Genomic DNA, 288358 nt, shown 5'->3' with positions numbered 1-288358 from the left:
TCCGGGCGTCCATTTACGGCTGTCAGCAAACCGGAAGCCAAGGCAGCGAACATATTCAACATACTTTCCTCCTCTTATTTTCCTACTTCAGCATCTGAGCTGAAGAAAATAATTATTCTGCTTCCCCAACAGCCTGAACTTCTTATCTACAGGGTTAGAGTAGGGAAAAAAGCCACCCACATTGCCAGCATTTTGATAGTTACTGAACTCCACTTCCTCCTCTCTCCTCTCTCTCTCTCTCCTACTTCCAACCCAACTTCCTCCAGACACACAAATCTGAATAAGGAGTGCCAATGTTTTATATTTCTTTCTTTAATGTGAGGGGATGGCAAAGGAGGGGGAGGTATTATTATTTCCAACAGCAATGATAATGAACTGAAAATGATTTGGGATTTGTGAGGGATGTGACTGGTTGACATGGAGTGAAAGCCATAGGTATAAATCACTTTAGAATAATTGTAGAATAATTAAGAAGAGATTGGGCAGCCATTTGGTATGGTAGAGGGTCTCCTGCTTGAGCAGGGGGTTGGACTAGAAGACCTCCAAGGTCCCTTCCAACTCTGTTATTCTGTTACTCTTACAACTGCCCTGTGAGGTGAGTTGGGCTGGGAGAGAGGGACTGGCCCAAGGTCACCTAGTGGCTTTCGCACCTAAGGTGGGACTAGAACTCACTATCTCCTGGTGATTGGCCCAAAGTCACTCAGCCAGTTTTCATGCCTAAGGCGGGATTAGAATTCACAGTTTGTCATTTTCTAGCCTGGTATCTTAAGCACTAGACCAAACTGGTTCTCCTTTATTATACATACTGTCACAGCAACAGAATCTCTCTTATTTGACCGTTGCCTTGGCTACAACTCTCCTCCTGTTCTTCAAACGGTTTTTCCCTCACAGCCCTTACAGGAGACCTGCGGTCCAAGTATTGATCTTTACTTAAAAGAAACTTATATGAATGTTATAGGAATATATGACACCAACCCAGATATCTCACCATCGCTCAACCCTGAGCTACAAATATTCTCTTCTCAGTATTTCTTCATTGTTTGATTTCTTTTTTGATAAATGAAGAAGGTTGCATTCAAGTGTTTTCAGTAAGGCTGTTTTTGTTTTCAGTCCAATCCATTTTCCTTTTCAAGATCATTTGATTTTCCTAAGGCATTATCTGTCCCACTCGGTTTTGGGAAAGTGGAGACATGACTCACAACTCTGGATTTATACTGCTCTACCTGCTATGTGTATGCCTTGGAGCAGGCTTTGAAGTGGACCTTGAAAACTCACTTTGCAGTCACGCTTGACGCCAAACCATCACCTACCCTTTCTCCGGAGCTTAACATGCTTTATGAATCCAACCAATGTGCTTTCTAAATTATGTATTTGTTTCACCTCAGTCCTACAGGACTCCAAGGAGCCTAACAACAACATAGTCAAAACAGAAATAGCAGAAACCGCAGGAAAGTGTTGTAATTCAGGGTCAGCCTGTGGGTTCGGTAGTTGGGTCGGACGACTCAGAGGAGGAGAAGGAGGGGGGTGTTGAAGAGCTTGATGAGAGCCCCCAGCCAGGCCCCTCTCATCTGGTCACGACGCAGACCCAGCTGTGTGAGCCTGACAGCGTGGATGAAGATGACCCACAGCTGGCCCCGTTCAAGAACGTCCGATGCAGGAGGCAGTCAATCAGGAGTAAACAGAGGAAGGCAATGGGGCTTCTCGGAAGGAGGCAGAGAGAAGCCACACCCTGAACTGTATTTAAGGGGGAATGCGTGGGAGGGCTAGTTTGCTGAAGGCAACTGCTTGAAAAGCTCCTGTTTCTTGGTTTGTGTCTTGTTCTATTTGTTTTTGTAGCAATAAATTTGGCAGGCGTAATTCCAGCCTCTTGCCTTCTTGTAAAAGGGGTTGTCCCTGCCTTTTCTGCAGGGCCGGTAGCAGGCTGGTACAGAACAGAAAGAAAGGCAGAACATAGCCACAGAATCTTATGGCGATAGAGCAGGATGTGCAAACTGAGCCTTTGTGGTTTATTTGACAAACCACGGATTTAAAACCATAGGAGAGCCTTTTCTTAAAAGATTTGTGTCACTGCCAATCTGATAATATTGGGAGCTGGCTTTTTCAAATAAGTTTTAGGCTGCTGTGTTCAATAGCTGCGTATTTCACTGAAAGCTTCTCAATTTGCCCTAAAAAATATACCCAAAGCCAATTTTTTGATGGAGCTTTCGCAGTCGACCCAATTCAGTAGCGTTTCCCGCCCCTCCTGCTTTTGAGATCCTTGCTAAAGCAAATTCCCTTTTTGTGCAAACTGAATGAGAACTGAGAGGAGCAAAAGTAGGAAAGGATTTCATTTGCCTGGCTCAAGTTATACTAACAGGCCTGGTTCCCTCTTTGCAGTTCTATTCATTTGAAGAGATCAGTCTTGCAGAAGATCTTTACACACAGAGAGAATTTACTGTCATAGAGCTGCAGATCCTCTCCTAAATCCTAAACATGTTGTAAAGCTATTCGTCTTCCGGAGAGCCTTCACAAACCTCTCTTTTCACTCCTGAGTAACTTGATGACAGTTTTGCAATAGAGTCCTCAAGAAATAGGACAGCTTCCACTATTCATTTTATCTACATTAGGATTAATGTCTCCTTCATTAAATCCCAGGAGGTTAAGACTGAACCTTATTTAAAGGGTTGCATGTAACGCTATGCATCATTTTAATTAATCTATTGTCTTCAAAGAACTGTGGCCTAAGAGTCGGGGAGTGGGGAGTGCTCTTCCTGAAGAAGTTGCATGAATTTTGCATAATACTTACTTTTTAGTCCACATGGGAAGTTCTATATAACAGAAAAACAGAGGTGGAAGGTACTTCAGAGGTCCTAGTCCAACCCCCTCCTCAGGCAGGAAATTCTATACCAGGGTAGGCAACCTTGGCTCTTTTATGACTCGTGGACTTAAACTCCCAGAATTCCTGAGCCAGCCGTGCTGAGGGGAAAAGGAGAGTTTCCAACCTGAGCCATGCTGGCTCAGGAATTCTGGGAGCTGACATTTCTAACAAGTGGCTGTCCAGTTTCTTCTTAAAAACCTCCAGAGTTGGAGCATCCACGATTTCTAGAGGCAAGTTGTTCCACTGGTTAAATGTTCTTGTTGTCAGGAAATTTCTCCTTAGTTCTAGATTGGTTCTTTCCTTGATTGGTTTCCATCCATTGCTTCTTGTCCTGCCTTCAGGTGCTTTGGAGAACAGGCTGACCCCCCCTCTTCTTTGAGGCAGCCCCTCAAATATCAGAACACTGCTATCATGTCACCCCTAGTCCTTCTTTTCACTAGACCAGACTTACCCAATTCCTGCAACCGTTCTTTGTATATTTTAGTCTCCACCCCTCACAATCCTCTTTCTTGCTCTTCTCTGCACTCTGTGCAGAATCTGAACATCTTTTTTATATTGTGGTAACCAGACTGGATGCAGTATTCCAAGTGTGGCCTTACCAAGGCATTGTAAAATAATGCTAACATTTCACATGATCTTGATTCTATCCCTCTATTAATGCTGCCTAGGACTGTGCTGGCTTTTTTGGCCCTAATCCTGATGTAGGGGACATAGGGAATGGTCCTGTAGGATAGGAGGAAGAGCTGCTATCAAGGCAATGATCAGATAAGAGGGTTTGAAGTCAGAAATTAATTTGAGAAAATGTCTAAAGAAGCCGCTCTCTAGTTCACATGAAAACAAAGCAAGGGAGAGAGGGAAGCATTCAGACTTGCAAAATTCTGTTATCAAAGCTGTTACAAAAGTAGTCCTGGCCTATAGTATATGTATGGTATCGGTCTGGTCTACCTTTTTGGGCTGATACCTACACATCAATGATTCCACAGTCTTGATATCAGCCCCAGAACCAAGAATGACACATGATGATTCTTCCAAACTGAGTTCTTTATTGCTTCATGCTGTTGTTGTTAGCTGCAAGTCATGTCCGACCCATCACGACCCTATGGACAATGTTCCTCCAGGTCTTCCTGTCCTCTACCATCTTCTGGAGTCCATTTAAGCTCACGCCTCCTGCTTCAATGACTCCATCCAGCCACCTCATTCTCTGTCGTCCCCTTCTTATCTTGCCCTCAACCTTTCCCAGCATTAGGCTCTTCTCCAGTGAGTCCTTCCTTCTTATTAGGTGGCCAAGGTATTTGAGTTTCTACTTCAGGATCTGGCCTTCTAAAGAGCAGCCAGGGTTGATCTCCTCTAGGACTGACCGGTTTGATCGCCTTGCAGTCCAAGGGACTCGCAGGAGTCTTCTCCAGCACCACAGTTCAAAGGCCTCAATTCTTTGGCGCTCAGCCTTTCTTATGGTCCAACTTTCACAGCCATACATTGCAACTGGGAGGACCATGGCCTTGACTATACGCACTTGCTTCACACCTATAGACAAAACCTTGCCAGACTGAAGACTCTACTGTTCTGCATCTTTAATATAATCTGTGAGCTGCTAGGCAAGGACTCTCTTCATCCTCTTTCACTCCTACATCATATCCGGGCTGAGCTGCCTCTTATTTCTCTGAAATGCATCCCTTCCATCCTGGGAATCCATCTCTCGAAGTAGAAGAGAGTTCCAATGAAGATTCTGCCAGTAGGCATCTCAACACTTTTAAAAGACCCTGTTAATAATTTGGGGTCACTACCAAAATATCTGATTCAGAAGTGGGTACAGTTAAGGAAATTACTTCACCCAGAATTACAGACAGACTTGGGCTCTTGAGCTATACCAGGGGTAGGCAACCTTGGCTCTTTTATGGCTCGTGGACTTCAACTCCCAGAATTCCTGAGCCAGCCTGGCTCAGGAATTCTGGGAGTTGAAGTCCACGAGCCATAAAAGAGCCAAGGTTGCCTACCCCTGAGCTATACCTTCACTAACGTGAACGTTTGCAGCTACGTCAAGGCTCTTTCTAGCTTAGTACAATTGCATCTATTCCTCATGAGCATTGATGATGTTACCTAGTTGGGTGATGAAATGTCTGCAAGAAAACAACCAAGCTCAGAGAGCACCAAGGACCCCATAGTTCAAGCCTGAGATAGAAATATTCTCCTCCTTCTCCCTGCAAAGCCCTCTCTCCTGTAGCACTGATGATGTTACCTAGCTGGGTGGTGAAACATCTGCAAGAAAACAACCAAACTCAGAGAGCACCTAGGTCCCCACAGTTCAATCCTGAGCTAGAAACATAATCATCTATCAGCTATTGCAGATGCCCCAGATGTTTGTGAACTGTAATTTCAAGCAACCTTCACCAAGATTTAAGCAGGCTGAAGCAGAATAGATGTAGCCATGCTACTTCTAAGGAGTTTCAATTCCACACTTTGGGTCTCCATCAATAAACAACATTCTCCATGGGGGAAAAAACATCTTTCTGGCCCACTTATCTTTTAAATGGAAATACATATGCTATGAACTACAGGACAGAAAACATGTTTCCTATTACCAGGGCTTTTTTTCTCATAGAACGCTCAGAACGGAGTTCCGGCACCTTTTTTGGATGGAACCTTGTAAGGGTAGGCAAGGCGGGTTGTATGACATGTGTGAGTTCCGGCACCTTTTTCTTTTACAAAAAAGCACTGCCTATTACTGCTTTTTGACTACTTCCCCAAGGATTGTCCTGCGCAGATAGACCCCCCAAAAATAATGCAACCTGGATTCTTTATTAGAGAAGAAGTGTTTGAAGACATTGAAGAGGTTAATTGCGCAAAAATAATTTGTTCAGAGAACACCAGTCTCAGCAATTCATTTGATGTTGATGAATCTCTTCCTTGCTTCACCCAGAATTGATGCAGCTATTTACCTTGACAAAAAGGCAACATAAGAGAGTTCACAGTGCAAAGTGTGCAAAATAAGAATAGTTTCAACAGCTGACTTAGGCAGATTCCACATCTCTTTTCTGACATGGAACCCATTTTTAGAAATGTTACAAAACAACAAGGGAGCACCATCACACTGCATTTTTAAGCACATGTTTCTCTTGCTGTAGAAGAGATCTGAAACTTTAATAGTGCACTAATAATGATTTCTACATCTTTATGTTCCTCTCACAGAAGATTGTAGCCACAGGTGATGTGCCATTTGAAAAACAAAAAAAAAATTAAGCGCTGAAGGAAGGAAGGAGATAATCAAGAAATCGCATTTTCTTGAGTTATTGGAAATAAGATATAGCTTTGGGTACAACTGATATTGTTGTGCTTTTCAGTAATGGTCTGGTAGGTTAAGATTTGTTTTTAAAAATACAATTTAAGTGTGATATTCCTTTCAAATAACTTTAACTTATAGATGATGATTCATTTTTTTACTTACTGTTAGCTTGATCCAGCAGCTATACTGGACTTCGATAGGGCTTTTCAGCAGAAATAGCCCATTCAGGGATTCAATGCGTATATAGACCACATCACAGGGAAAATAACTTTTATATATCTTGAAAGTAGAAGGTTGACCTCCAATATATTGTTTATTAAAGAAGCAAAACTTGGAACCTTTCATTTCCAAGTTAAACATTCAGTAAACCAAGATGCTGAAAAGAAATAACTAGGCTGTTGTTGTTAATTGCGAAGTCGTGTCTGACCCATCGCGACCCCATGGACAATGTTCCTCCAGGCCTTCCTGTCCTCTACCATCTTCTGGAGTCCATTTAGGCTCTCACCTACTGCTTCAGGGACTCCATCCAGCCACTTCATTCTCTGTCATACCCTTCTTCTCTTGCCCTCAACGTTTCCCAGCATTAGGCTCTTCTCCAGTGAGTCCTTCCTTCTCATCAGGTGGCCAAAGGATTTGAGTTTCAACTTCAGGATCTGGCCTTCTAAAGAGCAGTCAGGGTTGATCTTCTGTAGGACTGACCGGTTTGAACGCCTTGCAGTCCAAGGGACTTGCAGGAGTCTTCTCCAGCACCATAGTTCAAAGGCCTCAATTCTTTGGCGCTCAGCCTTTCTTATGGTCCAACTTTTACAGCCATATATTGCAACTGGGAAGACCATAGCCTTGACTATACGCACTTTTGTTGACAGGGTGATGTCTCTGCCTTTTAGTGTGCTGTCTAGATTTGCCATGGCTTTCCTCCCCAGGAGCAAGCGTCTTTTAATTTCTTGGCTACAGTCCCCATCTGCGGTGATCTTGGAGCCCAGGAAAATAAAATCTGTCACTACCTCCATTTCTTCCCCATCTATTTCCCAGAATAACTAGGCTATTGTGTGTCTATAGATGACAGGTGTAAAATCTAACGTCCTAAGGTTACATGTAACCTCCCCCAAGGCTTGAATCTGCCTCCAACAGCTTCTAAAAGCTATTATCAAATTATAATTTTAACATGATTGAAGCAATACTCTTATCTTGCAAGCAGAAGAGAGTTGTTGATATGAACTCTACAGTCTCTGTCTCTTTTTACCACCCTGTAATCCCTTAAATTGGGATAGAGTCTGGATGACTGGATGGAGCTGAGCATTTACTAGCCAGATGCCCTTCCTGACACCTACTTGTAGGTCACAGCAGATTTTTTTTCTTTGCGCCCTGAGAGAGAAACATCTGCTGCTACCGAGGATTGAACTCTCAACCTTCCAAGTGGGGGTATCTTCATCACTAGGCCCCTCATATGATCTCTATGGTATTTCATTTTAATCAAATTTAAATGTTGATGAAATAAAATTTAGTTTTTCTTCTGGCTTACTCCTTTTTCAGGTCTGGCCCCCAACTCCTGTCCAAAGGTTTATGGAAAACCCTCAGGCCTAGAAAAAGCTGTTCACCCAGTGCCAGATCAAGCACTCACCTTTCATTAAGCTTTTTCCCCTAATCCTGTGCTAGATTCCAAGAGCATAGGCATCAATAACACGAACAAATCTTCCCTGAATCTGTGAAAAGAGCTCTCGTTCCAAATCTGGAAAAAGTGAATGCAGAAAGATAAGAAGGGTAGCTCTGAAGCTATCTAAGAGTTTTTAGCATTACAGCCCCAGAGTAAAGAGGCATACTGTAATTATGAGAGAATATTCCATTTAATATTCCGTAATTCTAAATTTGCTTAATTTACAAACTCTCTCTTGCTAGGGCAAGGGTGTCCAACCTTGACAGCTTTAAGACTTGTGGGCTTCGAATCCCAGAATTGGACAAGCATTTCTCTGAAATGGTATAGGGTTTCCTGCATGAGCAAGGGGTTGGACTAGAAGACCTCCAAGGTCCCTTTCAAATCTGTTATTCTATTCTATTCTATTCTATTCTATTCTATTCTATTCTATTCTATTCTATTCTATTCTAAATTTCTATTGTATTCTGTTCTGTTCTATTCCAAATTTCTATTCTATTCTATTCTAAATTTCTATTCTATTATATTCTGTTCTGTTTTGTTCTGTTCTATTCTATTCTATTCTATTCTATTCTATTCTATTTCCAAATTTCTATTCTATTCTATTCCATTTCCAAATTTCTATTCTATTCTATTCTAAATTTCTATTCTATTCTGTTCTGTTCTGTTCGTTCTGTTCCATATTTTCTATTCTATTCTTTCCCCAGCTGGCCTGTCAAATTCTGTGAGTTAAATCTTAAAGTTGCCAAGGTTAGACACCACTGGTATGGATTGTGTCCATGTGTGTCTGTGTGTGTGTGTCTGTGTGTGTGTGTGTCTGTGTGTGTGTGTGTGTGTGTGTGTGTTGGGGTGGGCTTAATTTACTTGCTGGGTTTTTTTTACTGTACATTCTTGCATTCCCCACTCATCTTCCTTTTGCTTTCCTCTATAAAGGGAAATAGCTGCAATTCTGATGTTTACTCTGTCTGTATCAAAGAACTTATCTGACCCTTTCAGATGGCTATCAGCATAACATAAAACAATAAACATCTGCAGTAAAATAAAGAACAAGGAGCCTGAGCATCTGCTATAAAGAGTCATTCGTTTTAATTGACAAGCCATACAGCAGCCTCCACAGGATGGAAAGTATTGCCTTGGGTCTCATTGTCAGGCTGGGGAAAAGCTTCCCTTGGTGACAATTTCAATGAAAACATTTTTTTCCCCCTATTCCGGAAATGTAAACCAAGCTGGCAGGCTGTGCAATCACAGAAGAGGTGCAGCTTCATGTAGACATAAATAATGATCTCTTTTGATCAGGCAGTTTAGATCAAAATAAATCTCTCTCCCTTCTCCATCCTAGTACACCCCCACAAGCAAACCCCTTGTGGGTGTAAGGAAGAAGGTAGAATAAGATATGGGCCAAGGCTGATAAAAGCTTGAAGTCTGAACTGCACTCCAAAATTAATTACAAGTAATCCTTAACCTACAACTGTAGTGGACCCTGCTCATCACAGTTGTAAGTTGTGTGTAGGAGAAGAGCAAGCAGAGCTGGGAGGCAGAGTTAAGTGTGTCATCAGCTTAGAGTCCTTGCGTTGCCACAAATGATCCAAATTCAAACCTTCTTGAATTCCATTGACGTTTACCTAGTGCCAATTTAGTATTGAACTTCACATATAGGCTTGAATAACTCTTCTGGGCTGCAGCTTAACAAACGGCCCTGATCCTTTGCACTTGACATTAATCCTTTTCTCCTACATTGTGATGGTCATAAAACATGTCAATCACATGACAGACCTGATTTCCAATTATTTATTTATTTATTTACTTACTTACTTATTTGCAGCATTTGTTAAGCCAACCCCATGGTCATAAAGTGACTGCCATGGTTGTTAAGGGAATCAGTGGTTCACTATGAGCAGTTTTGCTGAATCCCGGAAGTAACTGCCAGTCTTCAGCAAAAACATCATAAAATGTGAATACAGGACACTGCAAACAGCTGCAAATGCTGGGCACCAAAAGTTCAGTCATGTGATCTGGGGGGGGAGTGACTGTAAGAATTATGAATCCATAATTATAAGTAACCTCCAGATAATAATAATAATAATAATAATAATAATAATAATAATAATAATAATAATAATAATAATAATAATAATAATAATAATAATAATAATAAAGTTGGAGGTCATCTAGTCCAATCACCTGCTCAGGCAGGAAACCATATACCATTTCAGACAAATGGCTGTCCGGTCTCTTCTTAAAAACTTCCAGTGTTGGAGCATTCACAACTTCTGGAGGCAGGTTGTTCCACTGCTTAATTGTTCTCACTGTCAGGAAATTCCTCCTTAGTTCCAGGTTGCTTCTCTCTTTGATTAGTTTCCATTCACTCCTTCTTGTCCTGCCCTCTGGTGCTTTGGAGAATAGATTGACTCCCTCTTCTTTGGGGCAGCCCCTGAGATATTGGAACTGCTATCATGTCACCCCTCGTTCTTCCCTTCATTAGACTAGACATACCCAACTCCAGCAGCCATTCCTTATATGTTTTAGCCTCCAGTCCACTGATCATCTTTGTTGCTCTTCTCTGTACTCTTTCTAGAGTCTCAACATCTTTTTTACATCGTGGTGACCAAAACTGGATGCAGTATTCCAAGGGTGGCCTTATCCAGGTGTTGTAAAGTGGTATTAACATTTCACGTGATCTTCACATAGATCTATTGTAACTTCAAGCAATGGCTAAGAGACCAGTTATAACTTGAGGACTACCTGAAAGAGGTTCGTTTATCAAAATGTTAAGGGTTTTTTTTTCTTACCAAGTCCTTGTTTTTCATACATTTCTTTGAAAAAGCTTGGAATATATTGAAGCCAAAATTACAAGACTATATCTGATTTACATGGCCGTGTCATGGGTGCAAACTCATTGGAGAAGGCAATGATGCTAGAAAAGATTAGAGGAACAAGAAGAAGGGGCAAGCAAAGAACAAGCCAGCTTGATATTATCAAAACTGATACAAAGATGAACATTCAACAACTGAAAGAAGCTTTTCCTTGACAAAGTACCATAGAAAGCACTTGACTATAAAGTTACCAAGAGTCACTACTACTGAATGGCTAAAACTACAACTACTATGTAGATTTTGAATCTCCCCATCACACAGGGTAGGTTTGCACAGGGACTGATTCAAAATCCCTGTGAGCTTCATCACTCAGCAGAGATTTCAAAAGTGCAAAAGTGAAACCAGTCAATGGAAGATTCTACATAGAGAGGGTAGATTGTTCAGTTAGATCAGGGGTCTTCAAACTCAGCCCTTTTATGACTCACGGACTTCAACTCCCAGAATTCCTCAGCCAGCGTGCCTGGCTGAGGAATTCTGGGAGTTGAAGTCCGTGAGTCATAAAAGGGCCGAGTTTGAAGACCCCTAAGTTAGATTGTTCAGCCGTTGGAGAACAGCTTGCCTGACACGTTGTGATGGAACGTAGTATGGAAGTGGATTCACTGGAGAGAATTTATATTCCTTGTAATCATCTCGTCATTAGCACACTTTCCAAGAGTTGTTGAGGCCACTTGGAGATTTATCTCTGCCCTATAGATAGAACACAGACAAACCTCCAAGTGGCCTCAATGACTCTCAGACATGGAGGGCACAGATAAACCCCCAAGTGGCCACAATGACTCTCAACTTGGAGGGCACAGATAAACCCCCCAAGTGGCCTCAATGACTCTCAACTTGGAGAGCACAGATAAACCCCCAAGTGGCCTCAATGACTCTCAACTTGGAGAGCACAGATAAACCCCCAAGTGGCCTCAATGACTCTCAACTTGGAGAGCACAGATAAACCCCCAAGTGGCCTCAATGACTCTCAACTTGGAGAGCACAGATAAACCCCCAAGTGGCCTCAATGACTCTCAGACTGGAAGGTACAGATAAACCCCCAAGTGGCCTCAATGACTCTCAACTTGGAGAGCACAGATAAACCCCCCAAGTGGCCTCAATGACTCTCAACTTGGAGAGCACAGATAAACCCCCAAGTGGCCTCAATGACTCTCAGACTGGAGGGTACAGATAAACCTCCAAACATTAACAATTCTCAGAAAGAGTAATAACGACCAGATGTCTACAAGGAATATAAATCCTTCCATTCTCCACCATTCAATCAGAACTGAAGAAGCTTCTTGGATGAGAAGAGAAACGTCGCAAGGAAAAACAAAGAAAGTCCAGTTGCCTTTTGAAAAAGCACCTTTTGGGTTCATTTAAAATTGTTGCCTTAGTCACATCTGGATTCTCTCTACTTTGCCCTGAGGCATCATATCTAAAGAAGATGTGCAAATACTGTAACGAGAAGAATTCATATTTTGTCCTTGACTTGGGCCACACTTACACACTAGCTCATTTCTATCAACTGCTGTAATTTTGTCTATTTATACCCCACACACCAAGAGCCTAGTACAGTTTTTAAAAAAATAATAGTTGCTTGAAGTTGTCTCAATATTGCCTCCATTTAAAAGTGTAATAATGCATAAAAATGGGTGACTGCTATCCAGAGAGCTTTTAGCTATGAAATATACAAGGCAAAACTCCATGCAAAGAATGTAATGATCAGTGTCACATATCTGCAAATCTACTTTTTAACAGAAAATTCACATTTGTTTTCATTGAAACTTTTACTTCATTTAATGGAAGCAATTTTCAGGCTAATAACTGCCCTCGATACAAATGGACTTTGTTCTAATTATCACTAATATAACCCTTTTCAGCACACAGGTTTACAACAGAGCTCTTCCAAATACACACTTGTGGTTTTGTATGCAACTTTAGAACTATGAATGAAGGTGCACAGATGGTGCTTTACTGCCGTGTGTGCCCCACCAAATTCGTGTTGTCAGTTCAAAACATTCAGCGCTTAAGAAAATTGTGGTAACTTCCTTTGCATCCTTAAAATAATGCATTTATCAACCCTATAAATATGATAGTGGGTGGGAAGCTTATCTGTTTATCTCATGGAAGAACATTTCTCTTAAATGCTAGACCATGCTCTATATTACAAAGATGTACTTATTGTACCCTCTAAGCAGAGGCATAGAAAGTACGTATATCTTGTGAACCTCAGAAACATTCTTTAAGGTAGAATGAAAGAATGTGTTAGATGATCAAATTTTAGAATTTTTTATTTATTCCCACCCTACTGTTCATTAGGCAAATTTGCGCGTACTCCTTACATTCAACACCCTGTTTTTTCTTACACTTTATATGCTACATTATATACCAGATTCTGAGCAGTCTGCCATTTCTTCCTATTTCATTGAAAAACTTCCCATTCCACACATCGCAGCTGTAACTTTTCTGCCATACAGTAATCTGAGTCAGCAAATATTGCCAAAAATATACCTACCATGTTTTTTTTTAGCCTCCACCCTACTACATGGATGCTAGGCCAAAGTTAACCCAAATCACAAAGCCAGATTCTTGTTGGTGATCTGTTGCTCTTACTGATGTCCCAAAACAAATTCAGCTACTGCATGCCACCCCCATCCCCCAAATATTCATTTCCAACCAATCATTAAAATAGATCTTCTCGTGTCATACCCTCGCATCCTCCCATACTGTATTTTCCATTCTTCTCATTGTTTATTCCAAGTCTCAGTACCATTTCAATATGATTGCAGGTGTCAAACTAAGAAACGCTCTTATTCCCACACACGTGGGTGTGCAGATGTGTCCACATGTTTGTCCATAGCCAGAAATATCGGCACCCACAATTATACAGTACCATTCAATAAATCCTTAAAGAAGATGACAGGGGATATTCCTAGTAGGCAAAGCAAACAGATTCCATTAACAATACTGGAGATATCAAGGGGACATAACTCAACTTCAGCTAAGTGACAGCTAAGTGAGCAGGGGGTTGGACTAGATGACCTCCAAGGTCCCTTCCAATTATTATTATTATTATTATTATTATTATTATTATTATTATTATTATTATTATTATTATTATTATTATTAGGCTTATCAGTCGAGGGAAAGATAGAACATAGAATCATAGGGGACCTCAGAGATCTTCTAGTCTTCTAGTCACCCTGCTCAAGACAGGTGACTTTATACCATCCTAGTCAAATGGTTGTCCAGTCTATTTTTGAAAACCTCCAGTGATGGAGCACCCACAAACCCAGGAGGCAAGGTATTCTACTGATTAATTGTTCTCAACCACTGATGGAAAGGGAACCACTGCTCATTTTAGGTCCTCTTCCTTCTGCCCCACCCATGGATGGGTCTCTCAATCCTGGGGTGGACAGAACAGGATGAAGGCACCTTACTTGAAAAGAAAGACACCCACCCCCCATACAATTCTGCCAAGAAGTTGGCTGGTTTTGTTTTTTTTTTATCCCTGGCTTCCTCACCCACCAAGGCACCTGCACCTACCTGGAACATGGGGGAACGTCTCTTGCGTCGTTGCAGCGTGCAGCCCAGCAGCTCTGCAAAAAACTTTGCCATATAGTACAAAGAGGGTTAGACGCAGCCCTAGACGATCCCTTTGGAAGCTCAAACGAGAGGACGCCTCCTTATGGCCACGGCATCCAACGGGGAGGCACTTTTAACCAGGTTCTTCCTGCTCCAGCATTGTGGCAGGAGACAGATGCCCAAGCTGCAAAGGATCCCCTCCCAAACTGGACTGCTAAAAAGCAGCCTTAGCCACTCCTTCTCTCCCCCCCCCCCGCTATTAAAAACCCAGGCAGAAGGGAAGGGAATAAATCCACAGGGATGGGCTTTCGGTTGCTGGCTTCCAAGCTTTCTTGCTGAAATGTCAGGATTGCTCCAGCGAAGAGGAGAGGGCCCTGCAAGGGGGAGTCAAGAGGGACAGTCGTGAAAGAAACATGGGGAGGAAAAGGAGAAGACAAAAAGGCACACCGTGCAAACTCTCTCGTCAAGCATCGCTGGGCGATTTTGCCGATGCCGAAAGGGGAAATCCAAAGGGTAGCAAATGCCTGCTAGTATTGAATTGAATTTGAATTTATTAAATTTATAATGCCGCCCTTCTCCCTAAGGACTCAGGGTGGCTCGCAACAATAAAAAGTTAAAAAAACATAAAATACAAAATTAAAAAAAAAAAAAGAATTAAACCACAAATGTAATAAATACATCACAGTTAACCCAATAAAACCAAATTTGAAACTATAGTCAGTCCAGGCTCGATTGTTGGAACAGCCATGTCTTCAGGTCACGGCGGAAGGACCTAAGGTCAGGGGCCGTCCGCAACTCATTCCAGAGGGTCGGCGTGCCCACAGAGAAGGCTCTCCCCCTGGGGGTCGCCAGCCGGCATTGCTTAGCCGACGGCACCCTGAGGAGGCCGACTCTGTGGGAGCGAACCGGGCGATGGGAGGTTGACAATGGCAGCAGGTGGTCTCGTAAGTATCCCGGGCCTAAGCCATGTAGGGCTTTAAAGGTAATTACCAGCACCTTGAATCGCAACCGGAGGGCAACCGGAAACCAATGCAGCTCACGAAGGAGTGGTGTAACATGGGAGTATCGAGAAACTCCCATAAGCACCCGCGTGGTCGCATTCTGCACCAGCTGAAGCCTCCGGGTGCACTTCAAGGGCAGCCCCATGTAGAGAGCATTGCAGTAATCCAGGCGAGAAGTGACAAGGGCGTGGGTGACCGTGCATAGGGCATCTCAGTCCAATAAAGGTTACAACTGGTGCACCAGGCAAACCTGTCCAAAGACCCCCCCCTGGTCACAGCAGTTAGATGATCCTCCAAGTTAAGCCGTGAATCCAGGAGGACACCCAAGTTGCGGGCCCTTTCTGAGGGGGGGGGCAATACCTCCCCTCCATCAAAAGAGATGGAACACGTTGGACAATACGAGATGCCGGTATCCACAGCCACTCAGTCTTGGAGGGGTTCAGCCTGAGCCTGTTCCTTCCCATCCAGACCCGCACCACCTCCAGGCACCGGGACATCACGTCAAGGGCATCACTGGGTTGGCTCGGGGTGGAGATGAACAACTGGGTATCATCCGCATATTGGTGATACCTCACCCCAAAGCCACGGATGATCTCACCCAGTGGCTTCATATAGATGTTAAACAGGAGGGGGGAGAGAACCTACCCCTGAGGCACCCCACAAGTGAGGGGCCTCGGGGTAGATCTCTGTCCCCTGCCAATACAAACTGCGAGTGGCCCGAGAGGTAGGAGGAGAACCACTGTAGAACAGTGCCTCCCACTCCTAACCCCCCGAGCCGTCGCAGCAGGATACCATGGTCAATGGTATCAAAAGCCACTGAGAGGTCAAGTAGGACCAGGACAGATGAACAACCCCTGTCCCGGGCCCACCAGAGATCATCTACCAGTGCGACCAATGCCATTTCCGTGCTGTAACCGGGCCTGAAACCAGACTGGTGTGGGTCCAGATAGTCCGCTTCATCCAGGAATTGCGGGAGCTGACGCACCACAACACTCTCAACAACCTTTGCTACAAAGTGAAGGTTGGAGACAGGACGATAGTTATTCAAGAACAGGTCCAGGGCAGTCTTCTTGAGAAGGGGCCTCACCACCGCCTCTTTTAAGGCGGAGGGGAAGACACCCTCCATCAATGAAGCATTGACAACTGCCTGGAGCCAGCCCCCTGTCACCTCCCTGGCGGCCAAAACCAGCCAGGAGGGACATGGGTCCAATGGAAAAGTTGTAGCGCTCAGTCTACACATAATCCTGTCCACATCATCCAGAGTCACAGGGTCAAACTCACCCCAAATGGTATAACCAAGACCTGTCCTCTCTACTCCGCCAGATTCCACCCAGTCGGAGTCCAAACCAGTCCGGATCTGAGCAATTTTGTCCTGCAGATACTGTACAAATTCCTCAGCCCTACCCTGCAAGGGGTCATCCTTCGGTTACTGATTAAGCAGTGAGCGGGTTACTCTAAACAGGGCGGCTGGGCACTTATCTGCAGATGCAATGAGAGCGGAAAAATAAACACGCTTTGCCACTTCCATCGCCACTAGGTAAGACTTAAGATAAGTTCTTAGCTGTGTTCAGTCAGATTTGGATCTGCTGGCCCTCCAACAGCTCTCTAGGCATCTTTTCCGGTGCTTCATCTCTAGGAGACCCTCAGTGAACCAGGGGGCCACCTGGGATCTGCGCCGGGTCAGAGGCCACAAAGGCACAACTCGATCCAAGGCCCCAGCAGCTGCCCTCTCCCAGGCTTCTACTAGGGCCTCGGCAGAGTCGTGGGCAAGGGAAGCATGAAATGTCCCAAGCTCCATCTGGAACCTTTCAAGGTCCATCAGGTGGGGGGTGGCGTACAGAAAGAAAATGATCGGACCATGACAGGGGTTGGATGGTTAAATCCCCCCTACCCAGATCATTAATCAGGAAAGTATCAGGAAAGAAAGTTACGTGGGCAGCTGCTCCCTGCCAGAGCAAAATCTACAGATTCCCATTCGGAGGGGCATCATGGCAGGCAGTGGCCGAACCCCTAGGAAGGGAGAAAGGAACACCTGATGGAGTCTATTTCAGGAATCAGCAAGGATGTCCACGAGGCCAGGGGCAAGGCAAGGGTCTTCAAACTTGGCCCTTTTATGACTTGTGGACTTCAACTCCCAAAGTCATAAAAGGGCCGTGTTTGAAGGCCCCTGGGGGAAGGGGTCCAAAAAGTCAACAATATAGACATGATCATAGCCATCATGTGTACTGCGTGGGTCAGAAGGAAGGCTGAGAAAATATTTAACAACCCCCCACATTTTGGACCTAAACTCTTATATAAACTCTTCCCTTTGGGATGGCATTACAGGGCATTACGTGCCCAAAACAACTAGACATGGGGACACTTTTTTTTTACTTTGTGCCATCGCTCTGCTGAACATCTAATCCTCACAGCACTGTCCCAAGTATATTTATCCATGTAGTGTGGCTGTAGTATTATCATGATCCTTCCCATATTTACTACCCCCTCTTATTGGGATCATTACTATGATTATTGTTATTCTCTTGCTTTGTATGTACACTGAGAGTTTATACACTGGAGACAAATTCCTTCTCTGTCCAATCACACTTCGCCAGTAAAGAATTCTATTCTATTCTATTCTATTCTATTCTATTCTATTCTATTCTATTCTATTCTATTCTATTCTATTCTATTCTATTCTATTCTATTCTATTCTATTCTATTCTATTCCTATTCCTATTCCTATTCCTATTCCCAGGGCTTTTTTTCTCATAGAACGCTCAGAACGGAGTTCCGGCACCTTTTTTTGATGGAACCTTGTAGGGTAGGCAAGGCGGGTTGTATGACATGTGTGAGTTCTGGCACCTTTTTGTTTTACAAAAAAAGCACTGCCTATTCCTATTCTATATTCTATTCTACTCTACTCTACTCTACTCTACTCTACTCTACTCTACTCTACTCCATTCTATTCCTATTCTATATTCTATTCTATTCTACTCTACTCTACTCCATTCTATTCCTATTCTATATTCTATTCTACTCTACTCTACTCTACTCTACTCTACTCTACTCTACTCTACTCTACTCTATTCTATATTCTATTCTATTCTATTCTAGCCTATTCCCATGGGATCAAAGCCCTGTCTCCATGTTTATATATGCACTGTAGCACATATAAAAAGGGGTGGAGCTTCATTTGCATTACTGTGGCTACCACCTTCACTTTTTTGACCTTCCAAAGACACCTCTGCAAATCATAAAGGGCAGAAATTCACTGTTTTATTTGCTTTTCTATTGTTTGCTGCACAGTGGGTTATGGAAAGGACACCCATGGGCTTTTCCACCTCGTGTACAGAAATAACTATGCTGCTTATGCCTCTTGACGGACGGCTCTTTATTTTTTTTTGTTTCTTCTATTTATTTCATTTACTTTCCACTTCTATTGTATCTAAATGGCTTGTTTTATTCTCATTTAAAAACACCTGCGAGGTGTTTGAATTTGAGAACTCCAGTCTAGCTCAGACACTTAAGCACTAAACCGTAATGGCTCTCAGTAGGACACCTACTCAGTATGTAGTAGAGCGGTACTACTCTTCTTAAAGCGGTGAATGCAGTGGAAACTAATCAGAGTTTCTCATTAGGGTTAGTAGATGCAAGTCTATGTTCGAGCCTAAGAAGCAAAGTACCGTTCAGCTTAGACCTTAAACATTTGATAAGAAATCCCAAATGAAGAGTCAGGATTTTCTTCCCATATAAACAAAAAGAAAATCCAAACAAAACAAAAATGACATGAGCAAACATCGTACATCTTTATGTAATATGTAGGTATCTTCCACCCATGCATTGATTAAAATGCAAGATTTTTCTGAATACCCCAAAAACAAGATTTTTGTTGCTCACGTTTACCCAATAGATCGATAAAGGTGAAGAATCTCAGTAATTCAGGATTGCTAACCTTGGTTTGGTTTGCTTTTGTTCTAATACAGGTAATCCTCGACTTACAACCATTCATTCATTCATTCAAGGTTACAATGGCACTGAAAAAAGTGACTTATCACCAGTGCTTTTTTTCAAAAAAAAAAAAAAGGTGCCAGAACTCTCATCTTGGCGGGCACAGGAGGTGGGGGGGCGGCGCTGCTGCGGTCACAGGTGCAAGGGGTGTTGGCGGCGGGCTGCCCCCCGGGGCCGGAGCCTGCATGGCTGGTGCTGTGGGAACAGCAGAGGCCGCTCTATATGGCGGGGCTGCACAGGGCGAGCGGCGGAAGTGGGGCGGGCCAGACAATGCAGGGTGGCCACTTAGGCACGCAGGGCAAGGCGACGGTGGCGCAGGTCCAGCACCAGGTAAGCCACCAGCCTGGCTGACATGGGTGAGCACAAGGAAGTAGTGCACATGGACTCTGCAGAACCTGCCTCCCACTCCTTGTCCTCTCTTACTTACCTAGTTGAGATGGTGTAGTTGGGCAGCAGGGAAGGATGCAAAGTTCCTGCCTACTCGCCTTCGCTGCAGACAACTTGCCAGTGCAATGTTTGCCGGCCAGGTCTTTTGGCGCACTCAGCAGCAATTGTGACGTGACGTGTCGCAACATATTGCGACTTTTTGTTCCATTGCCGGCAATGGGGTGGGCGTGGTTTCGCCATGATGCATCCGACCCGTGGGCCAGCAGTTGGACACCCCTGCTCTAGAGGCTTTGTGTACTTGTGCTTAAAAAATGTTTGGAGCGCCACAGAACAGTTCCTTCCATTGTAACATTTTTGTGGGCTTCTGACTGAAAGGAGAATTCATGCAAGTAATTAGGTGGCTTTCAAGGAATACAAAAATAGAGGCTGGGGGCTGCCCACCTGTGTGGGTGGGCATTAAAATATGGAAACATTAAATGCTTTTACAGTAAAATAATTTGATTCTATTTTTTCAGGAGTCCCCAACCTATGGCCCATGGCCCACTACTGGGTCTTGAGCCTTTCAGAACTGGGCCGCGGATGGCGTGGGCTACCACATGTACATCCTCACTTGCGCAAGCAGTGGGCAACAGCAGACACATGCACTCCATCCAAGTGAGCGGCAGGTGGTTTTCCCGCTGCTCATGCAAATGGAGCTGAGCACGTGCAGAGCACTTGCCTGCTGTTTGTGCAAATGAAGCTGGGGACACATGCTTGCCCACTGCATGTGGGGCCATCCCCTCTCTCTCCCCCAGCCGGTCCGCAAAGCTGAAAAGGTTGGGGAACTTTGTATTGTATGATATTCTACAGGTAGTCCTCGACTTACAATAATTCAATGATTGACCGTTCGAAGTTACAACATCTTTGAAAAAAGTGACTTATGACCATTTTTCACACTTACAACCATTACAGTATTCCTCTGATCACATGATCAAAATTCGGACACTTAGAAAATGACTCATATTTATGACTGTTGCAGTGTCATAAATCTCAGCTGGTGGGGTTCCAGGAGAAGAGCCTTTTCTGCTGTGGCCCCCAATCCTTTGGAATATTCTTCCGCCAGAGGTGAGGTCAGCCCCCATACTCCTGGCCTTCTGGAAGAGCCTTAAAACCTGACTCTGCCAGCTGGCCTTGGGACACAACAGGGGCGCACTAAATTGGGGATGGCTGATGGAAGAAGATGTTCATCCCTGCATCGCCTCTCCTCTTGATTTTTAGTCTCTATTTACTCTCTCTTCATTTTAATCATTTTGTATTATTTTTTAATCTTTGTAAGAGTTGCTACAACAGTGGCATGTATGGCATATTAATTTAATAAACAAAATAAAGTAATAAATTGAAATAAATCTCATTAGGCAAATAGATTACCCAGCCTAGCAACAAGGAAGAATTATTGCTAATGGGGTCATCCTTCAGGGACATGATGTAGGACAAGAGAGGGAGGAGTTAAACAGGTCATCAGTTTGGAATCTTTGCATTCCCACAAGAGACTTAATTCTGGCTCTCCCCCCCTCCTGAATTCCACTTATCTTATCTAATGACAATTTAGCTTTGACTATTAATTGACCAGATTCTTGCAATAATAAATTCTTCTGTGCTTTGAACTCAGTGAATGTTCCTGGTTATTTGTGCCTGACACATAGGAACAGCTGGCCAGGCTTCAGAGAAATGGCCATTCCCACAGCATTTACCACCCACAGCAACTTTGGCATAAAGGGGTAGGAGGCAGCCTACCCTGCACATACACACTTTCTAGGCAAATGAGTAGTAAATCTAAATCAGTGGATTTAACTATGCCCAAGGAGGCCTTCTATTTTCCAACACAAATATCGGTAAGGATAATCATATCCCCAAGCTCAGAAGTAATGTTCTTTCTCTAATTTTCTCCAACACCAGAACGAAAAGAATAAGTTGTTCTGACACTTTGATAGTTTCTAAATTGACTACTCAGGGGAAGGGCCCTGAAAACCTGAGCTGATGCTACTAAAAGTGACAGTGGGGGCAGGGGGGGCAGAATCTGCAGAGATAAGTCTTATAATTCTTTGAGAAATTATAATATTCCTGAAAGGGACGCGGTGGCTCAGTGGGTTAGGACACTGAGCTTGTCGACCAGATGGTCGGCAGTTTGGCGGGTCTAATCCCAAGTGCCGCGTAACAGAGTGAGCGCCTGTTACTCATCCCAGCTTCTGCGAACCTAGCAGTTCGAAAGCACGTAAAAATGCAAGTAAAAAAATAGGGACCACCACGGTGGGAAGGTAACAGTGTTCCGTGCGCCTTTGGCGTCTAATCATGCCGGCCACATGACCACGGAGACGTCCTCAGACAAGCGCTGGCTCTTCGGCTTTGAAACGGAGATGAGCACCGGCCCCTAGAGTCGGAAATGACTAGCACGCATGTGCGGGGGAACCTTTACCTTTACCTTTAATATTCCTGAAATAAGCAAGGAATTTGGCCCACATACTTTTCCATTCAAAATCCTTGACAGAAAGAAGGATGAATTTTAAAAATGCAGGAGAGATTTCATAGAAACTATTGAAAACAGATCGATTAGGATATTGAAGACTTCATGGCTTGGTAGAGAAACAAAATTAATGAGCGCTATGGTGAAAAGTACTGATGTTCTACAGTATGACTTTTTAAATATATAATAACAAGGAAAACCCTAATCAAACGAATTGCTTTCCTCTACGGTTGAAGCTGCTGACAGATTTTAATTTCTTTTTTAAAAAGCTGATTAATTGCCCTCTCCCTGAGATATTAATTTGAATGCATTTTTCTCATCCTCAAAACCCCTGCAAAGATATTGAGATCCTTTCTCACAATCTACCTGCTCAATGTTATAGTGATGAAACAATTTAAATTAAAACAACCCAGATTGTTGGAGGCAATATGATGACTCTGTAAACCGCCTAGAGCCAGGGGTAGGCAACTTTGGCTCTTTTATGACTTGTGGACTTCAACTCCCAGAATTCCTGAGTCAGCATGGCTGGTTCAGGAATTCTGGGTATTGAAGTTCACAAGTCATAAAAGAACTACGTTTGCGTACCCCTGGCCTAGAGAATACAAGGGCAGTATATACGTCTAAGTACTATTTCTACTTCTATTGCTATCACTATTATTATTGCTACTGATTGAGCAAAGCAGCAAAGAGTTATTTTAAGAGAGTTTATTCCCCAACTTTCTGGGAAATCAAGGAAAAGTATTGAGAAGAGACTCCAACACAAAGGTGAGGAGGAGGAGGAGATGTTCTCTTGCCTGTGAACCTACCAGTCTAAATTCTCTCCAAGCAACTGGCTTCATCCTACCAAGATAAGCATTGGTGAAGCATTTAGCATTTAGGCAAACTTCAGATGATTAACATATTTACAGAAGGGTCATATCAAAGAACCTGTAATACAAAAACCAGATAAATAAGAGACTTTTCAGCAGTTGGCAACCTTTCCAAAATTAGCAGGTGATGATCCATCCAAAGCAGAACCACTTGATGTGAAGCTTCAGGTAGTCCTCAACCTATGACCACAATTGAGCCCAAAATTTCTGTTGTTAAGTGAGATATTTGTTAAGTGAATTTTGCCTCATTTTACGACCTTTCTTGCCTCCGTTGTTGAGTGAATCACCGCGGTTGCTAAATTAGTAACACAGTTGTTAAGTGAATCCCAAATTTTGTGGCAAGGCGAGACGGCCGTCAAGTGAATTTTGCCCCATTTTACGACTTTTCTTGCCACAGTTGTTAAATGAACCACTGCCATTGTGGTTAGTAACATGGTTGTTAAAAGCGAGTCTGGCTTCCCTATTAACTTTGCTTGTCAGAAGGTGGCAAAAAGGGATCACATGACCTTGAGACACAGCGACGGTCATAAATATGAACCCAGTTGCCAAGCATCTGGATTTTGATCACATGATCGTGGGGATGCTGGAAAAGTCATAACTGTGGAAAAACTGTGATAAGTCACTTTTTTCAGTGCCGTCGCAACTGAATGGTTACTAAATGAACTGTTGTAAGTGGAGGACTATACCTGTACACTAAATTATCACGGCACTGTACCTTGCCAGGTTATAGGAGAGTGAGCAGTCCAGGGCCAATTGCAAAGCCATAGGCTTATTCTTAAATCTTGCAAGATATCACTGTTTTATTGGCTGACCTTCAAGGTCCAATAAACTCTCATTAGGGAATATGGATGGAAGGAAAGGAAATATTATCAGCCGCATGCAGGTGTCATAAATTTCTCCCCCTGGTTGCAAACAGAAGGCTTTGGATTATTAAAATATGGCTTTAAAACATTTTACTTTTCCTATTTTAAGTCTGTTTCTTCTTTGTTTCCTTACTTTTCCAAGGAAGCCTCTTGAAATTCCATCAGGATATATGAATAATGCCAGGCTTAAATTCTCAGATCATTCACAGATCTCTCTGGCTGATAATGATCTCTCTTGCAATTTTGGAATATTCCAAAGTTAGTGAAGAATTGACTAAGATATAAATCGCGGACTTACCTCCTAAACCACTGCAAACCTCAAATCCAGCAAAAGGAAGGCCAAAGATATGGCACTGCCTGTTATTCCATGAAGTCAAAATCCTGTCTCTGAAATGTGAGCCACATGTAGAGAGCCCTTAAGACTTGTGGACTTCAACTCCCAGAATTCCTCAGCCATGGTGGCTGGGGAATTCTGGGAGTTGAAGTCCACAAGTCTTAAAGTTGCCAAGTTTGGAGAGCCCTGCAGTAGATTTTTACTCCTACAGTCCCAGCTGGGCTGGGTGGATGCAAACCAGGATGTTGGCAGCAGAACAATCCACATTCAAGTGGAATTTACTGGGGCAAAAGGTAATAGTTTCCAAATTTGCCTTGGGCTTCTCCTGAATTTGAAAACGACAGAAGATATTTGACTATATTCTGTCGGCCAGCCTATGACTCTTTGCAAAACGGTGAGAGATGAAGATTTTGGCAGTAAGCTCTCCATGCCAAGTACATTAAATCATTCAGTCTCTTACACCGTGCATATGATGAAAGATTTACGTGCTATGAATAAAATATGTCTTCAGAGGTCCTGAGAGATCCATTTAAAAGAAGGATAAAACCCCTTTTTTGTGCAATGCAAATTTTAAATGGAAATATAAATAAGAAATTTCCTATCACATACAGCATGCAGTCAAATTAGAACTTGGTAATTTATCTGCCTAAAAACATATCACAGGATACAGAAAGCAGAGGATCCAATGCTTCCTCTTAACCTCCTTCCTGCCTTCAAGAGATGAAATTTAAGTATTAGGAGTCATTAAAAGGGATACTTTGCTGCCAGATCGTTTTGACAGCTTGCTACATTAAGTACTAATCAAAGATAGTTAGACCCACTTTCTCCATTGCACCCATAAGGAGCCTTGCTATTTTTTTTCCTTTGATATTAAATGTACTTTAAATATTCGCTGTCTGAAATTGAAACAATTCTGATAATAGCTTGTTTCCATTCCTTGTTCTTTTCTTTCTTTCTTTCTTTCTTTCTTTCTTTCTTTCTTTCTTTCTTTCTTTCTTTCTTTCTTTCTTCCTTCCTTCCTTCCTTCCTTCCTTCCTTCCTTCCTTTCTTTCTTTTGCATTAGTTTCTTCCTCTTTCTCTCTCAAAAGCCAAAATCTCGATGTCTGCTCAGCAGCTGCTAGGAAAACAATGTTTGCTACTGGTCTGCCAATAAACGTTAATCCACTTTATTCTTAATTATTAAGTCTTGCTTAAATATGAAATGAAGGGAAAGAAGAAGAAAGGAGAGTGCAATGAAGGCTATCTGAGGAACTGCTTCATCCCAATGGGATCAGAATTACAGAATACCAGAGTTGGAAGGGACCTTGGAGGTCTTCTAGTCCAACCCTCTTGCTCCAGCAGGAGACTTAGTCTATACCAGGGGTCGGCAACCTCGACTCTTTTGTGACTCGTGGACTTCAACTCCCAGAATTCCTGAGCCAGCATAGCTGGCTCAGGAATTCTGGGAGTTGAAGTCCACGAGTCATAAAAGAGCCGAGGTTGCCTACCCCTGGTCTATACCATTTCAGGCAGGTGGCTGTCCAGTCTCTTCTTAAACACCTGCAGTGATGGAGCCCCCACAACTTCTGGAGGCAAGCTGTTCCACAGGTTAATTGTCCTCACTGTTGGGAAGTATCTCCTTAATTCCAGGTTGCTTCTCTCCTTGATTAGTTTCCATCCCCTGTTACTGTCACTTCAATGTGGCAGACAATGGAATGGTCTATCACCCCATTAGAAAGGCAGCGCCTCAAGGAAACTAATCTTGGGGACCCCTGCTGTAGGGAAGACAACCATGAACGTCCACTGTACATAAAACATGGGCAGAAATAATGAATACAGATTGCATTGTTCAGATTTCACTTAAACATAAGGAACAATGTTCTGGCCAATGTTTCTCAGCCTTAGCCACTTTAAGATGTCTGGACCTCAACACTCAGAATTCCCCAGACAGCAATCAGCGGTAAAAACAACAGCACAAGAGGCAGCTTTATCACTAACAATTGCTAAGTCAGCCAAGGCTGATATATAAGTTATTCTCTTCTGTGTCCCGAAAAATAACCAACAAAAACAAAAACTCTGGCATCTGCCGTGATTTCATTAAAAAGATCAGGCTTTGAAACGTATATCTTAAGAAACGCTGAATGCTGAAAGAGTTACTACTTTTGCAAATCACTTTTTTTCCAGGCTCATAATTTATTATCTGGAACCACAAGTGAAATTAAACCTCAGAATTAAAACAGGACTCCTAACCTTATCTTTTCCATCTTCATTCAGAGCTTGAAATGGGCTTTCAACATCCACAGCGGCAGGTGGTCTGTTAAATTCAGAACGGTGATTGGAGGTGACATAAAAGAGAGAGCAACCTTTAAAAAAAAATCAGAGAGGAACAGGGCAGCTGCAGAGTTAGCTGGTCTTCCAATCACTGCACGGTGTAGCTGTTTGTGCAATGGAGCTCATTCTCAAGTGCAGAAGGTATCTTTTCTAAATGGTTTACATATAGAGGTAGTCCTCGTCTTACGACGGTTCTTTTAATGAAAGTTACAAAAGGGACGCGGTGGCTCAGTGGGTTAGGACGCTGAGCTTGTCGATCAAAAGGTCGGCAGTTTGGTGGGTCAAATCCCGAGTGCCGCGTAGCAGAGTGAGCACCTGTTACTCGTCCCAGCTTCTGCCAACCTAGCAGTTCGAAAGCATGTAAAAATGCAAGTAGAAAAATAGGGACCACTCCGGTGGGAAGGTAACAGTGTTCTGTGCGCCTTTGGCGTCTAGTCATGCCGGCCACATGACCATGGAGACGTCCTCGGACAAGCACTGGCTCTTCGGCTTTAAAACGGAGATGAGCACCGGCCCCTAGAGTTGGAAACGACTAGCGTGCATGTGCGGGGGAACCTTTACCTTTACCTTTTTTACAAAGTTACAAGAGCACTGAAAAAGGGACTTATAACCGTTTTTCATACCGTTGCAGCATCCCCATGGCTGTATGGTCAAAATTAAGTCGCTTGACAACTGACTTGTATTTATGACGGTTACAGCATCCGGGGTCATGCGACCCCCCACTTTTTTAATGTAAGTTTTTTTTATTCATTTTTTCCATACATACAATAATAATTTTTCAATCAATGTGCTGTCTGAGTTTACATGCTAATACATATTTAATTCCTAATCCTCTCTTCTTTCCTCCAGCCAATGGTAAAATAAATCCCAAGTTGGATAACAGTCCATTTCTTCTTTTTCTTTCAGTCAATCGGTCCATCTCTGCGCATTCTAGTATTTTTTAAATTATTTCTTCATCTGATGGTATTCCTTCGTTTTTCCAGTGTTGCACAAATATAATTCTTGCCACTGTTGTGACATGCAAAGTCAAGTATAAGCGTTGTTTATTAGTCTTTTTTTTGGCATTATACCTAATAAAAAAAGTTCAGGTTTAAAATCAACATGTTCTCCTAACATCTTTTCTAGCCAATTATGTATCTTTTTCCAATGATTCTTTATCACATGTCCACCAAACATGATAATACGTGCCTGACTTACAGTATGTTTACATTTCCAACATCTATCTGACATATTTTTAAACATTTTTGTTAATCTTACTGGTGGCATCTATAAAACATGTTATATAAATTTTCTTTATAGGAGGTTGGCATTCTCAATTTACAGTTTCTTTCCCATAAATTTTGCCATTTTTCTAATTCTATATTATAACCAAAAATTTTCACCCATCGTATCATTGTTTCTTTGACTTGTTCACTTTCCATTTCTAAATAAAAAAATTATACATTTTCTTAATTTTTCATCTGAAGTCAACAAAGTCACCCGAAGTCAAACTCAGTTTGTTCCTTATAAAATCCATACATTTTAACAACCCTATCATATCACAGAACCTTGGTGGAGCAGTGGGCTAATGCCTCCTTAAGTAACACCAGCTGCCTGCAATTAGTGCAGGTTCGAGTCCCACCAGGCTCAAGGTTGACTCAGCCTTCCATCCTTCCGAGGTAGGTAAAATGAGGACCCAGATTGTTGGGGGCAATTAAGCTGACTTAGTAATAATGCCGCTTGGGGTGTGTGTGAAAGCCCTAATAAGCAATCATATACATAGAATGAAGGCTACTGCTAAGCTTGTAAGCTGCCCTGAGTCTTCGGAGAAGGGCAGGATATAAATGGAATTAAAATAAATAAATAAATAAATAAATCTAGTTTGCATTTGTAAATGTGTCCACCATGTTAGGTGGGTACCCTGGTTTTCTTTTTCTTGTTTAGATTTTAAATTTTCTTCAGAGTTTAGAATATCTCTATATGTCCAGATTTTATCAAAGTCCACTAAATTTGGGTGTACAAATGCTTCCATGCGATCCCCTTTTGTGATCAGTTATGGGGAAGCCAGATTCACTTAACAACTGAGTTATTGATTTAACCATTGCAAGGATTCACTTAACAACTGTGGCAAGAAAGGTTATAAAATGGGGCAAAAATCACTTAACAAATGTCTCGCTTAGCAACATACACTTTGGGCTCAATTGTAGTTGTAAGTTGAGGACTACCTGTATAATGCCATATTGAGTTCCTGGACAAAAAGATAGGCTATATTTCTAATGAATAATTATCTAAAATACTAGACAGTAGCAGGGAAAGTAAAATTCACATAAATAAGGTGCTTTCTGCCACAGGGACAATTTGCTAAATCCAGGGGTAACACGATTTAACTTACACGAAGCACTTCCTATCACTCTGGGACTTTGTTTGGTGTTCCCGGTAGCTGACTGTTAAGAGTCAAAGAAGCCTGCCTAGAAACATCTTCAAAATATTGGAATTATAGCCTTGGAGCGAAATAAATACACATGGTGGCTTCATTTCACTTTTTGAAAAGGAGACGTGTGTCACAGATTTGCAAAACCGCTTCAAGGGGCGATTCACATCAATGTTCAGCTTTGCAGAACCTTAATGTTTATATGTTTGCAAGTATCTAATGCTTGCAGAGCAATTTGCTCTTCCAGGCCGATACCTGAGCACAGAGAAATGTCAGCCAATCGGTGTTCATTTTAAGAGGCACTTGGAGATGGCTTTGAAGAAGGAATTTGACAGCCATTGTTTAAACGCCAGCTTAGCTTGGATAAACAGGAAGGGATAGGGCAGGGATGGGGAACCCTGGCTCTTTTATGACTTGTGGACTTCAACTCCCAGAATTCCTGAGCCAGCATGGCTCAGCTTGGAAACTCTCCCTTTCTCCTCAGCATGGCTGGCTCAGGAATTCTGGGAGTTGAAGTCCACAAGTCATAAAAGAGCCAAGGTTCCCCACCCCTGGACTAGGGAAAAACTCAAATTTAGTATTAGAAACGAGTTCTATCAGGCTTTCAAAATTCTGTTATTACAGATAGTCCTCGACTTACGACCACAACTGAGCCCCAAATTTTGTGGGTAAGCGAGACGGTGGTCAAGTGAATTTTGCCCCATTTTATGACTTTTCTTGCCACAGTTGTTAAATGAACCACTGCCATTGTGGTTAGCAACATGGTTGTTAAAGCGAGTCCGGCTTCCCCATTGACTTTGCTTGCCAGAAGGTCGCAAAAGGGGATCACGTGACCCCGGGACACTGTGACCATCATAAATACATGCCGGTTACCAAGCACCTGGGTTTTGATCATGTAGACATGGGGATGCTGCAACGGTCATAGGTCATAACATAGGTCACTTTTTTCAACCACTGTATAAATAGTCCTCAGCTAAAACAGGTTGCTTCGCAAACATTGTTTTGCACTACCTCAACGTAAACATGATTTTTCCAATCCCAGGAAATGTTATATCCAGTTCTGGGCATTGTAAGTTAAAACTAATCCAGATGGATTGAGTCAAAAGAAGGGCAATGGGTGTGATTAGGGACTGGAAACTGAACTCTGCAGTGTGAAATTGAGGAAACGGGTTAGAATAATTCTAAGATATCACGTAAATGTCTTCAATATTGCACAGTGTTTTTTCTACAATGTCCGGTTACATCAAACAGAAACATGGGCTTGTTTTTTCATCTGATCTTATCCCTCCTTTTATTATTCTTTTAATTCATTTTTTTTTTATTTATTTATTTATTTATTTATTTATTTATTTATTTATTTATTTATTTATTTGTATCATGCCTTTATTCTTTTTACAAATAACTCAAGGCAGGAACATATCCTGTACTCCATCCTTCTCCTATTTCTCCCACAAAAACAACCCTGTGAGATAGTTGGGATGAGAGAAACTGACTGGCCCAGCTGGCTTTGATGCCTAAAGTAGGACTAGAACTCACGGCCTCCTGGTGATTGGCTCAAAGTCCCCCAGCTGGCTTTCATGCCTGAATCAAGACTAGAACTCACCATCTCCTGGTGATTGGCTCAAAGTCCCCCAGCTGGCTTTCATGCCTAAGGCAGAAATAGAACTCTTAGGCTCCTGGTTTCTAGCCTGGTACATTTTATATTTTGACTTTCTTGCTCATGCTTTCTCCTTTTTTTTAGTACTGAGAAGGCTACTTGTTCTTTCAGATCTTCTCTGAAATTATCTTTACATCCCTCTGAAATCACACAAAGAAAGATCAAGAGCTATTTTCTGTTATCCCAGAATGAAGGATACAGAATGGTCTTAACATAAAGAAAGGCGTTTTCTAGTAGTAGGAACAATGTGAGGGTAGAGCCAATTAAAAAACGCAATGATGATTGCATGGATTGCCCCTGTGACTATGTGGGACAGATGGGGAGGAAGCTAACCATCAGATGGCAAGAACACAAGTGAGCGATCAGACAAGGAGATGCAAACTCATTGGTAGCTTCACATTGCAATGAATAAGGGCATACATTCAATTTTGCAGCTACTAAGATTGTTGGCTGTGCAGGTACAAAGATAGCCAGGGAAATGATTGAAGCCTGGAAAAACAGGCCCCTTGTCAGTCAACAGGAGTGCTGATTTACCATCAGCTTATCAGTTACTTAGGAGCCCAGGGCTTGGCAGCACAAAGAAACAACAGCCAACTGCCGGCCATCAACACACCAATCAACCAATAGGAAGGCATTGTTGAAGGAAAAGTCTTCATCGTGGTTCAATCCAAGCTGGGAATAAACAACATGGCGACTGCTTTAGAAAGAAGGTTGCAGTTTATTGAAGAGGAGAGCCAGACAGAAAGATGGCTTTGTAAGAAAAAAGAGTGAGCACTTGTAGGGAGTGGGTTTTTATACCCTCTGGAGACTTTTGTTTGGAGTTGTTTCCTGTTCCTGTTTGAGGCTTTGTAGTTCCTGTGTCATGTATTCTGACCTGAGTTTGGGTGTGCCCTTTGGCATCTGTGAGTTAATCCTATTATGTCCTGTCTTAGAGTTTGGGTGGGGTATGTAGATTTTAGGTGTCTTTGTCTTCTTAATCTTCCAGCTGGGGGCCTCCAACCTTCTTGGATTATTTACATTTCTACAGAGCTGGTTCCTGCTTGAGGGAAGGACACTTGAAGCTATTTAAAAAACTGGGCATGCTTTTCTGCCTCTCTAAGATCCTTTGAGGAGATATAATTTTTCTGCCCTTTTAATATTTCCTTCTCTGGGGTGTTGACTTCCCACAGCATCATATAAATACGACTCACAGAATAGCCCAAAACACATATTCCAGTAGAGAGAAGTTCTCTGAAGATGGGCTTCACACAAGTCCAAAAGGTTGGAAGAGTAAACCTCTGGTCCCGGTGACCGACCCAGACCGGATCTTGCAAAATGGGACATGTACATTTGCCTTCATTTCTGAGAAGATGACTCTCCACCCTTGGCTGTGTTTTGGCAGAGACTGGAAAGCCTTCTGACAGAGATGGTGTGATTTGGATTCATACATTAGGCAAGCAGTGGATCTCATGCTTAGTGGGCATTCTGCCATTTTTTTTTATTTTTTTAGCAAAAACTACTAATATCATTTTAATTTTCTCTCAGAAAAACCACCAGGTGTAGAATGTTTTTCACCTAACATTTCAATCTCCCTTCCTTCCCTGCATATATTAGATTCTGGCTTAGAGGCAGTATTACCATGACATTTCATAAAACAGTAATATTGTGGCTAAGCAGTTTTCTAAAATCCCCAATTCTTGCTTGCCCTGTGCATTTGAACTTTTCTTCCTTCGCTCCTGCCCCCCCACCCCCACCCCTTTGGGGACAGTAGAGGAAGGAGAAATGAATTGCCCAGATTCAATAAGATGGGAAACAAGCATCTGCCTCCTAGAATTATTCATTAAATAAGGACGTGGCAGATTTATTGTCTCGTCTGGAGGGAGTATAAAAATATCATTAAATAGATTTCAAACCTTGTAGACAAACTCTCCGTAACCAGATTCAATAGCAAATATTACATCGAAAAATGTCCCGTGAATGCCAAAGTAAGCTATCTCTGCCTTACTCCAGTCAGACTCAAGCAATGTAACTCTTTTAGCAGGGAAAGTCATGTCCTTCTGCTCTTGAATGTTGGCGTCCTGATAAACAAACAAGAATTGGAGAATCAAAGTAATTTCAAATTTGATCATTAGGAAAAAGAACTGGTCAGGGAACGTAACTCTATTTGATCCTTTCCCCCCCCCTCCCTCTCTCTCTCTCTCTCTCTCTCTCTCTCTCTCTTTCCCCCCCTCCCCCAGAAGGGAAAAGTTCAGAGGGATCTGTTCCCCACTTAGGGGGACATAGTTTAACATAGATGGCTGTGTATTCTTCGTCAAACTTCTAAGTGCCGGGTTAAACTTGTGAGAGAATCTGGCTTCCCCACTGATTTTGCTCATCAAAAGATCGCAAATGGTGATCACATGACCCCGGGACACTGCAACCGTCATAAATAGGAGCCCGTTGCCAAAGGTCTGGGTTTTGATTGTGTGACCATGGGGCTGCCACAATATCATAAGTGTGAAAAACGGTCATAAGTCATTATTTTCCCCAATTTTTTTTCATTGTACGGTCAGTGTCAAACGGTCACTAAACGAACAGTTGTGTTAAGTCAGAGACAACCTATACTCCTCCTTCTCAAATTGAATTTCAGGATGGGAAGCAGGTAGTTGATCACTGATTTACTAACCTGTCTCATGTAATAAAAGTCCGACCGCAGTGTAATGAAAAAGCTTAAAGTGTATGTATGTATGTATGTATGTATGTATTGTGTGTGTGTGTGTGTGTGTGTATGTGTGTATGTGTGTATGTATGTATGTATATATATATATATATATATATATATATATATATATATATATATATACATATACATATACATATACATACATACATACATACATACATACATACATACATACATACATATATATATATATATATATATATATATATATATATATATATATATATACATACACACATACACACACACACACACACACACACATATATATATATCAGGTGGGTACTAAATGCATGGAGCTGGGGGACCAGAGAGACTTTTTCCTTATTAATGCCATTGCATGCTTCTAACAAAGAGGGAAGGTGAGGCACAGCTTCAGTGGAGGGTACTTAATATGGAAAACACGTTCCTCTTTCGTCTTCTTCTTTGGGCTCCCTGGAGTACATATGCAGATTGGCCATTGTTGGTAGCTGGCTTCTTCTTTATTTAATTTTCTACTACTTCAATAGCTTTGACAGTTGTCTGAGGCCGATGGCTTGGTCGGTTTGTCTTTTTATCCATTCCATTAAAGAAGACAACTGTGTTTTTTTTAAAAAACATATTCAGAAGGTGGCTTTCTGCAATACTGCAATACACACAGAAGGAGAATTTCTTCAGATTGCGTTAGGGATTATCCAAGGCAATAATAAGGAAGACAATTTGCTAGGTACCCTGGGGAATTCTGGGTATTGAAGTCCACAAGCAATAAAGTTGCCAAGGTTGAACATCCCTCATCTAGGGCCATTATGCCAATCTTCAAAATTTCAGCATGGATCATTAGCTAATGGACCACCATCATTTATTTATTTATTTATTTATTTGGATTTGTAAGCTGCCCAGCTCCAATGGACTCTATATATGTTTGAACAAAGCTACGTTAACGGCCCAGGGATTTTTCTAGCCGGATGCCTTAACCACTACAGTCTCATTTTGAATAGAATTCTTCAATTTTTGTGCCTCAAACTAACCATCCCAAACATCTGTTTCCTATCAGGATTTACTATCAGGGCCTCAATATTGGCCCTCAGCAAATGAACCATGTCTGGACACCAGTTCAAAGCATGCAAAAAACATCTGCTAATCCAGGCATTCTAGAGAAAGCAAGCTGGACGTCCTCCATGTTCTGATACCATCTCACATCAAAACTCTTGAGGACCATCCCCAAAAAGGCTTCCAAGAGATGATAAATAGTACTTGGGACCAAATACTGTCCATTTAAGGCCTAGAGGCTACTTCCATAGTGCTGTCTCCAAGGAGTGGAACCAACTTCCAGTTCACTGGCATAACCAAGAAAATACCAGGGCCAATGCTATCAAAACTTGCTGAGAGATTAAGTACATCAATAGTCTCACTCTTTCTAGAAAGAGATCCTTCATCTAGATGTGGCTTGATTCTGCTTCTAATTAGGCCTCAGGCTTGGAAAGGCTCAACTTCATCTGCCCTCCAAGATTGAGTGTAGCACCACTCTAAGAACTAACCCAGACTCTCCTTCTTGGAGAAAATGACTTAACCAGGATAGGCAACGATTCAAAACAGCATGTGAGTACTGGACGGACATTCATCCAACCGATTCAGCTGTGAGACCCTGAAAAGAAACTCATGTAACTAGAATGAACTGCACTCTCCAGAGGGCTATTAAGTACAGTAGGGGTCCCCATCCCACTCCATTTATGCGAGTGCTAGACACACATGTCCGCCCTCAGGCGGAGCCATCTCCTCTTCCACCCCCCCGCCTCTCCCTGGCCAGTCAGGAAAGCCAGAAAGGTATAATACAGTGGTGGCGAACCTATGGCACGCATGCCAGAGGCATGCCAGAGGTGGCACTCAGAGCCCTCTCTGTGGGCAGGTGCACCATCGCCCCAGTCCCGTCTCCCCCATGGCCCCCTCCTCTCCAGCAGCCCCCCCCGGAGGAGAGTCGCCCCCAGGCACGACCCATGCAGAGCAGCGCAGCCAAGGACATGGCAGCCGGGCAGCGGTGACAAGACTCCACCCTTGTGCCCCGTCCCGCGCAGATGATGCTGCGGGGCGCGGGCGGAGGGCATGGCCCCCATGGCGCTGCTGGACTGCCTGGGCAATATGTTGTGGCGAGCCTTGGAGCCAGTGGGTGGCCCGGCGAGCGGGCAGGGTGTGGGCGGGTTTTGGCCACTTGGTCTCTAAAAGGTTCGCCATCACTGGTATAGTATAGTCTACTATAGTATGGTATTCAAATTGGCGAGAAGTGGGAAAGCCAGTTATTATAACACGAGGAGTTTGACAATTTTAAAAGGGTGGGTGTCTGAGGTCTTCAACTGCCAAGCTCAGTGACACTATCAAATTCAGAACGCAAGGAGACACGTTGATTTCTGGAAATGTCTTTATTGCTAGTAAAGTAATACGACTGAGCTTTGAACGGATGCCAAAGCAATTCTCTTGATCAATTTATACTTAGCAGAATTGAAGTGGAATTAATCAAGTGTCTTTCGCATATTTTCCCCCTTCCTCTGGACTAGGAAATCTTTTGTTTTTAATAACATTATATCTCCTTCCTCTGTGTTTGTAGGATCCGATAGAGATTCCATCAAACAACCATAGGATCCTTCATAGCAGATAATAACTGGAGGATGCAACAGAAGCTAGCCAATATCAATACAGATAGTCCTCAACCTATGACCGCGATTGAGCCCATCATTTGTGTTGCTAAGTGAGATTGTTGTCAGTGTTGCCCATTTTTGCCATAGTTGTTAAGTGAATCACTGCAGTTGTTAAATTAGTAACACGGTTGTTAAGTGAATCTGGCTTCCCCATTGACTTTGCTTGTCAGAAGGTTGCAAAAGGGAATCATGTAACCCCGGGACACTGCAACCATCGTAAATATGAACCAGTTGCCAAGTGTCTGAATTTTGATCATGTGACCACAGGGAGGCTACAATGGTCATATGTGTGAAAAATAGTCATGTCACTTTTTCCAGTGTTGTTGCAACTTCAAATATTCACTAAATGAATGGCTGTAAGTCAAGGACTAGCTGTATTACACTTTGCACACATATCACAATGTACCACTTTACTCTTTTTTTTGAAAGGACTAACAGTTGCCAGTAAAGTAGACCTATAAGGCAAGCTTCTTTTAACCTGCATAATATTGTAATCTCTTTTGCATCTAAGCATTTTCTATCATCCCCTGTAGGGGAGGAGGAATCTGACTTCACAATGATGTTTTTAAATCATTAAAATGAGACTGCACTGTTATGGATTTTTAAAAAAAATATGTTGACAGACTCAAGGCCACCAATGCAATCCTGGGTAATAAAACCTATGATTTGCAGCACATGGTCCCCTTCTCACTATAGCAGGCAATGGGCAGTTGCTAATTTATCACAAATAGCAGTTCATTGTTTTGCTTTAACAAGACATATGGCTAAACACCAAAGGACCCATGCGAGGAACACAGCATGCTTGCTATATTTTTTGTGTGTGGAAGATTCCTACACAAGCGGCATCTTTCTATTTTCTTAGAAGGTGGACAGACAGTGCCTAATGTCTTTCCCTTTTCCAAATTTCCCACATCAAGGTCATGTTGCCCATTTGCCAAGATAGTATATGAAGGGCAATCGCTAAAAGATTTTGGAACTGCAGTGCAGGGAGCCTGCAGTTTATGTTTTAAAAAAATGGCAGCCATATCAATGACATTGAAGCTCTGTCTGGTGTTTTTATGCATATCACAACTGAGATACATATTAAAGGATAGGTGGAGCTTTGCTCACTGCAAGATGGCGGTGATCTTCACTCTTATACTCTGCAGATGTCACTGCTGCTGTGAGTCTTCAGTGGTTAGATCACTTAGCTACGGGTAGGCAACCTTGGCTCTTTTATGACTCATAGACCTCAACTCCCAGAATTCCTGTGTCAGCTATGCTGACTCAGGAATTCTGGGAGTTGAAGTCCATGAGTCATAAAAGAACCGAGGTTGCCTACCCCTGGCCTAGACATTGGTATTTGAACACAGATCTTTTTAACGTTTATATTTATTGTGTTTTTACTAATCTAGGTGAAATTTAATATATATTGTTAGTATAATAGAATAACGGAGATGGAAGGGACCTGGGAGGCCTTCTAGTCCAACCACCTGCTCAAGCAGGAAACCCTTTACCATGTCAGACAAATGGCTGGGTTATGTATTGGGGTTTAAGAGATACAGTAAGCTGCGGCATAGCCGATACCACCAGGTGGCGCTGTACTGAAACTGTTGTGGCCGGTTAGTTTCGGCGGGAAACTAAGGTTTAAACTGATCGGCTGAGAGCGTACCTGGCCAGGTATATAAAGGTACAGGTAACCCCTATTTCCCCAGTACAGTTTCTGCCACCAATAAAGAGCCGCTATGCTATACTCATTGGCCTGGCATCTTTCCTGCGTTCCAGAACCCACTACTCAATAGGCTGTCCAATCTCTTCTTAAAAATCTCCAGTGTTGGAGCACCCACAACTTCTGGAGGCAAGTGGTTCCACTGATTAATTGTTCTAACTGTCAGGAAATTTCTCCTTAGTTCTAGGTTGCTTCTCTCTTTGATTAGTTTCCATCCGTTGATTCTTGTCCTGCCTTCAGGTGCTTTGGAGAATAGCTTGACTCCCTCTTCTTTGTGGCAGCCCCTGAGATATTGGAACACTGCTATCACGTCATCCTTATTCCTTCTTTTCACTAGACTAGCCATCCCCAATTCTTGCAACCGTTCTTCGTATTGTTTTAGCCTCCAGGACCCTAATCGTCTTTCTTGCTCTTCTCTATACTCTTTCCTTATATGTCCATGTATGATATGCCATACACTCAGGGCGTTTTTTCTCATAGAACGCTCAGAACGGAGTTCCGGCACCTTTTTTGGATGGAACCTTGTAGGGTAGGCAAGGCGGGTTGTATGACATGTGTGAGTTCCGGCACCTTTTTCTTTTACAAAAAAAGCACTGCATGCACTAAATAAATAAGTAGAGATTTATTTAACACAGATACGGTTTCCAACAATTTACAGTAGGGTCGATCCAAAATCCATGAGCAGAAGGGGGAAAAAAGCAATTGCCAGAATTTCTGCAGAGAAGATCAAGGCGAGGCAGAACAGTGAAAATTGCTTTAGGCTACTGTCACACAAAACTGCAGAGAGATAAGAGAGGAGGCACAATGGTTAGTAAACAAATACCCTCCTATCTAAACATAATTTTTTGCAAGATGCCCAAGTGAGCTCGTGCACATGCCTGTAACCACATAACACCCAGGGATGCACACACATTTGCATTAAGCTGCTAGACGTGACCTGGTTGCTTTGGCTGGTTTTTCAGTGGAAGAAAATCCACAAAGGTAAGGAAGGTGTGCATAGCCTGTGTTTATGAAATGGCATTTTCTGAATCAACCATGTATTTACATTCTCCTTCATCAGTGGAATAATAATCCCATGTCGTTTTGTTTCTTTATTACGTGAAAAGCCCATTTGAAATTGCATGCTTTTTAATTAACTAGGAAAAGGAAGTTAACAGCCTATTTCTGTAGGCTTTATTTTTCTACAAAATAGAAAAAAACAGTAGTACATATTTTCCTTCTTCTGTAGAGATGGTCCTCCCCTGTGCTATTTTTAATAAAATATCTTTGTCCAAACCCTTCCCCCACACATACACACACACGCCCAGCATTTTTCAGGGATATTGCCAGCCGACTTTAACCTGCAGGTTAAAAGTATTACCAAGATCTCTGCCTCCTAAACCATCCATTTCTTGCCCTCAAGGCAATCACATCTAAATACATGAGAGCATCTATTATTATCTGCAAGCTGTCCCTTTCGCCTCTGCAAATCTGCAGCCCCTCCACCCCTGAAGCTGTCCATCTAGGCTTCTGAGATTGCATTATTAATGATGGATTGAGATAGAGTCCCCTTGCTCAACCTACCATGGGTGTGATATTGCTCCAGTAATAATAATAATAATAAGTTGGAAGGGACCTTGGAGGTCATCTAGTCCAACCCCCTGCTCAGGCAGGAAACCCTATACCACTTCAGACAAGTGGCTGGCCAGTCTTTTCTTAAAAACTTCCAGTGTTGGAGCATTCACCGCTTCTGGAGGCAGGTTGTTCCACTGGTTAATTGTTCTAACTGTCAGTGAATTCATCCATCTGACATATTCATGACACTTAAATGCAGGATGGTGGTTATTGCATTTAGGTCTGCTGGCGGCTCACTAAATTGTAAAGCATCAATAGACACATTACCCATCGCGATCACGTAGACAGCTCCCTCCTAGAAAGCTTTCTATAGCATGTCTTGTGTTAATTCTAATTTCTGCATATAATAATAGTAGAGTCAATTGTGTATGTACATTTGGACCATGTTTCTCAACCTTGGCAACTTTAAAATAGGTGGACTTTAACACTCTAGTGGGCGTGCTCAAATGCATTTTACTTTTTGTTGTTTGAAAACAGCTAAGATCAGTTGCAAACAGAAGCAAGCAAATATAGACAAAGCGGTTAAAAATAGTGAGCACAGATGATACATACTTAATTTTAAAGCAGTTGCCATTCTTATATTTAATATGGCATCTTCTATTGCCAAAGCAATCTGGTCACTGTTTTTTTAAAAAAAAAAAACAACCCAATGAGCTGTGAGACATTCATGTGTAATATCATCATCACACAGTAGTGTTACAATTGTAGTTAGTAAAAGGACGTACTATCAGTAGGATCAGCAGCAGCCTAGAAAGCTCAAGGCATATCAACATTTGCATTTAATAATGATAATGTAGTAATGATAATAGTAGCCACGTAAGATTAAAAAAGGGATGCGGTGGTTCAGTGGGTTAGGACACTGAGCTTGTCGATCAGAAGGTCGGCAGTTTGGCGGGTCGAGTGCCACGTAACAGAGACAGCGCCTGTTACTTGTCCCAGCTTCTGCCAACCTAGCAGTTCAAAAGCACGTAAAAATGCAAGTAGAAAAATAGGGACCACTACGGTGGGAAGGTAACAGCGTTCTGTGCGCCTTTGGCGTCTAGTCATGCCGGCCACATGACCACGGAGACGTCCTCGGACAAGCGCTGGCTCTTTGGCTTTGAAACGGAGATGAGCACCGGCCCCTAGAGTCAGAAACGACTAGCGTGCATGTGCGGGGGAACCTTTACCTTTTTAAGATTAAAAAATTGCTTCTGAAGCAGACAGAATCAATTTTCACCTTGGTCTCACCAGCAGCTTTGCACGTGGAAATACATTGCACATTATTAATGTAATGAATATGAAATTAATTTGCCCAAAACTGATGGTATTCTGCTTTTGTCCAAATGTATGCTACACAAAACAACACAAGCTTAGCTGCTTCCACTGAGTCAGAGTTTCAATGTGATACTATCTTCCCAGCAGAAGAAACTTCATCCACATAAATCTATTTGCTTGCCAAATAAGAGATTCAGTTTGGTGCCAATCCTTAGTCCAAATTTTCTAGCAACACAGGAACCAAGATGGTAAAAATTTAAGTTGGGTATTAAAAGGACATTTGATTCTATATTCCAGGTGGTAAAATTCTGGAAGAAATTATAAAGCCGGTGCCTACGGAGATTCTCAATCATGGTTGTCCCAAAGGTGGGTTTTTGTTTTTGTTTTGCAAAAGGCAACTGGACACTCTTGGGGGTTTTTTCTATGAAAATGTTTTGCTTCTCATCCATTTAGAGAACAGAAGAAGCTTCTTGGATGAGAGGCAAAATATTTTCAAAGAAAAAAAAACCAAGGTAGTCCAGTTGCCTTTTGCAAAGAACACCTTTGGGATGTACCTGGTAGTCCAGTTGCCATCACAAAGATCTGTGAACTGGAAGCCAGGACAATATTGAGGAGAAATATAACAATATGAATGATACATTTATTATTATTCAAATCAGCCTGATAGTCCTTGTGTATTTACAGGAATAGTACTGACAATTTCTTGCTGTTCACAGTTTAGGCCACTTTGGCCATTGACTAATGGCTTGCTTTACACAAATGAGCAGATTTTAGCCTGCTTTCATTGATGGCAGAATTGGAATAATATGTGACAAAATCAAGATGCATGCTGCATATGTCTCAAGTGCATTTAACCGAGAGAGCTATAATCCTTGGAGCTGCAAGAGGGCTGTCATTTCTGGTTCTGCGCAAATATATGTCTCTGTTATCTTCATCAATTCCTCTTCCCTCCAAGCCAAGCTCATTCCTCTCTTCTCTCTCTTTGTACAAGGACCGCAGAATCAGAATCATAGGATCACAGGACTGGAAGTGACCTTGGAGGTTTTCTATTCCACCAAAGCATTATACCAGGGGTAGGCAACCTTGGCTCTTTTACGACTCGTGGACTTCAACTCCCAGAATTCCTGAGCCAGCCATGCTGACTCAGGAATTCTGGGAGTTGAAGTCCACAAGCCATAAAAGAGCCAAGGTTGCCTACCCCTGCTCTAGGCGGTTTACAGAGTCAGCTTATTGCCTCCAATAGGTACTATTGGAGTTAGGTGTTCCTTCAAGTAATCAGGCTCTAGGCCAGGGGTAGGCAACCTTGGCTCTTTTGACTCTTGGACTTCAACTCCCAGAATTCCTGAGCCAGCATTCAACAGCATTAAACTTTGTAAACTCTAAAGCTTCCTTCTTCTGTTATGTATTCAAGATGGACAGTAATTAATATTTACATGTTACTTATATGCAGTGCTTTTTTTGTAAAAGAAAAAGGTGCCGGAACTCACACATGTCATACAACCTGCCTTGCCTACCCTACAAGGTTCCATCCAAAAAAGGTGCCGGAACTCCGTTCTGAGCGTTCTATGAGAAAAAAAGCCCTGCTTATATGTAAGGGTGTAGGTCTACACATATGTTGTATATAGTACATTTTAAATGTGTGTTATGTATGTGCACCCTTTGGGAGGAAGCAACTAAATTTCATTTTTAATGTGTGCTATTGTGCCCACAGGAAAAGTGACACTAAAGGTTATCTAATCTAATGTAATGAGGCCATCCACTTTGTTGCCGGTCATTTTCCTTTTCATTTCAATAAATAATCCATCATATCACAGAGTGAACTGGACTCTACAAAGAAGTGAGATAATCTCTCCCCTATTTGATTAGCCAAGTCTCTGTGATGTATGGCCAGATCAGTATTTTCATTCAGAACAAAATTGTAGATTAGTGATGCGTTCCCGGTGATGAACCCAACCCAATGGGCTTTAGGCTAGATAGCAACCTACATCTAATCAAATTGGAAGCTCCCATCTCATGTGACTACAAGGTGCTGAAATCAGGTGTAAATGTGGCCCTGCTGTTGAGCACCCAAAATGTGGTCACATGACTAGTAGGGGTGGAGGGCAACGGTTGGAATTTTGGATCTAAGTCATAAGTTCTCTTTTTCCAGTAGGTCATAACTCAAATGGTCACTAACTGACCGGTCGTAAGTCAAGACTACCTGTAATCTCACTGCCCTTCCTTTCCCCTCTACGAGTTTCTTCTATTCCGACTTGCAAACTGCACATACAATTCAAATGTGAATAGGCAGCATCTGTTTGTAACACATACATCAAGTTTTAGATACAGTGGCCATTAGTATCCTCGCCTCCTTTTGGCCTGAGCTGAAGAAGAAAAAATTGCAGAAATCTACTGTACTAAACTAATGAGATGTTCATTACAAAACAAATAACCAGGTAATAATGCATGAAAGTCTAATGAGAATGATATTAAACCTGACGCTTCCACAAAGCTTGACAGATGATCAAATTAAAGAGTGATGTGCAAGTTTTGCTAAGGATTGTTTTAAGCCCGGGCAGAACAACACGGAGCAATATGTTGTGTTATTTCCAAACTCCTGAGTGCTGCATGGATCCCAACTGAGTCATGATGCACAAAACTTGCTTCTTTCTCAGGCACTGCACTGAGAGAAGAACGATGAAACATGGTCTTTTTCTGTTGTGCCCCAAAGGAAAGACAAGACAACAAATAACAAGTTTTTCTTCAAAATAAATAAAGTTGTCAGCTATCTAGCCCTCTAGGTTAACTTTGCCACTTGGAAAGAGGATATTTATTCTCGAATGATTAAATCTTTCATTAGAAAAAGACATTAAATGTCGTAACTGGTTCACTGTTTCTGAAGGTACATGCTTATTTGCTGGTTTTGTGTCTTTTCTCTTATATGTTCCTCACTACAAGAGCTGTGTGAGGTAAATTAAACTAAGAAGGAATGTCTGGTTTGATATTACCCACCAAGCTCCATCATCAACCAAAGGTTTGGAAAATACGCGGTTGAAGGAAGCAAGGGTCAAGTGAAGAAACGTGTAATATAACCCAATCTCTGTGACTGCCATACTTATGGTCAACACTGAGGTGCAAGAAAGAAAGGGCAGGATTTGTGTTGTGATATACATTGCATCATTTTTATACCATATTGGTCAGGAGCAAATACCTATGATTTAGTTCTTAAGTTTCCTGATCCAAATCCAGAACTTCCTTCAACCTGGTTCTTCACTTACAGACCCCCATTGTCTCATTTCTACAAGTCAAGGCCCAGTTGTGACCATGACACTTGGGACCATCTTCAAAATGGTTACATCACACCCAACCCATGTCAACACCCTCTCTTTTCTGGAGGTAAAAATACAGTACAGGTCACCCTCGACTTATAACAGTTCATTTAATGACCATTCAAAGTTACAACGGCACTGAAAAAGGTGACTTAGGCCGTTTTTCACACCATTGCAGCATCCCCATGGTCACGCGATCAAAATTCAGATGCTTGGCAATTGACTCACATTTATGATGGTTGCAGTGTCGAGGGGTCATGTGATCCCCTTTTGCAACATGTGGAAGCCAAATTCACTTAACAACCATGCTACTAATTTCACAACTGCAATGATCCACTAAACAACTGTGGCAGGAAAAGTCATAAAATGGGGCAAAACCCACTTAACCAATGCCTCACTTAGCAAACCTAAATTTTGGGCTCAATTGTGGTCGTAAGTCAAGGACTACCTGTAACAAAAGGGAAATTACAGTCTGCGATCCTTTCATGCCGAAATGGTAGAACCTCTGCCCCTCCCCCCCCAACTTTATCTTATTCATTCCTACAATTATTTTTCAGGGAAATATTACTTATCTCTCTGCTTTTAGATTCATTGTATGAATAAGAGTGTTGATTGGCTTATAATTCAACTCACTCAAGCATTCGTACATAATTTTGCATGTCATCATCTATACAGCTCATTAGGTTACAGGCTGGAAATTTCCAAACTGTATTATTTAGAAGAGCATATGGTAACTAATAGTTGTGATCCTGAATATTCAGAAACTTTGCCAACTTGGACTCAACACGGCAAAAGAATAGCAATGCATCGGAATAATAATGATGATGATGATGATGATGATGATGATGATGATGATGATGATGATGATAGAGTTGGAAGGGACCTTGGAGGTCTTCTAGTCCAACCCCCTGCTCAGGCAGGAAATCCTATACTATTTCAAACAAATGGTTGTTCAGTCTCTTCTGAAAAACTTCCAGTGTTGGAATATTCACAACTTTTGGAGGCAAGTTATTCCACTGATTAATTGTTCTAACCATCAGGAAATTTCTCCTTAGTTCTAGGTTGCTTCTCTCTTTGATTACTTTCCATACACTCCTTCTTGTCCTGCCTTCAGGTTCTTTGGAGAATAGCTTGACTCCCTCTTCTTTGTGGCAGCCCCTGAGATATTGGAACACTGCTATCATGTCACCCCTCACCCTTTATGGTTCCTTGGTGGTTATGGATCTCTTTGTCATTTTCTCTTGTCATTGATAGATGGCCTTTTGTGACCCTGTTTTATTATTTTAATTTTCTTATTGAAGGAAGGGAACATAAGCCGGTGGGAGTCCCTCTGGACTGGAGCAGCATGTTGTAAGCTCTATTAAATAACTTGTATAAATGTCTTCAGCCTTTTCAGCAAGCTATCTATTCATGTTTCCAACAGCATCTTCTATTCTCAGCAAATGTCACAAGGCATTCACAGGTTATCTGCAAGGAGGGGGGGGTTATGTTTTTATTGGGTCAAATGTGGTACATATGGAGGCACAATGGCTCAACGGTTAAGATGCTGAGCTTGTAGCTGGCAGCCCAGGTTCAAGACCTGAGCGCCGCCTGATGGGGTGAGCTCTCATTCCTTGCCCCAGCTCCTGCTCACCTAGCAGTTTCAAAGATGCAAATGCAAGTAGATTAATAGGTACCACTTTGGTGGGAAGGTAACAGCATTCTGTGTGCCTTGGTGTACAGAGATAGTCCTCGACTTACAACCATTCATTTAGTGACTGTTCAAAGTTACGACACTGGAAAAAAAGTGATTTATAGCCATTTTTCACACTGCAACAACTGTTGCAGCCTCCCCATGGTCATGTGATCCAAATCCATCCAGGTGCAACTGACTCATATTTATGACGGTCACAGTGTCCCAGGGTCACATGATCCCCTTTTGCAACCTTCTGACAAGCAAAGACAATGGGGAAGCCAGATTCACTTTGCAACGGTGTCACTGATTTAACGGCAGTGATCTGAGCAAGTCCCTAAATGAATTACTGTAAGATGAGGACTATCTGCACTTTTTAAAGCAGATGGAGGGACTTGTGTAGCCCTGAATAACTTTCAATATCTCTGTCCCAAAGGTGCTTTTTCAGGAGGCAACTGAACTGTCTTGTTTTTCTTTGAAGACATTTTGCTTCTCATCCAAGAAGCTTCTTCAGCTTCTTCATCTCCAACAGCCTGTGCCTGTTTTCAACAGGGAAGGGACCCAGGATGCAGAAAACATCCTGCAGCCAAGAAGCCCCCACACCCATTTGCACCACTCAGGTGACCCTGAGGATACAGGTGACCCTCCAAGTGGCCTCAACGACTCTCTAAAAGAAGGCAAATGACCAGCTGTCTGCAAGGAGTATACAGTAAATCCTTCCATTTCCCCTCACACACACCCATCCAGTCAGAGCTGTAGAAGCTTCTTGAATGAGAAGTGAAACATCTTCAAAGAAAAACAAGAAAGTCCAGTTGCAGTGATGGTTGCAGTGTCCCGGGGTCATGTGATCACCTTTTGTGATCTTCTAACAAGGAAAGTCAAAGGGGAAGGCAGATTCACTTAACAACCTTGTTACTAACTTAAGAACTAACTTACTACGTAACTTGCAGTGATTCACTTAGCAGTGGCAAGAAAAGTGAAACAATGGGGCAAAACAACTGTCTCACTTAGCAACAGATATTTGAGGCTCAGTTGTAGTCATGTCAGGGAATACCTGTACTGGAACACAAGTTCTCCATTTTAAAACATAATAATAAATTGATGGGACATACCAGTTCAAAGGCATACAGGAAAATATATGGATACAGGAATAACTATTATCTACAACATTATTCTCCATAATTTTTTTTAATTAAACTCCATTTGAGTACTGCTTCAGAGACATACACAAACACACAGACACACACTTAGTTTTGTTACAAGTTGAGGCAATGTACCATTGGAATGTGATTAATACAGCTAGATATAATTGCTTTGTTCTAAGCCAATCAACCCTAAAGTTACATTAATGAAGATGTTGTGTTTCTGAAATGAAAATGTCATTAAACAAAACTAGAAAACAAAATATTTGGGATTTAGATACTGCTGAAAAATAAGAAGGCCAAGTATAAAATATCAAACATATAATTTTTTTCTGTATTGATTATTTTGAATTTGATCCCATGGATGAGCAGACTTGAAAATAGAAATTACGTTTTAAAACTCAAGTTTTGAAAGGAAATTCAGAAATAATTGGAAGCAAAAGATTTTTTTTTCTGTGTTCATTTCCTAATAGGAAAATGTGCAGAATCAATCTTTTCTGCGAGTAAATACTGCCACCTGGTGAATACTAGTAAAATGTGCGAGGAAAGGGTCAGAATTGGAATAAGTTATTTATTATTTATTTATTTAATTTAATTTGTATACCGCCCTTCTCCCGAAGGACTCAGGGCAGTGAACAGGGCAATAAATACCAAAATACCAAAATTAAAAACAGATTAAACCATAGTGCCCAAATACAATAATTAAATTACTTAAAAACAATAATTAAAACCCAAACCCATCAGACCAGGCCGGCTTGTTCAAACAAATAGGTTTTTAGATCACGTCGGAAGGAGCGAAGGTCGGGAAACAAGTGTGTAACGCTTTGTGACTCACAGCATATTTACCTAGCCTAGGGGTCTCCAAATGCAGCAATTCCAAGACTGGTGGACTTCAGCTCCCAGATTTCCCCAGTAATTATATTATAGCAATCCTAGAACACAGGTATGAACTTTCAGGGAAATTATTTTATGTATGTATGAAGATTATTTTACATTTTGAACAGTTCTGGTTCAGACTGTCCTTTAATAGAAGAGAAAATTTTAAAATATAAACCAGCATTCCAGCAATGTCAGTCTGTATACCAATAACTACTGCCATGATAATGAAAGAACATCTTCAATATGAAGGACACCACATAAGCCATCAACCCATCTCTTGTCCACTGCTGAATCAAGATTAAATCAACCCCAGCAAATAATTCAAGATGTCCTCAAGGCAAGTCGAAGACTTGGTGTTCACCTGGATGCGCTTATATATACAGGTAATCGTTGACCGCCACTTAGCAACTATTAGATGTTACAACAGACCTTCCCGGGGGTACTTACAACCCAGATTCAAAGTTCTGATGATTGCCCACCCCCTACCCACCTCCTAGTAAGGCAACAGCACTTTGAGCATTCAGGAACCAAGCCATATTTATGGCCATTTGCAGCAAAACGTGACTATGTTTTACGACATTTTGCCCCAAACTGGCATTTACTTAGTTTTCAGCAAAACTGCATCCACAGTAAACCATTGGTTTGCCTAATGACCACTGCAAAAAGGTCATAAAATTGGGTTGATCAAATGCAGGGGTGAGCAACTGTGGTCCCTTTACGACCGCTGGACTTCAATTCCCAGAATTCCTGAGCCAGCATGGCTGGCTCAGGAATTCTGGGAATTGAAGTCCAGCAGCCATAGTTGCCCACCTCTGGTCAAGTGGGTGAGCCAAGTTATAATAGTCACAAATTACGACCATGGTGGACAGGCTCCATTATGGTCGTACCTCAAAGACTACCCATATCCACAATAAAGACTCCCCTGAGTCAAGGTCAAAACCAAATGACTATGTGGACATATCGATGTGGTTGCCCTGGCAACCATTTGGAACGGTTTTACTATTGAAGAAGCACCTACTAGCAAAACTGCACAGAATCCACCAAGGTAAAAGAAAGGATTCCCACAAAACCAATTATTATTAAACCTCCCAGGCAAATCACAAAGGCTTTCTGTTTATGGCACTGAATTATATAAACAGCTCAAGGTGCTCTTTAAGGAAGCCTTTTCTTCTTCAGAAGCCTATTCCATTCTGATCTTCCTGGTTGTGGGATCAGAATCTTTTTGCCATAAATTGAAGGCCTATTTGATTTCCCCGGGAGATGTAATAATTATTTGTCATTCGTGGCTTTGGCATTTTACTTGCTTATATATTTTATATGATGTAAATGTTCAGCAGAAGTCAGCCACACACACACACACACACTTTATGGCATACATAATGGTGTAAGCTAGTTAAATCTTACTTTAAAGGGCAAGTGGCATAAAACTGTTTTGCTAATGAGGATGTTCCATGGCAGTTAAAAGCAGTTAGGAATATTTAAGAAGGAAAAAAAGAGCCATAGAGTCAAAAATTTTCAGTTCTTCATTGTTTCATATGTTGTTGTTAATTGTTGTTGTTGTTGTTGTTAGCTGCGAAGTCGTGTCCGACCCATCACGACCCCATGGACAACGTTCCTACAGGCCTTCCTGTCCTCTACCATCTTCTGGAGTCCATTTAAGCTCAGGCCTACTGCTTCAGTGACTCCATTCAGACACCTCATTCTCTGTCGTCCCCTTCTATTACCCTCAATCTTTCCCAGCATTAGGCTCTTCTCCAGTGAGTCCTTCCGTCTCATCAGGTGGCCAAAGTATTTGAGTTTTAGCTTCAGGATCTGGCCTTCTAAAGAGCAGTCAGGGTTGATCTCCTCTAGGACTGACCGGTTTGATCGCCTTGCAGTCCAAGGGACTCGCAGGAGTCTTCTCCAGCACCATAATTCAAAGGCCTCAATTCTTTGGCGCTCAGCCATTTTTATGGTCCAACTTTCACGGCCATACATTGCAACTGGGAAGACCATAGCCTTGACTATACGCACTTTTGTTGACAGGGTGATGTCTCTGCTTTTTAGTGTGCTGTCTAGATTTGCCATGGCTTTCCTCCCCAGGAGCAAGCGTCTTTTAATTTCTTGGCTACAGTCCCCATCTGCAGTGATCTTGGAGCCCAGGAAAATAAAATCTGTCACTACCTCCATTTCTTCCCCATCTATTTGCCAGGAATTGAGAGGGCCGGATGCCATGATCTTGGTTTTCTTAATGTTAAGTTTCAACCCAAGTTTTGCACTCTCCTTCTTCACCCGCAACAAGAGACTCTTTAGTTCTTCTTTCTGCCATTAGATGTTGTTAATTACAAGCCAGTTATTGGAATAATTGGTTATTCGTGATAGCATCTCTTTATTGTTCACCTTCAGTTATTTACAATAATTGTCTTTGCTTCCTCTATTTATCTGAAGAAGTACCACTGAAATATTTTCTACTGCTTCTAAGTTCCACGGATTTGCATCCTACCATTTTTTTTGTGTGTGTTTGTTTCCTTTTCTTTCATCTCTCATATTTCTTAGTTGGGCTATGCTGTTTCATTATTTTTCTTGATCCTCATAAATATTTTTATATTTCTTGATCTTCTCAGAGGACAAAATGTTCCATAGCAGGGAGTCCCAACTCTCAGCGAAGCATAAAATCCTCCATAGGGTGGAGTCATAGTTTTATAATGTTCTTCTGTAATAATTATCAAATGATCAGCACCACACTATTCTAATATTGTGTTGTTGCTTTTATGGGGTTGATTTGATATATGTGCTATAAGACACTGAGCATCTGTTGAGGTTCGTGGCAGGCAGGCAGGCAGAAATGGATGGATGGATGAACATCTCCCAAATATTGATTCTCTTTGGAACCTGGAAGAAACTCAGGTGCAACTCAGTTAAGACTTTACGACTGCACTGGGATATACAAATACTTCTGAATATGTTGGGTTTTTTTAAAATTCATAAGCAAGCAATAACCATTTCTTCTACCCTTAGGAAGCAGCATCTCAAACAGTGAGATTGGCAGCAAAGAAATATTTAGTAAAGGTAAAGGTTCCCCCGCACATGCGTGCTAGTCGTTTCCAACTCTAGGGGCCGGTGCTCATCTCCGTTTCAAAGCCGAAGAGCCAGCGCTTGTCCGAGGACGTCTCCGTGGTCATGTGGCCGGCATGACTAGACGCCAGAGGCGCACGAAACGCTGTTACGTTCCCACTGGAGTGGTCCCTATTTTTCTACTTGCATTTTTACGTGCTTTCGAACTGCTAGGTTGGCAGAAGCTGGGACGAGTAACAGGCGCTCACTCTGTTACGCGGCACTCAGGATTCGACCCGCCAAACTGCCGACCTTCTGATCGACAAGCTCAGCGTCCTAACCCACTGAGCCACCGCGTCCCTCAAAGAAATATTTACAAATATACAAATAAACCTTCTGTGCTCAACGTGGAAAGGCTTAGGAAAAGCATTTATATAGGGAGGAAAGTCAAGCGATGCAATCTTTTCCCATTAAGAAGTTGGTGATCCATTTTAGGATACTGTATTCAGGCCCTGCCCTAATTGATCAGGCTGTAAAAAGAGACAGCAGGAGATTTCTGCTTTCAGGCTAGCAAGATAGATGACAGCCCTCTTGAGCAAATCAAGCAGAAACACAACCAGGTGAACCAATTCTACTTTACTGTAAGGCTACATCCACAGAATCTTGTAAATCTGAAAGTACAAATCTTCCACTGTCTCTTTTTGACAGCCTAATCAATTAGGGCAGATTCTTCCCAAGTGACCTTCTCTGACCATTAGGCAAATATGAGCTTCATCCCCTCTTGCCTGATCATTCCCTAGGTGGCATCTCTTCCCCGCATCCCTCAAGGTCATTCTCACATGCCATTATAAGAGTTCTGGAGAATGGCAACATAAAGAGGTGCCAGGAATGTAAAAATGAAGAGCAGATGTGGACTAACGCAGGGCTTTTCAACCAGTGGTACAGGTACCACCTGTGGTATATCGGCACCTGGCAGGTGGTACGCGACCATCCTAGAAAAGTGGTAGCGGGGGAGGGGAATGAGCTGAACCAGTGGCAGCACCACACAAGCCTGAGTGAGAGACTGCTGGAGCTGCAGGGCTGTCAGGGCTCAGCGGAAGCGCCAGGATCAGCGCCAGGCTCCACCTGGAGCTCGGCACTGATCCTGGCGCTTCTGTTGAGCCCAGAAGAAGTGCTGATCAGCTGGAATGTTGCAGCATCTCCAGGGTCTTGTGATTTACATTCAGATGCTTGGCAACTGATTCATATTTATGACGGTCACAGTGACCCAGGGTCATGTGAAGTGACCAAAACCTGCTGCAACCACCCAGCAGGGGGGGAATAAAAACCAAACACACCCCACCCCACCCCCACTGCCAATCCTCAACAGAAATGCTCACAACAATGAAAACCTTGGACAGGAGGAATCCAACCACTGATTCTAACCACTGTACTACCACGGCTCTTTGCTATAGCCACCATGGTAGCTCTTTTACTGTAAATCTAGATTTTCTGGAGTAGGCTATATACGAATTTTGGTGTAAATAAAAATAGAAACATGAACTATCTTAGCTACATTCTTACATTAGCATGTTCATAATATAAATTTTATCAGTTAGAAAGCAGTTGTTTTGAGAGATTTTTTTAAGCATTTTCTTGGTAATATTAACCCACTGCTACTTAAACTTTATTTCATTTATAATCTTAGTAATTTAAGTGTGTGAAAATATGGCTGTTTTTAAGCCAAATTCTTTCTCCCAATTAGTTAAATAAGATCACACTGTAGATGTATATTTTAACTCTTTCAGTTATGCTTATTGAAATTCATTTTTTCAGGGTTTTTTCCCCCTAGATTTGGAAGACAACTGAGATAGCAAGGGTTTTTTCAATTTTTTGTGTTTGGTGCTGATTGGCAAGACATACGGTATTAGAAAAATAGAGGGTAGGTTTGGTTAAACTTTAAAATATTTTGTTTCAAATAGATCTTAAGTAGGGTAACTAGATCTCATTTGGAAAAATATGAATGAGTATGAGTAGCAGCAAAGTTTGCTATATATGTATGTTGTCATTTAATGGTAAAAAGGATTTTTGCACCCCATAACTAGTAATCTAATTTAAGAAAAGTTAATTTGAGAACACAATATAGTCTAACTGAATAGAAAACAATTTAGTAGATGATCTGTCTACAGTAGTGTTTCCCAAACTTGGCAAATTTAAGATATGTGAACTTCAACAAAATTCCCCAGCTATTTAGTCCTTGGCTGGGGAAATCTGGGATTTGAAGTCCATGTGTCTTAAAGTTGTCAAGTTTGAGAAACACCAGTCTATAGGTTTTTGTAAAATATATCATAAATGTTCACTTCTGACTTTCCCCATAAAAAAACCATTTCACCTATTTCTTTAGTTAAATCAAGTTGAATTTAATCTTTGAACGTCACAGTATTAATGCTAGCTAAAGGTTAAATAATTTTCGGCTGCATTTCATGAGACCAGTATCTTCCAAATAACACAGTGAGAAAAATATACGTATTTTAAGTAATTTAATTCTACTCCTACATCTTTGAAGCAGCCTTAGGGGAAAAAAATAACACAATTATTTTTCCTTCAGCAGAACAGTTATGGCTGCTGCAAGAAAGATTTAAAATCAGCATGAACTAATTAACACAGAAATACTTTAGAAATATACGTGTAATCTTAGACTGCCCTATGTTAACTTGGGTGGCTCCAGACTAAAATGTAATTAAAAAAAAATCAAAATGGTATATTAGCTGAATGGCTTCTCAGTGTGGTTCATGGAATTCTCCAGGAATAAAACATGACTTGTAACCATTACAAAGATGACACCTAGCCATAAATCCAGAAGCTAATGCTTGAGTAGCCAAAATACTGTTTGCCTGCTTGTACATGCCAATTTCTTGACAACAGCCACTTTTGTAATTCCACAGAGCAGTTTTTCTCAGCCTTGGCAATTTGATAATGTGTGGACTTCGGTTTCTGAGCTGGCTGGAGTATTCTACGAGTTGAAGTCCACCTATCTTAAAGTTGCCAAGTTCATGAAACACTGGTCTAGATTAAGAAGTCAATCAGCAACCCAGAGAGATTTTCATTATTACAGCAAAAAAAAAAAAGGTTACTGGGACTTGAGTTAATCTGAGTCGTTGTTTTTGAGGGGGAGAGGGATAAAATTCTAGTGACATATTATTTCTATATATTATAATAAATGGACTGTCATTTTAGAGTATTGGTTTTTACTTGGTGATTCTATTTAGATATTTTTCACTACTGGTTTATATTGCCAGAGGGAGGCTTCTGAAATTTTGTCAATCGCACTGGATGTTTTCTAGGAAGGTGGTATAGAAGTGTTAAATTTAAAAAGGTAACAAATGTCTGTTTAACAGAATTCTGTTTAGAGTTTTAATAACCAGATTCTCCATTTTGTTTTTGGTTGTTGGGTTTGCAATTGTAGTTTTTAGCTAAGAGATGTGCGCTGTGGCTGAAAACTAGAATAAGACCACGAATGAAGGCAAATATACACGTCCCAGGATAATGTTGCAGGATCCAATCTGGGTCAGTCACCGGGACTAGAGGCTTTGTCTTCCGAGCTTTTGGAAGCTCATGCTGGAGCCCATCCTGAGGGATCCTCTCTACTGGAATATGTGCTTTGGGCTATTCTATGAGTCGTGTTTACATGGTGCCTTCCTATTGGCTGATTGGTGTGTCAATGGCCAGCGACTGGCTGCTGTTTCCTTATGCTGCCAATAATAAGACTGGTCTTGCGGAAAAGCAATTCACCATTATGAGCCAGCAGTGTGCTGCAGCTGCCAAAAAAGCCAACACAGTGCTAGGTTGCATTAACAGAGGGATAGAATCAAGATCAAGTGAAGTACTAATACCACTTTACAATGCTTTGGTAAGGCCACACCTGGAATACTGCATCCAGTTTTGGTCACCACGATGTAAAAAAGATGTCGAGACTCTAGAGAGGGTACAGAGAAGAGCAACAAAGATGATTAGGGGGACTGGAGGCTAAAACATATAGGGAATGGTTGCTGGAATTGGGTATGTGTAGTTTAACGAAGAGAAGAATGAGGGGTGACATGATAGCAGTGTTCCAATATCTCAGGGGCTGCCACAAAGAAGAGGGAGTCAAGCTATTCTCCAAAGCACCTGAAAGCAGGACAAGAAGCAACGGATGGAAACTAGTCAAGGAGAGAAGCAACCTAGAACTAAGGAGAAGCTTCCTGACAGTTAGAACAATTAACCAGTGGAACAACCTGCCTCCAGAGGTGGTGAATGCTCCAACACTGGAGGTTTTTAAGAAGAGACTGGACAGCCATTTGCCTGAAATGGTATAAGGTTTCCTGCCTGAGCAGGGGGTTGGACTAGATGACCTCCAAGGTCCCTTCCAACTTATTATTATTATTATTAAATATTAAATAGTATACAACTAAGTCCACAGCACACTTTTCACGAAATAGTAAGAGGCGTCTTAACTTAAGTGTATTAAGACAGGCTGGCATTACCTGTATCAAGTCTTAATAAAGTAAACTGTATCCTTTGGCAGATGGCTAAACCCAATGATATCGCCATTTCTACACTTCAAGTCCAAGTAGATGACGTGAAAACCGTTATGACCCAAAACATTGAAAAGGTCCTAGAAAGAGGAGAGCGACTGAGTGAACTTGCTGACCGAAGTGATGATCTTGAAACAGCGGTAATTGTTTACTTTAGATGTGTAGATGACCTTGAAAGCAGGCAGAATGATGGCAAAGGATAGATCTACTTTCTAACAGTACTAGCTAGCGCAGGGGTAGGCTCTTTTATGACTCATGGACTTCAACTCCCAGAATTCCTGAGCCAGCCATGCTGAGGGGAAAGGGAGAGGTTTCCAAGCTGAGTCATGCTGGCTCAGGAATTCTGGGAGTTGAAGTCCAGGAGTCATAAAAGAGCCAAGGTTGCCTAACCCTCAGCTAGCAGAGAGGGGAGAGGGAGAGAGGGAGGGAGGGAGGGAGGGAGGGAGGGAGGGAGGGGGAGAGAGAGAGAGAGAGAGAGAGAGAGAGAGAGAGAGAGAGAGAGAGAGAGAGAGAGAGAGAGAGAGACTTGCATCCAACAAGATGTAGCAGTCAAAACCTATTTCAGGTAGTCCTCAACTTACAGCTACTCATTTAATGATCAAGTTACAACGGGAAGTAACTTGTAACGATCCTCAGGACTGTTGAAGCGTCCCCAATCATGTGATCAAAATTTGGGGGCTTGGCAACCAGCATGTATGTACAACATTTCATCATCCCATCTGTTAACTTTTCTTTCCAACAAGAGAAGTCATTGGGAGCAGCCAGATCCGCTTAACCATGTGAAATGCTTAACAACCAGTGTGAATCACTTAACAACCATGGCAAAAATATCAAGCACTGACTCAATGATCTCATCTCTTAGCAATGGAAGTTCTCAAAGGACTACTTGTACTTGAGAAATACCCCTTGCTCAACAAGTTTCTCCCACGTTCTATGATAAATGGTACAAAAGAGGAAAAATCAAGTATTGATTTCAACTTTCACCCATTCAGGTGAAATTAATCTACGTTATACTGATTTTTTCTCTTCCTCACCTGCCACATTCATCATAACTATATAAAACCAAATAGTCTTTGGTTTTAAACATTTTAATCATTCTTTAAGTAAATAAAACAAGCTTATTAAACAAAATGTATGGTGCATTTTTAAAGCAGCTTCATCTTACTGAATGAATCCTATTTTTAATCATTTTTCCCATCTGATTTCAGGCTCATGGCTTCCAAAAAACTACTATCAAGATTTCAAAGAAGATGTGGTGGAAAAATACTAAAATGATCATAATTATAGCAATAATATTTATCATCATTGTTGTTTTCATAGTTCTTATAGCCACAGGAGTTATTCCAATGTAAGGAACGTTTAAACCTAGTGTACAAAGCTGTATGAAGTACAAATATTTATGTTGAAACCCTATTTTTATATATAAACTGCTCAGTTTCACCCATTAATAAAGCAGCTCATGCTCCATCTTCTATTTGGAAGAGTACTTTCTTGCAAAGTGACAGGCTATTAGGTCTAAATAGAATCCTTATACCAAAAAAACTGAACAGAATTTCTTATTCTATTCAATCTAAGAAGTGACTTTCTCAATTAGAATAGGAGAGAGACATCCAAATAGAATTAGTTTTTTTAGTTCTAGCCGCCCCCCCCCTTCGCGGATTAAATTAAGCTCTTGGTATTTTTCTCAAGAATACTCTATTATTTGTTAACTAGCATCCATTAAGTCACAATCAGCTTTTCTGGAATTTGGAAACACCAATGAGCTTTCAAGGATGTTGAGAAGAACTTATATATAGGATTATCTACCCCCACTTTCTAATAGGAAGTCTTTTACTTCAGCTGCATTCCCATGCTTTTCAATGTTTGAATCTCCAAAAACAGAATACGTGTAGCAGTGACGTGATGCAGCATATGGTGGCCTCTGTGTTCTAGATAGTGCAAACCAGAATGAAATCCTATATAATCTTTCTTACTTTCTACCAACGGAAATCAAATTTTAAAAATTGTTCAGATCGTAGATGTGCTCCTGGTGCCCGTACTGTGAAGTTTTAACCATTTATCACTAGTTGAATAAAAGGGGTGTGGTGGCTCTGTGGTTAAAACGGAGGCATGATGATCGGCAAGCCCGAGTTCGAGACCTGGGTATTGCTTGGCAGGGTGAGCTCCCGCCATTTGCTCCAGCTCCTGCCCACCTAGAAGTTCGAAAGCATATAAAAATGCAAGTAGATAAATTGGTGGGAGCTCAAGTGGGGATAAGAGAGACAGCCCCCATTGGGCATCCCCTGGCAACAGTGACATCATTAGCCAAGACCTGGAACCAGTTGCCTGTGGAGCTTAGGACTGCCCCCGACCTTCGTTCCTTTCGCCAGGACCTGAAGACCTGGCTCTTTGAGCTTTCCGGCCAGGACTGAGAATTTTAATTTGTAATTTTATTTAATTGGGTTTTAATTGGACTTTAATAGGGGTTTTATTTTATTCAAGGACTAAATTTAATTATTTTAATTATTCTTAACTTTTGTAATGTGTATTGTTATTTTAAATTCCTTGTGAACCGCCCTGAGTCCTACGGGAGAAGGGCGGTATATAAGTCCAATAAACATAAGCATAAACATAAACCTCTCGACCCCAAGGCGCTTTGGTGGCTGCTTCTGGATCCTGCTGGCTGCTGAACATCTATTGTCTCCAGTGCAGTGGACTCCCCGTTTTCTGTACATCATCATACGCTAAACAAATAAATAATAAGTAGTTGGATACCACCTTTCATGAACGACAAAAAAAACCTCAGTCAAATTTCCAATAATTTTCTCAGTTCCTAAGGGGGGAAAAAAATCCAATACACATTTATACAAAAAGATTTTATTTAAAAAACCAGTAAGACGCTACTACATCATGACACTGTCACACTGGACTTTAAAACACAAGACCTGCTCTACAATACTGGGAACAAAATGGGAGCGGGGCGTTAAATCAAATTGATTCTTAAAGTGTAGCAATTAAAAAACGTAAGACGGTGAAACAATTCTGTTGCCAAGAGAGTGCAATCAAACGTCAGAGGGACCCCAACATCTTACTTTCACAATTCAGTGACGTGATACAATTTTTTTTTAATTTTAGTTTGACCGCGGTTAGCGGGCAGCCTGAGCCGCCTCAAAATGAATCTTCCAGTGGAGAATACTGCTTGTCCACCTAGAGAGAAAGAAAGGCAAGTCAGTTTGGGAAGAGCAACGAGGTAGCCAAAATTTACAAAAACGTGTTTAGACAGCCCTATTTCCCACTACGTAAATATTGTGTCCACATTAATCAAATGTGCTTTTTATATTAAAGCTGAACAGGAGAGTCCATGAGCTGGAGAGCCACATGTGCACCACGGTTTGAAAAAGGATCTTTCCACATCTGAAATGGCTCAAGAAATATTTAATTCCACAAAATGCCATAAAGCATCTCCGCGTACCTTTAATCCTCAACCACCCCTAGGTAGCCGTTAAGGGAGATTTAAGTGACTATTCTGGCCCAAGACCTCTGTTAAAGGCTTATTCTGGGCAGCTACACAGCACTATTTGTCCATTAAGAGGAAGGCAATGAGGAAAAAGAGTTAATAGTCTACTATAAGTAGCAAATAGGGGTGTGTGAATCTATAGATATAGATCTATATCTATGTATATATTGAAAAGTTAGAGAAGTTGTCACAACAGGACTTCAGCTCAAGAACATCTTGCAATTACTGCTACAACAGTGTCTACAAAAATGGGAAAAGCAAGCATTAAAATAGATTAATGAAATATAAAATTAATACTGGAAAATCCAGAGACAAGCTGTATCCTTAGAAGAACAAACAGTTAAAATTATTCAGTAAGCTGACGTATTTTAACCATTACTGGGCCTGTAAAAAATGCATTAAAATTATATTACGAGGAGTTTTGTTTTACAAGCAAAGAAATAAGTGAAGGCAAAGCTTGAAGTATCCATTTTATTATAATGCTGATACAGGATGTTGGAAGAGACCATACCAAACGGCAGCATTCGAGAGCGTGAGCATCTCGTACCCTGTCCGCATTGAGCGGGCCTGTGAGAATCGGGAAGTCAGCGCGACACAGGGCCTGCAAGGAAGTTCCCGCTGGCGGGTACAAACAAGGTATAATATCAGAGTTAGTAGGCAATACTAGTTCGCGGCAATTCCTTAATTTGTACCCATTAGCAGTACTTTACCTGTTAAAATTTATTGACTTGTTAATTTTATAGGGCAAATGGTTAAAAGCTTAAGAGGACGTGTGTTACTTATCTTCAAAGTCATTATGTTACATTACGGTAAGCACTTCTGGGTGCTGTAAAATTTTAAAACATTATTACAATATTTTACACAAAGTTTTTGAGAAAACTACTATTAATTAACGAAGTTAGAATTAGAATGCAGCTTTGCAAATGCGGGACATACCTGTCTGCAATAGTCTGCAAACGGAATAATTTAGTACGGTTTGTAGCTGTTTTGATGGCCCCCTCGCCGAGATACCTTCCCATAACCACTCTGTGGATCTAAACAAAAGGTTCAGGTGTAAGGCTCAAAAGACTAAAGAAGCTATTGCAAAACATCCATTTCCTTTGTAAAAGGTCAGGAAAACCAAGAAAACCTCCACATATATTAAAATTGCAAATGTATATAAAACAGGTATAAATCTAATTTATTAAACAATTATCTGCCAAAATAAAAATCAGATGATCACATTTTTAAAAAAAAAATATATACTCTCTAGGAATCTTCCAGAAGCAGGTAGTAATAATAATGGGAGAAGGCTGAGTCTTAATTATTTCATCATATAGAAGAGCCTTGGTGGAGCAGTGGGCTAATGCCTCCTTAAGTAACACCAGCTGCCTGCAATTAGTGCAGGTTCAAGTCCCACCAGGCTCAAGGTTGACTCAGCCTTCAATCCTTCTGAGGTAGGTAAAATGAGGACCCAGATTGTTGGGGGCAATTAAGCTGACTTTGTAATAATGCCGCTGGGGGGGGGGGGGGACGAAAGCCCTAATAAGCAGGCATATACATAGAATGAAGGCTATTGCTAAGCACATTGATTTGTGCTTTAGATTGTAAGCCGCCCTGAGTCTTCGGAGAAGGGCAGGATATAAATGGGATTTAAAAAAACAAATCTGCTAAAACATTAATGATACACTTGATTAGCACCACATTCTGCTAAACAATCATCTGTTAGAAAGTCCACAATTTTCTACAGCAGGGGTGTCAAACTGTGTGTCACGAGAAAACCACGCCCATCCCATTGCCAGCAATGGGGAAAAAGTTCCGATACGTTGAGCGACGTCATGTGACATCACGAGTTTGACACGTCTGTTCTACAGGTATCTTTCGAAATGCCTGTTATGTACTCTGTAAAGGACACTGCCCATTACTCTAGCTTCAAGTTATATTGACTTATGAGCAGGTATACCAACTTCTTGTCCAAGCTGGCATGTTTCTCCAATCTTTTCAGGTGTTCCTTAGCAATTTTTGTGCAAGATACTGCAAAGATGCAAAGAGCAATACATAAAAAGGAAGAGAAAGAATTAAAAGCACTGTGGGGGGCCTCTAGTGTCGATATATCTTAATAATGGCTCTGCAACAAGAAGCAACTGAAGGCTCAAAAGTTCTTCAGAACGAACTATAGGATTCCACTAGAAATTGAGAGTTTTCATTTTCTGGGACAGATTTTTTTTCTAAAACGGGGTCCAATATTTTCTGCTCAGATTTTCAACTGCTCGTAGAAAAGAACGTTCCATCTTTTGAAAAGCCGATCACTACAAGCACAATAGCTTTGCCGTTATTTTAAATAGCAGCAAAATTGCATAATATTCTGTATAGGTAGCCCTCAACTTCAAGAGTTTCTTCAGTGCGTGTTCGAAGTTACTACGGCACTGAAAAGAGGAACATGGCTGTTCTTCATACGATCCTTGCAGCATCCCCATGGTCAGGTGATCAAAATACAGATGCTTGGCAGCTGACTCATATTTATGCTAGTTGCAGTGTCCCAGGATCATGTAATCACCTTTTGAGACCTTCTGACAGGCAAAGTCAATGGGGAAACCAGATTCACTTGTGTTACTAACTTAATAACTGCAGTGATTCACTTGACAACTGTGGCAAGAAAGGTCATAAAATGGGCAAAATCTGCTTAACAAATATATCTCACTTAGCAACAGAAATCTTGGGCTCAATTGTGGTTATAAGACTAGGGGGGCCCTCGCCCAGGTTCGCCTGGTGCGTCAGTTGCGGCCCTATCTAGACCGGGATGCCTTGCGCACAGTCACTCATGCACTTGTGACCTCCCGTTTGGACTACTGCAATGCTCTCTACATGGGGCTGCCCTTGAGGACTACTTGGAGGCTCCAGCTGGTGCAGAATGCAGCCGCGCAAGTGGTGGTGGGGGCTTCCCGATACTCCCATGTAACACCTCTACTCCGTGAGCTGCATTGGCTTCCGGTTGTCCTCCGGGTAAGATTCAAGGTGCTGGTTACGACCTATAAAGCCCTAAATGGCATGGGTCCGGGTTACTTACGGGAGCACCTGCTGCCGGCATCAACTTCCCTTCGTCCAGTGCGCTCCCACAGAGAGGGCCTCCTCAGGGTGCCGTCGGTCAAAGAGTGTCGACTGGCGGCCCCCAGGGGGAGGGCGTTCTCTGTGGGTGTGCCAGACCTTTGGAACCGTTTACCGGTGGAGCTCCGGACGGCTCCCGACCTTCGCTCCTTCCGACGTGACCTAAAAACATATTTATTTGAACAAGCCGGCCTGGTCTGATGGGTTTAGGGGTATTTTAACATTTTGTATTAATGTATTTAATTGGGCTATTGTATTTAATATTTCTTTTAATTTTTATGTATTGTATTTTATTGTATTGCCCTGTACACCACCCTGAGTCCTTTGGGAAAAGGGCGGTATAAAAATTATTATTATTATTATTATTATTATTATTATTATTATTATTATTATTATTATTATTATTATTATTATTATTATTATTATTATATGGAATAGCTCCTTTTAGATGACCTATGTCCAGAAAGTTTTGGGCAGACGGGAGAGGAGCACGTGGAAAAGCTGAGAAGTGAGAAGAACCTGATTTATAGTTGACCCAGAATGCTTTGGCAGAACTGTTTCCCCTTCTATTCACACCTCCGTGGTACATCAAGATAAATTTTGCTGTATACGTACTACTATAATCTCCATATCCATAATAGTTATTGTAGCCAGTGTAATCATAGCCTCCATAGCCTCCATAGCCTTGACTGTTGTATCCATAGTTGCCATAGCCCTGATTCCAATAATTACTGTATCCTGGGTTCCAGCTTTGACTGGAGCCTACAACAAAATTAGAGCAAGAAAAGGAAATCAAGCCTAAGCTTTGGATATTCGATAACTGCATTCAAGCAAACTGGCCCTTCCAAAACAGTAGCTTGTTTCCAAAATTATACGAGCATAAATTTGTATATTGCACAAACTTTATGCTAACGATGTTTATGCCATGCACCCTTCAGTTCAGGTACTAAATAACATGGCAAAAGATACCAAATCAAAGTTGCCATCCAAGCAGAAAATTCCAGCCACCTTTGTTGAAGCAAGCTGCCTCTCACTTTTTAAAAAAAAAAAAAAAAGAAAGAAAAGGTATTAAAAAGAGAAAATGGAAACACCTCAGCAATCTTCCTCTTGCTACCTTTTCCCCGTGTTATTATGGAGGGAGGGGTAAGCAGGGGGTAGAGAAGCCTCGTCTCCCAGCAGGCTAGAAGGGGGAGGGGGGACGAACTTTGAGCCCAACTCTTTCTTGTCTGGGTTCAGACAACACGCACGGGAGAAATGCAGATAAAGGGACACCATATTATTGCTTCTGATCCCGGCTAAGGCATTTCTCTCATTGACCTAATTTTACGCAGGCATGGTTTTTCACATCACGCTTAACTATTAAAACGCTGTACAAAAACAATCCATGCGTTTTAATTTCAGGCAAGCCAATGAGGGTGTTTTTTTTTATGGTGCTGCTGCAGGAGCAGCAGCTAGATCACGTTGTGCCACACGTGTGGATGTGTTACATAACTTTCCCAACTGTTCAAAATTATCTCCCTCCAACAGTTCTTTCTGAAATTTGAAAAAGAACGGCACACAAATTAATGTCTGCATTCTAAACACAAAGCCAGTGGCTGGATTTTAACTTTGGTGAAAAATTGAAAAGAACCGTGAAACTCAAAACTCTCAGGCATCTGGAAAAAGACTGGCAGTTTTTTTTAATTGCAGAAGCCTACCTCCACCACGGCCACGGGCTCTTCCAGAAAATCCGCCTCGAGTCCCCCACTGCTGTTGCTGCTGATACTGCTCTTTTGACATTGCTACTTTTATTTCGCACTGAAACATTTAAAAAAAAAAAGTCAACTGAATATTTCGATATTTTTGTGAAGCGTTATTTAGTCCACATTATCATTGTTACCTATGACATTAATGCTTCTACGATCACTGGGCAAGGCAAAGCAACATATTCATCATATGATTTGTCAATATAAAATGCAAATTTAACAATAATAAAAAACGGTTTAGCATCACATCACAGGTTCTCTCAAAATACCTTGGTAACAAGAATTAATGAGACAATATTTACCAGGTTTAATGTTTTTGTAATTGGCAAAACCTTATTAAACGTTTGCTTTTGAAATTAACTTAATTTCACCAAGTAATACATGATCCAATACTGTTACTGGGGGGAAAATTGTAAAAGCAAGAAAACACCATTAGTAAAAATAATGATAACCCATCATCATATACTTCAGAAGAATCTTTTTGAAATTACTATCACAATTAATAAACTATATCAAATCAAAAGCAGTTAGAAAACCGGTGACTCTTATTGAAACAAAAAATTAGACCACATAACACAAACACACATACACACCCAGAAACATACACAAAATAATGTAACCTATGGCATAAATGTTGCAGCACATAGCCTCCCATATTAATTTTTCCAGTTCTGCAAAATGTGCAATTTCTTTCAACTCTACCAACTCATTGTTATATAGATTAAACAAAGATGAAAGGACTGTGTGTGATTAATCACAAATAATGATTCCAAATATTTGTTCACCAGAGGATTTTTGAGAAGCATGCAAAAGATGCATCACACTTGTTACAAGTGTAGCTTCATCCAAGGAATCCACACCAGCCTGTCCATTTGTGTTCTCTCCTGTCTATACTTCAATCTTCAAAGCACTGACCTGAACAAAACCAGGATTCGCTTTCTAAAAAGAAGGCGTTTTGGAATCATAGCTTGAAACATACTTTACTAAGACCAACGTTATGATATTTTTTCTCCATGATTTTCTTCACTGGTTCTTCATCTTTGAAAGTAATGAAGCAAAATCCTCTGCGCTTATTGGTTTTGTTGTCCATAGGAAGTTCTATTGATTCCACCTGATCAATATACCAAATGAGATTGATAAAAATCAGTTATTCTGTAGTCTAAATTATTATAAAGCTTAACAGTTATTTATTATTTAATAATGTTAAGCAACTATTATACTAAATAATCTGAAGAAACTAGTTCATGTTAGTCCATTTATTGAGTTAGATGTTTATACTGCTGATCATATATGGATTTGTATTTATTTACAAAAGTATACATAAAACTGGTAATTACAAAAATCAATATAAAATACAGCTCAGCATCTTGATAAATCGGTATGTCTACACACTCACTAAGAAAAATTAGCTCTTAAGAGTTTATAGTTCTTTCACTTTTTACAGAAAAGATGCCTGAAATTTTACCCATCTCTGCAAAACTTACTACTTACATTTAATTTGAAATGCTCTGTCCATATAATAGAACTGCTTCTACAATAAAATGAATGCAATTCCCCTCTCCATTTAAACTCAGTGCTAAAACACCTGTTGATTTTAGTGAAGCTGGCATTACTTTACAACTCCAGAAATGATCACCAATACAAACACGGCATTCTAATCCAGGGGTGTCAAACTGCCGGCCCACAGGCCGGATGCGTCACGTGGAAGCCGCGCCCACCCCATTGCCAGCAATGGAGAAAAAGCTCCGATACGTCGTGCGACGTCACGTGTCTGTTCTAATCAGTTACAGATCAATGCTGAAATTGACTTCTGGGGAAAAAAGTAAGGAATTCCAAGAAGTACTTGGTTTATGATAACTTAAGATTCCAGGTATTATAAACTCTATGCACTTGTGCCCTCTAATTAAAGACAAGATTAAAACAGATATTTGCATGAGCAACTGTGAGTCAAATAAACTGGTCAAACCAACACCCAAACCAAATACAAGTAGTCCTCGACTTGCAACAGTTCATTCAGTGACCGTTTGAAGTTATAAAGGCACTGAAAAAAGTGACATGATCATTTTTCACACTTATGACCTCATCCATATTGTCACATGATCAAAATTCAGATGCTTGACAACTGACACATATTTCTGAAAGCTGCAGTGTCCTTGGGTCACATGAAATTAAATTATTATTATTATTATTATTATTATTATTATTATTATTATTATTATTATTATTATTATTATTATTATTATCATCATCATTATCATCATCACGGTTTGCAACCTTCTGACAAGCAAAGTCAATGGGGGAAGCCAGATTCACTGAGCAACTGGGTTACTAACTTAACAATGGCAGTGATTCACTTAACAACTGTTGCAAGAAAGGTCATAAAATGTGGCAAAATTCACTTCACAACTATCTCGCTTAGCAACAGAAACTTTGGGCTCAATTGCGGTCATAAGTTGAGGACTACTTTCTTTTCTTCTTCAGGAGCATGTTATACAATTATCTAAATAATTAAGAATTCTTTAACCAAGATACGAAAACAATTAACTCACCTCACCAAAACCTCCAAAATACTCCCTTATTTTCTCTTCCGGCGTATCTGGTGACAAGCCACCCACAAAAATCTTTTTCACTGGTTCTTTTGTTTTCATTGCTTTAGCTCTTTTAGGATCAATCACTTTGCCATTCAGTTTGTGTTCTTTCTGATCCATGACCTGAAAGCAATTTTTTTTTTTAAGAAAAGCTTTACAAAATAAAACATATTAAATTTTTATGACTATAACGCAACAAACCCTTACCTTACAATTTGTGCTCTCTCGAAATTAACAGAACCTCAAGAACTTGCACATTATTTCCACTATTTATTTTGTTTATTAAACTTATATGCCACCCATCTCGCCTGGAGACAGCTCTAGGCAGCCTGTCTAATTTGAAAAAAATAAAAACAAACTTACCTTTTCCACACTCTCAGATTCTTTGAACAGCACAAAGCCAAAGCCTCTCGACCGCCCTGTAATTGGGTCTAACTTCAGGGTGCAATCTACAACTTCACCAAATTTTGTGAAGTAATCCTTAAGATCCTTCTTTGTAGTATCCCAGCTAAGGCCACCGATGAACATTTTTCTGTAGACATAATTGAGTTTCAAGCTGTAAATTATCAACGCTATACTTTCACTTACCAGCGTATGTCACAAGTACACCCAACTTGCCTTTAAGGTTCCAAGATTACAAATATGTTCAAAAACAAACCAAATTCATGTTCACAATCACCTTCTGTCACCTAACGCACTAGAAAAATGAAGTGTCTCCAGAATTTATTCCTTATGTTAATATTTAAGAGAAATAGAATCTGGCAAAGGCCACATACACACACACACACAAACCCCACTGATTTTAATCAATGAATCATGGGAGGAGGTGATTCAAACCAAAGATCTTATTTTTCAAAAACTGCTCTAGCTAAAAGGCTGGTCTGCAGATGGAAACTGCATGACAAGAGAAAATCAGGAAAAGAAAAGCCCAATACAAGTAGCCTAAACCTAACTGCTGTCAATCAGTCCGAAAGACTCTCTCAGAAGAGGTTACACACATAGCAAAGTTAATCGAAACGCTGTCCTAACGGCAAACACCCCTTCCTTCCTCCATGCTGCCGACAGTTCAAGCTAACACCCACTCAGTAGCCTAAAATACTTCCCACAGCTATACGCTTACCTACACAAGATAAAGTAGGGCTGCCACCTTGGCATGGAAGTGACCACACAACTGGCTGGCTCTGCTTACATGTCACATCCAAGGCTGCTTTTACTCTATTGCAACAAAACAAAGCGATGGGGTGTCTTAGATCTTACTGCAAACACAAGTTTTTGTTTGAATGCATATCAATGACAAAATCTGCAGCAAATTTAAAAATACTGGTGATGGTATGTTGGCTTCAGTCTCTTGATTTTGAAAGTGAACATATCTTTGTTGCTGTGAGCACTGCATACACTGCATACTGTATACTGCACATGACACAGAATCTACTAATCAATCATTATGTATTGTCAAGTTTTCAGAACTCACTCTCATGAATTATCTTTATAGCTCCATATGCTACCGCAAGGAAAATTTTCATGTAATCTTTTATCTATTTATATTTCTTATTTCTAAACCACCCAATCTCCCTCAGAGATTTTTACACTGATATTACTCCTGTAAATCTTTGCCATATAAAATACCTAACAGCAATTTCCAAAATGATAAGTATAGACATGTTCAGCCACTCCCTGCATTGCAATTCCAGACAAAGAAATTTATAATCTGGAAATGGTACCACACGTACATTTCCCAGACAGGCCAAAATGTAGGGAAATGTGAAGATATAAATACTGAAGAAAAAAAATGATAATTATCTCTACGTCAAAAGAGCATATTGAAGCCTCACTTCTCTTCCAAGCCAACGCCATGGAATTTTATCTTGAGTTTGCACCTTATACTTTAGCACTTGCTTACAGCATGTGATGAAATGCAAATGTTGATAGAACACCTCATATTTGGGCTGAATTTCTGCATGGAATAATTAACTCATTTTCAGAAGTAGTCATGCAAAAGGAACCAGCTGACGCATATTTAAGTTAAAATAAATAAGCACATTTATTAGATAAATATGCATCATTACAATAGTTCAAAAATAGATTGGACAACCATTTGATTGGGATAGTATAAGACTCCTGCCTTGAGTATGGGTTAGACCAGAAGAACTTCCAGTGCTATGATTCTATGAATCAAAAGCAGATAATTAGATGTATGTTGTAAAATAGGGACACATAACTATATGTGGCCACTGAAGCATCCCACAAAATTAAAATTTGGGACTTCTGATGAAGGCTTGGGGATTTAAGTAGAGAAACCATGACAAAAAAAATCAGCTTAAAGAGAGGAGGAAACCAAGAGATAAAATTAGTATCTTAAGCCTGTGCAAGGCTTAAGATCTTGCAACTATTAAAACCCATTCCCAATTTTTTTAAAAAAATTATCCTAACCTATTCTAATATCATAACATCTCCAGCCATATCCTTGTGGCTCTAGAGGCCAAACAATGTTGTCTGCTCTCCAAAACCTTCACTAACTATACGTTTGCTAAAGACTTGGGGGAAAAATATCCAAGTGACAAATGTGCTAAGCAAGATATTGGTCTGCTTTATGTTAACAGTTCCACATTGAACAAAAATAGATTCTTCCTCTTTAAGGTAATCAATGTGTTTATTACTTAACTATTTAAATATTTTTTCAAACACCCAAAAAAACCCTGATGCAAAACTGATGCACCATGACAGACCTGTCTATTCCAAATAAAACATGCAAATCATATGTAATACCTGAACTGCTTTTTAAAATAATGTACTAGTTTTGGTTGCATTAAAAGGTTTTTCCACAACAACTTTAAAGTTATAACAGGCTAAAGTGGAAAAAAATAACTCAAACACAGCCAATTTTTATCACTAAAGATTAGGGTTCTGCTAACAATTTTTAAAACTGAAAAAGTTTGAAATCCTCTGTTTTAGGCAATCAAATCTATATACTCCACTGCATACAAAATACAAAGCTTTCTTCTCACAAATACCTGGATACCCTCCAGATATTTAATAGCCAACCATGTCAACCACAAAATCAAAAGGATCGGCAATAGGGTCTATGAGGCTGCTTATGTCAATTACTTTCCTGTACTCATTAATCATTATTTCACTTTAAAAGGACATTCAAATTCAATGCCCAAGCCCAAAACAAACTTTTCAGATTGTTATCCCGAAATGAAGAAAAAATCTATACAAATTCTCTGGTGCTACAACCTAGCACTATTTCCCACAATACATTTTTGTAGCTGTATACATGGCACTTTAACAACAAAACAGGATTGTTGTTAAGTTTTCATCCTGCAGGTTCTTTCCAACTATTTCACTCTTGAAATTCACGTTACTGGGCAGGGGAGAAGGCATATGAAATAATACAGGTAGCCATCGACTTACAACCACAACTGAGCCCAAAATTTAAGCTGCTAAACAAGACACTTGTTAAATGAGTTTGGGCTGATTTCACAATCTGTCTTGCCACAGTTGTTAATTGAATCATTGCAGCTGTTAAATCAGTCACATGGTTGTAAAGCGATCCTGGCTTCCCTGTTGACTTTGCTTGTCACAAGAGGTGATCACATGACCCTGGGACCCTGCAACCATCATAAATATGAGTCAGTTGTCAATGCCTGAATTTTAAGCACACCACCAGGGGGGGGGGCTGCCGTCATGTGTGAAAAATGGTCCTAAGTCACTTTTTTTTCAGAGATATTGTAAGTCTAAACAGTCACTAAATGATCTGCTGTAAGCAGAGGACTACCTGTAATAATGGTGTTGTCCTAAGCCAGACCACAAGCCAGTGATTTCGACTAGTTCTTCCCACCTCCACTAGGATGGCCGGGCGGGAGAAGTGGGTCACGAGAAGTGGGTCACGAACGTGGCTGTCTAAAACAGGGATCCAAAGCAATCCCTTCGGAATAGCTATGGAGATTTGCAGTCATCCAGGTCACGGTTGCCCCAAAGGTGCTTTTTCAGGATTCAACTGGACTTTTTTTTCTTTTTCTTTTCTCTTTGAAGACGTTTCGCTTCTTCAGCTCTGACTAGATCAGGGGTAGGCAACCTCGGCTCTTTTATGACTCATGGACTTCAACTGGCTCAGGAATTCTGGGAGTTGAAGTCCATGAGTCATAAAAGAGCCGAGGTTGCCTACCCCTGGACTAGATGGTGGGGAATGGAAGGATTTATACTCCTTGCAGACAGCTGGTCATTTGCATTCTTTTAGACTTTAGTTTAGAGACTGGTTGAGGCCACTTGGAGGCTTCTTCGTATCCTCAGGGTCACCTGAGTAGTGGATTTATACTGACCAGCTGTCTGCAAGGAATATAAACCCTTCCAATCCACCCACCCACCCCCCACCCCCCAAACATCCAGTCAGAGCTGAAGAAGTTTCTTGGATGAGAAGCGGAACAGTCTTCAGGGGAAAACAAGAAAGTCCAGTTGCCTCCTGAAAAGAAAAAAAAAAAGCACCTTTGGGACAAGCCCTTCGGAAGTTTCGACCCTTCCACAGCCGGCGATGCCCGACCGCCCCGCGCCTCAGCCGCCCGAGTTCAGCGCGCTTTTCTTCCAAGGTTCCCTCGGAGATGGGGAGGGGGAGAAGGGCCGGGTTACGGGGGGCGGAGGAGGGAAGGGAGAGGAAGGAAGGAAGGAAGGAAGGAAGAGAGGAAGGAAGGAAGGAAGGAAGGAAGGAAGGAAGGAAGGAAGGAAGGAAGGAAGGAAGGAAGGAAGGAAGGAAGGAAGGAAGGAAGGAAGAGGAAGGAAGGAAGGAAGGAAGGAAGCGGCGACGGCGCGTTTCCTGCAAGAGGCGATCGCCTCCCATCGCCGCCGTCTCCTCGGGCCGCCCGTTCAGCTCCTGCGCCTCGCGGAGACCGAAATTGGTGGATATTGGGGGGGGGGAGGAAGGAAAGGAGGCCGCCCGCTTACCCTTCATCCTCCTCGTTCTTGCTCGCGTCGATTTTGGCTCCCTCCGATTCGCTTGAGCCGCCGCCGCCGCCGCCTCCTCCTCCTCCTCCGCCGCCGCCTTCTCCTCCACCACCCTCGGCCCCTTCCGTGCCGTCTCCGCCGGGGGCCACGATCCCTTCGAGCTGCTCGGTCTCTTCCGAAGCCTCCGCCATGGCTTCATCTCCGGCGAACTGCTCGTCCGACATGAGTGTGTGTGCCTATTCCTGCGTGTGTTGGGGGGGGGGGCGCGCTGTAGAGACTCGGTCTCGAACGAGGAGAGAAATAGACGGCCGCTGAAAGGGAAAAATCGGGTTCCTCGGGGAGGGAAGCGGAGCTCCGGCTACGGGGAGAAACAGGCTCCCCCCCCCCCCCTTTATTTCCTTCTTTCTCGCACTTTTAATGGCGCCGCCTCGTTGACTCCGATCTAAAATGGCTGACGGGAAGAATGCGACGGCGCGGTCACGTGAGCGAGAGCCGCTCTGCCCCCCCCCCCTCGTTTCCTGGCGCGCATTTCCTCCCCGGGTGCAATCACCGAGGCAGGTTGCTAGAGCGGAGCTCCTTTCGCGCCACGCTCGAGCAATGCGGCCTTGGCGCTTCCAACTCTCGTTTCCTTACCCCCTCTCTCTACTGCGGCGTTCCTCGACCTTGAAAATTTGTACGGTGGATGTGAGGAAATCTGAGAATTGCAGTCCGCTCATCTTTTTTTTTAAAAAAAAAATTGCCACGGTTGGAAAAAAAACGAATCCTCGAGACGTTAAAAATGGGGGATTTGCAGCCGTAAAGCGTTGCCATTGTGTGACTGCACCGTTAGACGCCAGAAAATCGCTCCTGCGCTGCAAAACACAAGCCATCTTTCCAACTCACTACTTAGGCAGCCACATTACAACATTTTATATTTTGTTTCTGTCATCTGCTTTTACCCACTCCTAGAAAATTGATAAAAACCCAAGCTTCGGTATATCAATCTTCTAGCGGAGTGGGTAGAACAGCAATGACCCAAAAACGCTTCCAATAAAAAATAAAATAAAAATATTACTGTGAACTGCCAGGCAGATAAAATTTCCCGACTGGGAACTGAAGAAATTAAAATCCTGCAACTTGGGTTTTCTTAAAAATCATTGCCACATCCCTCACCATGAATAGCGTTAAGGCAGAATTAAATTGGTCCAAACTTTTTGGAAACCTTTAAATGCCCCTCAACCACTCTCCAAGACACAATGGTCCTTCGGCAACTAATTTAAACAAAGCGCATCAGGAAAATAAGTACTTGGAGGTGTCTCCCAGCAAAAAATTTTAATATAAAAATAATGATCTGCAATATTCATCAATATAGCATCTAAAACCATTCGAATCACAGTTGAGTCATCAGTAACTCTATTTGACCACCTTCCATTCCAAACCAGATTTTGAAATGAGCGCCAAATCTTCTCATATTGTGGACATTTTTATTCATACTTAAAATACTATATATATATATATATATAATTCTTAGTTTTGCTTTGCTCTATTCTTAAAATACAAGCAACACATTTTGCCTTTCCCAGCAATCAGCCATGTACAGAAGTGAAGTTAACTAATCAGCAAGAGTAAATAGAATCAAGTTCATAACTCTTCTCTAAAAAGCTACTTGCTTCCAATTGTTCAATTAACTCTAAAACAACTCACCTGAATCTCAAATGGGCAAAACTGAACTCAATAAAGCTGGTAATACATTTTGTAATTTTGCTTTTTATAGATCACAGCTCTTGAAAGTGAAGTCCCTTTGAGTCAATCTCAATCCCTTATTTCTTGAATGCATCTATAGAACTTTCTTGAAACATGAAGATATAACTTTTTCTTTACTTCCCAGTAAAGCCTTAGTCTTGACGTTTTCAAAATGTTTTATCAGATTCAACCAGTTAGCTTTAGAGATTAGACATCAGCCAGCTGCTGCCATTTTCTGGGCAAAACTAACATTAAAAAGTATAAAAATAAGTCTTAAGCTTATAGACAAAATTAGCCTGAATGAGGTAGTTAAGTTTTGAAGCTGTTTATATCCTTAATGCTAGGTTGACATGCAAACTTTCCCAAGTATGCTACATTTTTCTATCACACTTACTTTTAACATTTTATCAAGATTGACAAAATTATATTAAATTTTCTATTCAGGAAAGTGCTCAAATTCAGCTGATATTAGGGGTTTTTTTGTAAAAGCCTTGTTACTTAGGTCTTAACATGATTTCTCCGTAATTCAGGCTTTTTTCTTTGTTGAAATTTTTGCCCAGCCGATTTTCAGATAATCTGCTTTTAGAAAACATTTTTAATCAACAAAATTATAGGGGGGGGAAACAATCCTAATTGTAGCGCTTTCATATTTATCTAGAAACAGCCACTATTCTGCTTTCATAAACTGGTTTTGCAGACATATTTTATCAGCATTATCTTTAGGGTTAGAAATAACACAAGGTGGCAGTACATCCAGAATATATTCTCAAGTAGAAGTTGTAAACAAAATCTATTATTTAGCAATCAGTATCTTACCAAAGTTGATGGCTACATAAATTAGGTTTGTGTTTGCCTCTATTTTCATGTGATCACAAAGTGGTCATTTCAATGCATGAAAATTTATTTATTAACATTTCTATATTGAAGATTCCCAGCAGTTAACAAAATTATAACAAATCATAAGGCATTACAACACAGGATACTACTCTTTTGAATAATCATTCTGTTTGCAGCCTCCTCACTGCAATTTTCTAGTCCAGGTACATATCCGTAACACGACACTCCAGTGCTGCTGACCTTCAAGTCCCAGCATCTGTAGGAAGCATGGCAACGGCGTCTCAAAAACTGTTCACCTCTTGCTACTATACAGCAGTGCCAAGAGCACAACCTCAAAATGCAACAGTCACAGAAGTTTTTATTTGAGTCATTCAACAAGAAATTATACAAATAAAATTGTATAAACACAAGAACCACATTGGCATCGTAACACAGATGACAAAAGGACAAAAAAGTAAAAACCATGAAGAAAACTAGCCAGTCACTATGTACAGTTAGACACTGCTGTGTCATACACTAAAAGTCTTTTACAAAACAATTTCATGTCACGAAGACTACCCTCTCCAGTCAGTCCTTTAAGTTCTGCAAGATGGCTTTGCTGTAGTCTCTACCTATAAAACCAAGACAAAATCATGATGAGACCTGTGTGCAACGTTTGAAAGAATTTTTAAAAGGTCCATTTTCATGAACTGCTTTAAGTCCTCTATTATTCCTTGCTTCACCGTTAAAGATCATATGCATCTGTCAACATGAAATAACTTTTGATCACCCAATTACATTTTACATCCCGGTTGACCAGTTCAGCTCAAATGATGGAGCTATGTCAAAGAACTGTAGAAGCTCAGCAAAGCAGTTCTTGGTTTACTAGAAACCAAGCTGTGGAAAGAATCTTTCATAGCTTCAACCGCTAATAAAAATAGAAAGTGGCAATACAAGGAAAATTGTTAGCCAGGTGGTTAAAATAGAAACTGCTCTCTGCACATGATCTTTAATGTTCCCAGATTTAAAAGTTCGTTTTGGTTTGTAGATTTCACTAATAGCTATAAAAGAAAAAAAGCAAGCATTAAATCTTAAAGAACGAACACTTAAAATGAGGTCCACAATTGATATACAACACTAAACAGAAGGCCAAAAATGATTAAGCTGTAAAGGCATTTATGCACTTTTAACTCCTGTAAAAAACCATTTTAAGTTAAGTTAAGACACTTAAATCTTCAGTTTTTTTAAAAAAAGAAGCCAAAGTCTGAAGTTTTCCACTTTAATCTTTACGCTGGTACATGAAGTTGGAAGAGACCATACCACAGGACAGCGTTTTCTGGTGTATGCCTTGCGCTCTGCCTGCAACGTGCGACCCCCAGAGATAGACGTGGTCAGGGTGACACACGGCCTGCAAGGAAGTTCCCGCTGGCGGGTACAAACAAGGTATAATGTCAGAGTTAGAAGACAACAATCTTGTTTTGCTTAAGTTGTACCCATTTCAGTACTTTACCTGTTGGTTAACACTTCTATTAAGTTTAATTATTCGTCTACACCACCTGGCACACAAAAATGTAAACAGAAAAACTCTTATGTTTCTCTGACATACTAAGGACGACGAATCACCTTTTACAGAGTTAAAGATCTATAGACACTTAAAACAGAAAGTTTAACAGACATTCACACACGTTTTATTTTTTTTTAAAAAAAATAAGCTATCCAAGAGAAGTGATTTTTAAAAATTTATTTGTCTATTGATCTTTAAAATTAGATTAGATACACGAGAGGTAATACATTCACCCAATACACACCTGTTTCTTCCCAAATATTTTCTTTTAATATGGCTGGTAGTTGTTTTGGTGATTACCGCCACCTCGGGATGCCTTTCCGTATGTGCTTTGCTGTCCTATTGCAAGAGAAAATATTGGCAGTTTTAGGAACTGTAAGAAACCGCAGGTTGGTTTGACAAAAAAAAAAAAAAGCACTTGTCAAGCTAGACCTTACTATTTAAACACAAAAAAAATTCTGTAATACTCTTAAACTTTGACATCAACTATTGTTATAAAAAGCACCTCAGAAAGTTGACTTTTTCAATTTTTTTTTAATTTATTTGGTCTCATTGATTTACAATAAACAACTCAAAATCAAGACATTACAGTTCAATTAACATAGTTAAAAAGTAAAAGGTAAAGGTTTTTCCTGTCAGTCATGTCCAACTCTACGGCACAGTAGTCTTCTCCGTTTCTTGGCCAAGGGAGCCAGTACTGTCCGAAGGCACACAGAACACATGCTTTCAAATAGCTAGGTGGGCAAGAGCTGGGGCAAGGAATGGAAGCTCATCCCTTCCCGAGGAGCTCAGGTCTCAAACCTGGACTATCAGCTCTCCAGCTGACAAACTCAGCGCTTTTAACTGCTGAGCCATGGCACCCGAGTTAAAAGTAACAACAGTTAAAAGGGTGTTAAAAAATATTTTAAATGCTTCTTTGAAAAGCTAATACAACTATTAGAATCCTCAACTCTACAAAGAATGCTTTCGAAAAGCATGCACCCACGCTTCTGAATACATGCAACAGTACTAGCTCTTCCTGGAAAGAGAGACTGACCAGAAAATTAAGTTACAATTTACAATTAAATGGAAAGTCAAATAAAAATCTTACCACTGTAATCAGCATATCCCTGGCCGTAGCCATAACTTGGGTAATTGTACCCAGAATAATCATATCCCCCATAGCTGCTATAGCTTTGATCACTGTAAGGACTGTTGTAACTTCCGTATCCTTGATCATAGTAATTGTTATACCCTTGATTCCAATTTTGGCCTTGACCTAAAAATGAAGTGATTGCAGCATTAAGTCTACCTGTGTTTTAAGTTAATAAATAAAAACTAGAAGTTGCTATAGGACAAAATCTGTGAAGTACTTGCTTTGTTCCTTTCCAACGCAGTTTCTAGTCTGGTATTCCAAAACTCATTTAACGCTAGACCAGGGGTAGGCAACCTTGGTTCTTTTATGACTCGTGGACTTCAACTCCCAGAATTCCTGAGCCAGCCATGCTGAGGGGAAAGGGAGAGGTTTCCAAGGTGAGCCATGCTGGCTCAAGAATTCTGGGAGTTGAAGTCCACGAGTTGTAAAAGAGCTAAGGTTGCCTACCCCTGTGCTAGACCAAACAAACTAGAGTGTACTTTTCCCTTCGTGCTAAAACTGAGGGAATTTTTCTTAAATTATTTTATTTGGTGAGTTGTGTACTTCAGCCATTATGTTACAATTTACCATACTTACCCCTGCCACGTCCTCTGGATCCCCCACGCCCACCAGATGAAGCACCTCTGCCTCCCTTTTGTTGTTGCTGCTGCTGCCTATAAACATCTTTGGGTTGTGCTACTTTGATCTCACACTAAGGACAAACAAGAAAGTGAGTGTAACTTTTAATACGAAACGTATGAAGACTATATGAAGTTAATGATTGCAACTTCTACAAGTAACAACCACCAATACCTTGCCAGAACCAATCTGATGGTATCTGCTTTCCAACAATTTCTTTACTGGTTCTTCATCTGAGTAAGTGATGAAGCAGAAACCTCTCCTTTCATTTGTTTTTGTGTCCATGGGAAGTTCTATATTCTCAATCTGAAAGCCACATTAAAAACAATCAAAGTGTATTCACTTAACCCCAAGTTCCTTACCCACCCTGTAACAGGACCTCCAATTTTTAAAACCAATCTCTTTTTCTTCCTTTTTTTAATGCTTGGAAGGTATCGTAAACTTTATGTAGCTGCAGTTCACATGTTTTAAATCAACTCCATAAAGTTGAGCCCCTTTTAACTTTTGCCATGCAAAAAAAAAGTTTAGAAGATAATCACTAACACCTCACCATATTTGCACTCCTTTCCATGTTATTTCTCCTGATTTTCCAGTTCAGACTTTTTAGACCAAAAATTATGTCATCTCTACCCTGACAATCACCACCTTGCTACAAACAACACTGATGTGGTAAAAAAAAAAGAAAGCAAATTCCCTGGCATCCTTCTCAGTGCAAATTCATTCCCAATTTTTTGCAGGCAATTTGGGCTGCTGTTCTTGATTTAGACCAGGGGTAGGCAACCTCGGCTCTTTTATGACTCCTGAATTCTGGGAGTTGAAGTCCAGGAGTCATAAAAGAGCCAAGGTTGCCTACCCCTGATTTAGACGTCATACGGGTCAAGTCAGTCAAAAGAAAATGGCAAAAATTACTTAGGCGTATTGCAATAAGCTATGTTTTTAACTAGACATTATACTGGATAACACCCTCCCCTTCCGCCATTTAAATAAAGCTTTAAATGGATTATACCTCTCCAAAACCGCCAAAATACTCCTTGATTTGTTCTTCAGATGTATCTGGACTCAGTCCACCAACAAAGACCTTTTTTGGTGGCTCTTTCCCTTTCAGGGCTTTTGCCCTTTTGGGATCTATTAACTTGCCATCCAGTTTGTGTTCTTTCAATTCCAAGACCTAAAAAAAAAAGATATTTATTGAAAATTCAGTTCCAGGAGGAAAAATCAACACAGATGGTTGGAATTGTTTAGAAAAGATTCCATGGTCCCACAGAGATGACTACATACCTTCTCGACACTGGCAGCATCTTTGAAAAGCACAAACCCAAACCCTCTTGACCTCCCTGTGACAGGATCTGTTTTTATTGTGCAATCCACCACTTCACCAAAGCGAGACAAATACTCTGTCAAGTCTTTTTTGCTTGTATCCCAGCTCAGACCACCAATGAACATTTTACTGGAATGGAAAAAACAAGGTTTCAAAAACTGGCATTCATATGGTTACATTGATCAAACACAATTAAAAAAACTTACTAGCTAATTTGCCCCAATTCAGGTTGGGGCAAATTAGCTAGTAAGTTTTTCCCCCAAGTACATTGTACTTGGGGGGAAAAAACCAGAAATAATTTTTAATTGAAACAATGAGGGGGAGAAAAAAAATCCAGAATGTCATCCTTCATCTACTTTCCATCACAAAACATGCCAATTGTCATACAGAAGTTATTAATCTTCTCCAACATTTACAAAACATGAAAATGATCTTCAATATTACCTAAACCAGTGAAGGAAGGAGTGAAATGTCAAACAATCCAAAATATTTTATTAACATATGCTAGGTATGCAACACATTTGAACATAAACAACTGTCTTAAGCAAAAAAGCAAAGCAGAATAAAATAGAAAGTGACCTCAGCCATTCTGGAAACATTCCAAATTTAAAACAGTCCCAATCCAGCCATGAAACACCATTTTCAAAACATGGTGCAGTAGAACAGTACAGGAATACTTCTGATACATGTCAAAATATCACTTTTTGAACTCTAAAAACTTTATTTGAATAAAATACTGAAATTAGGTGTTTGCAATTTCTGCATATCTCTGCTAAATATGACTGTAAGGAACATAAACAATCTCAAAAACTACCCCCTTCTGACAATTAACACTTGGAAGTCTTTAAAAAGAGGGGAGATTTTTTATTTAAAAAAATTAAGAGCAGTTCTGTATATTCTGAAATTATGGCCAGCTATGTCAGCTCCATAGACAAAATTTGGAACATGTTTATTGAAAAGGTTAATGGATTACAGTAGGATTTTTTCATAAATAAAAGGTGGGCCAATTCCTGAATCAAAGCAGTTGAATAAAATAACAAAACTATAGTATTGATGCAATTAGAGATCGAAGAAAGTAACTGGATTACTTCAATATTGTTATTTATTTATTTATTTAGTTATATTTATATACCGCCCTATTCCCTGAGGACTCAGGGCGGTTTACAGGGAATTAAAAATCCAGAATACAAAAATTAAGAACCAAATTAAAAAATATTAAATTAACCCTGTAGTCAGTTAAAAAGAACCCCAAATTAAAAATTCCTCCTCAGTCTGGGCCCGAGAGCTCGAAGAGCCAGGTCTTCAGGCCCCGGCGGAATGATCGAAGGTCGGGGGCAGTTCTCAGCTCCACCGGCAGCTGGTTCCAGAGGGCAGGCGCTCCCACCGAGAAGGCCCTATCCCTGGGTGTCACCCGCCGGCAGTCTCTTACCGGCGGGACCCTGAGCAGACCCTTGTTGTAAAAAAAACCAATGAAATACAACAGATTCCAAGGAAGTAACTTTAAAAAACCAGTAAAAACTTGCATACATTTTATTCCAAGGTAGGTGCCAATCACATCTTCCCATAAAATCAGAATATAGCATTGTGCCTATGAACGGTTACAAACCCCAAAGTATCACAGCAATTCTGTGAGACACTGGATAAGCAAATCCAGATCTTCCTGATGCCAGTCCAATTTCTTAATTATTACATTGCACTCTGTAAATTCTCCTTAACCATAAACACAGGTAAGAAGTTTATGCATTTAAAGTGAAGGCTACAACTACTACAGCTCTACAAAAGTGGCAACCTTTCTTCACGAAGATCTCAAGCAACTGTTTTCTTTTAACTGTAATCAAAACAAATAACTGCAACTGGATAACTGAAAACATGTCTACAAAAAACTAAGACAGGGATAGGCAACCAGCATGGCTGGTTCAGGAAGTTTGGGAGCTGAAGTCCATGAGTCATAAAAGACCCAAGGTTGCCTACCCCTGAACTACGGGAACCACAAATTTTTCAGTAGGAGATAAAATAAGTAACAACCAGTATGATGTTGACTTTGCTAATAGGCTACAATGGTGGCATCAGATTTGCCATAGAAAAATGGAACCGGAGGTTCAGAGTTCACTATCTTCAAACGTTCTTTCCTACGTAAATTCCAGCATACAGTAGATAACCTTGATTGTATTTTTACTTTATTATCTTCTCAACGTCAAAGTTGCACATACACTACTGCTTCATTTTATCTTCACAACAACCAATCATGAATTGGCAGAGGGGGCACACATAACTAACCCAAGATCATGAAGACATCTCTTATCTAATCCTCAAGCATCAGAACTACACTACAGCTAAGGAGGGCATCCTGAAACCCAGGAGAGTTGGTACCTTATCCTCCAAGGAGTTAAGGATCCTTCATCTGCACCTAAAATAACAATCCAAGCAACTTACTGCATGTTTTAATAATACTGTACAGTACTTTACATCTTTTCGAGATCCATTATGGCTTCCAAGTGTTGTGCGCAGCCTGTAGACACCAAAACAGCTCTCTCCCTATACTCTGTCCTGCACATGGCTTACATTCTGCTATTTGCAGTCCTCCAAATACAGGCAGTCCCCTATTTATAACCATTCATTTAGTGACTATTCAAACTATTACAACAGCACTGAAAAAGATGACTGTTTTTCACACAAAAAAGCATCCCGATGGCAACTGCTATGTATTTATGATGGGTACTGCACCCCAGGGACATGTGATCAACTTTTGTGTCCTTCTGACAAGCAATAGAGAAGTCAGATTCACTTAACTGCAGTTATTAAACTGCCTTGATTGACTTAACGGTGGCAAGAAAGACTGTGAAATGGGGCAAAACCCATCTGTCTTGCTTAGCAACAGAAATTTGGGGCTCAGTTGTGATCGTAGGACAAAGACTACCTGTAACTACTTTAACAGACGTATACATAGAATGAAGGCTACTGCTAAGCTTGTAAGCCGCCCTGAGTCTTCGGAGAAGGGCGGGATATAAATGGAATTAAAATAAATAAATAAATAAATAAAAGGCATGCTTGCCTCCAATCATCTCCTAGACCAGGGGTCCTCAAACATGGCCCTTTTATGACTTGTGGACTTCAACTCCCAGAATTACTCAGCCAGGCAAGCTGGCTGAGGAATTCTGGGAGTTGAAGTCCACAAGTCATAAAAGGGCCAAGTTTGAAGACCCCTGTCCTAGACCAGTCTCAAACTTTGCAACATCAAGACACATATAGCCTTCAGCTCCTTTTAATTCCCTAGCCAGCACGCTACGAATTGAAATCCACAGATTTTAAGTTTCGGACACTGCTTTTAGACCACCTTTCTCATCCTGATGTAATCCAGATGCACTGGACTTAAAAACCTCAGCTGAGAAGGATACAAAATCATAAATCTAGTATATCTTAGAGAACAGACAGCTCTCCCCTGCAAGCGGCTGACAGCAAAGAGGGTGGCAGGTTAAAAAAAAAAAATAAAGAATCCTGATCTGAAATGTGGAACTTCGGAAAGATCGTCCCGGCGGGAGGGTTGGGATTGCATGCACCTGATGAGAATCAAAACCCCACGATCTTTCTTGAAAATGTAACGCAGGGGTCTTCAAACTCGGCCCTTTTATGACTCATGGACTTCAACTCCCAGAATTCCTCAGCCAGCTTGCCTGGCTGAGGAATTCTGGGAGTTGAAGTCCATGAGTCATAAAAGGGCCGAGTTTGAAGACCCCTGATGTAACGTTATCGGGGGGGTGGGGCGGCCCTTTCGGCCAGCCGCGCTCTTGGCCAGTTCACCCCGCAAAGGCTTACGCTGGCCTGAAGCGGAGGAGGAGCGCGCGCCTGCAGGGCCCAAGCGAAGCCCGATAAGCATCTTGAGGCGACGTCCTCGCCCCGCCCACAAAAGCACCTACTTGCCAACTCCGCCCTTCCTCCCTCCCTCCCTTCCCCCGCACTTCAAATGTTGCAAGTTTGGAGTTCGCCCCGCCCACCCGACGGGGCCAGCAACGCGCAATCTCGGCCGCTCCGGATCCACCTCCCCCCCCCGTCCGGCTCCGCCCACTGAGGTCCTATAGGCTGCCGGTTGCGTCACGAAAGACCGACCAAGCCGCCCTCCACCTCGCCGCTCCACCCATTCGGAGGTGAGGCCCCGCCCCCCTCCCGCGAGAGTGTGGGGGGGGGCGTGAAAAGACACAAAGGGAAATACGGCGGCGGGAGGTGCGACGCTCGCAAGGAAAGAGCGCGATCACGTGGCAGCTGCCGGGCGAAAGGCCTTACTGAGAGGCCCCCCCCGCCGGATTATTTTTTTTTTACGGGCCAAAATGGCGCCCGAGCTATCGACTCGCTCTCTTCTCACCCCCCCCCTCTTACTCGTTCGGTAAAGCTGTCCCTTCCTCCTGATTGCGATCCCCCTCGTACCCGTCATCCTGCTGGTTCTTGCTGGCGTTGATCTTGGAGCCTTCGGCGAACTCTTCTTGGCCGCCACCGCCGCCGGCACTTGTGTTGTTGTTGTTATTGCTACTGCCGTAGTCGGTGTTCTCCTCCATAGCGGGAACGGGCCGAGGGGAAAGGGAAAAAAAAAAGCGCGCGCACAGACGCAAGGAAAGAGATTGAATACGCGGTCCGACCCGAGTATTAAAATGGCGGCCGTAACAAGAGATCCGGGCAGAGCCTGCGCTGCGCTTATATAGGAACCCCCTCGGCCAATCAGCGCGCTCCAGCGGCGCAGGCGCAGTGCGGCTTCTGAAGGAGCGGCGGCGGGTGGAGGAATTTCGGGGTTGCCCATGGCGGAAGGGCAGCGGCGGAGGCGGGGAAGCGCTTGCATGTCTCGGGGAGCCCAACACGCCTTTGCAAGGTTTCCCTTCCCCTGCAACTGCAACTTTGTGGATCCCAATCCCTTTCCAAGCATGGTTTTCTGAATTTGGGCCAGGCTCCGTTGCACAAAGCAAACCCACCGAATGTGACAAAGCATGGGCGAAGCATGGCTTTCATCAGGCATTTCCCCAAAGCATGCAAGCTACATTTATGCAGGCCTAGGAGCGGGTCGGCGACCGCCCCACGTGCGTATGGCGTAACTTGTGAACACCAAGCCGGTCTAACGGGGCCTTTGCGATGGGCTGGATTGAGAGGAGCTGAACAGCCATCGGTTCAAAAATAGGATTTTTTTCCCCCCTAGAATCTTTTTTTAAAATTAGGCTCTGCATGAAGATGCATCTAGCCTTAAGCATTGCCTTCACTCCTAAGAAGCATCAAGTCCTAAAATGCAGACCTTCGTTTTTCTTTCTGCATTCTTTTTGCCTCCCACTTTTTTTTAAAAAAAAAATAAACCCTGTTGAAGGAGCCCTTGCGGTCTCAAAAGTTGTTTTTGCTTATTGGGGTTTTGTATAGAAACTGCCTAAACCTTATTAATTTTGTTATGTTATTGGTTCAAGGGGGAATTATTTGACAAGGTACTTTCTATAGTATTTACTCAAGAATGCATTTTCTATTTCTTGTCCGGGATGGTTTTTTTTTACTACAACCATTGATTGCATGCTTCATCTGCAGTTGTAAAGTAGACCATATAACAGGACACCTTATTTTGAAACTAACGAAGAACATCACAGACCAAGTGTTAGGATATATATTAGGATGTATCTCCTAATGTTTAAAAAAAGGTTTTGCGGGAAGTCAGCTCCCCAGAGAAGGAAATATTAAAAGGGCAGAAAAATATATTTAATAATAATAATAAGTTGGAAGGGACCTTGGAGGTCATCTAGCCCAACCCCCTGCTAAGGCAGGAAACCCTATACAGTTTCAGACAAATGGCTGTCCAGTCTCTTCTTAAAAACTTCCAGTGTTGGAGCATTCACCACTTCTGGAGGCAGGTTGTTCCACTGGTTAGTTGTTCTAACTATCAGGAAGTTTCTCCTTAGTTCTAGGTTGCTTCTCTCCTTGACTAGTTTCCATCCATTGCTTCTTGTCCTGCTTTCAGGTGCCTTGGAGAATTTCCTAAAAAGATATTGAAGAACCAGAAAAGCATGCCCAGTTTGCCTAAAATCTGCATACTCCACCTGAGACAGAACATGGTAGGATTAACTCACAAAGGGCACACCCAAACTCAGGTCAGAATACATGACACATGAAATAGCCTCAAAACAGGAACAGGAAATAACTCCAAACAAAAGGCTCCAGAGGGTGTAAAAACCCACTCCCTACATGTGTTCACTCTGTTTTCTGCCAGGCATCTTCCTGTCTGGTTCTCCTCTTCAACAAACTGCAACCTTCTTTCTTAAGCTGTCGCCATGTTGTTTATTCCCGGCTTGGGTGAATCAAGATGGAGACTTTTCCTTCAACAGTTTATTTTGCATCTATATTGACTGGCATTTGCAAATAATAAAATGAAAATCTTTGAACATCTGTGTACCTGCTTCGAACTCTTTAGATGTGCTGAAAGGTAATTCAAAAATTTTCAAATGATTTAATGTTTATGGATTAATTTAAACTAAAGTTAATCTGCTCTTATTACACACACGTAATAGCTTTTAAATTATTTCTGTTCTACTTGGCTAGGTCCCTAGGAGATAACTGGTCTGCATTATTTTCCATAATACGAGTTGGCTGTCTCACACATAATTGTTTTCCTTGGAAAAGTGACAATGTGACACATCGCCCCCTCCCCCTACAAAACTGATGGAAAACCCATACTTCTGGAGAGACTATTTAGAAGTAAATGTAAACTCTAAATTTTTGTTGTTGGGTATAAAATATCAGTGGACACAGTTTGTGGATGGAACTAATGCAACTTGTGCTTTTGATGGATTAATGGTAGCGTTATTTCCCCCCCCCCCAAAAAAATACTATTTTAAAAAAAAATTATGCTAGTAGTTGACTATCAACTACTTTGGGCAGCTCATAACAATCAAATCAGAGTAAAATATGAAAATGAATGTCACATTAATTTTAATGGGTCTCAAATTTCTTAAGTAAACTGAACAAGAGGAAGCAAAATGGTGCTAAAGGATGCATTCTCTAGTCTAGAACCACTTCTGTATCCCATCATCTCCATGGCCCAGCTTGGATGCCAACGTTCACCCACATTTTGAAGGTCCCTGATGGAAGATGACTGTCTAGAAAAGGTGTAGAAAATTCCATTGTATATGCGAAGCCATCCAAAAATAAAATCAGCAATACCCGGGTTTTTTAGCCAAACTGTTGATGGGTCTTTTGACAATTACAAAAACTGAATCACATCAGTGGCAGCTGCAAATGTATTTATTAAACTTGCAAAGGTTATACATGAAGCTAAGGCACGTCTGGTCCATATCCCTAAAAACGAAGAGAGGTAGGATGCTTTGCCCTTGTTTTGGGAACTTTCTAAAGAGGCAAAATGGTTAGATTATACCTAGGAAAACAAGGATCTTCAATCTACCACCAGTACAGGTAGTCCTCGACTTGCAATAATAATTGAAGCAAAATTTTCTGTTGCTAAGCAAGACAGGTTTTGCTTAATTTTACGACCTTTTTTGCCACAGCTGTTAAATGAACCACTGCAGTTGCTAAGTGAATAACATAACTGTAAAGTGAATCTGGCTTCCCCATTGGTTTTTGCTTGTAAGATTGCAAAAGGTGATCCTATGACACTGCAACCATCCTAAATATGAACCAGTTGCCAAGTATCCGAATTTGGATCATGTAACTATGGGGATGCTGCAACGGTTGTAAGTATGGAAAACAGTCATAAGTCACTTTTTTTAGTGCCACTGTAACTTCAAACGGTCACTAAAATGAATGGTTGTAAGTCGAGGACTACCTGTAACCACATTTGAAAATTTAAGGACATGCTGGTAGGACGGGGGTCTCACTGCCATTGTTGGAAGAAAGATCTTCTGTCGTGGTTTATCCACACTGGGAATAAACATGGCAACTGCTTTGAGAAGAAGGCTGTAGGTTATTGAAAAGGAGAACCAGACAGGAAGATGGCTGGCAGAAAAGAGAGTGAACGCATGCAGGCAGTGGGTTTTTATACCCTCTGGAGCCTTTTGTTTGGAGCTGCTTCCTGTTCCTGTTTGAGGCTATTTCCCGTGCCATATATTCTGAGCTGAGTCTGGGTTTGCCCTTTTGGCAGCTGTGGGTTAATCCTATTATGTCCTGTCTTAGAGTTTGGGTGGGCTATGTAGATTTTAGGTGTCTTTGTCTTCTTAATCTCCTATCTTCAACTTTCCTGAGGGTCTACACCTGCATTTGTGTAGAGTTGGCTTCTGCTTGGGGAAGTCAGACCTGGGGTTATTAAAAAAACTGGGCATGCTTTCCTGCCTCTTCAAGATCGTTTGAGGAAATGTGTTTTTCTGCCCTTTTAATATTTCCTTCTCTGGGGGCTGACTTCCCACACCATAATGCTGAGGCTGGTTTTTTACCAACACAGTGGCAGGCGCAGTGTCTTTAGATGCCCCCATTTGCCAAAGTCAACGTGGGTTTAGTTATTTAGCATACGGCAGTCAAACTGTGAATAGGTGTTTGCCTATTCGGTTCATTTCCCCCCCCCCCGTTTCCTTTTGAGCAGGTGGGTACCCTTTCAAACAGGTTCTTCTCTGGTAATTTTAATAGGTGCAGGAATTGGGGCAACCATCCTAAAGGCCCCGTCCATCAGAGTTTAGGTGTTTCTTTTCACACACACACACACACACACACACACACACGGCAAAAAAAATATCAGGCACCATTAGTTTTTAACACACAGTGAAGTATTAAGCGGCAGGCATTACCGTGCCGTTTTAAACGAAAAGGAAGGAAGCACAGAATTTAGAGCTTCAAATAGGCTCCCTGCGCCTCGACAAATGTTTGCTTTAGAGCAGGGGTCAGCAACCTGAAACAGTGAAAGAGCCACTTGGAACCGTTTCCCTCACAAAAGGAAAAACTGGGAGCAGCAAAAAAAATGTGTGCGCATGCGCGTAGATGCGCACATATGCAGAACAGGGTTTGACTGAAGAGTGGAGCCAAGGCGAGATGTGCACCTACCCTGCATATTTGAATTGATTGGTTGAACTTTTTTAGTCCCACTTTTTTTTTGGGGGGGGGGGGAACTACACATAGCAGAGGACTGGGAGCCGCAGGAGACGGCTGAAAGATCCGCATGCGGCTCTGGAGCCGTGGTTTGCAGACCTGTGCTTTAGAGTCATTTGAGATTCGGAGGATTCGCAAGACAAATCGGAAAGCCGGGTTTAAAAGATGCGCAAGGCAGCTATAATAATAATAATAATAATATAAAGTTGGAAGGGACCTTGGAGGTCATCTAGTCCAACCCCCTGCTCAGGCAGGAAACCCTATACCATTTCAGGCAAATGGCTGTCCAGTCTCTTCTTAAAAACCTCCAGTGTTGGAGCATTCACCACCTCTGGAGGCAGGTTGTTCCACTGGTTAATTGTTCTAACTGTCAGGAAGTTTCTCCTTAGTTCTAGGTTGCTTCTCTCCTTGACAAGTTTCCATCCGTTGCTTCTTGTCCTGCTTTCAGGTGCTTTGTTCTTATCCCCTAAAAGGCTGATGTCGGCTATTTGGTTTCTCAGCCCAACCGAGACCCTCCCCTCTAAGCGCGCTGGACCAATAATTCCACGGATCGCGTTAAGCCACCCGTGCAAAGCGGTCGCTGGGGAGGCGAGCAGCACCAAAGCCCAGCAAAGCGTTGCCGTTCCACGCGCAACTTTGAATAACCTAGCTTTTCCTGCGAGAAGCCGAGCGCCGGCTCCGCAGCTCGCAGACGCCTTCGCGGTGGGAAAATGGCCGCTCGTCTTACACAACATGGTCGTTTGGGGCGTGCACCTTCACGCGCGGGTTCTTAACCTCCACCGAGTTCGGGGAACGGCCCTTCCTCGAACCGTTTCGAGTCCCTTTTGTCCCGGAGGAGAGGAGGGGGGAAGGAAATGAGCACGAGTCTAGCTGAGAGACGACGAAGGGCCCCAGTCGTATTTGCGCGCCCATTTCCCCTTCCATTTTTCACAGCTGCAAGGGACCATCATTAACAATCCCGGCATCAGATCGCCTTCCTTTTTTTTTTTTTTACTCCGCTGTAAAACCCGGGAATTTCGCAGCCTTTCGTGGCATCAGTCCCTGGCGCGAAAGAATAAAACTCCTATCCTAAGTAACCGCCTCCTTAGGCCGGAAAAAAAGGCCCTTTGTATCTATTACATTTACTGTTTAATAATTCTTTTTGAAATTTTGTATTCCACGTTTCTTAAATTTTTTCGTTGTGAGCCGCCCTGAGTCCTTAAGGGAGAAGGGCGGCATATAAATTCAATAAATCTAATCTATTGAAATCTAATCTAAGCTACCCCGCCTGGTTTGCACTCGGAGCCCCGTGCAACGATAACGAGTTGCAAGCCTTTGCAACCGCGACTGATCCAAGGCGCAAAACCAAGGAAGAACTACTAGACAAGCGTGCAGCGCTACGCGGTTTGCAACCACCGGCCGCCCACTTGTAACCCTGTTGTTGTTTTTTCCCTCTCTCTCTCTCTCCGACCGCATAGGCCAGGGGTAGGCAACCTCGGCTCTTTTATGACTCATGGACTTCAACTCCCAGAATTCCTGAGCCAGCGTAGCTGACTCAGGAATTCTGGGAGTTGAAGTCCATGAGTCATAAAAGAGCCGAGGTTGCCTACCCCTGGCATAGGCGATTACAAACCCCCCCCCATACATACATTTTATCTTTCCCCCCCCCCCGCCACCCCATTTCTGGCCACCAATCAGAGCGGCGCGATCCGGGTGCTGCGGCGGCTCCGCTTCCAGCCACGTGGGTCTCCGCCCTCCGCTCGTGCTCGCGAAAGACCGTGGCGCCGCCGCCGCTGCTGTCTTGTCTGAATTCCCTCTCCCGAGCTTGCCGGGGGAGGTTTTTGCGGCGCAGCGGACCCGATCGCCGGGAATTCCTGGTTCGCGTATGTCCTCCGGGGAGATCGGGACTCGCGGAGATCGGGGCAGCTTCCAGCCGGGGACATCATGGTGGGGTTCACGGTCCCCGCGGAAGTCAGCGTCTTTTTGCTCGACGTAGAAGGCACGACCACTCCGATCACGTTTGTCAAGGTGAGCTGCCTGCGTTGCGATTCCCAGGCTCGTAGGAAAGGTGCCTCTTGGGGTGTTTTTTTGGGGGGGTGGTGGTGGTGGTGGTGGTCGTGTGTGGATTGGGCTATTGCAAAACCCGTGTCTTCCTCTCGCGGGAAGCTGCCTCTTGCCCTGCCTAAACTGAACGCCTGTCGGTATTTTCTCTTGGGTGAGCATTTCCTTCAGTCTGGCCGCCTTTTTTTTTTCCAGAGAAACGTGAGGATTTTGCCCCAAACGTGTTGAGGGCGCAGCCAGTTTAGTGTAGATGCTGGGCTGTAACCCGGCAGACTCTGAATTCCGTGGTATAGGCTGGACTAGAAGACCTCTAAGGTCCCTTCCAGCTCCATTCTGTTCTTTTCCTCTCTTAAGCACTGAACTGGCTGGGTTAGTTTGAATCAATCCCTCCCCCCCCCTTCTCTCTCTCTCTCTCTCTCTCTCAGCCCAGCCTACCTTGCAGGTCTGTTTTTTGTTTGAAAAAGAAAGAGCATTAGTACAGCTGCGTTGAGTGGTACAAAATAAAAGGCAGGATGTAAATTGTGTCTGTATCTATTTCCTGTGGTTTGGATGAGTAGGACAGTGTCATTGGTGGCTGGGGAATTCTGGGAGTTGAAGTCCGCCCATTTTAAAGTTGCCAAGGTTGAAAAACTACTGGTGTAGGATTATGTTTTTTAACTGGAGACAGTACACTATTCATTGTTTAACTCTGTTCTTTCTAAAAAGTGCTGGGTTGAGTGTGTGCAGGTTTCCTGTAAAGCCATTCTGACAGGGGAAGGAAATTAATCTAACTTCTAGGGTAAATGATTAACTGTTTGGTAGCTGTAATGTAAGAGAAGATGGAATTACGGTAGTCGTGTGTTGTTTAAAAAAAATCTTTTGTGTTATATACTGTAAAGATTCTCTTTTAAGCCTCATATTTGCTATGCAGTTGAATATTTTCTGATGATCTATACTAATCTATGCAAAATTTGGATGGGCAGATGGCTATGATTTGATGCAGTGTCTTGTGTGAAACCAGCCAACTCTGAGACATTTAGTAAAGCATTATTAAATGATACCTTAGTCGCGTATTTCAGTCTGAGATTCTAAGCCAATATTGTTGCGTTTCAATGGAACAAACGATTAAATTATGTTTTATATCTGCCTTCCCATTTTTTCCCCCACAACACCAATCCTGAGAGATAAATTGAACTGACAGAAAGTGCCTCCTATGCCTGTGGGTGGACTTGAACCTGGATCTCTCCAGTACCAGTCTTAACACATTAACTACGTTGACTTTTTAAGTACCAGAACAGCCCAGTGCAGGTTTATGGGGCAATAAATTGCAGTGCCGCTGTGGGCTTGCTCCCTGGAAAGACATGAAGACATAATAGCTAAGAACCCACTTTCTGCTTAGAGGAGGATTTTCTTCCAATAATATTCTAAGTGGGATCTGCTGTTATTTTCTTTCTAGGGTCTGCAAAGTATGCAGCCTTTTCACTTAGCACATGCTTTGCACTGCAATCCACCTTGAAGTAACCCCATCCATTTAGCGGGGAAAAAGTCACAGTAACAACTATGAAGAAATAATTATGGACTGCAGCACAATGGCACAATTGATACAGATTATGTGATGGGGGTGGGGGAGGTACTGCTATGGAGAAGACACTCCAGGTCCAATAGATACTATTGGAGTTAGGTGTTCCTTCAAGTAACCAGCCTAGACCATTATGACTCATGGACTTCAACTCCCAGAATTCCTGAGCCAGCCATGCTGAGGGGAAAGGGAGAGGTTTCCAAACTGAACCATGTTGGCTCAGGAATTCTGGGAGTTGAAGTCCACGAATCATAAAAGAGCCAAAGTTGCCTACCCCTGCTCTAGGCCAGGCAGGGCTTAATAGGCAGCACCTTCAACCGTACCTGGAAGCAAACTGGCAACCTGTGCAGCTACATGGGCGTACTGAGGCGTGGCCATTACTGCCTGCGCTGCTGCATTCTCGATCTGTTTAAACTTCCAGGTGGTCTTCATGGGCAGCCCATGTAGAGCTGATTGCAGTAGTCAAGCCACGAGGTAAGCAAAGTCAACAGGGAAGCCAGATTTCACTTAACAGCCATGTTACTAACTTAGCTGCAGTTATTCACTTAACAACTGTGCCAAGGAAGGTTAAAAAGGGGCAAAATTCACTTAGCAAATGTTTTGCTTAGCAAACATTTTGGTCTCCATTGTGCTCATAAGTTGTTGCTAAATTAAAGAGTTCTGTCTTTTATCATCTTTCCTTCCAGAAGGTCTATTCCGCATAAGCATCTAGCACAGGGGTCTTCAAACTGGGCCCTTTTATGACTTGTGGACTTCAACTCCCAGAATTCCTCAGCCAGAGTGCCTGGCTGAGGAATTCTGGGAGTTGAAGTCCACAAGTCATAAAAGGGCCCAGTTTGAAGACCCCTGTGCTTGATCACCGTTATCCAACCTTTAGGCTTACCTCGGCCACACTGAGTGAAGAGGAATTGTAGTGGGCCAATTTGTGTTTGTGTACTTCCTTTATTTTTATTTGTTTACATTTTATATCTTCTGTGGCTGCATTACAAGTGGTCCAGGGTCTCATGTGACCCATGGGCCACGAGTTGGTCATGCCTGATCTAGAGTTTCTGGATGAGAATGCATATTGGTATAGAATTTGTTTCAAGGTAACTTTCTAGAGAGAGTGAATCACATTCCTTTCCTCGAAAACTACTTAAAACACATCTCACATCTACCACCAAAGTAGTGTTTGCTGCAGTCCAATGCACGAATAGGTCTTTAGCACAATTAGTCAAGCAGAGATGGAGGTTATCATTTTTGGTTGCACAAAACGGGGCTTTGTTTCAATTGACCTTAATAACTTTAAGAAGGTCTCTTTTATATAGTTAATTTTCCCCATGATTTGCTTTTCGAGCCCGAGCAACCAACCTTAACATACGTTACTTATTTAACATGAAGGTCACATCATGGTCACTTAGCAAGCCCAGTAGACCAGGACATGGAGATCTAGCAGACATGATCAATCTTAGTTTAATTTAGTTCTATCTCATGTAGCTGTGCCTCAAATTATCCTCTTTTTGATGTTTAAGAATAGCACTTACTGTGGCTGATTCAGCATTTAATTATGCAGCTAATTGAAAGGCACATGGTCTGCTGGAGCAGAAAAAAGTATAACGGAGGAATCTGTCTCACATCACTGGCATACAGGAAGTCCTTGACTTACAGCCATTCATTTAGTGACCGTTCAAAGTTGCAAAGGCGCTGAAAAAAGTTACTTGTCTCCAGTCTGCCTATTTATAATCACATCATCCTGACAATCAGGTGATCAGAATTTGAGTGCTTGGTAACCAGCCTGTAATTTACAGCAGATCATGATTCATTTGAGACCTTCCCAACTGGATTTCAATAAGCAACGTCAATGGGGAAACCCAGATTCGCTTAATGACTGCGTGATTCACTTAACAACTGCAATGATTTGCTTAACAGCGGCAAAAAGGTCATAAAATTGGTTGTGATTCACTTAATAACTGCCTTGCTTAGCAACAGGTCCCAATTGTGGTTGTAAGTCAACCTGTAGGTCAAATTTTTCCCATTGGGCCTGTTTGAATTTATTAAGAATTGTGGGGCTTTTGCAGCCAAATCAATCAGGAACCTTAAAAACTATCACATTCGTTATCGCATATTGAGACCATGTGCACAATACGAACAGATTCTTCATTTGTTTTTTTAACAATGAAAGACTGACCCCTTTGCAAAAAAAAAAATACCTGCATTTAGGACGGCGAGGTCTAACTACTTTGCCGCCCTTATCGCGTCCGCAGATAATCGCCCAGCCGCCCTGTTTAGGGTGACTCGCTCCCTCCTTAATCAGGAGGTGAGAGAGGATCCCTTGCAGGGACGAGCCGAGGAGTTTAGTCATCATCTGGCGGACAAAATCGCTCGGATCCGGACCGGCTTGGACTCTGACTGGGCAGAGTCTAATGTGGAGGAATCAGGCGGTCTTGAGCACGTTATCTGGAATGAGTTCGACCCTGTTTCCCCTGATGATGTGGACAGGATCATGGGGAGACTGAGCACCACCACCTGTTTGTTGGATCCGTGCCCCTCCTGGCTAGCTTATGCGGCTCGGGAAGGAACACGAGGCTGGTTCCATGCAGTAATAACTGCTTCCTTGAAGGAGGGTGTCTTTCCTGCCGCCTTGAAGGAGGCGGTGGTGAGACTCCTTCTCAAGAAGCCTGCTTTGGACCCGGCTGTTTTAAACAACTACCGTCCAGTCTCCAACCTTCGCTTTCTGGCGAAGGTTGTTGAGAGCGTGGTGGCGCATCAGCTCCCTCTGTTCCTGGAGGAAACTGATTATCTGGACCCGTACCAATCAGGCTTCAGGCCCGGGCACAGCACGGAGACGGCATTGGTCACGCTGGTGAATGATCTCTGCCGGGCTCGGGACAGGGGTTGCTCCTCTGTCCTGGTCCTATTAGATCTCTCAGCGGCGTTCGATACCATCGACCATGGTATCCTACAGCGGCGTCTCAGGGGGCTGGGAGTGGGAGCCACCGTTCTACGGTGGTTCTCCTCCTACCTCCAGGGCCGCTCGCAGTCGGTGTTGACAGGAGGGCAGAGATCCGCCCCGAGGTCTCTCATTTGTGGAGTTCCTCAGGGGTCGGTTCTCTCGCCTCTCCTGTTCAACATCTATATGAAGCCGCTGGGCGAGATCATTCGTGGTTTTGGGGTGGGGTATCATCAGTACGCTGATGATACCCAACTTTTTCTTTCCACCCCGAACCAACCCAGCGATGCCCTCGCCGTGATGTCCCGGTGCCTGGAGGCGGTTCAGGTCTGGATGGGGAGAAACAGGATTCGTCTCAATCCCGCCAAGACTGAGTGGCTGTGCATATTGGCATCTCGGGTTAACCAAGTTATTCCATCGTTAATGATGGGGGGTGAGGTGTTACCCCCCCGGCAATAGGGCTCGCAACTTGGGCATCCTCCTGGATTCACGGCTCAATTTCGAAGACCATATAGGAGCCGTGACCAGGGGGGCTTTTGCTCAGGTTCGCCTGGTGCGCCAGTTGCGTCCCTATCTGGACCGAGACGCCCTACGCACAGTTACGCGCTTGTGACCTCCCGTTTGGACTACTGTAACGCTCTCTACATGGGGCTGCCCTTGAAGACCACTCGGAGGCTTCAACTGGTGCAGAATGCGGCCGCGCGAGTTGTAATGGGGGTTTCCCAATACTCCCATGTAACACCTCTACTCCGTGAGCTGCATTGGCTTCCGGTTGCCCTCCGGGTGAAATTCAAGGTGCTGGTTTTCACCTATAAAGCCCTACATGGCCTGGGTCCGGGATATCTGAGGGAACACCTGCTGCCGGCATCAAACGCCCTTCGCCCAGTGCGCTCCCACAGGGTGGGTCTGCTCAGGGTCCCGCCGGTAAGAGATTGCCGGCGGGTGACACCCAGGGATAGGGCCTTCTCGGTGGGAGCGCCTGCCCTCTGGAACCAGCTGCCAGTGGAGCTGAGAACTGCCCCCGACCTCTGATCATTCCGCCGGGGCCTGAAGACCTGGCTCTTCGAGCTCTCGGGCCCAGACTGAGGAGAAATTTTTAATTTGGGGTTCTTTTTAATTGAGTACAGGGTCAATTTAATATTTTTTAATTTGGTTCTTAATTTTTGTATTTTGGATTTTTAATTCCCTGTAAACCGCCCTGAGTCCTCAGGGAATAGGGCGGTATATAAATATAACTAAAATAAATAAATAAATAAATTTAGTAATATACATTTACTCTCAGAAATGATTCTGTCTCTTTTTCATCTTTGTTCTGACTAAGTATTCTCACTATTTTCCTACCTATGTATTTAAATTTCTCTTTGGAGAATTAGACTGCATAGATTTGGTGAAGTGACTAAATTAACAGTATTGGATAATCAATGCTTTTGAAGATGCCCTGAGGGTTTGATGTTGTTTCCAAACATATGTCCACAGTAGCTTAAACCACCCATATGTTTTTGTTGTGTCCCCAGGATATTTTGTTTCCTTACATCAGAGAAAACATTCGAGATTATCTAGACACCCACTGGGAAGAAGAAGAGTGCCAACAAGATGTTGGCCTACTGAGAAAGCAGGTAGAGCATTGGACATCTCTTCTTCATTATTTATTTATTGCCTATCTTAACACAACTCTGGCTCTTTCCAGGCCAGTCTGGTTATTGGCAGAATGACAAAACAACAGAATAACAAGAGTTGGAAGGGACTTTGGGAGTCTTCTAGTCCAACCTCCTGCTCAGGCAGGAGACCCTAGACCACTTCAGACAAATGGATGTTCAATCTCTGCTTGAAAACCTTCAGTGATGGAGCACCGACAACTTCTGGAAGCAAGCCATTCCACCGATTGTTTCAATTGTCAAGAATTTTTTTCTCCTTAGTTCTAGGTTGGATCTCTCTCTGGCTAGTTTCCATCCGTTGCTTCTTGTCCTGCCTACAGATACTTTGGAGAACAGGTTGACCCTTCCCTCTTCTTTGTGGCAGCCCCTGAGATATTGGAAGACTGCCATCATGTCACCCCTAGTCCTTCTTTCCATTAAACTAGACATACCCAATTCCAGCCACCGTTCCTTATATGTTTTATTATTATTATTATTAATTTTATTTGTATACCGCCCTTCTCCCGAAGGACTCAGGGCGGTGAACAGGGCAATACATGTTTAAAAAAACAGAATACAAAAATTAAAAAAGATTAAAAAGTGCCCAGAACTCTTAAATAGGTTAAAACACATTTAAAAGTAATAAAAACCCAACCCCATCCCATCAGGCCAGGCCAGCTTGTTCAAAGAGATACGTCTTTAGATCGCGCCGGAAGGAGCGAAGGTCGGGCGCCATCCGGAGCTCAACCGGAAGACGGTTCCATAAATCCGGCGCGCCCACAGAGAACGCCCTCCCCCTGGGGGCCACCAGTCGGCATTCTTTGACCGGTGGCACCCTGAGGAGGCCCTCTCTGTGGGAGCGTACTGGGCGGAGGGAAGTTGATGCTGGCCGCAGGTGCTCCCCAAGGTATTCCGGACCCATGCCATGTAGGGCTTTGTAGGTCAATACCAGCACCTTGAATCTCACCCGGAAGACAACTGGGAGCCAATGCAGCTCATGGAGCAGAGGTGTAACATGGGAGTATCAGGAGACTCCCAACACAACTCTCGCGGCTGCATTCTGTACGAGTTGGAGCCTCCGAGTGGTCTTCAAGGGCAGCCCCATGTAGTTTTAGCCTCCATTCCCCTAATCATTTCTGTTGCTCTTTCTGTTTCTAGAGTCTCAACCTCTTTTTAATATTATGGCAACCAAAACTGGTTAGGTTTTAGATTTAGATTTTATTAGATTTATATACCGCCCTTTCCCGAAGGACTCAGGGCGGTTTACAGGGCATTTTAAAATCATACCAATATAAAATACAAAGTTAAAAGACAAATAAAAGATTAAATTATCCCTGAAAATAAAACCCAGTTAAAATTGCCACCAAGTATAATACCTGAACCTATACTAGACTTGCAAATAACCCATATCGACTTCCTGATTAATTGACATGATAGTAATGTCCCAATATTTTAGGGGATGCCACAATAAAGAAGGGGTCATCCTATTTCCCAAGCCCCTGAAGGCAGGACAAGAAGCAACGGATGGAAACTTGCCAAAGAGAGATCCAACCTAGAACTAAGGAGAAATTCCTTGACAATTAAAACAAACGGTGGAATGGCTTGCTTCCAGAAGTTGTCGGTGCTCCATCACTGAAGGTTTTCAAGCAGAGATTGAACAGCCATTTGTCTGAAGTGGTATAGGGTCTCCTGCCTGAGCAGGGGGTTGGACTAGAAGACCTCCAAGGTCCCTTCCGACTCTGTTATTCTGAGTGATCAAGTCAATATGACTCTTGATAGATTTTCTCCGCGGGGATCAATTGTCCTTCAGGTTTTCAAATGATGCACCGGTTACTGCTTTAATTTGGTCCATCCGTCTTGCTATTGGCTGACCTCTTCTTCTCTTTCCTTCCAACTTCCTAACTAACCTCCAACTCTCATAAATTCTGACTTGCCAAATTGCTGAAAAAAATATATACATTAATGAGGTATGGAAGAAAGATTCCCCCCCTCCCTTCAAAACCTGATCACCCGGGGACAATTTTTATTTGCCCAGAGGAGTGGGAAGTTGTTACAAGGCTGGACCATGAGTTGTGTATAGGAAGTCACACAAGTCTAGTAGAAAGTGCATTTTTAAAAAAAATCTATGTAAAAATTGCATACAGACCTGCACAGAAATGGCATAGAACAAAAATGCAAAAACCTGTTTTTTTACGATTCTGTAATCACACAGTTAAAAATAAGGCTTATGCTGAATGACATTAATAGCATTTTTTAAAATTTAAAACTAATTGCATCGCAAGAAGGCATGAATTATAGCAAAACACCAGCCCTTGGGTCTTACTGTGATTTACTGGAATGCTTCTGGAACTGACATAGGCCAATGCTTCCCAAGCTTGGTCCTGTGCAGACATGTGAGCTTCAACTTCCAGAATTCAACCAGCAAGGTTCATATTAAATATTCCAGGAATTGAAGTCCACACATCTGGAGTATATCCAGATTGGTGAAAGTAGCTGTTGGCATTCTCAGGAAATAAAAATGGTGAGCATGTCAGCCTAAGAAGAAACAAGAAGTTATGTGGAAGCCAGGAACTATTTAGTGGGGGGCCCCTCTCCATTGCATCCCTGCTGGAAACATCACTTGGAATTCCCATCACCCTTGACATGTTATTTATTTATTTAGAAAATGAATATAGCCGCCTATTCACTTAGCAAGTCTAGGTGGCTTGCAAGCAATAAAAACGCAGTATATAAAATAATTTTTTAAAAAAAAACCAATAACCCACCCACCTACCTCCATGCAACTATACACAGTTAGAGGTCAGTAAGGTGAGGGCCCAGATTGTTGGGGGCGATATGCTGACTCTGTAAACCGCTTAGAGAGGGCTGTAAAAGCACTATGAAGCCGTATATAAGTCTAAGCGCTAATGCCATTTGATGGGGACCATCCTACTCTGGGTTCCCCAGACCCACTGGAAAAAAAACAAGTCTTCGGGGCCTTACGAAAAGGTCAGCGTGGAGGCCAATCTAATTTCTGAAAGGGAGATATTCCAAAAGGAGGGAGCCACCACAGAAAAGACCCTTCTTCTGGGTCCTGCCAGATGTACCTCCTTAAGCTATCACCTTTCTTGCTTTTTGTTTTGACTTCCTTAGGCTGAAGAAGACTCTCATATGGAGGGAGTGGTGCCTATCCCACTGGAAACCAGGGATGGAGAAGAAGAGGTTGAACGGGTCATCCAGGCAGTGATAGACAATGTCCTCTGGCAGATGTCTTTGGATAGGAAGACCACAGCTTTGAAACAGCTCCAGGGCCACATGTGGAGAGCAGCCTACGAAAATGGCTGCTTAAAGGGAGAGTAAGTAGTCCTTTGTTGTGGGCAGACTTCTTTTATGGCTGAGGCTGCTTTATACATAATTTCTTTCATCATCAAAAGAGGTAATGCAGTCATGTGATGTCATCAAAAAGGGCCGGGATGGAATGTTTGGCTCTTTTTATCAGTGGGTCATCTTAATGCAGGTGATCCCCAAGTTACAAGCGTTCACTTAACGCTCGTTCAAAGTTACGTGATGAGCGCCGCCGAGTGCTTACGAGCAAGTCTCAAAATTGCGAACGTTGCAGCGGCACAGCAGTCGTTCGCCCTTACGAGCGACTGCAGGGACACTGCAACATTCACCCTGGTTATTCCCTCCCTCCCCACCCCTTGCCCCGGGTCTCCCTAGGCACCAGGCCTTTAATACTCTGCGAAGATTGAGATCCTTCGCTTTCTTGGCTGCTCCAGGCCTTCAGTGCGTTCGCAGAGAATGGAGGCCTAGAGTAACGCAATATCAATGGGGCGAGATCTCACACTACTGATCTCGCGTGAGGTATCTTAGTGGGTCAGGGAAGCCTTGGGGGCCTGTTCCATTACTAGGCCTTCCATGGCATTCCCCTCCCTGAGATACCTCTTGTTCACTTAACGAGCCCCGTGCGTCTTAACGAGTGAGGGAGTGATCTCGTTCGAGGTACGAGATTCACTCCCACGAGTTTCGAGTTATGAGTGGAATGGACAGGCTCCATTACACTCGTAACTCAACTACCTGTACAGGTAGTCTTCAACTTACTATCATTCCTTTAGCAACCGCTTCAAGTTAACAATGGTACTGAAAAAAGTGACTTAACGACCGCTTTCCACACTTACGACCATTGCAACATCCCCACAGTCATGTGAACAAAGTTTGGTTGCTTGGCAACTGACGGGTTGCAGTGTCCTGGGGGATCACATTGATCCCCTTTTGTGACCGTCTGACCAGCAAAGTCAGTGAGGAAGCCAGATTCACTTAACCACCACGTTACTGGCGTAACAACTGCAGTGGTTTAACAGGTGTGGCAAGAAAGGTTGTGAAATGGGACAAACCTCAACTACCGTTTTGCTTGGCCACAGAAGTTTGGGGCTGAGTTGTAGTTGTAAATGGAGGACTACCTGTAGAAAAACTAGCACTTTCTACAATGACTCTAGGCCAGGGCTCTCCAAACTTGGCCCTTTTATGACTTGTGGACTTCAACTCCCAGAATTCCACAAGTCATAAAAGGACCAAGTTTGAAGGCCCTTGCTCTAGTCTCTGAAATGCTTTTACCACATTTATACAAGACAAAACCCCCTTGCTCTGTTTTCTTCATCTTTGGAAGCCCATCTTTCTGCTCAGCTTTTCCTTGAACATTTGATGATGATCTGATTTTACCATGGATGCTTTAATTGCTTTTCAATAGTCCTTTTATTGCTTGCTGCTTAGAGATCACGATTAGGATAAGCTCCCAGTGATGTCATAAAACAGGAAAGCAAGTTTCATTGCCTCTTCAACCATTCTGCCTCCATACTTTGCCCTCCCTACTCCAGGTTCTTTAAGGATGTTGTTCCCGCAGTGAAAAAGTGGAAAGAAGCAGGAAGAAAGGTGTATATTTATTCCTCTGGGAGTGTGGAAGCGCAGAAGCTTTTATTTGGAAACTCTACAGAAGGTGATCTTTTAGAGGTACATATACAGTCTAAATGTCTGTGGAGATTCTCAATCATCCAGGTCATGGTTGTCCCAAGGGTGCTTTTCCAAAGCTTTCCAAACGTTGCAGGAGTAAAACATAGGAAGAACTACATGTTCTTTTTGTAATATTGCATCCATTGTTGTGTGTTTTTTTCCTTGAAAACATTTCACTTCTCATCCAAGAAGCTTCTTCAGTTCTGATTTGAATGGTGAGGAGCGGAAGGATTTATATTCTTTCCAGTCACCTGGCCAGCACTCTGAAGATCTGTCATTGGTTCTCTTGAGAGCTGTTGAGGTCACTTGGGGTTTTGTCTGTATCCTCCAAATCACTGAATCAGAGTGTAAATGGGTACGGAACATTCTTGGGACTTCTGAAAGAACTTTGTTGTACACAGGAGATAAATGATGCCGTATCTCTCCCCCTCTTGTCAAGAGGGGACTGTCCAGTTTCAGAGTAGTAATGACCAGATGACTGCAAAGAATGTAAATCCTTCCATTCGCTACTATTCAGTCAGAACTGTTTCTTGGAAGAGAAGCAACAGGTTTTCAAGGGGGAAAAAACAAACAAGAAAATCCAGTTGGCTTTTGGAAAAGCATCAAATGATGAACTAACTGCCCACATAAACGGTCTTCCAGTGTTTCCCTGCCAAAGATAATAGCATTTTCTGCCTCTACAACAACAGTATTATTACAAAGACATCCGTTGTGGTGTGGTGCTTAAGGTGTTGGATTAGGATCATAGGAATTCCAAGTTTCTAGTCTGTCCTTAGCCATAAAAACTCCTCAACTGATTTTGGGCAAGTCCCATGTAGATTACCGCAAGAGAATTGTTGTGGGAATAAAACATAGGAAGAAGGGTTACAGGAATTGGATATGTCAAGTTTAATGAAAAGAAGGACTTGGGGTGACATGATGACAGTATTCCAGTATAAAAGGGGCTGCCACAAAGAAGAGGGGGTCAACCTGTTCTCCAAATCACCTGAAGGCAGGACAAGAAGCAATGCATGGAAACTAATCAAGGAGAGAGCCAACCTAGAAATAAGGAGAAATTTCATGAGAATTAATCAGTAGAACAGCTTGTCTTCAAAAATTGTGGGTGCTCTATCACTGGAGGTTTTTAAGAAGAGATTGGACAACCATTTGTCTGGAATGGTGTAGTAGGGTTTGCTATTTGAGCAGGACTAGAAGACCTCGGACGTCCCTTCCAACTATGTTATTCTGTAATGTTCTCCTTCCACCTTCCAGCTCTTTGATGGTCACTTTGACACCAAGATAGGACCTAAAGTTGACAGTGAGAGCTATCAGCGGATTGCTGCAAGCATTGGATGTGCCACAAACAACATACTGTTCTTGACGGATGTCACTCAAGGTAATAAAAGCTGGTGAGGGCTCCCTGGTGTGGTGAGAAGATACATGTCTAGTTGGTGCTAGAGGCAAGATGAGAGCACATCTGAAGGTCAACAGCCATGTGGACCAAAGTTTTACAAAAACAATTGTGTAATTCCCCCTTTAGGGGAGAGCTGTAGAGGAGATGCTTTGGACCTAAAGCTGATTTGGTTTAATGTTTGATACCAACAGCTGGAATTTGGGAAGATGTGTCCAGGTTTCAAGATTTTAATGCAACTGCGATCCACTCAAGTCTGCTGTGTGACTTCCACATTGCTGGGGTTTGAAATTGCAAAAAGGAAGGAGAATATCCCTGTTTTAACTAATTTTCACATTAAAAAAAAACTTAACTTGCAAACTTGAGAGTAACATGATTGTTTCTGTTTCTGATGGGGCTGTCAAATTAAGCTTTCCCCTCCCCAAATTATTGCCTGAAACGGTTTGAATGTAGGGATTTTTTTTTTACTATATGCTTTCCCCCTTCCCCCACTTGTATAGATAAGCCCCTTACAGGTAGACTTACGATTAGAATAGAGCCTGCCCATTACAATTATAAGTTGTGACGGTTGTAAAGTTGGATCGTCACATGACCGACCCGATTTTACAACTTTTTTCGGGAGGTGGTTGTTAAGTGAATCACCATGGATGCTAAATGAACTCGCAGTTATTAAGTGAATGAATCAGGTGTTAAGTAAACCCATTGTCCGCTATGGGGTGCTTTTGCCAAGACACTTCAGCAAACAAGCCATAAATCGCAGTCACATAACCACGGGACACTGCAAACAGCCATAAATGCAGGCTGGATGCTGAGCACCCACAATGCAGTCATGTGACCGTGGGGGAGGGGCATGAGAACCTTGGAACTGGATCATAAGTATCTTTTGGGAGGTGGTCCGTCATAACTTTGAACGGTCGCTAAGCGACCCATCATCAAGTCAAGGACTACCTATAGTGGCTCCTAAGGAAATGGGAAGTACAGATAGTCTTCGACTTAACAACGGTTCATTTAGTGCAGGGGTGTCAAACTCAATTTCATTGAGGGCCGCATCAGCATTGCGGTTGCCCTCAGGGGGCCGGGTGGGTATGGCCAGGGTGGGCGTGGCCTACTGGGTGGGCGTGGCCAGAGTGCGTATGGCCTACTGGGTGGGCGTGGCCAGCTCTACATCGTTCGCATGAAGGGCGCCTATGGGGGCCTGGGCAGGAGTGGGACAGATCTGAGGGTCTCTGGCAGAAGGAGGGTCTCTGGGCCAGGGCCAAGGCAGTGGGGGCCGTTCCCTCACTGTTTCCAGGATGGCTTCGCGGGCCACATGAAACCACTTCGCGGGCCGGATCTGGCCTCCGGGCCTTGTGTTTGACATGTCTGATTTAGTGGCTGTTTAAAGTTACAAAGGCACTGAAAAAAAAGATTTACGACCACATTTCACACTTAAACAAGTGTTGCAGCATCCCCGTGGTCACGTGATCAAAATTTGGATGCTTGGCCACTGACTCGTATTTATGACGTTTGCAGTGTCCCGGGGTCATGTGATCACCTTTTGTGACCTTCAGACCTGGGGAAGTCAGATTCACTTCACAACTGTGTTACTAATTGAACAACTGCAATAGTTCACTTAACAGCTGTGGCAAGAAATGGGGCGAAATTCACTTAACAAAATGTCTTGCTTAGCAACAGAAATTTGGGGCTCAATTGAGGTCGTAAGTCGAAGACTCTCTGTACATGGACAGAACAGGTGACACCCTGAAAGTAGATGGTTCAGTGTTGTCTAAATGAGCCTCGCTTTGTGTCCTTTAGAAGCGGATGCTGCCGAAGAAGCAGAAATGCACGTGGCTATAGTGATCCGGCCGGGCAACGCAGGACTGACAGACGATGAGAAATCGTATTACAGACTCATAACTTCTTTCAGTGAACTCTCCCTGCCTTCCTCTGCTTAAAATTTGCATCTAGGAACTAAGGAAGGGATGGGGAAAGATAGAGGAGCAGCTGAGAAAATTCTCCTTACCATTTACCGTCATTCCTGCCAGTGATACAAGAGTCTCCAAAAAAGAGAAATATTGAGCACTTGACTTCCCCGATGACACAGAATTCAACCCCACGGAAAAGTACCAGTTCTGTGATTGTAGCAAAGTGAAGCTCTCAACGTGGCGAGCTTAATTACTTTGGATTTTCAAAAGGAAGATTCAAGAGGTACAGTTCAACAGAAGCTTCTCCAGCCGGTGGGATGCAAATCCCACCTCCCGTTCAGTTCCAAGGGGCCAGCCCCGGAGACGTTCCTCACGGAACGTGTCTTGGGTGTCTGCTACGAACTCCCATCTTTTATTCGCATCACAGCTGATTGCAGGTTTTCAAAGTCTTCCGTTCTTCATTCTCGTTTGGAGTGCACATTGGGGAAATCGGACTATTGATTAGATCCGTGAGTTGAACAGGTCGCAGTCTTGAGCTCTCCGAATGATTGGTTTTGGAAAGAGGAAGGAAAAACCAGCACCAGGCACCATTAACTAAATCAAGCATGCAAGCTGTGCCAACTGGAATGTGTGTGCATGTGGAAGGCATGATTGATCCTGGTCTCAAAGAGTTGCATGGCTGCTCAAAGGTTGTCATACTTAAGCTGGGGAAAGGGGTGGTTGTTGTCCCCACCCCTGGGATCAAATTGCTGGAAAATTGCATTCTATATCTATATGCAGGTTAGTACTTTACCTATTGCACTTGAAGGTACCATGGAGAGCCGATTGTTCGTGTGGTTTCGCTGGCGCAGAGCGCCGCTTGTTTCCTTTTACGCGTGGCATTTCAAAAGTGATAAGCATGTCTCAGCGTTAACACCTCTTCCTTCCTGATTTTAAAAGGCTGCTGGGTGTTCCAGCGACCCAAACCTGTCTCTTCATGTGCATGTTGCACATTTATGTTTTGCTATACGTAATGTTCTGCCTCCCTTAAACCCTGCTCCTTTTCACTAAGGATGTAAGGGGAACAAATCCCAAATCGTACGGAACGGAACTAACACAGATTTTTTTTTTCCATCTGGCCAACATATTTGAGTGTTACATCCTTGCTTGGAAATGGGCCTGTTGTAATAACGGCACAGCTGAATGAAGCACTGAAATCGTAAGATGTCAAGAACATCCCGGTTTTAATTGGAGACCTCCCGAGAATCTAGTAAGATGCTTAGAGATCTTACAGTGGAACAAGCACATAATATCTAATCTTGAAATTTTGATGTCCTCTGTATGTTATGTTGTGGGCAGCCCTTCCGGAATTTGATGATGACGATGTTCCAATCGGTTTCCAGGTGGAAAGCTCTTGGTGTGAACACACAAATGAGTAGCTGACCCTCAGAATTCTACAATTCCAACAATCAGTGTTGGAAAAGTCAAGACATGGTACGAAAATTCTCACGTAGTGAGCTTATAAATTTCCCCCCGTTCTGGATGCTAATGGAGAATGGTTCCATATTGCCGATGTAGTCAGTGTCAATATAGGATTGTCGCCTTGTGGTGCATGTCTTGCCTTTAAATAAAAGCTATGACTGAAGTAGAAGACTTTGTGTCCGAAAGTGGCTTCAGCTTACCATTGCACTTGTGAGGGGAAAAGTCAACTTTTATTCTTTGCTGTTGATCTCAGCCTTCCATCCTTCTGAGGTAGGTAAAATGAGGACCCAGATTGTTGGGGGCAATAAGCTGACTTTGTAATAATGCCGCTTGGGGGGGGGCTGAAATCCCTAATAAGCAGGCATATACATAGAATGAAGGCTATTGCTAAGCACATTGATTTGTGCTTTAAATTGTAAGCCGCCCTAAGTCTTCGGAGAAGGGCGGGATATAAATCGGATTAAAATAAAAAAAAATCTTTTCGGTTTTAGAGGTATGCCAGTGAAGACAATTCTGTACAGATCAAGGAAATCTCTGCCTTGTATCTAAACCTTTAGGGATTTAATTCCAATTTTCCTCAAGACAGGTGTCCGTTACTGAGGCCCAGATCCAGATCATCAATACTGGCAGTCGTCGACTTACAATGGTTCATTTAGCGAGCGTTCAAAGTTACAACAGCATTGAAAAAAAGTGACTTATGACCATTTTTCACACTTATGACCGCTGCAGCATCCCTATGGTCACCTGATTTACATTCAGACGCTTGGCGACAAGTTCATATTTATGATGGTGGCAGTGTCCCGGGGTCATGTGATCCCCTTTTGCAACTTTCTGGCAAGCAAAGTCAATAGGGAAGCCAGATTCAATTAACAGCCTTGTTACTAATTTAACAACTGCACCGATTCACTTAACAACTGTTGCAAGAAAGGCGGTAAAATGGGAGAAAACCCACTGAATAAATTTCTCGCCTTTCTCCCTACTACAGAGCTTAGGAAGAAAAGAATGCAAACACAAAACAGATGGTCCTCAACTTAGTTACAATTACAGCTGTAACTCATGCTGCTAAGCTTGTAAGCCACCCTGAGTCTTCAGAGAAGGGCGGGATATAAATGGAATTAAAAATAAAAAAATAAAATTCCAGTCGTTAAGTGGTTCATCGTATGACCAACCTTTTTACTTTTTTTTTTGCAGCAGTCGTTAAGTGAATACCATAGATGTTGAGTGATCCATTGCCCATTGTGGGGGATTTTTGCCAGAAACTGGAAGTAGATGCCAGTTTCCCACACAGAATATTGTAAATATGAAATATAAATAAAATTGCAGTCACATGATCACAGATACTGCAAATGGACATAAATGCAGGCAGGTTACCAGAGGAATTCAGGTCATAGATACCTTTTTGGGGATCTGTCATAACTTTGGTCACTAAGTGACCGTAAGTCAAGGACTACCTGTATATTCCACATGGAGAAAAACATAAACATATAATTCCTTATAACTTTGGATGAACCACTTCTGGGTTATCGGTGTTTTCCCTGCATGAACACAGATGTTTCTGTGAGTGAGCAACAAGGCCATTCTCAGTGGACTCCTCTGAATACTTTTAATTACTTGGCATTTGGGCTCAGCTTTAGAAAGCACGCAATGACATAACTATGTTGCTGTGTAGGCACAAGCACCAAATAATCCTCAGGCTTTCCATAAAAGAAATTTATTTAGTGGTCATGTATCAGTATGCAGTTATGAAGTCTTTGCTCAACCATATTGAAAAATGTGCCGTAAGAAATACTTAAAAGATATTTACACTATTATCATGAAAAAAGTTTGGTTGCATATTAAATGGAGAGAGAAAATTTTCACAAAGCCATTTTTCCTCCCTTTCAGAAAAAATGCAAACTATAAATGATACAACATAAAAGATTTAAAAAACTGACAATTAATTATTTACAGTAAAACACATTTTAACAAACCCATTTAGTTGCTTGTTGGTGGATTTCTTAGGTTTTCAACCTTTTCATAACTAGGCAAGCACAGCTGGCTTGGATTCCTTCACAGCTGGGGTAAGCAACCTGTTACCCACCAGATGTTTGTAATACAGTCTCTTGCCATTGGCCATCCTGTCCAGAGCTGATGGGAAATGAGATCCAAACATCTGAACAGCATTTAGCTATCTACCCCTGACTTGCAGCCTCTCTCATAAACCCCTCTAATATAGAAACACTTGTGTATTTTACAATTTTGTGTGCGTTTGTTTCCTATATTGAAAACCATTATCACTTTGACAAATTGTCCTATTTCTAATTATTAAACTTCCGCTTTTCGCACAATTCGTTGTTGAAATATTTTCTGAGGGTGGCAACTAATTTCATCCCAAAAAAACTATACCTTCAACTGTAGATATTCCATATGGCAAATTAGCAACTTTTCAATTGCCCTTTATAAGCTCCTTGTTATTGCTACTTGGTTAGCCTTCCAACATCTGATGTTATTATTTTTTTTTGCACATCAAGCAATGTTACATTTTTCTCCTTAAGTAACAACTCTATCCCACAACTTCACATTGGCATATCTAGTCTTAACATTCATTCCAAAGTAGAAACATCTTCCAGTCTCTGAAAAAAAAAGATGTGTTAAATATACGGGCCATGTAGGAGAAAGAGAACTTTTATGCAACTTGAAAAACTTGTCTAGGAGGAGGATTTTGCAGGATAGTTCCTTGAGATTCCTGCCTCTATGAAAATATTAAAGAACCTGAAACAAATCTTCTGCACCTGGCTAAGTTTCTATAGCTGCCCACCATCCATTAACTGGGCCCCAGAGGGAAGCTGCAAAAAAATGTTCCTGGTTTTGTTTTGGTGTGTGTGTGTGTGTGTGTGTGTGTGTTCTTGTTCCCCAAGTCAGTGAGAAACGAACCTGTTTTCAGTATAAAGGGTGGTAAAAGCACCAGAATATGGGAAGGCAGATAGACTGACAATCCAAGCCCTGATTTTTGTGAGGTCAAGTACCATCTGCCTCACTCTAATGGATCATACTGGGGTAAAGTTGGCAGTTCCTTTCAGAGAGTCTGAATTTTTAAAAAAAAAAAAACAACAGGAAGATAACATTGCACCTCAGCAGACAACTGACCCCAGACACTTAGTAACACAGGAAACTGGTTTGCAACCTCAATAATAGTCTTGGGAACTGTAAATTCCATGGCCAAATGTACAGGTTATAGTATATACACAATGGTATCCAGCAGATACACTCCTGATCTGTAACATACTTGCTCAGGTGTCAGTCATAACCCTGTCACGATCGTAGCCTGTCTTCTGTGTGGTGTATGCACACAGACAGCAGATGCAGCCTGCATTGCAACTTATCGACACATCATCTGCACCCAATGGATGCCTTATGATACGTCCACAGACCATGGTTGCTGTGCAATCCTGGTCTAAAATTTGCAGATAACAAGACCTTTTCTCTCTTTCATTGTCACTCAAGGTGCAACCGCATATACTGTATGTATGAATAACAGTTCATAGTTCTCTGCTACCTGTTTTATGTAACATAACATAATGCAAAATTAAGTTCTGCCAGCCAGTCCCAAGCAGACCATGGGAAACAAATGTAAATTTGATGACTCAGCATCTCATACCGTGTTATAAAATGCCTTATGCAGAAAGAAAAAAAAAGTGCGAAGAGGTAGTGTGGGCCAAAGGTTTCCCCAATGAGCCATTTTAAGGACAAAGCACCCTGTCCTAAATGTGTGACAACTGTTCTAAGCAAGAAGTGGACTGTTTTGAACATTGGGGAAAATGTGCCTTGAGTCCAGAAAACGTGCAGGAAGTTTGATAGCATCCCGCTTTGCACTTAGAACAGCCATTTTGCATTGGAGGCGGGATGTCCCAAAGGCGTGTGTTTTTTTTTCAACAAGCAGCTGGATTTTGTTTCTTTCCTTGGAAAATGTTTCACTTCTCATCCAAGAAACTTCTTCAGTTCTTGGATGAGAAGCGAAATGTCTTCAAGGAAAAACAAAGTCCAGTTGCCTTTTGGAAAAAAGAAAAAAAAAGCACTTTTGGGGCAACCATGATCTGGATGACTGAGAATCTCCACAGAATTTGAGGCTGGATGTTCAGGCTCAAACCGAAAGCGATTCAGTTGGAAACATTTTTCACATCCATGCAAAGAGGCATCTTGTTCTTTCTTCAGAAGAGAAAGGGAAGGAAGGAAGGAAAAGGAAAGAAGGAGAAGGAAGGAAGGAAGGAAGGAAGGAAGGAAGGAAGGAAGGAAGGAAGGAAGGAAGGAAGGAAGGAAAAGAGAAAGGTGATTGCAGGGGAGAAATTAGCAAAAAAGGTAAAACAGTAAATGAAAGAGGCCGTGAGTTCAATCATTTGACATCAAACATCATCCGCCTGATCAATGGAAGTTGGGTTACACCTGATCGGTTTGATACTCAGAGGCTTCAGAGAGGCTTTCAGAAAAGCTGAGGAAATTCTCTTGGTACTCGGAGCAAATGATCTCAAACCGGTAGTGTCTGAATTCCACCGCGAAGGAGCCGAAGAAGCACAGGAAGCACATCACCATTCCCCACTGGACTCGTGACGCATGCATGTGAAACTTAAACTCACTCATCAAAATGAAATCTGAAGCAGGGTCAAGGAAAAGACACAGAAACATACACGGTAACAGGAGCAAACATTGAAATGCCTCTTGGAATCAGGGCTATACCTGAAACCTACATCCCATCGAACCCACGTCTGACCATGAAAAGCAGCAATACTGGCAGTCCTCGACTTACAACCATTTGTTTAGTGACCGTTCAAAGTTACATTGGCACTAAAAAAAAATTAACTTACGACCATTTTTCCCACAACTGTTGTAGCACCCCCACAGTGTTCAAAAGTCAGGAGCTTGGCAACTGGCATGCATTTATGACGGTTGCAGTGTCCTGGGGTCCCTTTTTGCGACCTGACAAAGTCAACGAAGCCAGATTCACTTAACAACCATGTTACTAACTTAACAACTGCAGTGATTCACTTAACAAATGTGACAAGAAAGGTCACAAAATGGGGCAAAACAACTGTCTTGCTTGGCAATGGAAATTTTGGGCTCAATTATGGGTGTAAGCTTTGAGGACTACTGTATTAAGTTGACAGAATTGTAACTCAACCTTTATTTCACAGTGCTTATTCAACCATAGTTTCCAACTTTGCTAGTAATGAGAAGAAGACCATATCAATTTAAGCAACTGGAAATGTTATTCCTTGGCTGCTAAGACTCGTGCAGATATTGCTGCTTGTGTTTTTCCCCCACAGTATATATTTGTGAAACACAAAGATTAGAAACGTCATATTGTATGTTACAATAAAGGTAAGTTTCTCAGGAAAACCTAAAGCGTGTGCCAATTCAGGCATACGTTATCAACAGTGATTGTGGCTAGGGCAGGGTTTCTTAAATAGTGTTTTGCACAACTCTAAACTTCTACAAGAATTTGATAAGATACAGTATCTCTGGCAGATTAAGAGCAAAAAGGAATGAATTAAAGTTCTCTCAAACACAGCCAATTTTTTTTTATATATTCAGCGTTTGTCTCTGGATTAGGCAATCTGGGAAAATTGTCTTTCTAAAATTCCACAGCCTAAATAGGTTTCAAAATCTCTGGCATAAAAACATTAGATCTGGAATTTTCAATAGCATAATCCTATATTCAGGACCTCCTTAAGAATGATCTCATCAAGAAAGAAACAACATTTCCTGTGGGCTATTTCCCCACACCGTAGGAACTTCGCAGCAGTCTTATGTGTTGACCTCCAGCTGTTTTTAGATTGAATAAAATTCCCCAATACTGTCTCCCAGCTAGAATCAATTTGAGTTCAGGGCTGCACATTTTCCATTCCTTTTGTAGGGACAAAACGTTTCAGAGAAATCCAAATAAAATCTGAAAACATTGCAGGATGTTTTCATATTTGTACTACACACATATTTGCACTACCCAGGTGACCCTGAGGACATAGATAAACCCCCAAGGGGTCTTAGTGACTCACTAAAACAGCGGCTCCCAATCTTTTCTACACTCTGCACCCCTGGAGCGCTTCTGATATATTCTTGCACAACTTAACAAACGTTCGAAATATAACGGCAACAAATTATGCATATACACCAGACGTGTCAAACTCGCGACGTCACATGATGTCGTGCAACGTATTGGGACAGTTCTGCCATTGCCAGCAATGGGGTGGGCGCGGCTTCCGGATGACGCGTCCAGCCCGCGGGTCAGAAGTTTGACACCCTTGATATAGATTATAATTTTGACACAAGCCAAGTTTTCGCACCCCTTGGAATATAGTGCGAGCACCCCCTGGTTGGGACCCCCTGCTCTAAAAGAAGGCAAATGACCAGCTGTCTGCAAGGAATATAAATCCTTCCATTCCCCACCATCCCGTCAGAACGGAAGAAGCTTCTTGGATGAGAAACAAAATGTCTTCAAAGAAAAACAAGGAAGTCCAGTTGCCTCCTGAAAAAGCACCTTTGGGACAACCATGACCTGGATGACTGAGAATCGGCATGGACTTGGATCAATCGATTGCAAAAGGCAATTTTGTATGAACAATTTTTGACCATACCTTTAACGTCATCACCGTGCAAACCAACCATAATAATTCAAATGCAGCTAACTTTTTAGCACTAAAGCTTTGTTTCCTTGAATACTGAAACGGGGTGGGGGGGAGTTTGAAAACCCGTAATTTGGGTCATTTGGCTGTCTCCAAACATCAAATGAAGCACATGAAAATAGGAACAGTATTGAATTTAGTAACAATCCAGAAACAGCTTATCAGGATTCAAGCTGGGTTTTTGTGTGTTTTTTTTGAAAGCAATATTTGCATTTTGAAAAGAAAAAAAAGAAGAAGCGAAAACTGAAAGGATACATAGGACTAGGCAGAGAGTTATTGCCGCTGACAAAACCACCCGTGGGATTCCAGCTTGTCTACCTTCGTTCTTCAAGTTTATTTTGAGGGTTAGCGCGGACTGAATCCAACAGGCCAGAGTGCCGAACCCAAAGGCCAAAAACGTGCCAACATTGTGTATTTCTTCATCATTGGAAAGCTGGGGGGGGAGGGGGAAAGAGCACAGAACAGGTGACCTTGGTTAATACAGCCAAGTAAAAAAAAACAGCCAAATTTTCCTAAAGTTTCCACTTTCTAGTGCTCAACTCAGAATGCCCTAATACAGACATGTCAAACACAAGGCCCGGGGGCCGGATCCGGCCCGCGAAGTGGTTTCACGTGGCCCGTGAAGCCATCCTGGAAACAGTGAGGGAACGGCCCCCACTACCTTGGCCCCGGCCCAAAGACCCTCCTTCTGCCAGAGACGCTCAGATCTGTCCCACTCCTGCCCAGGCCCCCATAGGCACCCTTGATCCGAACGATGTAGAGCTGGCCACGCCCACCCAGTAGGCCATACGCACTCTAGCCATGCCCACCCAGTAGGCCACACCCACCCTGCCCCTTGAGGGCAACCGCAATGCTGATGCGGCCCTCAATGAAATTGAGTTTGACACCCCTGCCCTAATATATCTGCAATGAGTACTGACACAGCTGGAGAGGTTTCCTTGCCAGGTCCTGCTTATCTCTCAACTTCCAACCTGATACAGGTAGTCCTCAGCCTACGACTACAATTGAGCCCAAAATTTCTGTTGTTAAGTGAGACATTGGTTAAGTGCATTTTATCCCCCTTTTATCACTTTTCTTGCCCTCGTGAAGTGGATCACTGCAGTTAGTGACGTGGTTGCTAAGTGAGTCTGGCTTCCCCGTCGACTTTGCTTGTCAGAAGATCACAAAAGCTGATCACTTGACCCTGGGACACTGCGACCATCGTAACTATGAGTCAGTTTCAAGCGTATGAATTTGATCCCATGACCATGGGGATGCTGCAACGGTCATAAGTATGAAAAACAGCCATCACTCACTTTTCCCAGGGCCATTGCAACTTTGAGTGGTCATTGAATGAACTGTTGTAAGTCCAGAATTATCTGTACAGGTGGTCCTCGAATTACAACTCTAATTGTACCCGGAATCATGGTCATACGTCAGGCTGGTCGTTAAGCTGATCACCATGTGACTGACCCGATTTTATGACATTTTCTGCAATGGTTGTTTAGCAAACAAGACGGTCTTTAAGCAAACTCACTGTTTGCAGTGGGTGTTTTTCCTAAAAACCGGAAGTTCAAAAACATTGTAAATTGTGGTCACATGACCACAGGATGCTGCAAATGGCCGTGAATACAGGCTGGCTGCCAAGCACCAAAACTATGATCACTTGATGGAGGGGGCGAGGTCAGAACTCCAAAGCTGGGTTATAACCTGGAGAAGGCTACTAAGTGACTGGTCATAAGTTGAGAACTATCTATAACTCTTACATATTTGGAGCTATGAGTTAGAGAGGGATTTTGACATTCTTCTGTCTTTTCTGAAGAAGACCCAGAGATCACTGACGCAGTGTCGCCCTTTCATCATCCCTTATACTTATCCCAGATAATGTAGGTAATGAGGGGCCCTTGGTGCTCTCTGAGCTGGCTTGTTTTCTTGCAGGAGTGAGGAAGATTCTCAGGGATGACTCACACCCTGGACGGTATCTCTTTACTCTCCTACCATCCAGTAGGAGATATAGGAGTATAGCCAGCCGTACCAACAGGCTGAAAAATAGCTTTTATCCATGGGCTGTTAGGCTTTTAAATGGGACATAATTTTATGCAGAATTGACTTGGGAAGCCGGTGTGTGGTGTAGTTGGTTCACATGGTGTGATAGGATGGAGGGTTTGTTGTCACTGTGTGTTGGGGAAGAGAGCACGGGGGGGGGGGGGGAGGCTCAGCTAATCTCAATGTACACATGTTGTACTTTGACAATAAAGGTTTATTATTATTATTATTATTATTATTATTATTATTATTATTATTATTATTATTATTATTATTATTATTATTATTATTATTATTATCCTAACTAGGTAGCATCATCAGTGCTAGTAAGGAGTGCTGTTTGCTGTCAGTTTACATTCTGGTGTCTTGCCTGCCTGGGTGGGTGGGTGGGTGGTCTTAGGGATTCTTTGGTTGGGCTGTTTACTAATGGCAGTTTCTTGATTGGGGTATTGCTTGCTTGATGGTTGGTCTGAAGCAGTGGTGGGATTCAAATATATGAACAACCGGTTCTTTGTGTGGATGCCGCTTCTGGAAGTCCATTCTGGGCCTGGACAACAAAAAATTAGCTACCGGTTCTGCCAAAGTGGTGCGAACCGGCTGAATCCCACCACTGGTCTGAAGGTGACCTTGGAGTAAATCTATTCTATGCTGATTTGGGTGCTGATTACTGGTGGAAAGATGCTAGAGTCTTTTTTTCTCTTTGGGGCTGGTTGATGATCTCTTTTGCTATAGCCTATAGATGTTGTTAAGGGACGCGGTGGCTCAGTGGGTTAGGACGCTGAGCTTGTCAATCAGAAGGTCGGCAGTTTGGCGGGTCGAATCCCGAGTGCCGCGTAACAGAGTGAGCGCCTGTTACTCATCCCAGCTTCTGCCAACATAGCAGTTCGAAAGCACGTAAAAATGCAAGTAGAAAAATAGGGACCACTACGGTGGGAAGGTAACAGCGTTCCGTGCGCCTTTGGCATCTAGTCATGCCAGCCACATGACCACGGAGACGTCCTCGGACAAGCGCTGGCTCTTCGGCTTTGAAACGGAGATGAGCACCAGCCCCTTGAGTCGGAAACGACTAGCACGCATGTGCGGGGGAACCTTTACCTTTTTATAGATGTTGTTAATGTCTATGTGTCAATTGACAGCTGATTTGTCAGAGTGCCAGGCTTCTAGAAATTCCCTGGCGTTTTTGGATTTGGCCTGGTCAAAGGATGGTCACATTTTCCCAATTGAAACTATGGTTAAATCTGTCTAGGTGTTATGAAATTAAAGAATTTTCATCATGCCTTTTGATTGCCAGTTGGTGTTTGTGGGAGCGTTCTGCCAGTCTTCTGCCTGTTTGTCCTCCATAGTGGCGGTTGCAGTTCTTAAAATTGTATGTTGTAGATCAGAGGTCCCCAACCTTTTGGGCACCAGGGACCAGTTCTGTGGAGAGAGGTTTTTCCGTGGACTGGAGGGGGTGTGATTTTGTGTGCTGCCTGCATCCCGCAGATGGGGCTTTGCTTGTTTGTGCGGACCGGTTGCTGGCATGCCATGGCCCAGTACCGGTCCACAGACCTGGGGTTGGGGACCCCTGTTCTAGATGACTCCCGTTATTTTCTTCTGAGGTTGCTGGGTCTTTTGGTTAGGATGTTTTGAAGGGCTTTAGGTACTAATTTTTATTTTTTATTTTAATTCCATTTATATCCCGCCCTTCTCCGAAGACTCAGGGCGGCTTACAAGCTTAGCAGTAGCCTTCATTCTATGTATATGCCTGCTTATTAGGGCTTTCTCATACACCCCAAGCGGCATTATTACAAAGTCAGCTTAATTGCCCCCAACAATCTGGGTCCTCATTTTACCTACCTCGGAAGGATGGAAGGCTGAGTCAACCTTGAGTCTGGTGGGATGCGAACCTGCACTAATTGCAGGCAGCTGGTGTTACTTAAGGAGGCATTAGCCCACTGCTCCACCAATGTAAGTTCTAATAAAACTGAGGCTGCCTATGGATTCTAACTGCTCTTACTAATCTATTAAAACCAGGCATATTTTACAATCTTGCCACAAAATCTGGATTTCAGATTTGCAAGCTGGCAAGTTTTTTTTTAATCCCTTCATCTCTTAATATGCCACAGTCCTATTCTTGTGCAAATCTATCAGCCTCGTTTCTTGTGCTTATTTCTTGAAGATATCACTATCGTAAATTTGCCAAATTTCTCAGCTGCCCTCAGCCAAAAAGATAGCCTAGAAACCTTATGGCTTGACTCCCAATCAAGGTTTTGGCTCATGCAAATACATCTTAGGTATATCCAGGCAGCCATGCATGCTCAATGGATCTTGCCTTTCTGCCATCAAGTTTTCCTACAGAAAAACTGAAGGAAGTTCAAAAGAAACGTATGTGGCTGAAGCAAGACAAATGGCACCAAACGATCTTGCTAATTACCTCCAAGGTCTAGCATACTGGACTGATTCTGGCTTAAGTCAATTCAGAAGAAGAAAGCCATTGATAGGGAACTGGGACATTTCATTAAATGAGACAGGAAACCAAGTTCTGGATTCTATTAAGCTATAAAAGTCATCATTTGCTCCAGTACATTTTATTGAATAAAGAAACCATAATCGTTTATGCAGAAACAAAAGCCTTAAGCCATGATTCATAAATAGTGGCTAGATATAACAGTATGTGGGAAAGATCCTGGGAGACTGGGCAAAAAGACAAAGCCAAGGGGAAAGGGAAAGGTAAAAAGTTTCCTCAGGATGGCTGTTTCCAACTCTAGGGGGCAGTGTTCATCTCTGTTTCTCAGCCGAGAGACTCCGTGTTCTCTGAAGACATTTCTGTGGTCATCTAGCCAGCATGACTATATGCCGAGGTGCATGGAGTACTGTTACCTTCCCACTGAAGTGGTACCCATTTATCTACTTGCATTTGCATGTTTTCCAGCTGCTACGTTGGCAGGAGCTGGGGCAAGTAACGGGAGCTCTCCCCATTACATGGCACTTGGGTCTTGAACCCAGGCTGTCAGCTTTCCAGCTTACAAGCTCAACAAATTTAACCCTCTGAACCATCGACAAGAGAACGGTCAGATTTAAAACTAACATAACCCACCGCAGCATAGTAAGTGGGGACAAGAGGCTCAGAAGACACCTTTCCTAGTTTCTCAGGCTGAAGGACTATTCAGGTAGTCCTCAACGTACGACCACAATTGAGCCCAAAATGCATGTTGCTAAGTGAGACATGTGTTTTTCCGCCTTTTACGACTTTTCTTGCCACGTTTGTTAAGTGAAACGCCGCAGTTGTCAAATTAGTAACATGGTTGTTAAGTGAATCTGGCTTCCCCGATGACCTTGCTTGTCAGAAGGTCCGTAAAGGTGATCCCATGACCCCAGGATACTGCAAACATCATAAATATGAGTCAGTTGTCAAGCATCTGAAAGTCACGTTGACCGCGGGGATGCCGCAATGGTCGTAAGTGTGAAAAATAGTCGTGTCCCTTTTTTCGGGGCCGTTGTAACTTCGAACGGTCAGTAAGTGAACTGACGTAAGTCGAGGGCTATCTGACTATCCAGACTTGCGAGATTCTGTCTACAGTAGAATTAGCTCATCTTGTTGCAATTCCTATCTGGTTTACCCCAGGAGATCAACACACTGCACCAAAAGCAACAAAATGAGTGTGAAAGGTTTGAGTCCAACCAGTAAGGACGAGAAAACAAAATACCTGGAAGTTGCCCAGAAGGGTCATACCAAAAGAAGCCAAGCATAAGGCCACCAAGCCACTGACATTGAGCCATGGATTCAAAACCTTTGGCTTTAGCTGAATGAAGCGTAGGACAGCTATGACCAGTGCTGAAAAAAAGAGAAAAAAAACTGGTGATGCAGCTCTGCAATTTTAACTTCCACAGTAAAAGCCATTAAACGTACAAGAGCAGACCCATTCACATGAACAGATGCTGTCATTTACTACAAAACAACTGTTAGCACAGGTTAAGCAGCCCCAAAATGAATTCCCCCTTTAACTTTGTGGATGACTAAACCAGTAAAGCCACTAGCGCCAGGTCCCCAACTCCTATCCCCATGAGATTAGAGATGTATAACTGAGTTTGCACACAAAGCTTAACTTGGTTACTGCATCAGCCTTTTCCTGTGTTTACAGTGTATAATTAAACCACACTTTGATTAAGCAAATGGGCTTGGCTCAACATATGTTAGCCAAGTTTTTAACTAACCTGCTATATGAGCAGTGCAGTCAATACCGAAGCAAATCACTTGTTATGATTTTGCAGCCCGATTACTACTCATGGGCCTCATACATGGAGCTGAATACTTGCAGAAAGGAATGCTGTACACAGCGGGGATCTTCAAACGTGGTCCTTTTATGACTTGTGGACTTCCAGAATTCCTCAGCCAGTGTTCCTGGCTGAGGAATTCTGGGAATTGAAGTCCACAAGTCATAAAAGGGCCACGTTGGAACACCCCTGCTGTATACAGTGTAAAAACCTGATGGGCTTAGAGCAGGGGTCTTCCAACGTGGCCCTTTTATGACTTGTGGACTTCCACTCCCAGAATTCCTCAGCCAGGCATGCTGGCTGCTGGATTCTGGGAGTTGAAGTCCACAAGTCATAAAAGGGCCAAGTTGGAAGACCCCTGGCTTAGAGCAAGATTCTAAATTTTTCAGGAAGCTCACACATATAAAAAATGACTCCCTATCACATAGATCCAGCTCCCAACTCAGAAATGGTAGGACTGGACAACCACAAATCAGTAAACATTAGGAAAAATAAGGACTTTGTGTCTGCTCTTTCACAAAGTCTTTTCTGTGAACTAAGATTTCATTCCAGTTCAATTGCTACAAACCAGCTGCACGGATAATCTCTGTTTATCTTAACAATTATATTACGTAGCAGTGGTTCTCAACCCCATGGTCCGCGGTCCCCTGGAGGGGGTGTGTGATGCCGTGACAGGCCTTGAAGAAATCTTATAATTTAAGTCTTTGGGGTCCATGGCCATGATCTGTGGCCACAAAAGATATTTAAAGGGGTTCCATGGAGAAGAAAAGGTTGAGAACCACTGCTATATGGCCCTGTTTCTCCACCTCAGCAACTTTAAGATATGTGGACTTCAACTCCCAGAGTTCCTCCGCCAGTATTGTTTGTATGCTGAAATTCGTTTTTGAATGCATGTACAACTAACTAGTCCTTGACTTACAGCAGTTCATTTAGTGGCCCTTCAAAGTTACAACGGCACTGAAAAAGTGACATGACCGTTTTTCACACTTAACGACCGCTGCAGAATCCCCATGGTCATGTGATCAAAATTCAGATGCTTGGCAGTCAATGAGGAAGCCAATTGTTAGTAACACTGCTGTTACTAACTTAAACCAATGCAGTGGTTCCCTTAACAAGAAAGGTGGCAAGAAAGGTGGCAAGAAAGGTTGTAAAATGGGGTAAAACCCATTTAACACCATCTCGCTTAGCAACAGAAATTTTGGGTTCAGTTGTAGTCATAAGTCAAGGACTACCTGCACAGTATAGTGCTATGTTTTCTGGAATATAGTATCAAGAGTCATTCCGTTTTCTGAGAAATTAGCCACAGGCTTACACAAATCATAATTAATAGTGAATCTGCTTCACCTTCAGACTAAGTGGATTTTTAAACCATGGATTTTTAAACAACCCTTGGAACAAAACACTAAGTGCACATTGCCACTTTCACGCTTGCAATGCAACTGATGAATGCTTACATTTATCAAACTTGTGGTTTAACAGATCTCAATCCATGAAAACCTCCTGATGGTAAAAGCAGTTCAATGACAAACCTAATTTCTGAGAAGGGGATTGAGCTTTCTCCTGGATATGGCCATGCAGATGGCCACTTAGTGGGGGGCGTTCTACACTGAGCAAAGAGTTGGTCTCAATGTCCTAAGATTCATTCTCTGTTATACATGGGGGCGATGTGGAGCCTTGCTCTCTGGCTTTGCTTTCTGGGTTCCTTCTCCTGTTACTACAAAATGATCAGAGAAGCCCTGGAAGATTTAGGTTCTTCAGCAGATTTATACCTTGCAGGTTCAACCGTACAAGAAGCACTAAATGAATTTCTTGCATCGGAACCTTCCTTCCACTCTTGACCGAGAGAACTTAGGCTGGCAGGAGTTAAGGCCATTAAGACTGTTCCTTCTCTTTCTCCTCACATGATAGGCATACTTGAGAAAGAAAGCATCAACAAAGCTTTATTGTAGCTACTACTTATTTCCTAACGCTGCTTGGTATGGGCTGCTGGTTTGATCTCCCGAGCTTGGCAATTTTACAGCCAAAAAAGCCAAGCTCAGAGATCAAGAGCCCAACGACCAGCCAGAGCTATTAATATTCAAACACATCTCAACTGCTTAGTATATTCAATTCTCAAGATTATAAAAAAAATATGTCAACGCTGCAAACGAATTTGGCTGAAGCCAATTCCACTTCGTTTTCGGTTGCCACAGAGTTGGGAGGGGGGAATGAGTATTTTTTTAGTTTAGTCAAAACAATAAAGTGTTCTGTGGGAACCAAGGTCATTGTTGCCTGAGTTTTGGCGGACTGAAGTTTTAGTTAGGAACCCCGCCAAAGTAGTTTATTGGGGAATGTGATTTATGACATATTACTGGGGTGAGGAAATCAACTTTGTGACATTGTAACCTTTGGGGGGGGAGGGACTTCAGTCTTGATTTCACTTTTGAACGTGCTGTTATTTTGTAGCCAATAAATATGTTCCTTTAAGGAAATCTCTTGCCTTGGAGTTCCGTTTTTACTGGTCTCATCTATCGGAATCACGACAAAATAACTATCTATAATCTTTTGTGCCTATCTATAGCGTGGGAAGAGTGACCAGCCGCTCAGAGAAGAAAGATTTACATATAAATGGTACATTAGTGCTGTTATTATATGCACACTCACAACTGTGCGGTATTTACACACATGCAAGGTTCTCAAACGACAGTCTGTAAAAGCCTCATGCAAACCAATAATAATAACTGATGATGTGGTTTGTTTGTTTGTTTTTATTTCACATATGAAAAAAACAATAAGAAGGCACTCAAGTGTCAATATTAGAATATTTAACACATCTTTTATGGGCCTAGTTCCTGCTGAGGTAGTAAGCTTTAGGTCTGATGGGGCTCCCCCCCAAAAGTATCAATTGGTAGCTTCTTCTCAACATTATTGCCCACCAACAAGCTATCACTAATGACAGAAAGCAGCATTTTCACCTTCTCTTTTAATTACCCATAATGCTTGGATATGATGTGATTCCAGAGCTTTGTGGAATATTTTAAATGGCAGCCAGCTCACAAGAATCTGCAGAGAGATATTAAACAAGTGACCACCTTGTACAGTAGGACAGGCCCAATTTGAAGAAAAGTACCTGGTTTTTGACTTTAAAGATTCCAGGTATTTTTGCCCTACTTGGAATCTCTTGTCTATCCTACATAGGAGTATACAAATAGAAACTGAATATAGTGTCCATTGTTGGTTATTGACTAAAACCACACTAAAGTGTTAATGTGTCAGGGAAAATGATACAGCCTAGCTTTTTCCTAGACATGCTAACTTTCTTTTTACTATAATAATTGGAGGATGTGAAGTTGTTCCTAGCCCAAACCCAACTTTACCACCTCAGAGAGAATTTAGCCCTTGTAGCTTGCTGCTCACTAGGTCTCAATGACATGGATTTGGCTGAAACAGGAGATTCTCTAGAGCAGGGGTAGGCAACCTCGGCTCTTTTATGACTCATGGACTTCAACTCCCAGAATAGCTGACTCAGGAATTCTGGGAATTGAAGTCCATGAGTCATAAAAGAGCCGAGGTTGCCTACCCCTGCTCTAGAGTGAATTAGAAGAGATAAAAAAAAAGAAGTCACACATTCTTCATGCAACGCCTACCTAGGAATGCTGCCATGTTCATGACTTGGCTAAATACACAGCTAGCAGGAGGGACATCACCTGCAATACTTCAAAAATATAATGTGTTTCATTGTAAATCTACTAAAAGCCTGCAACAAAGGTAAATAAATCAATTAAAAATGCACAGGGTAGAAGAGACCTTGTTGGGGAAAAGGATGAAAAAAAAAGAGAAGAGACAAGAGAAGAGAACGGACAAGGGCATGATTACCTTATATATGGCGGCTTTAAAGAAGTTGGTTTGCTGCGGGACACAAAAGGAAACTAATCACACCTAAGTCAGAATGACAGCATTAGTCATTTGGTACTATTGAACTTGTTTTGCATAGAAATATCTAGATTTAAACAAATGATCTACTTCCAAACAAGATGAAACAGAGCTCTCTGGCTGAAATCTATCAAAAATATCTACAGCAATCTTCTTCAGTCCGGGCACCTGGACATGTGGACTTCAACCTGCCTCCAGAGGTGGTTAATGCTCCAACACTGGAGGTTTTTAAGGAGACTGGACAGCCATTTGCCTGAAATGGTATAAGGTTTCCTGCCTGAGCAGGGGGTTGGTCTAGATGACCTCCAAGGTCCCTTCCAACTTTTATTATTATTATTATTATTATTATTATTATTATTATTATTATTATTATTATTATTATTATTATTTATTATTATTCCAAAATTGTCAGCAATGTTGAGGGTATGGCAGGGATAGGCAACCCTGGCTCTTTTATGACTCGTGGACTTCAACTCCCAGAATTCCTGAGCCAGCCATGCTGAGGAGAAATGGAGAGGTTTCCATACTGAGCCATGCTGGCTCAGGAATTCTGGGAGTTGAAGTCCACAAGTCATAAAAGAGCCAAGGTTGCCTACCCCTGGGGTAGGGGAACCCTAGAGTTCAGGATCCACATATTTGGACATGCAAGATTGGGGAGGGCTTTTCACCGTAAATAACAATTTCTAGAGTCCTGGTTCTGAACCCTCAGGAAATTCTTTTTGTGAGGTACTCCCCAACTTTAAGATGTCCCAAGTCTCCTTCTGCATTCTGTTCTCCCAACTGTTGCTGCCCTCTTGAGAACTGGTCTCCATTTCTGAATGAAGGTGTGTGGGTTTGTGTCAACTGCCTATCACGGAGAGCCATGATGGTGGGAAAGTGCAAACATCAAATAGTTCCTTCTCATAATCTTTCCTTCACCTCAGTGCTCAGAATGGGGCATGTAATTCGATTTCTCTTCCCGAGTTGTGGAGTCCTTGGGGCACTCTCTCCTTGCTCTCTTGTAAGAAAATTACCAAACTCAGAAAGCACCAAGGACCCCACAATTCAACCAGGAGCTACAAATATTCTCTCTTTCCTTGAGCTGTACAGAAAGGATAGGTGAATTCCAACTCCTCCCAAGCATTGGGCAATGATGACTGTGCTTCTTCTTACTCTTCCTGGTATATACGTGTGTGTTTATTTGAATTAGATCAGAAGGTCTTTGGTTCTGAATCAAAAGGAAAAGAAGGAAACTCAGCAGGTGTGTCTGTGATCTAAACTGCTTGCCACTCTCATCTCGAGTGTCTCTTCCTCTATCAGTTCCTCTATCCTAATTCTTATTATCAATTGTGCAAATGGTATTTGCTTTTTCGAGCTATTCTGCACGTACACTGATTCTTCTGTTGGCACAGTTTTGTCAGTAATTATCTTTGCTGGCTCAATATAATTATACCTTCCTTCGCTATACAGTGGCACCTGTACAGTGGTACAGTGTGCTTCAAAACTCATCGAGTTTGCTAGTCGACGCATTTTGATGCGAAAATATCGTCCCAGTCCTTGTTTGTTTGGAACTCGATGCACTGCAATAGGAAAAGGGGGACAGCTGCGGAGAACAGATAGGAAGTTGGCTATGTCAGGAAGGTTGATACAAAAAGAAAAGGGGGACGGCCGCCAGAGGGTGAACAGGAAGTCGGCCAAACTGAGAATCACTGACATAGGAAAAGGGACAGACAGGAAGTCCTTCCTGTCCGAAACAAAGGGTCACATGGTAAGTCACGTGGTTAGTTTGGCACTCATCATTTAGTACTTGGCGCACCTCCTGGAGCCAATGAATGACGAGTGTCAAGGTACCACTGGATCAGAAATAGCCAACTTGCTCCCTCTACTGTGGTTTCATCTCTCCTCCCCATTCCTCTTAGTGTTTGTTGTGATTCAGGGTCAGCCTGTGGGTTCGGCAGTTGGGTCGGATGACTCAGAGGAGAAGGAGGGGGGTGTTGAAGACCTTGCTGAGGGGGTTGAAGATCTTGCTGATGAGAGCCCTCAGCCAGGCCCCTCCCACTTGGTCACCACGGAGACCCAGCTGTGTGAGCCTGACAGCGTGGATGAAGATGACCCACAGCTGGCCCTGTTCAAGGACGCCTGACGCAGGAGGCAGTCAATTAGGAGTAAACAGAGGAAGGCAATGGGGCTCCTCGGAAGGAGGCAGAGAGAAGCCACGCCCTGAACTCTATATAAGGGAAATGTGTGGGAGGGCTGGTTTGCTGAAGGCAACCGCTTGGATAGTTCCTGTTTCTTAAAGCTCCTGTTTCTTGGTTTGTCTTGTTCCGTTTGTTTTTGTATCAATAAATTTGGCAGGCGTAATTCCAGCCTCTTGCCTTCTTGTAAAAGGGGTTGTCCCTGCCTTTTCTGCAGGGCCGGTAGCAGGCTGGTACAGAACAGTGTTTACTTTTTTAATTTCTATATTAATATAGCGCTTATATGCTGGAGAGTGTAAGGTTTACAAGGCATGGTGATAACCAAGACCAGCTCTGTTCTTAGGCTACCACTTGGTAACTGGATTCAACTGGCAAATCTCAAAATGTTGCTAAAAAACAAAGTGAAGAAGAAAAAAGTAGATTCTTGTGCTATGTGGCTCAAGACTATGAGGTACTAATGACCAAGTGCCCAATTAAACAAGCTGAACATCTTGTCTTTGTTTTTAATCTACTTTCACTGATCCACATTTGGGTTATTTACAGCACATTGAGTTATTAATCTTAATTTAATTATTAAATTAATTAATTTAATAATTATTAAATGGGCTAATGACCACGAACGCTCTCTACGGTTCTTTAAAGTGGATGGGAGCAAAATTATAGCATTCGTCTGTAACTTTTTAAAGCAGTCGTATCTTTTTCTGAGATCATGCATCTGCCATCCCCAGAAAAGACACGGCTGCTTTAAAGAGTTATAGATAGTGGTGACCTTCACAGACTTGTAGGTTTCAAACATCTCTTGGGAATTAAATGCCGAGCACTGCATAGCCTTATTTAAAAAAGCATTAACATGTATGTCGGAACTCCAGTTAATAAAAAAGGCTTATAAAAAGGCACTTCAGGCTTAAGGGAAGCTAATTCTATTTTATTATCGACGGCCAGAGAGTTCAGCTCCTACCATTGTTTGGGAAACGAGCCTAACGAAGCCTTTAAATGCCAGATAAGAAGAAAGGAAATAAATATTTTAAAAAATTAGTGTTTTACCTGTATGGTACATTTAGTGGAAGAATTTTCTCGTCCTCTACTGCTATAAAATATCTGTCGAACATAGGAAAGGAGAAGAATAAAAAATGTTAATACAATTATCTCTCACAACAAAAAAAAGAGTGTTATATAAAGGGTTATTGGAACTAGGAGCTGGCAAGAAATTTAGGAGAGTCAGAAAGAAGCATATGTGAGGGAAGAGTGAATGGAATGAGGGGAAGGAAAAGACCAAGAAAGTTATGTTTGGATGGCATTGATAAATTCCTCTAAAAAGAGACAGATGAGAAGTTTAAAGAACTAAGGACAATTAATGAAGTGGCATATGGGTACCACGAAAGCTAGAATAACTGAAAGAAATAGAAAGATATGGAGAGATATAGGGAATGCTGTTGCTGTACAGTAATAAAGTTACAGATAGGTAACTTATATATATATATACACGGTGGCTCAGTGGGTTAGGACGCTGAGCTTGTCGATCGGAAGGTCGGCAGTTTGGCGGGTCGAATCCCGAGTGCCGCGTAACAGAGTGAGCGCCTGTTACTCGTCCCAGCTTCTGCCAACCTAGCAGTTCGAAAGCACGTAAAAATGCAAGTAGAAAAATAGGGACCACTACGGTGGGAAGGTAACAGCGTTCCGTGCGCCTTTGGCGTCCAGTCATGCCGGCCACATGACCACGGAGACGTCCTCGGACAAGCGCTGGCTCTTCGGCTTTGAAATGGAGATGAGCACCGGCCCCTAGAGTCGGAAACGACTAGCACGCATGTGCGGGGGAACCTTTATACACACACACACACACTGGGTGGTTGGCTGTGTTGTGACATCCCGAGATATATATATCATGTTTCCAACTCTTTGGCTCACTAACTTGATATGTTTTACTTTCATCCTGCCCTTGCATAATGTTGCTTTCCCCAGGGAAAAGCCATGAGTTGTCAGGGAAAGCCATGACTTCCTGCGACTTCCTGTGGCAATCAAATACAGAATAAGCTCTAATTTATCCTTAAGGAGTCTTTACTCTGAGCAGATAGTGGCGCCTGGCTACCTTTGACTGAGGCTAAGCAGCATGGGGATTGGTTAGATATTCAAGGAAGAGGCTATAGGCCAGGGGTCTTCAAATGTGGCCCTTTTATGACTTGTGGACTTCAACTCCCAGAATTCCTCAGCCAGGCACGCTGGCTGAGGAATTCTGGGAGTTGAAGTCCACAAGTCATAAAAGGGCCAAGTTTGAAGACCCCTGCTATAGGCTCTACTGGGAAATCAAACATCTAGCCATCTTGGAAGAATAGGTCAGTAATAACATCAGCTGACAATTTATGATAGAAAATGAGGTTTCCATCTTCTGACTAATCTTTTGCATACTTCCCAGGGTGGCAAACCATACCCAGATAAAATATTGCATAAGGTAAAAATGGCAAATTAAAACAATGCAGAACAGGACAAGTTTTGCAGATTTGCTTATGTTGCATAAGTATGCAGATTACCATCACATCTGGATTGCAGACACAGGTGCTTAATTTCTTGCATATGTGCATGGTTTTTATCAATGGCATTGCTTATATTGGCAAGGCAATATTGTTCAACCTCAGTACGCAACAGAGGAACATTGTCAGGCTTGGAAAATGCTAATTTTACATCGGTACTGCAAAAATATAAACAAACAAACTGGGGGAAAATAACTTCCACAGCCCACCAAGAATAACTGCATAATAATCATGGGATTTTGACTGAAAACACTTCCAGGCAAATTTATTATGCAACTATCTTACCTCATTCAAGTTATTGTGATGAAAGAAATAAAGCATTCTAAGAAAATATTTGATTATAATAATGTTCCTTGGATAGAATGCTGCTTCTGCTGGAAGCATTTTCAGTCAAGATCTGCTGGAAACATGTTGTGACTTCTATTATTTGACAGACTTGTTTTGTGTCAAATAATCTTTCTTCCAGAAATTACAGCAAAGGGTACTTACACAATCCACAGTCCTGCTGAAGTAAACAATGTCAAGACAAGAGGTAAGAACATCCATACACTGCATTTCTTCCCATCCATGTCTGGGGGAAAAACCAAGGAAACAGGAAATGAACTAAGTTATGTAGAATGGAAGTCAACAGATTCATTGGCTGAAGACATCTTTTTACTAAGCACAGTGTTGTCCATATAGAATATGGATAGTGCAGTTTTTTGCCCAACTTGCTCATTTATCCCATTTGGATCTCTTTTCCTTCTCTGGAGCAACATGATCTTATATGATTCTGTTCAGATGAGGAAATGGGGTTGTGTTATTATGATTATTATTTTTATTTAATTGTATCCCGCCTCTATTGTTTTTACAAATAACTCAGGGCAGCAAACATATCCAACACTACACCCTCCTCCTATTTTCCTTACAACAGCAACTCTGTGAGGTAGGTTAGGCTGAGAGAGAGTGACTGGCCAAAAGTCACTTAGCTGGCTTTTATGGCAGAAACATGGTAGAAGCTGAACTCACAGTCTCCTATTTTTTAATTTGGTACCTTAACCACTAGTCCAAAGGGGTTCTTAAATTAAAAACACAGAGCATCATGGTCTGGTTGCTCAAACCTACCTGGACACTATATTCGATCCCCATGTTTCTCATTTTTGGCCAATCAAAGATGTGTCGTCTTCAACCCCCAGAATTCCCCAATTTCTTGGGGTTAAAATCTACATATCTTTAAGTTGCTAAGGATGAAATACACTGCTCTATCCATTATCAGCATTTATCTTCCATTCCCGAAGACTGGGATGGAGAAACATCATGTAGGAATGTCTATGGAGATTCTCAGTCATCCAGGTCATGGTTGTCTGAAGAAAGCTGAAGAAGCTTCTTGGATGAGAAGCGAAATGTCTTCACAAAGAGAGAGAGAGAGAGAGAGAGAGAGAGAGAAAGTCCAGTTGCCTCTTGAAAAGGCACCTTTAGGACAATCATGTAGGAATGAATAACTGGCCCACAACCATTTCAGATGTAAATGATATAAAAATTCGGAAAAATATGAGGAGGACACTTTCCAACTAGGAAAAGATTATCAAATCATTGGTGCAGACTTAGCAAAATGGTAGTTCTGTGTGGCATACAGAAGGTGAGCATGCAGTCACTCAAACCACACCCTTAATTTGTTTACAGGTTAAAAACATTGCCTAATATCCTAACCTTGCTTTGTTTTTTGTAGCTTAGCACAGTTGTGCAATTTTATTAATTTGTTTAGTCTGCAGTTTAATATATTATGCAAAGCTAGAAAATGATTAAACTCGGTAACTAGGTTAAGCGTGCTGGGTGAACAACATTCACCCAAGTTATTTGCTACTAGGCAAGCAACTGAATGGTTTAACATTGATTCTTCATGTTACCCATTCTTGAAACAAGGGACATTCAAAGCACATTTTACATAAATTGTAATGGAACACACATATGTAAAAGCAAATGTCTATGGAAATTCTCAGTCATCCAGGTCATAGTTATCCCAAAGGTGCTTTTTGACAAGGCAACTGGACTTTCTTGTTTTTTCTTGAAAGACATTTCGCTTCTCATCCAAGAAGCTTCTTCAGCTCTGACTGAAAGGTGGGGGAATGGAAGGATTTATACTGCTTGCAGACAGCTGGTCATTTGCATTCTTTTAGAGCAGGCATGTCAAACTGCAGGCCCATGGGCCGGATGCATCACAACGAAACCGCACCCTCCCCATTGCCGGCAATGAGGGAAAAGTCGCGATACGTCACGCAACGTCACATGATGTTGCGAGTTTGACATGCCTGTTTTAGAGTTGTTAAGACCACCTGAGTAGTGCAAATGGGCATGGAGCCTTCTTGGAACTGCTGAAAGGACTGTGTTGTAGACTGGATACAGATGATGTGGTATCCCAGAGGGCTGTTCAATTTTGACATAGATGGCCTCTTTGACACCTTTTTCAAACTAACGGTCCTATCTGTCCAAAATGTGGACTTTGCTGTTTTCGAAAGAGTGGCCTTTGTCTTTTAATGGCAGATGGACTATTGAATCTTGTCCTGATGGGTTTGTTCTCCTATGTTGCGCCATGCATTTATGAAGTGGTTGTCACTTCTGAACATGGCTCACTGCATTGTATTCCACGTACGTTGCTCAGTTTGTGTCTGGGTGTTTTATCCTTGGGGTGACAAGCTTCTGCCTTAGTGTAGTCATGGGTATGAAGTGTGCACGTACGTCATGTAAGCTGAGGATCCTCCTCAGCTTTTCCAATAGTCTGGCCTACATTTTGTTTCAAGGACTTAACATTCTTTTCTTTGTAGCTTATATTCATGCTGGGGTTTTTTTTAATTGGCAACATCTTTCAAGTAGTAATAGCAACACTTTTAATTAGCACATGCTTATAGCTAAATGGGAAACAAGTAAATCAAAACAGGAAATTAAAATTATATATAAATATAAAAATAAAATAATATAGCAATTAAAGTAAGACATTCCCAATACAGTACAACAATCAATGTAAAAAATGTTAATACTAGCACAGATTTTGTATGAATCTTTAGCATATGAGAGAAACAGAAAAAGAAAGAGAAAGAGAGGAGATTTTTCCAGTTTTAAATAGTTCTATGAAAAGAAGTGGTTTTCATTTTAAATTTCTGGAGATAGACTGAATGGAAAAAGCCCTAAAACATGAAATGGTAATTTTAAAATGAGAAAAAAAACATGATTGCATTATCAATGCAAGTATTCAAAAGCATGAATGGTAATTAATTTTTTCAAATAATGGAGTGTTCCATAGATACAGCCAGAAGGCAGCTCAGTAATTTAAATGACGACTCTCTGAAATATCCAACCAATATAGGGATTGATGAAAATAAAAAAAATAGGATTTGCTGAAAAATTCATTCACCAGTATACTGGTTTCTTACTAAACTAGCAGTCAACATTAAACTGAATCTCAGACCTAAAGGAAATCTAAGCCTAACCTAGCTTCACCTGTATCCCAATGTACATTTGTTACCTGGAAAAATGTAGGCTGTTTTTGTTTTCTCTATGTAATTTGCATGCTTGATTTCCAAGCAAGGTGCAAGGTTATCCTTATAATCAGATTTTCTCTACTTCCTTCCATACCAGTCCTCAGTGCCTTGCATATTAACTAACAATTAATTGAAGCTGTTACTCCATCTAGGAAAGATGCCATCACTGACAGACAGCCATTTCTGTCTCCTCCTAACATCCTTGTTAAGAAATTGCCACCTGGGCTTAACTTTTAACTCAGTAATACTGAGTAATGCTAAAATGCCTCAATTTTGCAGCTATGAACTTCCTATTATGGGTTTATCATTTTTCCCATTTCTCTCTTGTGAACAAATGTGCTTCTTGGCTTGGAAATTCTAAAGCAGAATTACTGCATGGAGCTAGGGAAAACCCATTCTACAGTTCCCATTTATGAGGCACTGTGAAATTTTTATTTTCTTTTTTTTTAAATTCCATTTATATCCCGCCCTTCTCCGAAGACTCAGGGCAGCTTACAAGCTTAGCAGTAGCCTTCATTCTATGTATATGCCTGCTTATTAGGGCTTTCACACACCCCCAAGCGGCATTATTACAAAGTCAGCTTAATTGCCCCCAACAATCTGGGTCCTCATTTTACCTACCTCGGAAGGATGGAAGGCTGAGTCAACCTTGAGCCTGGTGGGACTCGAACCTGCACTAATTGCAGGCAGCTGGTGTTACTTAAGGAGGCATTAGCCCACTGCTCCACCAAGGCTCTTTAAACTGTACGACACTTGGACGTTTTATAGTACTATGCCCTCCTGTTAAAGGACATCTTAATGTTGCTTTATTATATATCACCTGGAGTCACAAAGTCAGCAGAGTGAGAAAGGAAAGCAGTCTAGGAATATGGAGAGGTCATATCTGGATCTCAACTTTCATTGTAGGCTCACTCACATGGAAAGTATTGGTTGCAACTTCTGTTTGGCTGAGGCCGTGATGGCATCAACTTATCCCTTGTGACTTCAGTGGCAATTCTATGGCTCTCTGCCGTCTGCTTGTGTTCAAGGTGGGCCATCACGAGGCAGTCTGGACAGCTGGCACACCAATTGCACTGCTTCTTGTCTCAGGGTGCAAGAATGGAATTAAACCTGAGGAGAAAGGGGGGGGGGGTTGCACCTGTATCTTTCCTCCATCCAATAATAATAATAATAATAATGGGGCTATGGGGCAGGCAGCCACAGGAGATGGACGCTGCAATGTGGAATGTAGATAAATACAACACAATGCAATTGACAGGGTTGTGGTTAACCTATAAAGAGCTTTCTTGCTTTTTTGCTCAGCATTGGGCGATGTGCCATATCTCTCTACTGGTGTTGACCTGACCATTTTGTTGAAGCTGAGAGAAACAGCTAGCTGTCCCTCTTTTTCAGGAGATGGGGTGCTGACGGCTGGAAGTGTTTTTCTATAATGGGTCTGGCTTTCTGGAATGACTGGTTGGCCCCAACGTTCACCTTCCAGAAACACCTGGAAATGTTTGAGATAGTGTTTAAGGAATTAGAAGTATTGCATTTTTATCTTCTATTATGACATAATGGTCTTCTTTGGTAAGCTGCCAAAAATCTATTTGCTGAGGGATAAAAGTTTGATTAATTAACAAAGCAAAATAAGAAATGTAATTTTACGCTCCCTAATCCTTAGGCCTCACAGCCAGGATAGGCAAGGGAGATTTTGATTGAGCAGCATAAATTAATTCTGTGGAGACTAGGAAAACATTTTATACACTAGTGTGAATTGAGATGTAACTCTTCATGGGGTTTTGGAGGAATGGGGCAACCTTCTAAAGATGACCAATACATAAAATAAATAAATAAATAACTGAGGCAATGTGGCAACTGCTGAAAAAATACTCCCCTAATTCAACATCACCTCCATAGCTTGTTAGGAATGGATCTGAATAGGACTTGTCTTCACACTGGGCTTGATTTTAAATTGAGTAGATCAAATTAAATGGTGGACTAAACTACGGTACTTTGGCCCTCATTCCTTATTAAAAAAAATTAAGTCTCCTTCGAATAAAGCTCAGCTCCTGGTGACTTTATGAACATGTCCACATTGTCTTCTTAGCTACAGTACAGAAGTCTTTTTCCAGACCTTCCTTCTATAACCCTAATCCTTTCATCTATTTTTCCATTCAATTTATACATGAAACTGAATTATATATAAATTTAAAATATGCAGGTAAATATTAAAAGCAATTATGCAAGGAAAACTAGCAATGGTAATGCCCCTTACAGTCCTCTCTATATGAGGGAAATTTTTAATAGGGCGCACATCCCAGCACTCTGTCATCTCTAGGGATTAATTTATCCTACTGTAAGAGAGTCACCTTCATAATTCATTTGCACATATAGAGGTTGCTTTAACTATGTCAGGAAGAATTGCAAACCTCTTTCCAGTAGCACCTGCCTTAGAAATAGGGGCCTATTTTAACATTCACCACTGCATTGCTGCAGCCTTGATATTAATTAGTATCAGCTACAAAAGAATTTTTAAAAAATCTATGTTTCGAGACTCATCCAGGGCCACGGATCAATAATATATAGTTTTAAGGCATGCATTTTCAACTTCATTCTTAGCCTCAGGACTTCCTTAACTTGCATTAGCAAATGGCTCGTGCCAGAAAATCATGGGAACGTAGCAACCGGCTATTATACCACAATTATAGGAATTAGGTTGGATGGCAGAGCTCACTTTGCAACACCAAGACAGAGGTCCAGGTTTCAGCTTAAATCTGCTCTGTCAAATCTGTCTAATGCAGAAATATTTGTGAGGTTTTTATTCCGCCTTCATTGCTTTATAAGAAACTCAAAGCAGCAAATCGACTTAATAGTCCCTCCTCCGATTTCCCTTCACAACAACTCTGTGAGGTGAGCTGAGCTGAAAGACAGAGGGACTGGCCCAAGCTGGATTTCATGCCTAAAGCAGACTAGAACTCACTGTCACCTGGTGATTGGCCCAAAATCACCCAGCCAGCTTTCAGGCCTAAAATGTGGCTAGAACTTACCGTCTCCTGGTTGTTAGGCCAGCACTTTAATCACTACACCAAATGTCATTAGGTCATGCAGATTTGTCCCTTTAAAAAGGAGACGATGCCTGGAAAAACAATATTTACAGAACATATCAGAAAAGGCCAGACTAGAAAAGTTGTTTGATTTGGTTCAAGTCCCAACAGCTTGCTGAAAGAGAGCCAGCCACTCCCTCAGTCCAACCCACCTTGTTTAAGCAGTTGTTAAGAGGATAAAATCAGAGGAGAGCTGCATGTGCCTGGAGAAAATAGAGCATAGAACTGCAATAATCCATTTCTTTTTTTAAAAAAAAGTGCTGCCCAATTAATCCCGTGCTTTCCGTTCTGAATTTCAGTGGGGTTTTTATTTCACCCTCATTCCTTCCCCCCAAAAAAAAATTAAGTCTCCTTTGAATAAAGCTCAGCTCATGGAGACTTTATAAACGTTGAAATAATAGAAAATACTTGTAGCTCGGGTTGTATATTTTGGCAGTGGTTTGCTCTCCAAGCTTATTTTAAGTTAGTTTTTGAACATTTCGTTACCAGACTAGGTGATATCATCAGCAGGATTTTCTTGTCCTATTCCCCTTTAGCTGAATCTGTCTTCCAAAATTTAGTTTTTCTGGAACAGTCTCTTGGCCTTCTTCTAGGTGACATCTTTTCAGATAGTTAAAAGAATACTATCATCTCCACATTCAATCCTTTTCAAAATTAATCCTCAGGTTCTACAAACTCTCTTTACAGATTTAGCTTCTAGTTCCCTAATGATGCCTTTTGTCTTTTCTAAACCTGTTCCAAAATCTCTGAATCTTTCTTAAAATGTGATATCCAGAACTGGACAAGATTCAGCAGCTGAGACCACACTAATCCAGAATAAAGTGGAACAATTAATCCCTATAATTTCTGAAGTACACTGTATTTCCATTCATGCAGCTGAAAATCTTTATTTTTGTAGCTACTTCACACTGCTGACTCATATGTACTTTATAATTAACTATTATAGGATTAACACTTTTACAAGTACCACCAACTCAGAACGTTCTTTTCTCCATTTTACGCCTATATATTTGCTTTATTTTGTTTTAAGAAAGAAATGAAGTCTTAATTTCATTGTGCTGTTTTCAGCTCATTTATCAAGATTGTGTTAGGATTTTATTTCTGCCTTTTTAAAATATTAGCTATCCTATTGGATTTGTGTCAACTGCAAATTCGATAAGCATACCTTCCACCTCTTCCTCCAAGTAATTAATAAAACTGTTGAAGAAAGGGGCATATAACCATGACAACATACAATGCATGCCATCTGCATTTTAAGTATGAAGGGATTTTCTTTCTTTTTAATTTGACAATTTGCATAGGTTCCAACGAGAATAAGATTTAGTCTTTTCCTCTTTAGCCTTTCCTTTCTGAAATTTTGCTCCATTATTGTAAAACAAAAATCCCCATGAAGGTAGACTCCAATTCATCAATAATGCCAAAGCTTTTAATTTCCTAAGAACATCTCATCCAGCAAGATGATAAAGAAAACAAAGGAAGAATGCAAATGTCCAAACAATGACATTTTTTGAAACCAAACATGAAAAAATGTTATGGATGTGCAAATGAGATACTCTACAGCATTAACAGTGTGTCATATTACTAAATATTTATGACATACATAAATATGTGTGTCATATTGTCTAAAAATTCACTTTAAGGAAGGAAAAAAACAAGCAACACATTGATCTGTCTTAAAAAATAATAAAATCCATGTGTTAAAATCAAATCTATTTCCAGTCATAACAGAGGTACAGAAAATTCATAGTAGGTGGAAAAACAAAGAAGCGAACCTAGTTTTCCTCTTAACAAAACCCAAGATCATTTTAAAATTTTGTACTGTATTCATTTTAAGGCTATTATTAGTTTAATAACAATAGGGTTATAATTTAGCTTGTTTGGTATAGTGGTTAAGGCACCAGACTAGAAACTGAAAGACTATGAGTTCTGGTCCCACTTTAGCCACTGGGGCCAGTCACCCTCTCTCAGCCCTAGGAAGGAGGCAATGGCAAATCACACTTCTGAAAAACATTGCCAAGAAAACTGCAGGAACTAGTCCAGGCAATCACCAGGTGTCAATAATAACTCAAAGGCATTAAAAATAAAATGAGTGCAACGTAACACCCAGGCCTAGACTTAACAATTGTCAATAAGAAAGACAAAAAAAAAGGTCTGGATAAGCTGGAGACAACAGAAGAGAAGAGAAAGAATTGGAGAAGATAACAAAATACAAAGACCTGCAAACAAAAGTGGATCAACTGTGGCAAAAGAAAGCAAAGATAGTACCAATTATAATAGGCGCCTTGGGTGCAATCCTCAAACAACTGGACTATCACTTGAATATCTTCGGCATTGACCAAATTACCATCAGTCAATTGTAAAAGGCAGCTTTACTTGGAATGAATAACTTTTACTTTGGAACTTTTATCCTCCAAGGAGACCTTTAACACCACCATCAAATAACAACATCCTAGGTCCTTGGGAAGGGCTCGATAGATGGATAAAAATACCAAATCCATTCTAAATATCTGGCTATGTGACAAACCATAATAATAATAATAATAACCCCTTCCATGGATATCCCCTTGTCAGGGAGGGACTTGTGATCCACTGATGAGATTGAGAGCTATGCTGGCTGTAGTCTATTCTTCTAGAAGTGTCACCCATGTGACCCAGATTTTAGTGGAAGAGCCAGATCAGGTCTATCTATCAACCTATTTAATATGGTATGAAAACAGAAAAAGTATCCTATATTGGACCAGTCATCTGATCCAGGTTCAACAAGAACCAGATCAGATGTTACGTTCCTGGCCATCTCTTGACAAGTGGGCAATAGGGTTCAGGAACAATGGCTGGGCAACCAAGGCCTAGCTCTGTAGAACAACCACACACAAGACAGAACAATACTCGGTTGGAAAACCATGCCATTATGACCTACAGGTAGTCCTCGACTTATGACCACAATTGAGCCCAAAATTTCTGTGGCTAAGCAAGGCAATTGTTAAGTGAGTTGTGTCCCATTTTACGTTTTTGCCACAATTGTTAAGTGAACACTGCAGTTGTTAAGTGAATCATGTGGTCGTTAAGCAAATTTGGCTTCCCCCATTTATTGCACCTCTGAGAAGCCAGCTGGGAAGTTTTCGGATGGTAATCGTATGACCCAGGGACTGTGCAACTGTCATAAATACATGCCAGTGGCCATCTCCCCAATTTTGATCACATGACCATCGGGATGCTGTAATGGTCATTAAGTGTGAAAAACGGTCACAAGTCACTGTTCAGTACTGTTGTAATTTCAGTCACTAATAAACGTATGGTCGTAATTTGAGGACTACCTGTGTTATAAATTGGAACCAACAGAGTAGGGCTATTTAAAGCAACTGTGCACTGGAAAAGAATTTATCCAGATTCAAATATCACTGAACAACCATTAGCAAATCAAAGGAGATTCATTACCAGAAATAAGATATTCAGGGATGCAAAGCCGGTTCAGAAAATTATAAAAATGGAACACCAACATTAATAGTAGAATAGTAGAAAAATCTTAGATAGCAACAACTGCAAATGTAAAAGAAAGAGCTGCTTTAAACCACAGAAATGATAATTTAGAAGTACTAACAATAGAACAAGAACAGGCTATCATTTGAAACAACCTATGAATTCACACACACAAAGAATAATTAAAAGGGAACATTTTAGCATATGCAGAATTACCAGAATGACAAAGACTGCCAGCATTCAAATTAGTGCCCCAAAAAGACCTGTCATCTATAATGAAGGATTGAATAAAGTGCTTGCAAGTATTAAAATAAAATCTATTGCAGACCAATAAGCTTCCTTACCCTGCAGTAGTGATTACATAAGAATTGTATATTGAAATTATATAGACAAAAAGCAAAATCATATTCTGTTCCAAAGTGGAAGATTAGACTGGAAGCCAAAATAGACATTAAGATCATATGCAAGTAATGTACAGAACATGAAAGAGCAAAAACCGAGGAATATAAGAATCAAGATATTTATTTATTTATTTATTTATTTATTTATTTATTTATTTATTTATTTATTTATTTATTTAAATTTTTATACCGCGGTTTACAGGGCAGCAGGACTCAGGGCGGTTTACAGGGCAGCATAAAATACAATATAAAAATAGTATAAATTAAAATAGATTAAATTACTTAAGCCCAACAATTAAAACAATATTAAAAGCTAAAACCCCTTCAGTCCAGGCCTGATAGATCAAAAAACCAGGTTTTCAGATCCCGGCGAAATGAACGCAGATCGGGGGCGGTCCGAAGTTCCACCGGTAAATCATTCCAAAGGGCAGGCGCGCCCACAGAGAATGCCCTCCCCCTGGGGATCACCCGCCGGCACCCTGAGAAGGCCCTCCCTGTGGGAGCGCACAGGATGATGGGAAGTTGATGCCGGCAGCAGGTGTTCCCTTAGATAATCCGGACCCAAGCCATTTAGAGCTTTATAGGTCATTACCAGCATATAGGTCATTACCAGATATAAATATATAAAAATATACAAAATATATATTGGCACCAGAAACAATGAAAAAGCTTTGGAAATCTGTAAACTGATCAGAATCATTTGGCTAGTGAGATGTGCAGTGTCTTAATTTGATAAATAAACAGATAAAATCATAAAGCAACAAATAAGAGAAATTTGAATGCTATGAGGCACGAATCATCCAAGAGAAGCAAAATCAACTACTTCAATGAAACCAGATGTAATTCTACCAAATTATAAGTGGCAATAAAAATTATGAAAATAGAAAACCAAATAAAGGAAACAATCCAGTCCTGGAAAGGTTTATGGGAAATTTAAAAAGGCCATAATAAAACATAGGATGGATAAAAGAATTTGAAGATGGATTTAGTAAAAATCAAATGGAAAAACTAATTATCACAGCAGGAATGGTTAAAAAATTGAGTGAAAAAGATTAAAAATTGGACATCTGGAAATGAGCGGTTGCATGGCTTTTGGCTCAAATATCTGACTAGCTTGAGTCCAATTATAGTTAAAACAGCTTAATTAAATATTGTATAAAGGAGATACCAGTGACTGGTTAATAACTTAATTCAAAAAGATCTAGCAAAACAGACAACACCAGGAAACTATGGGCCAATAACATTCTTGCCTACAATGTTTAAATTACTCACAGGCATAATAGCAGACAACATCCAAGATTATTTAGAAGAAAATAATGTCATTCCAGTAGAACAGAAAGAAAACAAATGGGGAACAAGGGGGAAAAACACAATTTACATATGGTCGGGATTGATTATAAAAGGTATTTGATTTATTACCACATAGTTGGATCATCCAATGTTTGGAAATCACTGTTGTCAATAAAAACATTAGAGTGTTTATAGGGGGGGGAAAAACAAGCAATGGAAGACAGAATTAGTGATGGAAGTGAAAAATATGGGCTTGTCAACCTTAGATGCATCTTCTAGGGCAGGGGTGTCAAACTGCCGGCCCGCAGGCCAGTTGCATCATGCGGAGGCCGCGCCCACCCCAGCTCCGGCAATGCAACACGTCACGTGATACGTCGCAACACGTCACGTGATGCAGCAAGTATGACACCCGTGTTTTTGGGTGCCTCATTATCACTTTTATTATTTTGTCATTGCTATGTTCCCACTTTCTGCAATTTGGAAGAAAACTAATCTTGGCCATCAAATAGCAAAAATGCCAATAAAATCTCACATTTGCTTTCCATGGTTTATCTGAAGCTATATGGAAAATCAGACACTGAAAGACAGACACTGACAAGCACCTAAGAATTGTTAGCATAGATATAACAATAGAATTTGGCTTAGAGAAATATACTACAGCAGATAGTATTGCAGGCTAAATCACTGCTCACTGCCAGGAGTTTGATCATGACTGGCTCAAGGTTGACTCAGCCTTCCATATTCCGAGGTTAGTATAATGAGGACCCAGATTGTTGAGGGCAATATGCTGACTGCTTAGAGAGGGCTGTAAAGTACTATGAAGCAGTATATAAGTCTAAGTGCTATTGCTATAAATTAGGGTAAAATCACAAACAGTAATAGAACTGAAACACCAAACACCAAAGCATCAGAAGCCATCAGGATGAAGAATGCTGGCAAGGAAAAGCATCACATGGTCAATTTCTACAAAACATTGAAGGGAAAGTAGATCAAGATAAAATCTGGCATACAACTGGAACATTAAAAGCAGAAACGGACGGATGATTTCGGCTGTGTAAGCACAAGCTATCCGAACTAACGCAATCAAGGCCACAATTGACAAATCATCAAAGAATTCAAAGTACAGATTGTGCAAAAAAGCAGAAGAAACAGATCACATACTTAATTTATGCACAAAGATTGCACAAGCAGATTCACTGGAACATCTATAAAAATTATCATGTACCACTAATGAAAAATTGGTGGGAAGATAATAGTTGAAAATGAGAAGGATAAAATAGTGTAGGAATATAACCCCAATATAACTGAGGCTGAAAAGAAGAAAGTACGGTTTGATGTGGCAATACCAGGAGCTAGTAGAACAGAAGACAATGAATTGCAGAAACTCACAATGTATCAGCATCTGAAAATCAAAATTGAAAGACTATGGCACAAATCGGCTGTGGTGGTCGCAGGGGTTATCAGCACCCTGGGTGCCATATCCAAAAATCTCAGATGGCATTTAGAAAATCTGGGCATTGACAAAATTTCCACCTGACAATTGCAAAGTCCACACAGCTCACATCAGCACATATATTATGCTGATACGTGCTGGGTTCTTGGGAAGATGCATATGAAGGCCAACACAGCTAAAGAACTGATTTCACATATTCTTCCTCCAATTCAAAATGTTCCTAAATTTGCACTAAAGCCAGCATGCTCGCTGGGAAATTCTGTAAGTCCACACATCTTCAAGTTGCCAAGGTTGAGAAGCCTGGAGAGTTTACAATCCAGCTTGGAATTCCAAATTAAGGAAATTGCAAAAGGCAGGGAAGAATGAACACTACAGAATAAACAATATGTGAGTCAGACTTCTCCACAAGTGACAACTGCATAATGACAAATCATTTATTAGTTTTATCTTAATTCCAGAAAAGAAGTGATTCAAGGCTTGTCACATTGATGAATTGAAACAGTGCCTTTCGTACAGGTCATGGCGTCGTTCACCATACTTCTTCCTATTTCTCACACAACAACATCTCTCTGAACTATCGCACCAAGCCAACCCATTCCATTTGACAGACTGGAGATATTAAGCTCACTTCCAGTTTACAAAACCGCACTCAGCTTTTAGTTTTTTTTAAACAAAAGAAAAAGAAAGAAAAAGAAAGAAGTTCCAGGAACCCTTTAGCTCAGCCTTAAAAGTCCCTAGATACTATGCCAAAATGCAAACACATGCAATGTTTAAAGCTCTGAACATTGACGATCTCACACAATCAAAGTCATTTGAGAGCGCTGATTTCTCCCTTGGTAATCTATTCTGACTGCACAATATGATTCCTTTGAAATTATCTGGAGGGTTATAAAAAGCAAAATTAGACAAGAGACATTGACCCAGTTCAGATAACAAAGTAAAGTAGCCTGCAGATTAGCTCAGCATGTTGCCCAAATCTAGAATATGGCTAAGGACCACCTTAACTCTTATCTGTAATAACAGATTGTTTTATGATCATCTTATGTTAACCACACAGACCCGGCATGTGTTAGTGGTTAATTTATGATTAAGCAGCCATTATTCCTCCAGGAACACAAAACAAGGAACAAGACTTGCGGCAAAGCTGCTTTTCTGCTGCTCCCTCTTATTATTCTGTTCTAATTGCTGTACTGTCACACGTTGACTTTGTTGTTAAAACAAAGAGGTAGGAGAACAATCAGCATTTCCTTCCCACATGCAAAGGCTCTGGCTATAATCATATAAACCCATGGTAGGTTTCAGAAGTATTTTTGAGAAATGAACATCGCAGTAACCAGTGCTTTTTTTGTAAAAGAAAAAGGTGCCGGAACTCACACATGTCATACAACCAGCCTTGCCTACCCTACAAGGTTCCATCCAAAAAAGGTGCTGGAACCCCGTTCTGAGCATTCTATGAGAAAAAAAGCCCTGGCAGTAAATTTACTGCTTAAAAGGGCATAGTCCAATTACATTCCTACCCATCTTGGTGTGTAATTTGGGGCAAGTTCATCAAGCAAGCACCTTAACCATGGTTAACTCTAATCCTGTTTAGTAAGTCATGCAAATGGAATGGTTGAGGCTTCTAGAGAAGACTAACGCAGTAGAGTCTATCCTAACTGCCACGCAAAGCAATGAAGCATAAAATTGTTGTGATTAATTTGTTTCATGACTTTATACAGGTCTTACACATGACTGGTTTTGACTATTGAGGCTTGCAGGACCAGGAAAAAACAGAGGACAATAAAGAGAGCTGCTATTCTTATTAAAAGAAAAAGCTTTTATCCATAAATTTGGTACGTCTGTCTTTCTTTTTGGAAAGCTCCAGCAGCCGTGTGTTTAACATCTTCAGTGTTAAAACTTACCTTCTAATGTCCAAGAGCTTCAGCATATATGATGCTTTATGGAAAGTCACACTTTGCTGTCAGCCTGCTAGACAGAAAACCACATGTCAGTTACAATATCCAAGACATGCTGTGAGAGGCAATAATCCAGAAAAAAAAAGAGGCAGACATCTTAGGAGATCTAAGGCAAGCTTAAATCAGGGGTCCTCAACCTTGGCAACTTTAAGACTTGTGGACTTTGCTGGGTGAGGAATTCTGGGAGTTGAAGTCCACAAGTCTTAAAGTTGCCAAGGTTGAGGACCCCTAGCTTAAATGACCAGTTCCCCTGTGCACAGACATGTTTTCTTCACATATGACTGCTGAACACAAACAGCAAGAACCTGGAACTGTCCAGATGTCTGAACTTCAATCCCCCTGATTGCACCTACCACTGTCCACAGCAATGCACTGTGGGAGACACAGAACAAAATGATTGGATAGATATAGGATGCTCATTCCCGCTTTATTCATGCTGTTTCACTGAATCCTTCATGAATGTAGCCAGCAGCAGCTCGCTGGATTTTGTTTTTGTTTTTTAAACTGGATCACAAATTTGAAATTGCAACTTCACCTGGCACTGCATCAGTTCATTAGAGACAGGGCCTTCACAGGGTTTTAAACATTCCCCTGCCAGGAACTGTGTGCAAAGTCAAAATGATGTACATGCCTTCTAGGAGCAGCCTCTGATGATCGGTATTTGCAGGTATAAAGACACACAACTGGGCATGTCCTTGCAAGAAGTGGACACAGCTAGCCTAGTGAAGAAAAGGACCAGGGGTGACATGATAGCAGTCTTCCAATATTTGAGGGGCTCCCACAGAGAGGAGGGGGTCAACCTATTTTCCAAAGCACCCGAAGGCCAGACATGGAATAACAGATGGAAACTGATCGAGGAGAGATTCAACCTGGAAATAAGGAGAAATTTCCTGACAGTGAGAACAATCAACCAATGGAACAGTTTGCCTCCAGAAGTTGTGGGTGCTTCATCACTGGAAGCTTTCAAGAAGAAAATGGACAGCCATTTGTCAGAAATGGCATAGGCTAGTGATGGCGAGTGCCCAAAACCCACATGTATTGTCGGGTGCCAGGTGGGCGTGGCGAATTGGGTAGGCCTGGCGATTGGGTGGGTGTGGCCGATTAGGTGGGCATGGCCGCAGTGGTAACGGCAGACTGGGTGGGGCTAAAAAGTTCAATGAATCAATTCCAACTTTGCGAGATCTTTTTTTTTTTTTCAGCGAGAAGTTGAAATTGATTGAACTGTGGGTTTTTTTTGCATACAGCGGCAGAGGTCTAAAGCGAAAAGGTTTTATAAAACCCAGCTGAAGGCCTATTACTGGGGCGACGGCTCGTGTGCCCACAGAGAGGGCTCTGAGTGCCACCACGTGTGCCATAGGTTTGCCATCATGGGCATAGGGTCTCCTGCTTGAGCACGGAGTTGGACTAGATGACCTACGAGGTCCCTTCCAACTCTGTTATTCTGTACAAGTGGAACAAAACGGGATTGAAGATATGAAAAGATTGTGCTCTGGCGTTTGTGATGATCCAACCCTCAATTACTCATTAGTGACTATATATTCAGTCACAAACAGGTGGACATAGATGTAGTCTCAATCTTTGGCCCAACACAATGTTCTGCCTCCTCAGAACATTCACGTTTTTGCAAGATTACTCTTTCTCTCTTTCTCTTTTCAATTTTCTCTCTTTCTTTCTCTCCCCCCCCCCACCCTTCTCATCTTCCTTTTGCTCAGATAGTAGGTACAAATCTATGGCAATTTCTCCTTTTCTTTTTCTCTCTTTAAATTTATCAAAGAGTTTGGAGATGAACTAGAATGAAACCACTGTCACCCCAGGTGTCCCATTTTCTACAAAAAATACAGTTGAAAATCCTTCATCATCTTAGCTATTGTTAGGGTATAAATCAAAAGGCAACCTTGGAAAAGACATAAGGTTTGGAACTCCAACCCATATTCCAAGCACAAATTATGAATTTTAAAAAGTACGTACAGTACAGCCTTAGGTAAGACAACAATATTTATTTACCCCAAAGAGAAAGCCAGCATACTATGCTAAATTTATTCCACGTATCCCTATTTTTTTTAAAAAAAAAATTCCAATTCCACAGAGAACAAAGAAAGGGTGTGGGCAAGAGAAATCCTTCCTTGTGTCCAGTACTGCAAGCTGAAACATAATAAAGTGGACAAACGGAGATGCATACTTATAAGCACAGAAATATTCTCCCGATTTTTCTGCAAAGCTGTTTCCGTATGCTTAAACGGCAATTGCAGCAACAGTGTTTTTCCTTTAATCCCTTCCTTCTTTTCCACCCCTCTTTTTATCCTGAGTCCCTCTTTATAATGTGCAAGCCCCTTGTTTGTTTGTTTGTTCGTTCCCCCATCTCAACTGAATGACTCTGGCCAGCTTATAATTCTGAATAACAAGAGCAAGGGCACTTAGACTTACATACCGCTCCACAGTGCTTTACAGCCCTCTCTAAGAGATCTACAGTGTCAGCACATTGCTCCCCCCCCCAAAACAATCTGGGTCCTCATTTTACTGACCTCGGAACCATAGAAGGATGATTCGACCCAGCCCATCAGGACTGGACTCCTGGCAGTGGGCAAAGTCAGCCTGCAACACTGCATTCTAACCACCGCACCACCAGAGACATTTAAAACCAATAAAAAACAGTACAAAATAAGATATATACAGCATCCGATTTAACAGTAAACCAAATAGGCAGGGCTCTTTAATACTTTCAGAATTCCAGACTTGAACACAGACCCAGGTTTTTGCAGTTTTTAGGGTTGGGATCACTCTCATCTCTGAAGGGAGGGTGTTCCACAGAGCAGGGCGTACAGCAGAGAAGGCTCCCTGCCTACCAACATTCTTTAACTGATAGGATCCACAACTTGCCCAATCTGCTGGACTGAGATGGACAGGCCAGGATTTGATTGCTGACGCACACCTAGAAGTCTCAAGTGCCCTAACCCATGACAGCCTGCCCTAGCCCTGTTTATTTTATTTTTATTTTATTTTAATTCCATTTATATCCCGCCCTTCTCCGAAGACTCAGGGCGGCTTACAAGCTTAGCAGTAGCCTTCATTCTATGTATATGCCTGCTTATTAGGGCTTTCACACACACACCCAAGCGGCATTTTTACAAAGTCAGCTTATTGCCCCCAACGATCTGGGTCCTCATTTTACCTACCTCGGAAGGATGGAAGGCTGAGTCAACCTTGAGCCTGGTGGGATGCGAACCTGCACTAATTGCAGGCAGCTGGTGTTACTTAAGGAGGCATTAGCCCACTGCTCCACCAAGGCTCTGTTCCCCCCCTCCAGATGTGTGGACGTGATCTCTCAGAATTCTTAGCAATGGCCATACCAGTTAGGAATTCTGGGAGCTGCCGTCCCAGCACATCTGGATGTTGCCAGCATTTGGAAAGCTGGTGGAAGGAACCCAAGAATAGTTTCACATCACATCCTTTTAAGGAGCAAAGTTCTGTGCAACCCCCCCCCCCCTTAGATTCTCTGGAGGACGCTTGATTGTAGCTTTGGAACTTGATTGACAGTCAAACATGGGGAAGGACAATACCCAGCCCCCATTCCAATGGTGGCATCTAAACCGCCCTATTCCTTTGCCAGTTGTTTCTAAGAACAAAATTAACCTGAATTAAAAGATGCTCTTTCCTCTTTTTCAGGCCCACTGCACAATACTATTCCCACTTTTTTTGCACACTCGCGCACACCCATCTCTCACACTCCAGGGCACTTCACTATGGTTGAAACAATAGCAAGCACATGGCTCTGGAGTGTCCTTCGGCTGCCTGCGACACACGCCAGAAAGAAAGAAATCGTCTTTATCACCACCATCCACACCACTAAGGCTTTCCAAGATCGATTTTCATTAATGGCTGCAGGATGGAAATATCTAAAGTAAGGGGCATCTCCCCCCCCCAAAAAAAAACAGTTTGCTTCTAAAGACTGGGATAAAGGAGACAGCTCTGAGGTTTTTACTGGGCTGCAGTGAGGAACACACTGGGGGAAAAACGCAAGCAAATGAGGTTACTCAGAGGATGGCCTCACTCCAGGGCAGGTGAAGCCTTGCAAAAAGTGGCTATGCTTGAATGATGCAGGAAAGCAAGCTTTTAGCACAGAGAGCTAGGCTTGGGGAGGAGAAAAAAAAATATTAATAGCACCATCTGATACCGGCTTCATCAGGGGTTACCCCCACCCCCACCCTCCAAGGAAGAGAGAGCAAAGGACTGCAGCTTGCAGTCAGATAAACTGCCGCATGCCTCCCCAAGTGGATGATTTGCTGTTTCCCCTTCTTCCTCCCCCCACCCCACCCTTCCAGGTTGGTGGAGAGGGGTTGAAGAGGCAGCAGAAAGGCAGCAGGAAATCCAGGGAAGAAGGACAAGGGTTGTCTAAGACAAGGAAACGGGGAGAAATCAAGTCAAACCATCCTCCTTTGCAAACACCAGCGGCCAATCCTTCGGGACTGCACCCAGATCTTGGCGGTGCCTGCAAGAGGGAGAAAGTGCGGGCAGCGGCGCGGGGGGGGGGGGGAGGCGTGTGTGTGTGTGTGTGTGTGTGTGTGTGTGTGTGTGTATAGAGGCAGGGGGGGTTAAGCACACGGTATCCCCCAATATTCAGAGTTGCTGGGGCCACCACAGGACCGGGACTGGATGGCAACTGCCCGGGTAGCTTGGTCCAGGCGGCAGGAAGGAGCGCAATTGCTGCGCCCTGGAGCGGGGCAGGGAGGGAGGGGACGCGGAGGTTACAGATGCACCGGAGGGGGGGGAGGAAAGGGAAGCCCGGTGGAAAGCGAGCATCCGACCTACCCACCTGTCGAGAGCCTGGGACCGACCCGATGGACTAGCCCGCGAGGAGGAGGAGGAGGAGGAGGTGGAAGAAGAAGAGAAGGGGCGACGATCGCAGCAGCCCAAGGACCACCTGGCCGCGCCGCGTTGCTGCGGGGACCTGCCCGCCCTGTCTGGCCGGCCTCTCCGGGGTCAGAGACAAAAGAGCGCCTGCCTGCTTCTCTCCCTCCGATGCTCGCAAGGGGAAAATAAGGGGTGGGGGGTGGGGGGGGGAAACACACCCCAAAAGGGGCGTGGGACGGATGGATCCTGATAGGAAGGGGTGCGGGCGGGGGTGGGGACATCCTGACGACGCAAGAGAAAACCTCCGGGCCGCCGGCAAGAGCTGGAGGGAAGCAGGGACTGGGGGGGGGGGGCGCGGCGGGCAGGACCGACCTCCCCCTCTTGGCCGAGGCTCCCCGCGCAGCCCCCCGCCGCAGTCCTTCCCCGCCGCCCCGCCTGGCCAGAGAGGGACGCTGGGCAGGCTCTGGGGACTGCGGTTGCCGGGCACGTGTGAACGGGAGAGATGCGGGGACTACGTCTCCAGCACTCGTGGAGGCCTTGCCAAGTGCGCAACTGGGAGAGAGAGAGAGACAGACACACACACACACACCAGACACACACACACCCGCCCGCTCACCTGCCTGTCTCTGCGGTGCTTTTTTTTTGTTGTTGTTCCAAGAGCTCTTTCCAATGATCAGGTCTCCTGGGACGCTTTCGTTTAATTTAGTGATCAAATGTTATATTGGTTTTCTTTAACTTGGGTAGCGGTCATGTTTCTATGTCGGTCACAACACTGCGGTCGGTGGCTTCAAAAAGATTTATTTTATTTATTTATTTATTTTCATTCCATTTATATCCCGCCCTTCTCCGAAGACTCAGGGCGGCTTACAAGCTTAGCAGTAGCCTTCATTCTATGTATATGCCTGCTTATAAGGGCTTTCACACACACACCCAAGCGGCATTATTACAAAGTCAGCTTAATTGCCCCCAACAATCTGGGTCCTCATTTTACCTACCTCGGAAGGATGGAAGGCTGAGTCTTGACCAATGAAGAATAGAAAATACACTTACACATACAGTGTCGATAAAGGGGAATATTTATAGCTCAGGATTGAAATGAGGGGGTCCTTGGTGCTTTTTTTTCCCCCCTTGCAGATCTTTCATTACCCAATCATCCGTGCTATTCCGCAGTCAGTAGCACTGACGTTACCTAGTTTGGATAGTGAAGCGTCTGCCAGAAAGAAAAAAAAAACAAGCTCAGAGACCACCTCATACTTATAGTACATACACGTCCTACTGTGGGAAGAATGCGTTTGCAATTGATAAAAACAGGCTCACAATCAAGTAGTGTAATGCACACTATGTGGGTTCCCTTAAGACAGACATGTCAAACACAAGGCCCGGGGGCTGGATCCGGCCCGCGAAGTGGTTTCATGCGGCCCACGAAGCCATCCTGGAAATGGTGAGGGAACGGCCCCCACTGCCTTGGCCCTGACCCAGAGACCCTCCTCTTGCCAGAGACCCTCAGATCTGTCCCACTCCTGCCCAGGCCCCCATAGGCACCCTTGATGTGGACGATGTAGAGCTGGCCACGCCCACCCAGTAGGCCATACGCACTCTAGCCACGCCCACCCAGTAGGCCATGCCCATCCTGGCCATACCCACCCGGCCCCCTGAGGGCAACCGCAATGCTGATACGGCCCTCAATGAAATTGAGTTTGACACCCCTGCCTTAAGACAAGGACCCAACTGATATATTGCTCTCAGTACATTTTATTTAACCATATTTGTTCAATATGTCCTACCTGGCTGAGTTCAGCAACAAACTATACCAAGAATCTTGGTTTGCAAACCAAAGGGGCTGGCTGAGCTTACATGACCCAGCCTAGAACAAGCAAAGCCAATCTTTAGCTTTGTTGTGCATTGTGTGAATTCAGGCTAGGAAGGGTTTTATTTGAGCTCCTTAAGGTAACTGGTGGAAAGGTATTTTAATTACTGTAAGCCGATTGTTAGCAGTTGGCTGAATCTCTCTCTACCTTGTGTCAACACATGAAAGTCCAAAGTATGACACATGATTTAAATGTCCTCTTTTCTACTTCCGTTAAAAACCATACATACTAATAACATACAGGTGAAACTCGAAAAATTAGAATATCGTGCAAAAGTTCATTTATTTCAGTAAGGCAACGTAAAAGGGGAAACTAATATATGAGATAGACTCATTACACGCAAAGCAAGATAGTTCAAGCCGTGACTTGTCGTAATTGTGATGATTATGGCTTACAGCTCATGAAAACCCCAAATCCACATTCTCAGAAAATTAGAATATTGTGAAAAGGTGCAATATTCTAGGCTCAAAGTGTCCCACTCTAATCAGCTAATTAAGCCATAACACCTGCAAAGGGTTCCTGAGCCTTTAAATGGTCTCTCAGTCTGGTTCAGTAGGAATCACAATCACAGGGAAGACTGCTGACCTGACAGTTGTGCAGAAAACCATCATTGACACCCTCCATAAGGAGGGAAAGCCTCAAAAGGTAATTGCAAAAGAAGTTGGATGTTCCCAAAGTGCTGTATCAAAGCACATTAATAGAAGGTTATGTGGAAGGGAAAAGTGTGTAAGAAAAAGGTGCACAAGCAGCAGAGATGACCACAGCCTGGAGAGGATTATCAGGAAAAGGCCATTCAAAAGTGTTGGGGACTTTCACAAGAAGTGGACTGAGGCTGGAGTCAGTGCATCAAGAGCCACCACACACAGACGGATCCTGGACATGGGCTTCAAATGTCGTATTCCTCTTGTCAAGCCGCTCCTGAACAACAAACAACGTCAGAAGCGTCTTACCTGGGCTAAAGAAAAACAGACCTGGTCTGTTGCTCAGTGGTCCAAAGTCCTCTTTTCTGATGAGAGCATCTTTTGCATCTCATTTGGAAACCAAGGACCCAGAGTCTGGAGGAAGAAAGGAGAGGCACACACTGCAAGATGCTTGAAGTCCAGTGTGAAGTTTCCACAGTCTGTGTTGATTTGGGGAGCCATGTCATCTGCTGGTGTTGGTCCACTGTGCTTCATTAAGTCCAGGGTCAACACAGCCGTCTACCAGGAGATTTTGGAGCACTTCATGCTTCCTTCCGCAGACGAGCTTTATGGGGATGCTGATTTCATTTTCCAGCAGGACTCGGCACCTGTCCACACTGCCAAAAGCACCAAAACCTGGTTCAGTGACCGTGGGGTTACTGTGCTTGATTGGCCAGCAAAGTCGCCTGACCTGAACCCCATAGAGAATCTATGGGGCATTGCCAAGAGAAAGATGAGAGACATGAGACCGAACAATGCAGAAGAGCTGAAGGCCGCTATTGAAGCATCCTGGTCTTCCATAACACCTCAGCAGTGCCACAGGCTGATAGATTCCGTGCCATGCCGCATTGAGGCAGTAATTGCTGCAAAAGGGGCACAAACCAAGTACTGAGTACATATGCATGCTTATACTTTTCAGAGGTCCAATATTGTTTTATGTACACTCCTTGTTTTATTGATTGCATGTAATATTCTAATTTTCTGAGATTGTGGATTTGGGGTTTTCATGACTGGCTGGGGAATTCTGGGAATTGAAGTCCACAAGTCTTAAAGTTGCCAAGTTTGGACATCCCTGATCTTAAGGGTGACCATACAACTGTCCAATCTCTACATCACCATACATGGTTTGATTAATTCTTCCCTTAGGGGAATAACCCAATTCCTTTCACGCTTTTCAGACCAAAAGACTTTTTTTAAAAAAAAATCGGCTATCTGCCTGGCTGAAGAATGAAATTGGCCTATAAATTCCAAACAGCAGAGCTTTTGGTGGAAAGATGAGCCTTTTTCGCAACAGGGAGGGTATTTCCATCCTTTTTAAACTGCCCTTGTTTTTATAAGAACATCTGAAGAAGAAAAAGAACTCTTCATGCTGATTGACTAGATTGGGCCGCTTGTGTTGGGCCTAAAAGGGGTATTATTGACAACAGATATTGGATTTTAAAAAAAAACCTGAGGTAACCCTGACTGCTCTTAATAAAAAAAAAGCTGGCAGTGGCTCTATTGAACCTCTTCTGGGAAAATGGGGTGCTTAAACCTTTTTTTTTGGCAAAACAGCAAAAAAAGGAAGAAGAAGAAGAAGAAGAAGCATTTTATTTTTTTTTGAAAAAGTCCTGTCTTTTAAGCGGTTCCTATTTTTAATTCCAGACTTCTTCCTTGTAGCCATCTCACATTGTCTTCAGTTTCAGTTGGTTTATGTACTTGATAATTTATTTATTTATTTATTTATTTTATTTTATTTTATTATTAGTTTTCTATACCGTCCTATTCCCAAAGGACTCAGGGTGGTTTACCGGGCAATATTTAAAAGACAATATAAATTAAGATTAAAAATAGAATTAAAAAGAATTAAATTAATAATAGCCCAACAATAAAACAATGTTAAAACTAAAAACTAAAAACCCCCTCAGTCCAGGCCAGATAGATTGAAAAGCCAGTGGAGGGTCAGTTAGTTCATGCAGTTACTTTTTCTTTCTTTTTTTTCTTATGGATGAAGAGCAGAACTGCCTTCCTGGAAATGATGCTTCATCATAAAATGTTTCTGAATCCAGACTTCTACTTTGTAGTTAACTGGTAGCAATTTCCTATGGTGAATTCCTCTAATCCAGGGGTGTCAAACTCAATTTCATTGAGGGCCACATCAGCATTGCGGTTGCCCTCAGGGGGCCGGGTGGGTGTGGCCTGGGTGGGTGTGGACTACTGGGTGGGCGTGGCTAGAGTGCGTATGGCCTACTGGGTGGGCATGGCCAGCTCTACATCATTCGCATCAAGGGTGCCTATGGGGGCCTGGGCGGGAGTGGGACAGATCTGAGGGTCTCTGGCAAGAGGAGGGTCTCTGGGCCAGGGCCAAGGCAGTGGGGGCCGTTCCCTCACTGTTTCCAGGATGGCTTCGTGGGCCGCATGAAACCACTTCGCGGGCCACATCCGGCCCCCGGGCCTTGTGTTTGACATGTCTGCGTCTAATCTTTTAGAAGTTTATTGCAGGTATATCGCTCATTTCTTTGGGGAGCTCAAGAGATTGTTACAACAGTCCACAAGTTACAACAGTTCAATTAGTGACTGTTCAAAGTGACAACGGCACTGAAAAATGTGACTTATGACCATTTTTCCGTTATGACCTCTGCAGCATCTCCATGATCATGTGATCAAAATTCAGATGCTTGGCAACTGCTTCGTCTTTATGACCGTTGCCGGGTTCCAAAGTCACAAGCCCAGGGCAATGTGAAAGGAGTGTGGAAAAAAAGGGAACGTGGCAGGTACTCATGAGCAATTAAGGCCTCACCTTTCTTTAAACATAAAAAATGGTACGGATTTGATCAAGTGCCCATACCATCTTAAAATCACTCCATTCTAGAAAAGTCTATAGTGATTTTCATCAGAACAAATGGGGCTCTCTCTCTGCCCTTGCGATTGTGGTGACATATAGTTGCTAGTGTTTGTGTGTTGCCCAGTGCACACTTGAGGACAGAACACAATGTCAAGTGTGTCCCAGTTTAGGCCCACAGGAAAGAAAGACCCTCAACTCCATTTGTAGTGAAAGATATACTTTTACTAAAGGCAAGCAATTACAGCGTAGCAAAGGATTTCCCATTTAAAGGTAAAGGTAAAGGTTCCCCTGCACACGTGTGCTAGTTGTTTTTGACTCTAGGGGCTGGTGCTCATCTCCGTTTCAAAGCCAAAGAGCCAGTGTTTGTCCGAGGACGTCTCCGTGGTCATGTGGCCGGCATGACTAGACGCCAAAGGCGCACGGAACGCTGTTACCTTCCCACTGTAGTGGTCCCTATTTTTCTACTTGCATTTTTACGTGCTTTCGAACTGCTAGGTTGACAGAAGCTGGGACGAGTAACAGGCGCTCACTCTGTTACGCGGCACTTGGGATTCGACCTGCCAAACTGCCGACCTTCTGATCGACAAGCTCAGAGTCCTAACCCACTGAGCCACTGCGTCCCTATATTATCCCCGGTAATTTTCCTTTCTCCCCCCTTGGTCCTCTTGGTGATATCCAATAAGGTTCAGTTTAGGTGTTTGGGTAACAACTCCACATTTTGGCACCTTTTTGGATCGGTGTTCCACATTCCATTCCCAGGCTACTGTCCTTTGATTTCTCAATCACTGTCTCTCCATAGTGCCTCTGGTTCCTGTCATTCCCCCCCTCTTCCTATCTTCCCAATCCCCCTCCCCCTCCCCACATTTTATGGCAATTTGCCATCAAACCGAAGTGAAGCAGGGCTGAAGCAGTTTGATGGCAGATCTGACAATTGATGTTGCTATATTATGGGAAAAATCTGCTTAACTTGTGTGCATTTTAATCTTATATTTTACCTTTTATGTCACAGAGTATGCTTTATTTTAACTGTGATGCATCTGACACAAATAAACAAACATCAAGCCCAGTTGTAAATATGGTTACAGAAAGCTCTGAGGTCCATTCACCCAGCTTCATAATCCTGACTCCCTCAAACCACAATGTCTGGATTGCACAATACAAACTAAAACACAAGCTATTTTATTACCCAAGACACAAAACATCTGAGGTTAGCCCAAGGGATGTAATAAATTAGGCTGAGGGATAACACCCCAAGCCTTTCACTGAGTTTCATAGTTGAATGGGAATTTGAACCTTATTCAATATCTAAGCACTGTAACCAATTGAGTTCGGCAGGTAAGCAAGCCAGTCGCATGTCTTGACGTGTTCCTAAATGATTTATTTCCTAAATCTGAGGTTTCTTCAGTTCTTCTATTAGAGCTGAGGTTGATGTTTGTCTGTGATGGTTTGTTTTGGAGACTGACTCTATAGCATTGTGGTTAGTTAAAATATTAACTTGGGTTGGGAAATCTAACTTCCAAATTAGATTTGTCTCAGAGCCCACTGTTAAGTTGATTGAAGGAGGTGAAAGGAGAACTTCTTGAATATCATCATGAGCTCCCATAGAGGGGATGAAGGCAATAAATACATTAGCATAATAATAATAATAATAATAATCAAGGTTGACTCAGCCTTCCATCCTTCCGAGGTAGGTAAAATGAGGACCCAGATTGTTGGGGGCAATAAGCTGACTTTGTAATAATGCCGCTTGGGGGGGGGGCGAAAGCCCTAATAAGCAGGCAGATACATAGAATGAAGGCTACTGCTAAGCACATTGGTTTGTGCTTTAAATTCTAAGCCGCCCTGAGTCTTCGGAGAAGGGCGGGATATAAATGGGATTAAAAATAATAATAACAATATACATGCACATCATACATATATGCATGATAATTTGCCTTCCAGGAGAAAAGAAAACAGAATCCCATGTTCAACACTACACACACACACACACACACACACACACACACACACACACAGACTGTTATACAGTGTATACTGGGAGAGAAGGAGAGAGACATTTTCTCTCCATGTGAACAGGCCTTAATCTCTTCAGGATTAATTTATTTTTGTCTGGGAATACTTTTAAACATTCTCATTTAAAAGAGTCACCTTCCCCCCCCCCCCCCAAACTCCAGGCAGGTACTCCTTTGTTCCAAGCCTTTGGAGTGAAATTTATTTATTTATTTAGAACCTTATGTGGCCCCTTAGCATCTAACCATAATAATCAGTAAGAGCAGAATACGGGTAGTCCTTATTTAACAACCACAACTGGGACTGATAAGTTGGCTAAGAAGTGAAGCAGTCGCTAAGTGGAACCACAACTGCGCTTACAATCTTACTTCAACTTTCCTTTGCTTTACAGACCTGCAAAAGCTTGGTTGGAAGGTTATTTTTTCCATCATCATTGTAACTGCAAGCAGTCACTAAACAAGGACAACCTGTAAATAAAATCAACAACCCCCACAACGGCTCCTGGCGTGTCAACCACAACAGCCTACAAACTCTACATCAGGGGTCTTCAAACTTGGCCCTTTTATGACTTGTGGACTTCAACTCCCAGAATTCCTCAGCCAGGCATGCTGGCTGAGGAATTCTGGGAGTTGAAGTCCACAAGTCATAAAAGGGCCAAGTTTGAAGACCCCTGCTCTACATACTCTTACATTTGTTAGACTTGTTTCTATCCTAGCTCCCCACTGAAACGAAAGCCTTCCATTCTGGATTTGAATTTATTCTCATGGACATGTTATCCTGTTGGTTTAATTCTCTTCTCTCCTGCATCTCACCCTGTACTACCATGCATTCTGGATTCTCCTGGTTGGACCCTCTGAATTCCCCAGTGCATCCATGCATCAAGCACTGTCCTGAATGCAACGCTTGGATAATGAACTCCTTCCGATGGACTATAACAGAAATTTCAAATTTCAAATTCGGAATAGAACTGGAAGGGACCTTGGAGGTCTTCTAGTCCAACCCCCTGCTCAAGCGTTTCCACCGATTAATTGTTCTCACTGTAAACTCTTCTCCTTCATTCCAGTTTATAGTCCTCTTCCTCTTCTTGACCTTTTTCAAGGGCTTGCATGCTTCAAGAGCCATTCACAGAACCCAAACCACAAACATCAGATGTCTTATTTCAAATTAAGGCAGTAGTTGGTTGTGTAATATCCCGCTGGTGTCATCTGTACGACCCATTATAGTAGCTTTACGTTCTGACTAATAACCACATATTTCCTTAAGTTAGTTGCACAGAAACTAGATGAAAGCCAGATGTCTCAAGGGGAGATATAACAATATATTTAGTTGGCCAGCTGTTTCCATAATAGCCGAAAGGATTTCTGTTCACAGGCCATAAAGGCGTAATAAATAAAATACTTGGACAGTGCACTGACATTACATTCTTGTCTCCTTGTAAATACTTTTGTAGGCTTTTATTTTTTTTTGCTTTCTCTTCCTTTATCCTGTCTATCAGTAATGATTTTTTTTCACTTGCATTCCACATCCGAGCATTGATGCTGAGACGTTTATAGGTAGTCCTGAGACAAATCTAATTTGGAAGTTAGATTTCCCAACCCAAGTTAATATTTTAACTAACCACAATGCTATAGAATCAGTCTCCAAACCTAACCATCACAGACAAAGATCAACTTACGCCCCTGACTGAGCCCAAAATTTCTATTGCTAAGTGACACAACTTTCTTGTCACAGTTGTTAAGTGAATAACCGCACTTGTTAAGTTAGTGACGCAGTTGTTAAGTGAATCTGGCTTTCCCATTGACTTTGCTTGTCAGAAAGTCACAAAAGGGGATCACATGACCCCGGGACACTGCAACACTCATAAATGTGAACCCAGTTGCCAATTGTCTGAATTTGGATCACGTGACCACGGGGGATGCTGCAACAGTCGTAAGTGTAAAAAATGGTCATAAGTCACTTTTTTCAGTGCTGTTGTAACTTTGAAGAGTCACTAAATGAATGGTTGTAAGACCAGGACTAGTTGGATTCTCCCTCTCTCTCTCTCCTACAAAATTTTGATTCTGCTTGTCATGTTTTCTCCAGCAAATTCTATGACAAGAAAGACTTAAAGCAGGGGTCTTCAAACTTGGCCCTTTTATGACTTGTGGACTTCAATTCCCAGAATTCCTCAGCCAGCATGCCTGGGACACTGTGACCATCATAAATATGAATCAGTTGCCAAGCATCTGAATGTAAATCACAAGACCCTGGAGATGCTGCAACATTGCAGCTGATCGGCGCTTCCACTGAGCCCTGACAGCCCCGAAGAAGCATTGATCCTGGTGTTTTAGCTGAACCCTGACAGCCCTGCAGCTCCAGCCATCTCTCGCTCAGGCTTGTGCGGTGCTGCCGTTCCCCTCCTCCGCTACCACTTTTCTAGGATGGTCGCATACCACCCGCCAGATGCCAATGTACCACTGGTTGAAAAGGCTTGATCTAGAGCAGGGGTATGCAACCTTGGCTCTTTTATGACTTGTGGGCTTCAACTCCCAGAATTCCTGAGTCAGCTGGTTCAGGAATTCTGGGTATTGAAGTCCACAAGTCATAGAAGAGCCAAAGTTGCCTACCTCTGATCTAGATCAGAGGTATGAACCTTTTGGGCACCAGGGACTGGTTCTGTGGAGAAAGGTTTTTCTGCGAACTGGAGAGTGTGTGGTTTTGTGTACTGCCTGCATCCCACAGATGGGGCTTTGCTTGTTTGTGCGGATCAGTTGCTGGCATGCCGCAGCCCAGTACCAGTCCCCAGACCGGGGGTTGGGGACCCCTGATCTAGAGGATAAATAATAGGTTAGTTCAAAAAACACCAATAAACTTGAATAAAATCTCTCTTGAATCCTGGGGGTGGTGGTGTCTTCTTGGCAATCATAAAACAGTGACATGCCTTTCTTTTCTTCTTGGATTTGTTTTGTTCTTTCCTAGTGGTCTCCATACCAATCAGTTCAAATCCTGCTTAGCTTTTTCACGATCGGTAGGCAACGCTACTTGGGCAGTTTTGAGCATTTATGAGCTAAGCCGATTATTTCTGTAAAAGTAATTTATAATTGATTAAAGATTCCTTGAGGAACAGATGCCCACTGTGATTACGAATAGCTCCACAGCTGTTTATTTTGCCTACGGGCAGACTTTTGCATCGAAAAGTGGCTATGTGTCCCAGTTTACATGATCCTCTTATTTGACAGGTATCCAGTCTAATTCCAAGCTAAAGAGAAGAGAAAAAGAGACCTGCATTGGCAGTTAGCATTTATTCTCTTTTTTTGATCCTGATGCAGTGGGCTGCAATTCTGTCCAAAGTGCAATGTTTATGTCAGCAGTGGTTTTGAAATAGTTCTTGCTTCTGTTTTGCTTGAATGCATATTTATGTTTTGCAGAAGACTATGAAATATCACCATGCTGTTTGTTTTCTAGGGAAGTTGAAAGAGGCTAGAAATAAAGATAGTCCATAGAAATGGCAAAAGAAGAAGTAGCATCAATGGTCACTTTCGGTAGACATTATAGAAGGAGTGCAGATATCCTCAACTTACCACAGTTTGTCTAGTGACCATTCGAAGTTACAGCATTGAAAAAGTGACTTATGACCATTTTTCACACTTACGTCCATTGCAGCATCCCCATGGTCGTGATCAAAATTCACAAGTCGAGACTACCTGTATATCGATATAGATTCTTAGTCATGCAGGAAGAATTCTCTGGATGTTGAGTCAGAGCTATTGAACTTTTTTTTTAGCATATACAACTATTATGCAACCTTTCTGCTCTTTTTAATATTTTGATGTAGGAAGAGGACAGGCAGAGACTGTGGGTGGAGTCAAGCGAGACATCAGCCCAGAGCCCTTATGTTCCCACAAGCAGTCCAGCCCCCTCTTGAATTCCATTAACTCCTATCTAGCACCAATTTAGCACTGACTGTTAGTTGACTAGATTCTTATGAATAGCATGAGCAATAGATCAGCTTAACTAGAAGTTAGTGTGGTCAGCAAAAGAGAATCAGCTTGGCTTAGTGGTTAAGGCACCAAGCTTATCTTGCCATAGGCATGAAAGCCAGTTATGTGACTCTGGGCCAATCACCAGGAAACTAAGACTTCTAGTCTCACTTTAGCCATGAAAGCTGGCTGGGTGACTTTGGGTCAATCACTGTCTCTCAGCCGAACCCCACCTCATGGATTGTTGCTATGGGGAAATTAGGAGGAGTAAAAGGTCTTGGATACGTTCACGGTCTTGAATTACTTATAAAAATAATAAAATCTGGATATAACCTTCATTAGGGTCAGCCGAAGATCCATTCCAAGCCGGGAATAAACAAAATGGAGACTGCGTTAGAAAGAAGGTTCTTGTTTATTTAGCTGCAGAAGCAGACAGAAATGTTCTGGGGCAGCTGACCCAGATGAAGACTTTTCTTTCAACGAAACAAATAAATAAAGACCATTTGAGAGCTTCCAAGTTTGTTGCAAAAATTCAAGACTTCTGTCTTAATAATAATAATAATAATAATAATAATAATAATAATAATAATAAGAAGAAGAAGAAGAAGAAGAAGAAGAAGAAGAAGAAGAAGAAGAAGAAGAAGAAGAAGAAGAAGAAGAAGAAGAAGAAGAAGTAGTTGGAAGGGACCTTGGAGGTCACCTAGTCCAACCCCCTGCTCAGGGAGGAAACCCTATTCCATTGCAGGCAAATGGCTGGCCAGTCTCTTCTTAAAAACTTCCAGTGTTGGAGCATTCACAGCTTCTGGAGGCAGGTTGTTCCACTGGTTAATTGTTCTAACTGTCAGGAAGTTTCTCCTTAGTTCTAGGTTGCTTCTCTCCTTGACTAGTTTCCATCCGTTGCTTCTTGTCCTGCTTTCACATGTCCTGCTCTCACATATTCTGGGTCTTTTGAAACGCTAAAGATTTCCTGGTCATGCTGTTAGGTATTTTCTGTAGCGAACCACCAACCAGCAAAAGCCGTTGGCCTACCATTTAACAACAAAACCCAGTAGAGTAGAGGCTGCCTTTTCCCCTTAGTGGCTCTTTCAGCCATCAGGATGCAATGGTGATTTTTTGCTAAGTGTCGTTCCTGTTTTAACATACTGTTCTCTTCTGCCATATCCTCTTCTCGCCCCAGGGATCTGGGTTTTCCTTTCTTCTGAAATCCAGGAAAGAGGGGGGGAAAAACAAAAGAAACCACATGGGGAGCAAAGGAGGAGAACAATGAAAACTTTTCATCTGTTTTTGTAAGAGGCCAATTCACAGGATTCAGAGGGAGGCCTACAACCCTCAACCTACACTGCAAAAAGAAACGCACAGCCAAGGGAGTTGGTGTCTTTTGAAATAAGAGAATTGACACACATTCCTTATCAACCAGGGTCCCACTCACTTCTGTTTGATAGTTTTTCTGCTTCTCAATACAGGTAGTCCTCAATTTATGACCACAGCCGAGCCGAAAATTTTCCATGGCTAAGCAACACAGTTGTTAAGTGAGTTTTGCCCCACTTTATAATCTTTCTTGCCACAGTACTTAAGCAAATCGCTGCAGTTGTTAAGTTGGTAACACGGTTGCTAAGTGAATCTGGCTTCCCCATTGAGGTTGCTTCTCAGAAGCTTGCAAAGGGGATCACATGACATTGCAACCATCATAAATATCGGCCAGTTGGCAAGTGAATTTTGATCACACGATCATAGGGATGCTGCAACGGTCATAAGTGTGAAAAACAGTCATAAATTACTTTGTTCAGTGCCAGTGTAACGTTGAATGGCCCTTAAATGAATGGTTGTAAGTCAAAGACTACCTGGTAAATATGAAAAACTGAAGGAAGGAGAGTGGACTTCAGTTTTTACTGGAAGAAAACATCATAGAATAAGAACCTTAGTAGATTACAATGCAAAAACCAGAAGAATGGTAGCACATTCCCACTAACACAAAACTTGTGCTTTTCAATAAAATTTGTTATTAGGAAAACATGCTACAGCAGGGGTCTTCAAACTTAGCCCTTTTATGACTCATGGACTTCATCTCCCAGAATTCCTTAGCCAGCATGCCTGGCTGAGGAATTCTAGGAGTTGAAGTCCATGAGTCATAAAAGGGCTAAGTTTGAAGACCCCTGTGCTATAGATTCTGTCTGATTTATTGGAATGGCCAAAACGTAGAGATTTGCCTTTGCAAACTCTGCCTCTTTACAGGACTTGCAGTTGGGACAGACTGCAGAATAATCATCTCTAGGATCTTCACCGCAACACGGGCAACATGTTGTTGTTACACTTATAGTTATTAATGCAATTATCCTGATCATGTTATAATTATAAGTGGTCCCACGTTAAAGCCAAATGAACTTTGTTTCAGCAGCAGAAATGTATCATGCAATTTACTATCTGTTTATAGATTTCCCAAGTTTGCCCAAAAATGAAAGTGGCACCTATTACTTCCTAGTACTGCCCAGCAGTACAGCAAGTGAACTCAACTTTTCAAAGAAATGCATTTAGTTTGCCAAATGAGGGCTGCAAAACTTTGAATCACCACTAAATGGTAGCAAACAATTAAACTTTTTGTTTGCTTAAGAAACTCTTTGCTGCCGTCTAACAATCATCTGGATTTTGCAGCAGAGATGAGGTAGCCTTAATTTATTGATCCATTCTACTCAATCAGTTTGTGGTTCCGAAAGATGAAGGAATGGTTGTTAAGAATTAAGGGTTGTTGAAGGAAAAGTCTTCATCATGGTTCAGTCCAAGCCGGGAACAAACAACATGGCGACTGCTTTAGAAAGAAGGTTGCAGTTTATTGAAGAGGAGAGCCAGACAGAAAGATGACTCTGGAAGAGGAGAGAGAGAGAGAGAGCACATGTAGGGAGCGGGTTTTTATACCCTCTGGGGCTTTTGTTTGGAGTTGTTTCCTGTTCCTGTTTGAGGCTTTGCATTTCCTGTGTCATGTATTCTGACCTGAGTCTGGGTGTGTCCTTTGGCATCTGTGGGTTAATCCTATTATGTCCTGTCTTAGAGTTTGGGTGGGGTATGTAGATTTTAGGTGTCTTTGTCTTCCTAATCTTCTAGCTTCAACTATCTACAGAGCTGGTTTCTGCTTGGGGGAAGGAGACTTGGGGATATTAAGAAAAAACTGGGCAGGCTTTTATGCCTCTTTAAGATCCTTTGAGGAAATATATTTTTCCGCCCTTTTAATATTTCCTTCTCTGGGAGGCTGACTTCCCACAGGGCAACAGATTTGAGCCCAGACAGATTTTAAATAGCTTGGATCATACATCACATGCTTTGCTTGGTCACGGTTTAGTATGTTGTAGGAATCCACCTCTTTTGTTTATAAAGTAATGATATAAAGTAACAAAATACCATGAGTTTCGACTAAGGCTGCTGTATGAACTTACCCAATTACAATGTATTTGAAAATAATTGTAGGAATCCAAAATATTTGAAGCTGTTTTTGCTTCCTTTCCTAACTACTTTTAAACTGTTTTGCATGTAATCCTAAAATTTTTCAGAGTACTGTAAAGCATTCATAGCCCTTTTTGACAATCTTTTTCTAGACACTCCATAAACACTGTGCTAAGCTATAGTTTGACCATGTACAGGGCTGGGTGTGCATAAGTTTCCAGAGGACTGAAATTATCCTGCTGCATTTCCTGATTGCATCCGTACTGTCCATGGATTTACTCAGGAAGATCATTATAGAAGTACCCAGACCCCAAGTTCATGAACGATGCATCACGTTTAAAGCAGTTAAGAAGATTTTTAAAACCCAGCAACCTCTTGAACCCTATACCATTTCAGACAAATGCCTATCCAATGTCTTCTTAAAAACTTCCAGTGTTGGAGCATTCACCGCTTCTGGAGGCAGATTGTTCCACTGGTTAGTTGTTCTAACCGTCAGGAAGTTTCTCCTTAGTTCTAGGTTGCTTCTCTCCTTGACTAGTTTCCATCCATTGCTTCTTGTCCTGCCTTCAGATGCTTTGGAGAATAGCTTGACTCCCTCTTCTTTGGGGCAGCCCCTGAGATATTGGAATACTGCTATTATGTCACACACACACCCCAGTCCTTCTTTTCATTGCACATGTATTTTGCTTGGATTTAACATGAGCATGTTGTCTGTTCATTATTCAGTAAACCATGTTTAATTAAAGAGGAGACAGCAAACCTTCACAAGGCATTCTTCCAGCTTTATTTGACCTTCAGCAAAAAAACAAAACAACCTGTACATTATTGAAAGTGAAAGAGCGATGACCCAGGAGAAACTATATCCTGCTTAGTACAGGGTTGATTCATCTCATAAAGCTGAATTCCCACCATTATAGTCATGAATATTGCATAAGATGTATTAGGATACCATTTAGTAATTCAGTAATGATTGTAAAAAACATTCCTGGTCAAAATTGCTCAGATTCGAGCCGGTTTGGATTCTGACTGGGCAGAGACTGACGGGGAGGAATCGAGCGGTCTAGAGAATGTTACCTGGAGTGAATTCGATCCTGTGACCCCAGATGAGGTGGACAGGATCATGAGGAGACTGAGTTCCGCCACGTGTTTATTGGACCCGTGCCCCTCCTGGCTGGTATATGCAGCCCGGGAGGAGACACGAGGCTGGTTCCAGGCAGTAATAACTGCTTCCTTGAGGGAGGGTACCTTCCCTGCCGCCTTGAAGGAGGCGGTGGTGAGGCCCCTCCTCAAGAAGCCTGCCCTGGACCCAGCTATTTTGCAAAGGTGGTTGAGAGCGTGGTGGCACTTCAGCTCCCTCTGTTCCTGGAGGAAACTGATTATCTGGACCCATACCAATCGGGCTTCAGGACTGGGTACAGCACGGAGACGGCATTGGTTGTGCTGGTGAATGATCTCTGCCGGGCTCGGGACAGGGGTTGTTCCTCTGTCCGAGTCCTATTAGACCTCTCAGAGGCTTTTGATACCATCGACCATGGTATCCTACTGTGGCGTCTCAGGGGGTTGGGAGTGGGGGGCACTGTTTTACAGTGGTTCTCCTCCTACCTCCTGGGCCGCTCGCAGTCAGTGTTGATGGGAGGGCAGAGGTCCGCCCCGAGGCCTCTCGTTTGTGGAGTTCCTCAGGGGTCGGTCCTCTCTCCCCTCTTGTTCAACATCTATATGAAGCCGCTGGGTTAGCTCATTCGTGGTTTCGGGGTGGGGTATCATCAGTATGCTGATGATACCCAGCTTTTTCTTTCCACCCCGAACCAACCCAGTGATGCCCTTGACGTGATGTCCCATTGCCTGGAAGTGGTCCGGGTTTGGATGGGGAGAAACAGGCTTCGTCTCAATCCTGCCAAGACTGAGTGGCTGTGCATACCGACATCTCAGACTAACCGATCTTTTCCATCGTTAACTATGGGGGGTGAGGTGTTACCCCCGTTGATAGGGCCCGCAACTTGGGTGTCCTCCTGGATTCACGGCTCAGTTTGGAAGATCATATAGGAGCCGTGGCCAGGGGGGCTTTTGCCCAGATTCGCCTGGTGCGCCAGTTACGGCCCTATCTGGACCGAGATGCCCTATGCACAGTCACCCATGCGCTCGTGACCTCCTAGCTAGACTACTGCAATGCTCTCTACATGGGGCTGCCCCTGAGGACCACTCGGAGGCTTCAGCTGGTGCAAAATGCAGCCGCGTGAGTTGTGATGGGAGTCTCCCGATACTCCCATGTAACACCTCTTCTCCGCGAGCTGCATTGGCTTCCAGTTGCCCTCCGGGTGAGATTCAAGGTGCTGGTGATGACCTATAAAGCCCTAAATGGCATGGGCCCGGATTATCTAAGGGAGCACCTGCTGCCAGCGTCAATTTCCCATCGTCCTTTGCACTCCCACAGGGAGGGCCTCCTCAGGGTACCGCCGGTCAAGGATTGCCGACGGGCGATCCACAGGGGGAGGGCGTTCTCTGTGGGCGGGCCTGACCTATGGAATCAACTGCCAACGGAACTCCGGACTGCCCCCGACCTTCGTTCATTTCGCCGGGACCTAAAAACCTGGCTCTTTGAGCTCTCTGCTCTAGACTGAGGGGTTTAATGTTTTTAAATTGTGATTTAATTTTTGTGGCTAGACTTAATTTAATTTATTTTAATTTTATATCGGATTGTTTTTAAATTTTGCCTTGTAAACTGCCCTGAGTCCTTTGGGAATAGGGCGGTATATAAACCAAATAAATAAATAAATAAATAAATAAATAAATAAATAAATAAATAAATAAATAAATAAATAAATAAATAAATAAATAAATTTTTACTTGATGAAGATTACTACAAGGAAACACTTGATTGCCCTAAATGCTAAATGCTGCTTGCTCGTAAGTAAGTCCTTTGGCACGGCATTTATGCTTGTGTGAAACAGAGAATTGGGACACTAATTGCATACAATAATAAGGTTTGGAGTGTTTAGAATCAGTCAGGCCAATTTATTTTTTGCTATTTTTTCCCCTCCAAGGTCAAGTACTTCAAAAGCAGTTGCCAAGGAAACTTAATTCATTTTGCCAGCTTCCTCAGTATGGTAGAGTTCATGGGTTTCTCCTCTCTCCCCCTTTTCATAAACAAAACAGATTCGTGACTTTTTTGCCAAAAAAAAAAAAAGATATTTATTTTTCAAAGAGAGGCACATACAAATAGTCCTCAACACATGACCACAACTGAGTTGAAAATTTTTGTTGCTAAGTGAGACATTTGTTAAATGGATTTTGCCCCATTTGACCATCTTTCTTGCCACAGTTGTTAAGGGAGCCATCAGATTTGTTAAATTAGTAACCTGGTTGTTAAGTAAATCAGAGCCTTGGTGGAGCAGTGGGCTAATGCCTCCTTAAGTAACACCAGCTGCCTGCAATTAGTGCAGGTTCGCATCCCACCAGGCTCAAGGTTGACTCAGCCTTCCATCCTTCCGAGGTAGGTAAAATGAGGACCCAGATTGTTGGGGGCAATTAAGCTGACTTTGTAATAATGCCGCTGGGGGTGTGTGAAAGCCCTAATAAGCAGGCATATACATATAGAATGAAGGCTACTGCTAAGCTTGTAAGTCGCCCTGAGTCTTCTGAGAAGGGCGGGATATAAATGGAAATAAAATAAATAAAATAAAATAAATAAATCTGACTTCCCCATTGACTTGGTGTCATGGTTCCGACATTCATTGCATTGACACTTGGCTTGTCAGTAGGTTGCAAAAGGAGATCACATGACTGGAGGTAAGGTAAAGGTAAAGGTTCCCCTGCACATGTGTGCTAGTCGTTTCTGACTCTAGGGGCCGGTGCTCATCTCCGTTTCAAAGCCGAAGAGCCAGCGCTTGTCCGAGGACGTCTCCGTGGTCATGTGGCCGGCATGACTAGGTGCCAAAGGCGCACCGAACGCTGTTACCTTCCCACCGTAGTGGTCCCTATTTTTCTACTTGCATTTTTACATGCTTTCGAACTGCTAGGTTGGCAGAAGCTGGGACGAGTAACAGGCGCTCATTCTGCTACGCGGCATTCGGGATTCGACCCGCCAAACTGCCAACCATCTGATCAAGAAGCTCAGTGTCCTAACCCACTGAGCCACTGCATCCCTTATGACTGGAGGAGATGACTGCAAATATGAGCCAGTTACCAAGTGTCTGAATTTTGATCACAGGACTGCAGGGATGCTGCAATGGTCATAAGTGTGACAAAAGGTCATAAGTCACTTTTTAAAACCCGTTGTAAATGAACTAAATGAACAGTTGTAGGTCAAGGACTCCCTGTCCTTAAAGGCCAAAGCTTTGGAAGATAATGGATAGGTGGGATGTGAGGTCAGGGAGAATGTCATTAGATCATATTTATGAATTAGGCACCAAGCTAGAAACCAGGAGAATGTAAGCCTTAGGCATAAAGCCAGCAGGATGACCTTGGGCCAGTCAATCTCTCTCAGCCCTAGAAAGGAGGTAAGAACAAAATGCCTTCTGAAATCTTGACAAGAAAACTGCAAAGTCCTCCAGACAGTTGCCAGGAGTCAACATTGACTTGAATGCACCAAAACAATGAAGAGGGGGGGGGGAATAACAATTTAGAGAACCGCTGCCTTTCTTTGAAAGATCTAACATTTTGCAGCAAAAGTATTCAGTAGGAAACTAAGATGCCCGCTACTACACTGAGTAGAACTTTTCCGGGAGCTCTATAACATAAAAGTCCTATGTTACACAAAAGGAAGAACAGACGGAGAGATTTTATAGTCCCAAAGGTGCTTTTCAAAAGGCAACTGGACTTTCACTTCTCATCCAAGAAACTTCTTCAGTTCTTGGATCCAAAACATTTTTAAGGGGAAAAAAAATCAAGAAAGGCCAGTTGCCTTTTGAAAAGCACCTTTGGGACAACCATGACCTGAATGATTGAGAATCTCCATATAGAGAGATTCTGTATTTTGCATTCTCTTCCAGCTGTCAAGAGGGATCTGCAGAGAAGGAGTTCTAGTAAGTTCTAGTCCTGTCTTAGACATGAAAGTTGACTGGGTGACCTTGGGCCAATCACCAGGAGATGGTGAGTTCTAGTCCTGTCTTAGACATGACTGGGTGACCTTGGGCCAATCACCAGGAGATGGTGAGTTCTAGTCCTGTCTTAGACATGAAAGTTGACTGGGTGACCTTGGGCCAATCACCAGGAGATGGTGAGTTCTAGTCCTGTCTTAGACATGAAAGTTGACTGGGTGACCTTGGGCCAATCACCAGAAGATGGTGAGTTCTAGTCCTGTCTTAGACATGAAAGTTGACTGGGTGACTTTGGGCCAATCACCAGAAGATGGTGAGTTCTAGTGTTGTCTGAGACATGAAAGTCAGCTGGGTAACTTTGGGCCAACCATCAGAAGATGGTGAGTTCTAGTTCTGCCTTAGCCATGAAAGCTGACTGGGTGACTTTGGGCCAATCACCAGGAGACTGTGAATTCTAACCCAGTCTTAGGCAAGAAAGTTGGCTGAGTGATCATGAGTCAATCACCGGGAGATGATGAGGTCTAGTTCCAGGCCCCTCATTTTCTCCTAGTACCGCCCAGCTCACAGGGTTAAGTTGTGGGGAAAATAGGAGGAGGAAGGAGTATTAAGAATATAGGCTGCCTTGAATTATTTAAAAAACAATAATAAAGGCAGGAAATACATGAATAAATGATGAAGAATTTGTTATTGCCATTGCCAGGGCTGAAGGTAATGCCATCTCAAGTCTGTATTATGGAGCTAAGCTGCCTTTGATCCATCAGATCACTTTATTCACATTCCTGAATCTGACACATTTCTTTAGACTTTCTCAGACATTGGACTTGCCAATAAAGTTGATGCAGTGCTGGCATCCAATCTTCTGAGGATGGAGCTGTTATTCATTCCCTCTGGGAGGGAAAAATCCAAAGTCTCCTTAATTTCCCAGAATGCCTTACCCCCCACAGACACACCTCCCACTCCACAAATGAATAATTATTTTCCCCAAAATTGGATAAGCTTCCCTTAAGTTAAATTTAATAACCCATGAAGTGTCAAGGGAAGTGGTTAAATTTTGGCAGTGAGCTCCTTTGCATCCTGGCTGCCAAGTGACTTAAGCGTATCAGTTCTGGGAAATAAGTTGTTTGTTTCCAACAAAATATTCCCAGCTTCTACTGCAATTCTGGAATATCTGTCACTATCAAAGGCAGATGGATGGACTATTCCCAACTAGACCAACTCTCAGTGACCGTTGGGTTATATAGTTAGACAGAAATCTCATGTATGCATGTCTGTGTTCTAGACTTACAGACTGTATGTACACATAGTTACATTAAGACATGACTGATCAAATTAAAGATGGATCTTTCTGTAACAATATCAGAAGAAACAATATTTATGTCCTAGGAACTGGATTGGTATTTCTAGATGGCAAAAATCTGGGCAAACAGTAGAGGGGGACAGAAAGAATAGAAAGCCAGAAAAAAAATGCAAAGCTTTCATTTACTGATGTCAAAGTATTGATTTAACAGCTAACCAGCTTATGTAATGTAAGATGTAATGATGGGAATGACTCAGCAGGGTCTTTGTCTCTTTAAGAGCCTTTGTATAAAGAGAAGGCTCTGCTGATGTGTTGTCTCTCTTCCATTTCCTGTTGTAACTGTGGTTTCTTGGATCCTGCTGTATTAGCACGTGTATGTATATTCTTCCTGGTGCTTGATATTGTAGATAGTGTAAGATAAACCACCATTTACTATAGACCACTGTTTACTGTTTTTACTCCTGGGTTATCTCGCACAATAAGACTGTGCATGCTCTGACAATTGATCTGTCATATTTTGCAAGAGATATTATGGCCGTCTTGTTAATCTTACACTTTTTTGGAAGAAATCCTTGAAGAGCAGATGGCTTAAATCAGCGCAGCCTTAATTTTATGGTACTATATATGGATTCCCGGAATTAGATTTTTAAAAATCTGCCTTTTTTTACATTTGAGGATTTTGGAGGTTTAAAATGTCTTAAATAATTGTCTTAAATGTTGTAAAAAGTTAAAGCACATATTTCATTTCTTACAAACTCTAACCTCCCCCCAAATAGGGCCTATTTTAAGTCCTGGCTTCACCCTCTTTTGCACTGTTGTCTTCAATTTATTGCACAAAACTCAGATCAGCCCATAAGTTAAGAAGAGACGGTTGAATGGTTTATTAAAAATACAGTATATCTATGGTATACAGTATTTCTTCCAACCATTCCATCAACATTAGTGATGTCATAAGGGGTGGGGCTTAAACAGTTCAGCCTACTTTAATGAATGGGCTATGGATGTACTGGTTGGTTTGGAACTTCATTAGTGTCAATACCTATTTCCTGAACTTTAAAAATAAATGCAACATAAGATATACATTTAATTAACTGTCAGATTTATAATTGCAATACATTTGAAAATTAAATGCCATCATTCATTTTGACTCAGTGGCATTAACACAACAAGAAAGAGATTTAAAAACTCTTCAGTGATAAATTTACTCAGGTACTAGCCTCACATGAGCAATGTTAAAAATATTTTTCCTAATCTTTGTTCTGTTTAAGTATCATTTTGGAGAGAAGCATTAAAATGTGGTTATTCCTTTTTAAAATAAAATATGCTCTTTCAATTTTTATTCTTTTTTAGAGGTTGTCCATGTTATCTTTTTTTAACACTAAATTTAGCTCTATATAATGATCTACTTAAAAACTTTTCCAGATTCTGTAATTCCCTGAATCCTACATTTTTCCCCCTTGATCATGATTGGAACATTTGACACTTTAGCCTTCCTACAGGATACCTTAAAGAAAATAATCAAACTACAATCAAACCATCAGCATTTTTTTAGCCTCCTAGAATGCAGTTAATCTGGCCCTGGAGAGTTTGCACTATAACTATATTATATTGCAATATTTATTTTGGCCATTCAAAAGCACGCTTGTATAATTACAGGAATTTCCCAAGCAAAACTACTAAAACCCATTTTCTGGGCTTTAGGTCAGTAAGGAAAAAGAACGTTCTTAGCGAAACAACAAAATCTTCCAAAGGTCTGAGATAGTTGTGAAGAATGTGATCAATTTCTTCCATATTCCCCTTTTACAGCCTGCTGTAATCCCTTAATTCGGGGTAGAGGCGGGCGACTGGATGGAGCTGACCATTAACCAGCTGCATGCCCTTCCTGACGCCTATGTGGAGTTCACAGCAAATATCTTTTGTGTGTGTGTGTGTGTGTGAGTGAGTGTGTTTGTGTGTGTGTGTGTCCCAGGAGAGAAACATCTACCACTACCTAGGATTGAAATCTTAACCTTCCGAATGGGAGGCAATGTCTGAAGCAAATTAACTTTCATTTCATCACAATGCTCCTATTTGCAATTACAGTATAGGGCAGGGGTAGGCAACCTCGGCTCTTTTATGACTCATGGACTTCAACTCCCAGAATTCCTGAGCCAGCTGGCTCAGGAATTCTGGGAGTTGAAGTCCATGAGTTATAAAAGAGCCGAGGTTACCTACTCCTGGTATAGGGATAGTAATGCTGACTGCTTTTCTGGATGGTAACATAAGCACTCTGAAATATTCTACATGTCTTTCTGTATAGCAACTTTAATTTGGCCTAATTTTACAAGCAAGTAAGGCCCTGCCTTTGCTGTATCTTCATTCATATGAAGAGTGACACCTAGTGAATACTTTTTAAAGCAATCCTGTGCATTCAGACGTTAAATGTAAACTGGACTTGGCAAATCAGCTGCAAATTGTTGATTATTGGATCTAAAGTACAAATAACAAACAAATCGAAGCTGGAGAATCCATTGCATGTTTTTTGCTCTGAGAGATTCTGGAGCCCAAAACCCTTAATCTGATATTTCCTACTCAAATGGCGAGACCTGTAAAAAGATGGATGTCCTTGGTGGCAATAATAATAATAATAATGGTGATGATAATGATGATGATGATGTTGGAAGGGACCGTGGAGATCTTCTAGTCCAACCCTCTGCTCTAGTAGGAAACTCTATATCATCTCAGACAAATGGTTGTCCAATCTCCTCTTAAAAACCTCCAGTGTTGGAGCATTCACAACTTCTGGAGGCAGGTTGTTCCACTGATCAATTGTTTTCACTGTCAGGAAATTTCTTAGTTCTAGGTTGCTTCTCTCTTTGGTTAGTTTCCATCCGTTGCTTCTTGTCCTGCCTTTGTTCAAGGGCTCAAAAAGGAGAACATCACCATGACCTGTTGTTTTTAAGCACACCCAATATTTATTGTGAATATTTCACAACTGGCAACAGAGAACCTGAACTTTTCTCCCAATGATTAAGGCTTAATTTGTGCTATCAGTGAAATGGTGAAGAAAAACTTATAGTCTTCTTGAGTTTGCTAAGGAATATTGTATTGCCCTGATCTCATATTTACATGTTAAACATCTTTAATCTCTATTCTCAGCTTATGATTCTCCAGGGATATTGGAGGCAAAATGAAGAATTCCTGTGAGCTACAATTCCAATCCATCATATGTGGTAATTGCATGACATCATGACATATGTGTTGTCATTTGCCCCATTTGTTTCCCTCCAATGATTTAGACTTATTCTCTATCTCAGCACATAAAATTCTGTATCAATATCACCTCAGATATCTTCTTAAATCCTAGCAATTATCACAGAAATAAGGTTTGTAAATGCAAAGAGTTGTAGATTTTTTGCTCCTTGACATTTTCTTGAACTGATTAATGTATTCAGCTAATCCTGGGTTCTTTAAGCTGTTTATAAATGACTGTTGGTTGAGTCAAACAAAGAAGCCAGATCCAGACAAGCTCCATTAAGCTTGCAGAAACTTTGTCAAAAGCTGGAATCTATCATGGGAGCTTGACCAACCCAAATTGAAAAAAGGAAACCCTATCGAAAGTGTGAAATGTTGTTCCTTATCTGTTAAGGAAAAACCAACAGATACACGGTTTCAGTGTCACAGGGATAAAGTCAGATATGCCTTTAAGTATTTGCATTCTGTTCTGTTCCACAAGATGGGGTAAGAGGAGGAAAAGTAAAAAGAGACAAAACCTCAAGACTCCTAGTTAACCGTTCCACATTTCATCTCGTCTTTTGTCTCCGTGAGAGAAAGGGAGAATTAATTTCTTGACCAGAGCCACACAGTGCTCAGAGGGAACAATAGACACCTGGATTAGAGTGTCATGTTATTTACACAACACACTTACACCCTTTCTAACCTGATTGTGTTGTATGGGAAGGGCCAACATGCTTGCACTTGTTGAATTAATGATTATTCTGAGGGCAAAAAGAAAAAGAAGCAACATCAATATGTCCCAGACCTCATTAGATAAAAGGGCAAGATTAAAATCTTCCTTTCCTTTCCATTCCTTTCCTTTCCTTTCCCATTCCCTCTTCCCTCTCCCCTCTTCCTTTCCCTTTCTATTTCTTTTTCTTTCTTTCTCTCTCTTTTTATCTATCTATATATTTATCTACCTACATATTTACCTATCTATCTTTATCTGCCTATAATCTATCTATCTATCTATCTATCTATCTATCTATCTATCTATCTATCTATCTATCCATCCATCCATCCATCCATCCATCATTCCATCTATCTACTGTATCTCTCCCCAAGATTTGGCCTTCAGTGTTTTGGGTTTTTTTTTGAACCATCATTTACATTTTCATCAGGCATTTTCCCCACAGAATCAAAACAGCGGAATCATGAACATTTGGCAAATGTTGAATTAAAAGCCATTATATAATCCCATGCCCAGAATTCATTTCTTTCATGAAACATCACTGGTCAAATAAGAATCAGGGATAAGCAACTCATTAGTAATGGATTTAGTAAAAAAAAATCCACTGAAGCATTTTAATAAAAAATAAAATTTTTAGATGTGTTCTAATGTAAACAATGATGAAGATCAGATGTCAACAGGGCATTATTTAATATGATGCAATCAGCATTTAGCAAACTAATTAAATATACTACCGGTAATAAATTATATGCCACAGTAACCTTACTACAAAAACCACAATGTTGGTATTAACCAGGTCTTCAGGAAAAGGTCACTCCAAAGCCAAAGTGCCCCTATGGAGAATAGCTTTTCCTGGGTGTTCAGTTAACAAGTAGGCTCAACGGCGAGACGCTGGTGAAGCGGGCACAGCAGTGCCTGCATTTTCTGCATCGCATGAGAAAAGCTCATCTTCCTTCCCCTGTCCTGACCACTTTCTGCAGGGGGACGTTCGAGAGCATCCTGTCATACAGCATCACAATCTGGTTTGGAAGCATCCCTGCTTCAGACAGGAAGGCGGTGCAGAGAGTGGTGAGGATGGCCGAAAAGATCATTGGCAGTTCCCTCCCTCCCATCCAGGACATAGCACAGAAGCGTTGTTTGAGCAGGGTCCGCAAGATTGTCTGGGACACCACACATCCTCCTCACGACCTGTTTTCCTTGTTCCCTTCTGGGAGGAGGCTCTGTGGTATCCAAAGCAGAACATCCAGATTCAGTCACAGCTTTGTCCCATACAGTATTAACCTTGTGAACTCTAAAGCTTCCACCTTCCGTTACATATTCAAGATGGACAGTGAATAATATTTATATGTTGCTTATATGTAAGGGTGTAGGTCTATACATTATGTTGTATATAGTATGTTTTAAATGTGTGTTATGTATGAGTACACTTTGAGAGGAAGCAACTAAATTTCATTTTTAATGTGTGCCACTATGCCCACAGGGGAAAAATGACAATAAAGGTTATCTAATCTTTCCTTCATCACCACAAACCCAACTATGGGGCTCTGAAAAGATCACCCTCCAAGTCTTAAACCTGAAAGAGGTAGGTTCTATGAGAAGTACTCAATTGTCCTTTAGCATCATTATCAGAAGCTTGGAATCCAGTAAGTAATCTAGTAAGCTAAGGGCCAGAAATGCTATTGAGAACAGTATGTAAGAGTGGCAAATTGCCTTGACCAAGCCTCTAGCACAGGGGTCTTCAACCTTGGCCCTTTTATGACTTGTGGACTTCAACTCCCAGAATTCCTCAGCCAGCCTGGCTGAGGAATTCTGGGAGTTGAAGTCCCCAAGTCATAAAAGGGCTAAGTTTGAAGACCCCTACCTAGCACAAGCTTCATAAATTTCATTTAAGACAGACATGTCAAACACAAGGCCCGGGGGCCAGATCCGGCCCGCGAAGTGGTTTCATGCGGCCCGTGAAGCCATCCTGGAAACAGTGAGGGAACGGCCCCCACTGCCTTGGCCCTGACCCAGAGACCCTCCTTCTGCCAGAGACCTCCAGATCTGTCCCACACCTGCCCAGGCCCCCATAGGCACCCTTGATGCGAACGATGTAGAGCTGGCCACGCCCACCCAGTAGGCCATAGGCACTCTAGCCACACCCACCCAGTAGGCCACGCCCACCCTGGCCACACCCACCCGGCCCCCTGAGGGCAACTGCAATGCTGATGTGGCCCTCAATGAAATTGAGTTTGACACCCCTGATTTAAGAGAAAGTGACTTGGACATTAATGGATGCTTCATGGAACTGAAGTTTGAATGTTGATATCTGGTAGATAGGAATCAAAATAGCTCCTGAATATGGAGTAGCTTGGATGTCCTTTTTGTCCTTACTTTGACCAGTTGGAATATAAAATAGGTATCCAAACATTTAACATGAAGCTTTATTTGATTTAAGACATCATTCAGCTGTGTACATTAGAAATGACAATGTCTATATCACAAAATGACGATAAAACCAATAATTTAAACATATTCATTTTCATTTTTGGCCCATAAAAGCATATATATGTTAATATAAATACCTGCTGTTTAATAAATGAACTGCATATTCAACGAGGAAACGAAGCAAATGAGGAAAAAGAAAAGGAGAATTAAAGCAGCGGAGTCCCGGTCTTGCCATAAGGGGAATCTCTCTGTGTCTTGTTTTAATCATTAGTGATTCCAAGTCGTTTAGAAATGCTTCTTGTTTCAATGTGGATACAGAGCACAGTTTAAAAACAACAACAACAAGTGTATGAGCATTGAAGAGTGGCACTTGAAAGATCTCCAAGAAGGAATTGCAAAACACAGCAAATTGCTTTTGCTAATCAGCATTCCTGACCCCTTTTATCAGAAGAGAAAAGCAACCACGAAATTTCCTTTCCTTATATAACATTATCAAACACATCTTCATCAGGCTCACAAGAAATAAATCCCAACAGAGCAAGTGAGAATTTGGAATAAATCAAAAGACTGGAGTGTGCCTGGAGTTATCTAAAGAGCTTGGTTTCATCAGAATGATTGAAATGCCCTTTTTCCATACTGTTTTTAAATTACATTCTTTACTTTTTTTTCAGTAGCCATCTCTTGCAGCCGAGAACTTGTGGCCACTGAGCAGTGGTCCCCAAACTTTCTGGCACCAGGGAACGGTTTTGTAGAAGACAATTTTTCCACGGGGTTGGGTGGTTTTGTGCGCAACCTAGATCCTGCACAGGTGCAGATGAAGCTTTGCTTGCTCGCCTGCTGTTTGCGTGGCTTGGTTTCTAACAGGCCACGGACCGGTACCAGTACCACAGCCCAGGGGACCCTTGCCCTGAGCAGACAAACCAATATGACATTGCACCGACTTCCTTGGATGGTAGTTTACTGTATCAGATGCTTACATGTTTCTGACGCAGTGCACTGCAATCCCCCAAAGTTTATGCACGAATAAACATGCCCATTTTTAAAAGTGCCACAAGACTTCTTGGTTTTTTTTATCATTTTGTTCAGCCCTCCTCTACAGAAACAGCAGGATAGATGATCGGCATCATTGTGGATCTAGTAAATAGTAAAAGCTAGAAGCAGGCAATTATCAGAAAAAAGAAATCTTACTGAGAACAATAATACTGAATCATGATCCGAATAATGCTGGTGATGGGATAACTATATAACATTTCTTGGAATTGATTATACTGTAGGTCCTTTTGCTTCAGATAGGAACACAATTTGGGATCTCTCCTTAGATCGGTGTTTTCAACTTTGGCCACTTTCAGATGGGTGGACTTCAACTCCCAGAATGCTGGGAGCTGAAGTCCCCCCATCTTAAAGTGACCAAGGTTGAGAAGCATTGCCTTAGACCAGTTAGATCAGTTTGCCTGGCTGAGGAATTCTGGGAGTTGAAGTCCACAAGTCATAAAAGGGCCAAGTTTGAAGACCCCTGAGTTAAATAATGTGATAATTACAGTACTTTCCCATTTGCTTCAGTGGAGGAAGTAGCCTTGCAACCGCTTTTCCTGGATTATTCTTCTCCTCTACCAAGCTATCCTTTCAATAAAACAAGTGGGAAAGTTCTTTTCAAAGAGTCTTTTTAAAGGTATACAAGAAACCCCAAGGCCAAAGCAGAGGAAAAGCCACAGCAGAGCTATTTTAAATTAAACATTTGACTTCCTTTCATTAGAGAAAGTTCCTTCACTCTGTTAAGAGTTGCGTGTGTTTCCCAAGTAGTGCAGGCAGAGCTTCTTCATTCTGATGACATGAATTGGACTGCACTTTGTGGTATGAATTGGACTGTAGGAATCAGACTACAATTCATTGCCAACTTAGCATGACCCAATGGGCTTATTTACTGCAGAGGGCGAGGGCAAGGATACCCACTTGGAGAAGAATGGTGTGTGGATAGGATGACTACATCAGATGAAATATCATTTGCTTTTAATACTAAATAATATGTAATCTTCAAAAAAAAGTTGCATTTAAGACAGCTTTAATTCTACAATCAACTCCACCAAAACCAGGTGTAGAGGGAGGAATTTTACATTCTTTGGGGTGATATCAGGAGCTTTTTAGCTACAGTAGCTTTAAAGAAAGATTGACTACTGATGGTGAGCATCATGTACAACTGTAAGAGACTATTCTGCAGCTAGATCAGGGGTCTCCAAACTTGGCAATTTTAAGACTTCTGGACTTTCAGAATTCCCCAGCCAACTCCAACAGTTTGGAGATCCCTGATCTAGAGAACATTCCCTCAAATCATGAGGTTCAACATACAGTATTGGGTAGCAGCTAATAACCTGTCATGAGATGAAGGGATGCTTTAGACCAGGTAAGTAGACTGCACAGTTTTTCCTGACCAGTTTTACATTCTGCATCAGAGTTCCTGATGTTCAACATGTCAGATGTACCTCGGTAGATGGAGAGTCAAATCTGCTTTGCTCCTGCATCATGATTTTGCATCTGACTCTGCCCCATGGTTGGTAGATCTCATGGTTTTCAGTAGAACTAGCACCCACAACCCTGAAGACTGCCCATCCAGCCTTTCCCAACCGGGTGTTTTCCAGATGTGTTGGACTTGAAATGTCCAAAGGCTGCAAGTGCTAGGGATTATGGGAATTAGAGTTCAACTCATTTGAAGGGTGTTATGTTATGGGAAAATTGCAGGCTGGAACATTCACATCTTTCTTGGAAGATGGATGAATATTTAAAGTGTTTTCTGCAATTAAAAAAATGACTGCATTAAAGTAAAATGACATTTATCCAGAAATGAATCTGGCCGTCATTCAATGAAAAATACTACTTTCATTATAAGGGAAGGTTTGGGACAGAAGCCCCCCGATCAAGAAACATACAAACAACACAGCAGCATCAAAATTCAAGAATCAATTTGTTTCTTAAGAAGTACCATCTCCAGTCCTCTCTTTGCGAGCTTGGATCATCTCCCTGGGTGCTTGCTTCCTCTCGGTGACCAAACCCATCCAAAACATGAAGTCAATGAACCAGGTGGTTGGGTTGAATTTCAAGCCAAGCTCACTGGCTGAATAATCAAATGGAAAGGTGTGGTGGTAATTATGGTAACCTTCTCCTGGAAAACAGAACCCAGAAGAAATTAAAAGTAGGGTCAAAGGTAGAGAAAGATAAAAACAAAGTAGGATGTAGCATCAACAAGCAGAGGCAGTAGACGTTCCAATGGAGAAACAGCTGTTATTTTCATGATTTTGACCAACAAGAGGATTTTAAGAGTTACGTTCTGTAAATATGTACTTTGAACAGGGTGTCCAAAATGAAATGTTCCAATGAGCCATCTCCTTATTTCTTACTCCCTTTACTTCTGATTTCCACTTATGCTGTATGATTAGTTTTTATATTCTCAAAATGGGGACTATTATGTTTCCCAAGAGCTTTGAAGAAGCTCCTACACAACAGTCTGAATCTCACCTCGGATAGTGCTTGGAATGCCTGCCATGTTTCATGTTAAAACAGTAATTAAATGCAGATTCTATAAATTTAATATCAGCCATTATTTCTCCCTCCCTCTCTTGCTTAGTTTACTACTGTGTTTCCCCCAAAATAAGTCCCAACTGGAAAATAAGCCCTAGCATGATTTTTCAGGATGCCTGTAATATAAGCCCTACTCCAAAAATAAGCCCCAGTTAAGATCATCAGCCAGTCGGATGCATTTAGTTCTGTATTTTCCCCAAAATAAGACCTAACCAGAAAATAAGCCTTAATACGTCTTTTGGAGCAAAAATTAATGTAAGACCCAGTCTTATTTTGGGGGAAAAATGTAGCTGAATAAAGAGTTCTAAAAAACAACGTTGCATTTTTAGTTGGTCTAATAGTACAGCTTTTTTTTTAGAGAAGAAGAAAACATCTAAGCAAACAAGCAAAATTTCTCATCCGTGGGTGGTCCTTAGTGTTTTTTGAGCTTGGTTGTTTTCTTTCAGACATCTCATTACCAAACTAGGTAACATCATCAGTGCTAAAAAGGAGTGGGAGTTGCTGTCATTTTGTATACCTAGTGGTTTGCTGTGTCGGTGTTGGTGGGAATGTTCTTGGTGGTTCCTTAGTTAGGCTGTTCTTTACTGTTAACTTGTTTGTTTGAATTGGTAGTTCCTTGATTGGGGTATTGTTTACTTCTTCATTGTTGATCTATTTGTTAATCTTGGTGTTAATCTGTGCTCATCTAGGTATTGATTACCGGTAAGGAGGTCTTTAATTTCTTATCCACACCAGAAATTTCTAATATTATCTGCCCAATATTTCATAAGACACCCACAAAAAAGCAGAAGACCCTTAATCTCACAACCACAGCCAGCATCTTCCTTTTCACACAACCTGTGGACATCCCTGACCCTAAAGCACCATTAAAGCAGTCTGGAGAAAGCAACCTCAAGGCCACCTTTCCAAAAAAACTAGGTGAATCAATTCTTGGCAACTCACCAATAGCTCCGAAAGCGACAAAATTATTCTGCCGAGGGTTGATGTCTTTGTCATATGGCCTATTTCCATACATGTGAGCAACACTATTGACCAGCCAAGCAACGTTGAGGGAGACGGTGTAGCGGAGAATTGAAGCCAAGAAGTATGAATTCCACAAGCTCTCACCCCAGAAATACCAAGGCAAGATAGTAGGAATGACAAAACACATCAACACAACTGAACTTTTATAGTACCTGTGAGGGGAAAAAAAGGAAAAACAGAGATGACTGGATCATACAAGATAACATTTCCCATAACAATGATTCCAGATGAGTCAAGTGAGAAGAAAAGATAATGGGAGATATGTTTGTGTGTGTGTGTGTGTGTGTGTGTGTGTGTGTGTGTAAATTTTCTTTGGCTTGCTAACAAAGAATAAAGGGCGACCGATATGATCATTTCAAACTTCTTTGTTCTCATCACTCAGCCATACCCTTCTGAGATTCGAACCTGGGCCGACTGTGTCCTAAGCGGTTGTTTTAACCCTTAGGCCACAGGCTCTCTCTCTCTCTTTGTTAGCTGAGAAGCAAGGGAGATATGTGTTAAATGTTTGTTAAGCATTCAGAATACACTTGCTTAGTCCCAGACATGGGGCAAATCTTATTTCCTGTTTCAGCCTAGCCCAGGGGTCAGCAACCTGAAACAGTGAAAGAGCCACTCGGAACCGGTTCCCTCACAAAATGAAAAACTGGGAGCCACAAAAAATATGTGCGCATGCACATACATGCAAGCATACGCAGAACAGGGTTTGACTGAAGAGTGGAGCCAAGGCGAGATATGCACCTACCCTGCATATTTGAATTGATTGGTTGAACTTTTTTAGTCCCACTTTTTTTTACTGCACATGGCAGAGGACTGGGAGCCGCAGGAGATGGCTGAAAGAGCCACATGTGGCTCTGGAGCCGCGGGTTGCAGACCTGTGGCCTAGCCCATCTACAGGCAGTAGCCACAGCAGTGGCAGCTCATATTTCTGTAAATTTTTTTGGCTTGCTAACAAAGAATAAAGGGAGACCGATATGATCATTTCAAACGTATTTGTTCTCATCAGTCAGCCATACCCAGGTTCGAATCTCAGAAGGGTATGGTTACATATACATATACAGTATGTAGTGCAAAATGAAAGAATAATAAGTAGTAATACACTTGCCAGAAACCCTTATTCAGCTATTAGTGTAATTTAAAGATGGAAGGGGTCTGGAAAAAAAGTGAAAACATTCTCTCAGATGCTTTCTGTTTGTTCCCCATTTTCGCAAGAAGTTTGTAGAGCAGTGGTTCTTAACTTTTTCTTCACCACGGACTCTCTTTGAATAGCTTTTGTGGCCACAGACTATGCCCACAGGTCCCCCAAAGACTTAACTCAAGATCTAAATCATAACATTTTTTTTCAAACCTTTGTGGACCCCCTGTGATGACACCTTAGTTCTAGGTTGCTTCTCTCTTTGATTAGTTTCCACCCATTGCTTCTTGTCCTGCTTTCAGGTGCTTTGGAGAATAGCTTGACTCCCTCTTCTTTGGGGCGGCCCCTGAGATACTGGAACACTGCTATCGTGTCACCCCTCGTCCTTCTTTTCATTAAATTAGACATATCCAGTTCCAGCAACTGTTCTTTATATGTTTTAGACTCCAACCCCCTAATCATCTTTGTTGCTCTTCTCTGTACTCTTTCTAGAGCCTCAACATCTTTTTTACATTGTGGTGACCAAAATTGGATGCAGTATTCCAGGTGTGGCCTTACCAAAGCATTGTAAAGTGGTATTAGTACTTCACATGATCTTGATTCTATCACTCTGTTAATGCAGCCTGTGCTGGCTTTTGGGCAGCTGCATTTCCTTGACACCTGCAAACCTTTGATTGTTATAATCTCTTTAGTTGGTTTGCTTTATCTCTATTCACCAGGAACTTAAATGAATAATCTAAACTCCAGCTGGGAAAATAAGACACATTCTTCAGTTAACACTACTAGATAAAATGTTTCAGCTAGGGAATCTATTAAAATTTCCAACCTTCACCTCCTCTACAACCTCAAAATCTTTTATTTTTCTGCAAACTACCATGAACTGCACCCTTATCATTCAGAGCATTTGGGCGTGGGGGTTGGGACACACAAGATTGTCTGTTCCTTTGCTTGGAACAATTCCTCTTGAAGTCATTGTAATTTGCCACAATTTCTGCAAGATTTCTTTCTCATTAATGCAAATGCATTGGAAAGCATTATGCCCCATTCCCCAACTGCAACTTTCTCACGCCTGATCATGTTCTCCTCCCTTCCGCTGTGATCATGTTTTCTTTCTTTTTAACGGGAACAAAGGCGCTTTCCTTCTGGCTCAAAAAATGACAAATTCCCATGGCATAGCAAATTACAGCATAGGCATTCATGGCTTGTTCACTTAAAATGTATTGATCTTTACAGTGTCGTGAGATTCTTCATTCTTCACTGAAGGGAGCAATAAGGCTCTCTTGCCGGAGGTTCCTTGTTCACTGGTGGTCCAACAAGCCAGGTCTTCAAGTCAAAGTTAGTTACCCATTGGGATCGTACCTTGGGCAGAAGATTGGATTGGACCTCTGTTCCTCCATCTTGGAAAGTTTCAGAAATAATAATAATAATAATAATAATAATAATAATAATAATAATAATAATAATAATAATTAGTTGGAAGGGACCTTGGAGGTCATCTAGTCCAACCCCCTGCTCAGGCAGGAAACCCTATACCATTTCAGACAAATGGCTGGCCAGTCTCTTCTTAAAAACTTCCAGTGTTGGAGCATTCACCACTTCTGGAGGCAGGTTGTTCCACTGGTTAGTTGTTCTAACTGTCAGGAAGTTTCTCCTTAGTTCTAGGTTGCTTCTCTCTTTGCCTAGTTTCCATCCATTGCTTCTTGTCCTGCTTTCAGGTGCTTTGGAGAATAGCTTGACTCCCTCTTCTTTGTGGCAGCCCCTGAGATATTGGAACACTGCTATCATGTCACCCCTCACCCTTCTCTTCGTTAAACTACACATACCCAATTCCAGCAACCGTTCCCTATATGTTTTAGCCTCCAGTCCCCCAATCATCTTTGTTTTAATAATAATAATAATAAGTTGGAAGGGACCTTGGAGGTCGTCTAGTCCAACCCCCTGCTAAGGCAGGAAACCCTATACCATTTCAGACAAATGGCTGGCCAGTCTCTTCTTAAAAACTTCCAGTGTTGGAGCATTCACCACTTCTGGAGGCAGGTTGTTCCACTGGTTAGTTGTTCTAACTGTCAGGAAGTTTCTCCTTAGTTCTAGGTTGCTTCTCTCCTTGACTAGTTTCCATCCATTGCTTCTTGTCCTGCTCTCAGGTGCTCTGGAGAACAGCCTGGCTCCCTCTTCTTTGTAGCAGCCCCTGAGATATTGGAACACTGCTATCATGTCACCCCTCACCCTTCTCTTCATTAAACTACACATACCCAATTCCAGCAACCGTTCCCTATATGTTTTAGCCTCCAGTCCCCCAATCATCTTTGTTGCTCTTCTCTGTACTCTTTCTAGAGTCTCGACATCTTTTTTACGTCGTGGTGACCAAAACTGGATGCAGTGTTCCAGGTGTGGCCTTACCAAGGCATTGTAAAGTGGTATTAGTACTTCACGTGATCTTGATTGCTCTTCTCTGTACTCTTTCTAGAGTCTCGACATCCTTTTTACATCATGGTGACCAAAACCGGATGCTGTATTCCAGGTGTGGCCTTACCAAGGCATTGTAAAGTGGTGTAAACCCTTCACGTGATCTTGATTCTATCCCTCTGTTAATGCAGCCTAGCACTGTGTTGGCTTTTTTGGCAGCTGCAGCACACTGCTGGCTCATATTTAAGTGATTGTCCACTAGGACTCCGAGATCTCTCTCACAGTTACTACTATCGAGCAAGGCACCACCTATACTATACCTGTGCATTTGATTTTTCCTGCCTAAATGTAGAACCTTACTTTTTTCACCATTGAATTTCATTTTGTTAGATAGTGCCCAGTGTTCGAGTCTGTCCAGATCCTCCTGTATCTTAAGCCTATCTTCTGGAGTATTGGACTTCAACTCCCAGAATTCTCCAGCCAGCAAACTTCTCAAAATGGAGAAACCTGTGGGACAACCATTGTCCCATCTTTGTCCAGCGCTTTCTCCATTTTGCTTGACCATCTTGCTTTCCATCAAACCCTTGGATTCCTGGTTTGAATCCACTCTTAGCCACTGAAGGTCACTGGATGTCCCTCCATCTTTCTGCCCACCTAGCCTACCTCATAGGGTTGCGGTTATGGGGATAAAAGCCCCTGGTGAAAATGTGAGAGATAAATATATTACAGAAACAAATAAAAGGGCAGTTTTGGGTTGTTTCAGTCTTAACGGGGCTGGGATTAATAATCAAAGCATTGTACAACTCACTGTGTTTGAAGAGAGATCTGTTTGACCCTAGTCTTACAAAAAGCATCTTTTCAGTGCTTTAAATCCATTTTTAATACTTTAAACGTTTGTGGAGTTTTTTTCTTCCATGCTGGGATATTCTTAAAAGCTGCTTTTAAGCCTGACTGGTGGTTTTCTTTTGTTGTCACAGTTTATTCATTTCATTATTTCCTTTCCTTTTGAAGTTGGACTCAGGTGACAAAGCAGAAAATGTGGCTGAATTAAGTTGTCCTCAGCCGTATTAGCGACTGATTATTTCAGGCAGAGATCAACGCACCTCAAAGGTTAGAAATTGGAATGAGAAATCTTTGCAAAAAATTCAGCAAACTAATTATCACCATAATTTTTCAGACTGGGTGAAGCCGTTTATTTATGCAGGAATGGATCCCAGTCCCGAATTGTGCCATTGTTTATAAGAGCTTTGTATACCTTGTACAATTTTTCACAAATGTGAGACTGTTCCTCTAGCTTTCCCGGAGCTCTGTGCTAAACTCTGTGCAGGAATTAACATATCGTGGCCATGACAATCCTATAAATAGCACTGTTTGTTAAATTCATAAGTTCTCTCCTTCGTGGGCCTGCACCTCTGAAAAATCACTAATACAACTATACAAGCACTTAGTTGGAAAATGCTAATTATCATAGAATCGTTGAGTTGGAAGGGACCCTGGGGGTCATCTAAGACCAGTGTTTCTCCACCTTGAGAAGTTTAAGATGGGAATGATAAATACCTTGCTAGGCCCCAAACATGGGACAAATCTTTATTTCCTGTGTCAGCCTAACATGAAGGCCATCAACAGGCAGTAGTCACACCGGTGACAGCTCATATTTGTGTAAATTTTAAATTGCTAACAAAGAATTAAGGGAGACTGATATGCATTTCAAACTTATTAGTTTTCATCAGTCAGCCATACCCTTCTGAGATTCGAACCTGGGCTGATTGCACATTAGGCAGTTGTTTTCACCTCTAGGCCACAGGCTCTCTCTCGCTTTGTTAGCTGAGAAGCAAGGGGAGATATGTGTCAAATGCTTGTTAACTATTTTAGATTACCTTGCTAGGCCCCAAACATGGGACAAATCTTTATTTCCTGTGTCAGCCTAACCTGAAGGCCATCGACAGGCAGTAGTCACACCGGTGACAGCTCATATTTGTGTAAATTTTAAGTTGCTAACAAAGAATTAAGGGAGACTGATATGCATTTCAAACTTATTAGTTTTCATCAGTCAGCCATACCCTTCTGAGATTCGAACCTGGGCCGATTGCACATTAGGAAATATATATATGAAGGGAAAAAGAGAGGAAATGTTTATGGTAGCAATCTGAAATCTGTAATAATGTTATCTGTATGTAATTGAATTAGTACTACTCAGCCACCACGTTGCTTTTCAAATATGTGAATGTCATATTAGAAAATCAATAAAATTTGTAAAATAAAAAAAGAGAAGTTTAGGATGGGTGGGCTTCAGCTCCCAAAATTCTGGGAATGCTGGGAATTGAAGTCCACCCATCTTAAACTTGCCAAGATGGAGAGACACTGATCTAATCCAAACCTCTGCCCAATAGCTGGCTAATTTTGACCTGAAGATCTGCCACGAGGGACCCCCAGTGTATTTCCAGCCTTACTCGTGTTTTACCATGATCACTCACTTTCTCTGAAAGGTCACCACCGGATCCTTCAATAAATCACTGAAATCCAGTTTTCTTCCCTTCTCAATGACATCACGATGCTTCCGAACAAAGAGCCAGCCAATATGGGAGAAGAAGAACCCGCGCTGGGCATTATGGGGATCAGCATCCGTCTCGGAGTATTTGTGATGCACCCGGTGGTCTCGAGCCCATTCAAAAATATCATTCTGCGTAAAACAGAAGGAGAAAATTAAGTGTCATGGCTCTGTGGGCCTCTGAGTCCTTCTTTGCCCATGTTGTCCTTTTAAAGCAACAGCATTGTCTATGGAGGTGCTTAGTCATCCATCCATGGTTGTCCCAAATGTGCTTTCTCAAAAAGCAGCTGGACTTTCTTTGTTTTTCCTTGAAGATGTTTTGCTTCTCTGTTCTGTATCAGCCTGCTACCGGCCCTGCAGAAAAGGCAGGGACAACCCCTTTTACAAGAAGGCAAGAGGCTGGAACTAAGCCTGCCAAATTTATGGATACAAAAGCAAACAGAACAAGACACGAACCATGAAACAGGAGCTATTCAAGCGGTTGCCTTCAGCAAACCAGCCCTCCCACGCATTCCCCTTTTATACAGTTCAGGGCATGGCTTCTCTCTGCCTCCTTCCGAGGTGCCCCATTGCCTTCCTCTGTTTACTCCTGATTGACTGCCTCCTGCGTCGGGCGTCCTTGAACAGGGCCAGCTGTGGGTCATCTTCATCCACGCTGTCAGGCTCACACAGCTGGGTCTGCGTCGTGACCAGGTGGGAGGGGCCTGGCTGAGGGCTCTGTGGAGCCTCAATATTATTCTCAGCAAGCTCTTCAACACCCCCCTCCTCCTCCTCTGAGTCGTCCTACCCAACTGCCGAACCCCCAGGCTGACCCTGAATCACAACATTCTCCAAGAAGCGTCTTCCATTCTTCAAGGAAAAACAAAGAAAGTCCAGTTGCCTTTTGAAAAAAGCACCTTTGGGACAAGCAACAGCATTGTTTGCTCTATAAAAAAAAGAAAAACAAAACCCAACTGTTTATGTCAAGTACTATCAAAGACAGCAGCTGGCTTAGTTTCCGAAAGAAATTTGCCCTCTGGCTATTTTGTTGTTTCTACCTCCTATGAGACTTCAGGAGTATTTTTACCTCACCCACCTGGGCTTCTAGGAGGAGAGCAGGTGGGCTTATTTTCAATATATAAATACTATAGGAAGTGCAGCCATCTCTCACCCTATAGCTCAGGGGTCGGCAAACTTGGCCCTTTTATGACTTGTGGACTTCAACTCCCAAAATTCCTCAGCCAGCATGCCTGGCTGAGGAATTCTGGGAGTTGAAGTCCACATGTCATAAAAGGGCCAAGTTTGAAGATCCCTGCTATAGCCTGTGTCATTTCAAATATTTCTCTGTTGTAGAGCCAAGAAACCAGCTGCTGGGTTTTTCTCTTCTGTGGCTTTTAAGTGTTACCTGGATAATAAAAACTGGAAAATAAATATTTCTGCAAAGTTGCTGGTTGATCAGGGTCCTGTACAATCCCAAGTATCCCTGGAGTCATTAGGTCCTCACAAGTGGCCTAAATCCAATCCCTCTTGAATTCCGTTAACTCTTATCTATTACTCTGGGAGTTGACGTCCACAGGTCTTAAAGCTACCAAGGTTGGACACTCCAGCCTTACACTGTCGCCTAAGAAGAGTGTAAACTGATGTGTAAATACCCACCTGAAATGCCATTGAATTGGCTGCAGCCAAAAATATTCGCAGAGGCAGTTTGGCTTTGTAAGATCTGTGACTCCACAAGCGATGGGCACCTGCTGTCACTCCCAAGGCACACATCAGAAAACATATGTATGCTGAAAACATGAAGGAAAAAATGGGAGAAGAAGGAGAGGTTATGAAAGCACCAAACCTCTTTGTGGTTATTAAAGTACAGCTCATACTATCAGTGCCTCCATAGCTACGGCACGTAATACTGTGCTGATCATTCTAATTTAACCCATCTAGCATATTGGGTTGTCATTAAAAACTGCATATTGCATAAAAATGGAGAACCTGGCAACCGCATCTCACGGAGGGGTTGAAATTTAGAGCGTCTCACTTCTCATTAGCAATGTTTTCTTCCTCCATTTGTTAGAAAATTCTCCATGCCTACGGTTTCCCCTCTGAGGCAGCAAAAATGGATGCTTATAAAGCTGGATTGTTTCTTGACTCAACTAGAAATGTCCACCCACAACATGTCTCCTATTTCTGAACAAGGGACACAATGCCAGGGTGGCAATTCACAATGCAGCTATGTTTTCTGTAACGAAAATCTATCTCATAATTTTATACAGGTGGCTCTCGACTTAGAACCACAAGTGAGCCCAACATTTCTGTTGCTAAGCAAGTCAATTGAGTTTTGTCCCATGTTATGGCTTTTCTTGCCACAGTTGCTAAGTGAATCACTTCAGCTGTTAAGTTAGTAAAATGGTTGTTAAGTGAATCTGGCGTCCACATTAATTTTGCTTGTCAGTAAGTTGCAAAAGGGGATTACATGACTGCGGGACACTGCAACCGTCATAAATAGGGGTCAGTTGCCAAGCGTCCAAATTTTGATCATGTGACCAAGGGGATGCTGCAGTGGTTGTAAGTGTGAAAAACAGTCAAAAGTCACCTTTTAAAGTGCTGCTGTCATTTCAAGCAGTCAGTAAATGAATGGTTGTAAGTCAAGGACTATCTGTATTAAAAAATTTCAGAATAATAGTTGGGGTTACAGATTCAAGAGCCGTGGTGGCGCAGTGGTTAGAATGCAACATTGTAAACTAACTCTGCCTTCCACTGCCAGGAGTTGGATCCTGACCAGCTCAAGGTTGACTCGGCCTTCCGTCCTTCCGAGGTCAGTAAAATGAGGACCCAGAATGATGGGGGCAATAGGCTGACTCTGTAAACCGCTGAGAGAGAAGCATGTGAAGCGGTATATAAGTCTATTGTTATAGCTATTGCTATTCAAAATATTTTCCACAGAAAAACTTTGACTTCAGTCTTGCTAAGTGAGACAATTGTTAGGTGGGTTATGCCCAGTTTTGTGACCCTTTATGCCACAGTTGTTAAGAGAAAAATTGCAGTTAAGTTTTCGCTTAGCAACATAAATTTTTGAGCTCAGTTGTGATTGTTGAGGACTAAATGTATTTTCCCTGTTTCTTTGCTGATAACACTGTCTTGATTTTCAAGCAATCCTACAGCGTATCTGCTAACAATGGGAGCGCTCTCTCTCTCTCTCTCTCTCTCTCTCTCTCTCTCTCTCTCTCTCTCTCTCTCTCTCTCTCTCTCTCTCTCTCTCTCTCCTTTCTTTCTGTTATTTGCAAGAACTTTATTCAGATTGGGAATACCTCATATTAGCATCTAAACAAAATGTAAAGAAATTTAAGAACGTTTCTTAACATAAAAATTCAACACAAAAGCATTTTTTTCATATTTATTGGATACTTCAGAGAATGTTTAAAACTGGTTATCGATTCATTATGCTGGAAACGTAAAAAAAAATCATGGTGAGGATGTTCACACATAAGATATGCAATTGTGTCATTTTCATACTGTTTTAATACCCATGAGTTTATCAAGATGATTTAAGGAATAAGAGTAGCATTTAATGATATGAATAGGATTTTGAATAATATGTCAACATTTTGAAATTCATTTATACACACCTGTGTGTGTGTGTGTGTGTGTGTGTGTGTGTGTGTGTGTGTGTATAAAACTATTATTGTTTTATCAATGTAAATGGTGGCACTTTTTGCCACTGAGAAATTGCTGGCAGAGAGATAGGAGGGGACATTTCTGGGTATCACAGATATCCAGCTAACCACAGTTCTGTACAACGGCTTTCAGCTGCAACGCAATAACTAGCTCCCATGGAGCTAGCTGAAGCATTAAAACAGCACTTCTCTTACGCATAACCTTCCTTGCAACTTTACTGCTTAAAATTCATTTTATAACTGTCAGGACCAGACATTTGAGTTTTAATTTCACAGATACATGAAAGGACTATCTCCCCTTCTAAAGCTTAATAAATTCTAATGCTTTTCAGTCCCCAGTAATTGGGGAGGGTAGCTGGCTTCCTGCTGAAAGACGTTTCTAATTCACTCGTCTTCCTCTGCAATTAGCTTTGTGTTGGCAACCCAGCCGTACTGCATTAAACCGAAGTAATTTCACTGGAGCTGGGATGGAATCTTGACACTGTGCTGATTTCAGGATCGTGCAAATTATTTTACATAAAGGATGAAAACATCTCAAAAGGTCTGCGCAGTAGATGGAAGACATTCTAGCTCAGGAAAACAGAAGGCTTTTTTCCTAATCCTTTTTGGGAGCCTGTTTTACTTTTATTTTTATTTTTACAAAATATGTCAAAAGATTAGGGTTCTTTTTTAAGCAAACATCAAACGAAAGCATTATTTTTCCACTGTTTGCAAAGATTCCACTTGGTGTTTTTTTAAGAAACATCCCCCGAAAGTTTGTTCAGTGGAAGATGCTAAATTAAACTGATATTTCTGCAGATGTACCATGGTTTGACATTGGATTATCATCTGACTTTTGAGGCTACAATGCTTTCATTTCAATGGAGCTACTTGCTCAAGCAAGCCAAAAATGAAAATCAAAGTAATGCCTAATGCTATTTAATTATATTAATTTTAAGTGGAAAACAGAAGGACATGGAAACTGGCTGCATACAGACAGTTGTAAACAGCTTAGATTGGGATGCTTGACCAATTTTGTTACATAAAGCAAACAACAAAACATGTAGATTATTATAAAATTGTCTACAAAACATGTAGACAATTTTATAATAATCTACATGTTTTGTTGTTTGCTTTATGTAACAAAATTGTCTACAAAACATGTAGACAATTATAAAAAAGAGAGGAAGGGTTATTAATATTTATGTAGGTTGACCACTTATTCTCTAGGCAGCTTCCAGGGGGAAAAAAATTGAAGTCAGTTAAGATGGCTTTAGAATAAAACCTATTCATAATACATCTATTAAAATCAGTAAGATTTATTAGTGATTGCAGTGTATGCCTCCCAGCATACACAAAGGACAGCACAGCTGGAGGCTGATGGTGCAGATCAGCAGAGGGGTTGGACAGCTCTGGGCGATAACTGCTCACTCAGGATAAGCCTAATGAGTTAAGCTGTTGACAGCCCCAGGCATGGTCAGCCTGGTGGGAAGCCAGGATCTACACCCATTGTCACCTGCACTGGCAGGAAGCCCAGGTTTGAACTGATTGGATGCCATCCACCTGGGCAGGTATAAATAGACGCCAGGCTTCCCTGTTTCCCCAGTTCGTTCTGTTCAGAATAAACTCATCTTTACCCCAGCTCTGTGTCCGTCTCTATGTGAAGCACGCGACATTACAGTGATGATTTAAGGTCCCTTTAGGGTGAATTACAGTATGGAAAGCCCACAACGTGTTTTATTTGGTTGTGATATAATGCAGTGTGTGAACTGAGCTATATGGGTTTGTGGTCTGGTTTGTAGTGTTTTAAACTGTGGCATGCTGTGTGAGTACCAACACTGTTGCTTGCTTAACAAATTTTAATTTAAGCAAAACACTCTTGCATGCATCCTGCTATGACTCAGCCTGGATTCAATTTGATTGTATGATACAGCAAATCAGCATTAAGGATGGCTGACAAAAATCACAAAAACCCAAAGAATCCTTGCCTAATAATAGGAAGGATTTGAAAAGCTTTTTAAAGAATTACAGAGTTTTGAGCTGCAAGGAAAACTAAAATAAAGCCTGAATAATATTGCTTGACATTTGAGAAGACTGCAGAATTTTGCTCTTTAAATTCCAGACACAACATTTGCTTTGGAAAAGTAAAATGGAGGAGTCTACAAATAAGGTTCATCAAAGAAAATTTGGAATGTATCCACAATCGGGCCATAGGTATGATGTGAGGGAAGAGGTACAGGTAGAATTTTCCAGAATTTCCATTGCTAAGCAAGGCGGTTGTTAAGTCAGTCATGCTTCATTTTATGACCTTTCTGCCATGGTTGTTAAGCGAATTGGCCCATTTGTTAAGTGAATTACACGGTCCTTACAATGGCACTGAAAAAAGTAACTTGTGATTGTTTTTCACACTTGCAACCATGGCAGCATCCTCATGGTCACATGGTCAAAATTTGGTTGCTTGGCAACTGGCTCATATTTATGACAGTCATAGTGTCCTGGGTCAAGTGTTAATTCCCAAGCAAAGTCAATGGGGAAGCCAGATTCACTTAACAACCATGTCACTGGCTTAACAACTGCAGGGATTCCCTTAACAGCTGTGGCAAGAGAGGTCGTAAAATAGGGCAAAACTCACTTAACAACTGTCTTGCTTAGCAACAGAAATTCTGGGCTCAATTGTGATTGTATATTGAGGACTACCTGTATATCTTCTATCCAGAGGAATATTCCCACACTAATGATTCCCCATTTTGAAAAACCATGCTAAAACAACTATTTTGTCTCCTCTGCTTTGTGTGGTTGCCCGAAAGTTTGAGAAGTCGGGTTGTCAACCCTGACCCTACACATACTGGATTTTCCCACTTTCAATGCATATTCATTTTCATTCTGATCTCTCAGTGGGCCAAGGAGAATATTAATTTGCAACATGGCTGATACGTCTTTAGATGCTTTTAAAAAAAGAAATCTACCAAGTACTGTAGCTTCTCAGCAAAGGTTTGGCAGTTCCTAGGGACCGCCAAAGATCAAACCTAACCTAGTTATAAAAGGAACAAACAGCAAAGGAACAAACAGAGAGAGAGAGGGAGAGAGAGAGAGGGGAGAGAGAGAGAGAGAAAGATAGGAGGGCATGGAAATGAATCAGTGATGTGCTTCTGACAAGTTGCAGATTTGAAAAGGACTGCGAGTTTATCTGTGTTTGCCCCCCTGGAATGGCTCATGTTTTGAAGGCCTCCTTCTGGAGATGCTTAAATAAATGTAGGTGTTTTGTCACACACAGACATAAAACACTCCAATGGCCATACAACATTGGCAGACTACAAAACAGACTGTATTGTTTCAGATGTGAGGTGAAGACTGAGTTTCAGAAAACATCTTTAAGAGACCCAATAACATCCTCTGGTATCCTTGGGCATTTCCTAATTCTAATTATTATTCCCAGCCCCCACCTTTCTAGCACTCTCAGTAGAGTGAGGCAGCCCCATCTACGTTCCTTGACAATCTCCTACAATGCCCTTGACTAATAGTGGGAAATTACAAGCGTAATCAGATACATGGTCCAGAACATTTGGTTCCACTGATAGTGGACGAGGATACCCAAAACGCAGAACCAACCTTGTTGTCTTCATTAAAAGCAGCTCTTGTAACCAAAACTGAATACAAAAGGAGGTTGCTGTGCTCCTGTTTAATCTTAAATAAACAGAGAAATAAACATATCTATTGTTCATGTCTGTGGCTATCTTCATCATGGAGAGAGGGGGGGTATATAAATCCAAATAAATAAATAAATAAATGAATGAATGAATGAATGAATGAATGAATGAATGAATGAATGAATGAATAAATAAATAAATAAATGTAGGACTAGTCATGTTTCCTTTGCTTTCAACGAACAAAGGGATTCCAGTCTGCTTGCACACCTCCTTCCGTTTCTAGCGAAGGCAAAAATATACCTCAGCCAAAGTGCAAAAATACATTGTCTGTAAAGATGCACTGGGCATGCTTCCAGAGATAATGTCAATCATCGGATGACATGGCCATCAAAGTAAGTCAGCGGGAGAACTCATTCATTCAGTATTCAATGTCTTATGCCAACTGTGAGTTCAGTATCACAATGCTTCTTCTGGGCTGTGCCTATGTTGAAAATTATTTTGAAAAAACAACAACAACCAGGTCAGACCATGCTTGAATAGAGCCTCTTTGCACATCAATGTGAAAAAAGATACAGCTGCTTTAATGAGCAACAGAAAGGCACCGTGCTTAGGCTTTACTGTATTCTCCTGAATCACTTTCAAAGCATGTACAGGTTTCCAGTCTACACAGATAGTCCTCGGCTTACGAGCAGATTTCATTAATGTTTGGGAAGAAGCAGAATTTGAAAAAATATCACAAACTAGAATCCTGATACTGGTAATTTATAATGTTTGGATTCCTGTAACCTGGGCTCTGGTGAAGCCTTCCCAAGAAATGTGCAATTTGTAGACATGTCAGAGATCACAAACATTTCTCAGTAAAGAACATGGCTTAAAATGAGTGCTGTTCAATCAAGGTTTGCTGAATTAGCTTCACGTTTTGCTTTATGTTGTTCCCTTGGGCATCACATGTCAAAATCAGCTTGCTCTGATTGGACAGGCATCGCTACCATCTTTGTTTGACGCTCTCCCTCCATGGTCCCCCTGGAATGTTTAATACAGGGGTCATCAAACCTGATTGACTGATTGAGGAATTCTGGGAGTTGAAGTCCACAAGTCATAAAAGGGCCAAGTTTGAAGATCCCTGGTTTAATAGATCCACAGTCTGACTGACTAGCTTCTAACTTCAAAAACAAATTGCCTCAGGATACACCAAATACTTTCATTGTATTTATAGGTTGTCTTCTTTCATATAAGTAAAGGTAAAGGTTCCCCCGCACATGCGTGCTAGTCGTTTCCAACTCTAGGGGCCGGTGCTCATCTCCGTTTCAAAGCCAAAGAGCCAGCGCTTGTCCGAGGACGTCTCCGTGGTCATGTGGCCGGCATGACTAGATGCCAAAGGTGCACAGAACGCTGTTACCTTCCCACCGTAGTGGTCCCTATTTTTCTACTTGCATTTTTTACGTGCTTTCGAACTGCTAGGTTGGCAGAAGCTGGGACGAGTAACAGGCGCTCACTCTGTTACGCGGCACTCGGGATTCGACCCGCCAAACTGCCGACCTTCAGATCGACAAGCTCAGCGTCCTAACCCACTGAGCCACCGCGTCCCTTTTCTTTCATATACAAGTATCTAAATTGTAGATAGTTCCTTACTTGAAACTAACCATGACTGAAACACATCATAGCAACCACTCCTTTTTTTTTTTAAATGTCATGGCCTTATGGCCTCATATCTACAGTATAACAAAAGCTTAAAAAAACAAAACTGGAATTGTTTTCTATGAACCAGGCCAGTGTGTCTTATTAAACAGCCATGATTTTAAGTATTCTCACATCTTTTGTTATGAACCTAACCTGTATATCATTGGTTCAATGTGTAAGAATAAACTGGGATGATAACAGGAAAATCTGTTTGATATGACAGTCATGTTAGAAGTCTTCATGATGTGACCAGCTGCATATCTTCAATGCAATGTCCAGGTGTCCACTAGATAGCAGCAGAGGTAATTTGTTCATGTAGTCCTCAACTTGCAACAGTTCATCTAGGGACCATTCAAAGTTACAACCGCACTGAAAAAAGTGAGTTATGATCGTTTTTCACAGTTACGACTTTTCCAGCATCCCCATGATCATGTGACCAGAATTCAGATGCTTGGCAACTGGGTTCATATTTATGACCGTTGCTGTGTTCCAAAATCATGAGATCCTCTTTTGCGACCTTCTGACAAGCGAAGTCAATGGGGAAGCCAGATTCACTTAACAGCCAGGTTACTCATCAACTGCAGTGATTCACTTAACAACTGTGGCAAGAAAGGTTGTAAATGGAGCAAAATTCACTGAACAAATGTCTCACTTAACCACAGAAATTTTGGGCTCAATTGTGGTCGTAAGTTGAGGACTGCCTGTATTTCTTTGCTACCAGTCTGAGGACTATGATACAGTAGCTCTACTGATAAGAAGCTGCCTATTGCTATATTTAGTCCAGAGGAGGGGGAAAAATTATATACAGGTTTACAAACTATAGGAGAAAATATGCCAAATTATTCAAGAGAGATGCAGATGGATGTCCTATTTTAATTCAGAGAGTGGGGAAAAAGCTAGGAAAAGACTATTAATATTAGTAATAGAAGAAGAGTTCTAAATATAATTAAAATAAGTAGGATTTATTCCTGATTTCCCCCCCCCCCCTTCTCTCTCTCCCTCTCTCCCTCCCTGGATAAAAATGCACCATTTCCTAGTTTCTGGTCTCTTAATAAGATTTTGTTTATGTTCTTTTGCTAAAGGTAAGGAGAATGCAGTAATCTGATTGCTTGCATGTTTTGCACGATGAGGTTTGCAATACTCTGACTAAGAGGCAGTCTGCCAAATTAATTTGTAGCAGAGGTACAAGCTGGCTATGGGTAATGAAACCTCCAGTCCTCAATTTGCAGAGAAAGCTTAGTTGGCTTTGTAAAAAAATAAAAATAAAAAAAATCCTGGCTTAACTTTTCAAGAAACTCTATTGCCTTCTGCCTCCTGGCACTGTGAAGTTTGGCTATAAGTTCAATATAAATACCTATTTTTTCAGGGAGGAATTGGCCCAATTGAGGGTGTGCACCATCTGCTCTTTGCAATACATGACTTTTCCAAGGAGACATAAAGAAAATGGGCAAAAAGGAAGTGTTTCAATTGTCAGTTTGGTCTAGTCTCTAGTGGTTAAGGCACAAGGCTAGAAACCAGGAGACAGTGAGTTTTTAATCCCACCTTAGCCATGAAAGCCAGCTGGATGACTTGGGATCACCAGGAGCAGGTGAGTTCTAGTCTGGCCTTTGGCATGAAAGCTGAATGGTCACCCTGAGGCAGCCATTTTCTCTTAGTCTAACTCATCTCACAGAGTTGTTGTGGAAAAAATAAGAACAGAAAGGAGTATTACAAATTAAATTAAATAAATAAAAATAAATAAATATTAGATATGTTGGATGCCTTGAGTTGTTTATAATAAATAAATAAATAAATAAATAAATAAATAAATAAATAAATAAATAATAAATAATAAATAAATAAATAAATAAAATAATAAAATAAAATAAAATAAAATAAAATAAAATAATAAAATAAAATAATAAATAAATAAATAAATAAATAAATAATAAAAAAATCCTGAAGCTTTCTTTAGAGCAGGGGTCCCCAACCTTGGCAACTTTAAGACTTGTGGACTTCAACTCCCAGAATTCCCCAGCCAGCCATGCTGCCAGCTGTTAAACATTCCATTTCCCCCACTAATTGGTATGACTTCAAACTCTCACTACTCTCAGCCATTCAGCCATCTTAGGATGGGAATGCTGGGAGTTGAAGTCCTCACATCTGGAGAAAGTGGGGCTACTTCAGGGTGCTCAGGCTCAGGAATTCTGAGAGTTGAGATCCACAGATCGTAAAGAGGCCATCATTGCCCACCCCTGGACTATCTTATGCCGTTGCCTTTGTGGCCATTTTGTGGGTTCCCCTTGGCAGCTTAACTGGCCATTGTGGAAAACAATGGCATCAGAAGGACACTTCCATGTTGTTACATGAATGTGAGCACCTCATTTTCCTTCTTGGCACCCCAAACAATATTGAAAATTAAAATATTTGTTAGAAAAACCTTACACCGGCCTTCCTAAATTTAATACTCTCAGAGGGATTGAATTATACTTTCTAGTTACCAGTGTAGTTGGAGTTGATGGGAGCTATAATTTAGCCCTGGAGTAAGTAGCCTTTTTGTGTTAATGGGCACTTGTGGAATTTGAGATCATGGTGGAGGAACTATCACAAAATGGTTGCTAGGATAGTTAACTTTTCATAAAATGGTGCCTTGGTGAGTACAGCCATCGCCAAGCATATTTTTCTTTGAAGGCTGAATGAAGATATTAAATGCCCTCTCTTCCACTTGTGTGTTTTCTTGCCACTGATGTTGCTTACTACTAGGGGTGACATGACATCTTCTAAAATTTGAGGAGCTGCTACAAAGAAGGGGGGGCAATTTATTCTCCTGAAGGCAGGACAAGAAGCAATGGACGGAAACTAATCGAGAGAAGCAATCTAGAACTAAGAAGAAATTTCCTGACAGTGAGAACAATTACTTCACGCTGGTGATTCATTCTGGGAATTTCTTGAGGTTTCTGTATGACCCAGAGAACTTTAAAGATGACATTGGCACAGATCTAATATTGCAAACATAATACTGGTGAGTATGATCAAAATGTCTCCCTGCCAGGTAAATATAAACATAGGAATGCAATCTTTAAGTGGCTAGTTCTGAGCTGCTTCCAAGCGAAAGTTTGTCTTCCAAACATCTAATATCTGTAAAAGGGATTTTATCAGTGACATCAACATAGGGTAAGGTAGGAAACTCATAGAATGCAGCAAGCCAGGATATTAGATCATGATTTGTTGAACAAGCAACCATGATCTGCTTGAACCCTACTCTCAATCATACTTGCATATAGTTTTATTTATTTTTATTTTATTTATTAGGGAATAGAATAGAATAGAATAGAATAGAGAATAACAGAATTGGAAGGGACCTTGGAGGTCATCTAGTCCAACCCCCTGCTCAGGCAGGAAACCCTCTATACCATTTCAGACAAATGGCTGTCCAGTCTCTTCTTAAAAACTTCCAGTGTTGGAGCACCCACAACTTCTGGAGGCAACTTGTTCCACTGGATAATTGTTTTCACTGTCAGTAAATTTATTTTATTTATTTATTTTATTTATTTAGATTTATATACCGCCCTTTCCCGAAGGACTCAGGGCGGTTTACAGGGCATTTAAAAGAGAGTCAATACAAACGTTAAAACAAATTTAAAAAGATTAAATAAAACCCTGAGAACAGTAAAAAACCCAATTAAAATTAAAATTAGAGCCAGGTCTTCAGGTCCCGGCAGAATGAACAGAGGTTGGGGGCAGTCCTAAGCTCCGCAGGCAGCTGGTTCCACAAATTTCTCCTTAGTTCTAGGTTGCTTCTCTCCTTGTTTAGATTCCATCCATTGCTTCTTGTCCTCCCTTCAGCTGCTTGTCCTGATTGGTGTGCCACTCACCTAATCTAGCAGCATCCCTCAATATAACCTTTTCAGGGTAATGTTTGAGACCTTGTGAGGAGAAGAAACTCATGAGAAATTATAAAGGAGAGCTAAGAAACAATAAAAATATTTTCTCCACTGGGAATAAAAAAATATTGAGGACTGGAAGAAAATGAATCAAATGCAAATCTCATTTTGTATAATAAAATGAAGCCTAGGAAGCCTTGGAAAGTGATTAATGAACTTGATTTTTTTTAAAAAATCCTATTCTTTATTCATTTCTGTGGAACCAGATGGCAGTTGTCCATAAATCCATAGCTAAGAAAAATGATCACCATCTTTGATTTATTGTGTATTTCTCCAGAAAGGGAGGATAAGTTTTTTTTATAGAGACATACAGGAAATAATTTAGGTCTTGACAAAAAATGTTTGTCAGGAGAATGTTTTGCAATTTGGGAAAGAAGGCAGGGTTATCTCATGCCATCTGTCCACCCTATCCTGTCAGACATGACAGAGGAATTATGATATAAATACCTGGATTAGAAAAAGTAACATTGAAATTTATGTGGAAGCTATTCCAGTTATCTGAAAAAGACAGCTTGTGTGGTTCAGTGGCCCTGCAGAATAGTTATTTTTATAAGCCTTGAGGTTGATACAGTTAAAACCTATGCTCTGTGGACTTTCCCTTGTAATCTTCTGACGCTATTTAAGCATGTTCAAACCTATGGAGGATTTTCCGTTAAAGAAAAAAGAGAGAGAGAAAGAGGTGTTCTTAGCATCAGATGAGGATGTAAGGATAGAAATGTTGCAGTGCTTAAAAAGCTCCAAATAATAAGAGAATATTTATGAACTAGCTCGAATAATAGATTTTGCAATGTTTCAGGATAGTTGTCGGTGTTCTTGATTAAATTTAGACTAATTTCCCAGACAAAAGGGTTCCTGTTTATTTCCAGATACTTTTTTCCCTCTAAGCAGTGCAAAAAAGGTAGGCACTTCGGTCTCATTAAGTGAAAACTCAGCCTTTTGCTGTGGTGGGTTTCAGCCTACAGAGAGCTATGATCTAAGATCAATTGTACTGAGATGGCGCAGCAGAAACAGCGTCTCCAAGGGGATCCGAGAACAAAAGCTCAATTATATTTTTTTTTTCATAACAGCCAGCCACAGATGAGAAGGAGATGCAATAAACAGTTAGGTTTAAAATGTCACTTTCCAATGCAGCTTCAATTTAGGGAGTTCTCCTTTTAAACATGTTTGAATTATTTTAAATACGCCTTTATTAACTTAAATATAAACAACAAAGAAATACGATGTTCCAATTGCACATAAACGCAGCCATAGAAAAATGAAACAGAAGCAGCGAACAAAAAGGAGCAGAGACAGGGGAGGCAATTGTTGCCCAGGTAACATCTGAATCAGAAGCAACTTAAAAAGCAGCCTTCCTCATCCTATCTCCTTCAAATATGTCAAATTGCAAGCTCCATCCTCCTCAGCAGCTTTGCAATCAACATGAGTTTGCATGGCTTTGTAATACCTACTTGGTCTCACAGGAGAGAGAGAAAAGATGAATTCACTTGCAACGAACCAGGTGGGAATTTGTTTGAAGGTTAGTTGGTTGCACAGTCTGACCCAATCATGGCTTATTCCATAAATCACACATAATAAGGTATGGTTTAGCACATAACTGGGTACCAATAGAAAATAATATTTGTAGGTTGAGGATAAACGGTGGGGTCCTTGGTGCTCTCTGAGCTTGGGGTTTTTCCTGCAGATGTTTCATTACCCAATTAGGTAACACCTTCAGTGATAAGCACGGAAACACTGAAGATGTTACCTAGTAGGGTAATGAAACGTCTGCAAGAAAACAACCAAGCTCATAGAGCACCAAAGACCTTACACAGCAGGGTTCACACAATATGGTTATGAGAACCATAGTCTGATAAGCCAGCTTTCCTTAACCTAGTATCCTCCAGATGTTAACTCCTAGGAGTGCCAAGTAGAATAATCTTTGGACACACCAGTTGAAAATATTGGGAATTAAGGTCAATATGTTTGGAAGACATAAGACTGGGAAAGGCTACCACTGTGCTAACCCAAAATGTGGCTTGTTTCTTTGAGGCTTAATACGCTCAATGAATCCAACCATTCTGGTTTGCAAATCATAGTTTATGGCTTCGGGCATTGGGGATTTGTTGGAATTCGTTGTTGGAATGTATTTCTACGCAACAACTACAGTACTATTCAGCCAGTAGATGGCAGTATTTCAAAGTTTGGCTCTATATATACTCTCTACCAGAAGTCCCCAACCTTTTGGGCACCAGGGACTCGTTCCATGGAGAAAGGTTTTTCCATGGACTGGAGAGTGTGTGGTTTTGTGTGTTACCTGCATCCCACGGATGGGGCTTTGCTTGTTTGTGCAGACCGGTTGCTGGCATGCCGCAGCCAGGTACTGGTCCCCAGACTGGGGGTTGTGGACCCCTGCTCTATACTCCCAAAGATGCTTTTTCAGGAGGCAACTGGACTTTTGTTTTTCTTTGAAAACATTTCAATTCTCGTCCAAGAAGCTTCTTCAGCTCTGACTGGATGGTGGGGAATGGAAAGATTTATACACCTTGCAGACAGCTGGTCATTTGCATTCTTTTAGAGAGTCGTTGAGGCCACCTGGAGGTTTATCTGTGTGTCCCCCCCCCCGGGTCACCTGAGTGGTGCAAATGGGTGTGGGGCCTTCTTGGAACTGTTGAAAGGACTGTGTTGTAGACTGGAGATAGATGATGTCGTATCCCTCCCCCTCTCTTGACATAGATGGCCTCTTTGGCCCCTCTTTCAAACCAGCGGTCCTCTCTGTCCAAGAGGGAAGAGAAAGAACCAGAGAAGATAACAAAATACAAAAGACCTGCAACTAGACGTAGAATGACTGTGGCAACAGAAGACAAAGCTAATATCAATAGTAATTGATATTAAGTGCAATCCGAAAACAACAGGAGCAACACTAGAATGCCATTGGCCTTGACACATTCACATCAGTCAATTGCAGAAGGCAGCTTTACTCAGAACGGCTTACATCCTACGACGATACCTGTAACACCATCAAACGTCCACATCTGCCTGTCCCAGGTCCTTGGTAAGGACTCGATAGGTAGACAAAAATGCCAGATCCAGTCTGAACATCTGGTTGACCGTGGACAGTACCATAATAATAATAATAATAATAATAATAATAATAATAATAATAATAATAATAATAATAAATAAATAAATAAATAAATAAATAATAGGTTTTTGTGCCTTTCTAACAAGACAATGGTGAGAATCAAATTTCAAAGATCTGGCTTGTCCATGGTTCCCTCAGGTTTATCTGGTTTTATAGTTACATAATGAATAGCATTATTAGTATTGACATGCCCAGTGGAGTCCCCAGCAGCTTTATTATTAACTTCAAAAAAAGCAGAATTTGGCATTCTGCTTTTATGTTCACTCATACAAGCAAAGTCTTTCAGCAAGGTTTCAGAGTGTCTCAAATTCCTTTTTTTGGGGGGGGGGTGGAATTGTATGACTTTTCTTTCAATGTTGAGAATGGCTTCACAACAGGACACCCAGGGCCACCTGCAGTTCCTAAAAGCTTATGCTTTTTGATAAAGTTTGAAAGCCGCACATGGATTTCTTGTGATATTTGGCTATCACAAACACATCTCTCTGCACTTTAGTGAAGCAAAATTCCAAAAGAAAAGAAACCCTGAATATTTTATATGTTATTGTTCTCCTGCACAAACTCTCAGTGGTTTATTATCTGCTTTTCTACACTGAACTTTGGTCTTCCTTCTTCTCCGCCATTGTCCTTCAGCATCTTGGAAAGTCGCCCAAATTAAAGCAATTCCAAAAAAAGATATATTGCCTGAACTATACCAAGAATGAATGAATACAAAATAATTCTAGCCTTGGGGGAAAAATACTTTTTCTGTTAGGTCTAATTCACTCAAGCAGCTACCATATATATAATAGATATATAAGGTAAAGGTAAAGGTTCCCCCGCACATGCATGCTAGTCGTTTCTGACTCGGCCGGTGCTCATCTCTGTTTCAAAGCCAAAGAGCCAGCGTTTATCCGAGGACGACTCCGTGGTCATGTGGCCGGCATGACTAGACGCCAAAGGCGCACGGAACGCTGTTACCTTCCCACTGGAGTGGTCCCTATTTTTCTACTTGTATTTTTACATGCTTTTGAACTGCTAGGTTGGCAGAAGCTGGGACGAGTAACAGGCGCTCACTCTGCTACGCGGCACTCGGGATTCGACCCGCCAAACTGCCAACCTTCTGATCAACAAGCTCAGCGTCCTAACCCACTGAGCCACAGATAGATAGATAGATAGATAGATAGATAGATAGATAGATAGATAGATAGATAGATAAATACCCATCTCAACTCCTGAGCACTTGAAAGAAACAAGTCCCTGATGTTTTCTTGACAACATTTTTTAGAAGTTAATTGACCTTGTCTCTTTTCTAGGACACAGAAAGAGAGACTGGCCCCAGAGTCGTCCAGCTGGCTTCGGGCCTAAGGAGAAACTAGGTCTCCCAGTCTCCTGATTTGCAGGCTGGTTGGTGCCTTAAAACACTAGACCAAAGTCGTAGACAGCCATGATCAATGCTTCTCACTTCCATTCCACTAATGGAGTCAAAGGGTAAGATTCTGTATAAATGTTAATGTATTTTGTAGCAATACCTTATCCAAGTCTTTGGGGAATTCTGAGTGTATTATATTTAACTTGACTTAGCAAGTTTGCAAGGCAGCCTATTGTTATTCCTAAATGTCACAGATTACCTTTCTTTGAACACATACACATACATTCTTGGAGATATAGATCCTTCATCTGTTGGGAAGTTTCAGAGTAAAAAGATAAAAGTAAAGATTCTTATTAGGGAAATCCTGGGGATTGCCTGGACACCTCCACGTTAACCCTATGGAAGTTGTTTGTCATTGCCATTTTCTGGAATTTGTTTAATGACCCAGTTTAGCTTATAGTCCTGAGAAATTATGGGGCTCATTCTTTCAGGTCTAAGTCTGCTTAACCTTGGGGGAATCAGCCAGATGATACCACTTCCTCTGAGAAAATGTGAGATAACGAGAATTCTCTTCTTAAATTGGCCACAAAAAAATTTTTGAATAGGATTTTTGGCCTAATGCACTTAATTTTCATGCAAGGAATTTGTTCTTCAAAATAATTGTAAATAATTGCATTTTCTAGATTAATATACCCAATGGAGCCCTGATGTAGTATTTTTTACTAGAGAAACAACACGAACAACATTGATTAGCCTAATTTAAACAAAGATCAGAATTTTGCAAGTCATACATCATCCCTTATGACATTTTATGGAAGTGAAAGTTGGATTTTGAAGCAGGAAAGGAAGAGAACTGATGCCTTTCAACTTTGGTGTTGGGAGAAGATTCCTGAGAGTCCCATGGACAGCGAAGAAAACAAAACAAATGGATCCTTGAACAAATCAATCCAGAATTCTCACTAGAGGCACAAATGAGCAGGCTTACATTATCCTGTTTCAGACACACAATTCAAAGCTCCAGCTCTCCGGAGAAGGGTCTAGTGCTGGGGAAGATGGAAGGAAAAAGAAGAAGAGCAGCAAGATGGATGGATTCAGTTATAGTAGCCTTGAGTGCACGGTTGGAAATGTCAAAGGACCAGGTTTGGGGCAGATCATCAAGGAGAAGATCAATCTATGCAGTCACTAAACAACAATGACTTCATGGGATGTAATCAAATTATTTAAACCAGGGGTGTTAAACCTTGGCAATTTTAAGACCTGTGGACTTCAACTTCCAAGAATTCCCTAACCAGCCATGGAATTCTGGGACTTGAAGTCCACAAGTCTTAAAGTTACCAAGGCTGGACACCCCCTGACTTAAACCAAAAATCACTGAAGCAGATGATTAACTCTTTTTCCATCTCTCTGCTCTATTCCCACTTCTCCAAATATAGTAAGCAGCCACATCACCTGTAACAATATCCATTTAATGTGCCTCATATTTATGCAGCAAGGTTTCAGGAGGAGCCCCGGTGGCCGCGTGGTTAGAATGCAGTATTGCAAGCTAACTCTGCCCACAACCTGGAGTTCGATCCTGACTGGCTTGAAGTTGTAAACGTAAAATGAGGACCCAGATTGTTAGGGGCAGTATGCTGACATTGTAAACAACCTAGAGAGTGCTGTAAAGCACTATGGGGCAGTATATAAGTCTAAGCGCTACTGCTAAATCCTCCAAACTGCTCACCTTTCAGTCATCAAATCTCACTGACAAAGCCAGGTTTCTGAAATTGCATTTTTTAACTGTCTGGGAAACTTTTCCAAGAATGCATCTCTATTCAGGAGTGATGAATCTTGTGCCAAGATTAAAACGGAGAGAAGAGTAACAAAGTGGTTCACCACTTAGTCTCTATAAACAATCCACATAACTTACAAGTTATGAGTCTCAACTGTTATAAGAACAAGTGCTTTATCCAGGGTGGAAAGCAAAGAGATTTACAGCTCCCAAGTGCCGCGGAACCCTGATTAATAAATGATTTCCTTCCTTTATTCCACCTCTGCCCCAGCAAATTCTGGATTTTTTAATTAATCATTATTTCCCAAGACAAATGTGTTAATCTCCCAGGGGAAATAAAAAACCCTGTCCCAAATAAACAGTGTAGGGATGTAGAGTAACTTATGAGAATGAGGTGGGAGATTAGAATTGTATTGTTCCTCCAAGAGGAAAACCATTATTATTACGAGGGGGGGGGAAAGAGGGTTCATTAAATAAAATTAACAAAATTAAGACTTGTACTCTTGAGCAACCAAGATTCATTCACAGCTATGCTTTTTAATTTCTGGAAAAGGATGATCATTGCTATAAAAATATTTTAAAAAGAAAAGCACAATAAAGCTTTTCATAAAATATAGGCCCAACAGACCATTATTTTGGAGGACCTTTATTACCAGTTTTTCCATCTGATGCCTTCTGGCAGTTTACAGAATTACAGACAACATAAATGTATCGTACAGAACATTCCCATATGCTAAACCTGGATTTCATAACACCTCCTCCTCTTCAACTGGTAAAAGCTCATTATAAATTGATTTAATAATAGAAAAAAAGAAATCCCACAGCAACCATGACAATGGAAAATACTTATCTAGATTTTGTTACTGTCTGATTGCTTAGGCTCTTTATAAGCTGCAATCTCGGTTTAATAATAGAATAGAATAGAATAGAATAGAATAGAATAGAATAGAATAGAATAGAATAGAATAGAATAGAATAGAATAGAATAGAATAGAATAGAATAGAATAGAATAGAATAGAATAGAATATATGGAATGGAATGGAATGGAACGGAATGGAACGGAACTGGAACAGAAGAGAACAGAACAGAACAGAACAGAACAGAATAGAATAGAAAATATGGAATAGAATAGAATAGAATAGAATAGAATAGAATAGAATAGAATAGAATAGAATAGAATAGAATAGAATAGAATAGAATAGAATAGAATAGAATAGAATAGAATAGAATCTGGAAGGGACCTTGGAGGTCTTCTAGTCCAACCCCGTTTAGGAGGACCTAAACCAGGGGTCAGCAACCTGAAACAGTGAAAGAGCCACTCGGAATTGGTTCCCTCACAAAAGGAAAAACTGGGAGCCGCAAAAAATGTGTGCGCATGCGCGTACATGTGCGCATGTGCAGAACAGGGTTTGACTGAAGAGTGGAGACAAGGCGAGATATGCACCTACCCTGCATATTTGAATTGATTGGTTGAACTTTTTTAGTCCCACTTTTTTTTTGGGACTGCACATGGCAGAGGACTGGGAGCCTCAGGAGACGGCTGAAAGAGCCACATGCGGTTCCAGAGCCGCAGGTTGCAGACCTGTGACCTAAACCATCTCAGACAGGTGAATGTCTAGCCTCTTCTTAAAACCCTCCAGTGATGGAGCGCCCACGATTTCTGGAGGCAAGCTGTTCCACTGGTTAATTGTCCTCACCGTCAGGAAGTTTCTTCTATCTTTAGTCCACTCTTACAGTAAAAGCTGAAGCATCATTTCTTCACTAAAGGAGAAGAAGACAAGACTCTAAACCAATTTATGTGCCACTTAACTCCCAGTTCATACATTCAAAAATACATTAGCCTTTCTTCATTTCTGCTTTTCCAGTGTTTGCCGTGGAAAAGGGGTAAAGGGAGCACTAATGTAATGTTGCACAGCTGCTATGCTTAGGAGAAGTCTGTAAATGTATTTTACATTGGCAAACTGATGTGAGAAGGGAACAGAGAACAAAACACACCAGTTGCTTCACAATGGGCATACTGTGGGATTATAAGAGGAACAGGTTTTCAGTCCACCCAAAAGGGATATAGGTTTCTCTTTGACAACAGGGTGGTGAGAGACCTGGTTAAGGTTCTTGACAATAAGAAAGGTTTTTGACAGTAAAACAATCAACCAGTGGAACAGCTTGCCTTTAAAAGTTGTGGGCGTTCCAACGTTGGAGGCTTTTAAGAAGGGACTGGACAACCGTTTGTCTAAAATGATAGGGTATCCTACTTGAGCAGGGGGTTGGACTAGAAGACCTCCAAGGTCCCTTCTAACTCTGTTATTGTGGCTTCCTCAAATTAGAAAGTTCTGAATCCTGATCTGCCTTCCCTACATGATTATCCTAGAAAAACATCCTATTCTGGGAATCTGGGCCATTTTGGTAATGCAGTATAAGTACGTATTTCCATTTGCTTTGCTTTGTCCTTTAGTATCTGATTATTTCATATTTTATCCTCTGCCCCATTATTATAATTTTCTTTGTAGAAACCTCGTTGAAAGAAGAACAAGCTAAGCCTAGATATATAATGATTCAGCAGCATAGGAAAAAGACAGTTGTGATGCACAAACGTATTTTCTTTGTACGGTTTGCACAGGAATTAAATTTTCTTTATACAGTTTGCACAGGAATTAAAGTCAGGTGTCACCTTTAAATCATTTTTCACATCTTGGTATGAAATTTGGTTTGCAAGGTTAGCACCGAATTAAATCAAACGCCTTGGCAGCTAAGGCTGCCCAGCCACAGATTGAGAATAGAGCTATCTCCCTGCATTGTCTAAAATTAAAGAAGCTGACAACACAATAAGAAAAATATTCACAAAGCAGAAGAACATCTATCCTAGCTGCAGGAAATAAATGGAAAAATCCATATTGCTATGGCTCACACCTTCAAAAGCAAATGGTACAACTATTGAGAGTTAAAATTATTCATCACCTTTCTGAAATTGTCTCTCCTCAGTCCCAAAAAGCCACTATCCTATAATTATTTCCCTGGAAATAATTCCATTGAACTCAGTGGGACTACTAAGTAATTATGTATAGGATTTCACTATGGTTATACTCTTATGCATCACGAAGTCAAAACTGGACAAGTACTGGTGAATTTTTTTTTTAAAAAAAGACTTTCCTATAAGAACCACCTGCTAAAAGCAAAACAAGAAAACACTCTTAAATCTTGAAAGCAAGCTTCTAAAAAATAGAATTCTTAAAAATCAGTGAGAGCAACCTCACTTCATGAGTTTTAGATATGGAAACAGGTTCCTTTATTATCACTTCCTTACTAATATTGCCTTTTTTCTCATAAGTATACGATACCTTTGTCACACAAAATATTTATGAGATGCTGTACAGTATTTATTTTGTCGGTGTTTTCCCCTTAGGTTGGATGCATCTAGCCTATCCAGGCTACTTCAAAGGGAGCGTTTACAAGGTCAGTTCCTGCAGATTTGTTAGCTTCGAGCTATCCTTTTGTCTAAAATATAATCCAGCAAATTATAAGACTAATGAGAATTCATGCTGCGATCAGGCCTGTTGATGAGTAAAAACCTGAGATTTTAATCTGTTGGGAAAAGCACCAAAAGCAGAATAGGCTTATTCAATCTGGACGAATCAATTGCAAGAGTTTCATTTTTCAAAAGCTTCTAAAGAATAAAAACCTGAGATTTTAATCTGTTGGGAAAAGCACCAAAAGCAGAATAGGCTTATTCAATCTGGACGAATCAATTGCAAGAGTTTCATTTTTCAAAAGCTTCTAAAGAATGAACGATAATTCTTGCAAACAAAACTGGAAGTTTCTAACCTACTGAATCTAGCCAGTCCTTTTGCACCCGTAAGCCAAAAATAATAACAATAACAACAATAATTCTACAGTAATGCTTCCCCCCCGCCCAACACACACACACACACACACACACACACACTTCTTAAAACAGGCACTCCATTGTGAATGAATTTTCCTGAGGAACAGACGCCTCTGAAAGAATTGCATGAAAAGAATTGCATGAAAACAAGGCAACCCGACCTCATGGAGGAAAATGCTTTAAAAAAAAGAGAGAGAAAGAAAAGAAACTTACCCCAGATCAGAGTGTACAGATGGGCCTTGGGAATGAGAAGAAGAGAATACACAGCCCCAGTGTGAAGCAAGGCCATCAGGATGACATTCCTCCACACAATTTGCCTGCCTTCCCCTTTCTGCTTTTTTTCTTCTTCTCTTGATCCGAAAGGGCTCTCGGCTTGTCCATTGCAGGACACGTCTGCCTCTCCATCCCTCGTGCTCTTGGCTCCTAGCTTGGACATGACGGGCCCCAAAGAGTACCACGCTTGGTGATGGACCTTCACCGGCTGCCAACGCTGGTAGGAATTCTTGCTTTGACTGAAGGACTGGAAAGGCCAGAGGAGAAAGGGGGAACGAAAGCCTGCGATTCTCTTTTGTTTTAGGGGTCGGGCTTCTGTTTTTTTTTCTCCCCCCCCTGCCTTCCCTGCCTTTTTATCCCTTCCTCTCCTTTTCCTTCCCTGGACGGTTGTTCAAAGGTGTCTAGGGATGCGCGGCTTGGAGTCGAACAGCTGTTGCCAGCATATTATCCATGCTGCTGCTGCTGCTGCTGCTGCTGTGGCAAAGCTGAACTCCTCACAGTAACAGAGGATGAAAAACGGGGGAGGGGGGCAGGGGAGAAGGAAAAAGAGAGAGAGAGAGAGAAAGAATGGGAGAAAAACCCTGCATAGCTACAGCCAATCATATGCCCGCTCTTAAAGAGATCCAGAGGGAGGGAGGGAAGGAGAGGGATGGAGAGCAGCGCAGAATCCCTGCCTGCTGCTGCTGTGCTGCTGCTGCTGGTGGTGGTACCTATCGGTTAAGCCGCAGGGACAGAAATTCTCCAGCTCTGACAAAGTCCTTCGGGAGAAGGGCGGTATAAAAATTTAATTAATTAAATAAATAAATAAATAAAGAAGAATGCCGTGCAGATATTCCCCATGCAACTGGAATCAGAGGGAGAGAAGATCAGTTTGGGATTAGGAGTAGCCCAAGGCATTTGGGGTTTGGTGTGCAAACCGTGGTTAAAACCCAAAGAGATTAGGGTGATCAGTGAAGCCAGATCCTGAATGGGCTAGGGTTATGTGTAGGTCTGCCAAAGGAGACAAGAGTGGAATATACTATTAGTACATTTTGAACCTTTGTAGTTTGCAAGAAAGGTCTTTACTATTAGGTTCAAAGCATTCACAATTCAGATGCATCTATCTATCTATCTATCTATCTATCTATCTATCTATCTATCTATCTTTCATCTATCGATCATTCTCTTAAATATAAATATGTCGTCATGGTAAGTCCAATATCTACAGGGGCACTAAGCCCAGAGAAGCTGATTTAAGCTGTTATGAAACAGGTAGATAAGGAGAGCAGCTGAAAATAATCTGTAATGCAAGATGTTTAACAGCTTTTCCCAACCCATTATCCTCCACAAATGTTGTTCTACAGCTTCCATTGTCCTAGGCAGCAAGACAGTTGGAGGATGAATTATTGTCTGGGAAAGGAAATCCTGTAGTCTATCCTTCAGTTTAAAAGACATCAATAGAATACAATATCTTGAATGACTCATACTTCATATTAAATCCCAAATTATATGTGTATATATATATATATATATATATATATATATATATATATATATATATATATATATATATATATATATATATATAGAGAGAGAGAGAGAGAGAGAGAGAGAGAGAGAGAGAGAGAGAGAGAGAGAGAGAGAGAGAGAGAGAGTTTGCATCAGGTTTTGGAATAGCATAATTTAGAAACAAGCCTCCTTAGTCAGGAAGAAGCCTTGCTGAACTTGAATGTGATTACTCAATTGCTCTTCAGTAGATTTATATAGATTGGTGATACTTGATGTCTTCCCATTTTGTACACCCCACACAATTCATTTATCCAAATTCTTACTAAAGTCAATCTGATCCCAATGTTGCTTTAATTAAAACCTCAAATTAGACAAGACACGGATGAGATGCTGCAAGGGAAGAGAATAATCAATCTCAATTATATATATATATAAAAAACAGCGTGTGGAAAGGAGCGAAGCAATCCGTTTCGGATGTCCTTGATGTCAGATATGAACCAAGGATATAAGATAGCTTTTCTCAATCTGTTGCTGACCTTAGCCTCCAGCCTGTAGTTCCAGCAGATTGAACAGGCTACTTTAACACAATGCAGGAAGAGTTTCATCTTGGTGGCTGTTTGTCAAAATCAGACCAAAGTCAAAGAAAAAGCTGAAAGAAAAAGAGAGAATAAAGATTTCTCACAGTTCCATGTCCTACATCAGTCTTCACTCTGTGGTCCAGATATCCTTGGCATCTTTACCCTGCAGCTAAAGCAGGTTCTTTGTAACAACAAAAAGGATGAGTTAGAAATCCTATACAGGCACAGTATAGGTGGTACCTTGCTCAACAGTAGTAACTGTGAGAGGGATCTTGGAGTCCTGGTGGACAATCACTTAAATATGAGCCAGCTGTGTGCTATGGCTGTCAAAAAAAGCCATCACAGTGCTAGGCTGCATTAACAGAGGAACAGAAACAAGATTGCATGAAGTGTTAATACCACTTTACAATGCCTTGGTAAAGCCACACTTGGAATACTGCACCCAGTTTTGGTTGCCGCAATGTAAAAACGATGTTGAGAGTCTACAAAGAGTACAGAGAAGAGCAACAATGATGACTAGGGGACTGGAGGCTAAAACATATAAAGAAGTGGGTATGTCAGACTTCCGGTTTTGCGCTGTATCATACTGCTGAGGAATTGCGGAGTTCCGCACCCCACGGCTAGTTTCACCCTGCCAGGGGACCCTAAATGGGTGTAAAATTGCCCTGAAGAGGTGACAAAGAAAGAGGGGTGCCCTGATGATCGCAGAATGATGGCGGTCATCCCACTCAATCCGGGGGAAGCCCTCTAACCCAACAGGAGAAAGGCTGGCCACACCTTTGGCTGCACACACTTGCAGCCGAAGTCCAAAGGTATTAACCAGAACAACTGTGAACAGCGTGCTTGAAACTGGGTAAGGAATTCAATCTTCTCCCTCCTATTTTGTTTCTGATTTCTTGGAAAAGATCTCCAAAAAGCAAAAATCCTCCCAAAGTGAGACGGGAGGGAACTACACCACCACCTTCCCATAGATGGAAGTGGCGAATTAAACTCTTATGCGGAACCAAAATATATTGAAATAAGGTTAAAAACTCTACAGTCTGGGCAAATTTGAAAACTAAGAAAACTGTTAAAATCCCATACTTTAAAAAGTATTGATGAAATTATGAAATAATAATAATAACTCTTTGCTTTAAAAATTGGAGAATGAACAGCTACTGACACCTAGTGGAGGACTAGAGAAAACTATAGCTGCAATGACTCAGAATTTGGCAAGATGCCCAGAAATACCGTGTTTCCCCGAAAATAAACCCATCCCAAAAAAAAGACCTACCCTGATTTGTGGGGGTGGGTCTAATATAAGCCCTACTCCAAAAATAAGCCCTAATTAGAACCCCATCCACTCCCACTTGGCTGCTGCAATGAGGCAGGAGGCCACATGGCACATTGCGCCACTGCCGCCATGAGGTGAGGCAGGTGGAGGAGTGGGTAGAGCTGCCCCATGTGCCCCACACCCACTTCCTTCACCCCCCCCCCAGCCAGGCCATTCCTTGCTCCCTTTCACTCCCCTCCTGAGCCAGACTGCCATGCTACCATAGGGAGGATGGGCGGGGTAGGCCTAGTCCCCCTCCGCCATTTTGGAGCCAGAGGGGAGTGACAGCAAAAGGCTCCACTGCCGCTGTGCGCCGCTGGAGGGGCTTTCTTTACACTTCGCCCCACAGATCATGTGCTCGGTGGCAGCCGCCTCCTTCTCCTCTGCCAACTTTCCCATGGCTTGTGCAGTGACCAGGTGGCATAAGCCTCCCCCACTGCCTCCCTCCACCAGCCCTCCGTTGCCGCCACTGGAGAGAACAGAGAATGGGAAGTGGAGAAGAGCACTTGCTTGTTGCCCTGCATCACCCTGCGTCTCCCTTCTCAAAATGGCAGTCCTGTTTCCTGCCGTTTCTCCTCTGGCACTGCTATAGAGCTTGGTGCACCATCGCCCAACTCCTCCCTCTTCCTGAAAGGAAAAAATTTCTTCACTAACCTGCTTTCCAGCTCTGGTGCGTTCCTCTCTTGTTGCAGGGAAATGGAGTTCGTGGGACTAAAACAAGATAATAATAAAAATGATGATGATGATGATGATGTTGGAAGGGACATTGGAGATCATCTAGTCCAGGGCTTTTCAACCAGTGATACGGGTACCACCTGTGGTACATTGGCACCTGGCAGGTGGTACCCGAGCATCTTAGAAAAGTGGTAGCGGTTGAGGGGAATGAGCTGAACTGGTGGCAGCACCGCACAAGCCTGAGCGAGAGATGGCTGGAGCTGCAGGGCTGTCAGGGCTCAGCTGAAGCACCAGGATCAGTGCCAGGCTCCAGCTGGAGCTCGGCGCTGATCCTGGCGCTTCTGCTGAGGCCATAAGAAGTGCCGATCCGCTGGAATGCTGCAGCATCTCCAGGGTCTTGTGATTTACATTCAGATGCTTGGCAACTGATTCATATTTATGACGGTCACAGTGTCCCAGGGTCATGTGAAGTGACCAAAACCTACTGCAACCACCCAGCAGATGGGGGAAATAAAAACCAAACAACCCACCCCACCCCCTCACCCCTGCTGCCTATCCTCAACAGAAATGCTCACAACAATGAAAACCTCGTACAGGAGGAAGAGTGCCGCCGGGCAGGTAGGCAGGTGTCTTGCTCGACTGTGGTTTGGGGGCCACTTTTTTCAGTGCCCTTGTAACTTTGAACAGTCACTAAGTGAACTATTGTAAGTTGAGGACTACCTGTACATCACTTTTTTTCCTTTTTTGGGGGGGGGTCATCAAGTTTTTAACACCTTGCTAGGCGAGTGGTGGTACTTGGATGTTGCCATGTCCTAAAAGTGGTAGGTTGAAAAGCCCTGATCTAGTCCAACCCCCTGCTCAGGCAGGAAACCCTATATACCATGTCCAATCTCTTCTTAAAAACTTCCAGTGTTGGAGCATTCACCGCTTCTGGAGGCAGGTTGTTCCACTGGTTATTTGTTCTAACAGTCAGGAAGTTTCTCCTTAGTTCTAGGTTGCTTCTCTCCTTGATTAGCTTCCATCCGTTGCTTCTTGTCCTGCCTTCAGGTGCTTTGAAGAATAGCTTGACTCCCTCTTCTTTGGGGCAGCCCCTGAAATATTGGAACACTGCTATCATGTCCCCCCTCGTCCTTCTCTTCATTGACATACTCAATTCTGGCAGCCGTTCCTTATATATTTTAGCCTCCAGCCCCCTAATCATCTTTGGTGCTCTTCTCTGTACCCTTTCTAGTCTCAACATCTTTTTTACATCGTGGTGACCAAAACTGGATGCAGTATGCCAAGTGTGGCCTTACCAAGGCATTGTAAAGTTGTATTAACACTTCATGTGATCTTGATTCTATTCCTCTGTTAATGTAGCCTAGCACTGTGTTGGCTTTTTTGGCAGCTGCAGCACACGACTGGCTCATATTTAAGTGATTGTCCACTAGGACTCCGAGATCCCTCTCACAGTTCAGTCAGACCTTCCAACTTTGTGAGATCTTTTTTTTTTTTTTTTTTTGGCGAGAAGTTGGAAGGTCTGACTAAACCAGGGGTAAGCAACCTCGGCTCTTTTTATGACTCATGGACTTCAACTCCCAGAATTCCTGAGCCAGCTGGCTCAGGAATTCTGGGAGTTGAAGTCCATGAGTCATAAAAGAGCCGAGGTTGCCTACCCCTGGACTAAACTAATGAAACATCTGAAAGAAAATAACCAAGCCCAGGAAGCACCAAGGACCCCCACAGTTCAAACCCTGAGCTACAAATATTCTCTTCTAAAAGGCAGTTGCTGGTGTTAGGCCTTTCTCCAGCCTTTCCTCAATATGCTGATAAAAGGGTCGGTTCTTAGACCTTATCAAACATGGGACAACTTCCATTTCAGCCCCGTCATCCACAATTAATTAACAATGAACCTAAAAGATAGCAAATGCCGGTACAGAAAAAATATGTGATTTTGCGGTACCAAGCCACCTCCAGCATCAAAGACCATGAGGTATCTCCACATCAAGAAGCAAAAATATCTTCGTAAAATCTGCTCCCTCAGACCATTTAGCTAAACAGCTTGAAGCTGAATTTCTACCTTCCTCTTTTACAGGCGATGTGTCAAACCAAGAACTCAGTATCTTTTTGTCATTTCTGGGGGTGTGGGTGGGGGTAGAAGAGGTTCCTGGGGCAAGAAATTCTCAAAAAATAAAAATAAAGTTGGCAGATAAACCTGAAGTGATTTGTGATGGTAGTGCTAGGCCCGGTGGGTGAAGCAGATACTAGTGACAGGAATAAAAATGATTAATTGATCTCAGGTTAGGGTGTGTTGGTGTTTTGTTAAACAAGTAAGAATAATCGCACATTTATCATGCAATTTATGTTTTTTAATCTTTTCATGTTATGAAATCATGTAATCTAATGTTAACATTTTGAATTATAAACAGCCCATAAATAGGGTGTGATTAAAATTTGATAGGTTAGAAAAAGAGGCTTGGAAATTAATAAATAGGCTCAGAGAATATGCCCAAATTTAATATTTTGTGGGAAGTCTTCTAGGTGGAATATCTAGGGCTTTTTAGGCAAATAGTTTGCTCTAATTCAGGTTTAGCTCTGGACCTCCATAACAGAGGACATCGCTTCGTTTTAAAACTGAATTGGCTCCTCCCCTCTGCTTTACTACATGGTTTCTTCAAGACTCTGGAGTAATATCTAAGTAGTAATAGCTAGGAATCACAGTCAGTGTGACAAAAAGGGGTTTATCCAGGTTATAGAGTTAATTGGCACTCTGCATAGATGTTGCCTAGTGACCAGATGGAATTTAGCTGGGTTTCTTTTATCAAGGGATTGTAACGTTTATAAACCTTGATGTGCTTTGCTACACATTTTCCCCAAAATCTTATTTGACAATTGTTCCGTGCCTTTGGATTTCTTCCATTTTATTTTTGATTCAAAATCTTTCCTCCCCAGATTTTGTCTTTCTTGTTCAGAGACACTGTGCTAATATTCTGCAGTTTTTTTAAAGGGGTTTGTGTAGACTACACAGTGGTCCTTAAATTGCACGGCCTACATTTGCTTCCGGATCCAAGGGCCACTGATAATCACCAAAACTAGCTCAGAGCTATAATCTATCTTTTCCAGACCAGGGATCATCTTATAGCCCAAATGTGCACTTGGAATACCGTAGTTTTTACTTTTCCTTGTCTATAGCATTCATACAGTTGCAACTCTCTTTAAACCATGCTAACGACAGAAGGCCAAAGATTTATTTAGGACTTTTCCTAACCTTCAACTGATCAGATTTTCTAGAATAGAAGATGCACAATCTGGGTCCCATTCAATTCCCATTTTTACAGTAGGAACAGCTATTTTTTGTGCTGCTTCTTGCTGAGGCTGCTGCGTTAAAGAATTTTTAATTACTTGTCCCTTTTTTCTTCCTTCAAAAAATCAATTTTAATCCACTTTTCTCTTTAAATGAGTACTCAGGTGACTAATACTGGTTAAATAAAGCAAAAAAAAAAACCTTTTCCAAAAGTTATTTTTGTATCAGCTTTACTGAACACCTGAAAAGCCTAGTGGAAGAGATGCATCTTTACAGATTTTCTTAGAATAGGGCCCAAATGCAACTCCCAAGGCTTCTGACTAGCTCATTACTGCCATTGTTGGGTTCTTGATGTTTTGATAACTTGGTAATTTTCTTGCAACTATTTCATTATCCCAACAGTTCAGCTCTGTGCTGTGCATATTCTCTATTGGAAGCATTGTTCTAATCAAGCAATCAAAAAATGTGTGGTCTCTTGAAATCTAAAATCTAAAGCTAAGCTTCAACTAGCAAATATGCCCCCGACCTCCGATCATTCCGCCGGGGCCTGAAGACCTGGCTCTTTGAGCTCTCAGGCCCAGGCTGAGGAGAAATTTTTAATTGGGGTTTTAAGTATACAGGGTTAATTTAATATTTTTTAATTTGGTTTTTTAACTTTTATATGGTGGATTTTTAACTCCCTGTAAACCGCCCTGAGTCCTCAGGGAATAGGGCGGTATATAAATGTAACTAATAAATAATAATAAATAAATAAATATAGCTGGGGCAAAAATAAGGTTGTTTTTTTTTAAAGCAGTGGAAGCTTTTAGGTTTAAATCCATCTAGGAATAAGATGACAATATGAGGAGGATTTTCATTCTTTGGATTGTAGTAGTAAGTCAAGATTTAAAACTATCTGGAAAGCCATGGAATTTTAATAGACGAAACCTCTTTGACATATAAAGAAGCATGCCCAATTTTTCCAAAATGATGTACCATGGATACCTCTGGATTTCTACATGAGGGCACATTTTTATGATCCTGCATGCATCCCTCACTCTACTTGTAGTGCTGTAACACAATTTGAGATCTGTGCAGACTGTGTTGCTAAGATGGTGGCAATTTGTATACTTCATGATTTACTAAAATGTCTACCTTATACACAATGGTGACTAAGGCTTATAAACCCAATTATTACAAAGTATAATGTCCTTCACGATGAAGGGATTACCGTTTTATGTACTCAATTACTAAATATATCAAAGGCGGTGGCAACGTTTCTCTTTAGGTTTAGCTTACACGAATCAGCTGATGCTTCCCTGAAATAGTCTTTGGCTTTTATGTAATTTATTTATGTGATTTTTCCCCCTAAACTACCATATATACTGTATTTTAATGTTTGTGAGTTTGATCTTGGACTGTAAATTAATCAATATACAGTATAGATTTTTGTAATGCTGCACAGAACCATGAAAAATAGGCCAACCTCCCTAGTATTTATATATTTTTTATTTTAATTCCATTTATATCCCGCCCTTCTCCGAAGACTCAGGGCGGCTTACAAGCTTAGCAGTAGCCTTCATTCTATGCATATGCCTGCTTATTAGGGCTTTCACACACACCCCAAGCGGCATTATTACAAAGTCAGCTTAATTGCCCCCAACAATCTGGGTCCTTATTTTACCTACCTCGGAAGGATGGAAGGCTGAGTCAACCTTGAGCCTGGTGGGATACGAACCTGCACTAATTGCAGGCAGCTGGTATTACTTAAGGAGGCATTAGCCCACTGCTCCACCAAGGCTCTTTAATCTGAATATTGCTTATTTAATCTGAATATTGCTTATTGTCCTCTCAAACATGAAGGGATTGCTTAGTTGGCCAACATCTCATGAAGATCCAGTGTCCGAACATAAAATATCAGAAGAAATTATGAATCCAACAGCACAATTCCATCACTGATATTCATCAATACAACAATCCATTTAAAACAGCCTTTGTGTAATTTTGACACGAAGTCTGAGGTACTGACCCTGAACTGAAATAAGGTTGAAGTTTAATTTTGAGAAAGTACTTTTTATTTATTTTAATTTTATTTGTTGTATCCCATCTTGATTATGTTTACAAATAACTCAAGGCAGAAAACATATCCAACAATCCTTCCTCCTCCTATTTTCCCCACAACAACGCTATGAGCTGAGTTGGGTTGAGAGTGAGTGACTGGCCCAAAATCACCCAGCTGGCATTCATGGCTAAGGCAGGACTAGAACTCATGATCTTCTGCTTTCTAGCCTGGTGTCTAAATAAGCAGTCATGTGGCCCCCAAAACCATTACATGAATTGAAATTTCAGCTGGTTATAATCGAAACAACAACAATGGATGCTTAAAAGAATAAGTCAGCACACATCTAAAATAGAATCTGGAACTTTTAATTGGTTGATAATGAAACTTGTGGAAGGATTTTTTTTTCTGACGATGGCTGCCTCACACTCTCTCTCTTTACAGTATTTAAAAGCCACTTTCAAAGCAGCAGATACCATGCATTTAAAACGAACGATATGGAGGGGGTGGCATAATTAAATACAGTATCTGTAGGTAGGAATAATAAAAGAGAAGAGAAAGAATAAGCACCAGAGCTCACGAGCCCTTCTAAAATGAAGCTCCTCTGGCAGGGACACTGCCATGACTTGCTCTCTACCGCATCATGCTCTAAAGGGACAGAATATGGAACACACGTCATGCACCCTTCCACAGCTCCATGACTTCTACCGAAGCCTACTTTAGACTCCAAGCTTGTTGGCTTGAGTGAGGACTACTTTCAGCACGGGCATGAAAGCTGACGTTTCGCTGAAGTTACTTGTGCTGACAATGTGAGTGTGGATGTTCAGCCCCTCGGTGTAGTTCCGGGTTTCAATGCTCCTGGCAATGTTGTGCAAACCGTTGATTATCATTGGAGAGAGCTGGAAAAAGAAGGGAAAATAAACATGAGAACCATCCTTAACACCATTGATTGTTTTCCCCAACCTGGGCCTGTTTGGGCATCAAGGACTCTCCAAATTGATGTGTTAGAACAGAGGTCTTCAAACTCGGCCCTTTTATGACTCATGTACTTCAACTCCCAGAATTTCTCAGCCAGGCATGCTGGCTGAGGAATTCTGGGAGTTAAAGTCCATGAGTCATAAAAGGGCCGAGTTTGAAGACCCCTGTGTTAGAACATCTGTAGCTTTTGTGATGGCTTGGATAGTAGTTGAATCTGCTTAACCGAAAGCAGCTGCTGATAGGTAAGGATAGATCAGGGGTAGGCAACCTCGGCTCTTTTATGACTCATGGACTTCAACTCCCAGAATTCCTGAGTCAGCATAGCAACCATCATAAAGATGAACCAACTGCCAAGCGTCCTACTTTTGATCTGGTGACCATGGGGATGCTGCAATGAGCGTTAAGTGTGAAAAATGGTCATGTCACTTTTTTCAGTGCTCTTTTAACTTTCAATGGTCATTAAATGAATGGTTGTAAGTTGAGGACTACCTATATGTAGTCCTAAGCTATTTCCCCTGAGATTTTTTTTCAATTTGCCAACCGAAATGCACAGAGAATTTGCCTTCTAGGTTATAAGGGCAAAGATGGGCTTTGGGGCTGAAACTACACTTATGGGCACTGTCCTATCCTAATCTTAATTTTTGGGCAAACCCTTCATCTCTTACTCTCTTAGAGCATCCTCAATCATTGTTGGTTGGGGAAACAATTGGGAAACAAAACTAGGGGTTCAAAAAAGATCTCTGTATATCCTACCACATACAGACTCCTAAACAAGCTATAGTTTAGATGAAAAGTCTATCAGTTACACCGACCTTGTAAGTCTCTTTGTGAATGCATAAACTATTTCACAGCAGCTATCTTGCACAAGTACCCACGTCTCTTCTTTCAAACCTTGCAAAATATTTCCACTGTATCACTTACACTCAACTATAACCTGTTTTTATCGAAGACAGCAAAGTACTGAATGGCAAAACCTACAGTCAAACTATCTTTTGTGGTTCCACTGCGAGATCATGGGGGATTTAAAGTGGAAGAGGAGGTGGCCAACTGAACAGGTTTATATAGTTCTTCAAGGTCTTCAACCTTGAACCTTCTTCGAGGTTCACATAGTTCTTGTGCTGATCTGGAATCCTCAAGAGGTAAATTAGACTTAGTCCTGACCACAACTTACGTCTTGCTAACTACAAAAATGTAGGATAAGACAGCATCACCTGGCCAACCAACCACACTCAACCTGCAAGCCTCAATGGAACTACATCTACATGGAGGGAAATAAGCAGTGGGGTACCCCAAAAGTTCTGTCTTAGGCCCAATACTCTTCAACACTTTAAAAAACGATTTAGATGAGGGGATACAAGGGGAACCCGTCCAATCGGCAGACAACACCAAGCTGGAGGGAATAGCCAACACTTCAGAAGGATCTTGATGTACTTGAACACTGGGCTCTAGCCCACAAAATGCAATTCATTCACTGGATGTAAGGGATAGGCCTGGCAATATATAAAGCTTACCGTCTGATCTCTAAGCTTATCATACAGGAATTCGAGGCGTTTGTTGGCATCATCCAATTTCCTCTTGGTTTGCTATGGGAGAAAGCAGAACAGAAAATTACTGAAAATACTGCCTTATTGCACTGACAGAAGACCACAGTTGTGTTTATCTGTTTTCAAGGTGTATATCCACGGGGAAAGGAATACAGTTAGAAATTTTACATTAACCATCAAAGCTACAAAGGGCAACTGGTTTGGGATCAAGAAAAATAAGCTTCTTAATGCAGGTTGAATCCAAGTTCTGGATTTGCATCCTGGTATTGGGAAGAAGAGAATACTCAGTTCTGGATCCCCTCCAAAGAAGAACTGATCTCTTTGTGATTTGTGGCATGTCAACAAGTAATCCCTCTGTCTTCATTTCTAAGTTCCAACGGCTCTATGGACCTGCCAAACTGAATTGAACCCACTTATTTTTCTAGAGCCCTTGGTATTTCCTTGTAGGTCTCAGGATGTGTTCTGTCCCAGCCTACGTACCTCGTTACTTCACAAGGCAACCCCTAATTTAGCAGCAGACTGGATAAATAAACCCCTTTTATTGAAGTTACAGACCTTGTCCACAAACAAAATAGAGCAGGAGCCAAAACAGGAAATAACTCACTGGTAAAATAAACAGACCATCATCTCTTGACACAGAGGTTCTTTGCAAACGGTTGCCTCCAACAACCAGCCCTGCTCACACATTCCCTTTTTATTATGCAGCCCCCAAGGCGTGGCTTCTCACTGCTTTCTCTTTCTCCCCTGGAGTCGCCCCATTACCTCCCTCTGATTTACTCGTCTGACCTGTCTACGTTTCCAGCTGTGCTGCCTCCGAATCTGACTCATCCTCCCAGCACAGCTGGCTTTCAGCTTGACCACAAGTGTTGGGGCCAGGTTCTTCCTCACTTTGTAAGTCTTGTAACTCATCAGAGCCTTCCTCTGACTCCGATGGCTCCCCCAAGCCCCCCCCCCCATCTCCTCTGATTCCCGGGACTCTGATGCCAGGATCACAAGCTGGCACGGAATCACAACAGGATGGTGTAATGCTCAAATCTGTCATGCACGTCAACCTTTTCTAATATTTATTCTACTACTACTTCTATAATTTCCTAACACTTCCCATCTTGGCTGTGGGTGACAGGTGCTATAGCTTATCACAAACCGAGTTGGAAAAAATAGTTAAGTTTTTCTGTGCAAAAAAAAAGAAGCTCTGAGCAAGTCAGGAGCTAACCGGACTGTGGGAGTCATCTATTTCCCATTGTAGAGATAAATGCAAATGGATGTTTTACATGCCTTTAAGTTTGCTTCCCACGGGTGCTGGCAAGCACTCCATTTCATCAGAGCTTCTCAAGAGGAGAGGCAGCTCCCTCTACGACCCACAGCATAAATCACACAGGAGCTGCAATTCTGCAATTTCCCCATAACCTAATTATATGAAGCATGGGGAGAGCCAAGCCAGGGGTAATAAATCAGGCCTGGTGTGACTTGTCACCTAATGATGGGTGCCACAAGTTATGAATATATGATTATGTCTTGCAAAATGTGTTTTAAAAAAAACCCAAAAAACAGAGCTGGCGTACCGGATCTGTAGCTGAAGAGAGACATCTCTGGATCAAAGCTTCAAAAGTGGTCTTTAGGATGAGGTGTTCTTCAGGAATGGGCTTTTTTGTTATCTTCTCCGTGGGCAGGGATTGCATGTGCTGGGGAGAGAAAGAAATACCTGAATAGGTTGTTTGTTTGTTTTTGAGTTTTGAGTGTCCCCAGCCTTGGTCAGTGTTGGTGGGAGTGTGCTTGGTGGTTCTTTGATTGGGCTGCTGCTTATGGTTAGCTTCTTTGGCAATTCCTGGCAGGGCCACCCATTAGAATATAACATGGGAACACACTCCTCTCCCTACTAGCACTGATAAAAGTTACCTAAATTGGTGATGAAACCGTCTGCAAGAAAACAACCAAAAAGCTCCATAGTTCAATCCAATAAATATTCTATTTCTGTAATTTCAGTTCGTAGTCACAAGTTCAGTCATAGACACAATTCGTATCATAGTTCTTTTCACAGAAAAACTTCCAAGTGGGAGGAACGGGGGCAACCACCCCGGGTTTCTTCACCAGTGGAAATTTCCTGGAAAATCTTCCTGCAGGCACCATTTCAGAATTCCACCTTAGCAGATCCCGCCCCCCCCCCCCCGGTGTATGTCCCAAAGGTGCTTTTTGAAAATGCAACTGGGAAGCATTTTTGAAAAGCACCTTTGGGACAATCATGACCTGGATGACTTGAGAATCTCCAGAGACACTCCCCACCTATGGTGCCTTCAGCCTCCGGAGTTCTTTGTGATGTTCCAAGGAAGACTCTTATAGAGTGGGAAGGCTGCACTTGCACCTCTTAGGCAACTAAGAATTTGGGGACCTCCAAGCACAATCGCTGGCCTATCAAGGCAACCTTACCTGCATGGCATTCCCTGTTGGTGCTCCAGGTGCTCCTTCCATGCTAGACGCCGAAACGGCAGGAGTCATGATTGTCTGGACCCCTGGCGGTGGAACATTCTGGAAGGGGTTCTGTAAGCCTGGCTGGCCCGGAGGCAGATGGGAGGGCTGGAAGGGAACCTGGGGAGGAGGCGGGGCTGATGTGGGAGGCTGCTGCAGCTGAGATTGTGGATCTGACAAAGGAGTCATGATGGGGGCCATGATGGGAACAGGAGGCAAGAAGGTATCAGGCACCTACGAGGAAAAGAAGGAACAAGGAACTAATGGTTTTGACTAATCAAAATGGTTGCCTGGTAGCTGACCAATTAAAATTTGACGCCACCTCTCTCCCATGTGCGTCTAGCTCCCATCTTTGTCATCTTTTTTCCCTTCGTTTTATCTGTTAAATGCTTTTTTTTAATCCGCTTGGTTTTTATAATGGATGGTGTTTTTATGTTGTAAGCCACCCAGAGTTGTTGGATATAAATTTTATAAGTAAAATTTATAAATGAATGAGCCAAACATTGCAAAAAGAAAAAGATGGTTGAATTGTGTCAGCTGACGCAATGATGGGAAATACATCATCACTAATACCCTGAATAAAATTTTACTTATAAATTTTATAAGTAAAATTTATAAATAAATGAATGAGCCAAACATTGCAAAAAGAAAAAGATGGTTGAATTGTGTCAGTTGACGCAATGATGGGAGATACATCATCAATACCCTGAATAAAATAATCGTAGCAGGAGGTATCAACTTGACTGGTTTAAAAGTATCCATGAAAATTAACGATTATTAAGAGCTTAGCAAAAGGCCTTTTAATTTAATTTAATTTAATTTATTAATATTTCTATACCGCCCTTCTCCCGAAGGACTCAGGGCGGTGTACAGGGCAAGAATAAAACACAGAGATTTACAAAAAATAAAAGATAATTAAATACATGCCCGATTAAAAATACAGTTAATACATAGTAAAAAAAACCAATAAAAATAGTAAAAAACCCCACCAATCCCCCCTCAGGCCAGGCCGGCTTGCTCGAACAAGTATGTTTTCAGATTGCGGCGAAAGGAGCGAAGATCGGCCGCCGTCCGGAGCTCAACCGGTAACTGGTTCCATAGCTCCAGGGCGCCCACAGAGAAGGATCTCCCCCTGGGGGCCACCAGTCGACATTCTCAGACCGGTGGCACCCTGAGGAGACCCTCTCTGTGGGAACGCACAGGGCGGAGGGAAGTAGACGCCGGCAGCAGGTGTTCCCTAAGGTAAACATGTGAGACAATTGACTAGAAAGAGAGCCAACTGTTTCCAATCAAAACTGCCATAAAAAAGAGTTTTGTTGCATATCATACAATCGCACCCGTGAAAATCTGGATCTTTACATCCTTGTCAACATAATAAAAATCCCATCTTTCTTCCCCTCAATCTTGGAGGACTCAAATTTTATCATCTTTGCAATTTTTTTTACAAATGATGTTTGAAAATTAAGGGTGGGCAACGTTTTCTGAGCCAAGGGACACAGCTGTCCTCTGAGTGGCATTCAGGCTTGTAAGGGTTTAAAAAATTGCGGATGAGAACAGGGCAATCCCGTTTAATTTATATTCAGTTAAGATTAAATGTGATTACTATTATTCTCCATAGCATAGCTTTTTTTTTTTTTAGTAATTTTCTATTTCTGTCATATTCAAAATCACAATTCTGTAATAATGTTTTCAGGATCCCTGCAACATTAAGTTGTATATTTCCGCTCTTTAAGGGGAACAATGACATATTCACCATTTTTGTGGTGCTTTTTTTGCAGGTCTGTGTGTCTCTGCATTTAACACTTTCCAAAATAACTCTTTTTTATCAGTTAGGAAAACAGAGAAAACACATGAATGGTCCAATCTGCATGCTTTTTCTGAGCAAATATTATGTTTTGGGCCAGACAGAAGAAATACAATTTCCGTGACTCTGCTAAACTAAAAATAAATTCTGGTGTATTATTTTCCCAAGGGACGACATAGAAGGGGAATAAGAGGAAGCTTGTAGATGTCATGTTTGAAGAAGGCACCATCCTGCCTGCAGGGTTAAATCCTGGTCAAGCATTGTTTGTAAGCCAGACTGGTGTTTGTCGGTTCATACTTGTGTTGCTAACCTTTTTCTTCTTTGCAGTTCTGCTTAGAGCAGGAGGATCATTCCAGCCATTTTGAGGACCTGCAAGAAGAACAAACAGTCAAGAGGCAAATCTAGAAAATCTGAGTGGTGAAAAAGAAAGACCTGCAAATATCCTAGACAAAGTTCACCAATTCATCAAATCTAGAAATGTCACAGGAGGATGAACCTTTTGTGTTTGCAACATTTAACATATTTAATGAATCTAAGAAGCCTGGAGCTTAACTCCTTCCTCCTAACCTTCAGCGTAAATCAAACTCTATTATGCTGCTCTGCAACTATGTACATTTCTCCTCCTCTAATTTCTCCTCTCCTCTTGTCCAAATGTACAGGCAGTCCTCAACTTACAACAGTTCATTTAGTGACTGTTCAAAATTATGACAGCACTAAAAAAAGACTTATGCCCATTTTTCACACTTATGACCGCTGCAGCATCCCCAGTCATGTGATCAAAATTCAGTTGCTTGGCAACTGGCTCACAGACGGTCGCAGTGTCCCGGGGTCATGTCATCCCCTTTTGCGACCTCCTGAACAAGCAAAGTCACTGGGGAAGCCAGATTCACTTAACAACTGCAGTGTTTCACTTAACAAGTGTGGCAAGAAAGATCTTAAAATGAGGCAAAATTCACTTAACAAATGACTCACTTAGCAACAGAAATTTTGGGCTCAATTGTGGTCATAAGTCAAGGACTACCCCTAGTTTGCGAACGTCTTGGGGTAGAGACTTGGAATTTCTGCTTAGCTGATTTCTAAAATATGATCTACCTTGATAGTAATATAAAATGTTTCTGCTCATGTTACCTGTACATCAAGCTGATACTGGCTTATTAATCAGCAGACAGTTTGATATAATTGCTGTAAATGCATATACTATCACATCATTGTGATCATTTATTACTATTCATTTCTTATTTTCCAGTTAAGTAAGTTAAGATTTGTTTTGACAGATGTGAATAGAGGACAAGGCTTTGGAACAGCCTTTTCTAATCTGGTGCCCTTTGGATGTAATCAGAATACAAATCTCATAATTTTTAGCAAGCGAGCCAACTTTAGCATCTGCAATCCTGGCACATCTGGAATGCACACAGGAGCAACTCAACTTGAACACTGAATTAAGAGCCAGCTGTTTGGATAAGCATCACTATTCACTTCTATGGCTCGATGCAGTCCATACAGTAAATGTTTCAACTCTAGGGGGAATCTCTATCCTAACTCTTCTAAGATTTGACTAGTTATCCAATGGGTACAATCATTATTAATTACAATGAACTGGACCTGTAATATAGTAATTTTTCTTTAATACCTAGTTTGAATCTGTTCTATGGTTTTAACAGATACTGGGGAAAAGCAAATAATTTTATATCTGCTGTGTCTCACCATGGAAACTTAACTTCTCTCCTCTCCTCACCTTGAAAAGGCCATCTATCTTTCACTGCGCTAATACTCCCAAGCCATAAATCCACAGCAACACAACATACAGGAAAAAGTTCAGATTAAAGCAGAAGGATCAGAAAATCACAGTGTCTGCCCATTTATAATGTACAATTTCTGTGCACACTGAACTATCAGCAAATATAGCTGCTCAAGTTGCTAATCATCTTAACTGGAAACAAAAGAAGGAAGATTCTGCACACTCCTAACACTTCTTAAGAAGTCCTGGGCCTCAAGTGGATTGACTTTCCACATCTGTAAACAGTTTAATCTCAGAAACCTGGTTGGTATCCAGGCTAAGGTGAAGGGTTAGAAAGAAAGTGTTTAAACCTTTCAATCAGGGGTTCTTGAAACATTTCAAGCTTCAGACACCTTGTTCCAACTTTGTTAAATTGATATGCCCCCATCTCACTCTGAAAAGCAACTATGGGTGGCCTATACATTTAATAAATTCCTGGAATACTTCTAATATGGTGGAACGGCTGTTTCAAATTTGGGCAAAACCAAATTTCAAGATGGATCACAGGAGTGACTTTGGGTCAGCTCAATTTTGGTGTTTTTGTTGCAGGCTTAAAATAAAAAGGAGAGTGCGCGCTATATATACCATCATGGCTCTGGCGCAAAAGGTGGAATGTAACTCTTAACAAGTAAATAAACAAAAGCCCTGGGGGTTTTCTCCATTGCAGATCAGCAGCTTACTAAATGGAATTGTTAATAGGCTGGGACAGAATCTCCAAGGTTAGACCATAAGCAGGCCCATCTGGTCCAACAGTCTGTTCTCATGGTGGTCAACCAACTGTACATGGAAGCCACCAACCTCCCAGCAGATGGTCTTCAGAGGCAGTCACGCTGCCATCAAGATCAATAGCTGTTGATCTCCATGACTTCTGTGTATTAGCCCGATACTTTCTGGAAGCTTGGCAAGATGGCAACCCAGACCACCTTCTACATGTGCTTCAAGCTTCTAAGCCACGTATTAATTGGCTTCTAAGCTAACTATTCTAATGTTCCAATGCTTAATGGAAGCACTGTGGGACGGCTTTTTCAGCTCTAAACAAGGATCCTGAAGGACAATGTACACATCTAAACCTAAAAAGCAACTAGGGTGGCAAATACTCTCACAAAGTCCACAGGAAAGCGACTGGTGAGAAACAGGACAACCCACGTCACATTAGTATGTGCACATGCAGATCACCTTGTAAGATGGAGAAAATGTGAGCTCAGATGAAATGGGTCCCTTTGTATATACTACAAGGGAAAGTGGTTTGCACAAGAGAGCAGGCTGAGAGTAAATGTACAATCCTAAAAAGATGGGTAGATAATCCGCTGCGTATAAATCTAGCTTTATTCAGGGCTTGGGCTGGTATAATTCTGAGCGCATTTTAATCACAGTCCATTAGGAATTGCTTCTGAGAAAGTCCAGCTGAAAAGGGAGCTTCTCTGAATTGCAAAGCTGCAGGGGGACATGTTGCCACTGGAATTTCCTCTTATTCCCAGGATTCCATTCTAAAATAGTTTGGATGGTATCCAGAACTCAATGTTCTGTCCTTCATTCATTGCAAGGATTGTTCAAATAAAAACAAAGAACACATTTGTTGCACAACAGTGCTGTTTTTTTAAAAACCAAGGATTTCTAAGTTGTTTTTTTTAACACGAGGTTATCTGATTGTATTTTTAAAAGCTAACCAGAATTGGGCAGCCTATAAATCTGCAAAGTAAATGGTGAGAAATGCACCAAATGAAAATAATTACTGCTGGCCTTTGAACTGTAAATCCAGCAACATATGCCATCAGTTCAGTTAACATCTAGGTCTCCTAGGTCTACTCAGCATCAAGAAGTATCCATCCTGTCTTTGCCTTTGTTGCTTTTAAGGATGAGGTGGATGTGGGAAAAATACTAAGAGAACCTGACTAATATTTGGTCAAAATGCAGAGACTGGCCACCTGCTGGATTTAAGATGACCAAAGATTCGGTGTTCTACATTCCTCTTTCATCACTTAGCCAAAAACATAACAGAATCTCAATTTGTAGTGCACCCAATGGAGTAGGTGAAATTGAATTTTTCGCCTCCAGCAGATATGACATTGGGACTGTGAATATACAAATTATCCCTGGCTGTTGCATCTCTTAAACTCCCTGATTTTACGTTTTTCACAACATAATGAGAGGCGAAGATTGTTTTCCTTCTTAGAATCTTTTGCTGAAAAGCCACTTGGCAGTTTGCTTCCTGCTTTTCTTCTCCCCCTGAAATCTGAGTGCTGGCTACTAAGGTCTGTTCTGTAACACGGCTGCCTGGTTCAAAAAACCCTGCCTTGCCATCCCAAAGACAGGACATGTGGTCAGCCTTTTCTTCTATGACAATTTTGAATATCTTTCGAGGCTATTTGAGTGCTGATAGGGTAGTGATTAGAATGCAGTACCGCTGACTACTTCTGCTGACTGCCAGCATTTTGGCAGTTCGAGTCTCACCGGCTCAAAGTTGACTCATCCTTCTATCCTTCCGAGGTCGGTAAAACGAGGACCCAGCTTGTTGGGGGGTAATATGCTAACTCTGTAAACCGCTTAGAGAAGGCTGTAAAGCACCGTGAAGCGGTATATAAGTCTAAGTGCTATTGCTGAGTGCTATTCCGGACTGGGCATTATTGCTATTATCTACAAGTGGCAAAATGAGTTTGCCCTAGATGAAAATTGTCGTGATTTTTTGGGATTCCTTATTTTAGGGGTCCACTTGAGAAACTACATATAGTCCTCGATTTACAACCATTCGTTTAGTGGCTCCTTGAAGTTACAATGGCATGAAAAAAAGGTGACTTATGACCTTTGCAGCATCCCCAGGGTCATGTGATCCAAAGCCGCAAGCTTGGCAACTGGCATGCATTTAGGAGGATGGCTGCCAGCATCCCGGGGTCACGTGATCGCCAGGTGCAACCTTCCCAGTTGGCTTCGAACAAGCAAAGCCAGAGGTGCTTAACGACCACATCATTTCCCTTAACAGCTGCAGCACTTCACTTAACAACTGTGACAAAAAAGGTCGTCACATTGGACAATTAAGAATCGCCTTGCTTAGAAACGAAAATTCTTGTCCTAACTGGGGTTGTAGGTCAAGGACTACGCATATTAGATAATTTCTGTGAAACTCTTTCATTTGCGTAAATTACACAAATAATTCCATCCTGGACAGCATTTTTTTTATAAATACCATACATATTTTCCAAGCTAGGAGTACTAGTCTAAAGAGTGCATTTCTGTCTCCTTGATCGCCCTGCTCATAATATGTAGCTGAATTGACTGGACATTAATATTTTGTAGAAAGATTATTAAGAATTTTGATAAAACTGTTTAAGAACAGAACTTTGATTGGAAAACCCAGATTAGTTACTTTATTTTATTATCATTTTTATTTAAAAAATATTAGATGCTAAATTTCATTGAAATTTACTAAATTTAATCCACTCCGAATCTGAAATCACATGATCACATGCAAGGCTAGATCCAAACTTGTTAGAACCTTTTGCTGAGTTTCATTTATATTACAAGATAATTCACCTTGCAGGAAACTGGCTGGATCTTGTAAAGAATGATATTCTGCAGGTAAAATACAAAACAACTTAGGAGATATTTTAAACCATATACTATGAACGAGTATTCAATTTTTTCTTTTTTTCTTTTTTAGGCTTTGTACTTGAAGATGCAGTAAACCCCATGAAAGCAACATTCGTACCATTCTCCAGATTCAGCCCCAGAATTTCATCAAATATGCAAGGAATGTATATAATGCTCTATGCCATACCGAGGAATCCTTATTTGTGGTTTAACATATTGTGTAAACTCAGCCACTGGAGATTAGAAAGCTTGGTTTATAGCTCAGACTTAGTGTGAATCCATTAATTGTGCCGTAGCTCAATAAAAAACAATTAACAAAATTATAGTTTGCTGTGATATGCATAACTCTGCTTGCACTTAATTGGTGACTTCTATTTCTTATCACTGAAATGGGAAGGGGAAGGAGTGTATGCTAAAATGAGCACAGACTTGATTGAATTTTGAAAGAATGCTGATGTAGATTTTCTCCCTGCAGCACCACGTGGCTTCTGAAACCTTTTATTCTGCCGAAAAACCTGCAGCTTTACTACTGATAGTAAAATTCACGTTCCTCCAGATGTGCCCTTTGATACACTGGCTGAGGGATCATTCTTATTTATTTGTCTCCCCCTTTATTATTTTTACAAATAACTCAAGGCAGCAGACATATCTCAAACACCTTCTTCTTCCTAGTTTCCCCTATTCTATTCTCCTTTTAAAAAAATGAGGGAATATTAAATCACATCAGTAAAGGAACAGATCTGTTATTATGCATTACAATGTGCCCAAGACCAAAGGGGGGGAAAAAAGGAATAAAAGCAAGGTTAGAAAAAGCTCATTTTTAAAAGCCGCACTTTGTCTCTGTCATGCTTAACAAACTTAGAGCAGCAGATGCGTCAGTCATGCACACGTGCTTCTGTTCAGCCCTTGGTGGGGAAACTGCATGGTTTAAATGGCCTTCTAAAACTGCCTTGGCATTTGGGTGCAACTGGAAGGCCGACACTCCCTTATCAGTGAATATTTTAATTTAATTCAGATAGAATATAGATTGAACGTAGTGGCTCACCGGCCAAAATTAGTCCACCCGGTTGGGGTTATGTCATTTAAAAATAAATAGGCCAGATTTCAGAGAGGTGGGCCAATCATGACTCTGAAATCACTCCCAACACTATAAGAATCCATCAGACCAGTGGTCCCCAGCCTTGGCAGATTGGCAGAGGCGGGGCGGGGAAGAGGGGATAGTTTTGGGCAGACACACCGCTTTTACAAATGAAGCTTCGCAAGCTTCTGCGGACCGGTTCCTAGTGAGCTAAGGCCCGTACTGGGCTGAGGACTGAGGGTTGAGGATTCCCGCATTAGATTACACTGCTAAAGCGGGAGGGGCAAATTACGAAACCCTAACTCAGGGGTCTTCACACTTGGCCCTTTTATGACTTGTGGACTTCAACTCCCAGAATTCCTCAGCCAGGCACGCTTTTTGAAAAGGGGAGAGAGGGTAAAAAGATATGCTAAGACGTGAAATAGATTTTTCATACCTAAAACAGCGATGGAAAAAAAGAGTACTCCCAAAATAATATTTAAAAATCACCCCCCACCCTCTTGCCCACAATCAAATATTTGCCTTCCAGTGCTATCTCTCAAAAAATGCAGCAGAAAACTACAGCATTCCCCCCAAAAAATGGCTGAAGCCAGACGGCTTCAAGAAAGTGCACACACTTTCTGCAAATTCAAAAAAACAAACAGCTGCTTTTGCATAGATAAATATTTTATACAAGGAGGGGTGTTGGGAACAAGCATAAAAATAAGGTGCAGCAAGAATGCCACTCCCAAGAGCCCATACAGAGATAACATCTTGGAGGTCCAGAAAAGTTTAGTGCTTAGACAAGGATGTGAAGGACCCTGCCGTCATATCCCAGTCAGTTGTGAAGCTAGTTACATTCTATGGCAGGAGTCTCCAAACTTGCAACTTTTAAGATTTGTGGACTTTTAACTCCCAGAATTCCCTAGCCAGCATGGCTGGCTGAAGAATTCTGGGAGTTAAAGTCCACAAGTCTTAAAGTTGCCAAGTCTGGAGACCCTTGTTCTATGACAGGGGTCTTCAAACTTGGCCCTTTTATAACTTGTGGACCTCAACTCCCAGAATTCCTCAGCCGGGCATGCAGGCTGAGGAATTCTGGGAGTTGAAGTCCACAAGTCTTAAAGTTGCCCAAGTCTGGAGACCCTTCTTCTATGAGATCAGTTGTGGGCTGCTGGATTGATACATCATACTGACATAGTTGTGAAGCCAACCATATTGGCTCTGAGAACAGATGATGGTTAAAATAAAACTGTGGTTTGGCACAATGCATGAACTAGCTACTATGTTGTGGTTTGGTCCACCTCTTCAGGTTTGGAAAAAAAAACATTTATAGAAGTGCTCTGAACCTCTTGGAAGGAAGGATGAGAACAAACATGTCAGTAAATAAAAGAGCAGCATGCTAACGTCACAGCAAGGATTCGTGGCTGGTAAGCCACAGATTGCAAACAATAGCTAAACAATCCTGGGACAGAACAAAAATATACCAAGAGCCAGATTCTCTTCCAGTCTTTTGAACCAAACAGCTTGTTGCTCCTACAAGCTGCTGATTCAGAGCTGCCAATTCCTTCTGACAGGCACAAAAAACACTGCCTTTCGGTGAGCAACTGCACGATGCCTTTTAACTAATAAAGTTATGGAAGCTGCTTTTCCTAAATACCCCATAAAGGAAAAAGGGGGAGTGCCAACTGCAGGCCAGCTTAAGAGGGCCCCCAAAAAATGTATTATCTTAATTGCTCCAAACAGGATGCCAGGCAGCGTTGGATGCCACGCCGCGTGCAAAGAGGGCAAGCCCTCTGCAATTCGGGACCCAGATGTCACGTCAGTCGCGAGACAAGATCACCAGACCCATGCAACGTTAATCAGAAGAATGTCAAAGGCAGCCCGTCTCAGGGTGCAGTGCAAACATCCCCCATTGCCCTTTTCTTAAGCGCAGACCTGTTCTTTGGGAAGCAGCCAACTCACTGGTCGCGGTCTCTGTACCTGTTGGTCCAGGAGGCAACGCGTACGGCAGAGAAGATGCTGGAGCTCCTGGCCGGCCATGCTGGAAGGAGGCACCAGAAGGAGGGGGAGCAGGAAGAGAAGAGCTGGGATTCAAGCTTGTTGGAGAGGCCTGGGGCTGGGAGGTGTATAAGGGAGGAGGCATGGCACTGGCAGTATTAGGGGGCATGTAAGGGGGGTTAGGGGTAGGGTATGAGGCCGAAGTAGGAGGAGCGAGAGGAGGTTGCTGCGGCTGATAAAGTGACGGTCGAAAAGAATACGGCTGGGTTGGTTGACAAGCTACATTGGAGAAGAAAGAGGACGACGTTAGTAAGAAGAACACGCTGACCGCTGTCTGCAATTGTTTCATATGACAGGTTGTCCCCGACTTAACGCCCACTCTGCTAGTGACCGTTTGAAGTTACAACAGCACTGAAAAAAGTGACTTATAATCGGTTTTCACACTTACAACCAGTGGTGGGATTCGGCTGGTTCGCACCACTTCAGCAAAACCGGGAGCTAATTTTTTTATTTTATTATTTTTGCCCAGGTCCAGCACGGACTTCCAGAAGCGGCAACCACCCAGAGAACCGGTTGTTCCCCTATTTGAATCCCACCACTGCTTACAACCGTCCCAGCTTTTCCCCAGGGTCACATGATCCAAAGTCAATGGGGGAAGCCTGATTCGCTCGGTGCCCGTATGATCCAGTTAACAACTGCAGGGATTCGCTTAACACCCGCGGCCGAAAGGTGCTAAAGTGAGGCACAGCCCACTTAGCAAAGGAAAATTTGGCCTCACTTGCGATCGTAAGTCGAGGGCTACCCGTGTAGATTTCTGAACAGGGTTCCTGTTTAAGAGTTTATAAAAACCCGCCAAAATGAAGCTTTGAACAAGAATTAAAACATCCGCATACAAACAAGGCGCAACTTACTTTACAGATTTGTATTGGTTTAGAAAAGATATTAATCATCCAAGTGCCGTTCCCCCCCCCACTTCAAAATGCGATCATTAAAAGTTGGGACGTACTATTAGTCAGCCTAAAAGCACAAAATACTTTGCCCAGAATAGAAATTGTTAGGCTGTGAAGAATTGTTACACTAGTTATTGATTGGGGGGGAAGAGAGAAAGAGAAAGAGAGAGAGAGAGAGAGAGAGAGAGAGAGAGAGAGAGAAGGAAATCAAATGAATTCTCACTAAACTGCAGCTCTCTGACTGCAAAATCTAAAATCTATATTTATTTCCTTTAATGCCTTTAAGATGCCCTGGGGGAAATTAATCAACTAGAGCTTCAAATAACATAGCACAATATCCAAAACAGGAGAGATCTGGGCTGAAATCCGGCTCAGTCAGAGACCACAAAGGGTGGGCCACTTGGGCAAGGCAGCATCTGCACTTTTCACGGGACTACTCTTGAAGAGTATTCGGAAGCTACAGCTGGCATACAACGCAGCTGTATAGTTAGTTCTTGGTACCCCTCGGGTGGCCCACGTTAACACCACTTTTATGGGAGATGCACTGGTTACCTGCTGCTTCTGGGTCCAATTCAAGGTGTCGGATATTACCTATAAAGCCAATGGGATTGGCCTACCCTACCCACGCTGGCAATAGTGGCATACTGTGGACTCCGTAGGCCAAAAAGGTTTTGGCCGGCGGTCTCTGGAATATCATACCCCTTGAGGTGAGACCTGTCCCCCCCCATCCCCCTACCCTTCTGGCCTTCTATAAAAGCCTTAAAACCTGGCTCAGCCAAAAGGCTGGAGGCATGGATTGGGGCATGTCATCTTGAAGGTGGTTCCTGGATTAGAAGATCCCACCTCCACCCTATTGTATATCCCCACCCGGGTTATCTTAGCCAATTCTCCCACCCTCCCCATCTTTAATTGGGCTGCGGTGTTTGCTTCTGCACGAACGCATTTATGTTTTTAGCTGATACAATTTTTATCGTTTAATGACTGAAGACCCAAAAAAGTTACCCCGAGGTCAGACGGGCAGCCAATAAACAGTAAATAATAATAATAATAATAATAATAATAATAATAATAATAATAATAATAATAATAATAATAATAAATCTTGGTTAATTTTAATGTTATCATTATTACAGGTTTTAATTTTTTTGTAATATCAATTCGTGGTAAGCTGCCCAGAGTTGCAGAACAGCGAGATGGGCGGCGAATAAGTTTAATAAACAAATAAATTTGTAGTCCTTTTGACAGTGCTGGGACAATAACTCGTGAGGTAAACAACTTGTGTGTTGTTTCTAATGTGAACTTCTGATTTTCCAGACCTCTATTTAGCCGGTTTCAGATGTAGTAGCCAACATTTTATTGCAAGCTTCAAACCCCTCCATCACAATGGATGAAGTCCATTCAAGGGGCATATATAATTTGCATAATGTGTCAGATCGCATCCTTCACATAAATGTGCAGCTGAGATGTTTACGTCCTTTACTGAATTGTGCAAAGGATGTGTATTAATACATCTGGCATTAATAGCATCAATGTCGATTTATCAGACTTTAGAATTTAACGGACACTCTTCCCTCCAAGTGGTCCAGTAAACCGAGGCTTGGCTTAGTTGTGGTTAATTAAAACTATTATGCCCTGCTTTTTCTCTTCACACAGCAGCCTTCCTCCACTTAGCATCCTTGAGACATGTTGGATAAAAACCTTATCAAACTTAGTGGTTTGGCAAGCTAGCTGGGAATAATGGGATATATAGTCTAAGGCAGGGGTAGGCAACCTTGGCTCTTTTATGACTCGTGGACTTCAACTCCCAGAATTCCTGAGTCAGCATGGCTCAGCTTGGAAACTCTGCCTTTCCCCTCAGCATGGCTGGCTCAGGAATTCTGGGAGTTGAAATCCACGAGTCATAAAAGAGCCAAGGTTGCCTACCCCTGGTCTAAGGCATCTGGAAAGCATTGGCTAAGAGCTCTGTACAAATTATTCTAGAGATTCTTAATGGTAGCAATTTTAAAATGTGTGGAATTCTGGGAATTGAAGTCCACACATCTTAAAAGTTGCCACAGTTGAAAAAGGCTGAGTTATTCTATTGACAGAGAAGGCCACAGCAAAATGTTCAGGTCCTTTTTACCATCTAAGCAGTGTCCAAGAACCAGAATCATTATTTTATCCCCGAAAGGGGAAATGCATCGTAACAGAAGCTGGGACAATTTATCTTTATTTACTTCTCTACTCCAGAGGTAACACTTTTAAGGGATACCAATAGTAACAAACATCTATAGCATAGAAATCAAAAGAAAAGACAAAGGAGATGGGAAAGCTCTCTTTTCATAATAAATCAAGACCCGTGTTCTCCCCGCTCAATTTTCTGGGAGAAGAGAAAGGGTTAGCCTTCTTACACTGCATTATATTATATTAAGTTATGTTAGATTTCACTGCTTGGCACCAGGTAACATTATCTTCAGAGAGATGAATTAGATCAGGGGTCTTCAAGCTTGGCCCTTTTATGACTTGTGGACTTCAACTCCCAGAATTCCTACAGCCAGCGATGCATCGCTGGCTGTAGGAATTCTGGGAGTTGAAGTCCACAAGTCATAAAAGGGCCAAGCTTGAAGACCTCTTGAGTTAGATTCAAGAAAAAGTAAAGCAATATATTACCCCATATTCGCTGAGTCATCTTAAGGAATCCAGCATGTGAGATCCAGAAAAGATGGCAAGCTACTTACGTTGTGGGCATGGTGGTCTTGTGTACATATTGTAATCATGATGGGCAGGCGGATGCGGTGGCATGTGGGGATTCACGTCCTTTTGCATAATAAACCCTGGAGGAGGTGGGGGATTGTCCCTCTGGGGAAGGAAAGGAAGAAGGGAACGAGAAGCAGAGAAGTTAAGACTTGATGGGTAGCAGCAGAAGACCTGCAGTGGAAGTGAGACGTTCTGATCTCAGCTTGCATATTCTTTCTTTCTACATATTGTGTTACGGTAATCTAAAACATTCAAATCTGATTTGCCAAGAAGCTTACAGTCTCAAGCGACAACATTACTGAATGCATCTTGAATTGATTACTGTGCTGGCCCGGGGATTGGGGGGGGGGGGGCGGAATGGATCTGTTTCAAGGCTTTTATAAACAGGGGCCATTTTATAAATGGGGAAGCATTTCAAGCAATCTGGGGATTAGGAAAGGACGACGAGACAATTCAGGATCTTCTGGGCCACAAATTAAAACCCCGGGGTGTGTGTGTGTGTGTGTGTGTGTGTGTCTGTGTGTGTGTGTGTGTGATTAGTTGATCTCCAAATTCATTGATTGTCTGACATTCAGCAAGTATCTTAAAACGGAGCAATATCTCTCGTGGGAGACAAAAGATGGAGAAACCCAGGATAAGCTGAAAATCTGAAACCGCTTCCCAGATGACCAAGAATGCATTGGGAATTATAAGAGTGTGTTAAAAGGAAAAAGAAAAGAAAAAAAAAGGAAAGAGCGCCAGGAACGTGGCATGAGGTCTACAGGAGGAGAGCAGATTCTGCTCAAAGAGGAATAATGAATGTTATACCTGTGTCTCAGAGGGAGAGGCTGCAGGAAGGCTGGGAAGGGCAGTGGGGTTTTTGTTACTCCAGGTAGTAACAGTAGGGGCAATTCTAACCTGAATTGAACAGAGAGATACCAATCATGGAAAAATAAAATAAAAATAAAAATAAAAGGAAGTGAAAAGCCAAAAACGTTTCAGACAGCCAGACTGCTCAGGAATGCACTAAGAAACTTCCAAGTCATTTACAGTAATTGGTAGAAGACCCCTATCCTCCATGCAAGTAGCAGTAAGGAAATAAGCGGAGAGACTAAATACACCAGCAAGCAGGTAATATTTACCAGAACTGCCAACGCTTGAGAGTAAAATATTCATGCTAAGTTGTTAGATACAGGGGTCTTCAAACTCAGCCCCTTTATGACTTGTGGACTTCAACTCCCAGAATTCCTCAGCCAGGCATGCTGGCTGAGGAATTCTGGGACTTGAAGTCCACAAGTCATAAAAGGGCCGAGTTTGAAGGCCCCTGCGTTTAGAAGCTTATACTATTTGCAGCTCGTGTATTTTTCTCCACTGACAAAGGTAAGCAGCAAGTTAGAATAATCAAGTTGAATAACGCACAAAGAAAATTAGCCAGAAATGTCTTGCTAATGTCAAAAGAATGTGAAACAGGTATCCTTCCATGCTTTCTTTGGTAAGGACGTTCTGTTGTCAGAGTTTAATGCAGGGCCTAACCCGCAGCATTGTGATATATACAAGAAAAGGTACAGGAAAGGGTAACTCATGCAAAACTCAGTAAGACAGTGGACCGTTTTATGTCCACCACAGTTGCTGGACTGAGAATCTAGTATTAAGCCATGGGACAAGTGGAAAAAAAGCTCTATTTGCTTGATAAAGCTGCTAAACGAGGTTAGATAATTAAAGCAGGCAAAAGGGAAACATATGGGCCTAACTGAAGACTGAGTCTTAGGTTATGCTTCCAGGACTAAAGACAAAACTCAAATCCGTCAAGTAAAACCGTGCTCCTTTTCAGAAACAAAGCACATTCCCCCCTTCTCTCAGATAATATTTCCTAAAGCGCTGCAATGTTTCATATGCAGACTAATGAGGTAAAAATTCTCAGTGGGTGCGCCAGCCCTCTGGAACAGCTTACCAACCGAAATCCGGATGGCCCCTGACCTCCGTACCTTCCGTCGCGACTTAAAAACTTTCCTGTTCCAGCAGTCCGGCCTGGCATGATAGCGCTAATTGGGGTCCCAGTTTGTTTTCATTAGTGTTTCTTATTATTTTATTGTTCAACCTGTATACATTCCTTCCTCTGTACACCGCCCCGAGTCCCTCGGGAGAAGGGCGGTTTATAAAAACTAATAAATAAATAAATAAATAAATAAATAAACTGGCAAGAGTGCAGAAGCCTCATCAAAATCCAGCAGTCACTTGATTAAAATTGGGGTTATGCTTTCCCACCGTAGAACGTAGAATAACAGAGCTGGAAAGGGCCTGGAGGTCATCTAGTCCAACCCCCCCCAACAACTCGGGCAGGAGACCCTATATCATTTCAGACCAATGTCTGTCCAGTCTCTTCTTCAAAGCCTCCAGCGATGGAGCACCTACAATTTTGGATGGGAAGCTGTTCCACTGGTTCCATCTTGTGGTGGGAAGCACAAGAACCGCTAGTATAAGGCCTAAATGAGGCTTTTTAACTCTTGTATTGTTTTGATGTTTTTAAATACTTTGTAAACCGCCCTGAGTCCTACGGGAAAAGGGCGGTATATAAATTCGATAAACTTAAACTTAAACTTAAAATCTAATCCTATATCCCATCCCACCCTGCCCGAAAACTGGGAAAAGAATATCCTGACCTGTTTACTTGCACGACCCAACCTCCGCATTCTCCCATCACTGCAACACCCATTCTAGCTTCCACCTCACAGAAAAGATTAAAAAGGACATCAAAGGTTGCCCACCTTACCTTTATGGACATTTATTTTGCCGTGCAAATTAGTCCTTAGCAAAATAATGTATTTTGAGCTGCCCAGCATTTCTTTTGGAAGATTAAAAGTTCAGATTGTCCCCTTACTTCGTCTTTCTCAAATTCCAGCAGCCAGATGACTCCCAGCAGTGATCAAATATATTCTGCTGGCTTGGTGCTGTTATTAATCAGTGACCACCTTTAAAAACTTATTGCTGCATTCACGTGTAGTTGTGGGTACGTGGTTGAGCTTCCTGGTTTTCTTGCAGATGTATCATACCAAACTAGGTAACAACCGTCAGTGCTAACATTGATGATGTTACCTACTTTGGTAATGAAATGTCTGCAAGAAAACCACCAAGCTCAGAGAGCACCAAAGTTCCCAGAGTTTAACCCTAACCCTACGAATATTCTCTTCTATAGGTATCTTCTTTAGAAGATCATATTGGAGCTGTGACTAGGGGGGCCTTTGCCCAGGTTCGCCTGGTGCGCCAGTTTCGACCCTATCTGGACTGGGATGCCTTGCGTACAGTCACTCATGCGCTCGTGACCTCGCGTCTAGACTACTGTAATGCTCTCTACATGGGGCTGCCCTTGAAGTCCACTCGGAGGCTTCAACTGGTGCAGAATGCAGCCGCGCGAGTTGTACTGGGAGTTTCCCGATACTCCCATGTTACACCTTTGCTCTGCGAGCTGCATTGGCTGCCGGTTGCCCTCCGTGTGAGATTCAAGGTGTTGGTAATGACTTACAAAGCCCTACATGGCATGGGTCCGGATTACCTATGGCAACACCTGCGGCCGGCATCAACTTCCCTCCGTCCAGTGCGCTCCCACAGAGAGGGTCTCCTCAGGGTGCCTCCGATCAAAGACTGCCGATTGGTGGCCCCCAGGGGGAAGGCGTTCTCTGTGGGCGCGCCAGACCTGTGGAACCGCTTGCCGGTTGAGCTCCGGCCCCCGACCTTCACTCCTTCCAGCGCGATCTAAAAACGCATCTATTTGAGCAATCTGACCTGGTCTGATGGGTTAGGGTTGGGGTTTTAAACATGTTCTTAATTATTGTGTTAAATTTTAAATTTGGGCATTATATTTAATTGTATTTTAACTTTTATATTCTGTTTTTTATATTTATTGCCCTGTACACCGCCCTGAGTCCTTCGGGAGAAGGGCGGTATAAAAATATAATAAATAAATAAAAAATAAATAAATATGCAGTTGCTGGCTCTTTCTTCAGCCATGTGCTGATGAAAGCTCTTCTGAAATGAGGCTGCCTTTTGCTCTACGTAGAGCTGCTGCAAACTGCTCTTCTGCCTAGCTTGCTTGAAAAGAATTGTGGTCTTCTGCACACTAGAGGTTTTTCGGTTCCTTGATCAAATGGTGCAACACAATTAAGGAAGTCAAGGAGGGAGAGGGGTCAGAGGGAAGGAACATGGATAATCCAGGGTGGGCAGCTCCCCCGCAGGCAAAGGGACCTTGGAGGTCTTCTAGTCCAACCCCCTGCTCAAGCAGGAGACCCTATACCAGGGGTAGGCAATCTTGGCTCTTTTATGACTCGTGGACTTCAACTCCCAGAATTCCTGAGCCAGCCATGCTGAGGGGAAACGGAGTGTTTCCAAGCTAAGCCATGCTGGCTCAGGAATTCTGGGAGTTGAAGTCCACAAGTCATGAAGGGGCCACGGTTCCCCCATGCTGGCTCAGGAATTCTGGGAGCTGAAGTCCATGAGTCATAAAAGAGCCAAGGTTGCCTACCCCTGCCCTATACCATTTCAGACAAATGGTTATCCAGTCTCTCCTTGAAAACCTCCAGAGGTGAACTGGAGTTCCACTGATTAATGGTGTCAGGAAATTTGTCCCTTCGTTCTAATTTAATCAAAGACTAAGAGACCTACATGGAAACAGGTCGAGATAATCAGATGATGCTGAAGCACACTTTTTAAAAAAATTTGTGGGGATTTTAAGAAGTAAAATAGGACCTTTAATTCCCGGTAAGAGGGCACCCGGATAGCAGCTTAACAGCTCTACCATTTGCTATTTTGTCCCCAACAGACACTGGTGTCAAACTGCTGTTCCAAATTGATGCCTAGACGCAAATGAGGAAGGAGAATAGGATGCATCTCAGGAATCAATACTACCTCTGAAGCCCAATTTATTACGGGGAACGAAGCAAAAGGAAATACTGTACTGTAGGTTTCATTCTACGTGTCCGTAAAATGACCAGCTTACAGAAAGCAAGCTATTGAAATGCTGATCAACAATCAACCCAGAAAACTCCTCATGCTGGTGACTTGTGTCCTGAAAGAAATGAGTCATCTCCTTTTTGGTTTATGAGCTTTTTTTTTTTTTTTTTTGCTGTAGACAGCAATCTTTCAGGCTCTGCAGACTGGTGGCGGGTGGGTGGGAGGGTTTCATGCATATGCGTTCCATTTGTACAAATGCAGCTTCACACGCTTGTGCACTCGTCCACCACTTCTGCAGCCTGGTTAACAACGGGCCACAACCCGGTGCTGGGCCATGGACCAGGGTTTGGTGACCCCGATTTACAGGTCTGTGTAACAATCACCGACTTCAGTCTGTCATAAGGAGATAATGGGAACTGCATTCCATCCAGAACAAGGGTATCCAACCTTGGCAACTTTTAAAGACTTGTGGACTTCAACTTCCAGGATTCCTCAGCCAGCCATGGCTGGCTGAGGAATTCTGGGAGTTGAAGTCCACAAGTCTTAAAAGATGCCAAGGTTGGGGACCTCTGATCTATTCTAGAAAGTCTCCAGTAGAAAAGGCTTAGCTGACAAGCTGAGGCTGTGGTAACATTTTGGGGACAAGGTGTCTGCCAGGAAAAGGACAACTGACCAAGCTTTATTAAAACCGAAGACCCAAACTAAAGCCAGAAATGGGGAAGGGAGAAGCTTTCCCAGACATTAGCCGGGGGTTAAAATACATCAGCGTTCCAAAGAGCGTTTCGAAGACCTCGACTAGGCACTGCACGAAACCTCCAGCAGCTTTCCTAGGCAAGCTGTCCAAAAATACCTCTGGAACAAGAGGCGTCTCTCCAAGCTGAAAAGTAGGGTAACGTGCTCTTAACTCAGGAGTCTTCAAGGGACACTTCTGGGGAACTCTGAGCAGAAGAACATCATGCAGACATGCTCAACGTTGTTTAAAACACTGTTTTAACTACTAACGTAAGGGAGGCAGCTGAAAGTGCCCTTTACCTGAGGGTAATATTGTGGAGTTGGGTTTTGTGGCATCTGCATCTGGCCCGCAAAGGAGTCACTTCTTCCCTTGGCTGCTGGCTGCCTCTCAAAGGGCGGCGTGGGCACCTCAGGGCCCCTGGGAAGCTCCCCCTGGGCTTTACAGATTCTGTCCCGTAGCACCACGATGTTGGGCTGCAAAGCACAAAACACCCCAGTTAAGCACATTCACAGGGCCAGATCTATCAAGGGAATGAGTTACGAGATCGAATGTGGGTCGGTCGCTGGGACCAGAGGTTTACTCTTCCAGGCTTTGGGACGCGTGCTGAAGCCCATCCTTGGGGGGACTGCTGGAATATGTCCTTCGGGCTGTTCCGTGAGTCGTGTGTATGTGGTGCCTCCCTACTGGCTGATTGGTGTGTCAATGGCTGGCAATTGGCTGCCGTTTCCTTGGGCTTTTAGTCCGAACGGTCGGAAGAGTCAATCTCTGGTCCCGGTAATCGATCCAAATTGGATCTCACATCATTATCCTGGGACACGAATAATAATAATAATAATAATAATAATAATAATAATAATAATAATAATAATAATAATAAGAAGAAGAAGAAGAAGAAGAAGAAGAAGAAGAAGAAGAAGAAGAAGAAGAAGAAGAAGAAGAAGAAGAAGAAGAAGAAGAAGAAGAAGAAGAAGAAGAAGAAGACCACCTTGGAGGTCATCTAGTCCAACCCCCTGCTCAGGCAGGAAACCCTATACCATTTCAGACAAATGGCTGGCCAGTCTCTTCTTAACAACTTCCAGTTGGAGCATTCACCACTTCTGGAGGCAGGTTGTTCCACTGGTTAGTTGTTCTAACCGTCAGGAAGTTTCTCCTTAGTTCCAGGTTGCTTTTCTCTTTGATTAGTTTGCATCCGTTACTTCTTGTCCTGCCTTCAGGGGCTTTGGAGAATAGTATATTTGCCTTCATTCGTGAGAATGAGTTACGTTATCACAAAAGCCACAGAAGTGTTGGAACAGAAACAAGAAGGCAGCGGACAGCAACTCACAGCAACCAGTTGGAGACGACTGATGAACCTCTGTTCTCTCACGACATGTCCAATTCTCTGCGCTAATCTAGTACAGGTGGCCCTCGACTTACAACAGTTCATTTAGCCACCGTTCAAAGTTACAACGGTACTGAGAAATGTGACTGGCGACCTTTTTTTTTTTTTTTACACTTATGACTATTGCAGCATCCCAACGGTCACGCGATCAAGATCCAGACGCCGGGCAACTGGCTGATGATGGTTGCCGGGTCCCTGGGGGGGTCACATGATCCCCATTCGCGACCTTCGACAAGCAAAGTCTGCGGGGAAGCCGGATTCACTTAACAACCGTGTTGTTAACTGAACAACTGCGGTGACCCACTTAACAACTGTGGCGAGAAAGGTCGCAAAACGGGGCAAAATTCACTTGACTGTCTCACTTGGCAACAGAAAGTTTGGGCTCAATTGTGGTCATATAGGTGGAGGGCTATCTGCCAAAGGCAAAAGAAGAAAACGTACATGGGCAGAGTGACGTCTGTTTACCTGGTTGGTATTAGCTGGGAGAAAAGCTAAAGCCGCAGCGATGCTGCCTTGTGAAGCCAAAAGGTTGGCGTATTGGCTCATCTTTTCAGCCAGACGGGCTCCGACAGCATTGGCATCCATCACTTGGGTCTGCTGGACGGCTTTGCGCAGAATGACCACTTTTTCAATGAGATCCTGGAAGCGTGAGATGGAAGGAGAAAAGCAAAGTAGAGGAGACCGAGCTTGAATCAGACTGGCTGATTGACTCTGAGCTAGAACCAGCCTCAATCTGAATGGAGCCGGAAGGGACCTTGGAGGTCTTCTAGTTCAAACCCCTGTTCAAGCAGGAGATCCTAAACCAGTGATGGCAATCCTTTTAGAGACCGAGTGCCCAAACCGCAACCCAAAACCCACTTATATATTGTCGGGTCCCGGGTTGGGTGTGGCTGCCGTGGTAATGGCAGACTGGGTGGGACTAAAAAGTTCAATCAATCAATTCCAACTTTGCGAAGTCTTTTTTACCCCCCACAAGAAGTTGAAAATGATTGATTGATTGATTGAACCCTTTTTTTTTTTTTGCACACGGTGGCGGAGGCCTAAAGCAAAAATGTTTTACAAAACCCAGCTGAAGGCCTAGGGCTGGGGCGACGACGCGCGTGCCCACAGAAAGAGCTCTGCGTGCCACCTGTGGCACACGTGCCATAGGTTCACCACCACGGTCCTAAATCATTTCAGACAAGTGACTGTCGCTCCTACAGTTTCTGGAAGCAAGCTGTTCCACTGGTTAACAGTCCTCACTGTTAGGAAGTTTCTCCTGAATTCCAGGTTGCTTCTTTCCTTAATTAGTTTCCATCCATTATTTCTTGTCCTGCCCTCTGGTGCTTGGGAAAATAAGCTGGCCCCCTCCCCTTTGTGGTAACCTCTCAAATACTGGACTGACTTGACTGACTGTATATAACAAAAGCTGGTTCATAACCAGTTTTGGATTCCCTCTGCTGTGGGTCAATCGGTAAGCTTAGGCCTGGCTCAATACCCAGAAATGCTTGAAGCTCATTCGACGGAGGTAATCTCTCACAACCAATCAGCTTCCTTACTACTAATCTTGTAAAATAGTTATGTCATTTTAGAAAAAAAAACATTTTATTTTTAATTTAGCTTGGGCAAAGGGGGGACCAGAAGCCCTGCGTCGCCCATCTTTGCATTATATGGTACTTTAGCTGCAACAACCCACACAGCAAAGTGAGGAAACAGACCAACTGCAATGCCTGCCCACCACCCAGCTTTCTCTCCCGTGGAAATACCTGTATGTCATGGGGATGGAAATTGTGAGACTTCCTTACCCAAAGCTAGAGACTTTAAATCGGGGCGAACAGCCTTGGCAACTTCAACCCTCTACGGACTTCAACTCCCAGAATGCCCCAGCCAACCTTACTGGCTGGGGAATTCTGAAGTCCACAAGTCTTAAAATTGCCAAGGCTGGATACCCCTGCTTTATAAGGAGACTATAGTGTGTATCTCCCAATGACTTGAGACCAAAAGGGAACCGAAAATAAAAGGGCCTAACCTGAAGAGACAGTGGATTGTTTCCATCTTGGGCTTTAGTCCAACAAGCAACTAACTTCTCCACATTTCCAGCACAAATGTAACACAGGCAAGCCTGCGTTTGCAAAACGCTGTCCCCTTCGTTTTCGAGTCTTGAGCCCAACAAATCTAGTTAGGAAGATGAACAAAATGTAAATGGCAACCAATGCAACCACAGAAAGATTTATTCAGATTATCACAAAGTGCTGGAAACTCATGTACACCTTACCTCTCATTTCCGTCTTTGCTGGTGCTGTATGTATGTATGTATGTATGTATAGGTAAAGGTAAAGGTTCCCCCGCACATGTGTGCTAGTCGTTTCTGACTCTAGGGGCCGGTGCTCATCTCCGTTTCAAAGCCGAAGAGCCAGCGCTTGTCCGAGGACGTCTCCGTGGTCATGTGGCCGGCATGACTAGACGCCAAAGGCGCACAGAATGCTGTTACCTTCCCACCGTAGCGGTCCCTATTTTTCTACTTGCATGTTTTTTACGTGCTTTCAAACTGCTAGGTTGGCAGAAGCTGGGACGAGTAACAGGCGCTCGCTCTGTTACATGGCACTCAGGATTCGACCCGCCAAACTGCCGACCTTCTGATCGACAAGCTCAGCATCCTAACCCACTGAGCCGTATGTGCATGTATGTATGTACTGGATTTATGTGCGTCTCATCTCATCCGGAGGTGACTCTGAGCAGCTTACAAATATTAAAAAGGTAAAACAGTAATAACAATAATCAGTTGTGCTAAAAATTTATCATTAAAAGATTAAAACTGGGTGGGGGAGAAAGGAGCACAAAGACCACTGGGGGAAGTGGGTTTTTTTGCAACAAATATCCATTAAAGCCCTGCATGTATGCAGCCTCCAAATACTTCTTAGAAAGTCAACAAATTTACACACACACCCCACACACAAAAAGATGTGCTGTTGAATGCCTCTGTCAGCTCCAGTGTTGTCACTGCTCTGCTAGTCCCCACAGAACTAATTGATGTGCCTCCATATTCCTTTGCAGCCCACAATTTTGTTTAATTTATCAATTTGGCCTTTTCCCTTTATAGAAGCCATGCAGGGCTGCTCTGAACGTTATTTGGCATAAAGATGGCACAGCTGATACCATCAAACAGAAGAGAGACTGAACATGCAAAATGGAGGAGAGGAGAGAAGAGGGGTAGAGAGGAGAGAGAGAGAGAGAGAGAGAGTGAGAGAGAGAGAGAGAGAAGCACTTTCTGGTAATCTGAAAGAAGACACTGGAATGAGAAGTAAGTTAATGAAATTTTAGCCACAAAAGAGTTACCAACATTGTCTGACCTAGTGTAAGTAAGCCCAGGAGCTAAGGTTGCTTTCCAGTTTTGCAAATTGTGCAACTAGACAATCTCTTTCCAATTCTAAGGTGACAACAGCTCTGGAGAGTTGGAAAGAAATCTTACGAGGGTTGCCCAATCTGCATGCTGCAGTAAATCCAGCAGGAAATTGAGGCGAGAATCTGCATGTAAGAAGGAAAGGAAGCAGGGATGCTGATACACAATGAGCTAAATCCTCATGATTTCATTTGGGACGGGTACAGAGGAGTAGTAAAAGAGAAAGTCCATAAGATGTTGCAATTCTGTCTACAAGTATTAAATAGGACTTCTGAATTACAGGTAATCCTCAACCTACACCCATCGGTTTAGCAACTGCCCAAAATTACAATGGCACTAAATGTAACTTACAGGCAGTCCTTGCAATTGTGACCATGACAGCATCCCCACTGTGACATGATCGAGACAGGGTTGCTGGGCAACCCGCATGCATTTACAATGGTTGCAGCATCCTGAAGTCATGTGATCACCATTCGTGACTTTCCCAGCCGGCTTCCAACAAACAAAATCGGTTGGGAAAGCCGAATTTGCTTAATGTCCATGTGATACAGACTTAACAACTGCAGTGATTCCTTTAACAACTGGGTTAAAAATGATTACATTATCCAGCGGTCTTCAAACTTGGCCCTTTGATAACGTGGACTTCAACTACCAGAATTCCTCAGCCGGGCACGCTGGCTGAGGAATTCTGGGAGCTGAAGTCCACAAATCATAAAAGGGCCAAGTTTGAAGACCCCTGATATAATCGAATGCAATAACTGGCTTGCTTGGGAACGTAAATTCTGGTCCCAATTGTGACAAAAAGTCGAGAACTTCAGGTAGTCCTCGACTTACAACAGTTCACCTAGGGACATTTGAAGTTACAACAGCACTGGAAAAAGTGACTTATGACCATTTTTCACACTGATGACTTTTGAAGCATCCTCATGGTCACACGCTTTACATTCAGATGCTTGACAACTGATTCATATTTATGACGGTCGCACTGTCCCGGGGTCATGTGGTCCCCTTTTGTGTCCTTCTGACAAGCAAAGTCAATGGGGAAGCCAGTCTCACTTAACAACCGTTGTTACTAATTTAACAGGTACAGTGATTCACTTAACAACTGTGGCAAGAAAGGTCATAAAATGGGGCAAATCTCACTTAACAAATGTCTCGCTTAGCAACATAAATTTTGGGCTCAATTGTGGTTGTAAGGTGAGGACTACATTTACCATAGAGGTGTTTTTTTAATCCCATTTATATCCCGCCCTTCTCCGAAGACTCAGAGCGGCTTACAATCTAAGAAGCACAAATCAATGTGCTTAGCAATAGCCTTCATTCTATGTATATGCCTGCTTATTAGGGCTTTCCCCCCCCCCCAAGTGGCATTTTTTACAAAGTCAGCTTATTGCCCCCAACAATCTGGGTCCTCATTTGACCTACCTCGGAAGGATGGAAGGCTGAGTCAACCTTGAGCCTGGTGGGACTCGAACCTGCACTAATTGCAGGCAGCTGGTGTTACTTAAGGAGGCATTAGCCCACTGCTCCACCAAGGCTCTTGTTACTTTTCAAGTTAAATATGGGAACTATATCTATATTCCAAGTTGTGCTAGTGGGCACCAATCCCAAAAGTAAAGCTGATCAAGTCTTTCTCCTCAAGTCGCTAAAAAAGTCACACCTTTTACAGTGGGGGGGGAGGGGAATGGGAAATGGGCGGGGGGGTGGGTTGGCTCCCTGTTGCTGCATTCTGAAGAATTTTTTAACAGCTTAATAATGTTATAATTTCCTCTCAGAGTCTGGATATCCTGCCCATGTTTTCAAATATTAATTACCTGATTTTAATCATGATCAATGCACCTTGTCAAGAGACAAATTAAAGGCCATTAGTAACCAGGAAGGTTTAGAATAAGAGACCTACAAAAAAGGGAGCGCTATTTTTACCTTCAGGCAGGAAACCCGAGTGTCCGAGTTACATGAATTATTTAGTAAAGGAGATGTGCCCAGTTATTGCTTCCCTGGACCAAAAACATTATTTATATGTATGTACACATGCATAGGGACGCGGTGGCTCAGTGGGTTAGGATGCTGAGCTTGTCAATCAGAAGGTAGGCAGTTTGGCAGGTCGAATCCCGAGTGCCGCGTAACAGAGTGAGCGCCTGTTACTCGTCCCAGCTTCTGCCAACCTAGCAGTTCGAAAGCACGTAAAAATGCAAGTAGAAAAATAGGGACCACTACGGTGGGAAGGTAACAGCGTTCCGTGCGCCTTTGGCGTCTAGTCATGCCGGCCGCATGACCACGGAGACGTCTAGTCATGCCGGCCGCATGACCATGGAGATGTCTTTGGACAAGCGCTGGCTCTTCGGCTTTGAAACGGAGATGAGCACCGGCCCCTAGAATCAGAAACGACTAGCACGCATGTGCAGGGGAACCTTTACCTTTACACATGCATGTCTCTCTCTCTCTCTCTCTCTCTCTCTTTCTCTCTCTCGTGTGTGTTTCTGTCTCTCTTCTCTCTCTCTGTCTCTGTCTCTCTCTCTGTGTGTGTGTGTGTGTGTGTGTGTGTGTGTGTATGTTTTTCTGTCTCTCTGTCTCTCTCTCTGTGTGTGTGTCCATCTGGCTTACCACAAAGAACTGCAAATTCATCCGGCCTAGCGTAAGTCAACACAGCTGCCAAGGCCTCTTTCCAGTTTTGCAAATCGCACGCCTGGACAATCTCCTTCCAGTTCTTGGTTACAACAGCAGTGATGAGCTGGAATGGGGGAAAACACACACAAACGTCAACAGTACCTTCAAAATGCCCTTTCCCAATGTGGAGTATATCTTACTGGGCAACGAGGACCAGAACACATAAAAGACCCTTCCCCAATCAGATTATCTCTAGAGAGGTGGGGACTGCAGCCTCCAGAATTCGACCTTCCCTTTGCAGGCAACTGAGTCCCAGCAGTGCATATGGAAAGCTTCTATAGAACTCAGCTCACATCGTATGTCATTATGTTCATGTGGTGCACTGAGTTGGTTTCACTGTTGGTCATACAGGTAGTCCTCAACTTATGACCATAATTGAGCCCAAAATTTCTGTTGCTAAGTGAAACATTTGTTAAGCCAGTTCTGCCCCATTTGATGACCTTTCTTACCCCATTCTGCAGTTGTTAAGTCAGTCACACGGTTGTTAAGTGAATCTGGTTTCCCCATCGACTTGTCACAAGGTCGCAAATGGGGAATCAGGTGACCCCGGGACACTGCAACCGTCATAAATGTGAGCCAGTTGACAAGCGTCCGAATGTTGATCACATGACCCTGGGGCCATGCTGCAACGGTCGTAAGTGTGAAAAATGGTTATAAGTCACTTTGCTTTAGTACAGTTGTAACTTTGAACAGTCAGTAAACGAATGGTTGTAAGTTGAGGACTATTTCTACATACCTACTAAGGTATGTTTTCTGGATTGCCTGACTTTTGGGGGAGAAGGGAGATAATCAACAGATTTGCCATATGTAAGTTTTGTTATTGCTTCCAACTGAAAAAAGTCCACCCACCCTGGTAATTTTTCCTCTTGTTTTTGCAAAGTATTTCTTCTGCGTCTTGGATAACAGCTCCTGGCCACCAGCTATGGCAAGAATGATGGCATCAGCCATGCGATTGTCATGCAGGCAAAGGTCAACAGCGCTTTCAAAGTTCCCCGTCAGCAAAGCCTGAGTGATCAAACCATCAATGTCTGTATTAAGGAGAACAAACCAAGAAAGACAACGGTCATCACCACCACCACAATCTTATAATCAAATGTAGAACATTTTAACTACATGATGCTATGTAAATTATGTATATATATTACCTCCGGTGACAGAAATGTTAAAGATTTCGTTTGGGGGTTGCAGTGAATCGACCTCAGCATTTTGACTCTGGAAGGGAAAAATAATGCAGCTTAGCAGAGGTTCAGAATGTGTTATTTAAATGCATCCTAATCATAATGTGCTTTATAATGGAAGCATTATGACACAGCTGCACTGAAATGAGAACTGCCACTTTACAATCATTGGTTTTTTCCTGCTCACTATGATGAGAAATTGTATGTTTACAGTTCTGCCTTCTGCCCATTCATCTTTGGGAATGAACAGCATGGGACTTAGGTTTTGAGCAAACAGGCACGGCACTGGGTGTATAATCATTTGACAAAACTCCCCATTATCAAATTGTCATTTTGAAAGTACTCTAGGAGCTGATGGCACACAATGGTATGTTTAGTGATGGATAGTCCTCAACTTACAATCCTAATGGAGCCTGCCCCTTATGGTTGTGAGTCGTGACGGTCATTAAACAGGCCACTGATCTCATTGACCCAATTTTACAATCTTTTTTTGCAGAAACTGTTAAGTCAATGACCCAACAGTTGTGCAAACCAATTGCTCGCTGTGGGTTGTTTCTGGCAAAAATGTTGTTGTGTGACTGCGGGACACGGGAAACAGCCCTAAATGTAGGCCAGATGGCTAGCAGCCTAAATACAGCCGTGTGTGTGTGTGTGTGTGTGTGTGTGTGTGTGTGTGTGTCCGTCAGAACTTTGAAACCAGGTAGCAAGTCCCCTCGGGTTGGCCGCTAAGAGACCAGTCCTACGTTGAGGATGATCTATAGCAGGGATCGGCAACCTCGGCTCTTTTATGACTCGTGGACTTCAACTCCCAGAATTCCTGAGCCAGCATAGCTGGCTCAGGAATTCTGGGAGTTGAAGTCCACGAGTCATAAAAGAGCCGAGGTTGCCGACCCCTGATCTATAGGTACAAAATGTACATCAGCTTCATAACATTTATTTCCCCAAAATCCAATCGTGGCAGGCTACATCCTTGAAGCAAGGATGCTGCTAAGACAGATATGGCTAAACTCTGAAGGTAAGTTGAATACGGTCTCAGTTTAAAGACAAGCCCAGATAAGACAGGTAGTCCTTGACTGGCCATAAATGAGCCCAACATTTCTGTTGCTATGTGAGACATTTGTTAAAGTGAGTTTTGCCCCATTTTATGACCTTCCTTGCCACAGTTGTTAAGTGAATCACTGCAGTTGTTACATTAGTAAAGTTAAGTGAATCTGGCTTCACCACTGACTTTGATTGCCAGAAGGTTACCAAGTGATCACATGAACCCGGGACACTGCAACACGTCGTAAATATGAGTCAGTTGCCAAGTGTCTGAATTTTGATCACCTGATCAAAATCGCTACAATGGTTTTAAGCGTGAAAAAACAATCCTAAGTCACTTTTTTCATTGCCATTTTAACTGGGAATAGTGACTAAATGAACTGGTGGAAATACTAAGAGAGAGAAATGGGAACACAATCCCTGTGATCCCATCAAATTCAACGTAAGGTCAAAATCTACATTTCTTGCGTGGAGTAGTCCTTATTTTGATACAGCTGAAAATCTAGAGCAGGGGTGTCAAACTGCCAGCCCGCGGGCCGGATGCATCATCCAGAAGCCGCGCCCACCCCATTGCCGGCAATGGCGAAAAGGCTCTGACACGTTGCGCGACGTCACGTGACCTCGCGAGTTTCACATGTCTGATCTAGAGCCAGGCTCATACATCTGATGACATGCTACTCCCTTTGTTCTGTCTCCTGAAGAGAAAGCTTGAAAATCTTCCTTCTTGCTAAATCAGTAAGGAGGACGGGAGGAAGGCAATTCAGTGAAAGGAAACCAGGCATTCGGCCAACAGAGCTCCCAAGAGCCACAAAATTGGAATTCGGAGAACCAGCAAGGCCTGTTGCTCACAGGTCGGACATTTCCTTTCACAGCATGTGTAACTTGTGTTAAGTGGCATGCTTATTCAAGCTGCAAAATTCCATGTTTGCTGTAAAGCATTTAGTGTACAGCAGAGGTCCCCAACCTTTTGGGCACCAGGGACCGGTTCCGGGGAGAGAAGTTTTCCCACGGGCCGGAGGGGGGGGAACGTGGTTTTTGTGTGCTGCCTGCATCCCATGGATGGTGCTTTGCTTCTTTGTGCGGACTGGTTGCTGGCATGCTGCGGCCTGGTACCGGTCCACTGATCAGAGGTTGGGGACTCTTGTTCTAGTCCAACCCCCTGTTTAAACAGGAGACTCCTAAACCAGAGGTCCCCAGCCTTTTGGGCACCAGGGACTGGTTCTGTGGAGAGAGGTTTTTCCACGGGCCGGAGTGTGTGTGGTTTTGTGTGCTGACTGTATCCCACAGATGGGGCTTTGCTTGTTTGTGCGGACCGGTTGCTGGCATGCTGTGGCCCGGTAACGGTCCAAGGACTGGGGGTTGGGGACCCCTGGTGTACAGAACATACGGCCTTGCTCAGTTCTTAAGGACATTCTCCTACTCGGTCACCCTCTCTTGTTGGCATTTATCTCTATATAACATGACAACATCTGTTAAATTACAGGTAGTCCTCGACTTAGGTCAATTCAGCCCCAAAATTTCTCTTGCTAAGCGAGACAGTTGCTAAGTGAATTTTTTTCCCCCATTTTACAACCTATCTTGCCACAACTGTTAAGTGAATCGCTGCATTTGCTAAGTCGGTAACACGGCTGCTAAGTCAATCCGCCTTCCCCCATCAACTTTGCTTGTCGGAAGGTCGCGAGAGGGGATCGATCGCCTGACCCGGGGACAGATGCAACCGTCACAAATATGAGTCAGTTGCCAAACGTCTGAAGTTTGATCGCATGACCGTGGGGATGCTTCAGAGGTTGTGTGAAAAAGGGTCATAGGTCACTTTTTCAGTGCCGTTGTAAATCTGAACGGTCACTAAATGAGCTTTTCTAAGTCGAGGACTGTACGTATCGACATGAGGCCACAGGTAGACCCATCAGCAAAGAGGTTAGTTGGGAACCAGTGCAAAATCCCTCGCATTTGCTATAAATGCAAGTCAGTTTGCATGTTTAGCACAAAAGGGGACGAATACCTCTGCCAACAGCTGGTCCTTAGCAGCGAGATCTTCTCCACCATCAAGCTGGGCTGGCTGTTCAAATTCTTCATGAGCCTTTCCCACAGATATGAAGAGGACGTTTCAAAGATTAAAGCAAAGAAACCAACTCCTTAACCACTGCAAATAGCCCCAGGTAGCCCCAAGATCCCTCCAAGAGGTGTAATATTAGTAAACCTAGAGTTATAGCAACAAGGAGAAGAACCCTGTTTTTTTTTCTTTCTTTCAACATTTCTCGTTCTGAAGAATCAAAATATCTACCGCTTGTTAGAATGTAACAGAAAACCTTCGACCCACACCAATAAAGGAGCAAGGTGAGGCAGTGTAGCAGAAGCCAGAGTTAGAGACAAGAGACAACGGGATAGTGGAGTAAGAGGAAATTTCGGCATTCTGAAAGTTGAGCAGAACTTTGTATGACCTTTTGCACTGGTCCGTTGTTCATTTATTTACTTGCAAGCGTTTTTACACTTCCTGATTCCGGTGACTCCTGGCGTTTCCCAGTCATACAGATTTTAAAAAAGGAATACGCTTTCTACAAGAGCCGATAGAAAGAAGACATATTTGTGTACAGGAGTTCCAGAAGACCTGTCACCATGGAGAAGCATTGCCATGCGGGCATTTTCCTCAGTTGCAGAAAATCTCCAGGTTCTTGAAATTAAGAGACTTAAAATAAAACCATACAGGTAGTCCTCGGCTTACGACCACAATTGAGGCCAACATTTCTGTTGCTAAGTGAGACATTTGTTCAGTGAGTTTGACCCCATTTTATGACCTTTCTTGCTCCAGTTGTTAAGTGAATTGCCGCAGTTGTTAAGTTGGTAACATGACTATTGAGTGAATCTCGCGTCCCCATTGACTTGTCAGAAGGGCACCGAAGGGGATCACGTGACCCCCCCCCAGCCACAGGATATTGCAACGGTCATAAAACAGGAGCCAGTTGCCAAAATCCGAATTTTGACATATGGGGATGCGGCAACGATCCAAAGTGTGAAAAACGGTCGTAAGTCACTTTTTTCAGTGCCGTTGTAATTTGGAATGGTCAAAACGAACTGCAGTTAAGTTGAGGACTATCTGTTCTGGTTTGTATAGGATCCTCTGGAACAATGATTCTTAAACTGTTTGACCCAATTACTCCTTTTCCTTATCTTGAATGCTATTATTCCCACAAAAAAATCAAGACTCCGTTATTTTACACAAATATCTCCACAAGAGCAGTCCCCAAACTGGGTCTTCAGTTCACAAACAAGCAATTACAAAATGTTCCACTGCTCTCAGAATATGTTGTTGTTGTTGTTGTTATTATTATTATTATTATTTTGTTGTTGTTATATTATTATTATTATTATTATTATTATTATTATTATTATTATTATTATTATTATTATTATTATTATTATTATTATTATTATTATTATTAATGTATGGCACTGTTACATTAGCCAGGAGACCCACAATGCTAGTGCAGAGTAGTGGTTTGGCTTGCCAAGATATCGGCCCTGTTATAGGACACGCTTGCGCATTTCCAAGGTGTGCCACAGGAGGGCGAGCTGTCTTCGTCCCAGACAGAAAGAGTGGCTCTTTCTGCAGCATCACCCAAGGCCCCCTCCCTTCCCGGAACTGCCTCACAAACAGGCCCTGCAAGTGGGAAGGTTCAGGGCTACCAGGAATCTGATTGCTTTCACAGAGCACTAGCTCGTCTCCCCACCGAAGGGGTATCTCTCTATCTACTTGCATGGAACATGCTTTCAAACTGCTAGGGCAGACATGTCAAACACAAGGCCCGGGGGCTGGATCTGGCCCGCGAAGTGGTTTCATGCGGCCCGCGAAGCCATCCTGGAAACAGTGAGGGAACGGCCCCCACTGCCTTGGCCCTGGCCCAGAGACCCTCCTCCTGCCAGAGACCCTTAGATCTGTCCCACTCCTGCCCAGGCCCCCATAGGCACCCTTGATGCGAACGATGTAGAGCTGGCCACGCCCACCCAGTAGGCCATATGCACTCTAGCCACGCCCACCCAGTAGGCCACGCCCACCCTGGCCATACCCACCCGGCCCCCTGAGGGCAACCGCAATGCTGATGCGGCCCTCAATGAAATTGAGTTTGACACCCCTGTGCTAGGGGGACAGAAGCGGAGGTGAGTGACAGGAGCTCATCCCTGCCACGCAGTGCTAGGACTCGAACCGCTGGAGCAGAACTCACCTCCTACTAAACTGAGCCTCCGCTCCTCCTCCTTGGGGGTAATTACCTCCAGTTTAAGAACCACTGTTCTAGAACATCTTTTGCCTATTTGGCACCTTACAGACATGTCATACTACAGCTCCCCTAACATGCATATATATGAAGGGAATTCTGATCTAACATATTTACACAGCGCCAGGCTGAAGGAGTCTTTTTCATAGTGAGACAAATTTGGGGTTGACTGGATTAACGTTCTAAATAGATCTTAATAGAGTCTGCTAAGTGGTTAAGAAATCCATCACTAACTCTTTTTTGGGACACTCCCTTCACTTTCAGAGGTTCGACCATGGGGTCTTTCCTGAATCTTTTGAAAGCATGCACACAGACACTGGTTTCAAAGAAAACCTGAATACACCTTTCCTTGTATTGGATAATAAAATTCCTTCTGCTTTGTTTCGTTTATTTATTTAGCTACTCCAAAGTTCATTTTTCAACTCTGTTCTTATTATGCAGAGTTACTGATGGATTTCTTAACCATTTAGCAGGCCCTATTATGCATGCTTCTAGGCGAAAAACAGTGTTGAAATTGAGATAAAGATAATCTAAAATAAGTATACAATCTAATCTAATCTAATCTATCTACCTATCATGTATAAAAGGAAAAAAAATAAAGTAAAAAATATCAAAATCAAATAACTATAGAAAGAGAAAACATGCCATAAATAAGGAAGAAAAGAAAAAAGACAGACTATAACTGCAGAAGAATGAGGAGGAAATTTTGGGATGAAATAGGGAGACAAACTGGGATTTAAGGAGGTATACAAGGGAGAACAGCAAGAGAATACCCAGCTCAACTTGAGACAGCATTTAGCTTTCGTACAGGACGAGCAATAAAAACTATAGCTTTGTACTCCTTTGAAATGATTCACACTGGAAATGGACCTGTATGTACCCAGCATGTGAAATCATAGTTTAGGGTAAAATTAACAAATTGGAATGGATACTGGGTCTTCATGACATCCTTTTGAAGAGACCAATGTTTTCCCTTAATGGGTGTTGCGCTGACAGGATTTTACGTTTTTTTCACTATATAAGCACTGGTTTGCAACAAAGTCAAAGTAGGAGAATGCCACTTTCCAACCTTCATCAAATTAAAAAACAAGTTGCACTAGATTGTTGTTGTTGTTTTACCTCATCTTGATCTTTGCTCCAAGAACTCTCCTTAGCAAGAGTTGAAGTAATCTAAGGAAATAAAACAAGCGGCGTAACATTTATTTTGGAGAATGAAGTCAATTTTTCACTTCTTTAAAAAACAGGCAAAAATATTAAATATTTTCAATTTATCTGAAGTCAGATCTTGAGTGATAATACTGAAACAACAAAAGCAATACTAAAAATGCCATGATTTTTTCCCTTCCCTGATCATCCACTTATCCTTGTGTTAGTTGACCCAGATGAATGATATAATAAAGCAAAAAACACTTTGCAATGTCTTTGAATAATAAAGACTACTTTTTTTCGACTTGGGTCCACATGAAATGGTGATTGAAACAAAAACAAAACAAAAAACCATGTTTCTTGAGCTGAGTGCGCTGCATAGTTCTGGCATTAGCAGCGGTGGGAATGTTTTATGCAGTGCAACTCAGGTGCCCACAGGTTGTTTTGCTGCTGTTGTAAATTCTGGAAAATGTGGATTGTCTAGGCTAGACATGACTTGTATTGTGAAGTTTTTGCATGCTTTGCAATTTTTAGGCAGAGATAACCTAAGCCCCAAAATTATTTCAAGAGTTCTTACAGGCTAAAAAAAGGTTGGGGAAAGGCTGCTTTAGACTAAGAAACTATGAGCAAAAAAAGGGATGGTATTTCAAGCAATTACTAGGAATTTCATAATTTGTTAATTTCATTAATTCCTAGTAATTCCTGAGCACTTTATTAATCAGAGAACAGGCTCTTTAAAATTATCGAGAGGTGAAAGGCTAGTTCTTGCCATATCTATTTTCCCCATTTCTTCCAAACCAAACCCCAAAGGCAATTAATAAATGCTTCTAAAGGTAAAGGTAAAGGTTCCCCCGCACATGCGTGCTAGTCGTTTCCGACTCTAGGGGCCGGTGCTCATCTCCGTTTCAAAGCTGAAGAGCCAGCGCTTGTCCGAGGACGTCTCCGTGGTCATGTGGCCGGCATGACTAGACGCCAAAGGCGCACGGAACGCTGTTACCTTCCCACTGTAGTGGTCCCTATTTTTCTACTTGTATTTTTACGTGCTTTCGAACTGCTAGGTTGGCAGAAGCTGGGACGAGTAACAGGCGCTCACTCTGCTACGCGGCACTCGGGATTCGACCCGCCAAACTGCCGACCTTCTGATCGACAAGCTCAGTGTCCTAACCCACTGAGCCACCGCGTCCCTTAAAACTTCTAACGTAGTTCTTAAAAATGCAACATAGCAACATTTACCTTCTGTCCCAAACCATCCTTTTTGTACCCCAAGAGTTCCAGATATTTGGCACGCGAGTCTTCTTCAAAATGCACCTTCAAAAAAAAACACACACACCAGAAAAGGCATTTGAGAGAGAGGCTAGTACAAGATGCGCCTTTGCCAAACCCTTAAGTGTGCAGTATGGTAAATTTTAAATGACACCTTGACAGAGGGCAACAAAATCAGCCATAAAGAACGGTTGCTGGAATTGGGTATGTCTGGTTTAATGAAGAGAGAGACTAGGGGTGACGTGATAACAGTGTTCCAATACCTCAGGGGCTGCCACAAAGAAGAGGGAGTCAAGCTATTCTCCACCTGAAGGCAAGACAAGAAGCAACGGATGGAAACTAATCAAGGAGAAAAGCAACCTAGAACTAAGGAGGAATTTCCTGACCGTTAGAAAAATTAATTGGTGGAACCTCTTGCCTCCAGAAGTTGCTCCAACACTGGAAGTTTTTAAGAAGAGATTGGACAACCATTTGTCTGAAATGGTATATATAGGGCAGAGGTCCTCAACATTTTGGGCACCAAGGACCGGTTCCGTGGAGAAAGGTTTTTCTACAGACCGGAGACTGTGTGGTTTTGTGTGCTGCCTGCATCCCAAAGATAGGGATTTGCTTGTTTGTGCGGACCGGTTGCTGGCATGCCACTGGTCCACAGACCAGGGGTTGGGGACCCTTGGTATAGGGCAGGGGTAGGAAACCTTGACTCTTTTATGACTCGTGGACTTCAACTCCCAGAATTCCTGAGCCAGCAGGCTCAGGAATTCTGGGAGTTGAAGTCCACAAGTCATAGAGAGCCAAGGTTGCCTACCCCTGGTATAGGGTTTCCTGCCTAAGCAGGGGGTTGGGCCTGAAGACCTCCAATCCCTTCCAACTCTGTTATTCTATTCTAATCTATTCTGTTCTACTCTAGCTCTACATGGGGGGAAAATGGTAGGAAAATGAAGGCAAACTGGATTTATTTTCTGTCCTCACTTAACTCTTCTTCCTGAAATTTGTGAGTAGTTTCATAGATTAACTCAACAAAATGCCACCTTTTCAAGATCTATTATTTCTAAGGATCAACCCATTTTCCAGGAGATGGAAACTATCTGGGGGAAGATTGCTGTGAGCTGGCCAAATGGACTGCTTAGGGGGCTGAGTTTTAGAAATGTTGATCCTTCTGAAGGTCCCTAGAAACTCAACATCATCCCCCCCATAAAACTGCTGCCTTGTAAGCCAGATCCTACACAATCTACTGCTCTCCACACAGGTAGATCATTAAGAACTACCTCCACCTTGTCAGAACCGTCAACAAACAGGAAGTGAAGGCCTGCTGCTTTACAATTTGCAGAGGCATGCATAAATCACCTCCTCTCAAATCACTAAGCAGCTATTTGTCATCTCCAGGACTTGCATGGCTGCTTGGAAGTGATTTCTGGCAGTCTCTGAAGGCCTTTTTCTCGCCAAAGCAGGACTCTGTGTGCCAAGACAACGAAGAGCAGATTCTGAAGCAGCCGCCCAAACTCGCAAATGACATGGTGCCTTTAATGATTCAAAAGGAAGTGCTTTATATGCACTATTCTGAGATGTGAACCACCGCTTTTGAACACTTCGTAAATCCCTAGTTGAGTATAGCAAGGAAAATATAACTTTATCTTTTGATTCATCATTTTACTTGATGAAGCATGTGACTATGAAGTGGATGAAGTTGTGGCTGGTCCAGCACGGACACTTTCATTACAGGTAATCCTCGACTTATGACTGTCATGGAGCCTGCTCACTGCAGCTGTGAGTCACGAAAGTTGTAAAACAGCCCAGGCACGTGATCTACTCAATTTTATAACCTTTTTTTGAGCAGTCATTAAGTGGACCAATGGTTTGCTATGGGCATTGTTTTGCCAAAAACTAAAAGTGAGGCCCGGTTTTTGGCAAAACCGTCATAAAACATGACCACAAGATGTTGCAAACGGCAATAAATGCAGCAAAGTTGTTGAGCAGTTGAAGTTTGTTCACGTGTCCCCTTTAAGGGTGAGCACTGGAATTTTGAATCTGGGTCGTAAGTAGATCCAAAATAGGTCTGTTGTAACTCAGAATGCTTGTGAAAGCAACTGGTCATAAATCAAGGACTTATGTATTCTGGGGCCTAATGCCGGATCCAAAAATATTTCCCACTTTGGATCTGACTACTACATGCCTCTTGTTTTTTTAAAGTGAGTGAGAGATTCTGTATGCAATCAACCCTGAAAATCACCTTGAGGAATGACCACACACTCTTCTCAAAGTCGTTTTTGGCTGCATCGATTTTCTTCTGACAGTAGCTGATGAAGGCTTCAGCCTGGACAGCTTCTTGCAGCTGGTTGGACCGGTTCAAGAATTCCTTCTCAGTGACAACTTGACTAATGTAGACATGGTAGCGCTGCTGGGGATTGTCTCCTTGCTGTTGAGTCTTGGTGTTCTCAAAAGTGACTAGTCTCCCTCCAAACTGGAATTCAAGCAACCAGTGGTACTGTTACCCAGACATATCCATACAACTAGGTAGTCTTAAAGCAAGCACTTTTGGGTTGCTTCACAAGGAATTGACAATATGAAAAATACTGGTGAATTACACACACACACACACACGAAAAAAATATAAATGTGTGTGTGAGAGATTGAATGTGTATGTATACATATATATACACCCATATACATATATATACATACATATACACCCATATACATACACATATACATATATATGTACAACACACACACACACACACACACACACACACACACACATATATACATATATATATATATATATATAGGTACAGTTTGGCAGTTCGAGTCTCACTGGCTCAAGGTTGACTCCGCCTTCCACCCTTCCGAGTTCGGTAAAATGAGGAGCCAAATTGTTGGGGGTCAATATGCTGACTCTGTAAACCGCTTAGAGAGGGCTGTAAAACACCATGAAGCGGTATATAAGTCTTAAGTGCTATTGCTATAAGGTAATCCTTGATTTACAACACTTGGGACCAAGGTGATTAAGAGAATCACGCCTGATTTTATCACCTTGTTTGCCACAGTTAAGTAAATCATTTTAGCCGCTAAGTGAACCATGTAGTCATTAAATGAATCAGTCTGATTGTTGAAAAGGTTGCAATGGCAATCACGTGACCCCAGTGCCACATGACCCTACAATGCCATTGTAACTTTGAATAGTTACTAAACAAATGGTTGTAATTCAAGGGCTTCCTGTACTATGTTTGGTTTATAACACTCTGCTTTGTTCTCCTGGCCAGCCAGGAAATCAATCAATCAATCATAAACAATATGTTAATTGCTCAATAGTTTTCTTACTAGTATATATTCAATGTTACATATCACATTCTTTTCTCCCTAACTCCTTTTTATAGCCATTGATAAAAATTATCCCATGTTCTTAAATATACTGAGTCTTCTTTCTCTTTTATCTTTAAAGTCAGTCTATCCATTTCTGCACACTCTAAAATTTTCTTAATTAGTTCTTCTTCAGTTGGTAAATTTTCATTGTTCCAACATTGGGCAAATACAATTCTTGCTCAGTTAGTACATGTAAAATTAAATATATAGAGACTCTTTCTCATAATTTGCTCCCATTATTCCTAACAAAAATAATTCTGGCTTAAAATCTGTTAAGTTTTTTAGTCATTTTCTCCAACCATAAGTGTATTTTTGACCATAATCTTTTAGCTTTAGGGCATTTAGGGCATACCTATTACCTGATATGGTAATAGGTACCTGGCTTTAACTTTTTTTTAAATATGCATTGCTTTGCTCTTCTTACCTACAAGCTGTCCAGAGCGTCAAGAAATTAGGTGGCCTTGGCATTGGATAAATAATTTTTTAAAAAAATTTCTTCTGCCTAAGATGTGATGGATGGCTTATGCTACACCAGGGTTTCTCTAAAGACCCACGGATTTCTATGAAGCACCCTGCAGAAAACTGATCGCTAACTGCCAGATCTCCTCTTTTTATTTGAATGGCAGAGACTTACTGAGAAAGATGCACCCACTGGTCGGCGAATCCACTTGGGCGGTTTCTTCAGAGGCAGAACTGTGCTCTGTTGGACGGTCTGTTGTGGGAGCTGCAATGGAGGAAGGGGCTGCCCCATTCCAAAGGGATCAAGATTGCCAAAAGATGAGGAGAGCTTTTGAAAACGAAAGAGAAAGAGACAACAATTCTATTGTGTAGTGGGTTGTGGACCGCATGGCAATGAAGAGGCAGATGAGTACCGCATGTCAGCTCTTTATTGGTGGTAGGCACGTAATGAACAAAGGGGGTTACCTGGACCCCTTATATACCTAGCCAGGTGACACTCTGGCCAATCCATCCGTCCGTATCTCCCGCCGAAACCCTTTCAGCCAATCCGGCCACAGCACAGTGCCACCTGGCGGTACCTGCAGAGCTGCTGCTCACACCCCATACATAACAAATGCCTTGTTCTTTAGCTCGATCCAATTCCAGGGCAAACGTTTTGTGTCAGAATCTGACTACCGTTTATCAAACGTGCTTTCTACAATGGTTTCTAAAATCAAAGGATTGTTAAGTAAGGGATTTTAAAGGGGTTTCAACGACGTCTCTGAATCTTGGCAACTTTCAAGAGGTCTGGGACTTCACGGCTCAGAATTCCCCAGCCAGCATGGATGGCTGCCTGGAGAATTCTGGGAGCTGAACTCCACATATCTTAAAAGTTGCCACAGTTGAGAAATAGCGGAGTAGAGGGTGAAACGAACACACAGCCGAAGAACCGCTAGAACTGATCAGCATCCCATCTGTTCCTCCTTGGCAGGGGGACATGTACAGTGTCGTCGAGAAGCCAAGAACACTGGGTTCGGAGACAGCCAACATTTCGATCATTTCTTTTTATGCATTTCATCATAAACTGCAAAACCTGCCTTCCCCCCCCCCTCCCCGTTTTCAAAAATCAGATACCTTGTCCGCTTGTTTTTGTCGTAGGCTGGCTGTGCTTCCTCCCATGATTGAGTAAACACTGATCCTCCCGTCAAAAGAGGCAGCAGAGAGAAGGGCGGGATTCCTGGGACACCACTGCACATCAAAACACCACTGAGTAGAGGTAGGAAGCTCATACAACACCTGTGATCAGAAGAAAGGAAGAAGGACAACTAGGGCTGCCAAAACGAACAAGTGCAAAATTGGTTGGTGCCATGCCTTAATATTCCGAGCAAGATGTAGAATTAAGCATATACCCTCCCACAACCTCCAGGCTCCATCACATCCTTGCATACTCTCCCTGGCCCTACAGTGCACCTCCCCCTCAGCTCCTTTATTGCTTGCTGGCCTGCCTAAAAGCTATCACGGACTTGCGATTTCCTGCTGGCTTCCCCACTGACTTCGTTATTGCAAGCCGGCAGGAAATTGCTTTGCTTAACAACCATTAGATTCAGTTAATAATGGCAACCAGGACCACAAAGTCTCCTACTGATAAATGATGCTTAGCAATGGAAATTCTGGTCCCAATTGCCACTGTAAGTCGAGATAATTTACAATTACAATTACTAGACTTTAAAAGGAACTCTGTGTTTTATTATGTATCCTTGTTTCATTAATTTCTTCAGTAGATAAAACAGTAACATGCAAGCTTTTCTAAGCCAACCTGCGCCCAAAATCACATCACCAAATAGATAGTAAACATTATATTCAAGTTACACAAATAGTTTTTTTAAAAAAAAAAAACACCCAAAAGAGTTAAATTGAACATTTTTTCATTAGGATCCTAAAAATTTAAAAAGTTGGTTGTCACAAGTTATCTTTGATGCAAATTAATAATGAAAAGGTGATGAGCTCTTTATGCACTGCCCAAATTAAGACATATTTTTCAATTTTTAAAATGTAAATGTTACTTAAAAGCAAATACCTCTCCTGTATTTGGATTGGAACAAAGGATTTTAGAGTCTTTTCCACAGCTCAACAGTAGTTCAGGATCTGCCATACTCCAAGCAATTGTCAAAATACCTCTGTGTAAAATATATACATAAATGCTTATCAAACTAACCAAACATTGCAAATATGTAACTGATATCAATGGGACATTAAAATTTGAAAGAGGAAAGATAAAGACTAAAAGGGCCCTCGTCATAAACAAAAACTCCAAAATAATTAACCAAAATGCTCAAGAGTCCCCTTTTTGGCCCTTTTCTCAAATAAAATAAAATCTTATTCCGAATGCTGATCAAAAATATGTATCTCCAATCATCTGCTTTGAATCCTGTATATTTATTTTCCAACATTATTTCATTGTTGTTTTGCCAACACCCCACCCCCACCCCCGGATGAAAATCTGTCAATATATTTTGGCCTAACATCTCCACCAGCCTTTCTAGCCAAATACATCAAATCTGTATTTTATGCACCTTGCATGGTTTTCAAGAACACGAAGAGGAGAAGATGCAAATCTCAGATCCCAAATCTGGATTACGGGTAGGCGGTCATCTTCTGAAGCCAGAACCATTTGCGTGGCGACCTCAGGATGCCATTCCAGCCCTGAGCAATGCATCTGAAATGGTATAACTAGTGTTCATTTTTTAAACAACAACAACAACCCTGTGTAATCCCTTGCATTGGGATGGAGTCGAGGTGACTGAGTGGAGCTGAGTGTTTACTGGCTGGATGCCCTTCCTGACGCCTACGCGGAGTTCACAGCAAATATTTTCTCTTGGTGCCCAGAGAGAGAGGAAATATCTGCCTCTAGGTAAGATCAAACTCACAGCCTCCTGACTGTGAGGTGAGAGCTCCACCCCTAGGCCGCCACGCTGCTCATTATAAAACTGTTTCTCTTTTGCAAGCTCCTTTAGCAGATGGCTTCTCTTACTTAGAAATACTAGTAATTTCCAGCAATACTTTTCTTTGTTTAGCAAAACATATTCAACACGTAGTCCTGCATGCTGACTGCAACAACTGCAATCAACGTGCAGAATGTGAAAAATCTCAGAGAGATCAGAAGGGTAATCCCTTGCATATTTATGAAACAGCTGGCTCACACTCTTAACAAGCCAAAAATTAATCTGTAAGATGGGGAAGTTAGGCACACACCCTGGCCACATACCACAAATGAACATGCGCTCTACCTACATGTGGCTTCACGTAGAGCAGTGATGGCGAACCTATGGCACGCGTACCAGAGGTGGCACTCAGAGCCCTCTCTGTTGGCACGCATGCCACTGCTGCCAGCCGCAGGCCCATCAGACCACCACCGCCCGGAGCAGAAGCCCCGCCCAGCCTTGTATCTGCACCCCGTGGCACGGTAGCAGCTGATTTTGTGCCTTGCAGCACAGTGGTCCATTTTTGTACCCCCCCTGCAGTTTTTGCGTGCCAGAGGTGGCACTCAGAAGCGCCTCCCTGTCCCCCCGAGGGCACCCCAATGCTGATGTGGCCCTGGCACTTAGCAATAAATAAGTGGGTTTTGGTTTGCCGCTTGGGCCCTCGGTCTCTAAAAGGTTTGCCATCACTGACGTAGAGGATCATCTCAAATACTTAAAAACGAGGGGGGAGAATGCAAGGATTGCACAACCTGACTGTATCAAACTGTAACTTCCATAACAGTTATTTTACATTGGTGATGGTGAGTTTGCAGAGGATTTTGAGTGGGAAAAAGCAAAGGGTATTGGATGATAGGGATATAACTATACAGCAAACTATACTGTTGGTGAATCTTTGAAACACTCATTAGATAAGGAAATTTGTAACCTCCCCCCAAAAAGAGAATTTAATGGGCTAATAGTATCCCCATGCCCACGTGACCAATATTCAGACACTTGGCAACTGGGTAGTATTTATGATGGTCACAGTACCCTGGGGTCATGTGATCAACCTGTGCGACCTTCTAACAAACAAAGTCAATTGGGAAAGCCAGATTCACTTAGTCATCATGTTACTAACTTAACAACTGCCGTGATTTACTTAACAACCGTGGCACAAAAAAAAGCTTGTAAAATGGGGCAAAACTCATGTGTTGCTTAGCAACGTAAATTATGGGCTCCATTGTGGTTGTACATCAGGGGTCTTCAAACTTGGCCCTTTCATGACTTGTGGACTTCAACTCCCAGAATTCCTCGGCCAGGCACGCTGGCTGAGGAATTCTGGGAGTTGAAATCCACAAGTGATAAAAGGGCCAAGTTTGAAGACCCCTGTTGTAAATCAAGGACTACCTGTAACTTTCTAATTATTCCCCCAAATTATTTTTTTCCCCTGATCTGTTGCATTTAAGATATAAATTTAACCCCAGAGCTGAATAGCTACCCGATTGCTGTGGTCGCTGACTTTGATGATCGGCTCATTCTTCCTGAGATCCCACACAGTGGCACGGCCACTGGGGCTCGCAGAGGCCAAGATATGTTGGACTTGTCTGTTCCAGGCAATACAGCTGATATCTTCAGGAGGCTGTTGGGAAAAAAAAGTTAGGAAATTGATGCAACCTTCCTTAGCTTAATACTTACTATGCACCATGAACGAGTTAGCTTTTTGTCTCCTGGAAAGATGTGGAGAGTTTGGAAAAAAATCAGAGAAGAGCAACTACGATGATTAAAGGCCTGGAAACTAAAACATATGAAGAACGGCTACAGGACTTGGGTTTGGCTAGCTAGTCTAAAGAAAACTGCCCTGAGTACTTCGGGAATAGGGCGGCATATAAATCTAATTAAATAAAATAAATAAATATTTTTTTTAAAAAAAGAAGAAATAGGGGAGACATGATAGCCGTGTTCCAGTATCTGAGCGGCTGCCACAAAGAAGAGGGGGTCAATGTTATTCTCCAAAGCACCAGAGGGAAGGACGAGAAACGATGGTTGGGAATTGATCAAGGAGAGAAGCAACCTGGAATTAAGGAGAAACTTCCTGACAGTGAGGAGAATCAACCAGTGGAACAGCTTACCCCCCCAGAAATTGTGGGCGCTCCCTCACTGGAGATTTTTAAGAAGAAATTAGACAGTCACGTGTTTGAGATGGTATAGGTTCTCCTGCTTGAGCAAGTGGCTGGATTAGAAGACCTCTAAGGTCCCTTCCAGCTATATTCTATTCTATTCCATTCCATTCCATTCCATTCCATTCCATTCCTAGTATGTAACGCAAAGAACACCAAGCAGGAAGTAGATGGAACAGAAGAATAACTGGGAAAAACCTGTCAAGTCACATTTACAAGATGGTATTAAGAATCCAATGTGCCTTCAGAGTCAACATGGGACCTGGATACTCTCAAAAAATACAATGCTATGTATTTGCTATTTTAAGGAACATGATTCTTCTTTGACTCAGTGGCATCTTACTGTTTTGTTTTTAACCAGTTTTTCTAGAATAACCTGCAAACACCTAAGAACGTTTGGGCCTTTTAGAACATTCATACACTGGGGGAGAAATCAAATGTATTTTCTTTATTTGAACAGTCAACACTAGACACCCACTAAATCCAGAGACAGAACAAATTACCAGAGAGGTAAGGCAAATACAACTGTGCCTAACACAAGTGCAACACAACCTCCAGAGATTTAACCCCGCTGATCCAGAGATTTTCATAGCCCTAGCAGACATTATATAAACCCCGTACCTGAGTCTTGGTTCCCGGCGTCATTGGCGTTGCAAAGTTATTTAAATCCCAGATGTAGATCTCCGACTCATTTGCACCAGAAGCTACTAGATTTGTCTGCAACACAAAGCAAATGCTAAAAGCTAAAATGCATCAAAAGCACCTTTTTCGAGGAAGCGAATGCCCATGAGTTTTCATTAAATTTATCAAATTTATATGGTTGCCCATCTCACAAAAAAGTGACCATGATGGCTCGGGAACTGCTGGAAACTATGATGTATTGAATTTGGAGGGCAACCAGCAGGAAACTGCAACCTGGACAACTTTAAGACTTGTGGACTTCAGCTCCCAGAATTCCTCAGCCAGCATAGCTATGCTGGCTGAGGAATTCTGGGAGCTGAAGTCCACAAGTCTTAAAAGTTGTCAAGGTTGCAGGCCCCTGGGAGCCAGAATGGGGAAGTTTAATCTGAAATCCTTTGAAGACACTATGAAAAAGACGTTAGGAAAATCTAACCTGGAATAGATTAACATCCAGAGCTCTTACAGGTCCCGTATGCTTGTCATTCTGAGCAATCATGACTTCGGTTTCACCAGCTAATATCTTAGCCGGATCATACAAAATTATATTCCCATTTTCACCACCAGCAATAAGAACCCCTGAGAGGGTCCCATCGGATGCTGTTTTGTGAGGACTCCAGATGAGTTTGTGATACCTGCAAGACAATGTCAAGAACACATGGATAAAAATCATTGAGAAATATATATATATTTTCTATCAGCTTTCTTCCATTCTTCTGAGAGGTGATATTATTCGCCAGCAGAAATCCTGGATCAGGATTTTCACTGGGACATGAAACAAGCAGATCAGATGATAGCATCCTATATTAGGTAAAAGAAAGCCCATTTGACGTAGTGGATTAAGCACCAGACTAAAACCTAGGAAGACTGTGAATTCTAGCCCTGCTTTAGACATGAAATAAGCTGGTTGAGTTTGGGCCAGTCCCTCTCCCTCCCAGACTAGGAAGAAGGGAAGGCCAAACCCCTTCCAATACTACTGACAAGACAATGGCAGGGATTCAACTAGGCAGCCATTAGGAGTCAAGTCTGACTGGAAGGCACCTAATTTATTTAAAATCTTTAGACGGGGCTGAGGAACTTGGGACCCTCAACCTGTGCTTAAGGTCAACAGCATGGTGTACTGTGAACCGTAGATCAGCAACAAGCAAAGGGTACAAATTCTTCACCTATCTACTTTCTAGTTTTCAAAAAATTGGGCATTTTGTTATTTGCTTTAAGACAGGGGTCTTCAAACTTGGCGGTGGACTTCAATGCCCAGAATTCCTCAGCCAGCGTGCCTGGCTGAGGAATTCTGGGCGTTGAAGTCCACAAGTCATAAAAGGGCCAAGTTTGAAGACCCCTGCTTTAAGATGTTTGAAGAGGAAAAGACTGACCTGTTAGTGTTAAACAGCACACACAACACTTAAAATCAAGGTGCCTCTGCTGATAAGGAGCGTATAGAAGAACCAGGGTTCAAGGCTTCAGTAAAATGTTGGGGTTTTTTTTATTTTAATTCCATTTATATCCCACCCTTCTCCGAAGACTCAGGGCGGCTTACAAGCTTAGCAGTAGCCTTCATTCTATGTATATGCCTGCTTATTAGGGCTTTCACACACACACCAAGCGGCATTATTACAAAGTCAGCTTAATTGCCCCCAACAATCTGGGTCCTCATTTTACCTACCTGGGAAGGATGGAAGGCTGAGTCAACCTTGAGCCTGGTGGGACTCGAACCTGCAATAATTGCAGGCAGCTGGTGTTACTTAAGGAGGCATTAGCCCACTGCTCCACCAAGGCTCTTTAGAGGTAAACAGAACTCCCTTGCTATTCTAAGGGGCATTTACTGATATTCCCAAAACTGACATCAAAAGCCGAGACCAATTTCACTAAAAAGATCAGTAGAATTCTTCCTGTTAATTAAATGCACCCAGTAGACAGTTCCAGGTTCTCTAGGTTTTAAACCAGTGCCCAGGGCTAGTCAAGAAGACCACGATGGCTTGATCAACGTAGTATGGTTTGGTGTGACCTGTGAAGTCAGCTGAGTAATTGAAAAGGCAGATGAAGCTAGAGCAAGCAATGCATACGCCACGCATTGCTTGCTGTCAGCCTCACATACTTAATAGGAGGGGGGATTGTGGGGTGGGAGATAAGCGGGGGCGGCATTAGCATGAGAGGAATTGAAATTATGGCATCGTGCCATCCCATGCGAGCTGCCGGCTGCTCCAGGGTCATACCACGGAATGCAAAACCATCCAGCCGGGAACACAGGGACTGTTACCCAAACAATTTGTTAGCACCTAATTCAGGGGTAGGCAACCTTGGCTCTTTTATGACTGGTGGACTTCAACTCCCAGAATTCCTGAGCCAGCATACCTTAGCTTGGAAACCTCTCCCTTTCCCCTCAGCGTGGCTGGCTCAGGAATTCTGGGAGTTGAAGTCCACTAGTCATAAAAGAGCCAAGGTTGCCTACCCCTGACCTAACTGGGCACTCACAGTTAACCAGGGGGAAAGGTGGGAACAAGGGAAAAGTTAACCATATGCTTTCTGCGCGAAAATCCCAGATCTAGCTTTGCTTCTTCTGTAACCACTTGGCTTTAGTAAAGTGTATGTTCGCTAATAATGGATCCGAGAGCCTTACTTTCTGCTGCCTAAATCCAGGCATCATGAAATCTAAGAAAGCTGCGCTTGTTGCATAATTCTTGCATCTTCCTTCTCCAATCCCATCTCCCGGGCCCCACAAGTGCAGAATAGGTAGTTATGTACTAAATTTATTTCCTGCCCGTCTCGCTGCAAGGCGACTCTGGGCAGCTCAAAACATTAAAAACAATACAAACATAAAAATATACACAGGTAGCCCTCGGCTTACAACCACTCATTTAATGACTGTTTGAAGCTACAAAAGCACTGACAAACGGACGCAGCCTTTAACTGAGAATTTTAATTTTAATTTAATTGGGTATTAATTGGAGTTTAACAGGGATTTTATACTTTATTCAAGGACTAAATTTAATTATTTTAATTGTTCTTAAGTTTTGTAATCTGTATTGTTATTTTAAATACCTTGTGAACCGCCCTGAGTCCTACGGGAGAAGGGCGGTATATAAGTCCAATAAACATAAACATAAACATAACTGCCGTCCGTACCCTGCTAGTCGCTGCTAATCCTAAGGGGAGGTGTTCATCTCTGTTTCAAGGCACTGTCTGAAGACATTTCCACAGTCACATGGTCAGCATGATGTATCCTTCCCATCAAAGTGGTACCTATTTATCTACTCGCATTTGCATGTTTTCAGACTGCTAGACCGGCAGCAGCTGGGACAAGGACAGGAGCTCGCTCTGTTGCATGGTCCTTGGGTCTTGAACCTTTCCAGCCGACATGCCCAGCGTCTCAATTACTGAGCCACCGGGCCACCCTTCCTCTTTCTACGCCGCGCTGCAATTCTCAAAAGCAGAAATAAAGCTTTAAAACCCAGGACTTACCTATGAGGGGAGGAGAAAGTGGCACAGGACTTCATATCCAGTGCTGGGTCTGTCAGATCAAGTTCAAATATTTCTAGGGAAGCATTGGTACTGAAAGTGGCATCCAACTGCTGAGCAGAGGTACCTGCGAGAAAGAGACATTCATTCGCTTAATACCGACTTATTATAATAGGGGTGTCAAACTCAATTTCATTGAGGGCCGCATCAGCGTTGCGGTTGCCCTCAAGGGGCCGGGTGGGCGTGGCCTACTGGGTGGGCATGGCTAGAGTGCGCATGGCCAGCTCTACATCATTTGCATCAAGGGTGCCTATGGGGGCCTGGGCAGGAGTGGGACAGATCTGAGGGTCTCTGGCAGAAGGAGGGTCTCTGGACCAGGGCCAAGGCAGTGGGGGCCATTCCCTCACTGTTTCCAGGATGGCTTCGCAGGCCACATGAAACCACTTTGTGGGCCGGATCCAGCCCCCGGGCCTTGTGTTTGACATGTCTGTTTTATAAAAAGGGCACCTACGAATGAATGCCAACATGATTCAGCAGAGCTAAGGAGAAGCCTTAAACAAACGTGGCTCTGTGGTTCTGTGGCTCTACTTAAAAACTCGTCTTCTTCTAAAGAATAACCCTTTGGCTGTTGGTGACTAGGAGGAGCAACACATCCTACGTCCAACCTTTCTGTCGGCAGGTCAGCCGTTTTTCAGTATCTGTGCTTGGACTAAAAAAACAAAACCCCACATTTCGAATTTTTTGGTTTATACCTAAAAGGAAAGAGGGCTGCGTTTTTCCGTGTATGGACATCTGCTCTGGAGAAGGCGGCTATACAGGTAGTCCTCGACTTACAACAGTTCATTTAGTGACTGTTTGAAGCTACAACTGCACTGAAAATAGTGACGTATGACCGTTTTTCAGACTTCTGACTGTTGCAGCACCCCCACGGTCACATGATCAAACTTCAGGCGCTTGACAACTGAGTCATATTTATGACGGTTGCAGTATCCTGGGGTCATGTGATCGCCTTTTGCGACCTTCTGACAAGGAAAGCCAATGGGGAAGCCAGATTCACTTAACGACCGTGTGACTAACTTAACAACTGCAGCGATTCATTTAGCAGCTGTGGCAAGAAAGGTCATAAAATGGGGGGAAACTCAAGTTAGCAAATGCTTTGCTTAGCAACATAAATTTTGGGCTCAGTTGTGGAGGAGGACCACCTGTATAGCCATCTATTTATTTATTTATTAGATTTATATACCGCCCTTCTCCCGAGGGACTCAGGGCGGTGTACAGGGCAATTAAAATATAACATACAAAAGTTAAAAATAGATTAAATTAAATTTAGCCCCAAACAAAATAAATTAAATTATGAAATTTAAAACCCAATCCCTCAGTCCAGGCTGGCAAGCTCAAATAACCAGGTTTTCAGGTCACGGCGAAAAGAGCGAAGGTCAGGAGCCATCCGGAGCTCAACAGGCAGTTGATTCCAAAGGGCTGGCGCGCCCACAGAGAATGCTCTCCCCCAGGGGGCAACCAGCCGGCACTCCCTGACCGGCAGCACCCTGAGGAGGCCCTCTCTGTGGGGGCGCATGGGGCGATGGGAAGTTGATGCCAGCAGCAGGTGCTCCCATAAATAACCCGGACCCAAGCCATTTAGGGCTTTATAGGTCATCACCAGCACCTTGAATCTCACCCGGAGGACAACTGGGAGCCAATGCAGCTCGTGGAGAAGAGGTGTTACATGGGAGTATCGGGAGACCCCCATCACAACTCGCGCGGCCGCATTCTGCACCAGCTGAAGCCTCCGAATAGTCCTCAAGGGCAGCCCCATGTAGAGAGCATTGCAGTAGTCTATTCGAGAGGTCACGAGCACATGAGTGACTGTACGTAGGGCAGCTCCGTCCAGATAGGGCTGCAACTGGCGCACCAGGCGAACCTGGGCAAAAGCCCCCCGGGCCACAGCTCCTATGTGATCTTCCAAACTCAGCTGTGAGTCAAGGACGCCACCCAAGTTGCGAGCCCTATCTACGGGGGGGGGGGGGAAACACCTCACCCCCCATGGAATAGGCTGGATTGCCCGAGATGCCGGTATGTACAACCACTCGGTCTTGTTGGGATTAAGTCGAAGCCTGTTCCTCCCCATCCAGACCAGAACCACCTCCAGGCAGCGGGACATCACGTCGAGGGCATCATTTAGAATATTTTAGCAGATTCTGCACAAAGCAGAAGGTTGGGCTAGATAGCCCAAGTTCCTTCCAGAGCTGGATTTTGAGTGGGAAAAAGCCAAGGGTTATTGGAGGATAAGGATATAAATTTACAGCCATACTGTATTGTTGGTGGATCTTTGAAATACTCATTAGATAAGGAAATTTGTAACCACCTCCCAAAAAGAGAATTTAATGTGCTAATAACCCCCTGGTGTTCGGGGCCCAAGTTTAATCTTAGATAAATGCTACAAAAAGGCTGGAATTTACACACACAGCAGGGTTTTCCTCCATGTGTACAGGACTGTACTATAAATGGGTTTTGTCTCTTGGCTGGATGGCACAAAACTCAGAACAAGCCATGAAACAAACGTTATTTCAATTTTGGAACAATAGCTCCAGTAATTCATGAAGTCGGTGGCTCTAAACGATGAACTGGACATCAACATACAAAGATAGGGCATGTGGTCCTAAATAGATCTAAATTAGATATATATTGTCTGTTCCGAATACTTCAGTTTGTTAGGCATCCATTTCCACTTTCCACATAATCAAATAACTAAATTTTTGCCAGTTGTAACTTTCAGCTGCAGTAATTATCAAGTATGTCCATGTTTGGAATGAAAAATTTAATTCAGTCCTTTTTTAATCTGTCCAGCCCAATAGAGGCTACAAAAATTTAATTCAGTCCTTTTTTAATCTGTCCAGCCCAGGGATAGGAAACCTTGGCTCTTTTATGACTCATGGACGTCAACTCCCAGGAATTCTTGAAGTCCACAAATCATAAAAGAGCCAAGGTTGCCTACCCCTGGTCTAGCCCAATAGAGTTCTAGAAAAAAATATGGAGATTCATAGCTCTGCGTAACTATCTATCTATCCATCAACAGGATCTCTCTCCAAAAGGAAAAGTGAATGGGACCAAAATTGTTGGGGAGGAAGGGAAGTTGGTTAACAAAAGACTGAATTCCAAAGTACGTGTGTGGCAGGGGAAAAAAATCCTCCAATGCATCCCTGTGAAAAATATGTCTGTGCACAGGTCAGGAACGCTACCAACTTCTCCATTCTAAGCAGGCCTCATCCTAGGCACGACTCAAAAGTGGAACTGCTATTAAGAGGTTGCAAAGAGTATTTGGAAGCCACACTGTGCATTTTACCCAGTCCTCTTAAATCAAATCCAACAACTTACCTGCAGCCAAGTAAATGGGATGATGTTGAGAAGGGCTCCATGCTTGCATGGCAGTACGGTCTACCTCTTTCAGCTTCATCCTGCTAAGAAAAGGAATATAAAGAACATTAACACTACTATCCTACTAAGATCACTTCTTTTAATATGTTCCAAGAAAAGGCACCTGGGAGAGAAAAAAATATAGGTTTTTAGAGTCTTTGAAGCCATTTGGAGGTGCCCCTGTGTCCTCAGGGTCATCTGAGTAGTGCAAATGTGTGTGGAGCCAAGACACAGGTCAACCTCCAAGTGGCCTCAACGACTCTCTAAAAGAAGGCAAATGACCAGCTGTTTGCAAGGAATATAAAGCCTTCCATTCCCCACCTTCCAGTCAGAGCTGAAAAAGCTTCTTGGATGAGAAGCAAAACGTCTTCAAGGAAAAACAAAGTCCAGTTGCCTCCTGAAAAGAGCACCTCTGGGAGAATGCTGTTACCTTTCCACCAAATTGGTATCTATTTATCTACTTGCATTTACATGCTTTTGAATTACTAGGCTGGCAGGAGCTGGAGCAAGAACGGGAGCTCACCCTGTCACATGGTGCTTGGGTCTTGAACTGCTGACTTTCTTGTCGACAAGTCCAGTGTCTTAACCACTAGGCCAACTGTAGAATTACAGAATTGATTAAAAGCCATGTTGTTCAACCAACTGCAGGAATGCACTATTATAATATCCACAACAATTTCTGTTCAAACAGGTTCAGCTAAGCCAAGATCATCATTTGCTGAGCATCCTTTCCATTGTCAAGCTCTGTCAGGAAATTCTTCCTAATATCTAACCAAAGTTGCCTTGTTATTTAAGCTTCTTGCCTTAGCATCCAGTCAGAGCTGAAGAACCTTCTTGGTCGAGAAGTGAAATGTCTACAAAGAAAAGCAAGGAAGTCCAGTTGCCTCCTGAAAAAGCACCTTTGGGACAACCATAACCTGGATGGCTGAGAAGCTCCATAGATGTAACAGCATTCTTTGTGCCTCGGCATATGGTCTTGCTGGCCACATGACCCCAGAAGCGTCTTTGGACAACGCTGGCTCCCTTGGCTAGGAAATGGGGATAAGCACCACCCTCTAGAGTAGGGCTTTTCAACCAGTGGTATGGGTACCACCTGTGGTACATTGGCACCTGGCAGGTGGTACCTGAGCATCTTAGAACAGTGGTAGTGGGGGAGGGGAATGAGCTGAACTGGTGGCAGCACCACACAAGCCTGAGACAGAGATGGCTGGAGCTGCAGGGCTCAGCGGAAGTGCCAGGATCAGCACCAGGCTGCAGCTGGAGCTCGGCGTTGATCCTGGCGCTTCTGCTGAGCCCAGAAGTGCCGATCAGCTGGAATGTTGCAGCATCTCCAGGCAGGGTCTTGTGGTTTACATTCAGATGCTTGGCAACTGATTCATATTTATGATGGTCTCAGTGTCCCAGGGTCATGTGAAGTGACCAAAACCTGCTGCAACCACTCAGCAGATGGGGGGAATAAAAACCAAACACCCCCCCACAAAACCCCTGCTGCCAATCCTCAACAGAAATGCTCACAACAATGAAAACCTCGGATAGGAGGAAGAGTGCTGCCAGTCGGGCAGGCAGGTGTCTTGCCCTGCTGTGGCTTGGGAGGCACTTTTTTCAGTGCCATTGTAACTTTGAACAGCCACTAAGCGAACTATTGTAAGTCAAGGACTACCTGTATTTCATCACTTTTTTCCTTTTTTGGGGGGTTCATCAAGTTTTTGACACCTTGCTAAGCGACTGGTGGTACTCGGATGTTGCCATATCCTAAAAGTGGTACAAATGGGTGAAAAGGTTGAAAAGCCCTGCTCTAGAGTCAGATATAACTGGCAGGGGAAGCCTTTATCTTTACCTTTACAGTTTAACTATAATTTATTGAATAAATCCAAATTGATGGGTTTACAGAAGATATAAAACACGATTCACAAATCACAATAGGCGAGTCTGCATATCATGCTAAGATCCCAAAACAGAACATATTAGGCCACAGAACTGTGAACACACTGTGATGTCTGTATTGTATTGTATTTTATATATTCTTTGATGTCTTGCAACAACTGCCTAACCCAGGCATGTCAAACCTGCGACGTCATGTGACGTCGCGTGACGTATCGTGACTTTTTCCCCATTACTGGCAATGGGGAGGGCATGGTTTCGTCATGATGCATCCGGCCCGTGGGCCGGCAGTTTGACATGCCTGACCTAGCCCATGTCTTCTTTCCACCTAAAATACTATGTAAATGCTATCTATGTCTTGAAATAAAATGCTTGAACCACCACTCAAGAGGAATCAAAGAATTAGCCACAAAACAGTATTTGTAAGAGACCTTAAGTCCCTACTTACGCACAGTCCTTCAAGGAGAAGGCAGGTATTAATCTGCACATGGGCGATTTTAAACTGAGACAGGCTGCCCTCAACATACAACCATAATGGAGCCTGCCCATTGTGGTCGTATGTTGTGACAGTCATAAATTGTACCTGATTTTATGACCTTTTTTGTGACAGTCGTTAAGCAAATGCTGCAGCTGTTAGGCAAACTCCTTGCCAAGTGACCGGTTGTAAGTGTAATACAGGGCACATTTCAAGAATTCAGGAGGACAATATGGGAAGGCCTCTGCATAATCATAACTCAAATAATTCAACCTTTGGCCTCTGGTTACTCTGGTTATAAAGGAATGCTCAAAACCCTCCATGGTGAAAAGTTCTACGAACCAATCATATACTCAGCTATTAATATTGAAAAGGTATCTTCAGCACTCTTTGCTTCCTCTTGAATAAGCTGTAGCTTTTCCCTCCTCGCCATGATGGAAATCAGTATGCCAAATACAAGAATCTAAATCCACCCAATATTAAATTAGATTTTATTATGCTATGGTGAATAAATGACCATGTGCCTGGATTAGTATTTATACAGATAGTCTCTCCAAACCACGGATAGCCTTATACAGGAATACGTTTTTGTTCAGTGTGAATTACTACTAGGAGTATTCAGATGGAAAGGCAAAGAAAGTATAGGTTAGGCCTTGACTTACTACCATTTGTTTAGTGATCATCCAAAGTTACAACGGCACTGAAAAAAAATGAATTATGACCGTTTTTCACACTTTCGACCGTTGCAGCATCCCCAAAATTCAGATGCTTGGCAACTGACTCACATTTATGACAGTTGCAGTGTCCTGGAGTCATGTGATCACCTTTTGTGACCTTCTGACAAGCAAAGCCAATGGGGAAGCTGTGTTAGTAACAACTGCAGTGATTCACTTAACAACTATGACAAGGTCGTAAAATGAGGCTAAAGTTACTTAACTGTCTTGCTTAACCACATAAATTTTGGCATCAATCATGGTCAGGGACTACCTGTACATGTGGGTTCTCAGGCAAACCGGATTATGTACGTCCTTTTAAACAGCTGCATTTTCCCCAGCTTTTTGCAGTTGCACTCCACAGAGGAAGCTCAATCCACAGAAAACATGCATTTGGTTTAAGAAGTTGTGGACAGTTGCTCTAGGAGCTACCCGTTGCACTCCAAAATTTCCATCCTGCCTTTGGAATGCGAAAAGCTACACAGAGGGAACAATAAGCATTATTTTGCCATTTTAATTGGCTTTCAAGAACAGGGGGCAGAAGGAAAAGTCTGTGTTCACTCAAGCCACTGAAGGACAGTTTATCTAGCACTGTGCCCAAATCCTGCCTATGTGATTAATTTATGTTTCAGTATGTTGGGCAAATGCAGGAAATAGAGTAAACTACAGTTCAATTAATCATGTCAGGTAAACACAGCCACACAATAATTTGCACCAACACCATGACCATATAAATTAGGGAAGTAACTAATGAAAGGGAAGAGTGTAAATTCATGTATGATGTGATATGTTGGCATCTTTTAGGACTTATTATCTATGTGTTTTGCAAGTGGCACAACAATTACAGGTAGTCCTCGATTTAAAATTCATTTAATGACTACCTGAAGTTACAACAGCACTGAAAAAAGTGCCTTATGACCATTTTTCAGACTTATGACCATTGCAGAATCCCCATGGTCACATGATCAAAATTCGGATGCTTGGCAACTGATTTTTATGACGGTTGCAGAGTCCCAGAGTCCTGTGATCCCTTTTTGCAACCTTCTGACAAGCAAAATCAATGAGGAAGCCAGATTCACCTAAGTTAGTTTTTTTTTTAAAAAAATTCCATTTATATCCCGCCCTTCTCCGAAGACTCAGGGCAGCTTACAAGCTTAGCAGTAGCCTTCATTCTATGTATATGCCTGCTTATTAGGGCTTTCACACACACCCCAAGCGGCATTATTACAAAGTCAGCTTATTGCCCCCAACAATCTGGGTCCTCATTTTACCTATCTCGGAAGGATGGACTGCAGTGGTTCACTTAACAACTGTGGCAAGAAAAGGTTGTCAAATGGGAACAAAACTCACTTAACACATGCCTCACTTAGCAACAGAAATTTTGGGCAGAGCTGTAGTCGTAAGTCGAGGACTACTTGTAATCATAGAAGCAACTCTCTCTATATATATGCTTTCCCATGCTTGGATATCCACACCGAAATTTAAACAAGAAAAGTAGGCAAAGGACTGAGTACAAAAGGCCTTCTGCAAGATTTTACCCAGATGTGTGGTGTTCTTTTCTACAACCACAATCACAACAATACAAACTCCAAGAGCTCAAAAGAGGAAGGCAAGCAGAAGTTTGGAAACTGCCCCGGTTCCCTTTGAACCAGCTGACTCCTCTTTGAACCCTCTGGCGTTGTGCAAATCCAGCCTGGAAGTTGAGTCAGAACAGAGTTACAGAGTTGGAAGGGACCTTGGAGGTCTTCTAGTCCAACCCCCTTACTCAGCCAGGAAACCCTCTATACCATTTCAGACAAATGGCTGTCCAGTCCCTTCTTTAAAACTTCCAGTCCCACAAAAGGCAGTTTGTTTCACGGATTTAACTGAGGATTCGCCGCGTGGCAGAAAGACGGTTTTAGCCTTTAAGAAATTGCGGCCACGAGCGGGGTTGCAAAAGCCACGGGCTGCCTTAGAACTCCACCCGGGCTGGATCGGCCACAGACGGGCCCCGTCGCCCTGGAAGCCACGGAGAAGGCCCAACATGGCCTGGGCAACAAAAGCGGGGCTCTTTGGAAATCGGCCGGCCTCTTTTTCAACAACGGCAAAGCCAAGGCGGGTGGGCCGAGGGGACGCCCCCCCGCCCAGGTTCTCCCGCGTCAGCCTGCTCGGGATTAAGGGTCCACCCCGCCCCGGCAGAGCCCTCACCTGCTCGGAGGAGCGCCCCACCAGGCTCCGCTGTTGCTGCTGCTGCCGCCGCGACCTCCTCCTCCTCCTCGCCTTCCTTCCAACTCCTCGGCGTCTCGCAGCGGCCGCTGGCTGCCCCACGTTCGGCTTCAACGTGGCAGCGGGAGCACCGCCTTCATCGCGCCGGCTTCCGGGACTAACCGACGCCCGCTCGAAGGTTGGGCTGGGCTGGGCCTCCTCCGCCACGCAAGCGCGGAGCTCGCCGCCTTTGTCGCCTCGCGGGGGCCGCCTCTGCCCGCGTGCAAAGCGCCTTGCCTTTCCCGCGGAGCCGCCGACTAGGCCACGGGTAGGCAACCTCGGCTCTTTTATGACTCATGGACTTCAACTCCCAGAATTCCTGAGCCAGCATGGCTCAGCTTGGAAACCTCTCCCTTTCCCCTCAGCATGGCTGGCTCAGGAATTCTGGGAGTTGAAGTCCATGAGTCATAAAAGAGCCGAGGTTGCCTACCCCTGGGCTAGGCTACCGTGGCAAAAGGCCGGGCATTTAGGGGGGGGGGGGCAGTCAAAAATCTGCCTAATTTTGCAGACACTAGAACACGGGTCTTCAAACTCGGCCCTTTTATGACTCGTGGACTTCAACTCCTAGAATTCCTGAGCCAGCCATGCTGGCTGAGGAATTCTGGGAGTTGAAGTCCACGAGTCATAAAAGGGCCGAGTTTGAAGACCTCTGCACTAAAAACAAGGGACGTGGTGGCCCAGTGGGTTAGGACGCTGAGCTTGTCGATCAGATGGTCGGCAGTTTGGCGGGTCAAATCCCGAGTGCCGCGTAACAGAGTGAGCGCTTGTTACTTGTCCCAGCTTCTGCCAACCTAGCAGTTCGAAAGCACGTAAAAAATGCAAGTAGAAAAATAGGGACCACTACGGTGGGAAGGTAACAGCGTTCCGTGCGCCTCTGGTGTCTAGTTATGCCGGCCACATGACCACGGAGACGTCCTCAGACAAGCGCTGGCTCTTCAGCTTTGAAACGGAGATGAGCACCGGCCCCTAGAGTCGGAAACGACTAGCACACATGTGCGGGGGAACCTTTACCTTACCTTTACCTGCACTAGAAACAGGGGTAGGCAACTTCGGCTCTTTGACGACTCATGGATTTCAACTCCCAGAATTACTGAGTCAGCTATGCTGACTCAGGAATTCTGGGAGTTGAAGTCCATGAGTCGTCAAAGAGCCAAGGTTGCCTACCCCTGCACTAGAACAAAATTTAGCTGCATTCAGACTCGGATGCTCTCCTTGAATGTAGCCAAGTTGTGTCATAGCGCCTGCAAAAAATTAGGCAGACTTTCGACTGCCGAATCCAACTGTTCAGTATTATCCTCTCTTCATTTCATTTGACTTTTTATGTCTCAAAAGCAACCGGACAGATTGATATTTTTTTGAGGAAGGGGGAAAAAGGCGGTTCACTTCCCATCCAGGAGTGCTTCCATCTCTCCCACCGCCCAGTACAACTGTTGAAGCTTTCCCAATGGGAAGCCAAACGGTTTTTTTCTTTTCCTCAAAAGATCAGTCCAGTTGCTTTAAATATATATATATATATATATATATAAAACACCTTTGAGAAAACTGTAACCTGGATGACTGAGAATCTTCATAGACATTTGACTTTATTAATGCTTACTTGGTGTAAGCCCCCTTCCCACCCCCTAGAAGGAAATATTTTGGGGGATATTAAAAAGGCAGATTATATTTCCCCAAAGGAGAGACCTAAGTTTTCTTAATAGCAGGCCAGGTCTGTAGAAATGCAGATTTGATAATCCCGTTCAGAAAGTCTGAGGCCCCATTCATGAGCAAATACTACTGCAGAAACCCATTCAAGACAGGATCTTTGGAGCAAAACTGATAGCTAACAACAGCAGTGATAGGATTAGAACCAGCAACCCCTCACCCAAAAAAATCCAACACAGGACACAGCCATCAGCCACAGCCCCAGGGAAGCAGGATATAGCCTTTAGGACATAATAGGATTAACCCACCATCAGAATACCAGAAAGGCACACTCAGACTCAGGTCAAAGTACATGACACAGGAAATACAAAGCCACAGGAACAACTGGAAACAAAAAAACCCAAGAAGGTATAAAAACCCACCACTCCCAGCAACAGCTGCTCAGCTGCTCCAGAGTTACATGCTATTGTGGTTCTGCTGTTCAACCTTTTTCAAAAGCAGTCTCCATTTTGCTTATTCCCGGCTTGGACTGGATCCTGATGGAAGATTTTTCTTTCAACACTGGAATGCTGGTCTGTGACTGCAATAAAACTAGTATGGTGGGCATCCAGCTTGGCCATCAGGTATGAACAGGGTGAATGCTTTTGTAATTAATCCTGGCTTGAGGAAACTCGTTGGGTAGGTTCAAGCATCACATGGTACACTAAGCTATAACTAACATGATCCTGACATCATGTTCAGACATGCTTCTTTTTGGCTGGAGGTTATAGATTGGATCTATGATTAGCCCTGTTCACTGCTTTTAAGCCATTGCACAGAACTGCTAAAAAACAAATATTGGGATATTTTGTTAACAAGTCAGCTATGCTGTACACCGCAATAATAAATGAAATATTGGCGTCATCGATATCTATCTGTACAGAGCCATAAAACATGAAAAAGCATGTTCATCCCTAATTTTAAAGCCTAAATGATGTATCTTAAAACTGCAGCAAACCAGTATTTTCCGTTTACATGAGATGAGGAAAACTGCATTAAAATAGTCATACAAAAACCTGAAATGTTTTTCAAGCAAAAGTTAAGCAATGTTCTTTACTGATATCCTCTACATGTGTGATTTGCAACTCTTATAATTCCCAGCTAAAATAGACAAAAACTGGGAAATATGGGTGCTTTAGTGTAAAAATATCTGGTAGTGCCAATTTAGAAAAGACAGCCTTTGAATTCTATGGCAACTTGGTAACATAGCCATAAGAGATCAGATGAGGAAATTTAAAGGCCTACAATTACATGCCATCAAGTGGTTTTTGACTCCTAGTTACCACAGATAAGATGAGGTTCTGCAATACTTAACTTTTAAGCAATGACCCGCCACTTTTTCCTGTAACTCCATAGTTTGCTCAGGCTGATCATTTCACAATAAAGGACTTCTTTTATTTAAAGTTGTAACACTGCATAGAAATTACATATTTATATATCTTTAAATAAACATCTCAACTCCTCTCAGTGCTTACAATACTTATGAATTCAGCATCCCCTTTAATAATACAGTATAGAAATCAAAACATGTAAGGCAACATTAAGGTATTTCTTTATTATAAACAAAATCAGGAAAACACAAGACATTGCCTTCTATATTTTTCACAAACCTTAAAGTTCATCTTCCCATTTGTGTTGCAAATTTGATCCATCAGATTACAAAGGAGTGTTAAGTTTTAAAAAACTGATGGGGAAAAAATCAGATGAATTGTTGAAGAATCCACATGAATGTTCAACCATTTAAAAACATACCTAAGGAATAAAAAGTTTTATCTGTAATTGATTTTTGAAACACATGAGACTTGATTTCATACTATTCGTTTTATAAATTGCATTTTTAATGTTGACATGCAGGTGGTGTTTTTTAAGTGAGATAATTTTTAGTTTTTGGTAATAAGGAACAGTATATTTTAAAAAATGATCCCATTTTATGAAAAAAATAATCATTAAGCAGGGGTAGGCAACGTTGGCTCTTTTATAACTCGTGGACTTCAACTCCCAGAATTCCCCAGCCACCATAGCTTGCTCAGAAATTCTGGAAGTTGAAGTCCAGAGTCATAAAAGAGCCAAGGTTGCCTACCCCTGTCATTAAGGATCCCTGTATGGGACCTGTCTAAAGGTATAGAGATTGCCACAAAATACAGAATAGTATGTGCAAATATTTCACAAAATAGTACAATGAGTGATACCATATACAATATCTGTGCAATCAATCTGATAATATGCATTCAGAAGGAGAGGTTATGAGTTCTCGGTACCTCTTTATTTAGCTGCCAAAACCACAAAATTGCAAACAGTTCACTTATTTATTCTGCAGCTAACAAAATACAGCTATAAGTTTGACTAGTATATGAACCCCACCTTTATAGACCACCATTAAAATGTATGGTTTGCTCAACAAGTGGCCCAGCTTACCAATTATACCCCCATGTGGACCAATTATTTTATTCATTATTATTGCAACATATTTTAATGGTTACCTGGACATCCTCCAAAAGAAATTTCTTGTTTCCTGAAAGCAGGAAAAAGGGTTCTGTGAATATATAAATAATATATATTTTCATCTACAGGTTGAAATATACTTTACTCAAAACTGAAATGTAACAGAATATGGTGTCCTCATCTACATGGATAATAATCACAGCAAATCATTATGTGAACAGCAAAAATGTTTTAATCATTGAACACCACAGGAAAAACTGGCCAAAAAAGAAAGGTAACAGCCTAAACATTAATTTTACAAATATGCAAATATTAGCCTGGCATTTTAAAAGTACATTATTTTTAATAACTATTGCATGCATAGTATCTGCTTGGCTAGTCTGATCTAGCACGAGTTGGTGTGCTCCCAATTAATTGAATTAAGCACCATTTATTGGGGCTCTGGAAGCACATTTTCTCTGTAATAGTGCCTGCATTCTGGAACAAGTTTCCTCCTGAGATTCAAATATAGTAATCTCCATCCTACTGTTGTTTTGAAGGTCTTTAAAGATGTGACTCTTTGCCCAGACCTTTGGCAAAGGATGATTTACACCACATTTCTTTTCCTCGTTCCCCATCCAGGTTTGTTTTCCTTGCCATCAATGTTTGCTTTGTGTTGTTTTGCATTTTTAAATGTTTTTAAAAGTTTGTAAACTACCAGAATCGCTGGGAACCAGGCAGTATATAAATCTAATTGCTAATAATTTTGTGGCAGAATTCTGAATCTTTTATAAACAGTATCAACTCATACAAATGTTAAATAATCATAATGGGATGTATGCACTCTTAAGTTATATTTTAAGGGCACATTCATTGTAATCAAAACCTATCAATGTTATAATTATCCTTTATTAACGCATTGTAATACAAAGTATTACATTAAAATATCACAATGCAAGAACCCATAAATCCCCAACCCAGCTGCGGCAACCGTACAAACCTATTCAAATCCGATTCAACACACAATACATGAAAAGGAATATTCAGAGGACAAAAAAACCCTCAAGCCTTACCTCAAATTTTGAGACTCCACGTTCCAAACATTGCACGTGTATAACTCTTTTAAGAAAGCAAAACAAAATTAGCAATTCGTCTTTTTTTTTATCCAAGGGTAAAATGATAAAGATGTCTAAAGCACAGACTACAGCTAGAGGTTTGGGATCCATGTCTTTAAATGTAAATCACATTATTCATTTAATATTTTGAATTGCCACGCTTTACCATAAGGTAAAGGGCCACTTTAGTGGTACACCAAAAGGGGCCACAAAGTCCTTGGCTCAGAAAATTCCTCTATAAACATAAAAAACCAACTTAGTGCCGGGCTTTGCTCCCGCCCCCCCCCCCCCAAAAATTTAAGAGTTCCCAGAACTTCAGTGATTCGGGTTTGCCACCCAACATGTGGCTTATAAGCCAGGACTGCATCCGAATTTTATTTTATTTTTTTAAAAAAGCAAGCAGCGGGGAAGCAAATCCCCACCCACGTGCCCTTCAGCCGCGCAGACTACAACGCACATCATCCCCTCCGGCGAGCCTGACGCTCGCCTCTTTCGCCGGAATTGAAGGCGCGAATCCTCCCATGTGCAAAAAAAGAGCGAGGCGGCTACTCTCCCTCCCCCGACACCACGGGCTCCTCGTAAGCAATTCGAGGGAAAAATAAAAATATCCACTGGAATTATTTTCGGATTTCTATTTATCCGACTAATCTCCCCCGGCGAGGGAAAAAGAGCGCCCTTTGCTCCCTCACGCCCGGCTGAGGCCCCCATTTCTCTTTCCTCCCCCCTCAACGGCTCCTCGGAGCAACAGCCGCAGCCGGAGGCCCCGCGCGAAAGAAAGCCGCGCGCCAGAATCCGCGAATAAAGCCTACCCGCTTCTCCGTTCTAGCCGCGCTGCCATTGGCCCTATCCAAACGCTGAGCTTTGATTGGCACATGCCTTTTTTTTCCGCTTCCGGTTGAGCGAGCCTTCGGCGGTCAGTCAGTTCCATAGCCAGAGTTATACTAACTAAGCTAAGGCGGGAATTCGGCCGTTCTCCTTAGCGCTTCCGCGCGCCACTTCCGCTTTTAGTTGTCAAGGAGGGGGGGATGAAGTTGTTTCTTACGGGGGTTCCGCTAAAGCCAGGGGTAGGCAACCTTGGCTCTTTTGTGACTCGTGGACTTCAACTCCCAGAATTCCTGAGCCAGCCATGCTGAGGGGAAAGGGAGAGGTTTCCAAGGTGAGCCATGCTGGCTCAGGAATTCTGGGAGTTGAAGTCCACGAGTCATAAAAGAGCCAAGGTTGCCTACCCCTGCGCTAAAGGGAAGACAAAAGAAAGCCAGGGCGCCATTTTTCCCGCGGAAGGATTCCTCTCCCCTGCAGGAGAGAGGACGTCGGTTCGAATTTGGTATCTCGACGGAAGGGAACCAAAGGACAGGCAGGATCCCTCAACTGACCCGTCAAGGAATGGCGCCTCTAAAGAGGAAACCTTTTCCACTTGTCCTCTGGCACGTCCATTTAACTCTCTTGGCAAGGCTACAGAAGCTACTGCCATCTTCCGCTCTTCGGCTTTCCAAGCTATGCAACGATTCTTGCAATATCCTGGTGTTCTTCGAAACAAGGTCTGCCAGAGGCAGCCGTGGGCTGTGGCTGACAACGTTGGAGCGCTAACCGTTACTTTATAAACTCAACTCAACTTGGTGCTTCGTATTGTAGACCAAAGTTGGAAACTTGGTGACTTATTTAAGATGTGTGGACTTCAACTCCCGGAATTCCCCAGCCAGCACGGGGGGGAAATAGTCTGGCTTGGATGGGGAATTCTGGGAGTTGAAGTCCAAACATCGTAAACCCGCCAAGTTTGAAAACCATCGTAGTGGGGCAATGTTAGTTTGCGGTGGTTCGGAGTGCTTCAGCTCGGAAGTTCAGGACCCGGGACAGCGGGATGAGCCGAGAGAGCTTTTTTGGTTGCAATGATGTCAAAGGGGCTGGGTTCCACCACATTTCTAAAGCAGATTTGGTGGAGAATACAATAAATTTAATCTTTTTTAATTTGTTTTTAACTTTTGTACTGGTTGTTTTAAATGTAAACCGCCCTGAGTCCTTCGGGAAAGGGCGGTATATAAATCTAATAAAAATAAAGAATAAACCCCACTTTACAAAGGACAGTGGCTGGGTTCATAAAGCACTCAACCAGGGGTTGTGTGGCCACCTAATGAGAAGGAAGGACTCACTGGAGAAGAGCCTAATGCTGGGAAAGATTGAGGGCAATAGAAGAAAGGGATGACAGAGAATGAGGTGGCTGGATGGAGTCACCGAAGCAGTAGGCGTGAGCTTAAATGGACTCCAGAAGATGGTAGAGGACAGGAAGGCCTGGAGGAACGTTGTCCATAGGGTTTCGATGGGTTGGACACGACTTTGCAGCTAACAACAACAAAGGGGTTGTTAAGCTGTATCATGGCTTAAAGTCTTACATAGTTCAGTTATATGCGGCTTGGTTTGGGTTCAGCATGTTGGGTGATCCCAGTCATTATGGTATGTAAACACCGGGTGTGGTATCAACCCTGCCAGTTTAGGTTTGAAGTTCTCATTAAAACGTGGCTAACAAATCATGGCTTAAGACAAATATGAATCTAATAGAAAGGAGGAAGAAAATAGAAAGAAATACAGTACTGGGAATATATGTAGGAACCTAAACTTGGTTCTTTTAATCTTAGAATTTTTTTAAATGATGCATTATGGATATCTCAGCATATCATGGCAACATCTGACCTGCAGAAAAAAGAAACAAAAGTCTGCTACAACGACTCCCTGTCCCCAGCAAAAAAAGAAAAAAATTCTAAAGCTCACAATATCATCTTCATGGAAATAATGGTGCTGGCACTTTGCAGCATCCCAGTTTCCTGTTTATTTTAAAACAATCTGAAAGCAAAATGGTGTATTCCAGGCACAAATCTGTACATTCCCAGTAAACAATTTAAATAAAAATCATACAAACTGAATGAGGGAAAGCTAAAAATAAAAACAAGCTATAGCTTTACCTTCCATTTTTCAATCAAGTGCTGTTAATATTTCTTGTATAAATTTATTTTACTATAAAGCAGCGTCTCCCAACCTTTTCTATACCCTGCACCTCTAG

At 42.3% G+C, this 288358-nt stretch overlaps 6 protein-coding genes and 1 long non-coding RNA gene across 18 annotated transcripts; 1 reads left to right on the top strand and 6 right to left on the bottom strand.

The window, feature by feature from the left end:
- Nucleotides 1-57922: 57922 nt before the first annotated feature.
- Nucleotides 57923-71400, bottom strand: HNRNPD (heterogeneous nuclear ribonucleoprotein D). 4 transcript variants are annotated; one of them, XR_014493034.1, is made up of 10 exons: nt 70934-70986; nt 67116-67210; nt 66359-66527; nt 65957-66118; nt 64387-64518; nt 63360-63459; nt 62278-62424; nt 59515-59612; nt 59090-59196; nt 57923-58268 (listed from the first exon to the last, which is right to left on the bottom strand). XR_014493034.1 is itself a non-coding variant. In XM_083367331.1 (8 exons), the coding sequence occupies exons 1-7, from the start codon at nt 71155-71157 to the stop codon at nt 59545-59547; spliced, it is 1002 nt and encodes a 333-aa protein (XP_083223457.1). In that variant the 5' UTR covers nt 71158-71400; the 3' UTR covers nt 57923-58268; nt 59515-59544. The 4 variants fall into 4 exon arrangements, 1 of the variants encoding a protein (XP_083223457.1); XR_014493035.1 differs by lacking the exon at nt 70934-70986 and adding an exon at nt 69774-70340; XR_014493033.1 differs by lacking the exon at nt 67116-67210 and having other exon boundaries at nt 70934-71400.
- A 2433-nt stretch (nt 71401-73833) lies between these two features.
- On the bottom strand, nt 73834-82779 carry HNRNPDL (heterogeneous nuclear ribonucleoprotein D like). 3 transcript variants are annotated; one of them, XR_014492983.1, is made up of 9 exons: nt 82478-82779; nt 78067-78235; nt 77795-77956; nt 76963-77094; nt 76747-76861; nt 76126-76293; nt 75280-75374; nt 74792-74896; nt 73834-74103 (listed from the first exon to the last, which is right to left on the bottom strand). XR_014492983.1 is itself a non-coding variant. In XM_083366864.1 (8 exons), exons 1-7 carry the CDS (start codon nt 82651-82653, stop codon nt 75304-75306), a joined length of 993 nt encoding a protein of 330 aa, XP_083222990.1. In that variant the 5' UTR covers nt 82654-82779; the 3' UTR covers nt 73834-74103; nt 75280-75303. The 3 variants fall into 3 exon arrangements, 2 of the variants coding, with proteins under 2 accessions (XP_083222990.1, XP_083222991.1); XM_083366864.1 differs by lacking the exon at nt 74792-74896; XM_083366865.1 differs by lacking the exon at nt 74792-74896 and having other exon boundaries at nt 82526-82777.
- A 6052-nt stretch (nt 82780-88831) lies between these two features.
- On the top strand, nt 88832-106077 carry ENOPH1 (enolase-phosphatase 1). The gene is made up of 6 exons (XM_083367202.1): nt 88832-89155; nt 95190-95291; nt 98442-98644; nt 100163-100295; nt 101547-101670; nt 103480-106077. Exons 1-6 carry the CDS (start codon nt 89072-89074, stop codon nt 103617-103619), a joined length of 786 nt encoding a protein of 261 aa, XP_083223328.1. The 5' UTR covers nt 88832-89071; the 3' UTR covers nt 103620-106077.
- Nucleotides 106078-106190: 113 nt separating this feature from the next.
- On the bottom strand, nt 106191-146770 carry TMEM150C (transmembrane protein 150C). 3 transcript variants are annotated; one of them, XM_083367574.1, is made up of 12 exons: nt 146578-146761; nt 141714-141777; nt 140613-140690; nt 133135-133223; nt 131025-131218; nt 127083-127164; nt 125113-125166; nt 121838-121870; nt 121609-121676; nt 117415-117542; nt 111959-112136; nt 106191-109675 (listed from the first exon to the last, which is right to left on the bottom strand). In XM_083367574.1, the coding sequence occupies exons 5-12, from the start codon at nt 131143-131145 to the stop codon at nt 109464-109466; spliced, it is 876 nt and encodes a 291-aa protein (XP_083223700.1). In that variant the 5' UTR covers nt 131146-131218; nt 133135-133223; nt 140613-140690; nt 141714-141777; nt 146578-146761; the 3' UTR covers nt 106191-109463. The 3 variants fall into 3 exon arrangements, with proteins under 3 accessions (XP_083223700.1, XP_083223701.1, XP_083223702.1); XM_083367575.1 differs by lacking the exons at nt 133135-133223; nt 140613-140690 and having other exon boundaries at nt 141714-141780; nt 146578-146770; XM_083367576.1 differs by lacking the exons at nt 133135-133223; nt 140613-140690.
- Nucleotides 146771-176990: 30220 nt separating this feature from the next.
- Nucleotides 176991-208422, bottom strand: SCD5 (stearoyl-CoA desaturase 5). Its single transcript, XM_083367195.1, has 5 exons — nt 207984-208422; nt 186409-186539; nt 184700-184905; nt 178607-178839; nt 176991-177248 (listed from the first exon to the last, which is right to left on the bottom strand). The coding sequence occupies exons 1-5, from the start codon at nt 208204-208206 to the stop codon at nt 177058-177060; spliced, it is 984 nt and encodes a 327-aa protein (XP_083223321.1). The 5' UTR covers nt 208207-208422; the 3' UTR covers nt 176991-177057.
- A 9347-nt stretch (nt 208423-217769) lies between these two features.
- Nucleotides 217770-280273, bottom strand: SEC31A (SEC31 homolog A, COPII coat complex component). 5 transcript variants are annotated; one of them, XM_083367125.1, is made up of 29 exons: nt 280031-280084; nt 274736-274815; nt 271364-271487; nt 268341-268539; nt 267848-267943; nt 266548-266688; nt 264663-264805; nt 264167-264266; nt 263224-263385; nt 262286-262438; nt 260519-260749; nt 258262-258336; nt 257002-257052; nt 253614-253691; nt 250538-250604; nt 250242-250420; nt 249330-249456; nt 245355-245500; nt 243812-243985; nt 242265-242438; nt 237117-237206; nt 236291-236411; nt 232606-232902; nt 229512-229550; nt 224517-224575; nt 222364-222636; nt 221502-221621; nt 219907-219978; nt 217770-218316 (listed from the first exon to the last, which is right to left on the bottom strand). In XM_083367125.1, exons 2-29 carry the CDS (start codon nt 274812-274814, stop codon nt 218137-218139), a joined length of 3750 nt encoding a protein of 1249 aa, XP_083223251.1. In that variant the 5' UTR covers nt 274815; nt 280031-280084; the 3' UTR covers nt 217770-218136. The 5 variants fall into 5 exon arrangements, with proteins under 5 accessions (XP_083223251.1, XP_083223247.1, XP_083223248.1 ...); XM_083367121.1 differs by lacking the exon at nt 237117-237206 and having other exon boundaries at nt 274736-274818; nt 280031-280273; XM_083367122.1 differs by lacking the exon at nt 237117-237206 and having other exon boundaries at nt 280031-280267.
- Nucleotides 280274-283310: 3037 nt separating this feature from the next.
- On the bottom strand, nt 283311-286068 carry LOC310642929. Its single transcript, XR_014492990.1, has 3 exons — nt 285265-286068; nt 284251-284282; nt 283311-283522 (listed from the first exon to the last, which is right to left on the bottom strand). It is a non-coding gene; the product is annotated as an uncharacterized lncRNA (long non-coding RNA).
- Nucleotides 286069-288358: the final 2290 nt, after the last annotated feature.

Source organism: Vipera ursinii (assembly GCF_947247035.1).
Source record: "Vipera ursinii genome assembly, chromosome: 7".
NCBI lineage: Eukaryota > Metazoa > Chordata > Lepidosauria > Squamata > Viperidae > Vipera > Vipera ursinii.
Note: the sequence above shows the minus strand (reverse complement) of the source record. Positions and strands in the feature narration are given on the sequence as shown.

Bases quoted from the DNA above. Each gene is read 5' to 3' on its own strand.
- HNRNPD (XM_083367331.1), bottom strand. From the start codon at position 71,157: ATGTCGGACGAGCAGTTCGCCGGAGATGAAGCCATGGCGGAGGCTTCG. The intron at 66,119-66,358 runs GTAAGTTTGTTT...AATTGCTTTCAG, and splicing joins AATCTGAGAGTGTGGAAAAG to GTCATGGATCAGAAAGAACA. The intron at 59,613-62,277 runs GTACGTATACAG...CCTTTTGTTTAG, and splicing joins TGGATATGGAGATTATAGTA to ATCCACAGAGTGGTTATGGG.
- HNRNPDL (XM_083366864.1), bottom strand. From the start codon at position 82,653: ATGGAGGAGAACACCGACTACGGCAGTAGCAATAACAACAACAACACA. The intron at 78,236-82,477 runs GTAAGAGGGGGG...TTTCCATTCCAG, and splicing joins GGGACAGCTTTACCGAACGA to TAAAATGTTCATTGGTGGTC. The intron at 75,375-76,125 runs GTAAGATTTTTA...CTCTTGCAATAG, and splicing joins GGGATATGCTGATTACAGTG to GACAGCAAAGCACATACGGA.
- ENOPH1 (XM_083367202.1), top strand. From the start codon at position 89,072: ATGGTGGGGTTCACGGTCCCCGCGGAAGTCAGCGTCTTTTTGCTCGAC. The intron at 95,292-98,441 runs GTAGAGCATTGG...TGACTTCCTTAG, and splicing joins TTGGCCTACTGAGAAAGCAG to GCTGAAGAAGACTCTCATAT. The intron at 100,296-101,546 runs GTACATATACAG...TCCACCTTCCAG, and splicing joins CAGAAGGTGATCTTTTAGAG to CTCTTTGATGGTCACTTTGA.
- TMEM150C (XM_083367575.1), bottom strand. From the start codon at position 131,145: ATGGCCCACCTTGAACACAAGCAGACGGCAGAGAGCCATAGAATTGCC. The intron at 127,165-131,024 runs GTGAGTGAGCCT...TTTTTCCCCCAG, and splicing joins TTGCAACCAATACTTTCCAT to ACATGGATGGGAAGAAATGC. The intron at 109,676-111,958 runs GTATCCTTTCAG...ACCCTGCTTCAG, and splicing joins AACTCTCTGCCTAGTCCTAT to ATTTCATTTTGATGAGTGAG.
- SCD5 (XM_083367195.1), bottom strand. From the start codon at position 208,206: ATGTCCAAGCTAGGAGCCAAGAGCACGAGGGATGGAGAGGCAGACGTG. The intron at 184,906-186,408 runs GTGGGTATTTAC...TGTTTTACGCAG, and splicing joins CCAATTCAATGGCATTTCAG to AATGATATTTTTGAATGGGC. The intron at 178,840-184,699 runs GTGAGTGATCAT...TTCCCCTCACAG, and splicing joins GTGGTGACCTTTCAGAGAAA to GTACTATAAAAGTTCAGTTG.
- SEC31A (XM_083367125.1), bottom strand. From the start codon at position 274,814: ATGAAGCTGAAAGAGGTAGACCGTACTGCCATGCAAGCATGGAGCCCT. The intron at 262,439-263,223 runs GTATCTGATTTT...CGTTTTCAAAAG, and splicing joins GACAAAAACAAGCGGACAAG to CTCTCCTCATCTTTTGGCAA. The intron at 218,317-219,906 runs GTAAGCTTTATA...TTCTTTTTCCAG, and splicing joins ATAAGCTTAGAGATCAGACG to CTCTCTCCAATGATAATCAA.